The sequence below is a fragment of the Odocoileus virginianus genome, chromosome 10 (assembly GCF_023699985.2).
Source record: "Odocoileus virginianus isolate 20LAN1187 ecotype Illinois chromosome 10, Ovbor_1.2, whole genome shotgun sequence".
In the NCBI taxonomy this organism is placed as follows: domain Eukaryota; kingdom Metazoa; phylum Chordata; class Mammalia; order Artiodactyla; family Cervidae; genus Odocoileus; species Odocoileus virginianus.
This window is the reverse complement of record NC_069683.1, coordinates 652,355-908,178: the sequence shown is the minus strand read 5'-3', so window position 1 is coordinate 908,178 and position 255,824 is coordinate 652,355. Positions and strand designations below refer to the sequence as shown.

General features: G+C 42.3%; 4 protein-coding genes and 3 long non-coding RNA genes across 15 annotated transcripts; 1 reads left to right on the top strand and 6 right to left on the bottom strand.

The window, feature by feature from the left end:
• Window positions 1–12,391: 12,391 nt before the first annotated feature.
• LOC139037047 (uncharacterized) lies at window positions 12,392–15,240 on the bottom strand. The gene is made up of 2 exons (XR_011489832.1): window positions 15,055–15,240; window positions 12,392–14,822 (listed from the first exon to the last, which is right to left on the bottom strand). It is a non-coding gene; the product is annotated as an uncharacterized lncRNA (long non-coding RNA).
• A 40,346-nt stretch (window positions 15,241–55,586) lies between these two features.
• LOC110152202 (uncharacterized) lies at window positions 55,587–106,174 on the bottom strand. Of its 4 annotated transcripts, none has more exons than XR_011489829.1 (8): window positions 105,925–106,174; window positions 104,849–104,902; window positions 103,714–103,848; window positions 99,204–99,347; window positions 92,055–92,111; window positions 81,733–81,849; window positions 58,809–58,926; window positions 55,587–55,755 (listed from the first exon to the last, which is right to left on the bottom strand). It is a non-coding gene; the product is annotated as an uncharacterized lncRNA (long non-coding RNA). The 4 variants fall into 4 exon arrangements; XR_011489830.1 differs by lacking the exon at window positions 99,204–99,347 and adding an exon at window positions 94,238–94,383; XR_011489828.1 differs by lacking the exon at window positions 103,714–103,848 and having other exon boundaries at window positions 105,925–106,173.
• Window positions 106,175–120,066: 13,892 nt separating this feature from the next.
• MS4A13 (membrane spanning 4-domains A13) lies at window positions 120,067–149,281 on the bottom strand. Its single transcript, XM_020915755.2, has 7 exons — window positions 149,002–149,281; window positions 145,613–145,734; window positions 144,318–144,458; window positions 140,974–141,030; window positions 139,910–140,029; window positions 124,748–124,843; window positions 120,067–120,659 (listed from the first exon to the last, which is right to left on the bottom strand). Exons 2-7 carry the CDS (start codon window positions 145,667–145,669, stop codon window positions 120,600–120,602), a joined length of 531 nt encoding a protein of 176 aa, XP_020771414.2. The 5' UTR covers window positions 145,670–145,734; window positions 149,002–149,281; the 3' UTR covers window positions 120,067–120,599.
• An 86-nt stretch (window positions 149,282–149,367) lies between these two features.
• Window positions 149,368–228,187, top strand: LOC110134389 (uncharacterized). 2 transcript variants are annotated; one of them, XR_011489827.1, is made up of 6 exons: window positions 149,368–149,606; window positions 167,418–167,503; window positions 182,265–182,404; window positions 185,493–185,626; window positions 210,420–210,619; window positions 226,679–228,187. It is a non-coding gene; the product is annotated as an uncharacterized lncRNA (long non-coding RNA). The 2 variants fall into 2 exon arrangements; XR_011489826.1 differs by having other exon boundaries at window positions 182,265–185,626.
• Window positions 176,477–191,948, bottom strand: MS4A1 (membrane spanning 4-domains A1). The gene is made up of 7 exons (XM_070472888.1): window positions 191,748–191,948; window positions 183,408–183,572; window positions 182,842–182,961; window positions 181,601–181,657; window positions 179,837–180,073; window positions 178,769–178,870; window positions 176,477–177,668 (listed from the first exon to the last, which is right to left on the bottom strand). Exons 2-7 carry the CDS (start codon window positions 183,555–183,557, stop codon window positions 177,432–177,434), a joined length of 903 nt encoding a protein of 300 aa, XP_070328989.1. The 5' UTR covers window positions 183,558–183,572; window positions 191,748–191,948; the 3' UTR covers window positions 176,477–177,431.
• Window positions 195,884–220,803, bottom strand: LOC110134387 (membrane-spanning 4-domains subfamily A member 5). 4 transcript variants are annotated; one of them, XM_020888877.2, is made up of 7 exons: window positions 220,515–220,803; window positions 220,138–220,296; window positions 213,006–213,134; window positions 210,093–210,149; window positions 209,083–209,235; window positions 205,097–205,182; window positions 195,884–196,032 (listed from the first exon to the last, which is right to left on the bottom strand). In XM_020888877.2, the coding sequence occupies exons 1-7, from the start codon at window positions 220,665–220,667 to the stop codon at window positions 196,014–196,016; spliced, it is 756 nt and encodes a 251-aa protein (XP_020744536.2). In that variant the 5' UTR covers window positions 220,668–220,803; the 3' UTR covers window positions 195,884–196,013. The 4 variants fall into 4 exon arrangements, with proteins under 4 accessions (XP_020744536.2, XP_020744535.1, XP_020744537.1 ...); XM_020888876.2 differs by lacking the exon at window positions 205,097–205,182 and having other exon boundaries at window positions 220,515–220,802; XM_020888878.2 differs by lacking the exon at window positions 205,097–205,182 and having other exon boundaries at window positions 209,115–209,235; window positions 220,515–220,802.
• A 2,224-nt stretch (window positions 228,188–230,411) lies between the features above and the next one.
• MS4A14 (membrane spanning 4-domains A14) lies at window positions 230,412–251,553 on the bottom strand. 2 transcript variants are annotated; one of them, XR_002313047.2, is made up of 7 exons: window positions 251,215–251,553; window positions 248,672–248,800; window positions 245,877–245,927; window positions 242,689–242,838; window positions 239,728–239,826; window positions 230,615–232,843; window positions 230,412–230,507 (listed from the first exon to the last, which is right to left on the bottom strand). XR_002313047.2 is itself a non-coding variant. In XM_020888872.2 (6 exons), the coding sequence occupies exons 1-6, from the start codon at window positions 251,350–251,352 to the stop codon at window positions 230,855–230,857; spliced, it is 2,556 nt and encodes an 851-aa protein (XP_020744531.2). In that variant the 5' UTR covers window positions 251,353–251,553; the 3' UTR covers window positions 230,412–230,854. The 2 variants fall into 2 exon arrangements, 1 of the variants encoding a protein (XP_020744531.2); XM_020888872.2 differs by having other exon boundaries at window positions 230,412–232,843.
• Between the last annotated feature and the right edge of the window lie 4,271 nt (window positions 251,554–255,824).

The following is a 255,824-nucleotide window of genomic DNA, read 5'->3' as shown; positions in this document are numbered from 1 at the left end:
CCACTGCCCAACCCCCCTCCTGACACCGTTGGGGGCAGCCTCACAGCCCCGCAGAGCAGCCTCCCGCACTGTCTCATGACAGAGAGGGAACGGGGTCACTGTCTTTTAAGTAGATGTAAATGCGGTTGACAGATTCGATTTCAGAACTGCTTTTGGCCCTGGACCATGTCGTGAACCGCATGAGAAAGTGGAAGGCATTTTGAGGCCAGAGAGCAGGCTGCTGTATTTTCTGAGTCAGAGCCACAGAGCACGGTCCCAGGGAAGCCAGGCTGAGGGGCCGCACGGAGGACCCTTCCCCCCGCCAGGCCCCTTGGCGCTATCCGGGCAGACCCACGTAGTGTGTGAATGGCAGCAGCAGGGCTGGTCCGCCCTTGCCTGTGTCAGGCATCAGGTGGACCGGGGTGGGCAAGCTGGCCTGGGCACTCGGGAGCCCACCACTCCGAGTAGGCCTTAGAAGGTAGCTGGTGACTGCAGGGCCTAGTGGGCGGGTGGGACAGAGCCTGACACCACCCACTCCGTGCGGCAAGCTCTCAGACCGGAATGGCTGCGAGGCCTGCGGACCAGATGCCCCCAGAGCACACATCTCTCTCCTGCAACCCGCTGGGTTTTGGGGGGCCATCAATTTCCCTGCTGGTGATGCCGAGGTCTCCAGGCTTCCTCACCTCATCTGTCCTGACATCGTTAACTGTCCAGCTTTCCTGGGTTCTCGTAGCTGAAGCCGAGTAGTGGAGCCGAGTGAGGCCCAACAGGCCCCAGTGGTGCCCGGGGCACACTGCTCATGCAGGACAGGCTCTGTTCCCTGCTCTGATTGTGGCTGATGAAGTAGCCCTATCTGTAGGCACAGCGGACACCCCCTGTGATGAGGGTCAGGATGGCCAGGACCGCCGACGGTGCCGCCAGTGTTGAAGTCATCTGGAGAAGGGGAGGGGTGAGAAGATGCTGTCCCCCACCCTCCCCAGGCCTGGAGTGGCTCTGCCCAGCGGCTGTGGCGCCCACCCACTGCAGGACCCGCCCGCGGCACCGTCGCCGCCGGAGCCATGGAGCGCTGCCTGCGCTGACAAGCCTCCGGGCACATCCGGCAGCTTCCTTACTGGGAAACGGTTCCCCCACAGACAGAGAGAGCTAGGAGCCAGAGTCCCAAGGAAGAAAACCCCGGAATCACCAGGGCTTCCCTTTGCCGCAGATTATTTAGTTCAAGTGGATTAAAAGGGCAAATGGGAGGAGAGGACGTGGGCTTCCAGCCCCAGCCGCCCCTCAAGAGACCCCCAGCCGCGCTCATGCCGCAGGGTGGGCGCCAGGCTGCCCCCGGGCAGACGGAAGTGCCGGGAGCCATGCAGGGGTGTGGCGCCCCTCGCTGACCAGCCTGGGAGCAGCTGCCGGCCTCCGTCCTGGGGTGCAGGGATCTTAACTGTGAGCCACTGCTCCTTCCTTAAAGGTGCACGTGAATTCTGATTTCATAACTTCAGTTCCCAAGCTCCGTCTCTCGGGTCAGGAGCTCCGGGGCACAGCCCAGGAATTGTCCTCCTGCCCTAGAGCAGCTCCCGGATCTGACAGTAGCCGGGGAGTCCCGTGGGGGCCGACGCCACAGGGGGGGTGGGCCCTACACCCGCCCCCATCCTGCCTCAGCCTCCATTGGGTCCTGACACCCAGAGGAGGAAGCACCCCAACAGCGTAAGTTCCTGGGGTGAGCCCTAGTTTCCACCTACTGCAGGATGGTCAGACTGGGTAAACTCCTGGAGACCGTGCACAACCTTACGTTTCCGTGACTCCGCCGGTCACCAAAGAAATGGAGCTCGTGAGTCTTGGTTAAAAGTTTCAGGATGAGGAGGGAACCCGCGGTCCGTCCTTCAGAGGATTCCCCCCGCCAGACCCGGGGGACTCCAGTGGGCAGCCCACGCCGAGGGCGCTGCGCTCCAGGGCACCGGGAAGCGGACCCGCGCGCGCGTGTCCTGTCCTCGCAGCAGGCCCAGCCGGTGGTGTCGGGGGCTGGGCGGCAGTTTCGGCCCAAGTCCTCCTCACGGACGACGCTGAACCCCGGCTCGGGGCAGACGGGGACCCGGCGACAGGGCTCCGGTGCCGTCCCACCTCCCCCAGGGGCTGTCCCAGAGCGCGTGTGGTTCAGTCCTGCCCACGACCCCACCCCCAAGGGCACCAGCAGCGCCTCAGCATCCCTGCGCCCAGACGGGGCGGCCAGGCCGCCGCCCCTCGAGACTCTCCCGTCCACTGAGGGAGGGGCCCCGAGATGAGGTCTGAGGCTCCTGTCTCGCGAAGGTTGCAGTCTGCCCATGGGCGCTCCACCCGCAGCACGGATGCCCACACCCGCCCTCTTCCCGGGGCTTTCACCAGAGGGCCTGCCTCAGTTTCCCACAAGGGTGAAAAGGCTGGGACGAAACATATTAAAAAAACTAAGATCATGGCTAACAGGCTCATCACTTCATGGCAAATAGAAGAGGAAAAAGTGGAAGCCCCAACTTTATTTTCTTGGGCCCCAAAATCACATGGATGGTGACTGCAAACAATGTAATTAAAAGATGCTTGCTCCATGGAAGGTAAGCTATGACAAACCTCGGCAGCTTATTAAAAAGCAGAGATGTTATTTTGCCAACAAAGGTCTGTATAGTCAAAGCTATGGTTTCTTCCAGTAGTCAGACATGAAAGTTGGACCATAAAGAAGGCTGAGTGCCAAAGAATTGATTCTCTCAAATTGTGGTGTTGGAGAAGCCTCTCGAGAGTCCCTTGGACTGCATGGAGATGAAACCAGTTCATCCTAAAGGAAGTCAACATTGAATATTCACTATATTTTGAAGAGTTGACTCACTGGGAAAGACCCTGATGCTGGGGAAAATTGAAGGAAAAAGGAGAAGGGGGCGGCAGAGGAAAAGACAGATAGCATCACCAACACAGTGGACATGAATCTGAGCAAACTCCGGGAGGTCGTGTAGGACAGAGGAACCTGGCATGCTGTAGTCCATGGGCTCGCAAAGAGTCGGACACAGTGACTGAACAACAGGCTTTCATGAAAAATGAAAACATTTTGTGCTTCAAAGGACACATGCAAGTGAGGAGACAATCCATTGATTGGAAGAAAAGCATACGTCTCTGACAAAGGTCTAGGATACACAATGTATAAAAACTTGCAATTCAGTGAATTGACAAATAAAATGGACAAAGAATTTGAATAGACATTTCTCTGAAGAGATACACCATTAGCCAATAAGTACATGAAAAGATGCTCAACATCATCAGTTGTCAGGGAGATGCAAATCAAAAACCACAGTTAGAATCCACTCCACATCCCTGAGGAAGGCTGGAATGAAAATGATGGATAATCACAAGTGTTAGGATGTGGGGAAACACACGGCCAAGGAAAAGTAAAATTGCACAGCCACTATGGAAATCAGTTTGGTGGTTTCTTAAAAAGCTATACCTGTGATATCATCAGTTCAGTTCAGTCCCTCAGTCGTGTCCAACTCCTTGCGACCCCATGAACCGCAGCATGCCAGGCCTCCCTGTCCATCACCAACTCCCGGAGTCCATCCAAACCCATGTCCATTGAGTTGGTGATGCCATCCAACCATCTCATCCTCTGTCATCCACTTCTCCTCCCCCCTTCAATCTTTCCCAGCATCAGGGTCTTTTCCAGTGAGTCAGCTCCTCACATCAGGGGGCCAAAGTATTGGCGTTTCAGCTTCAACATCAGTCCTACCAATGAACACCCAGGACTGATCTCCTTTAGGATGGACTGGTTGGATCTCCTTGCAGTCCAAGGGACTCTCAAGAGTCTTCTCCAACATCACAGTTAAAAAACATCAATTCTTCGGTGCTCAGCTTTCTTTATAGTCCAACTCTCACATCCATACATGACCACTGGAAAAACCATAGCCTTGACTAGATGGATCTTTGTTGGCAAAGTACTGTCTCTGCTTTTTAATATGCTGTCTAGGAGGAGAAAAGGGGAGACTCCGTTACAGCATCCGTCACAGTTGTTCCTCTAACTTCACACCAATCCTGGCTTGCCTACCAAACTGTACACTCTTCGGGACAATACAGTAATTCAGCAGTTTTTGATTTATTGCCTTGTCTCAGCCAGATACTGGTCTGAGCATGAGGAGTAACACATGAATAAAAGGAAAGTCGATGCCCTCGTGGAGCTTACGTTCCAGTACAGAGAAGAAAGTGTCATACAGGCACATCTGTGTTCAAACCTAGTGTGAATGGTATTTAGCAGGGACTCTAAAACCTGTTCCCCAGATAAACCAATGTGCATTTATTGTATTCTAGATTTAATCTCCTTGAGTTTCACAGTCATTTAGTTGAATTCAGTTTGCTCACAGAGCTGTCATGTGGCTACTCTCTTTCTCATCTTGCCCAGGAATATATCATTTAATCTTGGACTTAAAAGGAATCTTAAGATATGTGTGGTGGTTAGTTTCTGCTCAAACCCTCAGAACTAGATGGAAGATTGTCTGGAGGCAGGTGTGCTAAGTTCCAAGTGTATTGTGTTCATTCAGTGTGACCTTCACCCCACCCCCTGCGATGGCCATGCCTATAGACGTGTAGAACCGCAAAACCAGGGGACAAGAGACGGTCCCTGCAGTTACGCTGCAGTCCAGGCTCAGGCCTCCTCCGTCACCAGCGTCAGCCCTCAGCCCGGCAGCTGCTGACCTGTCCCCGCCGCCGTCATGGCATCTGGAGAGTGCTCCACAAGTGGCAGTGGAAATGCAGCCGGTGGCCTTAGAGGCTGACTTCTGCATTCAGATAAAGCGCCACCCACCGTATGTGGAACAGCAGTTTGTTCTCTGTGCGACTGAGCTGCGCTTCACGCTGGGGACACACCACAGTTTGTTTAATCGCTCACCCATGGAAAGCTGTCTGGGTTATTTTCATTTGGAGCTATGATGAATAAAGCTGTTGTGACATTTGTGTGCAGACTTCTGTATGGACATCAGTTTCCTTTGCTCTGGGACAAATGCCCAGGAACACAAACCCTCGTCATATGTTGTGGCATGGGGAGAAACTAACAAACTGTTTTCCAGAGTTGTGCTGGACCAAAAATTCATTGTCGGTAGGTTTTCTTTCTAAATTTTTCTTTTTAGACTTAGCGGGCTACAGTGGACCACTCTGTATTAACTTTGCAGTTTCCTCTGAATCTCATTATTTCAACATTAAGTTGGAGAACACTTCTCTATTTCTAAAATGATGATCCTAACATCAGTGTAACATTTGGAATCTACTGGGTATGCAAGAAAGTGAAGTAACAGCTTTAAAATCATTGATATTTGCAATGTACCAGCATTGCAGGCAGCGTCTTCCTGTCTGAGCTGCCAGGGCAGCCCATACACAAGAAATCGTATACTTAGTACTAAGCTTACAGAGCGATCTCTCCATACGGCCTGAACTCTCCCAGTGAATGTGCCAGCTAGAGTGCCGACTGGCATAACGGCGTTTGTGATCAGAGCACATGAGGGGAAGGCTTGTCGTGGTGGCATTCAGGCGCTCAGTCGTGTCTGACTCTGCGACCCCATGGACCGCAGCACGCCAGGCCTCTCTGTCCATCCCCGACTCCCGGAGTCCACCCAAACTCATGTCCATCGAGTCAGTGATGCCATCCACCATCTCATCCTCTGTCGTCCCCTTCTCCTCCCGCTTTCAATCTTTCCCAGCATCAGGGTCTTTTCCAATGAGTCAGTTCTTTGCATCAGGAGCCATGCTGCAGTCCATGGGGTCTCAAAGAGTCGACACGACTTAGCAATGGAACAAGAAGAAGAAGATAACCTGAGCCCGCCCACTTGTGAAGGACTGTAAGGAACTGAAACTAAGGCATCCCCCTGCCTAAGGCCTGCCATTCTAGGAGATAGTTGCAAGAATTAACTGGTCTTTTAACTTTGTTTCCTCGCCTTTCCCAATCTGATCTGTTGAAGAACCTGGCATCCAGGCTCCGACAAGACGCTTATTTGGAAACGCTTGTATGCCATCTTCTCAATCAGCTGGCTTTCCGAGTAAAGTCATATTCCTTGCCCCAACACCTCATCTCTCCAATTTATTGACCTGTCTAGGAGCAAGCAGAGTGAGCTGGGACTTGGTAACAGTATCAGTTTTTCCATTCTACCTTTAACTGTGTCATACAGTATTTGTCTTTCTTTTCTGACTTACTTCACTTAATGTCAGTTCAGTTTGTTCTGCCCAATGTCCGAATCCCTGAGCGGGAAGAGAGAAGGCTTCCAAGACAATGCGACTCGCAAAAAAGGGAAGTTTATTACTGACTCGAGCCAGGGCTCCTGCCGCACCCAATGCAGCGGTCCGGGGTCAGAGAGCCCCAAGCCCAAGCTGTTACACAAATTTATAGGGTGGGCACACGCCGTTGGTAGTTGGTTTAAGTGGATTGGTTACATGTTTGCAAAGCAATTTTATTGGTACAAACTTTCGCGGGCTTTTTTCAAACTTGGGCGTTCACAGGCTTTTCAGCTTTCCCTTTGTTTCTTACTGGACACATATTGAGTGGCTGGCTCCAGGCAGCCTGATGGGGGTAGGGAATCTTACCATTTCAGGGGAAACCGAAACTTAGGTCCGGGCCGCCTGTCATAGTGTTAGCCCTGGCAGCCTCACATTCCCGCCTGTTTTTGTTTCTATGGAAGGCCCAATCATGGGTCTTCTATAACATTGGGTGGACGGACAGGCAGTGTGTTTTCCCTAACAACTCCCCCTTGAGAGACTTCATACTCAAGATGCTTTTTGGGAATTGGGGCAGAGGTCTCTTTCTTCTGTAACTTCTTCCTGCTGTGCCTGGGCATAGGCCTGCCTAGCAGAGCAGAAGTCTCTCTATACCTGACCTAAGTTGGGGTGTTTTATATCTGAAACCAGCTTTTACTCTTATAATAACAGCAACTTAGTTTGAAACTGTTGGCGCCTCTCAGAGGTAAAATAGACAGGGCCAAACAGAAGACCTAACAGGATGGTCATCACTGGTCCCCAGAAACAGGAGGCACCGCTGGGATGATTGGCTGGTGGTCAAGCAACAGAGCTGTGTTCTAGGAATCTTGTGTTTAGTCTGAAGTTACCATCCTCCACCTGGGTGGGGGCTCCAGTTCTGTAGAAGAACTCAAAAGACATTGCTATGCATATTTCTTTGAGTAGGAACCAGGACCCGTCTCAAGGCTGTACCACCATTTCATTGTTTCCCCTCTGTTTCTGTATTTCCTCCCTTCTCTGATTGGCAATTGTTTGAATCCACCCTTTGGAACTCAGGGAAGGTCAAGGAGGCTGAATAAAGCCTATATCCTACAGTACAGCAGATCTGTAATCCAGAGTCGCCACCCCAGAGTCCTGCTCAGTTTTAATTTAGGGAACAGGGCAGCTATGACTGTGATAACTTCCTGTCAAAATGGGGCAGAGGACCGCCTCAGCTTGGAGAAGAGACACTGAATTGGAACTATTCCTGAGTTCCAAGTCTTAGATCTGAGCCTTGCATGATTAAAACCTCAGTCCCTTGGCCTGCCATTTTGTTGTAACATACCCAGTTAGTAGTAGCTGGAGAAGGGATAACTGGAGTTTTAATAGACAAAGTAAATCTCTTTCTTTTAGAAGAATAGGCCTGAAACTCGGTTTGGACCTGGCACTTCAGGAGACTTGTAGCCAGGTGGCCAGTTGCCTAGTTTTATAAAAAGTAAGGTAGAAGTTACTAGCTTCCAGCAGACACTGTTTTGAAAATGGTGGCACCTAAGCCTGACACGACTCAGAAAACTCAAGTGTTTAGCAATACGAGGTCTAATCTGAAATCACACCCATAGTAACACCTGGTTATTTCCCAGGATGTCTGAACATAGCTGAGTACTCTATTTTGACTTTTAATTGTAAAATTTTTTTAATAGCCAAAGAAGATGGCACCATTAATGATGTCAGTGTTTTTCTAGGTATGAGAAGATGCAAGAATTGGGACTCATAAAATCTCCTGAAAAGATCTAACTATCTGAAGGCCTGTTTTGCCAGTTTTTCCCAGAGCACGGAACGCCTCATTTTTGATCTTCACCCTGAACTCTCTTCGGGGCTGTTGAAAGTCAGCAGTTGCAGTGGCCATGATATAATCACTGTAGATGTAGATGGCAAATGTCAATCTTCAGTTGGCAGAGCCCCTTTTTGCTCACAAACTTGACCACGACTTTGAGGGGGGCATTTCAGGACCATTTTATCCCATGGTGCTGAGAAGGTCCATTCTCAGGTTTGGCAAAGATTTTGTTGACCAGCCACTCAGTGTGCTGTTACTGGACTAGGCCATAAAATAGTATCTCAGAGGCCTCAGTCACACATTTGGCACTGTAAGAAATAGCAATTTTGTAAAACAGGTGAAATACAAAGAACATAGCCAGCAGTATTAGTAAAGTCACAAGTAAGACCTAAGAGCTTCCATTAGATGTAGCCCAGTATATCCCAGGTCATCTGACTTAGTCTACTCTGTACGAATCTTTATCTTTCAGGGAAATTATACATTGGCACCACCATCTATAAGGCACACAGCCCAGTTTTCTAGTGTTACTAGACTGAATATCTTTAGTATGATTTATTGTTTTTAACACAGAGACTTTAAACCTAAATTACCATAGCCTAGTGTTATCTATATAAATCTATCTCATAATTGTGGGAGATTTCTTTTTCTTTTGCTAAAACTTTTTTTGTTGCTCTGATTGAGCTTGAGGAATAGAAAAAGGCTCAAATTTATGGCCAGAGTCAGAGTAGGCATTATTAATTGGCCCAGTGAGGGGATCCCGTCTGGTAGTATCATAGTGACCTGAATATGACTATAATTTTTTTTTAAAGTAAATTTCCTCAGGGCCAACCAGTTAGAGTCTTGTAGTAGAGAAATTTACCAAGGTAACCCAGAACTAGATACAGGTAATTGGCCACAAACCCAACAATTGGATTGATTTCTAAAACTGGCATAGAATCAGGCCTATGATAGAAAAGCATTTGATTTATATGCAAAGGTCTAAGAAGTCAAGAGAACACTATAAACGATCATACGAATCAGGTCCAGCATCTTGGACAAGCTGTCTGCCTCTGATGTCGTTGTCTTCTCATCCTGGTGTACTGTAGTTTTTCTTGTTTGAGCATCATTTAAGGTGAGATCAGGTCAGCTGTCTTCTCTATAGACCAATCCAGTGTAGGGGCCTTTGGAAGTGGGAATTAATCTAAGAGTTAATTTCCCTTCAGTTTCGTTGTGCATGAGCTAGTTAAGAGTACCTGATACAAAGCCTTTCCATCCAGGTTGGAGACAGTCTCTTAAATTATGTCTTTTTCCAGTCCTGGTTGCAGGTCATGAGGCATCTGATCTTCATCCAAAGATAGATTACTGAGGTAAGCTTCAGAAACAAACTTTCACATTAATATCACATAACAGAATTGATCACAGACTTTTTATTTTGCTGAAACACTTATAGGATCTCAGACTGAACTTTTAATGTAAAACAGGGCTGGGAAACTCACACCAAAGGCTTATCACAGACTCTGCCTAACAAATCTAGGTGGACTCTTTTCTTTTAAGGTCTCAAAAATTCCTTGAGATTTTTGTACCTGTTAGTGAGATAACCTTTTTAGCTCATTTGATAAACTTACTGGAAACTTAAGAGTTTTAAATTTCTGGAGGAGTCAGATAGAGAGAAAATATAATTGTTTTGTTTATAATGTGTAATTTTACCGAATTATTTTTATAATTAGTTTAAGAGGAAGGTTTTCTCTACTCCTGGAAAACACACGATTTAAACCTGTAATTTCTCAGATAGAAACCATAAAAGTTATAAGCATATTCGCTGGTTCATTCAGTCCTTTGTTAACTTTTGTGAAGTCATCAGGTTTTTCATCAGAATACCAAGACATATCAAAATATTAAGAACTCTATATAATTTCTAGGATATATGTATTAGTAATTTTTCATACATTATAACATGAGCGGATTTATTACTCATTTGATAATCTTTTTCATGTAATTTAACCAACCAAATAAACAGTTTAATATCTCTCTTTGGGATGTTTCAGGGGCCCTCTGAAACACCCCAAAGTTAGCTAGATGTCAAAGGAACTTCAAAAGAATTCAATTCAGGAAGTTTTATCGAAAAGATCAATTAAAAGCTTTAGAACATTTGGTCAGATTCAGTCAATGTTGATGGGTGTATCATTTAGCTTGTTGATATGTCACAATGGGCGCAAAGACCAAGGCTCAAGGTCGAGTGAAGGTCAGCTCCGCCATCTTGGACCTAGTTGGCTCTAACCAGTTTTCTTATGACCATGTCATTCTTAACAAAATCCATTTATTTAACTAATTATAATCCAATTTTAGAAAATCCTGACCATGCATAACTCTTTTTAGTATTTTTTTACACTTTTTTTTTAACTGAGAGCACACTTCTTGCTTTTCTTTAGCAACCAAGAGCTAACTTTTATATTAGCATTTTATAGATTGGTGAGCATAAATACCAGTGATAATTTTTAAAACCCTTGTTTTCTTAAAACATTTTAGGATGGCATCAAACATGTTTAGTAGTAAATGTTTCAAAATCTTATTTCATTTGGAAATGACCTAATTATTTAATAGATTTCCAATACTTAGTTTAGCACAACCCTTAGAAATTCAAGTTACACCAGTCTGGAGAGACTATTTTTATTTTTTTTTTTTTCACCACTTTCCCCAGCAATTCTGGCCTTTGGGGATTATACCGGATTTAGTTAATTTTTTTTTTCTTTCCATTTATTTTTATTAGTTGGAGGCTAATTACTTTACATCATTACAGTAGTTTTTGTCATACATTGAAATGAATTAGCCATGGATTTACATGTATTCCCCATCCCGGTCCCCCCTCCCACCTCCCTCTCCACCCGCTCCCTCTGGGTCTTCCCAGTGCACCAGGCCCGAGCACTTGTCTCATGCACCCAACCTGGGCTGGTGATCTGTTTCACCCTAGATAATATACATGTTTCAATGCTGTTCTCTTGAAACATCCCACCCTCGCCTTCTCCCAGAGTCCACAAGTCTGTTCTATACATCTGAGTCTGGAGAGACTATTTTAAACAGATATTCTTAAAGAATAATTATTCTTAATAGAGTTTATATACAAACTCATACCTCATTTACATTTTTTAGAAGTTTTTTTACTCGAGGTAATTTCCTTGTCGACAAACCTGTAACAGGCATAATATTTAACTTATATTAAACCTAGGTACAAGGAAAATATTTCACTTGATGTTAATTACTCTAAGACATGTCTATATTAGATAGGTCAACAAACAAACGTTAATATCAGGTATTTAATACTGAATATTTCCCAGTTCACCCAAACCTGTAATTTATTGTTTAATTTAGAATTATTTGATTTGTAAGCGCTTACCCTTTCTTAAGCCAATTAAATAGAGCTCATTTACAAATTAATCTAAAAATATTTTCCAGAGATAAAGACATACCAAAACATATTTAGACAGACACAGTGCAAGATCTATCTTCATTTTCTAAGTTTGGTCATGAATTAGATATTACAATATAAAATTTAAATAAATAACATTTTTAAAGGCTTCTTTTTTTCCTTTTCTTCTCAGTCTCAGGAGTTAAAGATGGTCTAGATGACTGTTCTTGAGAGCCCTGGTCTCAAGGCACAGGGAAAGAAAATCAAGTTTTAACAAAACGGCGGCAGGTCTAAATGGTGGCCAGACAAAGCAAAATAGCCGTCACAAATCACAACACAGAACAGAGTTAAAACACACATATAAACCTGGCAGTCCTCATCAGACACTGCCTTAAATACAAGAATACAGTCTCTCAGAAAACCTTCTATAGAGACACAAAACTTCAGATGTCTTCAAAGATTTCAAAAGGAGGAAAGGAAGCCAGGTTGAAAGAAGGAGGAGGAGAACCAGAGACAATGCCTGCATACACAAACACGGAGAGCCAAAGACAAACACATGGACAGACAAACGTCGGCCGATAACATAGCGCTGGGTTTTCAGGCCCCCTGAATTCTCTTGCCTCCTGGTAGCAGGTTCACCTTACTGAATGGCATCCACTGTTCACCAGACTTGGGGTCGGGAGAGGAACTTTCCTTCCCGCTGAGTCGGTTGCCTTCCAGCGCATCTGCTGGCCTCAGCCTTATGCTGCCTGGAACGTTTAATCCATTCCCCCCTTTACAGAAAGCTTTCTCTCTGCTCCAGATACCTTCCTGCTTCCCAGCAGGGCCTCAGATTTACACTGGACTTTCCTGTCCTGCCTGAGCACCGGTGTTATTATTTATCCTTCCCCTCTGTCCTGGAAGTGTTCTCTTCTCCCGGTCAAGGGATCCCGGACGAGCCCCCAAATGTTCTGCCCAATGTCCGAATCCCCGAGGGGGAAGAGAGAAGGCCTCCAAGACAACGCGACTCACAAAAAAGGGAAGTTTATTACTGACTCGAGCCAGGGCTCCTGCCGCACCCAACGCAGTGGTGCGGGGTCAGAGAGCCCGAGCCCAAGCTGTTACACAAATTTATAGGGTGAGCACACACCATTGGTAGTTGGTTTAAGTGGACTGGTTACATGTTTGCAAAGCAATTTTATTGGTACAAACTTTCGCAGGCTTTTTTCAAACTTGGGCGTTCGAGGACTTTTCAGCTTTCCCTTTGTTTCTTACTGGACACATATTGATTGTCTGGCTCCAGGCAGCCTGATGAGGGTAGGGAATCTTACCATTTCAGGAGAAACCGAAACTTAGGTCTGGGCCGCCTGTCATAGTGTTAGCCCTGGCAGCGTCACAAGTTCAGTTGCTCAGTCATGTCCAACTCTTTGTGACCCCCATGGACTGCAGCACACCCGGCCTCCCTGTCCATCACCAACTCCCAGAGCCTACTCAAATTCATGTCCATGGAGTCGATGATGCCATCCAATCTGTCATCCCCTTCTCCTCCTGCCTTCAATCTTTCCCAGCATCGGGGTCTTTTCCAATGAGTCAGCTCTTCACATCAGGTGGCCAGAGTATTGGAGTTTCAGCTTCAGCATCAGTCCTTCCAGTGAACATCCAGGGCTGATCTCCTTCAGGATGGACTGGTTGGATCTCCTTGCAGTCCAAGGGACTCTCAAGAGTCTTCTCCAACACCATAGTTCAAAAGCATCAATTCTTCAGTGCTCAGGTTTCTTTTCTTTTCTTTTTTTTTTTTTAGTTCTACCACTTAATTGCTACCAACCCATCTCCCTCCACCCTTGTGCACACATGCTCAGTCATGTAATCCCATGGACTTCAGCCCGCCAGACTCTGTCCATGGACTTTTCCAGGCAAGAATACTGGAGTGGGTTGCCATTTCCTTCTCCAAGTGCTCAGGTTTCTTAATAGTCTAACTCTCACATCCATACATGACCACTAGGAAAACCATAGCCTTGACTAGATGGACCTTTGTTGACAAAGTCATGTCTCTGCTTTTTAATATGCTGTCTAGGTTGGTCATAACTTTCCTTCCAAGGAGTAATTGTCTTTTAATTTCATGGATGCAATCACCATCTGCAGCGATTTTGGAGCCAAAAAAAAAAAATCTGTAATTTTATCTATGTTCCTGAAATTCCCATTATTTGATTCATTTCAAGCCTGAGTCATATTCAACTGTGTACATGTTTCAGTTTTCCTCTATCCATTTAGCTGTCTGTGGATGGTGAGCACCTCGTAAGATGTTTTATGGCCATGTGCATGCCTTCTTTGGAGAAATGTCCATTAGATCTTTGGCCCATTGTTCTTATTGGGTTGTTTGTTTTTTTGATATTGAGCTGCAGGAACTGCTTGCATGTTTTGGAGATGAATTCCTTATAGGTATTTTCATTTGCAAATATATTTTTTCCCATTTGAGCATAGTCTTTTTCTGTCATTCATGGATTCCTTGGCTGTGCAAATGCTTTTAATGTTAATTAGGTTACATTTGTTTACTTTTGTATTACTTTTCATTCTTGTAAGAGGTGGGTCCAAAAAGAGCTTGCTGTGATTTATGAAAAAGCATGTGTATGGTATATTTTCCTCGAGAGTTTTATACTGCCCTAACTTCTGTTCAGATGTTTAAACTCTTGGGTTGGTTTTCTGTGTGGTGTCAGGGAGCATCATCATTTCACTCCCCTTTTCGTTGTTTCAGGAAGCTCCACACTGGCCCCCACAGTGGCTGGTCCCGTTTCCGCCGCCACGTCAGTGGAGGAGGGTTCCCTTTTCTCCTTCCCCTCTCCAGCATTGACTCTTTGCAGAGATTTTGACGGGCATCTATCCCCTCACACCATGATACCTCTTGGTAGTTCTGATTTGCATTTCTCAAGTACTCAGCGATGTTGACATCAGTTTATGGGATGTATTTTTCAAAGGGTGTGAGTTAAACTTGCCTTTTGAAATTGGCTTCTTGAACGTCTGCTCTGTTTTGAATTCTATTTCCATGAGCCCCCTAGGGCATTTCTTCAGAGCAGATGCTTTTTACTGACAGCCCCCCAGGCTTTTTGAATATAGTGTTTATCAGCACAGCTTGCTAAGTTGTTACAGAAAATGGGAACAAGTCGGCAGCATTTCTTCAAGACCCATTTTTTCTTTTTTTTTGTAACTTCATTTTCATTTTATATTGGAGCAGAGTTGATTTCCAGTGTTGTGTTTAAGTGTCCAGGAACCTCATTCAGTTATACATGGACATAATTCTATTCTTGTTCTGGGTTTTTTGTCGCCGTATAGGTTATTGCAGCTTCTTCAGTAGAGTTCTCTGCACTGAATGTGCTTGAGAGGGGATGGGGAAAAGGGAGCCCTCCTCCACTGACGCTGACGATGGAATTGGAACGGCCACCGTAGAGGTCAGTGTGCAGGTTCCTGAAACAATGAAAAGGAGAACGAAATTAGGATACTCCCTAACAACTCGGTAGGACGGTTTTGATTACCTATAAGATATATATTCACAAAATACGCTATTCTAAAAAGTTAATTTATCCCTACTTTTTTTTTAATAATCATTAGTTGGTTTTCGAAGTTAGTTCTTCTGTTTCTTTTGTACAATGGTTGGTTGTTAGGAACTTACAGACTCCACCAGTAAGTGATAGCTTACGATTTTTGTCTTTCTCTGACTTCATTCCGTGTGATCAGGACAGTCTTCTCGGGATCTGAGCCGGAAGTGGGATTGGGGATCACAGGGTCCCTGTCTGTTTAGTTCCTTAAAGAAGCTCCGAGCTGTTTCCATGGAGGCTGCGTGCATTTCCGGATTTACACGTCCACCCAGAGCGTAGGAGGAGGCCGTCCGCCCCGCCCTCCGCCCTCCGCCCTCCGCCCTCCGCCCTCCGCCCTCCGCCCTCCGCCCTCCGCCCTCCGCCCCCCTCTCCGCCGCGTCTATTCCCTGTCGCTCTTTCTGCTGACGGCTGCCCTGACCGGTGTGAGGTGCCTCGCCAGTGGGGTTCCGAGCCTCCCTGACTGAGCCGTTCGGGAAGTGTAGTCTTCCCAGTGCTCTCCGACCTTGTCCCGCTGCTGCGGCCAAGTCGCGTCAGTCGTGTCAGGCGTGAGTGCGACCCACGGACGGCAGCCCAGCATCTCCTCCATCCCTGGGATTCTCCAGGCAAGAGCACTGGGGCGGTGCCGTTGCCTGCTCCGGATCTTGTACTGTGTGAGCACAATTTACGTCTTGAAACTGGCTGCTGGAATGTTGGCCCTGCTCTGAATTCTCACTTGACTTACCCCAGGGAGTTACTTGAAGGCAGGTGTCCTTTAAAGCTCTCAGGGCCTTGTAAGTATTAGGAGCCCATCAGCGCTGGTTTACACTCGTGGGAAAGGGCCGCGAGGCAGCAGCGTTGCTTCCTGCCCGACTCCGGTTCCTTAGGCAGCGACCACAGCCTGGGCTGTCGACTACAGAGGAATGTGCCAGAAGAGATACCCGAGCCTTGTGTCTCCTGACTTCTTCCCGGTTACCCCATATCCCGGGACACACCCCAGCGCCCACAGTGCTACCCTGTGGAGGGTGCGGACATCTGTAGGTGGGGGGGCCCCAAGGAGTGGGGCTGGAGCCGGGGACCCCACCCCAGGAGACGCGGAGCCCAGGGGACCTTCAGAGCTCTTCCAGCGCAGAGGCGCCACCATCTTTCGTGTGCCGGAGGCTCGATTTCAGCGTTGGCGGGCCTGGGCAGAGTTCAGCGGGCACTGCAGGCCCACGGGGGCTCCGTGGTTGGCACACGTCCTCCAGCTCCCGCAGCCCCAGACACTCCAGCCCTGGAACCGAAGCCTTCTCAGGCTCCAGGGATGTGACACTAACCGAGGTCACCAAGGCCTGAGGGACACAGAGTCAGCATTGCTTCTTTCTTTGTTTTTCCATTTTAATGTCAACTCAGTACATAGGTGATTTAGAATATTATGTCGGGGGTATTTCTGTTACATGTACAGCAGCTTGATTCACTTATACATAAATGTCTATATGTTTTCTTGGCTTCTTTTCCCCTGTAGCTTATTACAGACTGTTGCGTAGGGCTCCTTGTGCTGTGTGGGGGTCCCTGTGGATTATTGTATACATAGTAATGTGTATGTGTTTACCTGAACTGTTGCTTGCCCTTCTCTGCCCACTGAAGCCAGATAAAATATACGGAGACAGAGTTTGGAGGATGTGGAAAGGTGGCTTTAATTCTCAGCTGGTTGAGAGGGGAACACAATACACTCAGGCCTCAAGAACTCTGCCCTCCTCCGTGAGGAGTCTTCTGTCATCGTTCAGTCACTCAGTCGTGTCCAACTCTTTCCAAGCCCATGGACCACAGCACACCAGACCTCCCTGTCCATCACCAACTCCCAGAGCTTACTCAGACTTATGTCCATTGAGTCGGTTAGGCCATCCAGCCATCTCATCCTCTGTCGTCCCCTTCTCCTCCTGCTCCCAAGCCCTCCCAGCATCAGGGTCTTTTCCTGTCAGTTGGTGCTTCACATGAGGTGGCCAGAGTATTGGAGTTTCAGCCTCAGCATCAGTCCTTCCAATGAATATTCAGGACTGATTTCCTTTAGGATGGACTGGTTGGATCTCCTTGCAGTCCAAGAGACTCTCAAGAGGCTTCTCCAATACCATAGTTCAAAAGCATCAATTCTTCGGTGCTCAGCTTTCTTTATAGTCCAACTCTCATATCCATACATGACCACTGAATAAACCATAGCCTTGACTAGACAGACCTTTGTTGGCAAAGTAATGTCTCTGCTTTTCAATATGCTGTCTAGGTTGGTCATAACTTTCCTTCCAAGGAGTAAGCATCTTTTAATTTCATGTCTGCAATCACCATCTGCAGTGATTTTGGAGCCGGGAAAAATAAAGTCAGCCACTGTTTCCACTCTTTCCCCATCTATTTGCCATGAAGTGATGGGACCAAATGCCATGATCTTAGTTTTCTGAATGTTGAGGTTTAAGCCAACTTTTTCACTCTCCTCTTTCACTTTCATCAAGAGGCTCTTTAGTTCTTCTTCACTTTCTGCCATAAAGGTGGTATCATCTGCATGTCTGAGGTTATTGACATTTCTCCCAGCAATCTTGATTCCAGCTTGTGCTTCCTCCAGCCCAGCGTTTCTCATGATGTACTCTGCATATAAGATAAACAAGCAGGGTGACAATATACAGCCTTGACGTGCCCCTTTCCCAATTTGAAACCCATCTGTTGTTCCAAGTCCGGTTCTGTTACTTCTTAACCTGCATGCAGATTTCTCAGGAGGCAGGTCAGGTGGTCTGATATTACCATCTCTTTCAGGATTTTCCGCAGTTTCCTGTGATCCACCAAGTCACAGGCTTTAGTGTAGTCAATGAGGCAGAAGTAGATGTTTTTCTGGAACTCTCTTGCTTTTCTGATGATCCAGTTGATGTTGACAATTTGCTCTCTGGTTCCTCTGCCTTTTCTAAATATAGATTGAACATCTGGCCGTTCTCAGTATATATACTACTGGAGCCTAGGAGCTGGGGTTTTACTCCAGGATAAACTGGACAGCAATTAATGATTGTACTGGGTCTGAATGTTTTATGACCCTCCAGACCAGGGAGGCACTCTTCTAAGTGCCTGGAAACTGGAACAAACACAGCTTTAGGCTGTGGAGCCAAAAACGTTTATGTGAGAAAATTAAAATGAAACTAGAAAAAAAGAACCAAGGCTCTGACTTCTACCCTGACTGCCTAACAATTTCTCCCTCACCAGGACAGCGTAGGGGTAAGCAAGACCCTCAGAGTGCTTTGTCTGCCTCGGGGGAGATGGCCCTCATGCTCCGGGAGCGAGGAGAAGGAAGATGGAGCAGGAAACCTGGTGCAAAGGGCCGGGAGACCTGCAGCCTCTACTGGATGGAGGTGCAGAGTCCACTCGGCCCAGCTTTCGCTCCTGGCTGCAGACTATGAGACTGTCTCAGATCTTGTCTTTCTCGAGACACGTGCTGTGTTAATCACCTCCTCCTAAGTGTCAGGGCCGACACTGACAGGCCCAGATCTCCTGTGTTTACCCAGGCCCTTCCGTCCTGGGCTCGGCTCAGGAACAGTCAGCAGGCAGCGCTCTTGCCTTCCCCGATCCCAGTCATACTCCCTTCCGGGTCTGGCCTTGGGGTTTGTAACAAGGAGGTTATTCTTAAGAAAAACATGAAAGGTAATCATTAACACAGTTTCTTTTTTTTTAAACCAACATATGATTTATTATATTGTAGAATTCATATCACAGTGTATTTTCTCACCAATATTAATTTTTTTTTCATTTATCTTTATTAGTTGGAGGCTAATTACTTTACAATATTGTAGTGGTTTTTGTCATACATTGACATGAATCAGCCATGGATTTACATGTGTTCCCCATCCCGATCCCCCCCCCCACCTCCCTCTCTACCTGATCCCTCTGGGTCTTCCCAGTGCACCAGGCCCAAGCACTTGTCTCATGCATCCAACCTGGGCTGGTGATCTGTTTCACCACAGATAATACACATGTTTTGATGCTGTTCTCTCGAAACACCCCACCCTCGCCTTCTCCCACAGAGTCCAAAAGTCTGTTCTGTACGTCTGTGTCTCTTTTTCTGTTTTGTATATAGGGTTATCGTTACCATCTTTCTAAATTCCATATATATGTGTTAGTATACTGTTATTCCTCAGGGAACATACGGAAAGTCACTTAGCTTGCCTTGAGGGAGAAAGCATGTTTCAATCAGAGAAACACAGTTTCTTAATATATGCTGTTTTTCCAGGTGCTATTTCTGTGGGATTTCTCAAGGCTGTGAAAGTACATTATCAGGAATTCCCACTGCAGGCTATGCTGTTGTTAACAGAGGACTTGATGTTAACCCAGAGGGCATTGTCTCTGGCAGTTTTAACTTGATAAAGGATTGAAACATGCTTTCTCCCTCAAGGCAAGCTAAGCGACTTTCCGCACGTTCCCTGAGGAGTACTCAGAAACACATATTTAGAATCAGCATGTTTAGTACTATCGTTGACCCCAAGAAGACTACTCAAGAGTATGGGGATCTTATAGTTTATGCTTATTTTACTGTTAACATGAAATGACGATTTCGAGTCAGGATTTAAAATTTTATCCCATCAACATTATGCTTCCTCCCTGTCTCCATCTTGTTATTATTATGCCTACTTTGAACTTGTTCCTCTCCCTAGGGCCTTTTTCCCCTTTCATTCTTTCTTTTTCCCATGTGGAAATCAAGCATATTTTATACACTGCCCCATAGCCAGGCAAGCCTCAGCACAGTGATCCCTCTGAGTTGGAAGAACTTTGCTTCTTCACAACTTATTTCTGGAAAACAGAATAAGGGACTGCCAGCTCTAAGTTTTCATTCTGGCCTGGTGCTTGCAGTAACCACTGTGTGTTAGCCATCAAAGCATTAATCTTGTTGCCGTTTTCTTTCCCGGCTGAAGAGAGTCTGTTTTAAGAGTCTGTGGCTAAACTGGTGCTCTTTTGCCAGTCCATCTGGCCATGAGTGTGTGTGACACTTGGGATCATTAGTGGATCTGTGAATCCTGAGCATTGAATAAAACACACACTCTGGACTGTTTCCCTCTCCAGAGCAACCCACAAGGGAAAATGAATCACTGTTCCCCACATTGATTTTCATAACGTAGAACAAGAGAAATACTACTTACAAGGCTCTCTTCTTGTTGGGAGATCAATGTGTCTCTAAGCGTTGAATCATCTATATCATGGTTTAAGCACAAATTCTCCACAGCTCAGATTTGCAACATCTAAAACACAATTTTGTTAGTTGATTCTTTGCCTTAAGGGACATGAGGTTTTGCCTCCTGGTTTGGGGAAGGTGTACGGCAAGACTGATCTGACAGCTAACAATGTGTATCAGGCTAAGAACACTGGGAGGAGTTAATAAGCTAGATGCCTAGCAACCATAAAATTCACATCAGTATTAAATATGAACATGCTCAATATTATCCTGAGGGACTGACTTCAAGGTGGAAGTTTTTGTTCTTATGTTTATTTTTCTCCAAATTTGTTATGTTTTTCTGTAATGCTATGCAAAGTCTTCATTTCCCTTTTCCCAATATTGAGGTTCAAAAAGCTAGCTCTCAATCATAGACTAATGTGGATTTAGTTTCCTATATGAGCATTTATATTAGTTTTCTTCAGGCATACCTATGTGTGTATAAAATCCTCATCTTACCACTCAACAGCACCCCTTTAACTGTGCTTTCACACGTGTTCCTTGTTCAAGTCACTTGCAGAGCAAGCTGGGTTTCTGAAGTCTCATTTGGTGGGTGAAGGATCCACTGAGGGAGTCTCAGTAGATTTTCCCCTGTATTCTGATCTGTTGGACCTCAGATCTGGGAATGGGGAAGCTCTGATGTCCCCGACTAGCCCCAAGGGTCACAGGAATCTTCCACAGTTGGGCCCCCCCTTTCTGGTCTTGCTGGGGTTTGCTCCTGGAAGATGTCTGTCCCCGTTCTCCTTCCTCCTCTGGGATCTGGCGGTGTCTTCTAAGTGTGTCACTTTCAAATAGGTTTGCTTCTTTTTGCTCTGGGATCTCTGCTGGGGAAAGAAGGTCCAGGCTGTGGGTTACTGGGTTTTCGTGGATGAAAAAACTCTTTTAACTCAAGATGACCAGATCCAAACTGAGGAAACATTACATTCAACATTCCCCACAGAGAATACAAACCGAGTCATCCATTTTAATGTTTATTTACATGATAGGGAAAAAGAAACAATGGGACAAACTTTATTAAAATGGGTTTTTAGAAAGCCGCTTGTAATTTTGATAATGTTATTCATTTGCCATTAAACTTTTTCACTCTGGCCCGAGGCCCTGATGGTTCTGTTCTTTAATATGTAATAAAGGGAACTTCTTGTATCAAGGACCTGATAAGCAAAGTGTTAGTGGATTGATCATTAGTATTAATACATTTTTTAAAATGGTCTTATTCTAAGTTATTAAATTTTCCTACTAAGTAACTTCTCAAGTTCTTCCCAGTTAAATACCTTGTATGGTGATTCAAAGACACAGCATGCAGGGACCCACAGGAAGGACTCAATCATGTCAAGTAAATCTTCTCGGCCTGTTCTTGACTGAGAGTGGCAATTCTCACTTGGACTCTGAGAGGCTCTAAGCCTCTTCCTGAGTCATCTCATCTCTGAACAGATAGGGTCATGTCTGAAAAACTGATTAGAGAGGACTGTCTCTGTAGGACTACAGGATTTTGGTGGTCATTCTGGAAGGGATGTGGATGGGAATTGCCTCACCATTGAAGGTTTCTCCCCTCAGGAATCAATACATTTTGCTTTTGATGTTTTCCTTTTCTTTTAGGTTAGAAACAAGTGACCATGCTTTATAAACACTAAACCTCTACACCAGACACATATGGATGTTTATTTTTTCTGGTCAAACAAATCAAATTTAAACTATTAAGAACTTAATGCTATGCTTCATGGTTACTATGCAATAAAAGAATTTAGAATAAATGGAAAATAATTGATTACTTCATTGTAGTCAGCACAAAATTGTACTTTGTCCAGTGGCATTTGTTGTGGTTTAAACATAAACGATACACAAAACATACTTTTACATTCAGAATTTTCCTGATGACTCTCCCTTGTTCTTCACACTCCTTGGTCTATTGGTTCTCTCCTTCCCATAAACCAGCTTTCCACAAGAGGGTCAAGACTTAGGGACCCAGGGACTGAAATTAGCTTGCAAACTGGCACGGTGCACTGAATACAGACAACAGTATTATATCCTAATCATCAAACTTACGAAGAGACTAGACCTTAATTATGCCAGTCACAAAGAGAAATGATAATATGATGAGAGGTGCTAACAGTACCATAATGGCGATCATATGACAATACACAAATGTTTCAAATCCACACGTTGTGCAGCCTGATCTGTACAAGGCTGGATGGTAAAACATTTTCACTTAAAAGAAAATGGAGCGCCTCCCATCACCCGAGTGATTGCAGGGGTGAGGCAGTGAACAGTCAGAGGATCCTTGTGTTACCCTCTTATCTCTCACTTCCGGCTTCCTCTTCTCCACGGCCGCGATTCTGGCCTCAGCCCGCGTCACTCACAGCCTGAGGACCTGGGACCCCGCCCAGCGGCCGCTGCCGGGTTCATGCCTCTCACCCCTTCTCTCCAATACTGCATTTCAGCCTCACCAAGCTCCCCACCCTGGTTAGATTTTTCTTCTCCTTATGAAGGTTTTCAAAGTTAAATTATTTCCGTTCTGAATTAACCTGATACATTGGGTAAATGTATGTAAGGAACTGAAATGATCGGATGTTAACATTTGTTTTCTTGGGTAGGGACTCAGCTACTTCCTTCTTTTCCTTCCTGTTCTATATCTTTATTGATACGGCCCCAGATATATTTTATCTCAGCATGTGGACTGAATTTCATTCCAAAAAATACAGAGCTTGGAGATCTTGGTTTCTTGGTCAGTTCAGTTCAGTTCAGTTGCTCAGTCGTGTCCAAATCTTTGTGACCCCATGGACTGCAGCACGCCAGGCCTCCCTGTCCATCCTGGAGTTTACTCAAACTTGTGTCCATTGAGGCGGTGATGCCATTCAACCATCTCATCCTCTGTCATCCACTTCTCCTCCTTCCCTCAATCTTTCCCAGCATCAGGGTCTTTTCCAATGAGTCAGTTCTTCGCATCAGGTGGCCAAAGTATTGGAGTTTCAGCTTCAGCATCAGTTCTTCCAGTGAATACCCAGGACTGATCTCCTTTAGGATGGACTGGTTGGATCTCCTTGCAGTCCAAGGGATTCTCAAGAGTCTTCTCCAACACCACAGTTCAAAAGCATCAATTCTGCACTCAGCCTTCTCTATAGTCTAACTCTCACCTCCATATATGACCACTGGAAAAACCATAGCTTTGACTAGATGGACTTTTGTTGGCAAAGTAATGTCTCTGCTTTTCAATATGCTGTCTAGGTTGTCATAGCTTTTCTTGCAAGGAGCAAGCATCTTTAAATTTCAAGGCTGCAGACACCATCTGCAGTGATTTTGGAGCCCATCAAAATAAAGTCTGTCACTGTTTCCATTTTTTGCCTATCTATTTGCCATGAAGTGATGGGACCAGATGCCATGATCTTAGTTTCTGAATGTTGAGCTTTAAGACAACTTCTTCACTCTCCTCTTTCATTTTCATCAAGAGGCTCTTTAGTTCTTCTTCGCTTTCGGCCATAAGGGTGGTGTCATCTGCATATCTGAGGTTATTGATATTTCTCCTGGCAATCTTGATTCCAGTTTGTGCTTCATCCAGCCCAGCATTTCAGATGATGTACTCTGCATATAAGATAAATAAGCAGGGTGACAACATGCAGCCTTGACGGACTCCTTTCCCGATTTGGAACCAGTGTGTTGTTAGATGTCCAGGTCTCTTGGTAGCTGATGCCTTTAAAATGTTACCTAAATCTTTAGCCTCACTATTGATAGGTGTCGAGCCATATGCTAACTATCCTTCTGAGAGACTTTCCTTTATTTGGGGTTATTTTAAAATGCATCATGCAAATCCCGACTGTCCCGGTAGAGCAGGGTTTTGTGAATGTTGACCAGCCAGGGCTTGCAGCTTCCCTAGCTGCCAGTCCACAGCACCGACCTGCGGTTGGCTTGCTCTACCCTCGCATAATTTGTTCATTATTTCCATTCCTTCTATCGAAGGCTGACACACTTTCAGTGGGTTGTGAATGAGTCTGAACACCAAGGCTGCTGTTGGCCGATCCCCAGGAGATACTGGGGCAGACAGGTGAATAATCTGGTATCACTGTTTTCCCAGGACCTGCCGTGTTTGATAAAGGGACCTGTCACTACCTACTTCTCCCCTCGTATCTTCCTTCTGCTCCAAGGCGCCCACTTCTCAGGGATCTAAATTTTACTTGATAATTAGAGGCCACACACCCAGCAGATCACTCTCCTTAGGATTATACTTCAAATAAAACAGACTCCAGGCAGAAAAGGATGCATCTCCTACTCTACTTTCTCATGAAGATACACATACATCCCAATCCTAAAATCTTATCTGAAGAGAAGTGTTTATCTTCATTGCTCTATAGACATATGGAATCCAGAAAGCTGCAGCTCATATTCACTATTCAGAGACAACATGAAATCGAACAATTCCTGCTGAAACCTTAATCCCCTTGATGGCTTCATAACAGAAGCCAGTACTTCCTAATTCACCAGATAAATGAAATATTTACGTATTACATATCTGTGACGATAAAATGCTTCCTTCCCCCATTTGACCACTTTCCTTGCCATGATCAATTCCATGATGGAGAATATCCACAAATACACAGAAAGAATCATTGCAGTTTTCTAAATACAAAAAATAATTCTGTATTCCTCACAGATGTTTACATTCCTAAAATTTTTCACATCATTAATGTAATACAAAATTGTAAAATGTTTACAAAATAGAAAACTTTACCTGTAATATTCCACCATCTTAACAAAATTATGATGGTTTTGACCTGTTTACATGACAATAATTGTAACAACAGGTTTTTTTGAGTACTTACTATATGGCTAGACATTTATGCCATGCATTTTATATGTGTTGTTGAGTTCACTCAACAACCTTTTGTGATTGGAAGTATTAGTCTCATCTTAGAGAAAAATGTGACTTGAAGGGGTTACAATGGCAAAGTCAGTAGTCCTGAAGGGTGGAGGGACTCAGAGCTTGCTTCCAGGTCCCCTCCTCTCCTCACCCCACCCTTGCTATGGGGTGTCTCCCACCCTAGTTCTGATGGCTCTCAGAATCCCAGGTTCAAGATTTCTATATCTCATTTCTGTGTTTCCATAACATTGGTGTAGTTGTAAATGGTATATTATGCCATTTGTTCCATTTAATAGCATGCCCTAAACATTATTTTAATTTATATAAAACCTTTATGATTTAGATACTTAGTATCTCTATAATGTTTATAATATTTAATAATATATTCCAATATCAATCAGTAAAGTTCAATGTTAAACTGTAATTACTTTTGTACCAACTTAATATATAGAAATATAATTTATTCAAGTATGCTACACAGTTTTGGCTCATAGAACTGTTTCATCTTTTGAATGATTAAAATGGATTTCAAGAAAACTGGTTCATGGTAAATACCACCAGATTATTTCCCATGTGCATTTCTCCACCCTACCCTGTTAGTAACAACATTCAAGAAAACTACTGAGGTCTCTTTTCATTCTTTGCAGACTGGAACTGGATTATATTGCATGTATTTATCACAATTGGCGGTCCTTATGAATATGACAGGATTGGGATGAGCAGAAATCAATTTTCTGACAGGTAATAAAGATCTGATAAGCAGTGGCATGAAGTGGTCTATGTATGGTCTCTCTTAGGTTTGAAATGAAATTCTAATAGCTGGAGGATATGTAGGCATGCTTTACATGGAGCAGAGGATAGGTGATCTCCTAAACGCTACGGACGTTGTTTAACTGTCACAAGGTAGGAGTGGTATGCACTGATAACCGGCCATGTTAATGACCACCACTGAGAATGCTTGATGTCAACTGGCTGTAAAGCATGGTCACTGTGGGTCGCCGCCCTCGCTTCGCTCTCTGGCCTGACAGTCCGCACGCCCCCTGCGCCCGCTTTGGTTTTTAGCATTTTTGTTGCTGAACGAGCACTCTTGAGTTATTTTTGATTAATTTTACCACAGATTTTCCCAGTGAGATGACTAGGAAGTTATGATCCTTGAATCTATTTTTTAAAATAGTGTTTCCTTAAGTCTGACTTGAGTGATGTGATTCTCCCCTCCAAATTTCAGTTAAAATGTTTGTGCGCGTGATTTATCATGTAAAATATTTGAAACTTCATTTATATGCTGGAATGTGGGCTTAAAAAAAGTCTCAGCTATAACTATAAATATTTCAGTTAATCAAGGCTCGCCATTCATCTATATGAAAGCATTGCTCTTCAAATTCCATTAAAAAACATAGAACTTACTATCATCTTTTCTAATTTTTACAACTTTCAGGCCATTACAAGTATCTTCATGTTTGAGTTATTCCAGAATAACATATATCTGAGAATGGCCTAACAACCAATTCTTACCAATGATTCAAGATTTATTTATGAAATACTTGGAGTATGTAATCTCATTAATTTTCTAGCTCTCCAGGCTTTATCTTTTGATCAAACTAGACCACTAAGAAGCAGCATTATTGGTTCACAATTTCTTGGCACATTATGCAGAAGTTTTAAAAAAGTTAACACTCAGGTAGGAAGACCAGGGGTCCCCAAGCAGCAGGAGGAATAAACTACAAGTGGCAGACGTTCATTTTCTTTACACTAGATTAAAGGAGGCTCCTCTAACCTTGTGTTGCCATGATAACACTTGAATGGAACTTAACTATGAGAAGCTAATGGCTCACTAAACTAATGCAATTTTCTTATGGAAATGTTTTTCCTAAACTATGTTAATGAAACTATGTATCTGCTTTTCCTCAAAATCAGTTCTGCCTAAAACTAACATCTTCTCAAACCTTGAGCTGATAATGGCTCAGCAAACCAGTATTCTTACTCAGGGAAATGTTTTTCTTAAACTACGTTAATGAAACTTTGTATTGGCTTGAAAATCTGCCTTTCTTCAAGATTCAAGTCAATTATTTTATGACCGGAGAAGACTCCCCTTGCGCCATTCTATCTCAAAATGCACGTTGTGGGAGGGGGCTGTGGTGCAACTCTCTGTCTTGAGGCATTTCTTTTATCTGATTAGCAGCTTGCTAACAGATATATAATGCTTTGTGGCCAGTGGACTGTAGCCCATTGGCTCCTGTGTCCATGGATTTCCCAAGCAAGAATACTGGAGTGGGTTGCCATTTCCTTTTCCCAGGGGTCTTCCCAACCCCGGGGTCATTACCTGCTTCTCCTGCTTGGCAGGAGGAGTCTTTACTGCTAAGCCACCTGGGAAGCCCATTTTCCTGGACAGAGAGGGTGGGCTGGGTGTAATGACTGAGTTTCATTTTCACTTTGCCTACCAGGGAGCTCATAGCAATGGTGACTCAAATTTGAAAATTCATAGGATCCTAAAGCCTACATATTTACATTATTATTTTCCTAATGATTTCATAAGGAGCATACTTCAAACTGCATATGTTGGAATAATTTAATATGTAGGATTGAACCACCCTGAATTAATATTTTTTGTAGATAAGAAATGGTCTAGTATCAGCAATTTTCTTTCAAACTAATATATAAAACGATACTATATATTTGTGACAATGGAAGCTAATAAACATTTCCTTAATACTTGCTCATTTTAAATTAACTTCAATTGTGTTATAATTAATTTATAGATATTTAACCTCTTTCAAACTTATGTGGAATAAGATACAATATTAAAAAATAATTAATTTATAATTTATTACATCTTATATTATGTATACATGTATCTTTAGTCAACATTTATAATGAAAACAGATTTAGTATAAAAATATGTAGCTGAGTGCCAATGGAGAAAAAAGAACTGTTTTTATCAAAAAGTTGCTGCGTTTCTTTGTCTGGAAAGATTCAGATCTTTTCTGCCTCTTTCTTGAACACTTACGGGCTTCCCTGGTCACTCTGTTGGTAGAGAATCCGTCTGCATGCAGGAGACTGTGGTTCAATTCCCAGGCTGGGAAGATCTGCGGAGAAGAGATAGGCAACCCTCTCCAGTATTCTTGGGCTTCCCTTGTGGCTCAGCTGGTAAAGAATCCGCCTGCAATGCCAGAGATCTGGGTTCAATCCCTGAATTAGGAAGACCCCTGGAGAAGGGAAAAGCTGCCCACTGCAGTATTCTGGCCTGGAGAATTCCGTGGACTGTGCAGTCCATGCGGTCGCAGAGTCAGACACGACTGAGCGACTTTCACTTAGAAGAACAGGCACTGAGAGCCTGAACCAAGATGCTCCTTTTGGTAAACAGAGCTGGTTTTTGACAGAGCTGCTTGCTGGGGATCATGTGGGCAAATTTTCACAGGATAGCTGCCGAGAGGAAAAAACTGAGAGCCTGTAATTTCCAAATTGGTGTACCATCAAGAAGAGGCTGTGGTGACAAGTTCCTAGTGTTGGGACTTGCTGTGTCTGGTACGCGAGCCCGGAACCACAAGTTCATGGAGCTGCAGGCCTCTGGCATTTGGGAATGAACCTGTCAGGCACAAATGATGACGCTAGCAACTGCGAGCAGAGGGTATGTCCTGTTCCAGGAACGGTCACGAAGGACGGCTTCCGGGAATTGAAATGAGCAAACTTACTGTACAGGCTCTTCCACAGTCTAGCTGACCCTACAGTGTTTCAGTTCTTCCTGTATCTCATTAATATCAATAGCTTTCGTCATGAGAAGCCATCACTCTTCGAAACACTCCTGTCATTACATTTTCTTCATAGAAAGTTCTGTCACATTGTATAACAAAAGGAGCTTTTAGAAGTGTGGCAGGCAGACCTGTGAATATCCTGTGATTCCTTAGGCCTTTGTTTTATACCTTTTTGTGTCTGTGCGTATGTAAGTGATACTTTCTAAGACCTGAAGCTAGCTGCTCATTGAAGTAATGTAAGTGTTCTTATTTATTTATTCCTAATACGGACAAAAGCAGAACCTTCACACATGTGTTATAATGAACGTCACACCGATAGAGCATAGGCAGGGCTCTGAGAAAGGGACATGAGCGCTTGGTAGGTCTCGTGGAGGATGTGCGGGGCTTTGCCTCTGCTCCGTAAGGCGTGCAGTGTGCATGGCGTCATAAACGCACATGCAGCCCGGATACGGCAGATGGGGGAGGGAACGGCACCCCTCCAGTGCTCTCGCCTGGCGGGCCCCACGCACAGGGGAGCCTGGAGGGCCCCACGCACAGGGGAGCCTGGAGAGCCCCACGCACAGGGGAGCCTGGAGGGCCCCACGCACAGGGGAGCCTGGAGGGCCCCAGCACAGGGGAGCCTGGAGGGCCCCACGCACAGGGGAGCCTGGAGGGCCCCAGCACAGGGGAGCCTGGAGAGCCCCAGCACAGGGGAGCCTGGAGGGCCCCACGCACAGGGGAGCCTGGAGGGCCCCACGCACAGGGGAGCCTGGAGGGCCCCACGCACAGGGGAGCCTGGAGGGCCCCACGCACAGGGGAGCCTGGAGGGCCCCAGCACAGGGGAGCCTGGAGAGCCCCAGCACAGGGGAGCCTGGAGGGCCCCACGCACAGGGGAGCCTGGAGAGCCCCACGCACAGGGGAGCCTGGAGGGCCCCACGCACAGGGGAGCCTGGAGGGCCCCACGCACAGGGGAGCCTGGAGGGCCCCACGCACAGGGGAGCCTGGAGAGCCCCAGCACAGGGGAGCCTGGAGGGCCCCACGCACAGGGGATCCTGGCGGGCCCCACGCACAGGGGAGCCTGGAGAGCCCCACGCACAGGGGAGCCTGGAGAGCCCCAGCACAGGGGAGCCTGGAGAGCCCCACGCACAGGGGAGCCTGGCGGGCCCCACGCACAGGGGAGCCTGGCGGGCCACAGTCCCGGAGGCGCAAAGAGTGGGACACGACTGAGTGACAAAGCGACAAGATGACAAAAATGCCAATAGTGTTTATGACAGTAGAAATCCTGGACTGTGAATATGTGTCCTGACTAATTTGTCTTGAAAATTCGCTAGAAAAGAATTCAATTTCTTTGTCTTAATTCTACCAGGTCTTTGAAATCCTGAAGCATTACTGTACTAACATGCACACTTTCATAACTTTAAGAAATTGGGAACTTTCTGTAAATGTAACCAATTACGAAAAAGCTTGTTTTTCTTCCATTTCAACTTCTAGATCCTGTATATTTAGTTTAAAACCAAATGGTTAGTGACATGTTAAGATAAGGTGAATTGGCGGCATATTCAGGGAACTTAGAACTTAACTATTTATTGCATCCAGAGAATTTCTGATTACCAACTCTCAGGGGTATTGCATATGCTAATGTGAATATTATCTGATGGATTTTTGATTAAGAACATTCATTCATTCAATTAACACATTGAAAGTGAAAGTGAAGTTGCTCAGTCGTGTCCGACTTTTTGCGACCCGTAGACTGTAGCCTACCAGGCTCCTCAGTCCATGGGATTCTCCAGGCAAGAGTATTGGAGCACATTAATTTCCAGGCATGGTAACAAGCATTATGGAGACAGAGATAACCAGCAGTCAATCAATGTGCTTGCCGACCTCAGGGCCTTGTCTGTTTTGAAGAGGTGTCTTTTTGAAGGTTTTTGTGTCTTCACCCTATCCTTCATCTGAATCTCAATGATCTAGATATTAGTTTATTATACATTATATCTATTATATTACTTATTCAATGTAATGCCCTTTATTTGAGGCCTTTATGTAAGGGTATTTTCTCTAAAGGGGATTTTATGTAATACTCTTTATTTGAAGCCTATCCTTCATTTGAATCTCGATAATCTAGATTTGGGTATTTTATTATGTATATTATATGTGCAGAATGGGAAAGACTAGAAATCTTTTTAAGGAAACTGGAGATACCAAGGGATGATTTCCTGCAAAGATGGGCACAATAAAGGGCAAAACCAGCAAGGTCCTAGCAGAAGCAGAGGAGATTAAAAAGAGGTGGCAAGAATACACAGAACTGTAAAAAAAGGTCTTAATGGCCAAAATAATGATGATAGTGTGGTCACTCACCTAGAGGCAGACATGCTGCAGTGTGAAGTCAAGTGGGCCTTAAGAAGCTTTCCTATGAACAGAGCTAGTGGAGGTGACGGAATTCCAGCTTAGCTACTTCAAATCCGAAAAGACGATGCTGTTAAAGTGGTATCACTCAATACACCAGCAAATCTGGAAAACTCAGCAGTGGCCACAGGACTGGAAAAGGTCAGCTTTCATTCCAGTCCCAAAGAAGGGCAATGCCAAAGAATGCTCAAACTACCATACAATGGCACTCATTTCATATGCTAGCCAGCTAATGCTCAAAAGTCTTCAACAGTACATGAACCGAGAACTTTGAGATGTAAAAGCTAGGTTTAGGCAGAAGAATCAACATTTGGTGGATCACAGAGAGCGCAGTGTAGTTCAGTGCAGCTAGTCGCTCAGTCGTGTCCAACTCTTTGCAACTCCAGGGACTGCAGCACCCCAGACCGCCCTGTCTACCACCAACTCCCGGAGTTTACTCAAACTCATGTCCATTGAGTTGGTGAGGCCATCCAACCATCTCATCCTCTGTCATCCACTTCTCCTCCCGCCTTCAATCTTTCCCAGCATCAGGGGCTTTTCAAATGAGTCAGTTCTTCTCATCAGGTGGCCAAAGTATTGAAGCTTCAGCTTCAGCATCAGTCCTTCCAAAGAATATTCAGGACTGACCTCCTTTAGGATAGACTGGTTGGATCTCCTTGTAGTTCAAGAGACTCTCAAAAAGTCTTCTCCAACACCAAAGTTCAAAAGCATCAATTCTTTGGCTCAGCTTTCTTTATAGTCCAACTCTCACATCCCTACATGACCACTGAAAAAACCATAGCTTTGACTAGACGGACCTTTGTTGGCAAAGTAATGTCTCTGCTTTTTAATATGCTGTCTAGGTTGGTCATAACTTTTCTTCCTAGGAGCAAGTGTCTTTTAATTTCATGGCTGCATTCACCATCTGCAGTGATTTTGGAGCCAAAGAGAATAAAGTCTCTCACTGTTTCCATTGTTTCCCTATCTATTTGCCATGAAGTGATGGGACCAGAGGCCATGATCTTAGTTTTCTGAATGTTGAGGTTTAAGCCAACTTTTTCACTCTCCTCTTTCACTTTCATCAAGAGGCTTTTTAGCTCTTCTTTGCTTTCTACCATAAGGGTGATGTTATCTGCATATCTGAGGTTATTGATATTTCTCCTGGCAGTCTTGATTCCAGCTTGTGCTTCCTCCAGCCAAGTGTTTCTCATGATGTACTCTGCATAGAAGTTAAATAAGCAGGGTGACAATATACAGCCTTGACGTACTCCTTTCCTTAGTTGGAACCAGTCTGTTGTTCCATGTCCAGTTCTAACTGTTGCTTCCTGACCTGCATACAGATTTCTCAGGAGGCAGGTCAGGTGGTCTGGTATTCCCATCTTTTTAAGAATTTTCCACAGTTTCTTGTGGTCCACACAATCAAAGGCTATGGCATATAAGTCAATAAAGGAGAAGTAGATGTTTTTCTGAAACGCTCTTGTTTTCTCGATGATCCAATGGATGTTGGCAACTTGATATCTGGTTCCTCTGCCTTTTCTAAATCCAGCTTGTACATCTGGAAGTTCAGGGTTCACATACTGTTGAAGACTGGCTTGGAGAATTTTGAGCATTACTTTGCTAGCATGTGAGATGAGTGCAGTTTTGTAGTACTTTGAGCATTCTTTGGCATTGCCTTTCTTAGGGATTGGAATGAACACTGACGTTTCCCAGTCCTGTGGCCACTGCTGAGTTTTCCAAATTTGCTGGCATATTGAGTACAGCACTTTCACAGCATCATCTTTCAGGATTTGAAATAGCTCAACTGAAATTCCATCACCTCCACTAGCTTTGTTAGTAGTGATGCTTCTTAAGGCCCACTTGACTTCGAATTCCAGGACATCTGGCTCTAGGCTGGTGATCACACTATCGTGATTGTCTGGATCATGAAATTCTTTTTTGTACAGTTCTTCTGTGTATTCTTGCCACCTCTTCTTAATCTCTTCTGCTTCTGTTAGGTCCCTACCATTTCTGTCCTTTATTGTGCCCATCTTTGCATGAAATGTTCCCTTAGTATCTAATTTTCTTGAAGAGATCTCTAGTCTTTCCCATTCTATAGTTTTCCTCTATTTCTTTGCATTGATTGCTGAGGAAGGCTTTCTTATCTCTCCTTGCTATTCTTTGGAACTCTGCATTCAAATGTGTATATCTTTCCTTTTCTCCTTTGCCTTTCACTTCTCTTCTTATTCACAGCTATTTGTAAGGCCTCCTCAGACAACCATTTTGCCTTTTTGCATTTCTTTTTCTTGGGGATGGTCTTGATCCCTGCCTCCTGTACAATGTCATGAACCTCCATACAAGCGAATTCCAAAAAAACCATCTACTTCTGCCTCATTAACTACGCTAAAGCCTTTGACCATGTGGAACACAACAAATTGTGGAATATTCTTGAAGAGATGGAAATACCAGACCACCTTACCTGCCCTTGAGGAACCTGTATGTGTGACAAAAAGCAATAGTTAGAACCGGACATGGAACAACAGACTGGTTCCAAATTGGGAAAGGAGTATGTCAAAGCTGTATATTGTCACCTTGCTTATTTAACTTATATGCAGAATACATCACAGGAAATGTTGGGCTGGATGACTCACAATCTGGAATCAAGATTGCCGGGAGAAATATCAATAACCTCAGATATGCAGATGATATCACTTTACCACTTTTTAGGCAGAAAATGAAGAGGAACTAAAGAGCCTCTTGATGAGGGTGAAAGAGGAGAGTGAAAAGGCTGGCTTAAAACTCAACATTCAAACAACTAAGATCATGGCATCCAGTTCCATCACTTCATGGCAAATTGATGGGAAAAAAGTGGAAACAGTGTCAAATTTCATTTTCTTGGGCTCCAAAATCACTGTGGACAGTGAATGCAGCCATGAAGTTAAAAACATTTGCTCCTTGCAAGAAAAGCAAGGACAAACCTAGACAGTGTGCTAAAAAACAGACATCACTTTGCTAACAAAGGTCCATGTAGTCAAGGCTATGGTTTTTCCTGTGGTCATGTATGGATGTGAGAGTTGAACCATAAAGAAGGCTGAGTGCTGAAGAACTGACGCTTTTAAAATGTGGTGTTGGAGAAGACTCTTGAGGATCCCTTGGACTGCAAGGAGATCCAAACAGTCAATCCTAAAGGAAAACAGTCCTGAATATTCATTGGAATGACTGATGCTGAAGCTGAAACTCCAATATTCTGGCTTCCTGAGGAGAAGAACTGACTTATTGGAAAAGAGCCTGATGCTGGGAAAGATTAACGGCAGGAGGAGAAGGGGACGACAGAGGATGAGATGGTTGGATGGCATCACCGACTCAATGGACATGAGTTTGAGCAAGCTCCGGGGGTTGGTGATGGACAGGGAGGCCTGGCGCGCTGCAGGCCATTGAGTTGCACAGAGCCGGGTGTGACTTTAGCAACAGGGCAGCAACAGCGTACGTACAGGACAAATACATCACACGTTTATTACATGCTGTGTCCGTTACTCTATGTGATGCCCTCTACTGAGGCCTCGCAGTCTCGGCCGCCGTAGGCTCCAGGATCTGCTCGGGCATTTGGAGCCACTGTCTGCGGCCATGCCAAATATGCATGAACAGCCTCTACTGCTTCCACATTAGGGCAGCACCAAAACTCTCTCAGCTCATTTTCAAATTTAAAGTTGCTAATTATAAAAGAAAAAAATATAGATGACATGTACTTACTTCTTGCCAAAAGATCATGTCTCTTTTAAGTAAAAAGAGTATAATTTCAAGTCCAATTAGAATTAGACCAACCACTGCAAGGAGAAAACTGCTCATGTTCATCCTTATGGCGTACTTCAACTGGAACAGACACAAAATGGCAACTAGTCATATGTAAAAGACACAAGCTGGGATGAAGTTATCAGTTTCCCTTCCTGGCATACATGTTAAAGTGGATGATTTGTTATAATATCTGACATTTCCAGAATCATAGTTACTCTATGGGTTCCCCAACCTCTAAGTTTATCCAAATCCCAATAGGTCTCTCTGGTTTTTGTTTTGGATGTTGCATATATGCATTTCATTTACTCCTTTAATAAAAATTTCTTAAATGCTGAAGCATAATGGTGATTGATACTTTAGTATCTGCCCAGACAATGCAGAGACCTTAGACTACCTCACTCTATCTCTATTTCAGCCTTCATACTATTGTTGAGTATTTTGGTTTGTTCATCTATTTTGAAAATTGCAAAGTTTATTTCTATTATCTCATGGAGTCAATATTCATTTATATTTACCTACATATCTACCAATTCCTTTGATTTTTCATTGTTGAAGACATGCCATTCTGAAAACATTAAAGCCATAAACATAAAAAGAAATGTTAGGAATCCTGTAACAATTTCCAATGGCAATGAGGCAAATTTTGGCCTTAAAATTATACAATGGGTACACCATTCTTTTTATACAAGTATAATTAAATATACGTGTAATACAATGCGTATCAATCACTCTCCTTTGGCTTCTCTCACTCAGCACTGTCAGATCCATTCTCACTCTCACTCTTCACCTTAGTTTTCTCCTTTTCATTGCTCCACAGCAGAGTTGTATTTATATGCCACAATTTAGTATATCATAAACAGTGTTTCCCTCAGGGAAGGAAGGAGGATAAATTCAGTTCAGTTGATCAGTTGTGTCCAACTCTTTAGGACGCCATGGACTGCAGCATGCCAGGCTTTCCTGTCCATCACCAACTCCCGGAGTTTACTCAAACTCATCTCCATTGGGTCAGTGATGCCATCCAACCATCTCATCCTCTGTCGTCCCCTTCTCCTCCTGCCTTCAATCTTTCCTAGCATCAGGGTCTTTTCCAATGAGCCAGCTCTTCTAATCAGGTGACCAAAGTATTAGAGCTTCAGCTTCAGCATCAGTCCTTCCCATGAACATCCAGGACTGGTCTCCTTTAGGATGGACTGGTTGGATCTCCTCGCAGTCCAAGGGACTCTCAAGAGTCTTCTCCAACACCACAGTTCAAAAGCATTAATTCTTCAGTGTGCAGCTTTTTTATAGTCCAACTCTCACATCCCTACATGACTACTGGAAAAACCATAGCCTTGACTAGATGGATCTTTGTTGGCACAGTAATGTCTCTGCTTTTAAATATGCTGTCTAGGTTGGTCATAACTTTCCTTCCAAGGAGCAAGTATCTTTTAATTTCAGGGCTGCATTCACCATCTGCACTGATTTTGGAGTCCCCCCAAAATAAAGTCTGTCACTGTTTCCGCTGTTTCCCCATCTATTTGACATGAAGTGATGGAAATGAATGCCATAATCTTAGCTTTCTGAATGTTGAGTTTTAAGCCAGCTTTTTCACTCTCCTCTTTCACTTTCATCAAGAGGCTCTTTAGTTCTTCTTTGCTTTCGGCCATGAGGGTGGTGTCATCTTCATATCTGAGGTTATTGATATTTCTCCAGCAATCTTGATTCCAGCTTGTGCTTCATCCATTCTGGCATTTCGCATGATGCATTCTGCATATACGTTGAATAAGCAGGGTGACAACATACAGCCTTGATGTGCTCCTTCCCCAGTCTGTCTTTGCTTTGGCTCAGCCTCTTCACTCTTTCTGGAGCTGTTTCTCCACTGATCTCCAGGAGCATATTTGGCACTTACCAACCTGGGGAATTCGTCTTTCAGTGTCCTATCTTTTTGCCTTTTCATACTGTTCATGGGGTTCTCAAGGCAAAAATACTGAAATGGTTGCCATCCCCTTCTCCAGTGGACCACATTTTGTCAGAACTCTCCACCATGACCCTTCTGTCTTGGGTGGCCCTACATGGCATGGCTAGAATTTCATTGAATTAGACAAGGCTATGATCCAAGTGATCAGTTTGATTATATCTGAAGACTGGCAGGGCTTAATTGTGGCGGCTTCACAGGACTGGGGAAAATAAAAACTTCACTGTAAAGGGCACACAGAATCTCACATGCACCAGGATCCACGGCAAAAGCAGGAATTTTCTAGGAGCCTAGGCCAGACCTGTCTCTGGTCTTGCAGAGTCTCTTGGAGAGGCAGGGGTTGGCTGCAACTCATTCCGATGACATAGATACTGGTGTCACACATACTGGGGAACATTCAACTGCGCAAATGCTGCTGGTGGTGGCTGCTATATTGGCTCATTAGTGCCAAGAACAGCCTGTAGGCTCCAGTGCTGAGATGCCTAAGGCCAAACAACAAACTGGGTCAGGACACAGTCATACCCATTAATAGAGCCTTGCCTAAAGACTAAAAAGCCCACAGTTCAGTTCAGTTCAGCGGCTCAGTTGTGTCCAACTGTTGATATTTCTTCCAGTAATCCTGATTCCAGCTTGTGCTTCATCCAGTCTGGCATTTCTCATGATGTACTCTGCATATAAGCTAAATATGTACAGTGACAATATACAGACTTGACGTACTCCTTTCCCGATTTGGAACCAGTCTGTTGTTCCATGTCCAGTTCTAACTGTTGCTTCCTGACTGGCATATAGATTTCTCAGGAGGAAGGTCAAGTGGTCTGGTACTCCCATCTCTTTAAGGATTTTCCATAGTTTGTTGTGATCCACACAGTCAAAGGCTTTAGTGCAATGAAGCAGAAAATGATGTTTTTCTAGAATTCCCTTGCTTTCTCTATGATCCAATGAATGTGGGCAATTTGATCTTTGATTCCTCTGACTTTTTTGAAACCAGCTTGAGTATCTGGAAGTTCTGGGTTCACAGACTGCTGAAGCCTAGCTTGAAGGATTTTGTGCATAATCTTGCTAGCATATGAAATGAACTCAACTGTATGGTAGTTTGAACATTCTTTGACATTTCCCTTATTTGGGATTGGAATGAAAACTGACTTTCTCCAGTCGTGGGACCACTGCTAAGTTTTCCAAACTTGCTGACAAATTGAGTGCAGCACTTAACAGTAACAAGTTTTAGGATTTGAAATAGCTCAGCTAAAATTCCATCACTTCCACTAGCTTTGTTCATAGTGATGCTTCCTAAGGCCCACTTGACTTCACATTCCAGGATGTCTGCCTCTAGGTGAGTGATCACACCATCATGATTATCTGGGTCGTGAAGATCTTTTTTGTACAATTCTTCTGTGTATTCTTGCCACCTCTTCTTAATTTCTTCTGCTTCTGTTCAGTCCATACCATTTCTGTCCTTTATCATGCCCATCCTTGCATGAAATGTTGATATCTCCAGTTTTCTTGAAGAGATCTCTAATCTTCCCCATTCTATTTTTTTCTTCTATTTCTTTGCATTGTTCACGTACAAAGGCCTTCTTAGCTCTCTGCGAATCTCTGGAATCTGCATTCAGTTGGGGATATCTTTACCTTTCTCCCTTGCCTTTCACTCTTCTTTCCTCAGCTATTGTAAAGCCTCTTCAAACAATGGCTTTGCCTTGTATTTCTTTTTCTTTGGGATGGTTTTCAACATTGTCTCTTGTGAAGTGTTGCAAACCTTGGTCCATAGTTCTTCAGGCACTCTGTCTATCAGATCTAACTCCTTAAACCTATTTGTCACCACCACTATATATTCTTAGTAATAGTGGCAGTCACTCCGTCATGTCTGACTCTTTGCCACCCCCTGGACCTTAGTCCACCAGGCTCTCTGTCCATGGGATTCTCCAGGAAAGAATACTGGAGTGGGTTGCCATTTCCTTCTCCAGGGATATTCCCGACCCTGGGATTGAACCAGGGTCTCCTGCATTGCAGGCAGATTCTTTACTGTCTGAGCTACTAGGTCATACCTAAATGGCCTAGAGTTTTCCCCTACTTTCTTCAGCTTAAGCCTGAATTTGGCAATAAGGAGTTCAGGACCTGAGCCACAGTCAGCTCCAAGCCTTGTTTTTGCTGACCGTATAGAGCTTCTCCATCTTTGGCAGCAAAGAACATATCAATCTAGTTTTACTATTGACCATCTGGTGATGTCCATGTGTAGAGTCATCTCCTGTTTTGTTGAAAGAGGGTGTTTGCTATGACCACTGTGTTCTCTTGGCAAAACTTTGTTAGCCTTTTCCCTCCTTCATTTTGTACTCCAAGGCCAAACTTGCCTGTTTTTCCAGTTGTATCTTGACTTCCTACTTTTGCATTTCAGTCACCTACAATGAAAAGGACAACCTTTTTTTGGTGAAAGCCTTAGAATGTCTTGTACGTCTTCATAGAACCAGTCAACTTCAGCTTCTTCAGCATTAGTAGTTGGGCATAGACTTGGATTACTGTGATACTGAATGGTTTGCCTTGGAAAGGAACTGAGATAATTCTGTCGTTTCTGAGGCTGCACCCAAGTAGTGCATTTCAGACTCTTTTGTTGACTGTGAGGGCTACTCCATTTCTTTGAAGGGAATCTTGCTCACAGTGGTAGATACAATGGTCATCTGAATTAAATTTGCACTTTCTGGTCCATTTTAGTTCACTGATTCCTAAGATGTAGATGCTCACTCTTGCCATCTGCTTGACGCCATCCAATTTACTTTGATTCATGGACCTAACATTCCAGGTTCCCATGCAATACTGTTTACACCATTGGGCTTGACTTTCACCACCGCACATATCCACAACTGAGTGGATTTCTGCTTTGTCCCAACTGCTTCATTCCTTCTGAAGCTATTAGTGATTGCCCTCTGCCCTTCCTCAATAGCGTATTTAACACCTCCTGATATGGGCGATTCATGTTCTGGTGTCCTATCTTTTTGCCTTTTCATACTGTTCATGGGGTCCTCACAGCAAGAACACTGGAGGGGTTCGTCATCCCCTCCTCCGGCGGAACACGTTTTGTTAGCACTCTCCACTATGATCTGTCTGTCTTGGATGGCCCCACACGGCGTGGCTCATGGCTTCATTGAGTACACAAGCCCCTTTGCCATGACAAGGCTGTGATCCATGAAGAGGAAATCAACTATATCTCAGTTTAAAAAACAAGTAAAATGGGTATATAATATTACCCATTCTGATAGCATTTTGTGTGTGTGTGTGTGAGATAATGTGTAAAAACTTGTACTGAGGCATCTAGCACATAGAAACTATTCAGTAAATCTTAACTTGATTTGCTATTATTATGCTATTCACATATATGTTTCCTCCCACTGCTTCAATATACCCGTGTACACATGTTTTCTGCCATACCTGACATATCAACTTGAAAGGATGACATACCTTATTTAAAATTTCACATCTAATTTTCTGGTTTGTTTCATGCATTCTACAATATTTTAATATTTTGTGAAATTAGCAAAGAATTCTGTTGGATTACATCTATTAAAAATAATTGTAAATATTATAAAACAATATTTTGTATTTTAGTATTTTGGATACATATCTACTGTTTAAGATTCAATGGTATCTCCTTTTTATGATACTCTTGCTTTTAACAGATTAAATTTAAAAAAAATTCCCTCAATTATTTTGACTCACCAAATTTGGGGAACGCTTCTTCTCTGTTTCTATTGCTAAACTCCTGATATGATAAACTGAGGATGAAAAGAGGCACACATAAGTATTTTTTCATCATCATCCAAGGAATTCTTCTCAAAACTTCAATACCAACCCTTTTTTAGAAAAATTAATAAGTTTAATGAAAAGTCCATAAAATGTAACATCATATCAACTTCATTAATTGCTAAATTTAGAATCCATACAATTTTATCACATTTGAAAATAGTTTATAAGTTAGGTTTTTATTTTCACTTAGTGAGGCTGTCCTCATTTCAAACACCAGCTACAAGCTCAGGAAAGTCCAGACAACCTGTACTTCTAACTAAGTGGCTACAAATATCTTGTTCAGTTGCTAAGTCACGTCCAACTCTGTGATCCCATGGACTGTAGTCCGCCAGGCTCCTCTGTTCATGGGATTCTTCTGGCAAGAATACTGGAGTGGGTTGCTGTTTCCTTCTCAGGGGATCTTCCCAGACCAGGGATCTGGTCTCCTGCATTGGCAAGCTCTTTACCACTGAGCCTCCAGGGGAGCCCTCAACACATACGTAAGTTCCCACCATCCATCTCGGATTTGATGACTTTATTCATAGAACTCAGGAAAGCAGTATACTTATGATGACAGTTTTATCACAGAGGACACAAACCTGGACGAGCCACATAAGAAGAGCATCAGACGGCCTCCGGAACGGCCTTACGCATCACACTTCTGTGTCCTCATGTGCACAGCTTCGTGGCACACCAGTGCGCATCACCAGCCAGGAAACTCACCTGTTCAGAGCTTCATTATGGGCTTTCACTATATATACAAAGCTTGTCTTTCTGGCATGGCCAGCACCCCAAAACTCAGGTATCATATGAGAGGCCCGCCATGAATAACAAAGATATTCTGATCACTTGGGGAATTCCAAGGAATTTAGAGGCTATCTCCAGAAACCAGGGAGTCAAGTTCTTTATTATACATGAGAAAGCTACATATGTCTTACCCACTGAAATAAGTTAGGTCTTTCTTCCTTGTATCACAATTATTTTTCTGGGTTCCCCCAAAGAGTAATCCAACTTTTAATACTTTTTGAAGTTCTCTCTCTTGAGCAATTTGAACTAATTTATTTTCTTTTTTGAAGTTTCTTCAAAGGGTAACAGAAGTTTGAGAGGAATTTGCATGAAATACCAAAATTCCTATTGTAGTTCTATAACAGCCCCTGGAAAAACTAGTTAGTATTAATAACAAATCCCAAGGTTTTCTTTTACAGAGATGGAGAAAACCATTACTGGATTTATGTTACACTGGTGTTTTGGATGGAATATTTTTAACATGACTCTGTGGCATGGAAGGTAAATAAAATTGTATTAGTTTTATTTAATAACTTCTTATTGAATCTACCAGCTTTATCACTAGAAAATACAGAGTTATAATTCAGTGAGTCTTTTCAGTGAATATTCAGTATGCTATTGAAAACAATTTATGAACAGAAAATAGTATTTAAAAACATCTAATCTGCAGTTTAGTTTTTGAAAAGTAAGAATCACACATTGATTTGCAAAGGACCCTATCCAGAATATTTTATTATTTTCTGAAATTAGTTAAAGACACTTGTTTTTTGGTGCATCAAAATAGATAGCCACCAGGAATCTGGTGTGTGGCTGAGGAAACTCAAACAGGGGCTCTGTATCAACCAAGAGGGGTGGCATGGGGAGGCTCAGAAGGGAGGGACATATGTGCACCTACGGCTGATTCATGTTGAGGTTTGACAGAAAACAGCAAAACTCTGTAAAGCAGTCATCCTTCAGTAAAGAACTGATGCTTTTTCCATTGGTAAAAACTGCAGGTATGACATTAAAAAAAAGAAAAGACCGTCCACAGTGCAGTAGCCTTCCACAGATACATGGGGCCTCTACACATTAGGGTTTTCATGTCACATTAAAGTATGAAGAAAATAGAAAGGTATGATATGATAGAGGATACCATGTGGGTGAATTTTAAGAGGTTTTTCAAAAAGGTCTCGCAGAGAAGGTGATGTTTAAGCTGAGATCTGCATGATAAGCATTAAGACTTAATAAGTGAGCCCTCTGGGAGAGGAACTTGCTACTTCAAAGGATCGAATTAGACCAGCTGAAAGCAGCACTGGATGCAAAGTGTCCAGAATTAGTCAACAGAAGATGCTTGATCTCTCTCTCACCAGGATACTGCAACAGCAGGTTTCTCTGATGACCAGGCAGAAACTGTTACAGCTTGGCTACGGAGCTGTTTCATTGGCCGTATTTTCCAGGCACTGCACCTTTGAATGCCCATATATTTCCGTCTTTACAAAATTCTCTTCATGGGAAAAAATTCAGTTCTCTGGAAGATTGCAAAAGGCACCTGGAACAATTCTTTTCTCAAAAAGATAAAAAGGTTTTGGGAAGATGGAATCATAAAGTTGCTTAAAAAATGGCAGAAGGTAGTGGAAGAAGATGATGAAGACACTGCTCAACCAAGTTCTTGGTGAAAGTGAAAAATGTGTCTCTTATTTTTACTTAAAAACATGAAGGAACTTTTTGGCCAGCCCAGTACTTACTCTCATATAGAGCTGACCTTTCTACCGGTCCTCTCTCAGCTCATCCTCTCCCATAGACCTGGCCTCCTCTCCAGCGGTCTTCTCTCAGCTCATCCTCTCCCGTAGACCTGGCCTCCTGTCTGCCGGCCTCAGCTGGCCTCCAGTCCTCTCTCAGCTCACCCTCTCCCGTAGACCTGGCCTCCTCTCCAGCGGTCTTCTCTCAGCTCACCCTCTCCCGTAGACCTGGCCTCCTCTCCAGCGGTCTTCTCTCAGCTCACCCTCTCCCGTAGACCTGGCCTCCTCTCCAGCGGTCTTCTCTCAGCTCACCCTCTCCCGTAGACCCGGCCTCCTCTCCAGCAGTCTTCTCTCAGCTCACCCTCTCCCGTAGACCTGGCCTCCTCTCCAGCGGTCTTCTCTCAGCTCATCCTCTCCCGTAGACCTGGCCTCCTGTCTGCCGGCCTCAGCTGGCCTCCAGTCCTCTCTCAGCTCACCCTCTCCCGTAGACCTGGCCTCCTCTCCAGCGGTCTTCTCTCAGCTCACCCTCTCCCATAGACCCGGCCTCCTCTCCAGCGGTCTTCTCTCAGCTCATCCTCTCCTGTAGACCTGGCCTCCTCTCCAGCGGTCTTCTCTCAGCTCATCCTCTCCCGTAGACCCGGCCTCCTGTCTGCCGGCCTCAGCTGGCCTCCTGTCCTCTCTCAGCTCATCCTCTCATACAGAGCCGGACTCCTCTCTACCAGTCCTCTCTTAGCTCGGTCGGCCCTGACCACATGGCCTCCCCGGTGGCCAGTGAGCCCTACAGGGCGGCTCCCAGTCCAGGCCCTGCTCCCCTTGCACGCTTTGCCCCCGGATATCCCCGGGGCTCACCAGGTCCACTCCTCCAGGTCTTTGCTCAAATGTCTCTTCTCAGTGAAGCTTGAATACGCGGTAAAAAACTGCAACCCACACTCAGCTCATAACTCCTTACCTTCCCCTACAATTTATCCACTCCCCCCAATCCTTTTGACCTAAGGTAAGGATCTAGGTGTGTATAATAACTGAGGCGCTTAGAACAGAGCCTGGCCCACATTAGGTATTTGGTAGATATTTGCCAAGCCAATGAACGGACAATATTTTTGTGAGATAGGGAGATATTATTGAGAAATCCGGGGGAAGGTCAAGAAGATGGAATATTTTACTCTGCTGTAAGACAATCTGCTAGTAATGCAGGAGGTGTGGGTTCGATCCCTGGGTTGAGAAGATCCCCTGGAGAAGGAAATGGCAAACCACTCCAGGATTTTGTCCTGGGAAGACAGAGGAGTCCAGCAGGCTACAGTCCAAGGGGTCGCAAAGAGCTGGACATCACTTAGTGAGCAAGCAACAAGAAGAAGACAACATGAATGCCTCGGTAACCCCTGCTGAGTCCTTCCAGATTTCTCTCATGCCCTGCTTTCTGTCTTTGCTCTTCTGACGAACTACTTTTAAAAGTCCCTTCTGTTGCCTGAGCAGTTAAGCTCTGGCCGTTAGCTTGCCTATTTCATCTGCAAACATGAGCCCTGTAGGGAAGCCCAGCAGTCACCAGCCATTTCCTTCTTGACTAACATGCTCTTTAAGAAACTTACCATTCCTTGGGCCCAACATTCACTTAATTAAATAGAATATTTGAATGCAAGAATTTTATATATAAATGTATCACTTAAAAATGACTTCAACAGATACATGAATGAATTGACAGCAGGGACTGTATGTTTCCACTGATGGTACTTCTCTCGTATTGCCTGGCCACGGAAGAAGTCACTAAATATCTTCAAGAAATGAATGAATGCTCACCAGTGAGATTATTTACCTACAAACAAGAATGTCCAAAATGGATATCTTGATAGCAAGGCCATAGGCTTATAGTCTCTTGAAAGTGATGCAAATTGTCTGGTATAATAAAATAGCCAGATACGTCCCAGAGCACCGTGGATCAGGCCAGTCATTACTTGGAAAGCCTACAAGAAAGGAATATCACAATCAATTATTCAGACATAAAATTCCAAGAAAGTTACAATTTGGGTGCTAGGAAGGGCTTAGGGGAGTACAGTTGCCATGTTTCTGAATCACAGGGGTCTCCACTACTATTCTTATTTGGCCTTAGAGATTATCAAAAGCTGGGGAGAATCCAAGGGGACGGAGGAAGGTGGCAGGCACGACAGCACTTGGAGCCTCTGTCTGCAGCGCAGACGGGGGTCAATCACGAGAGCTCTTAGCGACATGTGCGAGTGCGGCTGTGTTCAGGCAGATGAAGGTGTCAAGCGACTTGTTCACAGTCCAGCTCAGAAGGATGCTGGCCCTGGGCCCTCGGGCTCTGAGAGAAGAGTCGAGGCTCTGTAGGCCCTTCTGCCTCCTCTTCTTCTTGCCTGTTGGATGTTGCATGCACCATTCTCGGTCGCAGTTTTTTTCCTCTGATACATTTCTACCATCTCCACGCCTTTTAGCCAGTTAATGGGACAATGCTTTCCTTCTGGTAGCAGTTCAGACTTTCGGCAACATGAGGTGGGGGAACCCAGTCAAAACCAGACCTGCTGAATCTTGAGATTCCAGCCCCAGTGATCTTAGACACTTTCCTGAGGTGTGATGTACCATCTTACAGCCCTGGTTTCTGATCTGACTCAAGGCCCCAGTAATTAGGGGGTGTGATGAAGAAAGACACAGCATGCTAGGTTCTGTTGGGACAAAGGGATAGAAAGACTGGCCTAGAAATTCATCTTCCACGAAATAAATGAACAAGGAGTATGTCAAGAACACAGAGCTGTGAGGCGATCAGTGTCCACAAAGCCAGCTTATCTCTTGACTATAACCCCTGACCTCATCATCTCTAGGACCCACAGTCTCAGATTTACTTTAAACTCTTTATAAACATACATAGATAGACAGACAAGAGAAAATCATAGAGGTATGATCACTGCAACTCATTCCATCAATTCTCTTGCATCGGGTAGCTGAGACAGAGGAGTCACTGTCTCTTTTTTAAAATAGTTGGAACTTGCAACATCACCATCATTTATCCACTCAAGTAGCATTTAGTCCTTACCCCCAACATTCTGGTTTCTTTTTTCAACACAAGGTGGCGTGGTGGCATCTTATCCAAAAGGTAACATAGGCATTAGAGAGAATGAATGAAATCTATTTCTAAAAGAAAATGTAAAAAAAAACCAACATAATGATTTTCTTGTATAATCCACTTTAAAGTCCCTGAGAAATTTATTCTTGCTTTCTCTAATTTTTCACAATTAAATAACTCCCTGAAATAATAACTAAAAATCAACTTATTAATATGCTTTCTTGGAAAAAGCTAAAAAGTTTTAATTGTCCTGTTAGATTTTATCCACTTTTCACCAAACTTAAAGATTCTTTAAGAGTCCTTAGGATTCTTAGATGCAGACAACATAATTTAATCTGACTGGCTTAAGCAAGATAGGGTATTAGGTACTAGTGAGCTCAAAGCACCAGCCTAGACTGAGGAGACTAACACCCTCGTTAAGTCCCTCTGCAGGACTCTCTGCAGACGTCAAACCTTCCCTGCTCCCTGGGGCACATCTGTGCAAGCAGGACTGATGCCCAGTGCAGAGCAGGTTTTGTTTTTCTCTTCCAAATTCAATTCCAGAGCATGAGCATGTGATTGGAAGAACCTCAACCAAATGCCCTCACTCTGACTACAGGGGAGGCAGCAGAATTTATATATTTACTTTTTTTGATTTAGCTTTCGGAAAGACAGTTTTCACAACTTCAGTTCAGTTCAGTTCAACTGCTCAGTCAGTGTCCAGCTCTCTGCGACCCCAGGAATTGCAGCACGCCAGGCCTCCCTGTCCAGCACCAACTCCTGGAGTTTACCCAAACTCATGCCCATTGAGTCGGTGATGCCATCCAGCCATCTCATCCTCTGTCGTCCCCTTCTCCTCCTGCCCCCAATCCCTCCCAGCATCAGGGTTTTTTCCAATGAGTCAACTCTTCGCATCAGGTGGCCAAAGTATTGGAGTTTCAGCTTCAGCATCAGTCCTTCCAATGAACACCCAGGACTGATCTCCTTTAGGATGGACCAGTGGGATCTCCTTGCAGTTCAAGGGACTCTCAAGAGTCTTCTCCAACACCACACTTCAAAAGCATCAATTCTTCTGCACTCAGCTTTCTTCACAGTCCAACTCTCATATCCATACATGACCACTGGAAAAAACCATAGCCTTGTCCAGATGGACCTTTGTTGGCAAAGTAATGTCTCTGCTTTTTAATATGCTATCTAGGTTGGTCATAACTTTCCTTCCAAGGAGTAAGCATCTTTTAATTTCATGGCTGCAATCACCATCTGCAGTGATTTTGGAGCCCAAAAAAATAAAGTCAGCCACTGTTTCCACCGTTTCCCCATCTATTTCCTATGAAGTGATGGGACCAAATGCCATGATCTTAGTTTTCTGAATGTTGAGCTTTAAGCCAATTTTTTCACTCTCCTCTTCCACTTTCATCAAGAGGCTTTTTAGTTCTTCTTTGCTTTCTGCCATATGGGTGGTGTTATCTGCATATTTGAGGTTATTGATATTTCTCCCGGCAGACTTGATTCCAGTTTGTGCTTCCTCCAGCCCAGCATTTCTCATGATGTACTCTGCATATAAGTTAAATAAGCAGGGTGACAATATACAGCCTTGACATACTCCTTTTCCTATTTGGAACCAGTCTGTTGTTCCATGTCCAGTTCTAACTGTTAGCAAGCAATAAAAAAGAAAAGATGTTCAAAAGAGGTGGCAGCCATGAATGACTGATCTCTGATGGATGCTTTTGGGGGTATATGGTCCACTCACCGCAGGTTCATGCTCCACATCTGGAGGAACTATTCCCTGATCACATCTGATTGGAGGGGGCGGCGGAATCTGCCTCCAGTTGGATCCATAAGTGCTTCTTTCCAAGGAATTGTATACTTAGAACAAAGATAGTTTGTTTTAAACATACAATTTAATCTGGGATTGTCTCTTGATAAGAATATATAAACTCTTAATGAGCACTGGCATGTTCTACTATATGGGCTGAAAGGATATCCAGAAGAATCAGAAATGAGGAAAAAGAGCAAGAAAACTGACGACTTTCAACTTCCTAATTCCAATCCTTTCCTGAAACTTAGAGGCCTTTTTGCTCTTGGGTGCTGGATGACATATACATATTCTTAAAACACAGTTTCTTTTGTTTCGCTTAATCTAACATGAGTATTTTCTGTCACTTGCAATCAAAGTAATTTTTTTTAATCTGTGCTTTGTCTTTCCTATAACTATCATCCTATGACTTTGAGAATTCATGTTTTGGTTATCCAAAATCTGATGGATCTTCATTCTCTCCCCAGTTTAGATTTTTTTTCCTCAATCTTTTGTCAGTAGCCAACTCTCATATCTAAGTTCTTGATTTCAAAATTGTAAAGATTTACATTTATTTCTCTTCCAGTTTACATCACCCATCAATTTTCAAGGATAAATTATCAAATAGATGTACCAAAGACATATGAAATAGAGAAAATGGAATATATTCTTGTCAGACAAGTGACACACGTTTGAGTTCACATCTTGCCTGTATCAATCACCAGTGCGTGCTCGGGGGCCCAGCCGTGTCCAGCTCTTTGTGGTCCAGGGACTGTCGCCTGCCAGGCTCCTCTGTCCGTAACATTCTCCAGGTAAGAGTGTTGGAGTGGGCTGCCATTTGAGTAGCAGTGGGATCCCTTACTCAAGGGGATCGTCTCCGTGCAGGGATTGAACCCGCACCCCTGTTCTGTCAGGCGAACTCTTTACCACTAAGCCACCCAGGAAGCCCTTGTGTCAATTACTAACTGACCAAGTCCTACTCAGATATTTCCGATCCCACAGAGTTGGTATGAGAGGCCAATAACAGGAACTGGCACATACTTGAAAATCAAAATGGATTCACAGTTGACTGTTCTTTCCTATTTCCCTTCAACCTTTCTCCTGTTACTTGAGTGTGAGCGCCCACTCGCCTGTTACAGTTTTGGATACTTTTTTCTTTTTTTCTTTTTGTTTTTTTGTTTTTTGTTGGATACTTTTTTCGATATGTATTCTCTATCTTGTTAGAAACAAGTTCATTGATTATTTCATGTAATTATTTTAAATTATTCCCTTGCATTTAGTATCTTCCATCATGACTTTACTCCCAGGTCACCACAGCAGCAATCCTAGTGCGCTTCCATGTTAATTCAGCTCATACAAAGTTGTCTGCAGACCATACACCCAATACGACAGTGGCCGCTGCCCCGTTATGACTCCATGAGGCCGGGAGGCTGACAGTGGCCGCTGCCCCGTTATGACTCCATGAGGCTGGGAGGCTGAGGCCCTCCGCCTACGTCTGCCTTTCGGCTCCAACACGGCGCTTCATTGAGACAGTGCAGCTTCACGACCCCCAACTGTCTGATGGTCCAAACTGGGCACATCCCCCAATTATAACCCACTGAAGAACAGGGAAATACAAAACAATAACCCAGTGACCACAGGGGAGAAACCTAAAGCCTTAAATCCAGTCTCCGGCCTATGACCACAATGACATTTCTAAACTGGGGATCAAATGTGGAAATCACTCACTTAAATTCAGTGGCACCTGGCTCCCTCAGGTCCGGGGGCTCTTTCTCCTGTGTGGCTCAGTAGAGCAGGGTACGATTTGACCTCCACTCTCTTCTCCCTACATGGCACCCTGTCCGTTCCTGACCGTGGACATTTTCACTACCAAGTATTATTACACCCACATTTTTAAGCATCTTCTTACATACATCTTTGCTGCTGCGAAGCTTCACACAGTGTTGTAGTGTCTGGCTCTAGCAACGTATTTGTAAATTGTTGGAATTTGAAAACTGCTTGGTAAATCAACCTGACAAATAAAATAAAATTCTGTCTGTGAATCCATTACCACAAGTAGATAGATTTGTTTACACCGGTCATGTAACCTATGTTTGGGAAGGTCACCCTTACAGTGTAGTTTCTCTGGCATTTATTGAATTAAGTTTGGGCATCCCAGGAGATTACCACAAAGACAAATACAGCCATTCTCTGGTGCAAGTGGATTCAAGAAAAAAAGAACAGGCTGACTGGGACATGCGGCATGTACTAAGAGCCTGGGGCAGAGAAAACAAACTTTGGTTTTTATATCTAGTGTCAAACTGAACGTCTATGGGCAGGTCAGCTGATTTGCAATAAGTAATTCCCAGAAGAACCACTTTTCAATTCTCTGTGGCACATTTACATAGCTAGTGGGAAGCTGCTATATAACATAGGAAGCCCAGCCTGGTGCTGTGACCACCTACAGGGGTGGGTGCGGGTGGAGGGGCGCTCAGTACATGTATATATGTGTGTATACATATATACACACACAGCTGATTCCTGTTTTCAGCAGAAACAAACACAGCATTGTAAAGCAACTATCCTCCAAATAAAAAAAACAAAAAAGATCCTCCCAAACAATGCTTATGAATTCAGCTAAGAAAGAGAGCACACAGTCAGAGAAAACTCTTAACTTGCTGTGTTTGGAAATCAACCATTCCTATCATCAAGAATATGAGTTTCTGTTCATGTATTTTTGATTGCAAAATCGAACACCTATCTCCTGAAACCACAAAAAACATGGGAGTGTGGTCGAAAGGTGGAAAGCAGGAGTCACTATTGCCACTCCTTGCCCCACGACCCTGGCATCCCCAAGTCACTAGACTCTGTATTCTGTAAATTAGCCAACTTGCTTGTATCTTTGAGGATGCTGTGCGTGTAAAATGGTTGAGTTACTGAAAACACGCTTTGAAGAGGGGATATTGAGAGGAATAAACAAAAAGTAGCAAAACGAATCCTTGGGTTCTTCCCAGCTGTAGGTGGTTTGGGAAGCACTCTGGCCGTGGGGTTACTGGGAACATCCTGGCATTCCCCCGCCCCCTCCCCGGCCCGTGTAAGTTTATTCCCAGCACCAGCCACCCGCCGACTAAGGTGCCGGAAACTCGGGCGCAGGCCCACAGCGGCGCGACGCTGCAGGCTGTGCCCGGCGGGCCTCGCAGCCGGGTACCCGGGGGGCGCAGCTTCCCCAGCCCCCCCGGCCCGGCTGCGGCCGGCTGCGGACTCCAGCGGGCCCCGGGCTCCGGCCGAGGCTGGGGTGCGGCGGGCACGCGCGGAGGGCACGGGCCGCGCGCTCACGGCGTCGCTACCTGCAGGGTCCCCGCGCCCCCGCAGCTGGGCGTCGGCTGCGCGGCGCTGTGGCGCCCGGAATGCCTGTTCCTAGATGGCGCGTTTGACGTGACTCAAATCAGGTCGACTGTCGGCATTCTGTCCCCCGTTTATTCTTTCGTGGAGCGGAGATGATGCTGAAACCGCACAGGCCCATGCGATAGAGCTTGGAAGATCGAAGTTTTCACAGACTCCACCCTATTCTGCAGTCAGGTACGCGCGCGCGCCCACACATATGTAAATGAGGGCAGTCAGGAGAGTCGTTCCTCCCGGGGACACTTCGTCAGAGAAGGGCCCCGCGGAGGTGAGGCGAGAATCCTGCCGGCCTGCGGAGGAGAAGACGCCGGCACCGGGCCGGCAGCCGGCGGCGTCCGCGGGCGCGAGGGGCAGGGCGCGCCTGAGGCGGGGGTGAGGGGCGGAAGCCAGGTCGCACTGGGCCTTCCCAGGACTTCGGCTTCACCTGGGCATGGGATGAGGTGCATTTGAAAGTTTTATGCTTAGCATTTTATCGCGGACCGTTTCACACATGCAGGAAAAATACTGTGGGTCCCATGGCGTCATCCCTCAGCCTCGACGGCACTTGGCGGCCTTGTTTGATCAACCGTCCCCCCTCTCGTTCGTATTTTCCTGGACTGGGCGACTCATCGTTTCACTTTTAAATAGTTCAGCATGTGTTCTGAAACACACTGTAAAGAGTTTTTGTTTCTTTTAAGCAATATCATTATTAAACTTAATAAAACAGTAGTTTCTTAAAGACTGCCTCCTTCCTGGTAGCCTTTAAAACCACCGCCTCAAAAAAAAAAAAAATAAAAAAAATAAAACCACCGCCTCAGAAGAATGGTCGCTGTGAAAAACCAGCAGCCTAGCCTGTTACCGGAGGGGGAAAACAGAGTTAACTCCCCCCAAAGCCTTTCTGCCAGAGAACTGTCACTCCTTGACCAGTAATGCCAGCTCCTTGGAAAAGCCCTAATCACAGGGATTATCTTAATATGATTTGACTCAGAGCTCATTTAATGACAAAGCCCTAATCCAAGGTATCTGTGGAATCCAGCAGGAGGCTTTTAAGAATACTAGCTGCCAGGTTACTGAGGAAGCAATATCAGTAGCAATATTAACAAAATTGATGCTGGACAAAAAGTCTACTGTGAAAATTTAGGGGATAATGTGTTAACAAGTGCTTTGTAGAGTTCTGACGTATCCCTTGAAATCAGTCAGTCTCACACACGTTCAGGGTTGTGTGTGTGTCAAGGAAAGACTTGGGAAAACCCTAATTTCTGCTGACCTTGAGGTTCTGTGTGAGCAGAAAGTACAGGCTAAGGCAGAGTTTTAAACTCAAGATCTTGAAGGAATGAACCAGCACGCTTACACATCCCTTCAGCAATGGGTGGAAAACTTGTAGGTTCAAGCCACTTAAGTATGTCTCATTCCAGCCATTAGCTGACCGCTACGTTAATCAGGCAGGAACTTCAGTGTTGTCACATGAGGAAGGATACAGACTTTACAATTAGCCCAGGCAAGCGCTAAACAAACAGCGACAAGAAATATTAGAAATCTAGTGAAAACTCTCAGGATCTGACTTCCAAAGTTGCCTAATTACATTATTCAGAATGTTCAGTTTTAAACAACAGCAACAAAAAAGTTATGAGACATACAAAAAATTAGGAAAATATAGCCCATACATAGGAAAAAAGGCACTAACAAAAAGTATCCCTGAGGAAGTTCAGATAACAAACCTAACAAAGACTTTAAATTAGCTATTAGGAATATATTCAAAGAGCCAAAAAAAACCACAAAAACCCCCAAAAAACTATGTCTGAAGAACAAAAGGAAATGTACAAGAAGTACAGAATGTCAGTAAGGAGACTAAAATGATAAAAATAGAACCAAATAGAAACTCTGGAGTTGAAAAGTACAATAACTGCAATGAAAAATTCACAAGAGGGGGCTCGATAGCAGATTTGACCTGCTGGAAGAAAGAATTAGAAATCTTGAAGCTAGGCTAATTGAGATGATATAGGTTGATGAAGAGAAATAAAAAGAATGAAGAAAAATGAACAGCATCTCAGTGTTCTTAGGGTTCCACCCAGAATACCAATACAAGCACAGTGGGAAACTGAGAAGGGAAAGAGAGAGAAGGGCGTACAGAAGAGCTGAAAAGATGATAGCCAAAATTTCCCAATTTTGATGAAAACATTAAGCCAAGAATCTCAACAAATTCCAAGTAGAGTAACTCAAGGAGATTAATATCTAGACACATCAGATTAAAAATAATGAGTCATCTACACCAAAGAAAGAATCTTGAAAATAGCAAGAGAAAAGCAAGTTATGTGCAAGAGATCCAAAATGAGATTAAATAGCTGCTCTCATCATAAACCGTGGAGGTCAGAAGATACTGGAATGATATCTTCATGGTGCTGAAAGAAAGGGAATATAAAAATGAGATTAAATAACTGCTCTCATCACAAACCGTGGGGATCAGAAGATAATGGAATAATATCTTCAAAGTGCTGAAAGAAAGGGAATATAAAAATGAATTTTATATCCAGCAAAAGTAAAAGTAGCCCTTAGAAACTGGAGAAATTAGACATTCCTATGCATATAAAAACAGAGAATTTATTGCTAGCAGATCTGCCTTAGAATAAATATTAGAGAGAGTACTTCGTGCAGAAAAAAAATTCTAGACATGAAATTAACTCCATTTGAGGAAATAAAAATCATTTATAAAGGTTATTAAATAAATATAAAAGTCAGTATAAATATATTTTTGTTCATAACTTCTCTTACATGATTTTAAAGATAATTTTATAAAGCAATAATTAAGAGGAGGGAGAATATTCCTAGAATAATGAAAATAAAGATAAAAATAAACAAAACTTGACTATACTTAGAAGCTTTTGCACAGCAAAGGAAACCATAAACAAAATGAAAACCCACAGAATGGGAAAGAATATTTGCAAATAAAGAAACCAACAAGGGATTAACCTCCAAAATATACAAACAGCTCATGCAATTCATATATTTACATATACATTTTAAGATGTATATATATCATTTATATAGGCAGTCAATTATATAGGCAATCAAAAATAGGCAGAAGATCTAAATAGGGACTTCTCCAAAGAAGACATACAGGTGGTCAAAAATCATACAATATATGTATATGTATAACCGAATCACTTTGCTGTACATCTGAAACTAACACAACACTGAAAATCAACTAAATTCCAATGTAAAATTTTAAAAAACGTTTAAATGGAGGAGGACTATCACAACTCATTCTATTGATTTTTGACAAGGTTACTTAGGCAATTCAATGGGGAAAAGGATAGGCTTTTCAAAAAATGGTTCTGGGTTAACTGAATATTTATATGCAAAAGAATGAATTTAGATTCCTACCTCACAACATATGAAAAGTTAACACAGAATTGGTTAAGGACATAAATGGAAGAGCTGAAATTCCAAAATGCCAAAAAAATGTTAATATTGATGACCTTGAACTGATCAACAGCTTATTAGATATGATACCAAACTCAGAAGTGACAAAAGAAAAAAATAAATTGGACTTCATCAAATTAAAAACTTTTGTGTAGCAAAGGAAACCATCAGGAAAGTGAAAAGACAACTCATATATCAGAAGAAAATATTTGCAAATCATACAGAGAGTAACGGAAGCTCCCCTGGTGGCTCAGACAGTAAAGAACCTGCCTGCAATGTAGAAGAGCGGGGTTTAATCCCTGGGCTGGGAAGATCCCCTGGAGAAGGGAGTGGCACCCACTCTGGTATCCTTGCCTGGAGAATTCTACGGACAGAGACGCCTGGAGGACACAGCCGAGAGGCTCACACACTCATACCCAATAAGGGACTTGTATTGAGAGTATGTAAATAATTCTTAAATGGAACAATGAAAGCCCCCCAAGTCTAATGGAAAACTTGGTAAAGGCACATTAAAAGGTGCTCAACATCACTGATCATCAGGGAAATAAAACCTGATGATAATCAAAACCATAATTAGCTATCACTTCACACCTGTTAGAATGGCTGTTACCAAAAATGACAAAAAATGTTTTGTGCATTGTTGGTGGGAATATAGGTTGGCGCAGCAACTATGAAAAGCAGTATGGAGGGTCCATGTGATCCAGCAATTCTGCTTCTGAATGTATAGCCAAAGAGTACCAAATAATTATGTGAGAAACAGCCAAGACTTAGGTTGTCTAAGTGTCCAATGACAGATGAATGGATTAAAAAATGTGCTACCCCAGCACCTCTCCACACAGAAAAAATAGCCATACTTATCAATTTAAGCTTTTATTAATGGGGGAAAGGAAATACTGAGGTGAATTTAATTAAAATGTATTTCCCCACAAGCCTCTTGAATAAAATGAAGTTCTTCATTCGCCACTAAACTTGCCTCCTTGACTGAGGTCATGGTGGTTCTTTAATGTGTAGATAAAGGATCCTCTTCTGCCGTGTACCTGAGGCAAGTTAGGTGTTAGTAAATTGATAGTTAATATACTCTAAAATAAAGAACTACAGAATTGGGGGTAGAAATTTGGAAACAGTGCTAACTGGAATATTCTCAACATTGAGATTTTAAAAGAATGCCATATTTTTTGGTTTCCTTCCTTCCTTCCCTTTTGCATCTCTAGGTTGAAAGCCAAAGACCACGCAGTGCAGAGAGACAGATTCCAAAACACAGATTGATCATATAAGAACATATATTTTCCTTTTAAAAATTATGAATGTTCTTAAATTTAAAAAAATTTTCCATTATTTTTCAAGTTCTTTTCCCATTTAGGTTATTAAGGAATATTGAGCAAGTTTTCCTGGGCCATGCAGTAGTCCCTGTTGCTGATTTCTTAACACAGCAGTGTGTGCATGTCAACCCCAAACTCGTGCTCCATCCCTCCCACTCACACTTCCCTCCTGCGAACCGTAAATTCATTCTCCAAGTCTGTGAGTCTGTTTCTGTTTGTAGATAAGTTCATTTGTATCCATTTTTTAGATCCCATGTGTAAGTGATATATTTTTCTTTGTCTGACTTGCTTCATGTAGTATGATAATCTCTAGGTCCATCCACATTACTACAAATGGCATTGTTTCATTTTTTATGGCTGGATAATATTTCACTGTGTATGTGTACCACATTTTCTTTATCCATTTCTCTGTTGATGGACATCTAGTTTGCTTCCATGTCTTGGCTATTGTAAACAGTGCTGCAATGAATCTTGGGTTGCATGTACAGTTTCAAACCAAGGTTTTCTGTGGCTGTATGCCCAAGAGTGGCAGTGCTGCATCATATGGTGGCTCTATTTTTAGTTTTTTAAGGAACCTCCACATTATTCTCCACAGTGGCTATACCAGTTACATTCCCACCAATAGCATAGTAGGGTTCTCATTTCTCCACACTCTCTCCAGCACTTACTGTTTGTAGATTTTTTGATGGTGGCCATTCTGACTGGTGTGAGGTGGTATCTCATTGTAGTTTTGATTTGCATTTCTCTAAAAATTAGAAATTTTGAACATCTTTTTCATGTGCTTCTTGGCTATCTGTATTTCTTCTTTGGAAAAGTGTCTATTTACGTCTTCTTCCCATTTTTTGATTATGTTGTTTGTTTTTATGGTATTGAGCCATGTGAGCTCTTTGTAAATTTTGGAGGCTAATCCTTTGTCACTCACATCATTTGCAAATATTAAGAACATATATTTTTCTACTCAGACTAAATTACATTATTATTTAGTACAGTGTGGTTATATATCAGTTTATCTATTTGAGTAGAAAACTATACTTCTCATATGTTCATGTTTTTTTTTTCCTCTTTTCACGAGAGCCTGATCATATAGCACAACATTTATTTCTGAAATAATTCAGCCCAATCTAATTTCTTGACCCCCATTTCCCACTACTCACCCCCACAGAGATTTTATTTTAGCCTCACTAATGTACTTACCATTCCATAATGATGCTCTGTTTATCTTAATCTGCAGATTGCCTTGCTTAAATAATCTTTATTTTGAATCAGTCTGATAAAATTAATTAGAAGTAGAGAAGGAATCATCAGAATTCCCTTGGATTTTACAGTTTCTCTTGATACAAGAGCTGCATCTCCATTTGTACTGCAAAAGGCATTTCCTTTTAAGCATATATGAGTTGAGTGTTACTCCAGAGAAATTCGGGTTTTTAAAGCCTAATACCTCTTGAGCACTGGTTGCCTTTCAGTAAATTTTCTGTAAAATTTTCCTTCCTGTTGCTAGTTTTTGAGATCCTCAAAAGGATGTCATGTGTGGAAGTTTCCCCATATTCTGATTTCTATAATTTCTACCATTACACTTATCATATAGTGACACTTCTGCTTGGAAAAAAAAAATCAATAGTGTTGGGTATAACTTTTAGCTTGGAGATTTACCTCTGTTATTCACACTGCTTCATAGCTTAGACCTAAGGTTTCCTTGACTTTCTTTCTTTTCTTCACATTATTTGGGCATTTTGTTCTCATTTCCATTATCCTTTCAGAACAGTGGCTGACTTGATCTCAGATATTTGTGCTTCAGTGTTTAGTTAGCATTGTCTATTCTCAACAGATGCTTGAAGTAGAGGAAAGTATTAACTAGGTATCAGTATTTTCATCCAAGTATCCATGACATCCTAGAACCAGAAATATTTGAGACTAGGATCTGCTTTCCTCTTTTTTTTCCTCAACTCTCCTTTTACTTCTTTCACTTCAAGTTTCCAGGTCCGAGTCATTCCATTCTTTCTTGTTATTTCCTGAATCTCTCTATGTGTCTGTTCTAGGACACATGGACAAATCACTGTCTCTTTAATGCTAACTTTGTACTTCTGAGTTGTTCTTATGATTCCATTGATCCTTAAGCCTGGACCTGTGCTTTGGCCACTGGGGCGGAAAGGACAGATGTATCTTCTATGAAAGTTCTCTGATTCCGTGATGCCACAGTCAGCTGGAGATGAAGTTTGCCTTTAGACATAAAGTTGTAGGTATGGAAGAAGAACATAGCTTTATTTAAAAGTTTTATTATCTTTTCCAACTTCCCAGTTATCACCCCCAAATCTTGGTTTCTGAACCACTGAAAATACTAAACGTCCTGAGCTTTAAGATTCAACTTCTCTAAAGTTTTGAGAAGTAAAGTTACGAGCTTCAGCATTTGAATATCCCTGTGCCTGATAACAATCTTCATAAAATTGTTGTTGTTGTTTTTCAGGGGACTATCTACTGAATTAAACAGACCTGAGCCAGAAAATCATGTATCTTTTATCTTATTCTCTTATGAGATGTGAATATAAAAATATCCTGTAATATAAAACACCTTTGCTACAGAAGGTCATTTACATTTGCATAGAAACCCATGTAGTCAACAACAGTTAGAGCAGAGTGTACTCAGTCACCTACAGTTTCTTCTTAGAGATGATACCATTTACACTTGGTTCTGATCAAAACCTTAGTTCTTCAAACAATATTCATAGCAGAAGACAACATTTTCTGATTCACCAGGGGAGAAATGAGATACCTACCACATCTTTATCATCTGCTACGTTTTGCTTTGTACAACCAATGGATCAATGTCGATGCCACACACAACTCCAAAGTGGTGAATAGGAACAAATAGTTTGAAAGGATTTTACCAGCTCTCTGTTTTCAAAAAGAAAATGTCATTCTTATATATCTTTATATGTTAACACTAAAAAAAATAAAAGTATAATAAAATTTCAGGAAGATGAAAAAGAGAATAGAAAAACTACTCATTATATTCTCCCACCTCAACCACTATGGTTTTACATATATATATATATATATATATATATATATATATAAAATTACATATAATTATATATGGTTACACATACACATGGTTACATATATATATCATACTATGGTTACTAGTTAATTAACTAGTTCCACAGCATATATTAGCTTCCATTTTTCTGAATTTTTCTTATTTCTACATAATGAAAATGATTTTACAGTAATTGGGATATACGGTATCCCACATATACCATATCCATATCAATACATGGTTACATATATACATGTCTAGTCAAGGCTATGGTTTTTCCAGTAGTCATGTATGAATGTGAGAGTTGGACTATAAAGACGAGTGCCGAAGAATTGATGCTTTTGAACTGTGGTGTTGGAGAAGATTCTTGAGAGTCCCTTGGACTGCAAGGAGATGCAATCAGTCCATCCCAAAGGAAATCAGTCCTGGGTGTTCATTGGAAGGACTGATGTTGAAGCTGAAACTCCAATACTTTGGCCACCTGATGCAAAGAGCTAACTCACTAGAAAAGACTCTGATGCTGGGAGGGATTGAAGGTGGCAGGAGAAGGGGATGACAGAGGATGAGATGGTTGGATGGCATCACTGACTTAGTGGACATGAGTTTGGGTAGGCTCTAGGAGTTGGTGATGGACAGGGAGGCCTGGGGGTGCTACAGTTCATGGGGTTGCAGAGTCAGACATGACTAAGTGACTGAAGTGAACACATATACATATATATTAAATGTAATTGATAATTATCGAGGATGATTTTTTTTCATTTATTTTTATTAGTTGGAGGCTAATTACTTTACAATATTGTAGTGGTTTTTGTCATACATTGACATGAATCAGCCATGGATTTACATGTATTCCCCATCCCGATCCCCTCTCCCACCTCCCTCTCTACCCGATCCCTCTGGGTCTTCCCAGTGCACCAGCCCCGAGCACTTGTCTCATGCATCCAACCTGGGCTGGTGATCTGTTTCACCCTTGATAATATACATGTTTTGATGCTGTTATTTCAAAACATCCCACCCTTGCCTTCTCCCACAGAGTCCAAAAGTCTGTTCTGTACATCTGTGTCTCTTTTTCTGTTTTGCATATAGGGTTATCATTACCATCTTTCTAAATTCCATATATATGTGTTAGTATACTTTAATGGTCTTTATCTTTCAGGCTTACTTCACTCTGTATAATGGGCTCCAGTTTCATCCATCTCATTAGAACTGATTCAAATGAATTCTTTTTAATGGCTGAGTAATATTCCATGGTGTATATGTACCACAGCTTCCTCATCCATTCGTCTGCTGATGGGCATCTAGGTTGCTTCCATGTCCTGGCTATTATAAACAGTGCTGCGATGAACATTGGGGTGCACGTGTCTCTTTCAGATGTGGTTTCCTTGGTGTGTATGCCCAGAGTGGGATTGCTGGGTCATATGGCAGTTCTATTTCCAGGCTTTTAAGAAATCTCCACACTGTTCTCCATAGCGGCTGTACTAGTTTGCATTCCCACCAACAGTGTAAGAGGGTTCCCTTTTCTCCACACCCTCTCCAGCATTTATTGCTTGTAGACTTTTGGATAGCAGCCATCCCGACTGGCGTGTAATGGTACCTCATTGTGGTTTTGATTTGCATTTCTCTGATGATGAGTGATGTTGAGCATCTTTTCTGTGTTTGTTAGCCATCTGTATGTCATCTTTGGAGAAATGTCTGTTTAGTTCTTTGGCCCATTTTTTGATTGGGTCATTTATTTTTCTGGAATTGAGCTTCAGGAGTTGCTTGTATATTTTTGAGATTAATCCTCTGTTGCTTCGTTTGCTATTATTTTCTCTCAATCTGAGGGCCGTCTTTTCACCTTGCTTAAAGTTTCCTTTGTTGTGCAAAAGCTTTTAAGTTCCATTAGGTCCCATTTGTTTATTTTTGCTTTTATTTCCAATATTCTGGGAGGTGGGTCACAGAGGATCCTGCTGTGATTTATGTCGGAGAGTGTTTTGCCTATGTTCTCCTCTAGGAGTTTTATAGTTTCTGGTCTTACATTTAGATCTTTAATCCATTTTGAGTTTATTTTTGTGTATGGTGTTAGAAAGTGTTCTAGTTTCATTCTTTTACAGATGGTTGACCAGTTTTCCCAGCACCACTTGTTAAAGAGGTTGTCTTTTTTCCATTGTATATCCTTGCCTCCTTTGTCGAAGATAAGGTGTCCATTGGTTCGTGGATTTATCTCTGGGCTTTCTATTCTGTTCCATTGATCTATATTTCTGTCTTTGTGCAAATACCATACTGTCTTGATGACTGTGGCTTTGTAGTATAGTCTGAAGTCAGGCAGGTTGATTCCTCCAGTTCCATTCTTCTTTCTCAAGATTACTTTGGCTATTCGAGGTTTTTTGTATTTCCATACAAATTGTAAAATTATTTGTTCTAGTTCTGTGAAAAATACCTTTGGTAGCTTGATAGGGATTGCATTGAATCTATAGATTGTTTTGGGTAGTATAGCCATTTTGACAATATTGATTCTTCCAATCCATGAACACGGTATGTTTCTCCATCTGTTTGTGTCCTCTTTGATTTCTTTCATCAGTGATTTATAGTTTTCTATGTATAGGTCTTTTGTTTCTTTAGGTAGATATACTCCTAAGTATTTTATTCTTTTTGTTGCAATGGTGAATGATACTGTTTCCTTAATTTCTCTTTCTGTTTTCTCATTGTTAGTGTATAAGAATGCAAGGGATTTCTGTGTGTTAATTTTATATCCTGCAACTTTACTGTATTCATTGATTAGCTCTAGTAATTTTCTGGTAGAGTCTTTAGGGTTTTCTGTGTAGAGGATCATGTCATCTGCAAACAGAGAGAGTTTCACTTCTTCTTTTCCTATCTGGATTCCTTTTACTTCTTTTTCTGCTCTGATTGCTGTGGCCAACACTTCCAAAACTATGTTGAATAGTAGTGGTGAGAGTGGGCACCCTTGTCTTGTTCCTGATTTTAGGGGAAATGCTTTCAATTTTTCACCATTGAGGGTAATGCTTGCTGTAGGTTTGTCATATATAGCTTTTATTATGTTGAGGTATGTTCCTTCTATTCCTGCTTTCTGGAGAGTTTTAATCATAAATGGATGTTGAATTTTGTCAAAGGCTTTTTCTGCATCTATTGAGATAATCATATGGTTTTTATCTTTCAATTTGTTAATGTGGTGTATTACATTGATTTGTGGATATTAAAGAATCCTTGCATTCCTGGGATAAAGCCCACTTGGTCATGGTGTATGATCTTTTTAATATGTTTTTGGATTCTGTTTGCTAGAATTTTGTTAAGGATTTTTGCATCTATGTTCATCAGTGATATTAGCCTGTAGTTTTCTTTTTTGTGGCATCTTTGTCTGGTTTTGGAATTAGGGTGATGGTGGCCTCAGAGAATGAGTTTGGAAGTTTACCTTCTGCAATTTTCTGGAAGAGTTTGAGTAAGATAGGTGTTAGCTCTTCTCTAAATTTTTGGTAGAATTCAGCTGTGAAGCCATCTGGTCCTGGGCTTTTGTTTGCTGGAAGATTTCTGATTACAGTTTCGACTTTCTTACTTGTGATGGGTTTGTTAAGATCTTCTGTTTCTTTCTGGTTCAGTTTTGGAAAGTTATACTTTTCTAAGAATTTGTCCATTTCTTCCAGGTTGTCCATTTTATTGGCATAGAGCTGCTGGTAGTAGTCTCATGTGATCCTTTGTATTTCAGTGTTGTCTGTTGTGATCTCTCCATTTTCGTGTCTAATTTTGTTAATTTGGTTCTTCTCCCTTTGTTTCTTAATGAGTCTTGCTAGTGGTTTGCCAATTTTGTTTATTTTTTCAAAAAACCAGCTTTTAGCTTTGTTGATTTTTGCTATGGTCTCTTTAGTTTCTTTTGCATTTATTTCTGCCCTAATTTTTAAGATTTCTTTCCTTCTACTAACCCTGGGGTTCTTCACTTCTTCCTTCTCTAGTTGCTTTAGGTGTAGAGTTAGGTTATTTATTTGAATTTTTTCTTGTTTCTTGAGGTAGGCCTGTAATGCTATGAACCTTCCCCTTAGCACTGCTTTTACAGTGTCCCATAGGTTTTGGGTTGTTGTGTTTTCATTTTCATTCATTTCTATGCATATTTTGATTTCTTTTTTGATTTCTTCTATGATTTGTTGGTTATTCAGAAGCGTGTTGTTTAGCTTCCATATGTTTGAATTTTTAATAATTTTTTTTTCCTGTAATTGAGATCTAATCTTACTGCACTGTGGTCAGAAAAGATGACTGGAATAATTTCAATTTTTTTGAATTTACCAAGACTAGATTTATGGCCCAGGATGTGATCTATCCTGGAGAAGGTTCCATGTGCACTTGAGAAAAAGGTGAAGTTGATTGTTTTGGGGTGAAATGTCCTATAGATATCAATTAGGTCTAGCTGGTCCATTGTGTCCTTTAAAGTTTGTGTTTCCTTGTTCATTTTCTGTTTAGTTGATCTATCCATAGTTATGAGTGGGGTATTAAAGTCTCCTACTATTATTGTGTTACTGTTAATTTCCTCTTTCATAGTCATTAGAGTTTCCTTACATATTGCGGTTCTCCTATGTTGGGTGCATATATATTTATAATAGTTATATCTTCTTCTTGGATTGATCCCTTCATCATTATGTAGTGTCCATCTTTGTCTCTTTTCACAGCCTTTATTTGAAAGTCTATTTTATCTGATATGAGTATTGCTACTCCTGCTTTCTTTTGGTCTCCATTTGCGTGAAATATTTTTTTCGAGCCCTTCACTTTTAATCTGTATGTGTCCCTTGTTTTGAGGTGGGTCTCTTGTAGACAGCACATATAGGGGTCTTGTTTTTGTATCCATTCAGTCAGTCTTTGTCTTTTGGTTGGGGCATTCAACCCATTTACATTTAAGGTAATTATTGATAGGTATGGTTCCATTGCCATTTACTTTGTTGTTTTGGGTTCACGTTTATACAACCTTTCTGTGTTTCCTGTCTAGAGAAGATCCTTTACAATTTGTTGAAGAGCTGGTTTGGTGGTGCTCAATTCTCTCAGCTTTTGCTTGTCTGTAAAGCTTTTGAGTTCTCCTTCATATCTGAATGAGATCCTTGCTGGGCACAGTAATCTAGGTTGTAGGTTATTCTCTTTCATTACTCTAAGTATGTCCTGCCATTCCCTTCTGGCCTGAACGGTTTCTATTGATAGATCAGCTGTTATCCTTATGGGAATCCCTTTGTGTGTTATTTGTTGTTTCTCCCTTGCTGCTTTTAATATTTGTTCTTTGTGTTTGATCTTTGTTAATTTGATTACTATGTGTCTTGGGGTGTTTCGCCTTGGGTTTATCCTGTTTGGGACTCTCTGGGTTTCTTGGACTTGGGTGGCTATTTCTTTCCCCATTTTAGGGAAGTTATCAGCTATTATCTCCTCGAGTAACTTCTCATGACCTTTCTTTTTGTCTTCTTCTTCTGGGACTCCTATGATTCGAATGTTGGGACGTTTCACATTGTCCCAGAGGTCCCTGAGGTTGTCCTCATTTCTTTTGATTCTTTTTTCTTTTTTCCTCTCTGCTTCATTTATTTCCACCATTTTATCTTCTAGCTCACTTCTGTCTCCATTATTCTACTCTTGGTTCCCTCCAGAGTGTTTTTGATCTCATTTATTACATTATTCATTTTTAATTGACTTTTTTATTTCTTCTAGGTCCTTATTAAAAATTTCTTGCATCTTCTCAATCTTTGTCTCCAAGCTATTTATCTGTAACTCCATTTTGTTTTCAAGATTTTGGATCACTTTTATTATCCTTATTCTAAATTCTTTTTCAGGTAGATTCCCTATCTCCTCCTCTTTTGTTTGACTTGGTGGGCATTTTTCATGTTCCTTTACCTGCTGGGTATTTCTCTGCCTTTTCATCTTGTTTAGATTGCTGTGTCTGGAGTGGGCTTTCTGTATTCTGGAGGTCTGTGGTTCCTTTTTATTGTGGAGGTTTCACCCAGTAGGCAAGGTTGGATGATTAGCTTGTCAAGGTTTCCTGGTTAGGGAAGCTTGTGTCAGTGTTCTGGTGCGTGGAACTGGATTTATTCTCTCTGGAGTGCAATGGAGTGTCCAGTAATGAGTTTTGAGATGGGTCTATGTGTCAGGTGTGACTTTGGGCATCCTGTATGTTGATGCTCAGGGCTATGTTCCTGCATTGCTGGAGAATTTGCGTGGTATGTCTTGCTCTGAAACTTACTGGCTCTTGGGTGGTGGTTGGTTTCAGTGTAGGTATGGAGGCTTTTGGATGATCTCTGATTACTTGATGTTCCCTGTAGTCAGGAGTTTTCTGGTGTTCTCAGGTTTTGGGCTTAAGTCTCCTGCCTCTGGATTTCAGTTTTATTCTTCCAGTAGTCTCAAGGCTTCTCCAAGTATACAGCACTGATAATAAAACTTCTAGGTTAATGGTGAAAAGATTCTCCATGGTTACAGACACCCAGAGACGTTCACAGAGTTACATGAAGAAGAGGAGAGGGAGGAGGGAGATAGAGATGAGCAGGAGGAAAAAGGGGGGGCTCAAGAGGAGAGAGACAGATCTACGCAGTTGTCTGTTCCCAGAGTGTTCTTCGTAGCCCAGACACCGACAAAGATTCACAGAATTGGATTGGGAAGAGAAGGTGGAGGGAGGAAATAGAGGTGCTCTGAGGTAGAAAACAGAGAGTCATAAGTGGGAGAGTAATCACCACACTCCTGAATAAAAATGGGAACTGAATATTGGATTCTTAAGTGTCCAAAATTTATATCACATACTGAAAAACAAAGATTAAGAATCTAGAGTAGAGGTTAGACTCTTAAAAATACAATATTAAGCTTTTTTTTTTCCCTTAAGAATCAGTCACGGGGGGAGGAGCCAAGATGGCGGAGGAACAGGACGGGGAGACCACTTTCTCTCCTACAAATTCATCGAAAGAACATTTGTACGCTGAGCAAATTTCACGAAACAACTTCTGATCGCTAGCAGAGGACATCAGGCGCCCAGAAAAGCAGCCCATTGTCTTCAAAGGGAGGTAGGAGAAAATATAAACGATAATAAGGGAGTCAAAAGAGCTACGGACGGTGACCCGTCCCGGGAAGGGAGTCTTAATAGAGGAAGTTTCCAATCACCAGGAAACCCTCGCACTGGCGGGACTGGGGGAAGTTTTCGGCAATCTAACTGGGAGGAAAAATTAAATAAGGCCCACAGATTACGTGCCTAAAAGCAACTCCCAGCAGAAAAGTACCCCAGACGCCCGCACCCGCCAGCAAACAAGCGGGGCGGAACGGAGAGGAGCGGGCGGCATTGCTTAGGGTGAGGACCGGCCCGAAGACCCTGAGAGCAATCGGAGGGAGCTTTTTTTAAACGGTGGGACGAAACTAACCGGTCGGAACACACTGCCTGCAGTTCGCAAAACAAAGGGACTGAGAAAGTCCAGGAAAGAGCCGGCCCGTCCCCGCTGGAGGTAGGAGGCAGGGGGGAGGGGAAAAGGGCAAACTCAGCCCCTGAGAAGCCACCCCCTCCCACCCTGCAAACAGGCCTCCGGGTTCTAGCTAAAGACTTCCTGAGACCCGACTGGCGGCGCGCGCTGGGGCCGCGGAGGGGAAAAGCGCGCCGTACCCGGGGAGAGAGGGCGCCCAAACCTCTGGCTGCCTGGGCCGCTCGCCGCGGAGGGAAAAGGCGCGCTGCACCCTGGCTGCCCGAACCGCTCAGGCCGGGAAAGGCACAAAACGCAGGCGCAACCGAATCCGCGCTTCTGTGGAGTACCCGAAATCTGCAAACGCACTCAACGCAGGGCCCGCTCCATATATAGCAGCCGGGAGCCTGAGCAGTGTAGACGGAGAAAGCACAGACACCCGTGAGCGGGGCAAACCCAGGGTGGCCGGTGAGTGCTAGCCACACAGGGCGGTATCTGTCTGCAGCGCCCCGCCCTCCCCGTAGCAGGGCTAAACTGAACTAGCGAACCTAAATAAGAGATCACCTCTGCCCGCCTGTGTCAGGGCGGAAATTAGACACCGAAGAGAAGCCAAAATAAACAAAGGGAACCGCTTCAGAAAGGACCAGTGCAACAGATTAAAATCCCTGAAGGTAACACCGACTACACCGGAAGGGGCCTATAGATATCTAGAAGTGTAAGCTGGAAAGAGGAGCTATCTGAAATTGAACTGAACCTACACTGACCGCAACAACTCCAGAGGAATTCCTAGATATATATGTATTTTTTTTTTAATTTATTAAAAAAAAAAAAAGAAAAAATTTTTTTTCTTTTTTTTTTTTTTTGTTTTTTTTTGTTTTATTTTTTCTCTTCTATTTTCTTTTAAAATTCCCTATTACTCCCCCATTACTCCTCAACTTTCATTTTCATATATTTATACGATTTTTTTAATTAGGAAAGAAAAAAAAATTTTTTTTTATTCCTTTTTTTTTTATTTTTTCTTTTATTTTCTTCTAAAACACCCTATTACTCCCCCATTACTCCTCATCTTTCATTTTCATATATTTTTACGTTTTTTTAATTAGAAAAAAAATTTTTCTTTTTTTACTTTTTATTTTTTCTCTTTTATTTTCTTTTAAAATTCCCTATTACTCCCCCATTACTCCTGATCTTTCATTTTCATATATTTTTACATTTTTTTTTAATTAGGAAAAAAAAATTTTCTTTCCTTTTTTTTTTTTTAAATTTTTTATTTTTTCTCTTTTATTTTCTTTTAAAATTCCCCATTACTCCCCCATTACTCCTCATCTTTCATTTTCATATATTTTTACTTTTTTTTAATTAGGGAAAAATTTTTTTTTTCTTGTTTTTCTCTTCTATTTCCTTTTAAAGTCCTCTAACACTCCTCTATTATTCCTTAATTTTCATTTTCATTTCACTATAACCTTGCCAAAAAAAAAAAAGAGAGAGAGAAAAACCCTATTTTTTAAACCAAACTTCATACACATTTCTAATTTTTTTGTTTGTTTTTGTTTTTAAATATTGTATTTCAATGAGTCTAACCTCTACACTAGATTTTTAATCTTTGTTTTTCAGTATGTGATATAAATTTTGGACATTTAAGAATCCAATATTCAGTTCCCATTTCTATTCAGGAGTGTGGTGATTACTCTCCCACTTTTAACTCTCTGTTTTCTACCTCAGAACACCTCTATTTCCTCCTTTCCCCTTCTCTTCCCAATCCAATTCTGTGATCTTTGTGGGTGTCTGGGCAACAGAGAACACTTTGGGAACAGATAACTACGTAGATCTGTCTCTCGCCTCTTGAGTCCCCTTTTTCTCCTCTTGCTCACCTCTATCTCCTTCCTCCCTCTCCTATTCTTCATGTAACTCTGTGAATCTCTCTGGTTGTCTCTCACAGTGGAGAATCTTTTCACCATTAACCTAGAAGTTTTATTATCAGTGCTGTATAGTTGGGAGAAGTCCTGAGACTATTGGAAGAATAAAACTGAAACCCAGAGGCAGGAGACTTAAGCCCAAAACCTGAGAAAACCAGATAACTCCTGACTACATGGAACATTAAGGAATAAGAGACCATCCAAAAGCCTCCATACCTACACTAAAACCAACCACAACCCAAGAGCCAATAAGCTCCAGAACAAGACATACCACGCAAATTCTTTAGCAACGCAGGAACATAGACCTGAGTGTCAACACACAGGCTGTCTAAAGTCACACCTAACACAAAGACCCATCGCAAAACTCATTACTGGAGAATCCACTGGACTCCAGAGAGAAGAAATCCAATTCCACACACCAGAACGCTGACACAAGCTTCCCTAACCAGGAAACCCTGACAAACCAATCATCCAACCCCACCCACTGGGTGAAACCTCCACAATAAAAAGGAACTACAGACCACAAGAATATAGAAAGCCCACTCAAGACACAGCAATCTAAACAAGATGAAAAGGCAGAGAAATACCCAACAGGTAAAGGAACATGGAAAAAGCCCACCAAGTCAAACAAAAGAGGAGGAAATAGGGAATCTACCTGAAAAAGAATTTAGAATAATGATAATAAAAATGATCCAAAATCTTGAAAACAAAATGGAGCTACAAATAAATAGCCTGGAGACAAAGATTGAGAAGATGCAAGAAAGGTTTAACAAGGACCTAGAAGAAATAAAAAAAAGTCAATTAAAAATTAATAATGAAATAAATGAGATCAAAAACACTCTGGAGGGAACCATGAGTAGAATAACAGAGACAGAAGATAGGATAAGTGAGTTAGAAGATAAAATGGTGGAAATAAATGAAGCAGAGAGGAAAAAAGAAAAAAGAATCAAAAGAAATGAGCACAACCTCAGGGACCTCTGGGACAATGTGAAACGCCCCAACATTCGAATCATAGGAGTCCCAGAAGAAGAAGACAAAAAGAAAGGCCATGAGAAGATACTCGAGGAGATAATAGCTGATAACTTCCCTAAAATGGGGAAGGAAGTAGCCAACCAAGTCCAAGAAACCCAGAGAGTCCCAAACAGGATAAACCCAAGGCGAAACACCCCAAGACACATAGTAATCAAATTAACAAAGATCAAACACAAAGAACAAATATTAAAAGCAGCAAGGGAGAAACAACAAATAACACACAAAGGGATTCCCATAAGGATAACAGCTGATCTATCAATAGAAACCGTTCAGGCCAGAAGGGAATGGCAGGACATACTTAAAGTAATAAAAGAGAATAATCTACAACCTAGATTACTCTACCCAGCAAGGATCTCATTCAGATATGAAGGAGAACTCAAAAGCTTTACAGACAAGCAAAAGCTGAGAGAATTGAGCACCACCAAACCAGCTCTTCAACAAATTGTAAAGGATCTTCTCTAGACAGGAAACACAGAAAGGTGGTGTAAACGTGAACCCCAAACAACAAAATAAATGGCAACGGGACCATACCTATCAATAATTACCTTAAATGTAAATGGGTTGAACGCCCCAACCAAAAGACAAAGGCTGGCTGAATGGATACAAAAGCAAGACCCCTATATATGCTGTCTACAAGAGACCCACCTCAAAGCAAGGGACACATACAGATTAAAAGTGAAGGGCTGGAAAAAAATATTCCACGCAAACGGAGACCAAAAGAAAGCAGGAGTCGCAATACTCATATCAGATAAAATAGACTTTCAAATTAAGTCTGTGAAAAGAGACAAAGATGGACACTACATAATGATCAAAGGATCAATCCAAGAAGAAGATATAACAATTATAAATATATATGCACCCAACATAGGAGAACCGCAATATGTAAGGCAAACGCTAACGAGTATGAAAGAGGAAATTAATAGTATCACAATAATAGTAGGAGACTTTAATACCCCACTCACAACTATGGATAGATCAACTAAACAGAAAATGAACAAGGAAACACAAACTTTAAAGGACACAATGGACCAGCTAGACCTTATTGACATCTATAGGACGTTTCACCCCAAAACAATCAACTTCACCTTTTTCTCAAGTGCACACGGAACCTTCTCCAGAATAGATCACATCATAGGCCATAAATCTAGTCTTGGTAAATTCAAAAAAATTGAAATTATTCCAGTCATCTTTTCTGACCACAGTGCAGTAAGACTGGATGTCAATTACAGGAAAAAAATTATTAAAAATTCAAACATATGGAGGCTAAACAACACGCTTCTGAATAACCAACAAATCATAGAAGAAATCAAAAAAGAAATCAAAACATGCATAGAAATGAATGAAAATGAAAACACAACAACCCAAAACCTATGGGACACTGTAAAAGCAGTGCTAAGGGGAAGATTCATAGCATTACAGGCCTACCTCAAGAAACAAGAAAAAATTCAAATAAATAACCTAACTCTACACCTAAAGCAACTAGAGAAGGAAGAAATGAAGAACCCCAGGGTTAGTAGAAGGAAAGAAATCTTAAAAATTAGGGCAGAAATAAATGCAAAAGAAACTAAAGAGACCATAGCAAAAATCAACAAAGCTAAAAGCTGGTTTTTTGAAAAAATAAACAAAATTGGCAAACCATTAGCAAGACTCATTAAGAAACAAAGGGAGAAGAACCAAATTAACAAAATTAGAAACGAAAATGGAGAGATCACAACAGACAACACTGAAATACAAAGGATCATAAGAGACTACTACCAGCAGCTCTATGCCAATAAAATGGACAACTTGGAAGAAATGGACAAGTTCTTAGAGAAGTATAACTTTCCAAAACTGAACCAGGAAGAAATAGAAGATCTTAACAAACCCATCACAAGCAAGGAAATCGAAACTGTAATCAGAAATCTTCCAGCAAACAAAAGCCCAGGACCAGATGGCTTCACAGCTGAATTCTACCAAAAATTTAGGGAAGAGCTAACACCTATCTTACTCAAACTCTTCCAGAAAATTGCAGAAGAAGGTAAACTTCCAAACTCATTCTATGAGGCCACCATCACCCTAATTCCAAAACCAGACAAAGATGCCACAAAAAAAGAGAACTACAGGCCAATATCACTGATGAACATAGACACAAAAATCCTTAACAAAATTCTAGCAAACAGAATCCAACAACATATTAAAAAAATCATACACCATGACCAAGTGGGCTTTATCCCAGGAATGCAAGGATTCTTTAATATCCGCAAATCAATCAATGTAATACACCACATTAACAAATTGACAGATAAAAACCATATGATTATCTCAATAGATGCAGAAAGCCTTTGACAAAATTCAACATCCATTTATGATTAAAACTCTCCAGAAAGCAGGAATAGAAGGAACATACCTCAACATAATAAAAGCTATATATGACAAACCCACAGCAAGCATCACCCTCAATGGTGAAAAATTGAAAGCATTTCCCCTGAAATCAGGAACAAGACAAGGGTGCCCACTCTCACCACTACTATTCAACATAATTTTGGAAGTGTTGGCCACAGCAATCAGGGCAGAAAAAGAAGTAAAAGGAATCCAGATAGGAAAAGACGAAGTGAAACTCTCTCTGTTTGCAGATGACATGATCCTCTACATAGAAAACCCTAAAGACTCTACCAGAAAATTACTAGAGCTAATCAATGAATACAGTAAAGTTGCAGGATATAAAATTAACACACAGAAATCTCTTGCATTCCTATACACTAACAAGGAGAAAACAGAAAGAGAAATTAAGGAAACGATACCATTCACCATTGCAACAAAAAGAATAAAATACTTAGGAGTATATCTACCTAAAGAAACAAAAGACCTATACATAGAAAACTATAAAACACTGATGAAAGAAATCAAAGAGGACACAAACAGATGGAGAAATATACCGTGTTCATGGATTGGAAGAATCAATATTGTCAAAATGGCTATACTACCCAAAGCAATCTATAGATTCAATGCAATCCCTATCAAACTACCAACGGTATTTTTCACAGAACTAGAACAAATAATTTCACAATTTGTATGGAAATACAAGAAACCTCGAATAGCCAAAGTAATCTTGAGAAAGAAGAATGGAACTGGAGGAATCAATCTGCCTGTCTTCAGACTCTACTACAAAGCCACAGTCATCAAGACAGTATGGTACTGGCACAAAGACAGAAATATAGATCAATGGAACAGAATAGAAAGCCCAGAGATAAATCCACGAACCTATGGTCACCTTATCTTCGACAAAGGAGGCAAGGATATACAATGGAAAAAAGACAACCTCTTTAACAAGTGGTGCTGGGAAAACTGGTCAACCACCTGTAAAAGAATGAAACTAGAACACTTTCTAACACCATACACAAAAATAAACTCAAAATGGATTAAAGATCTAAATGTAAGACCAGAAACTATAAAACTCCTAGAGGAGAACATAGGCAAAACACTCTCCGACATAAATCACAGCAGGATCCTCTATGACCCACATCCCAGAATTTTAGAAACAAAAGCAAAAATAAACAAATGGGACCTAATGAAACTTAAAAGCTTTTGTACAACAAAGGAAACTATAAGTAAGGTGAAAAGACAGCCCTCAGATTGGGAGAAAATAATAGCAAATGAAGCAACAGACAAAGGATTAATTTCAAAAATATACAAGCAACTCCTCCAGCTCAACTCCAGAAAAATAAATGACCCAATCAAAAAATGGGCCAAAGAACTAAACAGACATTTCTCCACGGAAGACATACGGATGGCAAAAAAACACATGAAAAGATGCTCAACATCACTCATTATCAGAGAAATGCAAATCAAAACCACAATGAGGTACCATTATACGCCAGTCAGGATGGCTGCTATCCAAAAGTCTACAAGCAATAAATGCTGGAGAGGGTGTGGAGAAAAGGGAACCCTCTTACACTGTTGGTGGGAATGCAAACTAGTACAGCCGCTATGGAAAACAGTGTGGAGATTTCTTAAAAAACTGGAAATAGAACTGCCATATGACCCAGCAATCCCACTTCTGGGCATACACACCAAGGAAACCAGATCTGAAAGAGACACGTGCACCCCAATGTTCATCGCAGCACTGTTTATAATTGCCAGGACATGGAAGCAACCTAGATGCCCATCAGCAGATGAATGGATGAGGAAGCTGTGGTACATATACACCATGGAATACTACTCAGCCGTTAAAAAGAATTCATTTGAATCAGTTCTAATGAGATGGGTGAAACTGGAGCCCATTATACAGAGCGAAGTAAGCCAGAAAGATAAAGACCATTACAGTATACTAACACATATATATGGAATTTAGAAAGATGGTAACGATAACCATATATGCAAAAAAAGAAAAAGAGACTCAGATGTATAGAACAGACTTGTGGACTCTATGGGAGAACGCGGGGGTGGGATGTTTCAAGAGAACAGCATCGAAACATGTATATCTAGGGTGAAACAGATCACCAGCCCAGGTTGGATGCATGAGACAAGTGCTCAGGCCTGGTGCACTGGGAAGACCCAGAGGGATGGGGTGGAGAGGGAGGTGGGAGGGGGGACCGGGATGGGGAATACGTGTAAATCCATGGCTAATTCAATGTATGACAAAAACCACTGCAATGCTGTAAAGTAATTAGCCTCCAACTAATAAAAATAAATGGAAAAATAAAAAATTTAGAAAAAATACAATATTAAAAACAAAAACAAAAAATTTTAGAGATATATATGAAGTTCAGTTTAAAAATAGGGCTTCTCCTTTTTATTTTGCAAGGTTATAGTGAAATGAAAATGAAAATTAAGGAGTATTAGAGGAGTAATAGAGAACTTTAAAAGAAAATAAGAGAAAAAAAAAGAACAAAAAAAAAAGACAGAAAAAAAATTTTTTTCCTAATTAAAAAAATCATAAAAATATATGAAAATGAAAGTTAAGGAGTAATGGGGGAGTAATAGGGAATTTAAAAAGAAAATAAAAGAGAATAAATAAAAAAGAAAAGAAAAAAATTTAATTAAAAAAAAAAAGTAAAAATATATCTAGGAATTTCTCTGGAGCTGTTGCAGTCAGTGTGGGTTCGGTTCAGTTTCAGATAGCTCCTCTTTCCAGCTTAGTCTTCTCGATATCTATAGGCCCTTCCAGTGTAGTCATGTTACCTACAGGGATTTTAATCTGTTGCACGGTCCCTTCTGAAGCGGTTCCCTTTGTTTGGCTTCTGTTTGCCGGTCGCTTCAGTGTCTAATTTCCACCCTGACACAGGCGGGCGGAGGTGGTCTCTTGTTCAGGTTTGCTAGTTCAGTCCTGCTGCGGGGAGGGAGGGGCGGTGCAGGCAGATATCACTGTGTGTGGGGAGCACTCACAGTGTTCCGTCCACACTGGGCTTGCCCTCGCTCACGGGTGTCTGTGCTTTCGCCGTCTACACTGCTCAGGCTCCCGGCTGCTCTATATGGAGCGTGCCCTCCATTGCGTGTGTTTCCAGTTTTCGGGTATTCCACAAAAGCGCGGACTCGGTTGTGACTGCGTTTTGTGCCTTCCCCGGCCCGAGCAGCTCAGGCAGCCAGGAGCTTGACAGGCGCACTCTCCCCGGGTGCGGTGCGCCTTCTCCCCTCTGTGGCCCCAGCCTCAGTTTCCGCGCGCACCAGGCGGGTGCGTGCGCCTTGTGTTTAGCCGTGACCCTCCCAGCGGATGTCGACCATCCAGAATCTCAGGACTTCTTTGGTTAGAAACTTGGAGCCTGTTTGCAGTGTGGTAGGGATGCCGTCTCTGGGGCCGAGTTTGCCCCTTTCCCTGCCCCCTGCCTCCTGCCTCCGGAGGGGATGGGCCGGTCCAGAGCCGGCTAGCTCCTCTGGACTTGCTCAGACCCTTTGTTCTGCAAACGGCTGGCAGTGTGTTCGGGCTGGTTAATTTTTTCTCTCTCTTTTGCTATCCCACAGTTTAAGTTGCTGTCTCACAAAAGCTCCCTCCGATTGCCCTCAGGGCGCTCAGGCCCGGTCCTTACCCTAAGCAATGCCGCCCGCTCCTCTCTGTTCTGCCCCCACTTGCTGGTGGCGGATGCGGGCGTCTGGGGGTACTTTTCTGCTGGGAGTTGCTACTAGGCACGTAATCTGTGGGTTTTATTTTTCCTCCCAGTTAAGTTGCCCTCTGAGATTCGAAAACTTCCCCCAGACCCGCCAGTGCGAGGGTTTCCTGGTGTTTGGAAACTTCCTCTATTTAGACTCCCTTCCTGGGACTGATCTCCGCCCCTAACTCTTTTGTCTCTCTTTTTATCTTTTATATTTTGTCCTACCTCCTTTCGAAGACAATGGGCTGCTTTTCTGGGCGCCTGATGTCCTCAGCTAGCGATCATTAGTTGTTTTGTGAAGTTTGCTCAGCGTTCAATTGTTCTTTCGATGAATTTGTGGGGGAGAAAGTGGTCTCCCCGTCCTGTCCCTCCGCCGTCTTGGCTCCTCCTCCGAGGATGATTTTAAGGTAACAGATTTCACCAGATGAATAAGAAGAATCATTGTGTTTGCTCTGTTGTTGGGTTTTTCACTGAGGCTAATGGACTTCTGAAGAAGATGGAATTGAGACATTTGAGGTTCAGTGTTACAGAATTTTTTTTAATGGAGAGATGTTTGAAATCAGGCCTGTTGTTAGAAAAGGGTCATAAGGAGGAAGTCGCAGTGAAGAAAGAGGTGACTTAGGCTCAACACAAGGACTTATGTGTTGGGGGTAGGTGGAATAGACCCATATCCTTGTGAGATATTTGGGTTGGAAACAAGAATATAGAATCTGTAATTCTGAAAACCAAAACCTGAAGGACCCTTGTGACAAGGCCACCATGGGTTATGGGGATCAGTTTTCAATATTGGCACCATTTAATAGTATCTGAAACCATGACTTCAGATGAAGATAAATTGAGTGGTCAAACAGAAGATGACAAGAGTGAACACTGATGTTTTAGGAATCAGTGAACTAAAATGAATCAGAATGGGTAAATTTAACTCAGATGATCATTTTATCTACTTACTGTGGGCCAGAATCCCTTAGAAGAAATGGAGTAGCCCTCATAGTCAACAAGAGAGTCCAAACTGCAGTACTCTGGTGCAATCTCAAACATGACAGAATAATCTCTGTTTGTTTCCAAGGCAAACCATTCAATATCCTGGTAATCCAAACCAATACCCCGACCAGTGAAGCTGAAGAAGTTGAAGTTGAACGGTTCTATGAAGACATACAAGATCTTCTCGAACTATAACCAAGAAAAGATGTCATTTTCATTATAGGGGGCTGGAATGCAAAACTAGGAAGTCAAGAGATCCCTGGAGTAACAGGGAAGTTTGCCCTTGGAGAACAAAATGAAGCAGGGGAAAGGCTAAGAGAGTCTTGCCAAGACAACACACTGGTCACAGCAAACACCATCACCCAACAACACAAGAGAAGACTCTACTCATGGACATCACCAGATGGTCAATACTGAAATCAGATTGATTATATTCTTTGCAGTTGGAGATGGAGAAGCTCTATACAGTCAGAAAAAAGCAAGACCAGGAGCTGAGTGTGGCTCAGATCATGAACTCCTTATTGTAAAATTCAGACTTAAATTGAAGAAGGTAGGGAAAACCACTAAATCATTCAGGTATGACCTAAATCAAATCCCTTACAATTATACAGTGGAAGTGACAAATAGATTCAAGGGATTAGATCTGATAGAGTGCCTGAAGAACTGTGGACAGAGGTTTGTGACATTGTACAAGAGACAGAGATCAAGACTATCCCCAAGAAAAAGAAATACAGTATAAAAGGCAAAATGGCTGTCTGAGGAGGCCTTACAAATAGCTATGAAAAGAAGAGAAGTGAAAGGCAAAGGAGAAACGGGAAGATATACCCACTTGAATGCAGAGTTCCAAAGAATAGCAAGGAGAGATAAGAAAGCCTTCCTCAGTGATCAATGCAAAAAAATAGAGGAAAACAATTGAATGGGAAAGACTAGAGATCTCTTCAAGAAAATTAGAGATACCAAGGAACATTTCATGCAAAAATGGACACAATAAAGGACAGAAATGGTATGGACCTAACAGAAGCAGAAGAGATTAAGAAGAGGTGGCAAGAATACACAGAAGAACTATACAAAAAAGATTTCATGTCACAGATAACCACAATGGTGTGATCACTCACCTAGAGCCAGACGTCCTGGAATGTGAAGTCAAGTGGACCTTAGGAAGCATCACTACGAACAAAGCTAATGGAGGTGATGGAATTCTAGCTGAACTATTTCAAATCCTAAAAGATGATGCTGTGAAAGTGCTGCACTCAATATGCCAACAATTTTGGAAAACTCAGTAGTGGTCACAGGATTGGAAAAGGTCAGTTTTCATCCCAATCCCAAAGAAAGGCAATGCCAAAGACTGTTCAAACTACCACACAATTGCACTCATCTCACACACTAGTAATGCTCAAAATTCTCCAAGCTAGGTTTCTACAGTACATGAACTGAGAACTTCCAGATGTTCAAGCTGGATTTAGAAAAGGCAGAGGAATCAGAGGTCAAATTGCGAACATCTGTTGGATCATAGAAAAAGCAAGATAATTCCAGAAGAACATCTACTTCTTCTTCATTGACTGCTAAAGCCTTTGACTGTGTGGATGACAACAAACTGTGGAAAATCCTTGAAGAGATGGGAATACCAGACCACCTTACTTGCCTCCTGAGAAATCTGTAGACAGGTCAAGATGCAACAGTTAGAACCAGACATGGAACAGACTGGTTCCAAATCTGGAAAGGGCAATATTCAAGGCTGAATATTGTCACCCTCCTTATTTAACTTATATGCAGAGCACATCATGTGAAATGCTGGGCTGGATTGAGCATGAGCTGGAATCAAGATTGCTGGGAGAAATATTAATAACCTCAGATATGCAGATGACACCACCCTTATAGCAGAAAGTGAAGAGCAACTAAAGGGCATCTTGATGAAAGTGAAATAGGAGAGTGAAAAAGCTGGCTTAAAACTCAACATTCAAAAAACTAATATTCATGGCTTCTGGTCCCATCACTTCATGGCAAATAGATGGGGAAACAATGGGAACAGTGACAGATTTCATTTTCTTGGGCTCTAAAATCACTGCAGTTGGTGACTACAGCTGTGAAATTTAAAGATACTTGCTCCAAGAAGAAAAGCTATGACAAACTAGACAGCATATTGAAAAGCAGAGACATTACTTTATTGACAAAGGTCCATATAGTCAAAGGTATAGTTTTTCCAGTAGTCATGTATGGATGTGAGAGTTGGACTATAAAGAGAGCTGAGTGCTGAAGAACTGTGGTGTTGGAGAAGACTCTTACGAGTTCCTTGGACAGCAAGGTGATCCAACCAGTCAATCCTAAAAGGAATCAGTCCTGAATGGTCATTGGAAGCACTGATGTTGAAGCTGAAGCTGTAATATTTTGGCTACTTGATGTGAAGAACTGACTCATTGGAAAAGTCCCTGATGGTGGGAAAGATTGAAGGCAGGAGGAGAAGGGGATGACAGAGGATGAAATGGCTGGATGGCATCACTGACTCGATGGACATGTTTTGAGCAAGCTCTGGGAGTTGGTGATGGACAGGGAAACCTGGCGTGCTGCAGTCCATGGGGTTGCAAAGAGTCGGACACGACTGAGTGACTGAACTGAACTGAAGCCATGACAGTGGAAACTACAGGTATGCTGGAGGACTCCTAAGATGTTCCAGGATTGTATCAACTAGAGGTATAGAGTCAATATTGAACTTAAGGCTCCCAAGTTCTTGAGTAACTTGAGAGTATAAACAGGGATTGGGCCTCAACGAAATCTCAGATTTATTGCTAATATGAACAATGGAGGTTCAAGAGATGAATTGGAAAAATGAAACAGTTTGATTGTGATTGTACTCCAATCCAGTAAAACAAACATTCTTATTATGCAAAAATAGTCTGAAGCAATATCTAGAGGTTTACATTTATTTACAATTTCACTTTAAGTTTTCCTTCAGGGTAAGCATCATAAAATATTAACATCCTGTACACCAATAAGACAGTTCTTTGATGTGCCATTTAATTGATTTCTCTTAAGGTTCAATTTCATGTAGTGAAATAATTTGGAATTTAGGCCATCCTGATTAGTTCTTCAGGATGGCCATCCTGACATGTGCCATTTAATTGATTTCTCTTAAGGTTCAATTTCATGTAGTGAAGTAATTTGGAATTTAGGCCATCCGGATTAGTTCATCAGGATGGCCATGCTGACAAGTTCAGCAAAGGACCAGCCCTGTGGCCCTTAGCCAGTAGTTTAACATTTCTTAAAGTTGTTTCTTAAAGTGAATCAGACATAAGTCATTCCCTGAGGAAGTCTGCTATGCCAATTACTGTAGCCATTTTCATTATGTAGAAATAAGAAAAATTCAGCAAAATGCAAACTAACATAAGCTTTGGAACTAGTTAATTACTCAAGAGTTTGGGATTTTGAAGTAAGGAGAGCGTGCTGAAAAAAACAGGCAATATCCAATGGGCTCTATTCAGAAAAGTTGGTTTCCAGGTCTTGGTTAAAGGCCCAGCTGTTTCGACCTCTGTCATGCCCTGGGTAGATGGGATAGAGCAGAAGAGGGAATCTACAGAGAAGGCTTCAGTTCCTACACAACTTGCTTAGGACTGAGTTCCATCTTCTTTGCCCTCTTAGCTTCTCCTCTGAATAGCAACAAACCTATACAGATAAGAGCATGTATGTCTGCCCAACGTCCCACATGCTTTGAAACAGATATACATGGATACTGAACTGCAAACACAAACACACTTACACAGACTCACACAGGCCTGCTGACCCACAGACACAAAGCAGGCAATGCAAACATGTCCACAGTCATGTGCATACAGGACCGCGTACACCTGTATTCCAGACTACTTGCATCTACAGAATTCAGTTTTATTCTGTCTATAGACTATATTGACAAAATATATACAGCCCTGATACTGAACGTAAATTCTTGGATATTGCAAGTACATAGGATGTTATTTCCTTCACTGAAGATCAAATCTTGCTATAATTTCCTTGATCTTCTGAGGCCTGAGAAAGTTGGCCTCAGAGATGCAGGTAGCTGAGAGGAACTGAACTACTTATCATAAAACTATCTTGGTTACAAGGCGGGGCTGGAATTCAATATAATGCTAAGTCACTCGAGATATATCTGTTAATGTTTATGACACACTCCATGTGGTTACTTCTCGAGATATATCTGTTAATGTTTATGACACACTCCATGTGGTTACTTCTCGAGATATATCTGTTAATGTTTATGGCACATTCCATGTGGTTACTTGAGGTTTCGGGTGATCTGAGGTTTAGGAGTGTGAGTGTCCCTGGTGGCTCAGTGGTAGATTATCCACTGGCCAGTTCAGAAGATGCAGGTCCAGTCCCTGCATTGGGAAGATCCCCTGGAGAAGAAAATGCCAACCCACTCAAGTATTCTTGAAATCCCATGGGCAGAGGAGCCTGGCAAGGCTACAGTTCACAGGGCACAAAAGAGTCAGATACAACTTAGTGACTAGCAACAGCAGGTTTAGGAATACAGGCTACAGGTTGAGCTGTGTTTATAGTAGGTGCATATGCAGAAGATTTTGGTAGATGAGCGATTTACCAAAGTAAGCACTATGCAAGATACGGAGGTGACTTTCATCATTACTCTTCTGCATATGCACCTACTACAAACAGCTCAAACTATAGCCTGTATTCCTAAACCAATACAGTATACTAACGCATGTATATGGAATTTAGAAAGATGGTAACGATAACCCTGTATGCGCGACAGCAAAAGAGACACAGATGCATAGAACAGTCTTTTAGACTGTGGGAGAGGGCGAGCGTGGGATGATTTGGGAGAATGGCACTGAAACGTGTTTATTATCATACTTGAAACGAATTGCCAGTCCAGGTTCGATGCATGAGACAGGGTGCTCGGGGCTGGCGCACTGGGATGACCCAGAGGGAGGGGATGGGGAGGGAGGTGAGAAGGTGGTTCAGGATGGGGACACGTGTGCACCCATGGAGGAGTCAAGTCAGTGTATGGCAAAACCAATACAATGTTGTAAAGTAATTAGCCTCCAACTGAAATAAATAGATTTATATTTTAAAAAAAGGGTGGGATGGGGAAGGAGGTGGGAGGGATGTGGGAGGGGATATAGGTAAACCTATGGCTGATTTCATGTTGATGTTTGGTAGAAAGCAACACAATACTGTAAAGCAATCATCCTTCAATCAAAAATAAATTTTTAAAAATAAAAAGTAGTTGTAAATTTGTGATGAAATTTTCATAGAAACCTGGTACTTACGTGTGGCCAAGCAGCAGTTTTAGCTAAAGCAAAGATTAAAAATTCAAGACATAGTAAAAGCAGACCGATCACTGCACTGCAGGCACTCAAGATGTTCAGTACTATAGAATAGGTCATCTGAAATAGATCAAGGAATCACTAGGTCATTGGAAGTTAAGTATGTTCAAGTAGAAGATTTATATAAATTCTGATCTTTCCAGAATGGTAAGGTCATTAAAAGGACAGTCAAAACTTCAGATTTTTCAGAATATCAATAAGACTGAACTTTTTTTTTCCCATTTATTTTTATTAGTTGGAGGCTAATTACTTTACAATATTGTAGTGGTTTTTGCCATACATTGACATGAATCAGCCATGGATTTACATGTATTCCCCATCCCGATCCCCGCTCCCACCTCCCTCCCACTGGGTCTTCCCAGTGCACCAGCCCCGAGCACTTGTCTCATGCATCCAACCTGGGCTGGTGATCTGTTTCACCCTTGATAATATACATGTTTCGATGCTGTTCTCTCAAAACATCCTACCCTCACCTTCTCCCACAGAGTCCAAAAGTCTGTTCTGTACATCTGTGTCTCTTTTTCTGTTTTGCATATAGGGTTAATGCTACCATCTTTCTAAATACCATATATATGTGTTAGTGTACTGTATTGGTCTTTATCAGCAGACGAATAGATAAGGAAGCTGTGGTACATATACACAATGGAATATTACTCAGCCATTAAAAAGACTGAACTTTTGATGTGAAAGTGAAAGTCACTCAGTCCTGTCTGACTTTTTGCAGCCCCATGGACTAGAGCCGGCCAGGATCCTCTGTCCATGGATTTCTCCAGGCAAGAAAACTGGAGAGGGTAGCTTTTCCTTCTCCAGGCCATCTTCCCAACCCAGGGATCAAATCCAGGCCTCCCGCATGGCAGGCGGATTCTTTACTGCCTGAGCCACCAGGGAAGGCCATGGAAACTGGAGCGGGCAGCCTCTCCCTTCTCCAGGGATCTGCCCAAGCCAGGAATCGAGATGGGGCTCCCGCATCGCAGCAGATTTTGTAGTATTTACATATTTATTCCTTCAAAGACCAGTAACTATTGAATGTCTTATCTGTACCATGCAAACTGTGCTCTTTGTGAATAAAGAGGTAGAAAAGATATGGTCTCTGAACTCAAGGAGCTTTCAGACTAATGAGGAAGACAAACAAGTGCATGTTAAATGTGAATAGAATATTAGAAAGAGGTTAACTATAAGCAAATCCAGAGTGCCTCCCAGGGTCAGATTAACAGAGAGTTAATATTCCAGGAGTTTGCCACAGTTCATTTTATAGGGCAAAAAAAGGGAGCTGAGGGAAATTGTTAGACATATGCTATCTAGATAAGAGATTTAGGGTTTTATCTTGAAAAATAGTGGGAAATTACATTGCTGGGCTGGCCTACTCGGGTTTCAGGCCATATTCTTCTCAGACTATTTACTCAAGACAGTATCTATGTAAAATGTTGCTGCATAATTACATTTTGTTCATATATGACGTCAGAGAGGTGCTAAGATGTGATATGTCTATAGGAGACATTATCTTATTCCTATTTTATTGTTCTAATTTGCATCAGTAGGATTTATTTTTATGTTACATAAATTAGATAATGAGCAGGAAAAACTAATAGATTATGAAACTTATTTCACCAGATAGATCATATGTTTATCTACGTTGCTGTACATGGTTATACAGTGATCTCAGTTTATTCTTTTGGGAAAAAAATCTGCTTTTAAAAAGACAATCACATTGAAATAATGTATTCATTATTTCACTTTTATAATCTAGATATTAAAACTCACTGCTTAGTAAATTATAGTATAGAAATATAATTCAATCTTGATTTTTAAAACTGGACTATATTTGCTTTAAGGTGTTGTGTAGTTTCTGCTGTACAACAACCGGACTCAGTTACGCGTGTACACACATCCCCTCCCTCTGGGGCCTCTGTCCCCCTCCCATCCCACCCCTCTGAGTCATCGCGGAGCTCTGAGCTGAGTTCCCTGGCCTATACGGCAGGTTCCCAAGAGATTCTACGTGTGGTCGTGTATATGCGTCAGTGCTACTCTCTTAATCCATCCCACCCTCCTTCCTCCACTGTTTGGACGTCTGTCCTCTAATATGGGTACTATTCCTGTCCTGCAAGTAGGTTCATCAGTACCATTTTTTTTTTAGATTCCATGTATATGCATTAATATACAATATTTGTGTTTCTCTGACTTACTTCACTCTGGCTGACAGACTCTAGGTTCATCCATATCACTACAAATGACCAATTTTGCTCTTTTTATGACTGAATAATATCCCACTGTATATATGTTCCACATCTTCTTTATCCAGTCATCTGTCAGTGGACATTTAGGTTGCTTCCATGTCTTGGCCATTGTAAATAATGCTGCAATGGACATCGAAGTACATGTGGTCTTCTTGAATTATGGTTTTCTCAAGGTATATGCCCAGTGGTGGGATTGCTGGGTCATATGACAGTTTTATTTTTAGTCTTTTTTAAAAGAACCTCCATACTGTTTTCCATAGTGGTTGTATCAATTTACCTTCCTAAGAGGAATTTACAAGAGGGTTCCCTTTTCTTCATATCTTCTCCAGCATTTATTGCCTGTAGACTTTTGATGACGGCCATTCTGACTGGTGGGAGATGATATCTCATTGTAGTTTTGATTTCCATTTCTCTCATAATGAGCAATGTTGGTCATCTTTTCATGTGTTTGTTGGCTACCTGTATGTCTTCTTTGAAGAAACATCTGTTTAGGTCTTCCACCCATTTTTATTTTTTTTTTTTTTGACTAGGATGTTTGTTATTTTTTGCTATTGAACTGCATGAACTGCTTGTATATTTTGAAGATTAATCCTTTGTTTGCAAATATTTTCTCCCATTCTGAGCATTGTCTTTTAAGTAATGTTTATGGTTTTCTTGCCTGTGTAAAGGCTGTTAAGTTTAATTAGGCCCCCTTTATTTTTGTTTTTATTTTCATTACTCCAGGAGGTGGGTCAAAAAGGATCTTGCTGGGATTTATGTCAAAGAGTGTTCTGCCTATACTTTTCTCTAAGAGTTTTAGAGTGTCTTGTCTTACATTTAGGTCTTCAATCCATTTTGAGTTATTTTTGCATATGGTGTTAGGTAGTGTTCTAATTTCATTTTTTACATGTAGCTGTGCAGTTTTCCCAGCACTTTTTATTGAAGAGGCTGTCTTTTCTCCATCGTATATTCTTGACTTGTCATAGAGTAGGTGGCTGTGTGTGAGGGTTTGTTGCTGGGCTTTCTGTCCTGTTACATTGATCTGTATTTCTGTTTTTGTGCCAGTGCCATACTGTCTTGATTACCGTAGCTTTGTAGTATAGCCTGAAGTCAGGGAGCCTAAATCTTCCAGTTCTTTTTATCTTTATCAAGACTGCTTTGACTGCTTGGGGTCTTTTTTGTTTCCACACAAGCTAAACTTTTTTGTTCTAATTCTATGAAAAGTGCCATTGGTTATTTTTTTTAGAATTTATTTTGTAATTGAAGGATAATTGCTGTACAGAATTTTGTTGTTTTCTGTCAAACCTCAACATGAATCAGCCATAGGTATACATACATTCCCTCCCTTTTAAACCTCCCTCCCATCTCCCTCCCCATTCCACCCCTCTAGGTTGATACAGAGCCCCTGTTTGAGTTTCTTGAACCACATAAAATAGACTTATGGACATGGGGAGAGGGGAGGAGAGGGTGAGATGTATGGAGAGAGTGACATGGAAACTTACATTACCATATGTAAAATAGGTAGCCAATGGTAATTTGCTGTATGGCCATTGGTTATTTGATAGGCACTGCACTTAATTTGTAGATTGCTTTGGGTAGTATAGTCATTTTCATAATATTGATTTTTCCAATCCAAATCATATTTGGTTTCTTTCATCACTATCTTATAGTTTTCTGAGTATGAGTTTTTTGCCTTCTTAGGTAGGTCTATTCATAGTCATTTTATTCTTCCTGTTGCAGTGGTAAATGGGATTGTCTTCCTAATTTCTCTTTCTGATATTTTGTTTACAGTGTATAGGAATGCAAGAGGTTTCTGTGTATTAATTTTATATCCCACAGAATTACTAAATTTTAACTTTACTAAATTCATTGATTAGCTCTAGTAGTTTTCTGGTGGCCTCCTTAGGATTTTCTATGTATAGTATCATGTCATCTGCAGAGAGTGACAGTTTTACTTCTTTTCCAACTGGATTACTTTTATTTCTTTTTCTCCTCTGACTGCCATAGCTAGGACTTCCAAAACTATGTTGAATAAAACAGTGGCAAGAGTGGACAGGCACCCTTGTCTTATTTCTGATCTTACAGGAAATGCTTTCAGCTTTTCACCATAGAGAATGATGCTTGCCATGGGTTTGTCATATTTGGTCTTTATTATGTTGAGGTAGGTTCCCTCTTTGCCCACTTGTCTGGAGAGTTTTTTTGTTTTTTATCATAAATGAGTATTGAATTGTGTCAAAAGCTTTTTCTGCATCTATTAAGATGATCATACGGTTTTTATTTTTCAACTTAATATGGTGTATCACATTGATTGATATATGTATCTTGAAAATCCTTGCACTCCTTAGGATGAATCCCACTTGATGGTGTATTATCCTTTCAATGTGCTGTTGGATTCAGTTTGCTAGTGTTTTGTTGAGTGTTTTTGCATTTGTGTTCATCAATGATATTACCCTGTAATTTTCTTTTTTGTGTGATATCTTTGGTTTTGGTAGCAGGCTGATGGTGGCTTTGTAGAATGAATTTGGGAGTGTTCTTCCCTCTGTAATCTTTTTGAAGAGTTTGAGAAGGATAGGTGTAAGCTCTTCTGTAAGTATTTGATAGAATTTGCCTGTGAACCCGTGTGGTCCTGGACTTTTGTTTGTTGGAAGATTTTTAATCAGTTTCAATTCCATTACTTCTGATTGGTCTGCTCATATTTTCTTTTTCTTCCTGATTCAGTCTTTATAAGGTTGTACTTTTCTAAGAATTTGTCCATTTCTCCCAGGTTGTCCATTTTGTGGGCATACAGTTGCTTGTAGCAGTCTCTTATGATCCTTTGTACTTCTGTGGTGTCAGTTGTTAAGCTTCTCCTTTTTCTTTTCTAATTTTAGTGATTTGGGCCGTCTCCACTTTTTTCTTGCATCTGGCTAAATGTTTATCAGTGTTGTTTATCTTTTCAAAGAACCAGCTTTTCATTTCATTGATCTTTTCCATTGTTCTCTTAGTCTCTATTTCATTTATTTTTGCTCTGATGTTTATGATTTCCATTTGCGCTGAAATGCAATGCAATATCTTTTTCCATTCCCTCATTTTCATTCTGTATGTGTCCCTAGGTCTGAAGTGGATCTCTTGTAGACATCACATAAATGGGTCTTATTCTTGTATCCACTGAGCCAATCTTTCTTTTGTTTGGAACATTTAATCCATTTCAGGAAATTACCAGTATGTATGTTCCTATTAGAATTTTCTTAATTGTTTTGGTTTGTTCTTGTAGGTCTTTTCCTCCTCTTGTGTTTCCCACCTAGAGAAGTTCCTTTAGCTTTTGTTGGAAAGCTGGATTGGTGGTGCTGAATTCTCTTAGCTTTTGCTTATCTGTAAAGCTTTTGATTTCTCCATTGAATATTAATGAGATCCTTGCTGGGTAGAGTAATCTTGGTTGTAAGATTTTCCCCTTTCATCACTAAATATATCATGTCATCCCCTCTGGTCTGCAGAGTTTCTGTTGAAAAATCAGCTGATAACCTACAGGGAATCCCTTGTATGGTATTTGTTGCTTTTCCTTGGCTGCTTTTAATATTTTTCTTTGTATTTAATTTTTGTTTGTTTGATTAATATTTGCCTCGATATGTTTCTCCTTGGGTTTATTCTATATGGGACTCTCTGCACTTCCAGGACTCTTCTGCACTTCCTGGGTTGACTATTTCCTTTCCCATGTTAGGGAAGCTTTTGATTATAACCACTTCTAGTGCTTTCTCAGACCACTTCTCTTTCTCTTCTCCTTCTGAGACCCCTATAATTCTAATGTTGGTGCAGTTAATGTTGTCCCAGAGGTCTCTGAGACTGTCCTCATTTCTTTTCATTTTATCCTGCTCCACCATTATGTCTTGCAGCTCACTTATCCATTATTTTTACCTAAGTTATTCTACTATTGATTCCCTCTAGTGTATTTTTCATTTCAGTTATTGTGCTGTACATCACTGTTTGTTTGTTCTTTAGTTCTTCCAGGTCCTTGTTAAACATTTCTTGTATCATCTCAATCTGTGCCTCCATTGTATTTCTGAGATCTTGGATCATCTTTACTAATATTACTCTGAATTCTTTTTCAGGTAGATTGCCTATTTCCTCTTCATTTATTTGCTCTTGTGGGTTTTTACCTTGCAACTCCATCTGCAACATATTTCTCTGTCCTCTCATTTTTATCTGAATTACTGTCTGTGGTCACAGTTCCCCTTGCTTCTGTTGTCTGTTCCCTCTTGGGTAAGATTGGTCCAGGAGCTTGTGTAGTCTTCTGAGTGGGAAGGACTGGTGTCTGCAGTCTGGTGGGTGGTGCTGAGTCTTTTCCCTCTGATAGGCAGGGCCACAACAGCTGTGTGTTTTGAGGTGTCTGTGAGCTTCGTACGGCTTTAGGCAGCCTGTCTGCTGACAGGCAGGGCTATGTTCCTGTCTTACTGTTTGGTATGAGGTGTCCAGCACTGGAGCCTGAAGACAGTTGGGTGGAGCCAGGTCTTGGCATCATGATGGATACTCACTCAAGACAGCTTTGGGTACAGTGGCCACAACTGAGGTGTATGTGTGAAGCGCCTGTGGTGCCAGAGACCAGCAAAAAGTTGCAACAAACTCTTATCTTGTCTAATATTATTGATCCACAATATTCTTTGCATGTGTAAATTGTCTCCAGGAAGATGACCTCTCTCAATTTCACATTCATACGTTGGAGACTTCAGAAAACAAAGAGGAGGCAGGGAGGGTCAGAGGTTCCAAAAGTCAGTCCTCCGAAGTGGTCCCAGATTCATCTTTCAGTGACAGCATCTAGAAGGAAGGCAGTGGAAAGGCCTGGGGATCTTTATGAAAGGTCAGAAGCTCTCACCTAAAGGCAAGCAACTCAGAAGTGCCATCATCCTGCAAGTGCTCAGGAATCTTCAAGGTCTCCTTTCTATGATGCAGACTCATGTTAACCGCCCCCCCCCCCCAAATTATGGTGAGCATCCCCCTGAATGTCAGTGAAAAGATTGAAAAAGGAAGAGATGAAAGGAGAAGAAGTGGTGGTAGGAAGCTACTGTCTCCTTTATTTTGGAAGGATAGTTTGCCTGGATAAAGATTTTTTGACATTTCCCCCACTCCCCCAAACATTGAAAATGTCATCCTACTACCTCAACTTTCTATGATTTCTGATAAAGCCAGCTATAATGCTGCTTTTGAGATTTTTCTCTTTATTCTTGAGTTTCATCAGTTCAATTTTGGTAAGTCTATATGTGGATTTTTTCAAGCTTATTCCACTTGGAGTCTATTGATCATCTTTAACATTTAGTTTTTTTTCATCAAGTTGGAAAATTTTTTGCCAGTATTTCTTCAAATATGCTTTCTGTCCCTTTTACTTTCTCTTCTCTTTGGGAGAATCTCTATTATACACATATGTTCGTATGCTTGATAGTGAGCTTCCCAGGTGTCTCAGTGGTAAAGAATTCACTTGCCAATGCAAGAGATGAGGGTTTGATTCCTGGGTTGGGAAGATCCCCTGGAGTAGGAAATGGCAACCCACCTCAATATTCTTGCTAGGAGAATTCTATGGACAGAGGAGCTGGTGGATACAGTCCATGAAGTCACAAAGAGCTGGACATGACAGAGCAACTGAGCACACACGTGGTTGATGGCATCTGATGGTTTTCTGAGTTCGTGTCCATTTTTCTTCATTTTCCATCTTTATGCCCCTCTTATTAAATAATCTCTACTGACCTATCTTCAAGTTTTCTGGTTCTTTTTTCTGCCAGCTCTAGTCTGTTCTTTATTTCCTCTAGTGAATTCTTCATTTATTTAGTGCTTGCCCTTTTCAATTAGAGTATCTGTTTTTTAAAACAGTTTCTCATTACCGATATCTATTGGTGAGACATCACTTTTACCCTTTCTTTTGCTTCTTTAACATCGTTTTCTTTAGCTCTTTGAACGTGTCTTTAACAGCTGATCTGACGTCACTGACTGTAAGGCCCGAAGTCTGTGGCTCATTAGGGACACTGTCTGCTGGGTGCTTTTTCCCCTTGAATATGTGAAATATATTTCAGAGTCTTCGCATGCTTTCTATTTTAAATAGACATTTAACATCATATACTGTAACAAATTTGGCATTAGATTCTTCCTTTCTCATCCAGAATTCATTATTTTTGCTGTATTTTTGGTTGTTGCTTTCTTGTTCTTGCTTATTTGTTTAGTGACTTTCCTAAATTCATTTCCTAAAGTTTTGACTTGGGGTCTCTGAATTCTCTATTTTTTGAAGAAGTTCCTTTTAAAAATCCTTACATGTATATGTATAATTGATTCACTTTACTGCATACCTGAAATTAACACAACATTGTAAATCAACTATACTGCAGAACAAAACAAAACAGACTGACTTCCTAGGGATTACTCCTGGGTCAGTATAATTTAGTGCCTTTACCAAGGGGAACCTGTGTGAAAATACACCCTTTAAAATTTCAATAAGTTTAGAACACAGTCTTAGATTCCACTTTTTGCTTGCCCAGGGTTTCAGAGCCAGCCAGAATAGGTATTTCTCCTTTCCCAAGTTTTTCCTCTTAGACATGCATAGTCTTCCACATGTATACAGTATTTTTGATTGCTAAGAATATGCTGTGGCTTCTCAAAGCTCCCTGTGGTTTTCTAGTTATCAAATATTTTCTTTGAAATTTCTGACCAAGCTTTGGTTCATTGCAACTGAACTCACAGCTTTATGCAACTGCACTGTAGTCAGTACACTGATATTATTTCAATACTTTCCTGGTGATAGGACTTTGTTTTCACTTTGTATTTACACAAATAGCCACAATAGCCTGAGGACAGAGATTTTTCAGAATGTTGTAACTTAAGAAAATATCAACTGTGCCCAGAGAACGATGATTTTAAGAGAGCATCAGAGGATGTCCGTCCTCTCAGCTGGCTGCAGGACTAGGCTTTTCCCGGCTACTGTGCAATGAGCTGGGGATTGAGGTGGAAGTGGGAGTATCTCCAGGTTAAAACACCTCAGATCTCTGTTTCTTCACACTCAACAGTGTCACCTGGATAGACAATTTTCAGTTGTTACTTTGAGTTTGGTTAATGTCCACCCCAGGTGGCGCTGGTGGTAAAGAACCCGCCTGCCAATGCAGGAGATATGAGACGCGGGTTTGATCCCTGGATTGGGAAGAGCCCCTGGAGGAGGGCACGGCACCCACTCCAGGATTCTTGCAGGAGAGTCCCACGGACGGAGGAGCGAGGTAGGCTCAGTCCATGGGGTCCCAGAGAGCTGGACACGACTGAAGTGACTTTGCAGGCACATGCATGCACTTTCAAACTATGAATTTTAGGGTCTTTTTTTTTCTTTTTTTTGTTGACATTTTCCTTGTTTTGGGGGAGACTCAGGGACCTTAACTTGGAGGCATGTGGTTCCAGGTGGGAGGGTGAAAGCTGAGCCGTGGTTCAGACCACAGCCTGTGACTGGGTGGGTGGAGGTGGGGGGTGGGCAGAATGGAAGAATGACATCGTAGAGTTGCTTGTGCTGCCATCCCAGAAGTCAGCCTGCCAGCACTAATATTTATAGTTACTCCAATTTCTTATCTTTCCGTCTTCCTACCCGTCAACATAAAACTAGACACTAAATAAAATCAACATATTCCAGACTATTTACAATATCTCAAACATATTTTCCATCATACAATCAAACGTTCCTAGAAATATGAAAAAGAAGAAAGGAACAGGTAATAACAGACACTGGGTCATTTCAAGAAGTCAAAATTCAAGTGTGATAAGCAACATTTTAGTTTACATTAAATGATTTATCATAATAGAAATTTAATTCCATGATTAACTTCATACATCTTGAATTATTTTTATGGCTAATGAAATGTAACAAAGATTTCAGTAATTGGAGTATATCCTTTTCATTCTGATAAAGATTCAGTAGAAAATTAAAGTTCTTATACCTTAATCTATCCTCCAAAAATTTGGGTGGGTTTCCAGCGATTCAGAGACAACACTACTTCCTTATGGACTCTCATCTTGTCAAGTAAAATCGTCTTTAGAGTTGCTACAAACATTCTGACTTACCAAAGACCTTGAACGCTTCCTCTCAAACAATACTGTAAAGATTCCTGACAGCAAAAACTGGAAACAAAAATCACATTTATTAATACCTTGTCATTGCATCTCCATGTAATCAACTTAAAAAGAGAACTCTGGAATGCCATAACATGAACAGCATCATATTCACTCTTTTGTGGGACCATTGAGAAAATCATGGACCCCTTGAGCTGACTTCATGTGTTAAAAGACTGTCAAATTTTACTTGGATTTTTTTTCAATCACAGTTTATTGAGCCCATGAGGTGAATTACAAGAAAATGCATCTAGTTGATGAACTTACTACTAAAAATGCTATACCTTAGTGATATCACATGCAAGTACTTTAAATATAATGCTGAAATATTTTATTAATAGAAAACATCACATTTAGAAAGTATTTGATTCATTATATATACTTAAATGTAAGAATTACATAATGTCTTCAATGAGTAGCTTGTTCTGTGACCTCCCATCAATCCTAAAACTTGTTAGAAAGATGGCAGTTATGGTGCATCAGAAATTTATTTTTTCCACTGGTGCAACTTTAATGTATGCATGGAAACTTTAAACAGCATTGAAAGAATAACTGTTCAGTTAGTAGTGAAGGAAAAGGAATATTCTGTCTCCCGAAAATGGCACCACTAACAAGCCAGTGCATGCACGTGCACTCAGTTACTCAGTCGGGTCTGACCACGGACTCTAGTCTGCCTGGCTCCTCTGTCCACGGAATTCTCCAGCAAGAATACTGGAGGGGGTTGCCAGCTCCCGCTCCATGGGATCTTCCTGCCCCAGGCATCAAATACACATCTCCTGTGTCTTCCGCACTGGCAGCTGGATTCCTCACCAGTGAGTCACCTGGGAAGCCCAACATGTCAGCACTGAAGAGCATTTTGGGGTCAGAAGGACATGAGTTTGAATTCTCTGAACTGTGCTTTCTATGACACTCAAGAGAAATTATGTGGCTTGTCATTAAGTTTTTCCTTTTTCATTGGTTAAGTGAGAATAATATTTTCTAACTTGTGTTACTAAGTGGTTATTGTAACAGTTATATATGAAGTAATTTGCTGAATTATTTGTAGTCAACTTGGTCCTACAGTTTTCACCTATGACTCAGAACTACATTTTCTAGAATTAATTTCTGTTATTTTCAGTTACAATAGTGTAAGAGAAAATCTCAAGCAATATTTGGAAGGTAGAAGGGAAGCAGAAACTGTAACTCTCAGAAGATCATGGTGATCAGACATGGCAGCCATGGCCTCTTTTTTCTCCCTCTCCTCTGTATATTTTCATGTTATCTTCCAGAGAAAGCAATTTCTAGATCGATTCCTGATCTTCCCTTTGCAACCCCATTCTGGTGGCCTAGAATCCAGAGCTTAAAGATTTAACTACATACACTCTGCCTGCAATGCAAGAGACCCTGGCTGGATTCCTGGGTGGGGAAGATCCGCGGGAGAAGGGAGAGGCTGCCCACTCCAGTATTCTTAGGCTTCCCTGGTGGTTCAGATGGTAGAGAATTCGCCTGCAATGCGGGAGATCTGGGTTCAATCCCTGGGCTGGGAAGATCCTGTGGAGAAGGGAATGGCTACCCACTCCAATATTCTGGCCTGCTGAATTCCATGGACTATACAGTCCATGGGGTTGCAAAGAGTCGGACACGACTGAGCGCCTTTCACTTTCAACTTGTCCATTCGTGCTGGTGCCTTGTGAAAGTGAGTGTTAGTTGCTCAGTTGTGTCTGACTCTGTGATCCCGTGGACTGTAGCCCACCAGGCTCCTCTGTGCATGGAATTCTCCAGGCAAGAATACTGGAATGGGTTGCCATTTCCTTCTCCAGGGGATCTTCTTGACCAGGGATCAAGCCCAGGTCTTCCGCACTGCAGGCAGAGTCTTCACTGTCTGAGCCACCAGCGGAGCCTTAGGCAGGAGCAATCAGTGATCTTCTGTGATCCTCTAACCTCTGTTTGCACATCTTGTCTGCAGGAACTCCCACACTTACAAAGGCTTCAATTCTTATTCCAGTTTCTAGATTCCCATAAATATTATGGTAGCCCGTTTTTCTTTACAGAACCCTGCACTGAAATAAGTACCTTATAATGAGCCCCCACATTTGGACAAACGGTAGATAGTCTTAATTTTTATTTCTTTCTGCTACGTTTCTATGTCCACATACCTTCCTCAGGATTCCTTCTAGTACTTTGAAATGGGTGCTACCTTTGTCTTCCAGTGACTCATCTTAGCCATCCTACACACAGCAAGAGAACACTCTCTTCTCAGCATCCTGGGCTTCCTCCATTTGAGGTGCTCATTCCAAAGTGTCTCCCAGAAAATCAAAACATGCAACAAAGTCATCAAAAAAGAAAGCAACCACTAGAGCAGTGTTTTCTTTTTTAATCTCCGGCAAAATCAAACTCACAAAGGAAATTATTGTAGCTATTTATCACATGTTGCCGAGGCTTCTTCTGAAGGACTGAAGCATGTATGCTCATTCTCTCTTGTAACTCTATTTCTGATCAATGAGAAATTAAGGCATCAAAAGGGTATATAAGCAATAGTGAATGCCAACTGATTTACAGGTAGATAATCAACTGCTCCAAAGGTGTTGATTCCCAGGTTAGTGGGGCTCTGAAGGAGGGCTTATGGCATGCAGACCAGTTAATGGGATACGGTATGGCAACAGGGAAACCTTGATTATATGGGACTCAAATTGATTTATGGCATTTCTGTTTCCTCTGTTAGTATATTTGTCACGTAAGGACTAGTGATATGTGGGAGAATAGTTGGGGGACACCTTAAGTAGATGGGCCTAAGAAGGTCTCTTGAAAGAGAGACATCAAAGCTGAGATAAGAGTAACCTGAAGTCTTGAAGACTAGAGGAGTTTTCCAGGGAGAGGAAATAAAAACACAGAGGAGAAATCTTTACTGGTTTAAGGAATAGAACAAAGACCAGTATGCCTGGAACATAAAGAGGATTATCACTCCTATAAGATTTCTCTAAGATCAACTGTTATCTTGCAGAAAGTATGCTGTTTATTTTCTTTCTAACACTAACATTTAGAGATTTTAAAATAATTGCTTTCTTGTTAACCTTTGTCTCCTTAACTGAGAGAGTGAGATCTATGAAAGTGTTGTTGTTGTTGGTTTTTTGCTAAGTTGTGACCAACTCTTTGTGACCCCATGAAATACAGCACACCAGGCTCCCCTGTCCTTCACTGTCTCCCAGAGATTGCTCAAACTCATGTCCATTGAGTCGGTGATGCCATCCAACCATCTCATCCTCTGTCATCCCCTTCTCTTCCCGCCTTCAATCTTTCCCAGCATCAGGGTCTTTTCCAATGAGTCATCTCTTCACATCAGGTGGCCAAAGTATTGGAGTTTCAGCTTCAGCATCAGTCCTTCCAGGGAATATTCAGGGTTGATTTCCTCTAGGATGGACTGGTTGGATCTCCTTGCAGTCCAAGGAACTCTCAAAAGAGTCTTCTCCAGCACCACAGTTCGAAAGCATCAATTCTTTGGTGCTCTGCCTTCTTTACGGTCCAACTCTCACATCCATAAATGACCACTGGAAAAACCATAGCTTTGAGTTATGGACCTTTGTCCATAACATATATGGACTTTTGTCAGCAAAGTGATATCTCTGCTTTTTAGTATGTTGTCTAGGTTTGTCAGAGCTGTCTTTTCAAGGGGCAAGCATCTTTTAATTTCATGGCTTCAGTCATCATCCACAGTGATTTTGGAGCCCAGGAAAATAAAATCTGCCACTGTTTCCACTTTTCCCCCATCTATTTGCCATGAAGAGATGGGACTAGATGCCATGATCTTAGTATTTTGAATGTTGAGTTTCAAGCCAGCTTTTTCACTCTCCTCTTTCATCATTCTCAAGAGGCTTTTTAGTTCCTTTTCACTTTCTGCCATTAAGGTGGTATCCTTGATAGCTAAGTTGGTAAAGAGTCTGCCTGCGATGCAGGAGACCCCTGTTTAATTCCTGGGTGGGGAAGATCCGCTGGAGAAGGGACAGGCTACCCACTCCAGTATTCTTGGGCTTCCCTTGTGGCTCAGCTGGTAAAGAATCCTCCTGCAATGCGAGAGATCTGGGTTCAATCCCTGAGTTGGGAAGATCTCCTGGAGAAGGGAAAGGCTATCCACTCCAGTATTTTGGCCTGGAGAATTCCGTGGGCTGTATACAGTCCATGTGGTCTCAAAGAGTCGGACACTACTGAGCAACTGTCATTTTCACTTTTCATCTATGAAAGTAGAGGTACTTTTTGTCTTACTTCAACTTAGGTGTGTATCTTATTCATTGTTTTATTCAAGTCCCTAGAATAGTTCTTACAGATAGTGGCTGTCCAGTATGTTTCTTTACTGAATGAGTGAAAATGTAACTTAAACAGTGTAATTCATTTTAAAAATGAAGTCAGACAAACAAGTGAAAAGCACTTTCAATAGATTCCATGTCTTCTGATTCACTCTTCAGAGTTCATCTTCAGCTAGTTCCCAGATTGTAGAGACCATGGAACATAGCCTCCTGTGAAATACCAATCACGATCCCTTCAGGTTTATTTGGTGTCTGTGTAAATTACAAACTGACTCCAAAATTTATATGGTAAGGTGATACAAGGATAGCCAAGTTAATCTGGAAGAAGAACATGACCACCTGTACTGATATTAAAATTTATTTAAAGACACTGTAGTGAAGACACTGTGATATCATCACAATTATAGAAAAATAGGTTCAGAAATGGATTCAACCCTATGTGGACATTTGATTTATAGAAGCAAAAGAATCTTCTTCCCAATAAATGACACTTTTGAAAATTCATATTCTATAAAAATAAAATTTGATCCCTAAGGTATATCATAAAAATAAATTCAAGGTACACTGGAAATCCAAATGTAAAAAGGTAAAACAGTTTAGATTCTAGTACATAATATAAAAATAGCTTCCAACTCTAAAAGCAGAAAAAATTTATTAAATTAGGTATAAAAAGTACTACCTAAAGAGGGAAAATTATCATAGTGGGTAGCACTGAAATTAATAAATTATTAAATTGAAAGACATCCGTAAGCCACAGAGTGGAAATGACAATTAGAATGCATAAACTGATACAGAGTTTGTGCACAGAATATATAAAGAATTACAGCAAATAAGTACAAGACAGAGAGAAAACCCAATTAAAAAATGTGAAGAAACTTGTATAGGTGCTTTTAAAAGAGGATGTCAAAATAGACAATAAACAAAAAACTTCTCTACCTCGTTAGTTAGCAAGGCAAGCTAAGACTCCAAGTTCAGAAGCACTAACCAGAATGGGCAACATGAGGAAACCTGGCAATTCCAAGCACCTCGGAGGGCATGCACGCTTGTGAGCTCCGGAGCTCAGTCGCATCCACTCAGTGTGACCCCATGGGCTGCAGCCTGCCAGGTGCCTTTGTCCACGGAGAGTTCCAGGCAAGGACACTGGAGTGGGTTGCCACTTCCTCCTCCAGGGGATCTTCCTGACCCAGGGACCAAACCCACATCTCCGGCGTCTCCTACATTGCAGGTGGATTCTTTAGCATGGAGTCATGGAGGGAAGCCCTGAGACTCTATGAGGAAGCCCGCAGAGGATACAGAATGACAGCAATTTACTGCCTCCTAAAAAGGACGCAAATCGGTAAAACTACCTGGGAGAAGTTTAGCATTAAATACTAAAGCTGAGTATGTGTGCAAACCTAAGATGTTGCAACTTTGCTTTTGTATATATACCTAAAAGTGATAGCTGCACATGTGCAGCTAGAGGCATGTACAAGAAAGTTACTAATAGCCCACACTGGAAGTTCTGTAATACTTCAAACTGGAAGCGACCTAAATGCCCATTCATTAGCTTATATAAACTAGAGTAGATGAATACAATGAAATATTAATCAGCAATAATAATGAATGAACTACAGCTATATCAATAACAAGGATGGATCTCACAATCCTAAGTTGAGCAAAGCAGCCAAATACAAAATAATACATACTGTCTGATTCTACTTTCATAAAGTTTAAAAGCACGTAAGAGTAATGTACAATATTAGAAGTCAGGCTAATGGTTAAGATAAGGAGGGAGAGGTTATTGATCGGAAGGGACATGAGAGGAATTTCTAAGGTGCTGGAATTTTTTTGTCTGACCTGGGTGTGAAAGTGAAAAGTGAAGTGAGTAAAATTATGGAAGTAAAAAGAAAGAAAGAAGCTGGGTAGGGTGAGACAAAATGGAATTGCTGGTACCAAAGGGAAATGGGTTATTGTTTCAAACTGAATGGCTCAGGTAGGCCTCACTGAAAAAGTTATTGTTGATAATCGATTATTATAGTGGGTTGGCTAGAAAGTTCACTTGGGTTTTCCATAGACCTGATGAACGTTTTGTCTCACCCTACCCAACATTTTCTTTCCTTCCTTCTATAGCTCCATTATCTTCTAACATTCGACTCCTGGGTAGAATAAAGCTGTGAAAGGGCTGGGATCTTTGCTTTGTTTACTGATGTATTTCATACACCTAGAACAGATACCTGATACATAGTATTAGGATGTATTGATTGAGTGACCAAATTTCAAATGTATTACTATTATCACTCAGCATTTTGTGGGGATAATAGCATATCACTCACCATACCATCAGACATAATAAAATTTACTTTAGAAACTTCCGTTCAACTCTACCAAATGCTTCTTGGACAGCAAAACGAAAGATTTCATTTTTATTTCCCTGTACAAATTCTATATATTCCACTATTTCCATGGCAATAATGTTCTCACGTCTTGTTTGCCCCACTGGAAAAAATAAATGCCCCGTGAGCAGTGGAACAATCGCTACCATTTCCTGTTTTCCCAAAATGTCCCTCATGCATCTTACCACTATGTCCCCCTATCGAAGAGCATGTGAAAGGCGGATCTTTAACAAAACAGACTCTTATTGCAGAAGAATTTCACTGGTATGATCTAAGTCTTTTTTTCTATATTGGTATATGCCTTTCAACTAGATATAAGAATAAATTCCTTGAAAACAGTGATTGTGCATTTTTAGTGTAGCATACTGTCTCTGGTATGCGACATAGCTCAGAAACAATCATCAAATGAATAAATTAACAAAGAACAATAAAGGAGTAGATTATTTACTCACAAAACCAGCTGCCCAAAACGGGAATCCTGACAGTACTGCAACAGGAATATATACTCTTTGAAATGCTATAATTTGTGAGACAAACAAATACATCCAGAGCAGTCCCAGGGAGTGAACAAACAGACCAGTCATTATTTGCACGGCCTGAGAGAAAAGAACAGCATTAATTACTTACTTCTATTCCAGTCCAAGCTTTGAAAGGGACACACATCAAGAGAACGCCGAGGTAGAGAGGGAATGTGGCAACCTAACATAATTTTAGGGTTTTCAACGTGTCATTCAGATGAGGAGGGTTTGTTAATATTTCAGAGCAGTGTGCAGTTACAGTGGCTATATACATGTCCGATAAAACTGTACTAGAAGCCTGTTTATCTGCTGCATTCGAGAGACGCAGGGCACGAACCTCGGAGCCCTGAACACGCTGATCTCAATATGCCTCCATCCCCGCACGTGGTCAGCGACGGTCGGTTTTGCAGGCCACTAGCCCTGCCTTTCGCTCACGGTCCCAAACTGGACTTGGGACTTTGACTCCTGTTTTGCCCACCCGTCATGCCACGTGTGACAGTGGTTTATATCAGAGTCCTGGGTCCTGTATAAATAAGGGCTAAAGAAAGAGAGTGAGCCCTTGAGTCACCTGGTTTTCTATAGCTCTTCCGGGGGCCTACCACCTGGTGTGGGGATTGTGGATGATTTCTGTCCACTGAAGTCAGGCTAAGTACGGCAGCCTCAGAGCCACAGGAGAAGGACAATTCTAAGCTTGCTGTGCAGAGCCCCCTAACACCTCACTGTAGGGCCTTGCAGCTGGTTTTCAAACAGATGTTTCTCAGCCATGCCTGCTTCTGCCATGGTTGAATAAGGCACCCCCTCCCTGCTCCTGGGCATCCACCAAACATAGGAATTCAGCTTTAAAAAAAAAACTAAAAAAACTAAAGGAGTTATACTGGCATTCAAAACAGAAAATCTCTTGCCTTACTATATCTCATACTTTTAAAATAATTTAATTTCTTTTTTGGGGGGGGGGGCACACCTGTGTGGCACAAAGGATCTTAGTTCTCCAACCAGGGATCGAATCTGCGTGGAGATACAGAGAGGCTCAAATGCTAGATAGCCAGCAAAGTCTGTGCAACTCATACTTCCAGAATGTCTGGGTAAACTGATATCCTTTTCCTCAAAAAAACATATCCTCTTAAGCAGGATAACTTCAGCTTGAAGTCTGCAGTAGGCTTCTGTTCTGGTTATGTGATGATGAGCAGAGCTAAAAAGCGGCTAGTTGGTGCGATACTCCCCTCTCCTGGAGAGTACTCAGGCGCAACTCGAAACTATGCATTTAGCAGCACTTCCGGCAGGCTGCAGTGGAAGCAAGAGGGAAGGGGACACTGCATTCGACAGGACTTTGCCCGCTGCTGCAGCGGCACAGAGTTTTAGCTCCTTGCTAAAGCTGGAATACACTGACGTTTTCTTAAGTCTGAGTTTAGAAGATCGAAGGATAAAAAAAAAAAAACCAACTTTCATATCCAAATAATTATAGATTGCAAAAATATTACAGAGAGGCCCTGTGCCCTGAACCGGGGCGCTCCCAGCGGCCGCGTAACCGTATTACAGCACCAGGATGCGGAGATGGAGCTTGGTATTGTGTGTGCTTGTAGTTCTGTGCCATTCGTTCTGTCTCCCACCACCATACTCAAGAAAGAGAACTTCTAAATTACTACAAAGGTATCCTTCATCCCACACCTCTATAATCACTCTCCTTCCAACTTCCTTAATGTCTGGAAGTCACTAGTGTGTTTTCCATCTCTACACTTGTGTCATTCTGAGAATGTTATATAAATTGAATAATTCAGCATGTAACTTTTAAGACTGACTTTTTTCATTTAGCTCAATGCCCTTGAAATCCATCTTAGTCGGTGTGGGTCTCAATGCATTTTCTTTCATCCATGATATGGATGACTATAGTTTATTCAGTTATTCACCTATTGAGGTGATTTCCACTTTGATAATTTCGACATTGAGGGCTATTACAAATAAAACTATGGGCTTCTTCTTGTGTACTGTCTTTGGTTATAGCATCAGAGTAATATTGGCCTATTCAAGTAATTCAAGAAATGTTCCCTCCTCTCCTGTTTTCTGAAAAAGATTATGAAGAACTGGTGTTAAGCATTCTTAAAGTATTTGGCAGAATTCTTTGGTGAAATATAGACACCTGGCAATCTCTTTTTTAGGAGTTTTTAAATTACAAATTCAAGAGCATTTTATATCTCTCCATTTCTCAGTATCATTTTCAATTTCTTTTATCAGCATTTTATAGTTTTCAGAGTATAGGTCTTTTACCTTCTTGGTTAAGTTTATTCCTAGATATTCTTTTTGATGTAATTTTCCTCCTTTCTTTTTTTGATAGTTCATTATTAACACAAAAAAAAGAATTAGATTTCTGTATATTAATCTCATATCCTGCAATTTTACTGAAACCATTTAGTATTTTTAATAGTTTTTGGGAGCAGATTTAGTGTTTTCTCTATACAGCATCATGTCATCTGCAAATAGTGACAGATTTACTTCTTCCTTTCCAACTTGAGTGCATTTTCTTTCTTTTTCTTGACTGATTTCTGTGGCTAATACCATGTTAAATAGAAGTGGTAAAAATGGACATCTTCGTCTTATTCCTGATTTTAGAGGATAAGCTTTTAGCTCTTCACCATCACGTATGATGTTAGCTGTGGGTTTGTAAAAAATGGCTCTTACTATGTTCAGTTATGTTCCCTTTATACCCATTTTGATAATTCTTTTTTTAATCATGAATGGGTGTTAAATGTTGTTAAATGCTTCTTCTATGTATATTGAATTGATCATGTGATTTTTATCCTTTTTAAAATTGTGGTGTATCATATTGGTTGATTTGCAGATATTGAACCATCCTTGCCTCCCTGGAGTACATCCTACTTCATCCCTGGGTGTGATCCTCCCACAACTGTGCGCTCTCCTTGGCAGCAGCGGCCTTTGCCCCAGCCCGGAGCAGTGCAATAGGGGTCAGAGTGAGGTGCTTGGCTTAGATCAGTATGTACACTGGGGTAGTTCTGGGATGCCAGTCAGGGTTCCAGGCAGCTTCTGTCTGCTTGGTCTGTTTGTTTTGTGATTAGGTAAGCGCGTGAACACCTTTACGAGCAGAGGTTTTTCATAGCTACTGCCAGTCCCGAGCTAGTTTTCAAACATGTTAAGGAAACCTGCCCTCCCTGTGTTGGGCTCCTGGTTTGGAGTGCCCCATATGTGGTTTCAGTTGTTCATTTCTCAGAGAGGATCTCTGAGCCTGTGTGATCCCCTCTCTCTGTGTTGGCCTCCTAGAGATATGGATCCTGACCTGACCTCTTCTCCTCCCTTCAAACCTGACTTTGTGTGGTTCTTCCTATAGCCTTGGCTCTATAAGAGTTTTTCTGCCAGTTTCAGTTTGCTTTCAGTGAGAAGTGCTCCACACATAGATGTATTTTTGATGTGGTTGTTGGGGGCCAAGAGCTGCATGTGCTTCTGCTCTGCCATCTGGCTCTCCTCTCACACGGAATAATTTTTATTGTTATACTTAAAAGTTTACTGATTCTTTTCTCTATCCTGTCCATACCCTCATTGAACTCATCCAGTGAATTTTTTCCAGTTATTGCATTTTTCAGTTATAAAATTTCCATTTGGTTTTCTCTATTTCTTTTCTTTGAATTTTTATCTATAAACTTGTTTTCAGTATGCTCATAATTGCTTGTTGTTACATTTTTCTAACAGCCACTTAAAAATTCTTATCAGATAATTCTAATAACAGTGTAATTCTGGTGTGGGCATCTATTCATTGTCTTTTCTCATGCAGGTTGAGATTTTCCTGGTTATTTTTTGGATGAGTAATTTTCAGTTGTACCGTGGACACCACTTTGCAAATAAAGGTCCATACAATCAAAGTTATAGTTTTTATAGTAGTCATGTACAGATGGGAGTTGGACCATAAAGAAGACTGAGCACTGAAGAATTGATGCTTTTGAACTGTGGTGTTGGAGAAGACTCTTGAGAGTCCCTTGGACTGCAAGGAGATCAAACCATTCAATCTTAAAGGAAATCACCCCTGAATATTCATTGGAAGGACTGATGCTGAAGTTGAAGGTCCAATATTTTGGCCACCTGATGTGAAGACATGACTCACTAGAAAAGACCCTGATGCTGGGAAAGACTGAAGGCAAAAGGAGAAGGGAGCAGCAGAGGATGAGATGATTAGATGGCATCACTGACTCAATGGACATAATCTGAGCAAACTCCGGGAGATAGAGGAGGACAGTCGAGCCTGGCGTGCTGCAGTCCATGGGGTTGCAAACAGTCAGACCCAGCTTAGCAACTGAACAACAACGTGGCTGAGAAAATAGGCTTTCCTTGTTTTTTTTTTTTTGTCTGTGCTTAATGGTGTTTTTGGGTTACAGGCTTCTTGAGCACTCAGTTCTGGAGATGTGAAGAAAAACAAACAAATAAAATGCCCCAGGAAACTCACCACCATGTCATTCTTTGGATTTCAAGGTCCCTAGCTCTTCTGCCTTCTGAAAATCTTTGTCTTCTTTGTCCAAAGTTTTAGCTGTAACTAGTGGCAGGAATAGACAAAAGTCTATCTACTTCACCTTGTCCAAAACTGGAAAGTAGAATTAAATGAGATCTAAACTCTTAGATAATGGTAGATCTCATCAGAAGGATAGTAACGTGACCAGTAACATACATATTCTCAGAAACACTTTATTCCTTCTCAGTAACCATATCGGATTAGCAGAAAAGGGGGTTAGGAATCTAGATCTTAACATCAGAAAATTGGGAATGAGGAGTGGAAACTTGGGTTCATTGTCTGCTTTATGCAAGGCTGTAGTACAATTCTTGTTGAGGTCAGGTAAATCTTAAATAAGGGAAGACAATAATAGAATTGAGGAGTCAGAAACACTGGACCAAGCTTTAATCCTGTTGGTTTAATTCCTAATCTGGTTCCATCATTTAAAAATGTGGGTGGCTAATGAAAAAGGATGTAACCTGCTAGATTTGATGAGTTGATTGGGATAACAGCGCCATGTCTGTAGGATGATTTCAAGAACATAGTGCCATTATGATCACTGTCCACAATGCTGTACGGTCGGCAGATTTTCCTGAATATTATTCCCACAATCTGACCATTTCATTTGGGACCACTGTCATCATCAGCTCAGCTCAAAATAATTTATAGATGCCAAAAAGGGATTTTTATACCTAGTTCCAGACTCAGAGTATATTTCTTGGGAGTATGACTAGGTTGCAGTGGTTTGGCGTTATTTAAATATAGTTGATAGATTCATAATTTTTGCTCTATTTAACTTTAATATAGTTGATACTTTCAGGTGGCATGTGGAGAATGCAGATATTATTACATAATCATTTCAGGACACTTTCATTACCTCTCTTTCATTTGGGGAGTTCATAATGGAGGTGGTTAAAGTCCTCTCCTTTTTATATTTAGATACCTATTTTATATTTAGATTCATACTGATGTTTGACAGAAAACAACAAAATTCTATAAAGCAATTATCCTTCAATTAAAAAATAAATAAATTTTAAAAAAGAAATTGCAACATTTTAGTCATTTATTTGCTTAAGTAGCCTTTAGTTCTTACCCCCAACATTCTTGCTTCCTGTCTTATCCACACACGATCTTGTGGCATTTTTCACTAAGGATACAAGAGAGAAATGAGAAGATAAATGCTTCTTTTTTATAGGAAAATACGGAGACAAATAAATACTAATTATGTCCTTGAGTAAGATGCTTAAAATTGAGGGAAATTTAATCCTACAGCTGCTCATTTTTCACTGTTTCATAATTCCCTGAGAGATGTTTTTCATCAAACCACCAATATCACTATCTTGAAAAATCCAATCATTAGTTCTCAAATACTTTTGTTCATTTAACAACCTTAAATAGGACTCTCTCTGTGTGTGTTAGCTGCTTAGCTGTGTCCAACTCTTTGCAACCCCATGGACTATAACCCACCAGGCTCCTCTGTCCATGGAATTCTCCAGGCAAGAATACTGGAGTGAGCTGCCATTCCCTTCTACAGGGGATCTTCCGGAGCCAGGGACTGAACCCTCATCTCCTGCACTGCTGGCAGACTCTTTACAGTGTGAGCCACCACGGAAGCCCAAGCAGGACTGTAAAAACCAGTTTATGGTGGTTGCTCCAGTCCATCAGCCCCTCTAAGTATTACCCATATCCCCACATTTACAGGGTCAAAAAAGTTGGATTTTTTGTCTTGCTGAGTTTCTCATGGCACCTGGTTAACTTCTTGCCTTTAGATTATGTAATCATATCTGTTCATACAATACAATAAATGTACACAGGTACCTTCATTTTGCTATTGCTAGTAAGAGATGGTTTTTTTCTTGCAATCAAATTGTCTTTTTTTTTTTTTAATCACCTTGTCCTCTAATTTTTCTCACCTGGCAATCTACTCTCACAATCTAATCTCCCGAATCTCCAATGTCTGGCACCTTTTCTCCCCCGTCAACCTCTTTATTTTATAGCCATATCAGAAATATAAGACTTTGTCTTTAAATTCACTAATAAACTTTTCCTTCCATTTAAACGAACTCTTAAGGTTTGAGTTCTCTTAGCTGGCCTCCTGAAGCCTGAAACCGAAAGAGGCAGAAAAGTATAGTAGAAAGAGCCAAATTTGAGTTCAAATCTTGTCCTTACCCATATCCTTTATTCTCTCACAGGGTGACTCCTCAGCAGCAAACCCCCTCTAGAATTGCGCAGGTGGGCAAATAAGACTAACCGGTACAAAACGGAAACTCAAGAAGACCTTGTGTCGGGAATGCCCGGCCTCGGCATGGTCTACACCAACCGTGGGTCCCTGCTCGCTGAATCACGCGGCGAGCCAGCGGGGCGCGATCTCGCCGGCGGTGCCCTTCGTTCCGGACCCAGAAGCCCGGCGGCAGCAGTGGCCGAGCCGGTCCTGCCTTCTCGGCTGGGCCCCGCATCCCCCTCGCGCGGCTCCAACGCAGCAGTTGTGGCCCAGAGGGCGGCTTCCGGCGGCAGCGCGTGGGGCCCCCCGGGACGCGTGCACGGGCGGCCTCGCCGGGATGTGCAGGTTCCGGGGACACGGATAAGGATGACATGGAGCGGCAGAGGAGAAGGGAATGGCAGCCCGCTCCAGACCTCCTGCCTGGAGAATCCCATGGACGGAGGAGCCTGGCGGGCCGTGGTCCATGGGGTCGCAGAGAGTTGGACACGACTGAAGTGACTGAGCACGCACGTAGGCGGTTAACAGAGACAAACCCTTTGCTGCCTGTGTTGGCATCACACTCTGCGTTTGTGAGCATCACAGTCTGGGCCACGCCTGATTATTCCCTGGCTGCTTCAGCAGAGACATCTCCGTCAAACACGCGGTCTCCCCTCCCTCTTCTGCTAGGTTTGTATTAGCAACGGTCTTTCTGCTTTTAATTTTCACAAGTTGTACCGGGAAGAGAACTGCTCAGCAAAGCTGAGTTCTGGTTTTATTAGAGGCATGGGTGCTTCAGCAAAATATTTATCTTTCTTTTTCCTTCGGTTGTTTTTCTGTACAATGAGATAATATATTTTCTGTGTACCTCCAGTGTTCACACTAAGTTACTCTGAGAACTGAAATCGGGTTATACAAGTTTAAAATATGCTGTAAACAGGTCCCAACAACTAATATATTAGAATTCTAGCTTGACAGCCATCTCCATGATGACATTATACTGGGTACCATCAGTTCAGTTCAGTCGCTCAGTCATGTCCAACTCTTTGTGACCCCATGGACTGCAGGCCTCCCTGTCCATCACCAGTTCCTGGAGCATGCTCAAACCCATGTCCATTGAGTCGGTGATGCCATCCAACCATCTCATCCTCTGTCATCCCCTTCTCCTCCTGCCCTCAATCCCTCCCAGCATCAGGATCTTTTCCAATAAGTCAGCTCTTCACATCAGGTGGCCAAAGTATTGGAGTTTCAGCTTCAACATCAGTCCTTCCAGTGAACACCCAGGACTGATCTCCTGTAGGATGAACCGGTTGGATCTCCTTGCAGTCCAAGGGACTCTCAAGAGTCTTCTACAACACCACAGTTCAAAAGCATCAATTCTTCGGTGCTCAGCTTTCTTTATAGTCAAATTCTCAATCCATACATGCTTTTTACTATACTGTCTAGGTTGGTCATAACTTTCCTTCCAAGGAGTAAGCATCTTTTAATTTCATGGCTGCAATCACCATCTGCACTGATTTTGGAGCCCAGAAAAATAAAGTCAGCCACTGTTTCTAGTGTTTCCCCATTTATTTGCCATGAAGTGATGGGACTGGATGCCATGACCTTAGTTTTCTGAATGTTGAGCTTCAAGCCAACTTTTTCACTCTCCTCTTTCACTTTCATCAAGTGGCTGTTTATTTAGTTCTTCTTCACTTTCTGCCATAAGGGTGTTGTCATCTGCATATCTGCAAAGTAGAGGCCAAACCCTAACTGGAATGGATTCAAGAGAGAATGGGTGAGAGGAGATAGTTTGGGAATAGTCAAAATGGAAAGTTTTTTTGAGTTTCGTTTTTAAACAAAGGAAAGAAATGTTTTCAAAGAACGGAAAGTGGTCAGGAGGTTTTTGTTTTAAACAGGAGAAACAATAACATCCTTTATATATTTGTGAGAGTGATCCAGAAGAAAGGGAAGACCTGAAGTCATCAAATGAAGTGAGGATGGAGTGGGAAGTCTTTTTGACTGTGTCTCCTGGAATCTGCATTTTATTGGGCACAGAAATCTGTATATCTCTAACCTCTTCACAGGAAACATTCTGTATCTCCTTTTCCTGAAAACCTTCCTTTCTTTTGAGGGCAAGAGTTTTCTAAGCATTTGCTCACTTTCTGGAACCAAGAGTCCTTAGGTATGGTGAATGATGAATACATTTTCTGTGAATTCTACTGAAACTGCGAGACCCACACTGCCCTTCAGTAGCCACATGTGGAAATTAAGCCTTTGAAATGTAGTTCGTCTGAGCTGACATGTTAAAATGCACACAAAATTTTTAAAGACTGGATATGATAAAAAAGAATGTAAAATATCTAAATATTTTTGAAATGTATGGTTAATGAAATATATTATTAAACTTAATTTCACCTGTTTCTGTTCACTTTCTTAGTGTGGCTACTAGAAAATTTTAAATTACACATGTAGCTCAAGTTATTTTTTGTTGGATAGAGGCAGTCTAGATCTTTTCACTCTCCTATAAGCCTCTTCCTTCTTTCAGTTCATCTCTTCTTGATGTCTTCTGTCTGCATTTACATGAAATCTTAACAAGGCCCAAAAGGCACCATGTGAGCTGGCCCTGCCTGTCTTTCCAACTTTGTCCTTAATCACCTTCCTTTTTAATCAATGAGTTATAGACATGCTATCCTCTCAGACCAGCCAATCTCTTTCCTTTCTCAGGATTTTATTCTATTGCCTCTGCTTGGAGTACTTGTCTTCTGACTTGGAAAATGGCTTGAAAAACCACCTTCTTAGATAAGCACTTATTTTCTATCTAAAATAGTGCCAGCTATCCACACCATCTCTCTTCCCATTATCCTAGTCATTTCCTAAAAAGCATTTTCTAACGCCATGCTTCCTAAAATTCTCCTACAAAGTCATTAAAACAAACAAACAAACATATGTATCATTTATCTTCTCCTTGACTCCATTAGAGCCGGGATCTTTTCTGTCTTGTTTACAACCAGGATCTAAAACAAGGGTGGATATCTAAATAGATGATACATGAGCACAAGCAATAAAAATTGATTATATGTATGATAACATAGGAATACTTAAATGTTTTAGTCAAATTCGGTACATGTCTGTTTGGGTAGTATGTTATTGGAAATCATAGAAACTAAAAATAAGTGATTAAAGCTGCTTGAAGTAATTATGGCTGAAACAGCTGCTTTCTCACCACTGTCTGTCTGTTCCTTTAGTTTCAGCACTTGACTCTCCAAGTTCTATGCGCACTCTTTGTGGACTCCTTTCCATGGCCTTATATTTTGGCCTTAAATGAAATTCTTCCCTAGGATCCCTTCCATTTTTATTCTTGTCAAAAATCATAATTAGAAAAGACCCTTTGTCTCTGATTTTAAGGCCATTCGATGAGGTCTGGATTCTCTAATAAGAGACCATCTGGTCATTACTTTGTAACATTTCATACCTGGTTTCTTATGGACCTTTGATTGCTGAATCTGGGCTTTCTTGATTGGAAATGCCATTTGCATATATGGGGTGCACCATAACCCTGTAAATAACTTCCAAAGCTAAATTACCATTTTAGAATTCTCTACTGAATTCCTAGTCTCATATTTCCAACTTCCTAATAACTGCTTCTACATAGATTTTCCAAAAGCACCTCGGATAAAAAAACAATCCCATCTAAATGCATCATCTGCCTATGATAAACCTTTTCTTTCCCCTCTATTCCAGCTAACTCCCAAGCCCCAGCACTGGTATCACTTGCAAATATAACCAATCTCCAAATTCTTCTCATTTTTTCTTTCATATACATCACGAACTTTTTGCTCTTTGTCTTCATCTCCCATATTCTAGCTGTAACACGCATCATCTCTCCTCTAGAAAATTGCAGCAATTGTCTAACCTAGGTATCCCATTTTTAGTACAACGGCCACCTCAGTTACATTCTTCACATTCCCACTTCAAGAACTAACCAAAAGTCTGTGTTTCCACAGTACTCCATCATGGACTGACTGGAATTCCAGTGCCTTAGGATGTCATTCAAATCATATTTTATTTTCCCCTTGTTTACTGTACAGCCTCACGTCCTACCTTCTCTCCATAGACACTGTGGTTCATTTATCAAACTACTTTCCATTCTACAGATATGCCGTACCTTCTTCCCTCGGTCAGAGCAGGTCAAGTAGCCATTGAATATGAACTCATTTTAATTAAATCTCTATTTTTGAATGAATCTGACTAAGTCTAGTAAGTAGGGAAATACCATTATCAGACATTAGAACTCGTATATGTGTGTGTGTGTGTGTGTAGCATTATTTTCCTTTTCCACTCAATTTCAGGGGCTGGCTCATAATATTTAATGACTGAAAACATTTTGTTTTCTTAAAATGTATGGGCTTAATGTCAGTTCAGATAGTTTGAGTTCTTAAAATTTTGGTTGATTAATAAAACTGAGGCACTAGGGTCAAATTATCTGTGTGTTTTCTTTTCCCTTATTGGTTTCTTCTATAGAATTGTCTCTTTGGAAAGTTTTTTCATATTCAAGATACTATAATCTTTATTGATGACTATCCCTGTTATCTGACACATTTGTTTTGAGTAAAACTGAAAAGTCTTAGGCCTAACTTGGTGAGTGTGATATCCTATTTTTCTAGACTAAAACTCGTTTTATTTCTTCACAAAATGTGAACTCTGTTTTTACATCCTATCTTCTATCAATCACTTGTGCTTTGAAGTGAAAGTGAAAGTTGCTCAGTCATGTCTGACTCTTTGTGACCCCATGGACTATATATAGTCCATGGAATTCTCCAGGCGAGAATACTGGAATGGGTAGCTTTTGCCTTCTCCAGGGGATCTTCCCAACCCAGGGATCAAACCCAGGTCTCCCGCATGGCAGGCAGATTCTTTACCAGCTGAGCCACAAGGGAAGCCCAAGAATACTGGAATGGATAGCCTAGTATTCTTTATTTATGCTTTTATATGAATGAATTTCAGAATTGGGAGTACTATTAGTCTATACCGGTGAGAACCTAGGATTAGAAGAATGATTATCTGGGGGAACTGTGGTTTGACTCAGACATACATGGACCACCTAAAAGTAGGCCTCTTTTATCATCTGGTTTCTAATGCCCTCCTGCTGCTGAAAGTCCAACCCTCAGCCCTTCCTGCAGTTCTGATGTTCCCAGGTAGCAGAATTTTTCTCATAATAAATTCCTAACCCCATACTCCTTTGGGGAAAAGATATGCTCTCTCTGTTGGACCTTGGTATTGCCTTTGGATTCTTTGTTAAGTGTGAGTCTGTGGCATGAGCCTTACAAACAGTTGACATGGAAATTAATTGTTGGGTAGTGGCAGGGACGGGCGAGCCTGGTGGGCTGCCCTCTATGGGGTCGCGGGGTCGGACACGACTGAAGCAATCAGCAGCAGCAGCAGCGTTACTCGCTCAGTCGTGTCCGACTCTTTGCGACCCCATGGACTGTATCCTGCCAGGCTCCTCTGTCCATGGGATTCTCCAGGCAAGAACACTGGAGTGGGTTGGCATTCCCTTCTCCAAAGGATCTTTCTGACGCCGGGATCGAACCCGGGTCTCCTGCACTGCAGGCAGATTCTTTACCGTCTGAGCTATCTGGCCCTGAGATTTTGTTTGTTGGGAGATTTTCGACTATTGATTCAACATCCTTGCCTGTTACTGGTCTGCTCAGATTTTCTGTTACTTCATGGTTCGGTCTTAGTAAGTTGTAGGTTTCTGGGACTTTATCTATTTCTTCTAAGCTATCTAATTTGCTGGCATGTGATTGTTCATAGTATTCTCTTATAGTCTTTTATAATTGGCATCAGCTGTAATGTCTCTTTTTATAATTTTATTAATTTGAAGCATCTATTTTTTCTTAGTTTAGCTATGACTAAGAAAAATTGTCAGTTTTTTCCAAAAATCTCTTAGTCTTATTCATCTTTTTTACTGTCTTTCTAGCCTCTTATTTACTTCTGCTCTAATCTTTACTATATTCTTTTTATTAACTTTGGGTTTAGTTTGTTCTTTTTCTGTCCCTGAGTTGTAAGATCAGATGTGTACCTGAGATCTCTTTACTGCAGGCATTCACTTCTATAAACCCCCTCTTACAACGGCTTTCACTGCAGCCATTTTAACATGTTGCATTCACACTTCTATTTCTCTCAAAATATTTATTTCCCTTTTGATTTCTTGACACTTTGCTCAGAAGCATTTTTTCATTTTGTGTAAAATTTCCAGCTTACCTCAATTTCTTTGTAGTTTTATACCATTGTGATTAGAAAAGATATTTGGTATGTTTCAATCTTCTTAAGTTTGTGAAGACTAGTTTTTTTGACCCAGTATACGATCTATCCTGGAAAATGTTCTATGCTCCCTTGAGATGAATATGTATTCTGCTGCTGTTGGATATGATCTTCTGTATATATGTCAGGTTCAATTGTTCTAAAGTATAGTTCAAGTGCATTATTTCCTTACTGACTTTCTGTCTGGATAATCTATCCACTATTGCTATTAATTTCATTGCTGTCTATTTTTGCCTTGAGATCTGTTAATAATGTTCAATATATTCAGGAACTTCAAAGTCACATTTCAGAGGAGCATGCAAATGGGGATGTGAAGAATTTGTCATCGTTGTGCAATGTACCACTTAACTAGTTCTATCTTCTTTCTCTTGGCCTGTATGCAAACTTAGCTTTCCCCTAACCTAAGAGCATAAATCATATAAATTAGCATATGCTCTAGTGTCTACATTTTCATGTCCTGTTAAGTATTTTTAACTTCCTGCAATTTGTCCCAAGATGTAAGTACTGAGACTTTATTATTTGCCCTTTCCATTACTGACTTATTTGACTAACTTGAATCCCTATCTTGGGACTCCTTTGGTTTCATGATACTATAATTCCTTAATTTTTTTTTTTTTCCCATATGACCACTTCCCAGATTCTGCTGCATCTTCTTTCTGGTCATGATCTTAAAGTTAGTTTTTTTCAGAGTTCTTCCCTTAGTACTCTTTAACTATTCACTCAATACTTCATCCTATTTGGTTTCATCCATCCTCATACTTTTAAAACCAATTAAAATTGTTAGTCACTCAGTCATGTCCAACTCTTTGTGACCCCATGGACTGTAGCCCGCTGGGCTCCTCTGTCCATAGAATTCTCAGGCAACAATACTGGAGTGGGTTGCCACTTCCTTCTTCAGGGGATCTTCCCAACCGAAGGATCAAACTTGGGTCTCCTGCATTGCAGGCAGATTCTTTACTGTCTGAGTCGTCAGGGAAGCCCTTAAAAATAATTGGGCTGAAATAAATATACCAGAGGCTATCCATATCAAGTATACAGTTAGATGAATTAAGCAAATTGAAAATCCATGTATCCTTCACCCAGTTTACTAAAGAATCACTCACTGGCTCTGTGGTATCACAGCCCATACCTTTCCTGGTTTTAACTTCGACAAGGCTTGCAGAGTGCAGAGAGGCCCCACGTCGTCTTCACCCAGTGTCCCCAGTGGTTGCGTCTTGTGTAGTCCAGTACAATATTCAAACCAGGTATTTCATGTTGGTGCTGTGTGTGTGTTGTCCTGTGCCGTTTTGTCACGTATGGACAGATTTCCTCTGCCAGCTGAAACGGCGTCAGGTGAAGACAAGTGAAGACCTTAGGACACTCCTTACTAACAGACACACAAAGTGAACCCAGATAAAGCACAAACGCTCAGAGACGCGACCTAAAGCTGTGGTGACTCGATGCCGAGACGCTGGGCTCTGGAGAGGGAGCTTGGCAGCACCTCCCTTGCTGCTTGAAGTGCTCGCTGCAAAATAAACACTGGTGCTGCTTTTGCTTTCTGCCCTTTTTTTTCTTTCATAAAATTGAAGACACTCTTCAGATTTCTTTCAATTAGGTGAAAACAGGTTCTAATGTAGGTCTTTCATAAAGGTGAACGTAAAGTGAACTTTTAAAAAGTGGGGGATGCCTGCAGAGTCATGTGACATCTGCAGCGATCAAGACCCAGAGCTGCTCCGTTACCACGGAGATGGCCCTCAGGCTGCTCCTTCGCAGCCGCGCCCAGCTCACCACCCGTAAACCGGTAATCTGTTTCCCGCCATCTTCGTGTTTGCCATTCAAGGATATTTACACAGCGGACCCTTTAGCAACGTCAGGGATTGGTTCCAGGACCCACCAGGGACACCAAAATCCACAGATGTTCAAATCCCACAGTTGACTCTCTTTGTGGCTCTGCATCCATGAATTCAACGAACCACAGTTCATGCAGTACTGTAGTATTTATTGAAAAAAAAAAATCTGTGTGTAAGTGGACCTATGCAGTTCAAAATTGTATTATCCAAGGGTCAACTGTATGTGCTGTGCTGTGCTTAGTCAGGTCTGATTCTTTGTGACCCCATAAACTGTAGCCTGCCAGGCTCCTCTGTCCATGGGGATTTTCCAGGCAAGAATGCTGGAGTGGTTGCCATGCCCTCCTCCAGGGGATCATCCCAACCCAGGGATCAAACCCAGGTCTTCTGCATTGCAAGCCAATTCTTTACCGTCTGAGCCCCCAGGGAAGTCCAAAAACAAACAAAGAAAGAAAGATGTGGAATGACACGGTATGTGACCTTTCTGAGATTGGCTTTCACTCCGAGTGATGCTCTTGGGATCCATTCAAGTTACTATATTTGCTAATGGCATTTTGTTAAGAATTTTTTTTGCACTCTAATGAAGGATATGGTCTGTAATTTTCTTCTTTTGGTATTGCTTTTTTACCATTTTACCATCATGGTAACAGCGTTTTGCCTGTTCTATTTTCAGGAAGAGATTATGTAGAATTGGTATTACTTTTTCTTAAAATAGTCCATAGAATTCTCCAGTGGAACCACGTAGGCTTGAAAAATTATTTGCAGGTAGTTTTAAAATATAAATCAGATTTGAAAAATATCTATAAGAATATTGAAAAGTTCTATTTCATTTTAGCAAATTGTGGCAGCTTGCACTTGTCAAGGAATTGATCCATTCAAGTAAACTGTCAAATTTATGCATAGAGTTGTTTGTAGTGTTCCCTTACCATCCTTTCCGCTCACCACAGGTGGAAAATGCTTTATATTTCCCTTGAACTGATATTCTACACATGGTGGAAACTACCTCAGAGTATGAGTAAAGGATCCCAGCTGAGAGATCAGTACCAGGACTACTACAGCGTCAAAATATATCACCATGTGATGGAGAAACATGTCATCTGTTTGATTTTACAGAAAAAATGGGGGATTTTCAAGTCTGTAAAGGAGGACGGCTGCAATACCATTCATCTCTGTGTCAAGGAATGCAGGGCTTTCATGAATCCAAACACTAGAACCCACAGTCTACAGAGCTGGAGTTCACGGTGACAGGGTCCAGGGGCTGCCAGATGGCGACGGAGCAGTCATAGGCCACTGCGATCAGGAAATTTTTGTCCAAATCTGCAGTGTAGGCAAACATGTATTTGGCTGAGTTTGCTTTCTTTGGGACCCCTTACCATCCTTTTCATGTCTGTGGGCTTTTTAGTGATATCTCTCATTTCATACCTTCTGTTAGTAATGTGTTTCTTCCCTTTCTTAGTCTTCCTAACGTGTAGTCAGTTTCATCATCAATCTTTTCCAGAATTAGGTTTTTTTTTCCGGTTCTGATTTTTCTACTTTCCTGTTTTCAGTTTTATTGATTTAATTTTTCTGTTTCCTTCTGCTTTCTTTTGGTTCCTTTTTTTTAAAGTTTCTTGAGTTCAAATGTTAGATTGATTTAAGGCGTTTCCTATTTTCTAATGTAGATATTAAATGCTATAAATTTCACTGTTTTAGCTGTATCACAATAAATTTGGTATGTTGCATTTTCATTCCCATGTTGTTTACATGCATGCTAAGTCACTTCAGTCGTGTCTGACTCTTTGTGACCCCATGGACTGTAGCCTGCTATGCTCCTCTGTCCACAGGATTCTCCAGGCAAGAATCCTGAAGTGCGTTGCTGTGAAACATTTTTAAAAATTCCCTTGAGACATCCTCTTTAACCTGGGAACTATTTAGAATTATGTTGTTTCATTTCCATCTTTTCTTCTGAAAAGTTACCACAATCTTGACTTCCAATAGGTATTTTGTTGGTTTTTAATCATTAAACAAATTGAATCATAAAGTATGTAATACTTCACGCTTGATACTTTTGCTCAGCACTAAATTTACTTCGTGAGATTATTCTACCACTGATGAACATTTGGATTTGGAATTTTAGATTATTTTTCCAGTTGGGGTTTGGAATGCAGATTCTAGGACTATTCTATGAATATTCTTATCTTTTGTTAAGAGCATATATACTAACTTTTACACTTTGAATCTAGGAATGAAGTTTCCATATTGGATATTCTCAAATTGGTATCCAAAGTGGTTTAAGCAATTTATATAAGTCTATCAGCAGGGTATGTAAATTACAGATTCTACACATGATTCCAAAGACTTGGTATTATCACTGCTAAATTTTTTTGCCATTCAGGTGTGTGAGTAGTGCTATGTTTTACTAAAATCTTCAACATTTTAATGGTTTTTGTCTGCTTATTCCATCAATTATTGAGAAAAGTTGCTAAAATTTTTCCAGTATAATCATGGATGATTACTTATTTTAGTTCAACTTGCTTTATGTATTTTAATATTACTTACATACAAATATAGAATTATATCTTCCTAATAGATGGACACTTTTGACTGAATTTCCTTTACATCTTTGTTTTTCTCACTTTAATGTTTTCTCTAAAATGACTTAGTTTACCTTTTTCTTTTCTTGCCTTCTTTTGAATTTTTCACGTATTTTTATTTCATTTTATTTAGTTATTATAGTCTTTTATTATTCTTTCAGTGTTTGCCTTAGAGGTTATAGCAGGCAACCTCAATTTATTAGGGGCTGTTGTAAATTGTCTGCTTTACAGACAAGGCAAGACCTTAGATACTTTAACGACTTTATCACCTGCCTTGTGCTATTTCACTCTCTTTAAAGGTAGTTTAGTATGCCTAGTGATGACCATTTATATGGTCACTATATTTACTCACACATTTATCCTTTTACATTTGTACATCTTTTCCTTTTCTGCTTCTTCAGGTTTCCATCTGAGATCATTACCCATTTGTCTAAAGAACACTTACTGAAATTTTAGTTCAACGTTGAAGGCTTTTGGCTTTTATTGGTTTTGGTTAACAAGTCAGCCATCATTCTTTTTATCATTGTTCTTTGAAGGTAAAATGTCTTTTTACCTTGTCTACTTTTATGACTTTTCTCTTTGTGGCTGGTTTTATGCAGTTTTAGTATATTGTACTTAGATGTGGGTTTCTTTATATTTACTTAGCTTAGGATTGTAGCTCTTCTTGAATCTATAGATAGTCATTTTTAAAAATAAATGGGAAAATTCAAAAATATAATTTCTTTAAATATTACTTGTTTTCTCTTATCTGGACTCTCCTTCTGAACTTCCAAATACACGGTATTGGACTTTTCACCAGTATCACGTCTCTTACCTTGTCCATTATTGCATTTTCCAACATTTATCAATGCTTCAGTTTTATTTTTCCTTTTGCTTTTTCTTCCAGCTTACTAATTTCTTGTCAGTTATGTCTACTTGCTGTTACATTCATATATTTATATATTAGCTTCAGTTGTAGTGCTTTTTCTCATTTCCATTTGGTTTTTTTTTGTTTGTTTACAATTTTCATTTCTCTGCTGAAATCCTGTCATTTAAAGTTTTATAGTTCTGTTATTTGGTCTATTGTGGGTCTGTATATTTTTTATTGGAGTTCAATTAATTCTTATTTTATATTGATTGAATTCCAGACATTGGGTATGAAAAATTGTAGTGATAACTTGATGCTTTGGATAATGCTATCTTCCTCTTGAAATGATTTATATTTGCTTTGGTAAAATGTTAGATTTGGGGAAGCTTATTTTCATACAATCTGCAATTGAACTGAGCATCAGTCTATGAGAGGGATGGCTCATTTTTGTTCACCTTTACTGCTAGGATATAGTTCTTTTTTTTTTTTTCAAATTTAACTTTTTTTCTAAATTGGAGAATTGCTTTACAATGTTGGGGTGATCTCTGCCGTACATCAGTGAGAATCAGTCTAATTATATAGATCTCCCTTCCCTCCTGAGTCTCCCCCCTCTCCCACCAGCCCACCCCTCTAATCACAGAGTGCCAGGCTGGGCCCCCGTCTGACACAGCAGCTTCTGCTAGTTCTGTTTCACATATGATAGTGCGTATATGTCAACGCGACTTTCTCAATTTGTCCTACCCACTCCTTCCTCCACTGTGTCCATCAGACAGTTCTCTACACCTGAGTCTCCATTTCCTCTCTGTAAATAGGTTTATCAGTACTATTCTTCCAGATTCCATATATATGAGCTAATATACAATGGAATGTTACTCAGCCATAAATAGGATATAGCTTTTATAAGGATCATAATAGGAAGTCCTGGGTGTCTATGAGCTTCTGGTGGGCATGAATTCCAATTATTACCTTCATGATTCTTTAAGAATATGAGAAGCTCTTAAGTTTCTTAACACTTATCTGTTGTTTGCAATTCAGAAAATGCATCTGCAGGAAAAGCTATGCTAAAAGTCTGTATCATCTCTTGGTTTCAGTTCTGGAATCTTGGTTCCTTAAATCCCAGCTCCCTTAGGTCCTAAATTTCCAGTACCTTCAAACAGATGATGTTTTAAAATTTTGACTTGCTTCTATTTATTCTTTGTAGGAGGCTTGGAGTTCAAGAACTTAGTTTTTAACTGCTGGAAATGGAAACCCTCCTATTTCCATATTTGAAACTGTCATCAAAATCATTCTCCTTCTATATAGCTAAACTTTTCCCCAGCCTCCAATTGTGTATTTTCAACTGCCCAAGAGATATCACCACTTTAATATCTCATATCAATCTCAAATTCAACTATCCAAAATGGAACTTACCACTTTATGCAATCCTGCTGTGTCTTCTGCATTTTGTACGCAAAAACTGAGGGTCATTTTAGATTATTTTTCCCCTTAATACCTTATTTTTAATCAGTCAACAAAACTAAAACTTGTCCTTTTTTCTCTGCTTGTTTGAGTCATTGCATTAATTATCCATTACTCTCACCCACAGTCTACTTGTTCTTATCAAAATTTTCCTTTTTAATGCATTTCCCTCTATTTATTACTTTTTTCTCAGGTATAACTTCAAGCTTATTGTTTCCTCCTTAAAAGCCCTTCAGTCATTTTGCACCATCTGCAAGACGTATTTCAACACTTTAGTCATAGGTCTTTAATGATTTGACTCTATCATCTGGTCTCTTCCTACTTTTCCAACTTTTACTCTTGACCTATTTCTCCCTGTCATTATGTTTTAATGATACATATTTATTTTAGCTATTAGAATATGCTGTGATCTTTTTCACACATCTTCTTTTTTTGCATGAGCTAATCTTTTCATTTCAAATGTCTATCACCTTTCAATCTGCTTGGTAAACTATGATTAATCCCCTGCTCAGAGGTCACATTCTTCAACTTTATTCCTTCCTATTTCCCAATAAAAGAATCATTATCTTTTTTCTTCTGTTTTTCTCATAATTATGTTAATAAAGTGTCACACTACAGTATTGATTTGTTAACTGTTTTGTTTCCTTCCTTAAAATAAAAACTCTTTGTGATGAGGTGCCTCATTAATTTTTGATACTACAAAGTTTAATGTATTTGTTAGTACATTATAATCACTCAATTAATGTGTGTAAGATAAGCACTAAAATTCTTAGAACAACAAAATCTTCATTTGTATTATTAGATAACAATTGATGAAACTTCTTGAGAGACAAGGTAAAAAACAAACAAATAAAAAACAGTAGCACATTTAAAAGAGAGCTACATATACTCACTGGCATGATTAATATTGCTGAGCAAAGCTTTCTGAAGTTCTTTTCCATATTTGAAGGAAGGATGACTCTGAAGTCACAACAGATCCTTGGGAAATTTTCCTTAGTATGGAAGAGCAGCCTGTTGCTTTGAAAAGCAATTGAACAGGTGATCCAAGCAATGAAAAGAAATAAGAAGCAAGGGGGAACAAAAGGGAAAAAAGACAGCAGAGACTTTTAGGGCAGAAAGGAATTTTAATGAGCAGAGGAGCCATCAATGAAGGAACTCAATTGGATGCCTTTTGATTTGTACTTTGTTCAGGTAGCTAGCTCAGGTAGAAGAATTCAGACTGAAATGTACCCTTTACTCATAGAATCAGAATCTTAAGTTATTTAAAATTTTCCTGAGAGTTATACAATATCGTGCTCCAAGTCTGTGTAGCTTGTACTCTAGAGACAATCGCAAATCTTTTTAATGGTTTCTTACAAAAGCTCCGTTAGGAAGAGTTGACAGCTATTCAGTGTACCTAGAAAATAATTTTTTCCTTGTAATAATATTATATTTAATTGGTGGAAAAGCTTTCCAATTGGAGCCTACAAAAATCTGTGCAAAGAATTTTCTTGAATACTGAAAAGGAAAATTCAGCTTGTTTCATATTTTCTTTTGCACAAAACCTGTGGACTTTGCAGCAGCTTTGTCACACAGATGTATCATTAGGACCCACTTCAAGTAAGGGCACCAGGAGAACTCTCGCATTTCTAAGGTTTCTATAAAGCGTCCTCAACTTGCTCTGTGACAGCCGTATCAGCATCTTCATTTTTGCGACACTGAAAAAAAATTAACATCTTAAAAATCACATTATGATTCCTAAAATCGTACATGTAGTAAATACCTAGTTTTTTAAAAAAATACAAGCAATAGTGATGTCTATAGAACAAAATGTTAAAGTGCCATTTGTCCTCTTTTGGTTTCATCTCTATCTCAACCCACTCTAATTGCTACTGAATCACGCATAACTTTTGGTATACCCCCAGACTTTTAAAATAAAATATTCATGGTCTTCTACAACATCAACAAATGCCAGCACTCCAAATGGGAATGTCGTGACGTTCCCGATTATTACCCATTCCTTTCCTCTGAAAGTAATGCCCTTTTCACTTACAGGCAATCCATCCTTTCTTTTCTTTTTAATTTTAGCAATAGCTTCCAGCCCTCCCTCTAAACATAATTTAGCTTTAGTTTTGCCTGATTTCAAATATTCTGTGAGTAGAATAAAAAAGTATGCATTCTTTTGAATCTACTTTTTAATAGTCAAGATTATTATATAGGATTGGTCTATGTTGTTAAGTGTAGTTATTCCTCATTTTAATCACCATGTAGAATTTCATTCTCAATATATTCACCACTCGCTGAATGCATTTCCATCAGGACCATTATGAATAATACTGATACATACATTTATTTGTTTCCCTAGAAGTCTATCTTGCTACGTGTGTGCGCACATTTCTGTTGGGCACATAATAAGTTACTGATAGGGCACGCACAGCTTAACCTTCAGTAGATAATGCCCCGAAGACGCACAAAGTTGTTGCAGTAATTTATACTCCAACTAGGAGTGAGAAATTTCATTTATACACAGTCATTGCTGCTGCTGCTGCTGCTGCGTCGCTCAGTCGTGTCCGACTCTGTGCGACCCCACAGACGGCAGCCCACCAGGCTCCCCTATCCCTGGGATTCTCCAGGCAAGAGCACTGGAGTGGGGTGCCATTGCCTTCTCCCATACACAGTCATTACCATCACTTAAAACTGTACTCTGAAATTTAGTCATTCTGTTAGGTACTTAATATCTCACTGTAGTTTTATTTTAATGTTATTATTGAAATGGTTGGATTTATGTCTGACTGCTTGCTGTGTGTTTTCTACATGTCTCATGTCTTTTATATTCCTCCTTTACTTGTTTTTCTTAATACTTTCTATGTATTATTTTAATTTGTTAATTTTACTTTACTATAATTTTGGGAATTTTCTTAGTCATTGGTCAGGGGTTACAGTATGCATTTTACCTTATCACAATTTCTTTCAGATGAATGCTAATTTAATTCCAGTAAAATACAGAAACTTTGTTCTAATGTGGCTATATTCCTTCCCCTTCCTTTGTGCTATTATTGCCGCATGTATTACATCTACATATGTGACATGGAGAAGGAAATGACAACCCACTTCAATATTCTTGCCTGGAAAATTCCATGGATAGACAAGCCTGGAGGGCTACAGTCCATGGGGTCGCAAAGTGGCAGACATGAGCACATGTTGTGTAACCAATGATATAGTGTTATAATTCTTGCTTTTATAATCTTATCTCTTTTAAAATTTCATATAAGAAAGGAAAAAAATATATCTATAGACCAATAGGTGGCACAATACAGCACATGAACCAAATCTGATCCATTACCTGTTTTATAAAGTTTGATTGAAACAAAGCCACATCTATTCATTTAAACACTGTCCATGGTTGCTTTCATGTTATTAAGTAAAACTGAGTAGCTGGGACGAATGGAATTAATGTTGATCATAAACATGAACTTAAAATAAGGAGATTATCTTGGATTAATTGGGTGAGCTCAATGTGATTTATGCAATTGTCTTCTAAGTTAGTTAAGAAAGAACAAATGACATATTTAGACTATTTTTTAAATAGTTATCTGCATAATTACCTTTACTGATGCTATTTCTTCATGTGTATTTGAGTTCCACCTGGTATTATTTCCTTTCAGTCTAAAGAGCTTCCTTTGATGCTTCTTGTAAAGAAGTTCTGCTAGCCACGCATTCACAGTCATTGTTCATCTGTATGTCTTTATTTCACAGTCATTTTTTGACGGATAGTTTTAAAGGATATAGAATTCATGCTTGGCTGTATTTTTCTTCCAGCACTGTAATATGCTTTCCTACTACTTTAAGGCCTCCATTGTTTTTGATGAGTTAGTGGTTAATCTTATTATGGATTACACTTACATTGCCCATGAAGTCATTTTTTCTTGCTGCTTTCGAGAGTTTCTTCAATTAGTTTATTTCTGAAGCATCTAGGAGTGCATCTGTTTGTGTTTATTCTGAGATCACTGAGCCTCTTAGATGAATGCATGATGCATGCTAAGTTGCTTCAGTTGTGTTTGACTCTGTAATCCTATGAACTATATCCCGCCAGGCTTCTCTGTCCATGGGGTTCTCCAGGCAAGAATATTGGAGTGGATTGCCATTTCCTTCTCCAGGGGATCTTCCCAACCCAGGGACTGAACCTGTGTCTTAGATGGACAGAATAATATTTTTCCTCAACTGTGGGAAATTCTGGGCCATTATTTTTCAATTTTTTTCCTCATTCCCTCCTTTCTGGTATTCTCATTATGCATATGTGAGTGCAGTGGATGGGGTCCCCCACAAATCTCTGAGGCTGTTTATTTCTTTTTTTTTTCAGTTCTTCAGACTGGATGATCTATACTGTTCTATCATGTTTGCAGATTTGGTCTTCTGTTGACTCAGATTTGCCCTTGGGATTTTCATTTCAGAAAGAATGTCAGTCCTGAAAATTCACTGGAGGACTGATGCTGAAGCTGAAACTTCAATAATTCGGCCACCTGATGAAAAGAACTGACTCATTTGAAAAGATCCTGATGCTGGGAAAGATTGAAGGTGGGAGGAGAAGGGGACAACAGAGGACGAGATGGTTGGATGGCATCACTGAGTCAATGGACATGAATTTGAGTAAACTCTGGGAGTTGGTGATGGATAGGGAGGCCTGGCGTGCTGCAGTCCATGGGGCTGCAAAGAGTCGGACATGACTGAGCAACTGAACTGAATTGTACATCTTCTGGTCTGGCTTGTTGTCAATTTCTTGCCCCAATAGTATTGTAATCTTAGTTAGGCCAAGTGTTAGATTGGCTTTTCCAGATTGTTTGCAACTGAGATCACCATTGTTTTAATAGTACCCTGGCTCAGAGGTTAAAGCATCTGCCTGCAATGCGGGAGACCTGGGTTTGATCCCTGGGTCAGGAAGATCCCCTGGAGAAGGAAATGGCAACCCACTCCAGTACTCTTGCCTGGAGAATCCCATGGACAGAGGAGCCTGGTGGGCTACAGTCCATGGGGTTGCAAAGAGCTGGACACGACTGAGCGACTTCGCTCACTCACTGGCCATGGAAGCGTCTTCGCTCTACTCCAAACAACACCAGTCCTCTGCAGTGGTGAGACTGCTGGCCCCCACAGTCTGACTCACCCAGGTCAGCTTCTGCAAAATGGAACCTGGTCTTGAGGGGGCAAGTTGGAAGGAGCTGGAGAAGCCCCAAGTTAAACGGTCACAGACATCCACTGCCCTTACCCAAGGTTTAGTAAGTTTTTTTAATTCTCAATTTGTTGCGTTGTTGTTTAGTCACTAAGTCATGTCTGACTCTTTGTGACCCCATGGACTGTAGCATGCCAGACTTCCCTGTCCTTCACCAGCATTGCTCAAACTCAGGGCCACTGAGCTAGTGATGCCCTCCAACCAACTCCTCCTCTGTTACCCCCTTCTCTTCCTGCCCTCGATCTTTCCTGGCACCAGGGTCTTTTCCAATGAGTCACCTCTTTGCATCAGGTGGCCAGAGTATTGGTGTACTGGAGCTTCAGATTCAGCATCAGTCCTTCCAATGAGTATTCAGAACTGATCTCCTTTAGGATTGACTGGATTGATCTTGTTTTATTTTTGCTTTAATATTGTTTCATGTATTATTTTTCTAATTTTATAAACAGAAAAAATAGAAAGTGAAATAAATATTTTATTTTTATTAGTACCAAACATTATATCAGAACACTTTATCTCCTCATAAAGTGTACTTACTAGAAATTACATCTCTAGTTTTGCCAGCGAGTTAAATAAAACACTTACCAAACCAACACAGCCGAAGATTGTGTATGTGAATGCAATACACAATTCCAATGTGTAGAAGCTCAGTAAAACACGTGAAATTTCTCTCCCAAGTTTCTGAAATCAGAAAATAGAGAGACATTTTGCATTATTATCTTTTTTAAAACTTAGAGAAAATTTCGATTGAAGTCTAGTTAACTCACAATGTTGTGGTAGTCTCAGGGGTACAGCAGTGATTCAACTACACACATAAATGCACACATACACGTACGTGTGCTCAGCAGTGTCTGACTGCAGCTCCATGGACTGCAGCCCGCCAGGCTCCTCTGTCCATGGACTTTTCCAGGCAAGTGTACTGGAGCCGGCTGCAATTTCCTGCCCCAGGGGATCTTCCTGCCCCAAGGATGGAGCCTCTGTTTTACATCTGCTGCACTGGCGGGTGGATTCCTGACCACCAGCACCACCTGGGAAGCGGTGGACATGTGTATATATTCTTTTCCCTTATAGGTTACTACAAACACTGAGCACAGTCACCCATGCTACACAGTAGGTCCCTGTCGGTTACCTACTTTATATACAGCAGTGCACATGTGTCAGTCGCAAACTCCGAGTTTACCCTGCACTCCTCCTTTTGGTACTCTAGGTTTGGTTTTGATGTCTGTGAGTCTATTTCTATTTTTTAAATAAGTTCATTTGCATCTTTGCGATAATCATACAATTTTTACTCTTCAATTTTTAAATGTACTGTCTCACACTGATTTGCAGATATTCAAAAATCCTTGCATGCCTGGGACAAATTTCACTTGATCATGGTGTATGATCTGCTTAATGTATTGTTGGATTTGGTTTGCTAGTAGTTTGTTGAGGATTTTTGCATCTATTTTCATCAGTAATACTGGCCTGTAATTTTCTTTTCTGTGGTATCTTTGGTTTTGGTATCAGGGTGATGATGGCCTCATAGAAGGAGTGTGAAAATGTTCCTTCCCCTGCAATTTTTGTAATAATTTCAGAGGACTAGGTGTTAACTCTTCTCTAAATATTTGAATTCACCTGTGAAGTCATCTGGTCTTGGACTTGTTTAATCGAAGTTTTTAAATCACAGAATCAATTTCAGTTCTTTTAACTGGTCTGTTCATATCTTCTATTTTTCTTTCAGTCTTGGGAGATTATGCCTTTCTACGAATTTGTCCATTTCTTCTTGGTTGTCCATTTTATTGGCATATAGTTACCTGTAGTCATCTCTTTTGGGCCTCTGTATGCCTGTGGTATCAGTTGTAACTTCTCTTTTTTTTCTAATTTTATTGATTTGGGCCCTCTCCCTTTTTTTCTTGTTGTGTCTGGCTAAAGTTTTATCAAGTATTTTGCTTTTATTTTCAAAGAACTAGTTTTGCATTTCATGGATCTTTTCTATTGCCTTCTTAGTCTCTACTTCATTTATTTCTGCTCTGATGTTTATGATTTCCTCCCTTCTACCACCTTTGGTTTTTATTTGTTCTTCTTTCTTTAGTTGCTTTAGGCATAAGGTTAGTTGTTTGAGATTTTTCTCATTTCCTGAGGCAATCTTGTATCACTATGAGCTTCCCTGTTTAACTACTTTTGCTTTGTCCCATAGGTTTTATGGATTATCATGATTTTATTTTCATTTATCTCTTAAGTATTTTTATTTCTTCAGTGATCTATTGGTTGTTCAACAGAATATTGTTCAGTTGCCACGTTTGTGTTTGTTTTTTTCTTGTTGTTCAGTCTTTAAGTCATGTCCGACTCTTTGTGACCCCAAGGACTGCAGCATGCCATGCTCCCCTGTCCTTCACTATCTCCCAGAGTGTGCTCAAATTTATGTCCACTGAGTTCTGTGATGCTATCTAACCATCTCATCCTCTGACACCCCCTTCTCCTTGTGTCTTCAATCTTTCCCAGCTACAAGGTCCCTTCCCAAAGAGTTGGCTCTTTGCAGCAGGTGGCCAAATATTGGATCTTCACCTTTAGCATCAGTCCTTCCAGTGAATATTCAGGGGTGATTTCTTTTAGGATTGACTGGTTGGATTGCCGTGCAGTCCAACGGACTCTCAAGTTCTTTATAGTCCAACTCTCACATCTGTACCTGACTACTGGAAAACCCAGAGCTTTAACTATACAGATCTTTGTCAGCAAAGTAATGTCTCTGCTTTTTAATATACTGCCTAGGTTTGTCATAGCTTTCCTTCCCAATAGCAAGCACCTTTTAATTTCATGGCTTCAGTCACCATCTGCAATGATTTTGGAGACCAAGAAAATCAAGTCTGTCACTGCTTCCACTTTTCCCCCTTCTATTTGCCATGAAGTGATGGGACTGGATGCCATGATCTTAGTTTTTTGAATGTTGAGTTCTGAGCCAGCTTTTTCACTCTCCTCTTTCACCCTCATCAGGAAGCTCTTTAGTTTCTCTCCACTTTCTGCCATTAGAGTGGTAACATCTGCATATCTGAGGCTGTTGATGTTTCTGTCAGCAATCCTGATCCCAGCTTGGGATTCATTCAGCCTGACATCTCACATGATGTGCTCTGCGTGTAAGTTAGATAAGTCAGGCAGCAACACACAGCGTTGTCACACTCCCTGCCAAACTAACCAGTCCACTGTCCCATGTCTGCTTCTGTTTCTTCTCGTAGCTTATTTCTAACCTCATAGCTGGAATAGATGCTTGACTGACATGATTTCAGTTTTCTTAAATTTACCAAGGCTTGCTTTGTAGCCCAGCATATGATCTCTCTGGAAGAATATTCCATGTGCACTTGAAAAGAATGTGTAGTCTCCTGCCTTTGGATGGAATACTGTATAGATACCAGTTAAGTCCATCTGGCCTAATGTGTTATTTTAAAGCCTGTGTTTCCTTATTGGTTTTCTGTCTAGATGATCTGTCCACTGATGAAAGTAGGGTGTTAAGTCCCCCATTATTATTGGGTTACAGTCAATTTCTCCTTTTATGTCTGTTCATATTTGCCTTACATACTGAGGTGCTCTATGTCGGGTGCATATATATTTATAATTACATCTTCTTGGATTGATCCCTTGATCATTTTGTAGTGCCCTTCTTTGTCTCTTAGAATAGTCTTTATTTTAAAGTCTATTTGACTGATATAAATAAGGCTACTCCAGCTTTCTTTTGATATCCATTTGTATGGAATCCCCTTTTTCATCCTCTCACTTTCAGTCTGTATGTGTCTCTAGGTCAGTGGGTCTCTTATAGAGAGCTTATATATGGATCTTGTTTTTTATCCATTCAACCAGTCTATTGCTTTTGGTTGGGTCATTTAATCTGTTTACATTATAGATGGTTGAAGTTGCTGATCTCTTTATTCCCAATGCATGTTAAATATCCTTCATTTGTATTAATACTTTCTTCCTCTTACAGTTACTGGTTTTGATATATTTGTGTGTGGATTGTTTCCTACCTTAACTGTTTGACTTTACCATGAACTTTCCCATTTTGTAATTTCCTTGTTTCCAGTTGTGGCCTTTTCCTTTCTGCCTGGACAGATTCTTTGAGCATTTGCTGTAAAACTGGCTTGGCAGTGTTGAATACTTTTAGTTTCAGTTTTCTGTAAAGTTTTTGATATCTCCATCCTAAAATCTTAACATGAGGCTTGCTGGGTAGAGTGTTCCTGGTTGTAGGCTTTCCCCTTTCATCACTTTAAATAAATCATGTCCTGCTCAGTTGATAGTTTTATGGGGATTCTCTTGCGTATAATTTGTTGCTTTTAATATCTTCTTTTTATCTTTACTTTTTGTCAATTTGATTACTATGTGTCTTGGCATGTTCCTCCTTGGGACTCTGCCCTTCCTGGTCTTGGGTGACAGTTCTCTTTCCCAGTTTATGGAAGTTTTCAGCTATTATATCTTCAAGTATTTTCTCAGGCTCTTTCTTTCTTCGATGGGACCCCTACAATGCAAATGTTGGTGCATTTGATGTTGTCTCAGAGGTATGTTAACCTGTCCTTGTTTTTTTTCATTTTCTTCTTTTCTATGGCACTGATTTCTACTACTCTGTCTTCCAGTTCACTGATCCATTCTTTTGCCTCATTTATTTTGCTTTTGATTTCTTCTAATATATTTTTTCATTTCAGTTATTGTATTCTTCAACCATTTTTGGTTGTTCTTTATATTTTCTAACTCTTTGTTAAAAACTTTTCCCTCTGTGCATCCTTTCTTTTCCTGAGCTCTTGGATCATTTTTACAATCATTATTTTGAACTCTTTTTTGGGTAGACTGCCCATCTCTACCTCACTTAGTTGTTCTCCTGAGGTTTTGTTTTTCATCTGGATCATGTTCCTTTGCTGTCTCATCTTGTTTAAACTTATTTTTATGAGTGTGGTAGGTTACATTCCTCAATCTGGGAGATCCTCTGTAGGGGATAGTTTCTGTATCCCAGAAGGACATTCCTCTCTCATCATCCAAGGGCAAGGGACCAGCTGGTCCCAAGACAGTTTCTGATCTGTTTGTGGACTCATGTCTATAGGCTGTGGGATCAGTTTCCTTGCTTCTGTTGTCTGCCTTTTGGTGGGTTAAGCTTGTTTATAGGCTCATCCAGCCTTCCTGGAAGGATGAGTGGGTGTCTACCCACTGGTTGTGGAGCTAAGTTTTGGCCCTCTGTGTAGGGCTGTGTCAAAGGGCTATGGGCTCAAAATGTCTTTAGGAAGCCTGGGGTTGTATGTCAGTCTACTTAGCTATTTGGCCAGAGGTGTGCCAGCACTAGAGCCTACAGGCTGTTCAGTGGGGCCAGGTCTTGGTGCTAAAGACCCAAGCCAAATGTCTGCCTCAAGGAGAGTTCATACAGATGAGTAGTCCGAGATGTCTGCCACCCACTTTGATGACCTCAGAGGGAACAGCTACTCCATGCTTCCCTAGGAGACCTGCCAAGACCAGCAGGTAGGTCTGACCCAGGTTTCTATGAAGTCCTTGCTTTTGTCCTGGGTCCTGGTGCTTGCAAGGCCTTGCATGTTCCCCCCAAGAGTGGAATCTGTTCTCCCCAGTCCTGTGAAGCTCCTGTAAGCAGCCCTGCTGGGCTTGAAAGCCAAATACTCTAATACTCTGGGGGTTCCTCCTCCTGATGTGACCCCTAGGCTGGTTAGCCTGATGTGAGGCTTAGAGCTCTGACTCCCGTGGAAAACTTGTGATATATTCTCCAGTCTGTGGGCCACTCACCGTGGAGGTGTGAGATCTGATTATATCATGAGTATGCCCCTCCTACTGTCTAGCCGAGGTTTCTTCTGCATGTCTTTGGAGGCAGAGTATCTTTTTTTAGTAGGCACTAGTCTTTTTTTATCCATAGTTGTTCAGCAGTGATTTTGTGATTTTGGTATGCTTTTGAGAGGAGGTGAGCTCAAGTTCCTTCTCTGCCATCTTGTTTCCTTCAAGTTTAAAGTTTTAAGATACCTAAAAGATCTTGAAAACTAGGTTTAAAAGTGTAGGGATGGCAGAGATCTGCAGTGAGATCCAGTCTTGAGCCAAGTCATAGCACCAGAAAAGTGCTCAGTCCTTATGTGGTTCTCTTAGTTAAGAATCTGGGCAACCTGAAGAAACAGAGAGGAAGCACGGGAAGATTGGTGCTTTTCTCAAGTCACAGAAAAGCCTAGTGGATGCAGTGACTTTACTTGCATTATCTTTAGTGAGTGCAGATATGTTCATAGAAGGAGCTCCTAATATGACAGTCAAGGAAAAGAACGGAAACAGAAGAATAAATCAGCTTCTTTCACTATCTGATTTCCCTAGGCATTCCTATTCCTGTGCCTTCTGCTTCACTTTCCTAGCTTTCATTCCCTCAATTAGTCATCTACAGCTTTAATTCTTGATCTTCATCACTCAGCAGTCTTGTCTCAATTCTTGCAACTCTTCATTCTCATTCTTTCACTACAGTCTCTGGTACAGCTCATTAGCCAAACTCATCAGTCAACAAGATTTGGCTCATGCCTCCAATGATAAGAAGACTACCAAGAAATTTTATTGAACATCAAGCAGTTTTCATTATTAAAACAGCTATTATTACAGACACTTAAATTTACATGTGTAAAAAAATCTCACATAGAAATTGCTAGAGTATCAGACAGAAGAATCAGTTCAGTTCAGTTCAGCTGCTCAGTCGTGTCTGACTCTTTGTGACCCCGTGGACTGCAGCACGCCAGGCCTCCCTGTCCATCACTAACTCCCAGACCTTGCTCAAACTCATGTCCATCGAGTCAGTGATGTCATACAACCATCTTATCCTCTGTCATTCCCTTCTCTTCCTGCCTTCAGTCTTTCTCATAGATAGAAGAAGGAGTAAATTCAAAAAGAGAACATTTCACTTAGAAGTATAAGGTGATTGTGATTTCTGAGATAAATACAGCAGATCCCTTTTGTTGCTACTGGAAAGACACTTTAAACTACATATGAGGATGAATGATTTGGTACTAAGCCTGAAAATAAATGCAGTGCTTGTGCTGGCTGTGAAAAGACAAGAATAAAATACTGATCTAGATAAAATAACATCACAATTCTCTCTCCTTCAATTCCTTCACCTTCCCCCTTCTCTTTTTCTGGGTTTATTTAATACCTTTTATATGCAAGAAATTATTGGGTGATAGCCATTAGATGGTAAGAATGAAATGACAAAATTCCTGATTTTTCAGTTTATATTCCTGTAGAAAATACATGAGGATAATATAAGGTTATATATGAAAAGGTTAAAGATGTCAAAATGGATGAAAAATTTGATCAGTAATCACAGGGGATAGCAGACTCATCTTAAAGCCATTCACATCTAGGAAAGCTTCATAAAGAGGTAGGACATTTGAAATAAGGACTAAGAAAAATGAAGGAGGAAAGCAATAGTCCAGGCAGCTTTAATTTACTTGTTTTTCTGTAACCTATTTTGTTTAAGATATATTTAATAACATAAATTGAGACAAAAATAATTAAGAAATGGAGACATTAAAAAATAAACCCAAACTATATATCATATGATCTACAGTTTGATAATGTGAGCAAAAAACTAAATGCAAGAATGAACTTAACATTTTTTGAGAAAATTATAAAACAAGTTAAACAGAAGTAAAGTGTTCATTCATGATGATATTAACAGGAAAATAAAGAAAAGGCTGTAGTGGGTTTGAAATAGCAAAGTAAAGAATTCTCATTTAATTTTATTGACAGAAACATAGTTATAGCATTTTAGTTGGAAAGTACTTGCAATCTTTTAGCTGGCAAGACTGTAAAAAGTAATTTTGCCCTCACTCTTTAATTTCAGACAAAGTCTTCTCCTACAAGTGGAAAGTTGTGTATCTGAGAAAAATAATAGGAAGCATGATTGAGTTCTCAATGTATTATTTAAGCCTCAAAATTCAGCTTAAGTCAGTAAGTGCCCCTTTTCTGGAAGTCAATTTGGGTTGTATTTCTTGTCTCAACCAAGTGATCCTTAATTCATAAAAATTTAAGTAAATGATACATGGTAGTTGGTAACTGAGAAGACAGTGTAAAGCTAAGGGTGAGGTTTAGTTTAAGGCTTTGAGACTAGGATATCGAAATAAGGGAGTCTTGCAATACAGTATTTTTGAGGAGGCAAATATTTTCTATTTTATGTATGCTGAGTTTGAGATGATGGCAACAGAAGCAAATCCAAGTAGAAAAGTCATTAGAATGTTAGAATAACAGGCTTGGCATCTGGGGGAGACAGAGCGGTTAACTAACAGATATGTGATAGCATTTTCTCCACTTAAACATACATCAAGGAACAGGGAAGTTGAACTTGTTCAAGGGGTTACACACAGTGAATATGAAAGGTAGTGTCTGAATAAAGGCAGTTTATTGGTTTTGGATTTATTGTACGAGAAGTATTTTTCAGAGGCATGAACTTTTGAGGACAGCTGAACCTACATGAGAACACTGATGACTTGTTGAGTTTGTGAATTTAGTCAAGCCACTGGTTTATGTTAGAAAAGCTGGCATTTAGAAAATCTTGTGAAATACTGGCTGCCTTAAAAAATGTTCAGTTCAGTTCAGTCGCTCAGTTGTGTCCAACTCTTTGCAACCCCATGAACCACAGCACGCCAGGCCTCCCTGTCCATCACCAACTCCTGGAGTCCACCCAAACCCATGTCCATTGAGTCGGTGATGCCATCCAGCCATCTCATCCTCTGTCATCCCCTTCTCCTCCTGCCCTCAATCTTTCCCAGCATCAGGATCTTTTCAAATGAGTCAGCTCTTTGCATCAGGTGGCCAAAGTACTGGAATTTCAACTTCAACATCAGTCCTTCCAATGAACACTCAGGGCTGATCTCCTTTAGGATGGACCGGTTGGATCTCCTTGCAGTCCAAGGGACTCTCAAGAGTCTTCTCCAACACCACAGTTCAAAAGCATCCATTCTTCAGTGCTCAGCTTTCTTTATAGTCCAACTCTCACATCTATACATGATCACTGGAAAAACCATAGCCTTGACTTGATGGACCTTTGTTGACAAAATAATGTTTCTGCTTTTTAATATGCTGTCTAGGTTGGTCATGACTTTCCTTCCAAGGAGTAAGTGTCTTTTAATTTCATGGCTGCAATCACCATCTGCAGTGATTTTGGAGCCTAAAAAAGTAAAGTCAGCCACTGTTTCCCCATCTATTTGCCATGAAGTGATGGGACCGGATGCCATGATCTTAGTTTTCTGAATGTTGAGCTTCAAGCCAACTTTTTCACTCTCCTCTTTCACTGTCATCAAGAGGCTCTTTAGTTCCTCTTCAATTTCTGCCATAGGGGTGGTGTTATCTGCATATCTGAGGTTATTGATATTTCTCCTGACAATCTTGATTCCGGCAATCTTAAATGCAGCTTGAACTTCATCCAGCCCAGCATTTCTCATAATGTACTCTGCATATGTTAAATAAGCAGGGTGACAATATACAGCCTTGACATACTCCTTTTCCTATTTGGAACCAGTCTGTTGTTCCATGTCCAGTTCTAACTGTTGCTTCCTGACCTGCACACAGGTTTCTCAAGAGGCAGGTCAGGTGCTCTGGTATTTCCATCTCCTTCAGAATTTTCCAGTTTATTGTGATCCACACAGTCGAAAGGCTTTGGCGTAGTCAATAAAGCAGAAATAGATGTTTTTCTGGAACTCTCTTGCTTTTTCGATGATACATCAGATGTTCGCAATTTGATCTCTGGTTCCTCTGCCTTTTCTTTTTTTTTTAAGTACCAAGGATCTTTATTCTTAGGTCTGATATTCAATTTGTGGCTGCAGATAATACGTCACTATTTAGAGAACAAAAGTTCCCATTATCTTCATTCAAGTCTTCAGCCACAAAGTTACACCTTATTCTCACACAAGATAAGGGTTGGTAGGGGATTAAGGAGGTACACTGAGGAGAAAAGCAAAAGGGAACACATACTTTTACAAGCATATCGTCCCAGTTACTGTGAAGTTACGTTTCAGGTTAATTTACAAAAGTAGTGACAGAACCATGATTTCAGTGAAAATCAACACATTATACCTTTTAAAAAACCAATTTGGAAATACTAAGTCAGACAAGCATGCAAAATTCAGAGTATAAAAAAATGCAAGGGCTGGCGGCCCAAACAGGTATTTCCCTCAGAAAGAGGGATTTGAAAATGCTGCACAAAACCAAAGGAATTAGAAGCTGAATTAGCAGACCCATTTCCTCAGTTTATATATGAGGCAAGTGGGCAGACATTAACTGGTAAAGCTTACTCAGCCAGATTAAGAATGTATAGACATCTAATTACTGGTGCTATCTGCAACTACATGTATCTAAAATACAAGGAGATAAATATCCAGAACACATCAAAACCACTGATTTAAAGAAAACATTTCAAGGGTGGGGGTGAAGTTGTTATTATAGCATAGCAGCACATTACACATATTTAAGAGATTAAATGGAAAGAAATAATCTCTTATTTTAATGCTCAGTTTTGATCAACACAAGTTTCTAGCCAACTTTCTGATGTAGAGCAAAACAAGTATACTCCTGTTTTCTTCTACACTTTTTTGGGCCTATCTTTCAAAACTGAGCACTGGGTATTTTTAATGTAAGTAATGGGATGTGATATGTACATTCTATTTACACATTTTAGGAATAAACAAAATGCATATTTCAGTAATTCATAGTGTATTTATAAAATGAAAAGCTATCAAAATACACTTTTCACTGGGAAAAATAAATAAAACAGACAAATGGATCTACACAAAGTAAAAATTAACTTTGGTAGACTTCACTGTGGAGGACAGTCCATAACAAGCTCATCTGCCCTTACTCGCCCAGAGCCGATCACCTTCCGAGTTAAGATTTTAAAAACATGTTTTAATTGACATCGTTATGTTGATATTTGTTTCTCACTCCACATCATCTTCAGCCAAGCTCTGAGCACTCACAATTCTCTAAGTGCCGGGAGCTTGGTCAGAAGCATCGGGACGCCGGAGCTGGAAGAGCTTGCTGCGACACGCGCAGTAGCTCTGAGCACTCACAATTCTCTGACTAAGTGCCGGGAGCTTGGTCAGAAGCATCAGGACGCCGGAGCTGGAAGAGCTTGTTGCGACACGCGCAGTAGCTCTGAGCACTCACAATTCTCTGACTAAGTGCTGGGAGCTTGGTCAGAAGCATGGGGACGCCGGAGCTGGAAGAGCTTGTTGCGACACGCGCAGTAGCTCTGAGCACTCACAATTCTCTGACTAAGTGCTGGGAGCTTGGTCAGAAGCATGGGGACGCCGGAGCTGGAAGAGCTTGTTGCGACACGCGCAGTAGCTCTGAGCACTCACAATTCTCTGACTAAGTGCTGGGAGCTTGGTCAGAAGCATGGGGACGCCGGAGCTGGAAGAGCTTGTTGCGACACGCGCAGTAGCTCTGAGCACTCACAATTCTCTGACTAAGTGCCGGGAGCTTGGTCAGAAGCATCAGGACGCCGGTGCTGGAAGAGCTTGTTGCGACACGCGCAGTAGCTCTGAGCACTCACAATTCTCTGACTAAGTGCCGGGAGCTTGGTCAGAAGCATCGGGACGCCGGAGCTGGAAGAGCTTGTTGCGACACGCGCAGTAGCTCTGAGCACTCACAATTCTCTGACTAAGTGCCGGGAGCTTGGTCAGAAGCATCGGGACGCCGGTGCTGGAAGAGCTTGTGCGACACGCGCAGTAACTGCTGTGGCTGTCCACACCCAGCAATTGCATTTGTCAGATGGTCCACACCCTTCTCATACTCACCTTGAGCTAGTAATTCTTCACCAAGCTGTATTTCTTCTAGAAAGAATTTCTAGAAGATGCTTCAGCATCTTTAAGGTCAGGTAACTTGGAAAGCCCAGCTCTCTCCTTGGCAAGCTTTTGTTTCTTTCTTTGTTCTTGCAGCCTGTTCTTGAAGTTGGGGTCACTCCGCCTCTTGCGGTCGAAATAAATGCAGTAACCGATGAAAAGGGCCCCACACACAGCGGCGGCGATGGCGCTGTTCTGGCCCACCATTGTCTCTCCACTGCAGAGCCGGGTCGGCTGCGGCGGGGCCCGCAAATAAGCCCCTCTGCCTTTTCTAAAACCAGCTTGAACATCTGGAAGTTCACGGTTCACATATTGCTGAAGCCTGGCTTGGAGAATTTTAAGCATTACTTTACTAGCGTGTGAGATGAGTGCAACTGTGCGGTAGTTTGAGCATTCTCTGGGATTGGAATGAAAACTGACCTTTTCCAGTCCTCTGGCCACTGCTGAGTTTTCCAAATTTGCTGGCATATTGAGTGCAGCACTTTTACAGCATCATCTTTCAGGATCTGAAATAGCTCAACTGGAATTCCATCACCTCCACTAGCTTTGTTCATAGTGATGCTTCTCAAGGCCCACTTGACTTCACAGTCCAGGATGTCTGGCTCTAGGTGAGTGTGAGTGATCACACCATCATGATTATCTGGGTTGTGAAGATCTTTTCTGTACAGTTCTTCTCTGTATTCTTGCCATCTCTTCTTAATCTCTTCTGCTTCTGTTAGGTCCTTACCATTTCTGTCCTTTATTGAGCCCATCTATGCATGAAATGTTCCCTTGGTATCTCTAATTTTCTTGAAGAGATTTCTAGTCCTTCCCATTCTATTGTTTTCCTCTATTTCTTTGCATTGATTGCTGAGGAAGGCTTTCTTATCTCTCCTTGCTATTCTTTGGAACTCTGCATTCAAATGGGAATATCTTTCCTTTTCTCCTTTGCTTTTCACTTCTCTTCTTTTCACAGCTATTTGTAAGGCCTCCTCAGGCAGCCATTTTACTTTCTTGCATTTCTTTTTCTTGGGAATGGTCTTGATTCCTGTCTCTTGTACAATGTCACGAACCTCCATCTATAGTTCATCAGGCACTCTGTCTATCAGATCTAGTCCCTTAAATCTATTTCTCACTTCCACTGTATAATCATAAGAGATTTGATTTAGGTCATACCTGAATGGTCTAGTGGTTTTCCCCACTTTGTTCAATTTACGTGTGAATTTGGAAATGAGGAGTTCATGATCTGGGCCACAGTCAGCTCCCGGTCTTGTTTATGCTGAGTGTATAGAGCTTCTCCATCTTTGGCTGCAGAGAATATAGTCAATCTGATTTTGGTGTTTGACCATCTGGTGATGTCCATGTGTAGAGTCTTCTCTTGTGTTGTTGGAAGAGGCTGTTTCCTGTGACCAGTGCGTTCTCTTGGCAAAAGTCTGTTAGCCTTTGCCCTGCTTCATTCTGTACTCCAAGGCCAAATTTCCCTGTTACTCCAGGTGTTTGTTGACTTCATACTTTTGCATTCCAGTCCCCTATAATGAAAAGGACATCTTTTTGGGGTGTTAACTCTAAAAGGTCTTGTAGGTCTTCATAGAACCATTCAACTTCAGCTTCTTCAGAGTTACTGGTTGGACCATAGACTTGGATTACCATGATACTGAATGGTTTGCCTTGGAAACAAACGGAAATCACTCTGTCGTTTTTGAGATTGTATCCAAGTACGGCATTTTGGACTCTTTTGTTGACTACGATGGCCTCTCCATTTCTTCTAAGGGATTCCTGCCCACAGTAGTAGATATAATGGTCATCTGAGTTAAGTTCACCCGTTCCAGGCCATCTTAGTTTGCTGATTCCCAGAATGTCAATGTTCACTCTTGCCATCTCCTGTTTGAGCACTTCCAATTTGCCTTGATTCATGGACCTAACATTCCAGGTTCCTATGCAATATTGCTCTTCACAGCATCGGAACTTGCTTCTATCACCAGCCCCATTCACAACTGGGTGTTGTGGAGCGGCAGCTGCGACGGCACAGGACTGGCCGAGAGGAGCTACCCCACGGCCTAGGCCAGGAGCAGTGGCTGCGCTTTGCTGGAGCAGCCGTGAAGCGACACCCCACGTCCAAGGTAGGAGAAACCCAAGTAAGACAGTATGCGCTGAGAGAGGGCATCAGAGGGCAGACAGACTGAAACCAGTCACAGACAACGAGCCAATCTGATCACAGGACCACAGCCTTGTCTAACTCAGTGAAACTAAGCCATGCCCTGTGGGGCCACCCAAGACGGACGGGTCACGGTGGAGGGGTCTGACAGAATGTGCTCCACTGAAGAAGGGAATGGCAAACCACTTCAGTATTCTTGCCTTGAGAACCCCATGAACAGTATGAAAAGGTAAAAAATATAGAAAATGTAGGTATATAATTCTATAATGCCTCTAGGAAAAGATACTGTATATAAGTTCATTTTGTGTAATTAATCACAGCAAATAAAATTGAAATTTTTATGTCTGGGAGACTGTGAAACTGATCATTAGTATTGAATTTATGTCAGATAAATTCAGTATACAACAGTTTGTAATACTGTTTGCAAAGGGTAGCGAGTGAGTGAGTGAAAGTCACTTAATAGTGTCTGACTCTTTGCAACCCAATGGAGTATACAGTCCATGGAATTCTCCAGGCCAGAATACTGGAGTGGGTAGCCGTTCACTTCTCTAGGGGATCTTCCCAACCCAGGGATCGAACCCAGGTCTCCAGTATTGAAGGTGGATTCTCTAAGTCTTGGCAATTATGCCATATCTTAAACTAAGATTATAAGCTTATGAGTAAGATGGGTAAGTTGAAATAACTTGAAACAATTCTATACTTAAAGTCTATCCTTCCCCCTTCTCTGCCCCTGAAGTTAGAATGAAAGATTGCTAGATTTGGATTTCCAGGGCCAATGGAAATTTTCTTATAGTTTACAGGGGAAATCTAATGCAGCTTATTTAAATCAATACATCATTCATGACTGACAATCTATTCGGAGGTACTACTGTGTCTCCTCTCACTATCTTGTTGTCTTCTAGACTTTTGTATTCCACATTTGGATTCTACAATCTGATTCCTCCAGTCTTCCTTTATCATATACTGCAGGTATGGAGAGAGGGTACACAGGGGAAGTTTATCCCTCACCCGTAATGACCCTTCTACTCAGATTATCTTAAATTAAAATTTCCAAATTGTTATTTGTTTTATTCCATTGTTAAGTAACAAAGAGGAGCTCCACTCCAATCTGTTCTCATTTTAAATGGAATATTTCTGTAATTATTACTAAAGTCTTTTGCAGCACTAATATTCTGTGATTCTGAATCTAAAGTCAACACAACTGAAATAAATCTATTATAGTATCAGTAAAGATATTCACATTTATTGGAGAATGTTACTATCTTAGAAATATGGTTACTTCTCTAGTACAAAGTATGTGATTAGACAGTTAATTAAATGGAAGCAATGCAGATTCATGCACATTTGATATTTGAGGGCCTAGAGTAAAATTCATGTGAGATACAAAAAACAGGCTATAAATGAAAATATCTACATTAATCTAGAAATGAGTAGCTTTATACAATTCCAACCATATACATCAATATCAGAATTCTTTTGCTGATTTTGGGATAGGTTTTAAGCCTTGGATTATACTTTTCTTTAAGAGAATCATCCTAACGTGTGTGTGTGTATCACTTAAGTTTTAAAATTTTTACTTAGTTTTCATTGGACATATCAGGAATTCAAACATCCTATTAGTATTTACAAAAAATTATGTTGAGTAATTTTTTAATTAAAACTTTCAGTCAAAGCTTACTACTAAATCAAAGAATTTCATGGGGATGAATGAAAGCTTTATTTTACCTCCTAAGGTTTTAAAACCTCTGAAAAGAATAATTTTGAAATTAAGATGTTCCCACAGAACTGGTCACTCACCGCTTGTCCATAATTCCTGTATGACACAGACTCAAACGAAGACAACTCAACCACTGTTAGAATCGTTGAAATAATTGCAACAATTATGCATAAGATGTTCATAAGCATAGCATAGGTAAGCTAAAAAGAATAATACTCAGAATAAGTGATTTTGTTAAATAGTTTGTATTACTGAAAAAAGAAATCTAGTTAAAACTTTGATCTAGATTCTGAAGCTTTACAAGTGTTGTTATACGTGCCATTAGAGTGAAACCCTTCTCTGGTTTATATGAAACCTAATTAATTTGGAGTAAATATCAAAATATCTTCATACCAATAAGCATAAATCTTCCATTTGGGCTCAAAAATATTATCTTTTACAATCTTCTGAGTCATTTGGAAGAAAGCCTTATAATAAATGATTTGAACAAAAGGAGTTCCACATCAAAGAGAAAAAAGATGAAAAGTGACTGCTTGTAGAAACAGGCTGAATAGGATTCAATGAATTTTAATCCAGAGTTTTAATTCTCTAGGGAAATCCATCAACATCTTTGGATATTAGTTTTTTATCTCTACAACCACAAGAGTAGACTAGTTCATCTCTAAGGTATCTTTTGGCTCTGAGATTCTAAGATTATTTTCCTTCCCAATATCTTTCTACCTATAATATAGATGGATCTTTATTCTGAACAGATTTTCTATTTTGTTACAAGGTACAGTTGTGTTCCCAAATTAGAGTTAGGAAAATGAAGTTTTACAACAGTATTATGTCTATTTATAAACTCACTGAGTTCTAATAAATTTTTCTTCTAACAGTAAAATTCATACAAGGTTAAAAAAAGGTATAACACCAAACCAAAAAAACAAAAGACCTCTATACTTAAATTTAGAAACCTTTATATGACTCTAATATAGCATACCTGTCTACATTAAATTATATGCTCCTAGATTTTCATTTAACTCCTTCATTTATTTTACAGATAGGGTAGATTCCTTTATTGTTTAGAGGCCCACTATGTCTTCATTAAAACCTACTTAGCTTTGTGACAAGGGATTTCTAGTGTACACTAAACATTTTAACTTACCTGGCGTTGAGATGGATGCCTTGTTACTCTTATTATGGTGATTCCTGAAATGATAAACTGAATATAAAAACATATATTTATAAATACTCATTGATAATGCTCAACTTAAAATATATTTTAAACAATTCCCTCTTCTAAGTCAATTATTTTTAGAATAGTCAGAGTAGAATAATACAAAGAAGTTTCAGTAGAAGGGGTTAGGACAAGTTTACATCTATAGTAATGAAGATAACAGTAGGATCACTAATAATAGAAACATATAGGGGACAGTGTGCATACTTCAGACAGTGGGATGTAGAATATGCCAAAGATGACTTAAGCAGTCCTGAATCAGGGACCAAGTTTGCTTGTATCTGCACATGCTTTCTAAACTCATTCAATTTTTACTTCTAATGCTATACTTCTGACTGAGATGCTATTACTGAGTATGATTACTATGTATATATCCGGATGTGAAAAAGTAGTCCATGAATCTATATTCCAACTTCTGTTTGTACAAAATATATCTCTTAACTGAGATTGTAGCCATTATTAAGGTAACAGATGTTATTCCTATTTTTGCCTTTACTTTATAAAAAGAAGTTCTATTATTTCATACCAGGCTACTCTGTCTATTTCCCAGAAGTGTGGGCGGCACAATCCCTTTGAAATATTCTTTCTGTCTTATCTGTTTTAATGACTGACAAAGATCTAAGTTAAAGGCTAATTTGTAGAAAAACAGTATTCATACTATACCCCATAGTATAGGGGTATACCTTCCCATAGGAAGGCCACACTTGAGGTTTACTAACTACTGGAGGATCACTTAAGTGTACATACACAGCACTTCATTCTGTAGCAAAATTGAGATTTCCAAGAAGACAAAGTGCAGGTAACAACTAGTTCAGAATACAAAGTGAAAACACCTTGTGAATTTTAAACTAGTGCTAACTAGATTACCAAACTATGTGCTTTACAAAAGGCCTTTCAATGTTTATAGCCTAAATGAGAAGTTTTGAATTAAACTGTACTTAATTGAAATTTTAGATAACTTAATATAGGTGATAACTGCTATTTTTATAACATGATGATTAGAAACACTGAAGGACAGCAATCATTTATCTGGATTTTACCCGCAAATTTTTCTGCTGTTGTTTTCCAAGGCAACGCTTTGACATCTGTAAGCCAACATACAAAGGCAGAGGCTCTCCTAAAGGCATCTTGCTCCTTCACAGACCTAGCAAATGGTGGCGTCTGATCTCCTACTGCCCTCCGATCATTGGTTCTAAGCATGGGTAAGTGGTTCCCTTGTTCCTTCCAACCATGCTCTCTCCTCCAGCTTTGAATCAGATGTCATCAGATGCTATCACCCACTGTCTCTTCTGGTTGAAGTCTGATCCCTCACCTTGGTCACTCTTTTCTTTCTGCGTGCTTAGTCACTCAGTCATGTCCAACTCTTTGCGACCCCATGGACTGCAGCCTGCTAGGCTCCTTTGTCCATAGTGATTCTCCAGGAGAATCCAAGATTACTGGAGTGAGTTGCCATGCCCTCCTCCAGGGGATCTTCCCAACCCAGTGATCCAACCCGCATCTCTTACATTGGCAGATGGATTCTTTACCACTAGCGCCACCTGGGAATAGTAACACCTTTCAAATCTCCATGTTAATTATCCCACTTCGTCCATCAACTCATGCCCTGCAGTTTTACAATTCTAATAATCCACTTTCCACTGACCCCATGTGGATGTATAATCTGAGCCCCTTACTTCTTTGTTATATTCTCTCCTTTACCAGTTTAAATTCTATGACAAACTATTAAAAACGCTCACTTTTTTACATTCTCAACTCCTCTGCACCTTTCTTGATTACAGTTATATGGACAGGCCAAAATCTTGATTAAACATAGTTCTCCTTCTTCTTACATGCCTGCACCCATGTGGCTGAACATGACCTGAGACAGATGTGCATAACTATCTTGATGCATCACACTGTGTAATCATGTTCCAAAAGCTTGAGTCTTTAATGCCGCATGAAAGTCACACTGCTTTTCCACAATCCATGCACACTCTCATTTTTCCTAGGTGACCATTTCCTCATTCTCTTCTCCCACCTCAACCAACCAATCCATTCTCCATTCACGCTCTCAGAGCATGATCCTGCTTTCTAAATTACTGAAAGAGTTGAGGCCATCAGAAGGAAAGTTCCACAAGCTCCCAATACCCAATGGCCTGAAAATTGTCCTTTTTCTCTATTTCTCTACCTTCCTTCCTGTTACCTGCCTTGACACTATTTGCATTAAAGGTGGATAATCCTTTGTTGGGGGCTGTCCTTTGCAGTGTAGGATGTTCAGCAGCATCCTTGACTTGCCCACTGGATGTATACCCCTTAGCCGTGAAAACTAAAAATGTTACCACCAAATGTCCTCTGAGGGGAAACATCACCTCTAGCTGAGAACCACTGCTAGAGGAGAACTATCCATGCTCCTGTTTGTGTATTAAAAGGCACTCATTTCTTGCGTATAAGTCCATGATTCTAATAATCTTCCCCATCACTTATCATCAACTTTCTTCTGGTTCAGTCCCCTCAACAAAAGACATGGAACAACTTACTGAAACAAATAAGCTAACCCTCTCCTGACTCAAGTTTCCCTCAACAACCTCATTGCTCTACACCACATTACACCAAAACCCTTAAACAAACTGTCTGTATTTGCTGTCTCTAATTCCTCTCCTTTCATTATTTTTTACATCAATTCCAGTTAGGCTTTTGCCCCACTTTCCACTGAAACTATCTGTCAAGCTTACCATTGGCCTTCATATTGCTAAATCCAATGGTCAATTCTCAGCCCTTCTCTGATTTGACAACATAACAGAATTAATATAATTGGTCTTTCCCTATTCTTTGTTTACTTGACTTCCAGGATGTCACACTCTCTAGACTTTCCTATTACTTTATGGCTATAAGAAACCACAGAAGAGTGCAGGTGACGAAAAATTTTAAAAACGTGTGAATATAGACTCATTGTGTGAGGACCCTGAGGCAGAGACCCTAACATGGAAACTAACCACACTAATGGAGCTTATGCTCACAATTCTGTAATTGTATAGACATGTTAACATATCTAAGGACAATCCAGCCTATGGTGGTCATTGTGTATTCAGTCCTATATCTGTCTCTTAAACAGCACTGGCAAGTTAAAGATGCTCAATAAATATTTATTTTAAAAAAGGGATCTGACTTTGAGTTATCAATATGGGATTTAGTTACTTAACTCTCCTGAAAACTTTAGAAACTCTTCCTATGTTCTACTAGTGGCATGAGTATTATTTACTGAATGATTAAATTAAAAAATGCATTCTACTCACAACAATTCCCCATAAAGAACATCCTGTTTTGTAAGTTATAGGTTCATATGTCCCAAAGACTCCTTTAATTTGTCCCATATACAAAATCAATAGGAGATACCACATGAAAACACAAAAGATGCCAATCATAATCTGGATAGCCTATGGGAAGAGAATGCTATTAGTATTGAAACCATGTAATTTATAACAATTCCAATAAGTGTTAACTATAAAAAAAATATAGTAATGTCTTTACAAAAGATGGTAGTAAAATAGAAATGCACATAACCATGAAATTCCTGGATTGGTTAGTCTAAAAAGAGGGCCCTAACCAGGAAGTACTGAGGTTTACCCAACAGGAATGAACCATACTTGGAGCATCAGACTGTTCAATAGGAATTCTGGTGAATTCTCCTGTAAGAAAGTTGACAATCTGACTCTCCTGCTGGCTATCCTCTCTATCAAGTAATGTCAGGAGAATACTGAGGGTACTTCATTCAAGGCACACTTGATATGGATCTTTTTCACAAGCATGCTGAGATGAGGTAGAGTCAACACAGAGATACAAAGAAATCCCAAAGTAGACTTACTTGCCCAAGGTCTTTCTGTTGGATAGGGGATAGGTTAGGGTCAGGGAGAATTATTACTCAACTTCAGTTTGTAAAACGGCAATTATAATCCCAGTAAATATGTACCAGTAGATTTCTGAATTTATATGTAAACAATATTTCAAATACTAAATCACATTTTTAATCACTCTTTAAAAATTTCAGAGGATACATTATTTTCACTTTCATATAAACTTTCCCTTCCATATAAACTTTAATAGGAAGCTATTTAATGTTTTAAGTTTGGTAGTTTCAGTTCTTTGCAAAACACGTGATCTATGAAACACATAATGCAACTGATTAATATTAAAGGAAGCTAATATTCCTAATATTAATAGGAAGCTATTTAATGTTTTAAGTTTAGTAGTTTGTTCTTTATTTCTTTGTAAAGCAAGTGATCTATGAAGCACATAAATACAACTGATTAATATTAAAGATGTGTTTTAGAGAAAAATTTTTGCATAGAAAACCCACTTTGAGGGGTAACAATCTTATGCATTTAGATTCAGACTTCAAGGTTTCCTCTGCATCAGATTTGGGAGAACAAGATCATTTTCAAAGGTTCTTTAGATTTGACTGGGAGAAAATCCTCTACTAGATTTCAAAATCCTTGAGATTTTGGTCTTCTGCATTGCAGGCAGATTCTTTACCATTACTAAATAGAAATAGTGCATGATCTTGAATTTAGTTAAAGTAAGTCTTACTTACCGCTAAAACAAGAGAATCTGCTTCAGAGACTTTTGTACAACATGCACATACAGCCATACTACCAGCATTTCCTCTAGATGATTATGTCTCTAATCTCTGGTGATATCTCTATTAGCAAACTTCTACAAAACAGTACAAAACAGAAATACAAGCTTTGCTCAAAGAAAATACTTAAGGTCACTTCTTTTCTTACTGTTTTGCAATTACTTTCCCAAACTCTGAACAATCCTTTTCTTCTCTCCTTGCTTTTTTAGAAGGAATTTGCATTTACCTGTTTTGAGTTAGGTCTCCAGAACTGAAAAGTCTCCCTTTGACTAAAATATTTTGATATATACAATATTACACATATTTTCTCTGAGTAGTGAACAGTGTCTCTGGATTATGAAGTATAAAGAAAACCTAGGGAATAGGACTGGAGAAGGCAATGGCAACCCACTCCAGTACTCATGCCTGGAGACTTCCATGGACAGAGGAGCCTGGTAGGCTGCAGTTCATGGGGTCACTGAGAGCTGGACACAACTTAGCGACTTCACTTTCACTTCTTACTTTCATGCATTGGAGAAGGACATGGCAACCCACTCCAGTGTTTTTGCCTGGAGAATCCCAGGGACGGGGGAGCCTGGTGGGCTGCCGTCTATGGGGTTGCACAGAGTCAGACACGACTCAAGTGGCTTAGCAGCAGCCGTAGCAGGGAATAGGACTAGTACTAGAGGACCTTAGTAAAGCTTTTACTAGTTCATTTACAATTCATAATCAATTCAGTGTAACTCATAATGCCATGTTTGCATTTTTAAAGCCAAATTCTTGGACTTAAATTCATCATGGACTTGTGACTTTTCTTCCCCTGACATATATTTGCTACCTAGTTCTTATTTCTATAAGATGGATTTTTCTTCCATCAGACAACTTATTAAAGTTGCTTCCACAATCCTAAACGCTGTTATTCCTGCAGCTTCCCGTTGTGCTTAAATCACTTTCTTACTTATATGAACATTAAAAACCTGGCTAACTGCATCTCCTTCTGAGATTTCACCCACTTGAGGATCTGGAATAACACTGCTTAATATCTTCTAACATGGCATACTTAGGCCAAAAACATGAGTTATGTCACTCAGCCACTCAGGTGGTCACCTAACAGATGATCTCAAAACTCTCCTTGGACCTTCCAGAAGTGAGAGAAGAGTTTGACTAAATGATCTGTCATTCCCTGCACCCTTAAAATCTCATGAATTGATTATTTTAATGAAACTCTGGGTTCTAAATTTGATTTCCTGAATGTCTCTTAATTCTATAAAGTACAGAAACAGACAAAGTTAGGTAGGAATACAAGAACTGTGAGAGCAAACAGAGAAAACAGTGTTTTAATAACTGAACTGTAGCTACTAAGCTTTCTATATTAAAACATCACTCTCGAGAAATGTTAGAGAAAGAGCATAGGCCTGCGAGCGATGCAGATCGACCGCTCTACCATGCCTCAAGACAGACAATTAGAGAATGCATGTATAGAGTGATGAAGAAAAGTCACATCTAGGCTGCTATTACTTGCCCCATTTTAGGTGAAATAAAGATGATAAAAATAGTAAGTCTTTTTGTATGTATAGAAAAAAGTCTTTTCACAGTTTATAGTGGAAGCACCATGAGTGACTTGGGAAGTAGAATATTTAGCATCATTATAACTGCCATCAGGCCCCCACCAAAACCACTCCAAATGAAGTATTTACTAAAATACCAAGAAAAAAAATTATGTGTTAAAAATCCTCAGCTTAACTGACCCAAGGAAGAGAGTAAGAAATGCTGCAATGTATTCCTACAATACATGATGATTAGAAATTCAAGAAGAAATTCTACATGTGGTTACTCTACAACCCAGTTAAAAACTAAAAGTAGAATATAAAAAGAAAATTAACGATTTATTTATTTTTATCTTCTGGTGATCCATCACTAAGCCAAAAAGCAGCTATAGGAAAGCCCCTAGCCATTATTCTCAACCCCATCCTCACCCCTTAAATTAGTGCTACTAATTTCTATTAGTGCTACAGAAATTCTGGAACAATTACAGAAAGCTCATGTGGAGAAACCATTTCTCCATCTTCAGTGCCTTTAGCAGGGCTGCAACTCCTAACGGTCTTCAGGATAAAGTTCAAATTCTTTGGCAGGGCTCATAAAGCCCTTCATGAATTGCTCTCTGCCCACCTTCTCAGCCTCATCCTGGCCACTCCCTTAGTTTGAGCCCTAAGAGTGGCAGCAGCAATATTCTCCGGGAAGCCTCCTCTGCTTCATGAGTCTGTTAAGATATTCCTCTCCTTGATTCCCTAACATTCTGTGCATACTTCCTATCGCCGCGTAGTCTTAACTTGTGATTTTCAGGACTGGTTCCCAAGGTCAGTGTGAGCTCCCCCAAGTCCAGGAATTCATTTCTGTCTGCCAAGGCCAGTCCTGCACTGTGACCAAGAGACTCAGACTTTATTATCACCTCCTTCCAGGTAGAATGACCATCATCAAAAAATCTACAGATAATAAATGTTGGAGAGAATGTGCAGAAACCCAGCTCCAGAGGGAGCCCTGTTACACTGTTGGTGGGAATGTAAATCGGTGCAGCCACTATGGAGAACAGTCTCAACTTCCCTTAAAAAACTAAGAACAGAGATATCATATGACCCAGCAACCCCATTCCTTGGCCTATATCTGGAGAAAAACTAATTCATAAAGATGTTCATAGCAGCACTATTTACAGTAGCCAAGACATGGAAACATCTAAATGTTCATCAACAAAGAAATGGATAAGAAGATGTTATACACACACACATATATACACATATATGTATATATATATGCAATGGAATATTACTCAGCCTTAAAAAATAATACTAAAATGCATCTTTAGCAACATGGAAGCCCTAGGGATTATCGGTCTAAGTTAAGCAAGTCAGATATTGAAAGACATATGTATCACTTCTTGGGGGAATCTTAAAAAAAAACAGTACAAATCAACTTACTTACAAAACAAAGTCACAGACATGGGGGCGGGGGTTAGAAGGGGAAAAGGGAGCAAGAAGGTTAAGTGAGGAGGGCAGGATTAACAGACAGACGCCACTGTACACCAAATAGATAAACGAGGATTCACTTCACATACAGCAAAGGGAACAAAGCGCAGTATCTGTTCACGTGAAACCCAACACAATCTTATAAACCAACTACAGTTAAAAGGAAAATAAGGAGACCGGCTGTGCGGGTGGGGGGGGGAGGGCGAGTCCCAGCCTCCGCGGACAGTGGGAACAAGAACAGAACAAGATCAGGGCGTGGGCGTCAGGAGGCACTGGATTCTGTCTCTGTGCCTCCCGGGGGCTTTTAACACTTAACAACGCTCGAAAGCAAGGAGACATCATTACCCCTCATTTTACTTGCTCACGGTCCTTTCGCCCTCCCTGGCCCAGGCCCTGGCTAAGGCGGGGGTCCCGGCGCCGGCAGGTCACCCTGCTCCGGAGCAGTTGTCCAGACTGGGTCCTCCCGCCAGTGCCCAGGCCCGGCTCTGGGGGCGGGTCTCTGCCAGCCGCGCCCTCACGGCCAGGTCCCCAGACCCCGCCGAGCCGTCATCCTGGAAAGATCAAGGGGCCCGGGACCTAGCCAGCCCTCAGGCTCCTCAGGCAGCGCATAGCTCCAACGGCAGCCTCGCGCTCCCGCGCTTCCGGACCTTCCTGCGCCTGCGCGAGAGCGGGGCCGGGAGAGGGGGCGGCGCATGCGCAGGCTCCCTGGCGCGTGGCCGGCCACGTGTCTTGTAAACTGCCTCTCGTTACATCTAGTGAGGGCGTCTTCTCCAGTGAGGGCGTCTTCTCCAGTGAGGGCTTCTCCACACCTCCGTTTGTGATCGTCTCCCTTCTGGGGTGTTTCTCATATGTACATCCGCTGCAAAACAACCAGACTCTCTGAGGAAAAGCCCGTCTTTCACCTGCTGTCTTCTCAAAGAATAATTTTGGCCACAAACATATTGCGAAAGGTGAGTAGCTGAGTCAGTGACTCATGAAACGTAAGTAGCCAAAGAAGGAAATTAAATTGAGAGAACATTTAGCGAGACACAAGGATGACTTTTTGATCGACCAGCTAAGGTGAGTTTAGCTTTTAGGTTTTTCCTGGCATCAGCTCTCTATTGCGTGTGGGCAGTAGTTAAAACAGTGCTTATGAAGAGACACGTAAAGAAGTTGGAGAAGGAAATGGTGACCCACTCCAGTATTCTTGTCTGGAGAATCACATGGACAGAGGAGCCTGGCGGACTGCAGTCCATGGGGTTGCAAGAGTCGGACACGACTGAGCAATTAACCCCCACCACGTAGAGAAGGAAGGGGTAGCAGCTCGAAAATAGAGAAGTTCTGGAAAGGTGGATGAGGAAGTGGAAAGAAAAAGAGCAGTCATCTTGAATTAACTGACAAGTACAAATAACCCTGTTATGCAACCATTAGGACTTACTGAGGCATTAAAATACCTGGAGGGCAGCTGGCCTGCAACTCCTGAATGTTATGAACTGTGATATAATCGAGGAAAGTTTATCTTGGCATTTTGGAACTTAAAATTCAGGTTTGGGAGTGTAAATATTTAGTGAAAGATACAGCCAGTGAGTAAAACATTCAGAAAGAGAAACTGACTTTTCTTTTACACAGAAATTGTTTAAGTGCCACTAGCACTCTTTGCCAAATCTCGAAAGGTATGTCTTAAAGCTGCTAAGATCGTTTATGATTATTGTATAGCCTGAAAATCGATTATAAACTCAATAACTTTGCCTTTAGCCCCATGACTAGCTTTCTTACTTAGTGGCTCTAAAGTCTCCTCATTTAAAAGAAGAACATATTGCAGGCTTTCCTAAAACCTTTGCATTTTGTATTGGTCAGTATGTCATTGAGGGTATTTTCAGTTCAGTTCACTCAGTCCTGTCTGACTCTTTGCAACCCTATGAACTGCAGCACGCCAGGCCTCCCTGTCCATCATCAACTCCCAGAGTTTACCCAAACCCATGTCCATTGAGTCAGTGATGCCATCCAACCATCTCATCCTCTGTCATCCCCTTCTCCTCCTGCTTTCAATGTTTCCCAGCATCAGGATCTTTTCCATGAGTCAGCTCTTTGCATCAGGTGGCCAAAGTATTGGAGTTTCAACTTCAACATCAGTCCTTCAAATGAACACCCCGGACTGATCTCCTTTAGGTGGACTGGTTGGATCTCCTTGCAGTCCAAGGGACTCTCAAGAGTCTTCTCCAACACCACAGTTCAAAAGCATCCATTCTTCAGTGCTCAGCTTTCTTTATAGTCCAACTCTCATATCCATACATGATTACTGGAAAAACCATAGCCTCGACTAGATGGACCTTTGTTGGCAAAGTACCGTCTCTGCTTTTTAATATGCTGTCTAGGTAGGTCATAACTTTCCTTCCAGGGAGTAAGCATCTTTTAATTTCATGGCTGCAATCACCATCTGCAGTGATTTTGGAGCCCAGAAAAATAAAGTCAGCCACTGTTTCCCCATCTATTTGCCATGAAGTGATGGGAGTGGAGGCCATGATCTTAGTTTTCTGAATGTTGAGCCTTAAGCCAACTTTTTCACTCTCCTCTTTCACTGTCATCAAGAGGCTCTTTAGTTCTTCTTCACTTTCTGCCATAAGGCAGATGTCATCTGCATATCTGAGCTTATTGATATATCTCCCGGCAGTCTTGATTCTGGCTTGTGCTTCATCCAGCCCAGCATTTCTCATGATGTGCTCTGCATATAAGTTAAATAAACAGGGTGATGATATATAGCCTTGACATACTCCTTTGCTGATTTTGAAGCAGTCCGTTGTCTGCTTCTAACTGTTGCTTCTTGACCTGCATACAGATTTCTCAGGAGGCAAGTAAGGTAGTCTGCTATTCCCCTGTCTTTGAGGATTTCCTTCAGTTTGTTTTGATCCACACAGTCAAAGGTTTTGGCGTAGTCAGTAAAGCAGATGTAGATGTTTTTCTGGAACTCTCTTGCTTTTTCTGTGATCCAACAGATGGTGGCAATTTGATCTCTGGTTCCTCAGCTTTTTCTAAATCCAGCTTGAACATCTGGAAGTTTACAATTCACGTACTGTTGAAGCCTAGCTTGGATAATTTTGAGCATTTTTTTTGCTGGCGTGTGAGATGAGTGCAATTGTGCAGTAGTTTGAACATTCTTTGTCAATGTCTTTCTTTGGGATGGAATGAAAATTGACCTTTTCCAGTCCTTTGGCAGCTGCCAAGTTTTCCAAATTTGCTGGCATATTGAGTGCAGTTGGCTTAAAGCTCAACATTCAGAAAACAAAGTTCAGGACATCCATCCCATCACTTCATGGCAAATAGATGGAGAAATAGTGAAAACAGTGGCTGACTTTATTTTTTGGGGCCTCCAAAATCACTGTAGATGGTGACTGAAGCCATGAAATTAACAGACGCTTACTCCGTGGAAGAAAAGTTATGACCTACCTAGACAGCATTTTAAAAAGCAGAGACAGTACTTTGCCAACAAAGGTCCATCTAGTCAAGGCTATGGTTTTTCCAGTAATCATGTATGGATGTGAGAGTTGGACTATAAAGAAAGCTGAGTGTCGAAGAATTGATGCTTTTGAACTGTGGTGTTGGAGAAGACTCTTGAGAGTCCCTTGGACTGCAAGGAGATCCAACCACTCCATCCTAAAGGAAATCAGTCCTGAATATTCATTGGAAGGACTGATGTTGAAGCTGAACCTCCAATACTTTGGCCACCTGATTAGAAGAACTGATAAGAATTTGGCCAACTGATTTGAAAAGCCCTTGATGCTGGGAAAGATTGAAGGCAGGAGGAGAAGGGGACGATAGAGGATGAGATGGTTGAGTGGCATCCCCAACTCAATAGGCATGAGTTTGAGTAAACTCTGAGCGTTGGTGATGGATAGGGAGGCCTGGCATGCTGCAGTTCATGGGATCACAAAGCGTCAGTTCATGGGATCACAAAGCGTCATACACAACTGAGTGACTGAAGTGACTACCTGACTGACTTTCACAGCATCATCTTTTAGGATTTAAAATAGCTCAACTGGAATTCCATCACCTCCACTAGGTTTGTTCGTGGTGATGCTTTCTAAGGACAAGTTGACCTCACACTCCACAGTGTCTGGCTCTACATGAGTCATCCTGCCATTATGGTTATCTGGGTCATAAAGATCTTTTTGGTATAGATCTTCTGTGTATTCTTGCCACATCTTAATATCTTCTGCTTCTGTTAGGTCCATACCGTTTCAGTCTTTCATTCTACCCTCTTTGCATGAAATGTTCCCTTGGTAGCTCTAATTTTCTTGAAGAGATTTCTAGTCTTTCCCATTCTATTGTTTTCCTCTATTTCTTTGCATTGATTGCTTAGGAAGACTTTCTTATTGCTCCTTGCTGTTCTTTGGAACACTACATTCAGTTGGATATGGCTTTCCTTTTCTCCTTTCCCTTTTGCTTCTCTCTCTTTTTTGGATCTTTGTAAGGCCTCCTCAGACAACCATTTTGCCTTTTTGCATTTCTTTTTCTCAGGGATGGTTTTGATCACATCCTCCTGTACAATTTTACCAACTTCCATCCATAATTCTTCAGGCACTCTATCAGCTCTAATTCCGTGAATCTGTTTGTCACTTCCACTGTATAATCATAAATGATTTTATTTAACTCATACCTGAATGGTATATTGGTTTTCCCTACTTCTTCAATTTAAGACTGAATTTTACAAGATAAAGTTCATGATCTGAGCCACAGTCAGCTCCTGGCCTTGTTTTTGCTGACTGTATAGAGCTTCTCCATCTTTGACTGCAAAGAATGTAATCAATCTGATTTCGGTAGTCATGTATGGTGACTAGATGTCCGTGTGTAGAGTCTTCTCTTTTGTTGTTGGAAGAGGCTATTTGCTATGACCAGTGCGTTCTCTTGGAAAAAGTCTGTTAGCCTTTGCCTTGCTTCATTCTGTACTCCAAGGCCAAACTTTCATGTTACTCCAGGGATCTCTTGACTTCCTACTTTTGTATTGCAGTCCCCTATGATGAAAAGGACATCTTTTTTGTGTGTCAATTCTAAAAGGCCTTATAAGTCTTCATAGAACCATTCAACTTCAGCTTCTTCTGCATTAATGGTTGGAGCATAGACTTGGATTATGTGGTATTAAATGATTTACCTTGGAAATGAACAGAGATCATTCTGTTGTTTTTGAGATTGCACCTGAGTACTGCATTTTCGACTCCTTTGTTGACCATGATGGCTACTCCATTTCTTCTAAGGGATTCTTGCCCACAGGTGTAGTTATAATGGTCATCTGAATTAAATTCGCCCATTCTGGTCCATTTTAGTTCACTGATTTCTAAAATGTTGATGTTCACTCTTGCCATCTCCTGTTTGACCATTTCTAATTTACCTTGATTCATGGACCTAACATTCCAGGTTCCTATGCAATATTGTTCTTTACAGCATCAGACTTGACTTCCTCCACCAGTCATATCCACAGCTGGGTGTTTACAAGTATTTTCCTTTCAACATTTTTTGGATGGAATTCTCTGAGTAGGTTCTGTGTCTTAAGGGTACTTACTGCCTTGGGTTGCTGTCATTATACAAATGTCTTTTATGTACTGCTTTCTTTATCACATCCCTTTGTTTTCTAGAAGGAAAATAAGATGCTGATGCATGAACTGCTGAGTTATATTTTGTGAATATTTATTCTCAAATCAAAGACTAACATGCCTTTTTAAAAAGAGATACTTTCTTTTTTATCAAAAACATAATACACTTGCTTCTTGCAATGAATATTCAGCAAGATTTGAAGTATTCTCATGTCATTTACATCAGTCATATTAATTTCTCAGTCAACTCTGGCTCCATTTCTCAAACCAGTAGATGGTGGTCGCATTTAATTTTTCTTGCCAGATCACTATTGTGATTATACATATTTCACTGGCGTTATTGTCACTGAATTATCATTTTAGAAGTACATTAATCTAGGACTTCCCTCATGGTCCAGTGGTTAAGAATCTGCCTTGCAATGGAGGGGATGTGGGTTTGATCTCTTGTCAGGGAACCAAGATCCTACACACCACGGGCTAACAGCCCCCCGCTGTCACTGCCGAGTCCGAGCACTGCAACTGAGACTTGGTGCAGCCAAGGTAATTATGTGATCAGCTAATTAAAAAGAGAAGTACGTCGATCTGTGGCTACTTGATTCCTCAAAAACTGAAACAATCAGAAGAGTGGTATGGCCCCTGTAAGAGAATGCCGTGCCGATTTTTAGAATCTGCTGCCTTTCTGGGGTAGCATCTTAGCAGTGCAGGCCACCTGAGGTAGCTTTCTGGGGACCCTAAAGTGGCCAGCTGTTTCCTGTTTTCTCTTGTTCGGTTGCTGTATAAAGATACCTTGTAGCAGATAAATTTCTGGTCCATTTATTAAAATAAGCACATCCCAATCTTCTAGGATTTGCATATAAGTAACTGAGTAAACTTCCTCGGTGGCTTAGGTGATAATCGTATGCTTCCGTAATATTTTTCACATATAAATTCAGTTGACAGCTGAGTGAATTTATATTGGGAAAATATTATGGAAACATATCATTTGTTCTTTTAGGCAATGAATTTTTACTGTGTGTGTAAACCTACTAATACTCTGTTGTACAGCCATCAGATCTGTTATTACTATTCAAATACAATGAAAAATACTTCTCTAGTTAGCTTTCCTGATAAGGAAATCATTCTTTCAGAAAGTTTCAAATCTGGGGAAATTGGCCTAACTGTGGAGCCATATTCCTAAGAAACAAATCAAGAGTCCAGATTTCAGGTAGCATTCCAAGAGGTGTGGTCCATGAGCTTGCTTCCTGCAGGTGTGAGGCCCCTTGCCTGGGTCAGCACTGAGTCGTGTGTCAGGATCACTGGCCCAGGACACAGCCCTGTGTTTCACAGGCTGTCGGTGAAGAAAGACCATTAAAAATCTTACCAATCCGTTGTGGGCCAATGCTTTTGTAAAATATGAAAAAAATGACGTACTGGGAAATTAAAATTAAAAATACAACAATTCAAGTCCAATTCTTTTGTTAGAGTCAGTAGGCATGAAATTTGGTTTGTTCTTCCTTTGTAATTTTTTTGTTTAGCTACAGTTTTGAAAGGACACAAAGTTGTGTGTAATATAATTATATTAATTTCCTGTTAGTTAGCATTTTAAAATTTGTGATTGTTTTCTATTTTCCCAAGTTATATTTGTTTAGATTATATTTATAATAACATAAAGTTACAAACAAAGAAGTTTCCATGTTAAAAGTCTATACTCACGCTTGGAATGAACATTGTGTATGCTACTCTATAAAGTTTCACATTTTAATGACCTTTTTTCCCCCTTTTGCTTAATTTGTTTCATTTAAATTGGATTAATGGTAGTGCTGTGTGCACATTTGTGTTCTTGGGGAAACAGGAACAGTTCACTCCTTGTTTCAGATATTCTCAGCAGAATTTTATCATTGAGAAGTAAGTTACAAATAATGCTTGAACGTGATAAAGAAGTGAAAGTGTTAGTTGCTCAACCTTGTCCAGCTCTTTGTGACCCATGGACCCTAGCCCACCAGGTTCCTCTGCCCATGGAATTTTCTGGGCATGAATACTAGAGTGGGTAGCCATTCCCTTCTCCATGGGATCTTCCTGACCTAGGGATTGAACCCAGATCTCCTACATTGCAGGCATATTCTTTACCATCTGAGCCACCAGGGAAACCTTACATTTTAATGCCTACATTTTCTCAGTTTTTCATATTTTTAGGGGAGGAGGGGTTGCCGCTAATGAACCAGCCTTCATATATCACACATTGTAATGTTGGCCCTGCAAGGCACAATCCAGGTGACCACACCACATGCAGCTACATACACAGGTTTGAAAATAACTAGAAAGGTCTGTACCCTATCCAGTGAGGTGAGAATCACTAAATGCTTTACCATTTTTGTTTTGTTTTCCTGTATTTATCTTCTCACTGATTTTTGTCTGTTTTTTTAAAGAGGGTTCTAGCACTGGTCTGTGTTCTGTGGTTAGAGGGGCACCAGCCTGTTCAGGCATGAGGCTCCATGTTTGCCAGACAGACTCCATCTTGTAACCAGAGGTGCAGGGAGCCAGATCCAGTTTCCTGGGAGGGGATGTGGTGAGGGATTGGTCTCTTGGGGCTGAGGTCTCAGTAAAGAAACCAAGGCCTAGTGATATAAACTGGCTAAGAATAAGGAGAGGAGGAGGCAAGAGATGCCCAGGGCTCCTAGAAAGTATGTGGAATGAAGGCAGACTCTAAACCTCAGTCTCTAGTGGTCAAAGGATGGTAGTATATTGGATACTAGAGAAGGGAATGGCAACCCTCCGTCTCCAGTATTCTTGCCTGGAGAATCCCATGGACGGAGGAGCCTGGCGGGCTACAGTCCCTGGGGTCACAAAAAGCCAGACAGCCCTGAACGACTTCACACACACACACACACACACGCACACGCACGCACACATGAATTAGTTTAGAAAGAACGTCACATGCTGTTTATCAGACACTATTTGGTCTTACATTCACCTCCGTTGTTTATTCTCATGAAAACCCTGTAATGAATTTAACTGCCGCTTTGAACGTGGGGAAAGTGCGTCGTAGCGTGGTAAGCAGTCTGACTGAGGTCCTAGTTAGGGGCTGTGTGTCAGGGCTCCGGGGTCTGTGTCTGCAGGAGCCAGGCTCTGTCTCGAAGCGGGGCTCCTGCAGGGGGCTGGGGCTCAGTGGGTCTGCAGACAGAGGCAGGGGGCCCTCCAGAAGGAACGGCGGCGCCCGGCTGCCCTGGCGGCGCCCTCCCGAGACGGGGATGCTGCGCGGCAGCTGCGCCCGCGCCGTGCCCTCCAGTGTCCTGTGTGGCCCAGAGACGCAGCCCTGACCGGAGGCTGACAGGTCTCACCACCAGATGTCCTTCACGGTTAATCAGGGCCTTATTTTTTTTTTTAATCCCCTTTAAAGTTCTTGCCTGTCTTGAGCAAGGACCCTTTCAATTCTTTCTCCGAGGTACCAAGAAGTTGCCTTGGAGTGGTGGAGAGGCCGGAGAAACGTGTGCCTTCTCTCTTCCCGGCCCTGTGCGACTCTGGAAAGTGACCGAGAGCTGGCGGTCTCACAGAGCTGCTCCTACACGCTGTCTGCGGGTCAGCTGACTTGAACCTAGAGAAAGTGTTTGTCGAATATGTAATGTCTAGGCAGAGGAAGGTGAAGCTGAGAGACAGGATAAAGTTAGCGGCAAAAGAGAGACAACAAGAAGGGTGTACTGTTGTGGAAGCTGAGGAGAAAGTGCTTTAAAAAGAAACACGAGTCCACAAGTCTGTTCTATGGTTGGGAGGGGGGACCGGGATGGGGAATACATGTAAATCCATGGCTAATTCATTTCAATGTATGACAAAAACCACTGCAATGATGTAAAGTAATTCGCCTCCAACTAATAAAAATAAATGAAAAAAAAAAAAAGAAAGAAACACGATATGGTAAGGATGTTACTTCTACCCAAATTGACAGAAAGGTTTAATAAAATTCCTACCAAAATCCCAATGAGGTTTTTGTTAAACAGGCACAGACTTACTCTAAAATTTCTGTGGAATGGCACAGGATAAAGAACAGCTGAAACAATCCTAGAAAAGAATAAAGTAGAAGGATGCTCTCTATGCAGTGTTAAGGTTCACTGTGTAGCTACAGGAAATCAGTCCTGAATATTCATTGAAAGGACTGATGCTTAAACTCCAATAACTTGGCCACCTAATGTGAAGAACTGACTCGTGAGAAAAGCCCCTGATGCTGGGAAAGATTGAAGGCAGGAAGAGAAGGGGACAACAGAGGATGAGATGGTTAGGTGGCGTCACCGACTCGATGGACATGGGTTTGAGCAAGCCCCGGGAGTTGGTGATGGACAGGGAGGCCTGGTGTGCTGCAGTCCATGGGGTCGCAAAGAGTTGGACACGACTGAGCGCCTGAGCTGAACTGATGTAGCTACAGGACTTCCCTGGTGGCTCAGGTGGTAAGGAATCTGCCTGCGAAGCAGGAGACCCAGTTTGATCCCTGGATTGGGAAGATCCCCTTGGAGAAGGGAATGGCTGCCTACTCCAGTATTCTTTCCTGGAGAATTCCATGAACAGAGGAGCCGGGCAGGCTACAGTACATGGGGTCGCAAAGAGCTGGACATGACAGAGTGACTTCACTTTTCTCATGTAGGTACAATGATTGAGACAATGTGGTATTGGAGAGGGATAGATAGATCAATTGGAATAGAACAGAGAACCCAGATGTTGCTGCTGCTGCTGCTGAGTCACTTCAGTCGTGTCCGAATCTGTGCAACCCCATAGACAGCAGCCCACCAGGCTCTGCCGTCCCTGGGATTTTCCAGGCAAGAACACTGGAGTGGGTTGCCATTGCCTTCTCCAGTGCATGAAAGTGAAAAGTGAAAGTGAAGGCGCTCAGTCGGGTCCTACTCTTAGCGACCCCACGGACTGCAGCCTACCAGGCCTCCCTGTCCATCACCAACTCCCGGGGCTCCAAGCAAGACTACTGGAGTGGGTTGCCATTTGCCTTCTCCAAACCCAGATGCGGAAGCACACAAATATACCTAAGTTTTCATGAAGGTGCAAGAGCAACTCAGCAGAGGAAAGGTAGCCCTTTAAACAAGGTGCTGGAGCAAGTGGCACCATGAAAGTGAAAGTGAAAGTGAAGGTCTTAGTCACTCAGTCGTATCCGACTCTGCAACCCACGGACTGAACCCTGCCAGGCTCCTCTGTCCATGAGGTTTCCCAGGCAAGAACACTGCAGTGGGTTGCCATTTCCTCCTCCACGGGATCTTCCCGACCAAAGGATTGAACCCAGGTCTCCCACATCGCAGGCAGATTCTTTACCGTCTGAACCACGAGGGAAGTCAAGTGGCACCATAAATAAAAACTAAAGGACTTAAACCCAAGTCTCACACCTTACATAGAAATTTAACTGAAAATTAGTCACAGACTGTAATGTAAAACTGTAAATGTGTACAACATATTACTATAAAAATAAATTTACTCTAAATTTATGTTTCAAAACACAGGCACAGACCTTAAAAATCTAGGGTTAGTGGAGAATTCTCAGATTAGATACCAAAAGCACAATTTATAAAAGGAGGGAAAAAAAACAGGTTTGTTTACTGAAGATGTTGAATTAAGACTAACTGGTTTTGTGACCCTAGTCAGCACAAGGAAAGTACAAAAGAACAGAGCACATTTTAAAATCCACTGAATGCTCACGGAGGCCCACCTTGGTGTTGAGTGCTGCCCTAGGCGGTGACTCGTGACTGTGACAGGTGCTCATGCAGCCCGAGGTTCTGTGTCCTTTAGTTGCTCCTCTTCCTGCTGTTGTGTGTGAAAGCCTCAACTGAGCAGGCAAGCCAAGCCTTCCAAGATAAGGTCTTGTCATCAGTCTTCCAAGTTCTTGAATGGGCAGAAGACCTGGCATTAGTTCAGAACATAAGGGTAAAGGCTATAGACATTGTCAAATACTTACATCCTATACATGCAAGGGTAGAGGATGTTCCTAGTATGTTAATACACTCAATGTCACCAGTGGGTTCCAGTTCTAACATGACCACGCTATGTGATAAGCCACTCATTTTCAAGACAAATTCTGACTTTTATTATCTTCATTAGCCAAGGGTCTGATACTAATTGCCTCTGGAGCATGGTTTATAATTAGAAGACCAGTTAACCATCACCATTCCTAATTAAATGGTCACTACATTGGTTTGAACTTAATGCAACTAAAAAGTAACCGGAATTATGCTATGTTGAAGTATTTGAACTATAGATATTGTAACCCTGGGCCTTATTCAGAGACATGCAGATAGAATGGGTCTTAAATGTGGTCCATAATTCTGCATTTTTAGCAATCATATCCAGTTTAAGAAAGGCCTCACCATATTTTGAGAATCGCTAGATTATTCTAGTAGAAGCAGAGAAGGCTGGAAAAAAATCATAGTGGTAAGTAGACAAACTATATACTTACTCAATGGAATACTACACAGCAATAGAAAGTAACAAATGATTGACACATACAGTGATGGATCGCACGGGTATTAGGTTGAGCGAGAAAAGCCAACCTCAGAAGGCCACACACTGTACAATTCTGTCTGTTGGTTATTCTCTCTTTCCTTTCTTGTCCTTCCTCCTTCCCTCCCTCTTCCGCTGCTTTCTTCCATCCTTCCTCCCTCCACACAGGGTCTTAGTGTGGCACGCAGGGTCTTTATTTCGCTGATGAGGGGCCCCCTGCACTAGGGTCACAGAGTCTTAAACTGGACCATCAGGGAAGTCCCTCGGCTATTCTTAAAAGTGACGAAATACATGACGGTGATTGCCAGAGGTCAGATATGGGGCTGCAGCTATGAAGGGGTAATCCGAGGGGGTTTCATTGCGGTTGTAGAAGGGTTCTGTGTTATCAGGGGAGTATTTTGGGGGATGGCAGAATTGTGGTTTTGGTGACTGTATTATGATTATGTAAGATATAGACATCAGGGAAAGCAGAAGAAGGGTACCCAGGAGATTTTGTACCATGTTAGCAACTTCTATGTGAATGTAAAATCATTTCAAAATTAAAAACAACAAAAAAGCAAACAACCACAGAACAAACCTCGGCAGATGTGAGGCTGTAAACGCAAGGATCAAAGGTGGTGTTTGAAGAAGAGAAGGGGAGGCAAAGCCCACGGAGGTTACAGCGCGATGGGATTTACACGCTGGCTCAGATTCTGCTCTGCCTCTTGCTGCACAAGACCCTGGGTGGATTAGTCGGTCAACTTGTGTTTGAAATAGGGAAATAGCAGCAGCTAGGCAAAAGAAAGGGTTACTGTGAGGGCCACATGTAGATATGTATGTGAAACACGTAGTATGGTGTTTGATGTGTGGGAAAGACTCGAAAACCTTTCCTCACTTGCTTAGCTGTGGGGAAAGAATCGTCACAGCGCGGGCTCTGAGTGGTGGGCGAAGGGACAGGGCAGATCCCAGCGGGCGCCGGAACCATGCGGGGAGGCCGGGGGGCGGGGCTCTGTCCCTGGGGAGGCTGTGGGACCCGCGCAGGACTCAGCGGGCCTTCCTGGTTGGCCTGGGGACCGGACTCCGGAAGATGCAGGGAAGACGCTTCCTGAAAGGGGTGATTGGAACAGAGTTCGGAGCCAAAAGAATAACAGTGAAGTGCGCGGTGCTGACCTCTGGGCTACTTGAAGGAGAGCAGTGTAGGATATAAAGAAACACTTTCGTTCTGACTCCTGTGCCTCGCGCAGTCACTGTCGCCAATGGAAACTGTGTCAGAGGTCATTCCATGGAGCTCGTAAAGAATAAAGTCTGACTTAGTTACTTAAACACTGTATTTTCATCCTTCAATTTTTACTGGAATATAGGTGATTTACAGTGTTGTGTGTCCAGTGAATACGTTATACATATGTTCACTCTTTTTAAGATTCTTTTCCCATATAGGTCATTACGGAGTATTGAGTGGAGTTCCCTGTGCTATACAGTAGGTCCTTATTTTGTTGTTATTCGGTGGTTAAGTCATGACTGACTCTTTTGTGACCCCCGCAAGGCTCCTCTGTCCATGGGATTTCCCAGGCAAGAATTCTGCAGTGAGTTGCGTTTCCTTCTCCAAGCGATCTTCCTGACCCAGGGATGGAACCTGCTTCTCCTGAATTGGCAGGCAGATTACCACTGAGCTACCTGGGAAGCCCCAGGTCCTTATTAGTTACCTGTTTTATATGTAGTAGTGTGTATATGGCGATTCCAATCTCCCAATTTATCCCTCTTTCTCCCCTTTCCCTCACTGGGAACCATAATTTTTTTTCAATCTGTGGACTCTATTCTGTTTTCTAAATAAGTTAATCTGTACCATTTTTTTTTCAGAGTCCACACAGAAGCAATATCATATTTTTTCTCTTTCTCTCTGACTTACTCCATTCATTATGACAGCCTCTAGATCCATCCACATTGCTGCAGATGTCATTGTTTCATCCAGTTTCATGGCTGAGTAATGTTCTGTTGTGTATATGTACCACATCTTCTTTATCCATTCCCCTGCCAGTGGACTTTTATGTTGCTTCCACATCCAGGCTACTGTAAACAGTGTTAGTTAGAGCACTGGGTTGCATGTATCTTTATGAACAGTAGTTTTGTCCATATATATGCCCAGGAATGGAATTGTTGGGTCATATAGTGGCTGCATTTTTAGTTTCAGAAACATCTAGACTGCTTTCCATAATGGTTTTACCAATTAAAATAAGTATTAATTTAGCAGGAAATGGGGATGTTGAGATGAGTAAAAAAAATGGTTTTTAACCTTCAAAAAGCTCATATCCTGATCAAAGAATCAGTGAATAAAAGTCAAAGAAATACAAGTTATGATAGTCCATGAGAGAAGAACTTAAAATGCCGAATGGGGAAAGGCCTCACAGAAGACGCTGCCCTCGAAGCTCCCTTTGAGCAGGATCCCTGTGCGCTGACGGGGCCTGCGGGCTCGGGGCTGAGCAGCAGGCTGCAGTTTAAGAGTGGCAGCCTGGATTCCTGTTCAAATGCCAATGGCATTTTTCACAGAGCTAGAACAAATAAATTCTAAGATTTGTGTCAAAGGACAAAAATACCCTGAATCTTGGGGAAGGAGACCAAAGCAGGAGGTATCATGCACCCTGACTTCAAACTGCTAAAAAGCTACAGTAATCAAAACGGTATGGTATGGTCTGTAACCAGACACACAGATCAGTTGGGCAGAGTAGAGAACCCCGAAGGAAACCCACGCTTACAGTCAGTCTACAGTGAAGGAGGTAACACTGAACAGTGGGGGAGAAGACGGGCTCTTCAATAAATAGCATTAGGAAGACTGTACAACTGCAAGTAAAAGGATCGGATTACTTTTTCACATCGTATATCAAACTAAACTCAAAATAGACTAAGGACTTAAATGTAAGACTTGGAACTCGTAGAAGAAAACAGGCACCCTTAACCTGTGACACCCTGAGATTTCAGAGATGTTATAATGTAAAAAACTAGTGGATCATAGAATTGATAGAAGATGGTGTATCTTCAGATGGAAGAAAGAGATGTTCCTTTTTAGTCTTAAAAGAGACCATAGGAGAAAGGATGAGGGATTTGTGGTTAGGCTGAAGTTCAGTCTCACCCCCTCTCACTTTGTAATTCTGGGGGGTGACAATTCTTTACACTCCATTTTTTTTAAATCTTTAAAATGGAATCACACGCACCTCAGCTGGCTTGAGGTGAAAACAATTTGTTGTTGTTGTTCAGTTGCCAAGTCCTGTCTGACTCTCCATGACACCATGGACTGCAGCATGCCAGGCTTCCCTGTCCCTCTGTTGATGGACATTTAGATTGCTTCCCTGTACCTCACAAACAATTTACCATCATTAGAAACATCCCCAAACAATAAATGTTGGCAAGGTTGTGGAGAAAAGGGTGCCCTCTTGCACTCTAGGTGGGAATGCAGCTTCCCACAGCCACTGTGGGGAAGAGTACGTGTGTGTGTTGTCAGTTACGCCCAACTCTTTGCAACCCCATGAACTGTGTTCCTCTGGCCATGGAATTCTCCAGGCAAAAATACTTGTGTGGGTGGCCATTTCCTTCTCTCAGGGATCTTCCCAACTCTGGGATCTTCCTAACTCAGGGATTGAACCCGGGTCTTGTATTGTAGACAGATCCTTTACCATCTGAGCCACCAGGGAAGCTGATGGAGAACAGTATAGATCCCTGAGAAAACTAAAAATAGAAGTACCAGATGACCCAGCAATCTCACTGTTGGGCATATACCCAGAGAAGGACATCATTCAAAACAGCACCTGCACCTTAGTGCCATTCACAACAGCCAGGGTATGGAAGCCATCCAAGTGTCCATCCCCAGGGGCTGGGTAGAGACACGGTACCCATATACAATGGAATACTGCCCAGCCATAAAAGCAACGAAACGGAATCATTTGTAGAGATGTGAATGGACTAGAGACTGTAATACAGAACAAAGCCAGAAGAAACAATTATCATATGTTAATGCATATGTATGAAATCTAGAAAAATGATCTTATTTGCAGAACAGAAATAGACACACAGACTTAGAGAACAAACGCGTGGACTCCACAGGGGGAAACGGGTAGGATGAGTTGGGAAAGTGAGATTGATACATATATACTGTTGATTGTCTGTATAAAGCACATAACTAATGAGAACCTTGCAAACACTTTGGTTCCTTTTTAAAGAAACTTATTGGGTGTAATGCTTTTACCCCAATGCCTGACAGATGGTATATATTTAACATAAATTAGTTTCTCTTCCTCTTCCTTAAACCAATCTATTTCTTGTATTAATTTCAATCACTTTCCTGTTGTTTCAGTCCTCTGATGGGTAGGCATGGTTCCACATGGAGATGCCTTGTACTGAGAAGTCTTAGAACAGAGCATTGCTTTCTTACCATTTCTGTGTCCCTGGCCTCTGTCCTCGTTCCCACCCTGCTGGTGGAAATGTGGCCTTCTGTGATTTATTATCCAGACACATGCAGGATGGGAGTCATTTGCCTCTGGACACCTCATCTAGTCCGTGATTTTGCCTGCTTTTGCCCTGCCACGTGGCCTGGGGGATCTTCCTCCACCGGGGACTGAACCTTGCCCCTTGCAGTGGAAGCATCAAGTCTTAACCACTGGACTGCCATGGAAGTCCCCCGTTTGCTTCTATCTTAATCTCAGATTGCCTGTGAAATCTTCTGTGGACCCCTAATTTTATGCACGATTGAATATCCGTCTATGATCACCAAAAAAGCAACTCTCATTTCCCCTATTATGGAAGGCAGCTTGGCTCAGCAGGGTTACTGCCCGTGTCTGGCGTCCTCCTGCATGAGGCCGTCGACTGTTGCTGGTGTCGCCTCTTCATCCTCTGGGCTTCCTCCAGCAATACTCGCCATGTTCTCTGTAGCCCATCGCATCTTCTCTGACTTCATCCCCCTTCACTGTGTCTTCACCAGCTCTACTCTATGTGTCTTTATGAGATTATCTCTTCAGAGGGATTCACTTTTTCATTTCTTCAGAAGTTACAGCATCCGCCTCTTTAAAGGTGCGCCCTCCGGAAAACGCCGGACCAAAGAAAAGCAGAGAAGGAAAACGAGAAGGAAGGAAGGAGGAGGAAGGAAGGCAACTTTGCTCCAAACTGTTGGGTTTCATGGTTTGGTGTGTCCTGCATTCTCCTATGTTCTGAATACTTGATACTGTTAAGTTAGTAAAAGTGTCAACAGAGGTGAATCACACTTTAGTGGGCAGAAAATGTGAACAGAAAACAGAAAGAAATTCAGTTAGTATATGAGAATGCTGTTCTGTTCACTCGCAACAAGAAGTTATCAAGATGGTACAATGTTCTGTTTAATGAATTGAGGAGGGTGTGAAAGAGAGAGTGGTAATTTATTAAAATTAGTCTAAATTTAGTGAACGGGGCACACCTGTCTTTTAAGGGGACTGCATATCTTAACTAAAAACTATTAATATATAGAAAAAATCACCACACATGAAAACAAATTATTGAAATCCCTTTGATTCAACATTTCACTGACCTCTAATGTAAACTTAATAAAGGGATGAAAGACAAATAAAACTGAATGCTCCTATTTTAATTGATAAATGCAAAGACAAGCAGACAGGTAGGTGGACACACATGGGCTTCCTGGGGGGCTCACTGGTTAAGAACCTACCTGCCAGTGCAGGAGACCCAGGCTCGATCCCCGGTGGGGAAGGTCCCCTGGAGGAGGCAGTGGCAACCGATTCCAGTGTCCTTGCCTGGAGAATCCCATGGACAGAGGAGCCTGGCAGGTCGCAGAGAGCCGGATGCGACTGAGCGACTGATCACACTCACAGGTAGACATGCACAGTTAGAGTCAACTCAGTAGAGAGTTCGCAAACAAGGTCAGTGGATGGTCTGGGCTTTCTCATGATGGACTCTTTGCAGCCATGAAAATGAGAACATGGAAAGCTGAAGCTACGTACACAAAACCCATTATAAAGGTTATGCAGGGAAAAGAGTATGTCTGTTGATCAGTGTGATCGCAAGTGGCCATAAACAGAACTGGTTTTTAGCCATCACCCTTTAACACGTGTTGTTTGGGGCCCCACTCCGTGTCATACTCTTTCAGATGCTGCAGTTCTAGTGGCAAGCACAATAGGCAAGCCCTAGGCCTCAGGAGCTTGTCTTCTAGGCAGGAGAAGCAAACACTCAAGTAAACGATGGAAGCATCCAGTTGTGATAAGTGAGTGCCAGGCGGAGAATAAAGATGAGCTTTGAGGGAATGTCAGGAGAATAAAGTGCGGTTGGGTGGTTTTATGTTGTTTATTTTTTCCCTGTCATGTCTGCAAAATTCTGAAGTGTTTTTTCCATATAAAGTTTATTTCAGAAGCTATTGGGTTGGCCCAGAAGTTCACTTGGGTTTTTCTGTAACAACTTAGGGAAAAGCCTGAACGAATTTTTGGGCCAACCCAATATTTAAAGTTATAACTCGTTACCTAATTTTTAAAAAAATCTTATTTGAATTCCATAGAAAGAATTTAGAATAGTGGTCCTCAGATTACTGCACACTAGAATCACATGAAAGTTTAACAAAATTCAAGTTTTCTTAATAAAATGTATGTGGTCTGACTTCTCTGAATCAGTTCTAATAAAGTTTTCTACCATCTCAAGACTTGGATTGTCCTGTCTTAAGCATACATTCACTGCAGCTGTTTCCTGCAAAATGCAAAAGTGTAACTTTAACAAGTTTCGTTTCCTATACAGATAAAAGCACAGAGCGTTGTTGATAGATCTCTGGGCAGCTCTTCCCCTGCAGAAGCTGATGAAAACTGGTGCCCAATAATTATGCTGTGAGTACTTCTTGACATTTTAGGGGGCCGGTGACTTCTCCCTTCCTTGATCCCCTCGGTCCCTGTAGTAATTCTGCGTCTGTCTGAGGCTGCAGCCCACAAATTGGTGTCTACTATATTGGCTGTTGTGGTTGTTCCTGTCAAAGCTGAGGAAATACTGTTTTGAAAAACAAAAATATTGTAAAAGCTACACCCAATCGTCAGTAAGTTATGAGAATGTCAGTAAGTTGGAACTGAAGCACCTGACACCTACTTCTTCAGTGAAAAGAAATGTGACAGCTGATGAATGCATCTGAAAGATGTCAGCTCCACAGAGGGAGGAATTTTTATCTGTGTTGTTCACTACTTATATCCTCATCACTTAGAGACAGTCCCAAGTGCAGTAAATATTCGAATTTGTTAAAAGTGTGTACGTGCTAAGTCCCTTCAGCCGTGTCCAGCTGTTTGTGGCCCCATGGACTGTAGCTTGCTAGGCTTCTCCGTCCATGGGATTCCCCAGGCAAGAACACTGGAGTGAGTGGCCATGCCCTCCTTCAGAGGATCTTCCCAACCCGGGGATCGCCCCGAACCTGTCTATGTCTGCAGGTTTACATCACCCACTCTTTTGAATGGGTTTCCCTGGTGGCTCTGGTTTAAAAAAAAAAAGTGCCTGCCAGTGCAGGACATGCAGGAGACTCGGGTAGGATCCCTACGTCAGGAAGATCCCCCGGAGGAGGAAATGGCAACCCTCTTCAGTATTCTTGCCTGGAAAATCTCATGGACAGAGAAGCCTGATGGGCTAAAGTCCGTAGGTTCTCTAAAGAGCCGGACACAACCTAGCGACTAAAGAGCAAGCATCCTGAGTAATTCCTTGCCCTGCTTCTCAGTCAAACCATCAGTCATCTCTCTCCTTCCTTCTGTAACCAGACATTCCCAAAGCAGAGTTTTATTCTCATAGTTTGAGTGTTTTCATGTCACATTCATTTTTTTTTTTCAGTGAATTGCTGTCTTTCCTCTCTCCTTAATACTTTTCTAAAATTGTTTTCCCTGATACTGCCAGTAACAACCTGATGGCTAAATCCAATGGGCTGTATTCAATCCCCATTCTTCAGGATTTCTCAACAGCATTGCTCTGCTTCCTCCTGGCCCTGTGAGATGCTTGTCCTTCCTGAGCTTCCAAAACTTGAGCCCCTCTCTTAATTTCTTTGATGTCCTCAAGTTCATCTTCATTAATTTCACTTTCTCAGACACCTTACAAGGTGTCCCCTTCCCTTGGAACTCTCATCTGTTCCCGTGAGATCAGCTTTAGGTGAACCTGTCACGTGATGCCGTGTGTGTTCCACCCTGTTCTCTTGTCTGACTTGCCACCTTGCATTTCCAGCAATTTTCAACGCATGTCGTAATGAATCTTCAGTCTATAGTGTTGCTTACAGAACTGGTTCAGTTTGAGCTCCTCAACCGACTCCCGAGCCTCTGCTTTCTCAGCTTCCCGTGTCTCTCGCTCAGCATCATCACCATCTAAAGCCCTTCCCGCTCCCCATCATTCAGACTCAGAGCTGAGCGGGGTCTGCGATTTCTTCCTCTTTCTCACTCTTTATATCTAATAAATTCCTTCACTTTATTACATCTCTTCTACCCTCAAATATCTCTAAAATATAATACCCCTTATTTCTAATTTTTAATTCAGTCTAGTTCCTTGTTTACTTCACTTGTCTCACTTACTTTCTAAACCATTAATTGTAGTTTCTTTCTTCCCTACTGAGTTCACCTCCAGTGATTCTCTCATGCTTACGGATTAAGGTCCAGATGCCATGTAAGACCCCTGCATAGCATGGTTTCAGCCTCTGTCTGTTACCTAAAGTCTGATCACACCCTGGTTTACTGTGGTCCATCTGGATTATTGTTACTGGCTCTGAACACAAGTGTGGTTTCAGCCTCTTTCTACTACCTTAAGTCTGATCACACCGCGGTTTACTGTGAACCATCTGGGTTATCGTTACTGGTTCTGAACACAACTAGAATGTTTCTGTTTCATCCTGCATAGGTATTTTCTCTCCTACCTGGAATGATTTTTCATTTTTTATTATATAATTTCTACTTCCTCTCTAGGACCCAACTCAAATCTCTCCTACTTCATGAGGTTTCCTTGTAATATGTTAGCCTTCATTGGCTCATTCCAGTAATATTATGGAGCATTTATTTTCTGCTAGGTACTAGAGCATTTTACTGTTGTTTAGCCCTTCCTAGCTGTCTTAGATGGAGAAGGCAATGGCACCCACTCCAGTGCTCTTGCCTGGAGAGTCCCATGGACGGAGGAGCCTGGTGGGCTGCAGTCCGTGGGGTCGCTAAGAGTCGGACACGACTGAGTGACTTCCCTTTCACTTTTCACTTTCATGCGCTGGAGAAGGCAATGGCACCCCACTCCAGTGTTCTTGCCTGGAGAACCCCAGGGGCGGCGGAGCCATCTATGGGGTCGCACAGAGTCAGACACGACTGAAGTGACTTAGCAGCAGCAGCAGTCTTAGATCACTTACTATCTCTTTTTATTGGAATATAATTCACACACCTTTTATAGATTTTTAACAATATATTCACAAAATTTTACACCATTGTATAAGGACTTCCCTGTAGCTCAAACAGTAAAGAATTTACCAGCCAATGCCAGGGACGAGAGTTCAGTCCCTGGGTTAGGAAGATCCCCTGGAGGAGGAGACGGCAACCCACTACAGTATTCTGGCCTGAGACAAATCCCGTGGACAGAGGAGGCTGGTGGGCTGCACAGTTCGTGGAGGCACAGCGAGTCAGACGTGACTGACTGAGCACACACGGGGAAACCTGACTGATCAATTGACATTCGTTCCCTTTCTCTCGTCCCCTACCCCAAGCCTCGATCTCCTTTTTGTTTTTATGTATTTGCCTATTATGGGCATTTTATATAAATGGAATCATATAGTGTATGGTTTCTTGTATCTAATTTCTTGTACTTAACACGAAATTTTTAAGGCCCATCTGTGTTATAACATGTAGCAGTACCTCATTCCTTTCATGGCTGAATACTGTTCCATTTTATGCATATGCCACTTTTTCTCTGTTTATCAGTTGATAGACATTCGGATTGTTTTTCACTTTTGCTCATTGTGAATTATGCTCCTGTGCACATTTGTATCAGAGTCTCTGAGTCGTCCTGTGTTTCCATTTCTCTTCAGTTCAGTCGCTCAGTCATGTCCGACTTTGTGACCTCATGGACTGCAACATGCCAGGCTTCCCTGTTCATCACCAACTCCCGGAGCTTACTCAAACTCATGTCCATCGAGTCGGTGATGCCATCCAACCATCTCATCCTCTGTCGTCCCCTTCTCCTCCTGCCTTCAATCTTTCCCAGCATCAGGGTCTTCCGATGAGTCAGCTCTTCGCATCAGGTGGTCAATTATTGAAGCTTCAGCTTCAGCGTCAGTCCTTCCAATGAATATTCAGGACTGATCTCCTTTAGGATGGACTGGTTGGATCTCCTTGCAGTCCAAGGGACTCTCAAGTGTCTTCTCCAACACCACAGTTCAAAAGCATCAATTCTTTGGTGCTCAGTTTTCTTTATGGTCCAACGCTCACATCCATATGTGACTGCTGAAAAACTGTAGCTTTGACTATATGGACCTTTGTCAGCAAAGGAGTCTCTCTGCTTTTTAATATGCTGTCTATGTTTGTTATAGCTTTTCTTCCAAGGAGCAAGAGTCTTTTGGCTGTAGTCACCATCTGCAATGATTTTAGAGCCCAAGAAAATAAAGTCTGTCACTGTTGCCACTGTTTCCCCATCTATTTGCCATGAAGTGATGGGACCAGATGCCATGATCTTAGTTGGGCCTTATAGTAACTCATATGTTTAGCTTTTTGAGGAACTGTCGAACAGTTTTTCAAAGCAGCTACACCCTTTTACATTACCACTAGCAGTGTATGAGGGTCTAATTGCTCCAGATCCTCACTAAACTCATTACTTTCTTTTTGATTATAGCCATCTGCATGGGTGTGAAGTCATATCTCGTTGTAGTTTTTTGTTTTGTAAAGATGTTTTGCTATGGGCCATTTTTAAAGTCTTTATTGAGTTTGTTACAATACTGTTTGTTTTATGTTTTGGTTTTTTGGCAGCATGTCATGTGGGATCCCAGCTCTCCTGACCAGGGATAGAACCCACACGCCCTGCTTAGGAAGGTGGGGTGTTAACCACTGCACCACCAAGGAAGTGCCTTCATTGTGGTTTTGATTTGCATTTCCCTAGTGACTGGTGAAGAGCATCTTTTCATATGCTTATTGACCATTTGCATATTTTCTTTGGACAAATATATAGTCACATCCTTTGCCCAATTTTTAATTGGGCTATTTGTCTTTTTTATTGTTGAATTGTAAGCTATCTTTTCACATTCTGGATACTAGACCCTTATCAGATATATAATTTGCAAATATTTTATCCCCTTCTGTGGGTTGTTTTCATTTTTTGTACAGCGTCCTTTGAAGCACAAAAGTTTTTAGTTTTGATCATCTGTTCTTTTAATTTGTTTATGCTTTTACTGTCTAAGAAACCATTGCCTAATCCAAGGTTATGAATTTTATATCTGATTTCTTCTAAGAGATCTATAGTTTTAGCTCTTACATTTAGGCCTCCAATCCATTTTGAGTTAATTTTTGTAAGTGACATGAGCTAAGTGTCCAGTTTTATTCCTTTTTGTACGTGACTGCCCAGTTTATCCACCAATTGGTTGAAGGATTCTTCTCCCACTGAATTTTCTTGTTATCTGTACTGATTATCTTTTAATGCATATGGTTTTTATCATCTCCAGTTAGGCACTAAAGGGCAGGGGTTTTTCTTATTTTTGAGGGCAGGGAGCTTTGGGGGCGGGGATTTTTCTTATTTTTGAAGGCAGGGAGCTTTTCTTATTTTTGAGGGCAGAGGACTTTTCTTATCTTGAAGTAAACCACTCTGTTCTTAACAGGATGTCATACCCATAGTAAGTGCCTTGTGAGTATATTACTAATCTCTGTCTAACCAGATAGTAAGCTCTACAAGGAGGAGACTCTGCTTATTTTTGCTTGCTGATAGGCTGGCATCAGTAAGTACTTTTGGATAATTAAATCAATGATTCCCCAATGATTAGTTCACGCCTTACTTTAGGATTTTTGTTCTCCCTTGCAGCAGAATGCATACTAGGTAAGAATAACTTTCTTACAGTAAGTCATAGGGGAAGAGGTGAGCGGGGGCAAACATGCCTCCATGGGAAACTCCTAGCTTAGCTGCGACTTTGCCACCCAATGATTCTACCGTGTTCAGTTTATATTGCTTGGTTCTCTTTCGCTGAGAACATATAAGCTCTCAGGTTTACAGACTTACGAAGATTTCTGCTTGGTGTTTTCGGTTGTGTACCAAGAGTTTAAAAAACAAATCCAATCCAAGCTACCGTTTCTGGATATTGGATTTTTCTCTTCTCAAAGTGCGATCAAGACGGACTCCCCGGCTTTTAATAAGTGCCAGTGCTTCCTGCTGGTGGAGTTTGACGAGGCCTGACCTGTGAAACCATGTTTGAACAATGAGAACAGGAAATATGCTTTTTTCTTGCTCATGGTTTCTGCAGCTATAAAAGTGATTTGCAAAAAAACAAGGAAATACCCTAAGTACCCAATTACAGAGGAATGGTTAATTATCCTATATTGATTCAGTGAAGTACTAAGTTGCAACTAAAAATAATACTTAAGAAAATTATATACTAATAAAAAATTATGTAACAGTAAAGAAATACCTACTTTTGCTTCATTGACTATACTAAAGCCTTTGACTGTGTGGATCACAACAAACTGTGGACAATTCTTAAAGAGATGGGAATACCAAACCACCTTACCTGCCTCCTGAGAAACCAGTATGCAGGTGAACAAGCAACGGTTAGAACTGGAATGGAGCAATAGACTGGTTCCAAATCGGGAAAGGAGTACGTCAAGGCTGTGTATTGGCACCCTGCTTATTTAATTTATATGCAGAGTATATCATAATAAATGCCAGACTGGATGAATCCCAAGCTGGAATCAAGATTGCCAGGAGAAATATTGATAACCTTAGATATGCAGATGACACCACCTTAATGGCAGAAAAAGAAGAAGTAAAGAGCCTCTTGGTGAAAGTGAAAGAGGAGAGTGAAAAAGCTGGCTTAAAATTCAACATTCAAAAATCGAAGACATGGCATCTGGTCCCATCACTTCATGTCAAATAGATGGGGAAACAATGGAAACAATGACAGATTTTATTTTCTTGGGCTCTAAAATCACTGCAGACAGTGACTACAGCCATGAAATTAAGATGCTTGCTCCTTGGAAGAAAGGCTATGACAAACCTAGACAGTGCATTAAAAAGTAAAGACATCACTTTGCCAGCAAAGGTCCGTATAGTCAAAGCTATGTTTTTTTCCAGTAGTCATATATGGATGTAAGAGCTGGACCATAAAGAAAGCTGAGCACCGAAGAATTGATGCTTTTGAACTATGGTGTTGGAGAAGACTCTTGAGAGTCCCTTGAACAGCAAGGAGATCAAACCAGTCAATCCTAAAGGAAGTCAATCCTGAATATTCATTGGAAGGACTGAAGCTTCATTGAAGCACCAATACTTCGGCTACTTGATGCAAAGAGCTAACTCATTGGAAAAGACCCTGATGCTGGGAAAGATTGAGGACAGGAGGAGAAGGGGACGACAGAAGATGAGATGGTTGGATGGCATCACCGACTCAATGGACATGCATTTGAGTAAACTCTGGGAGATGGTGAAGGACAGGGAACCGCAGTGTGCTGCAGTCCACGGGGTCGAAAAGAGTCAGACACAACTGACTGACTAAACAACAACAAAAGAAACATATTTATGATATAAATTTAAGTATAAAAATATTATTATGCAGTGATTGCATCTGGGTAAAATCACGTATTGTCTTTAACTAGGGTGATCAACCATTCATCCTGGTTTGCCTCAGACAGTCTGGGTTTTAGCACTAAACTTCCTGTATCCCAAGAAATCTCTCAGTCCTGAGCAGAGTGGGGTGGTCAGTCACCCTGCTGTGGACAAATTGCCAAAGAAATAACTGGAGAGAAAGTCACAGCAAGGATTTTCATTTTCTAAGAGTAGACATCAGTGGTGTCTTGTGATAAGGAGTTAATGTAGGCTCAGTAAAAACTAGTTGAAAATATAAAAATGAATTGATTTAGTTACTAAGTCAAGTCCAACTCTTGAGACCCCATCAACCATATCCTGCCAGGCTCTTCTGTCCATGGGATTCTCCAGGCAAGAATACTGGAGTGGGTTACCATTTCCTTCTCCAGGGCATTTTCCCAACCCAGGAATTGAACCTGGGTGTCCTGCATTGCAGGTAGATTGTTTACCGACTGAGCTATGATGGAAGCCCTATTTTAAAAAATGAATAAAAGAAACTAAAATACTTAAGGAAGCCATGTGTTTGGAGAAGGATCCTCATATATATTTCAGAAGTTGAGAAAATGAGATAGAAATAAGATCTTGTGTCCTTTTTTTAATTTTTAATTTTTTGGCCATGCAGCATGGCATGTAGGATCTTAGTTTCCCAACGAAGGATTAAACCCATGCCTCCTGCATTGGAAGTGCAGTGTCTTAACCACTGGACAGTCAGGGAAGTCCCAAGATCTTATCTTTTTTGAAGGTTTTCTCACCAGTTTTTGCCTTGAGTTGGTCATAGCTGCACCCACTTCCCTTTCCCCTAGTCCAAGGCAGGGACTGGTCCTAGTCCACCACTATATAGTCCAGTCACATTCTGGAGTGAACACAGGAAGGAATGTGTTATTAATGACCTACTCCAGGAGAACTTTCCTTGGGAATATGTGTGTGTGTGTGTTAGAATATATTGACATGAATAGTCAATGTCTTGACATCTCACGGTTCAAACCCAGACTAGGGTTACGTGAATCTGAACTTGAGAGTGGTGGAGGCTCCTGTGACCAGAATGTTACGAGAGTAAAAAATCTCAGGGAAATACCATGTTGGAATCACCTGCTGCAGCTGAGCACACGCAGAGAGTTTTATTCATTTAAAGCCATTTTCGAGAACTTTACATAGAGAAATGCCCCACCTACATTTTTTTCTCTAATCATCAGAAATATCTTTAATTCGTGGTCCCTAACAAAGTGGAGTGGAGAAGGCAATGGCACCCCACTCCAGTACTCTTGCCTGGAGAATCCCATGGACGGAGGAGCCTGGTGGGCTGCAGTCCATGAGGTCGCTAAGAGTCAGACACGACTGAACGACTTCACTTTCACTTTTCACTTGCATGCGCTGGAGAAGGAAATGGCAACCCACTCCAGTGTTCTTACCTGGAGAATCCCAGGGATGGGGGAGCCTGGTGGGCTGCTGTCTGTGGGGTCGCACAGAGTCGGAGACGACTGAAGTGACTTAGCAGCAGCAGCAACAAAGTGGAAATGTCACTGAGAGTGGAAATTGCATCGTCTGTATAGCTGTCAGGGTCTGGCAGCATTTACCATGCATCAAATGCTCAAACGCAGATGATAGATTTTAGTGACATGTTCCTAGGTTAACGCTCTCTCTGTGTAAGGTAGTAACCTCTCCGAATATAATCTAGAGGTAGGGTAAACAGTCCCTGAGATTTGGCATTATAAGTAATTATGTTATTTTCAAGCATGATCTTCTTTCTCAGAATTTCTCTAGCACTTAGTATCTGCATTTTATAATCTGGCAGCTAATTGTGTGTTAATGAGTTTAGATCGTGAATGTTTAAGTTTTTTGTCCCCAAGGGGTAAAACATGATTTCTGACTCTTTTGTGTCTTTCTCAACACCTCTGTCATGCTGGTCAGAGAGCAGGTGCTTGATAAACCTGTTGACTTGGCTCTTACATAGACACTGGATAGGCAATTTCATTGTTTCAAGCATGATAGCATTTGAATAAGATGATCTGGGTACCAAATAAGACTCTCAAAATTACTTGCTGTTACTATTGAAAAGTTACATTGATTTATTTACTTACTGTGTGAGCATTGTAAAACAGAGATAGGAATTTTTTTCCTTGATCATGGAAGATCAATTACACTTATTTGATAAAATATTTTGTGAACTGGAAAACACTGTACAAATACAAGCATTGATTGTCCTTTGCGATTTGGGTGTTCATTATGGCATTTTTTTCTATCATTCTTTCTTCTCTTGCCTAAAGGCGAAAAGTATGTAGATAGAGCAGCCAAGAGCCTGGAGGAGGAGTTAAGAAAAGTTAAGACGGAAGGAGACAGATCCAGGTATAAGCGGTGCTGTTTGTACAGAGACAGGGCTGAGGACTGGCCCCTTAGAGCTCCTCCAGTGAGACACAGAGGCACAGTGTCAGCCCATAGAAAGACAGATGGAATAGGTTCTTTACTGTACTTCATTATCATTATCTTTTACTTTCCTGAAAACAGTGGTGCAAAAGAGATTTCACACATATATAAATATATAGGTGTGGAAGGAATCAAAGATAGCTTAAGGATGGCATGGAGCGGTCACTTACACTTTTCATCTGATACACAGTCTGCCTGTTGCAGAGAGAAGCAACGGAAGACAAACTCTGCGGCGGCTGCTGCTGTGACTACTCGGCTGCCACGGCCACACCTTATCCGAGGGTCAGGCCGGCGGCAAACCACACTCTGCAGCCCTCACTCAGACTTCGCTCTTTTCAATGTGAGAAGGCTGTGCTAAGCGAGAAACACGATGCTGCAGTCTGCTGCAGTGGCCTGTGTGCATACTCTGAGTGAGGATGGGGAGAAGGGAGCTGTCTGTGGCCCCTCCACGCAAAGACCAGAGAAAGACGTGGCGGCCACGTGCAGAGTGCCTTCAGAAATGCGGGTAAATAAGTCTCTGGGAAGCTGTGAACACTAATGCTAAAAGAAAAGACGACAACAAAGAAAAGAGACCGTTTAAGGGACACTATCGTTTTCTATTGGCGCGTCTCCCTGATCCTGGGGGGGCTCCGGGAAGTTCATTTCTGCTTCTTCTTCCTCTTCTTCTTGGACGGGAATAATCTCAATGTCTTCTTCATTCTTTGGTAGGGAAGATATTTCAATCTGCTCAGCCACTTCAGTCTGCTCAAACACTTCTTCTTTTATTTCGATCGCCTGTTCCTTTTTTTCTTCAGCTGACAGGAGAACGATGTTCTGGAACACAAAATTTAGCAAACTTTTCTTGACTTTGATCATTGGCACATTTCTCAACAATCTGCACAAATATCAATATCTCCTGGTTTTTATGCTGTTTTCTAGATGCTTCTGCATGCCAGGATTGGTTTCCCAGATAATTCAGATCGTCACCAAACCACTAATCAAGGCTTATCCTCAAGGCCAACAAACACTTGCCACCTTACCTGGAATGATCTCTCAGTGTTTGGGAAAGAACACTGCAATAATAGAGGAATTTATATTTCAGTTTTGACTGGCCTTTATTGGAGATAACCTCAGGAAAGTATTGACTTGCTGTCTCTAATCCTATTTTCCTCACTTGCAAAATGAAGGCATTAACAATGATTTCTAAATTCTATTGCAAAGCTGACATCCTGTGGTTCTAAAGCAGTTGATAGTTGATCTATCCCTGGGATATTCATATCTCAACTGTAGGGCCTCTTTGAACCTATTGTTTTGGATGAGAGATTAGATAGAAAGAAGAGGGGAGAAGGGAGTACTGAGAAATTGGGTTTGGAAGAACTAGTGGCTTTAATCAGCCTTAAGCCATCCTGCTTTTATACACTAAGTATGGAAACCTGAAATCAAGAGGCATGACTGAAGTCCAGCAGAGTCCAAGGCTAGGAAGAGGATGCACGTAGCATAGAACTCTTGTACTTCCTTTAACTGCCATGCCCCCGCCCCCTCCCCGCCGTGGGAATCCTAGTAGACGTTCAGAGCACAACTGTTGAGTAAATGAAGTAAGTAGTATTTAGATTATGTCGCAGTGAAGCAGGATACTTTCTGGCTATAGGCAGGGAGAGAACAGATTGGCCCCTCTAGGTCTGTACCATCAAATGGAAACACACAAATAGTAATACACCTTCTCCTTCCCTGTGGACACAGGTTGCAACCAGCCCCAGTCAGCCGTTTCTCAAAACAAATACACTGACTATTACTGGTATTTTCTGCTTCCCAGAAATATGCCAGAATCATTTTTCATGATGCTCCCAGACTTAGCAGATTATGCTCTCCATAAATGATATTTTGCACGTGAGACTTTCCTAAGGGAGGTTGTGAATAGCACAGCTTATACTTACAGCTTTGGGTCTGGAGCATATTTTTTTCCACTCATTCTCAACAGTGCCAGCTGTCACAAGTTTCTGGAGGAAGGCAAAGATCATCATCACTGCGAAATTGCTCTGAAAAACAGAAAAATTAGGGTGAAAATGTGCTACTGAAGCCACGAGAATATGGTTAATGCACAGTAAATGACCGATGACTAAAATGACTGATGACTAAAAGTAAATGATGAAAAGGTCGATTCTTTAGGGAAATAGTGACTAACTGTGAGAAATGCTGGTATCTGCATAACCCTAACCAACCCTTAGTAAACTCCTGGCACTTAACACAGAGTGTATGTTGTTGACCCAAAGTAAGGCAGTGATAATTAGCTGAAGAGTCAATTCCATGTAGGCAAGAACAGTTTAATGTGAGTTCCACATGAAACTGTATCCAGCTTTAGGTGGTATAGTATCGCATCAAGGAAATCTCTCCGCACCTGGGAGATGTATTTCTTTTCCCTTCAAGTGAAGTGAAGTTTTAGTTGCTAAAGGCCTGATCTCATGGACTGTAACCCGCCGGGCTCCTGCGTCCATGGGGTTTTCCAGGCAAGAGTACTGGAGTGGGCTGCCATTCCCTTCTCCAGGGGATCTTCCCGACCCAGGGATCGAACCCACCTCTCCTGCATTGGCAGGTGGATTCTAACTACTGAGCCACCTGGGAAGCCCTTGAGGCAAATGATATTCATTACAACTTAGGTTCTTCAGTGTTCATCTTAATAATAAAAATGATAAATATTAGTTCCATTAATAATACCTATAAATGTTAAAGCAAAGGCTTAAATAGCACATCTGTGCTGTGTCTGGTAAGACACTGTTCAAAGTGCTTTTCTGTGTTAACTCATCCCTCAAAACAGTTCTATAAATACTGTTACCGTCTCCCATTTTACAGAGGAAGAACATGAGACACAGTGTGGTGTGGTCAGAATTCTGGCTCCAAACCGTATAGGCAATAAGTGCAGACACAGACAGTCTGGATCCAGAGCTGATGATCATAAGGAAAATGCCATGCTTCCTTCCTGAAAATAAATACAGTTTTATACTTACCAAGAACACAAACCGTATCCTGGCACAATATTCCATGGACTGAGAGTTATTCTCATCAGGGTTAGCTCGTTCACAGTTGTTTATGTTAATATATGGCATCTGAGTCTTAATAAGGTTCAGATTCTCCATTTTAAAAAAATGGGAAATTGTCATATTAAATATGTCCATGATCAAAAAAATTATTCCAGAAATAGCAGCAAAGAGGCTCAAAGAGTTCATTATTACTCTTCCTGTGAGCTGAAATAAGAGACACAGATATTTATTAATTGAGTCTAATTTCCAATTGGACAATATAAGCTAGGACAGAGTTCCAGATCTTATTTTCCTGACTCATAAAGGTACTACATCTAAATCCTGCTGAGTCCTGTTTCTCTCGGCTGTTTTAGTCTCCTTGTCACTGCAAAATAAACACCGTCCTGTCTGCACCTTGTCGCTTTCTCGGTCCTCCCCACCTCGTTTCTGCCACCCATTCAGTCAGTTCCTCAAGAAAATGTTCTAGAAGTGATCCTTGTACTTCCTTTAGCTGCCAGTGCCCCCGCCCCGCCCCGGAATCCTAGTAGACGTTCAGCGCACAGCTGTTGAGTAAATGAAGTAAGTAGTATTCAGAGTATGTCGCAGTGAAGCAGGAAGCTTTGGGCTATAGGCAGGGAGAGAAGGTTGGCCCCTCTAGGTCTGTATCTTCAAGTGGAAACACACGAATAGTAATACACCTTCTCCTTCCCTGTGGACACAGGTTGCAGTCAGCCCCAGTCAACCATCTCTCAAAACAAATACACTTCAGGCTACGTCTCTGGGAAGCACCAGGTTAGAGGCTGTCAGTGTGACACGCCGCCTTGCAGGGATGATGAAAGGTCAAAAACAGGAAGATTCATGCAACAAGCACCATAATGATGTGGTGTTACTGATGATTATCTCACAACACACAGATTTCATCCCTGGTTGTATGACCTACAGATGGCAAGTCAGTACAACTGGCTATATCTTAAATACAGTTTCATCTTCACGAACATTTGCTTTTTTCCCTGAAAAGTGAGTTTGTCAGACCACCTCTAGAGGGGAGCCATCTCAGTCTCAATCTCTCATGGACTTTGGAAGTGACTTAAATTAGTAGGACCTTAGTAAGTATAGAAAAGTTGAAGAAGGAAGTCTGCTGGTAAACTCTTGACCTGTAGAGTATCAGGGGGTCTGCCTGAATGTCAGTGTGTCCTGAGGGGTATATGAACAAGACCGCTCTAGCTCCTTATAGACTCTGAAGCACCTTCATATATTTTATCCTGCATATATGTCACTCCGTTTTATCCTCAGGATAATTTCATATGGTAGCAAGGACTGTTATCTCCATCTTACAGGTGAAAACTTAGAGGTACACGGGGGAAGCTGGCTTGCCCAAGGTTCAAGGCTAACTAAGGCTCAAGGTTAACTAAGACTTGAGTCAGTCACAGCCTTGATTAGACCATTTTCTTCAATGCTGATCTGAGAGGAGTGGCGTGACTTTCAAAGAGATCTGTCTCTTGCAGCATCTCTCATTCCTGAGACTGTAAGCCTGCTCTTCACCGATCTGCCTCTGATTCTGTTTCCATGGACATCCCATTTTCATGTTTTTTATGAACTGATCACAGTAGCATCACAGAGAGTCTTTCACTTTTGGGGGTTGAGGGGTCACAGTGCTACTGTAACTACAAGGGTCTTCCAGGGTCCTTGTTTCCAGCTGAGAAAGTAGACACTGCTCTGATGTGTGGGAAAGGAGGACATTCGATTACTTGCCATGCTCTGTGTGGAGTTTTTCTCTGCTGCTGCCAGCAGTGATCCAGAAATGATGTACTGTAAAGAGAGGTGGTGGGTGGGGAGGGGTGGGGGTGTGAGGGGGGTGGGGAGGGATGGGAGAAGCAGTGGGGAGGGGGGCAGAGAGAAAGGTCATCTTTTAACATGGAGAAGCAATTGTGAAAAAGCTGTCCACCCTTTCAACCACTTTCCCTGCACTGTCCAGCCCTTTTTAATGGATTCATTCATTTTTCAGCACGTATTTCTCCACTATTCAGGCTCAACCACATTAAATCCATGCTTTTCGTTCAACCAGCTGGGGATCTGTGACTAGGCATTTAGTAAAACCACAGGCAGAACTCACATTTCCATGTCAACTAGTACTCACACTGTGAATTTAAAAGTTTTAGCTTTCCTTTTTTTTTTTTTTTTTTTGTAAATTTGGGGAATTGTTCTTTGGAGTTCAGGGTGTTTTAAATGACTGATGGCAGTGGTGAGTGAACTGACATAGAAGCAGCACTTGGCCTGCATGTAGCAGGCGCTTCATTAAAATGTGGGCTGCTACAGGAAGTGATCATTATTTCTCGTCTTCCGCTTCTACTCCTCAAGCTGTAAAATGGAGGAAACTCGGACTCTAATCGATCTCTCCTTGCCCTGAAAATTTCAGTCCTGAACCAGTCTTCAGAGCTCATCTATGAAAGGGTACCGGGGATAAAGACGTCACTGCCTCACAGCTCATCCGCACGGGGTTGCAGACCTGGAAAGCTGCACGTGGAGCAACCATGAGGATTACCGCTCCGCTGACAGGTGAGGGGTTTTTCGGCATGGGACTGTTCCACCACATGAGACAGGGGCGAAAGAGAATCGTCGGGGGGAAGGGCCGGGGGGAGGAGCTGCGATGCCCCCGCCCCCCTCGCTTCCGAAACACCAACCCGAACAGCCTAGGACCCACCCAGCTCCACCCCAGCCGTGGAGTTTGGAGAGGTGGGGCTGCGAGCGGTCTTCCCTCGCTGCGGACCTCCCCGTAGGGCCGCGTTCTCTGAACTCCCGTGAAGCATCCACTGACTCAACCACGAGACTCGGGCTCAACTCCGCCTCTTTTTCCTCTAATCCCTGCAACCAGACAGCCTGTCCCCAGCGCTCTGCTTTCCTCAACACGTATGTGATCTGGTATATTCCTGTGGAGCTTCTTTGAGCATTTCTGTCTGCATCACTCCCCAAAAAGGCTACCAGGTTTTACTCACCATGATACCTCCCCAGAGAGGGTACCACAAGGTTACACAGATGGGCATGTAGACGTCCTTGTGGATCAGCATGAGGCTTCCCAGGGCAATGTGGAACAGCCCGTTCATAATCTGGACAGCCTGCGGGGAGGAGAGGGGCGCTGATGGTGGAACTGAAATTGTCATCCAGTCAGGAAGCAGGAGCGGGGCCTGGAAGCCCTGGCTCCTGAGCGGACGGGCTGTGTGACATGTCCAGAGCAAGCGTTGAAGGGCCCAAGACCTTTGTCATCTTCAGATTCATTTTCCCCACCACCCCAGCATTTCCACAGCAGGTGTATTGGGATACTCGTGATGAATTGGGATGGAGGCCCCTAACTGTGCAAATCTCAGGATCATGGCAGGGCAGCATAAGATTACCACAGAAATCTCTGTGCATCCCTGGTTTGAACCCCTGTGTCAGACGTAAAGAACACCTCCTGTTGGATCAAATACCTTCAAGTCAGGTTGAATCCTGTGCCTGGCCCGTAGTAGCTGCTTCTGGAGGCCAGACAGTCCCTAGGATGTGGAATGCGGGGTGACTGACTTACCCCCAGAGCCTTCGCTTCCCTCATGAAGAAGCTCTGTGTGGGGCCCACCACTGCAAGCACCCTCCTGGGAATCACTTTCTGAGCAGCATGCATGGCAGTGGGACCTTCCGCTGGGAAAGCTCCAACCATTGAATTCCTGGGTGTCGTCATTTTGCTCTCAGACTCCTGGAGATAAATAATAAAATGGGAGGAAGCAGGATTGTCAGCCAACTTCGTCTTGTCGTGAATCTGAATGGTTTCCTCTGTGGTCTCTGCACAGGTGTCCCTGAGAGCAGTCAGGGCCTCTTCCTACTGGCTCTGGATCCAAGGCCAGGCCTCCTTCCACATTCTGAGACAGGGTCTGGGGGAGCATCTCGGACAAGGTATGAGAAGTGGAGTATTGCCTGCCTGATCAGTAATCGAGGATGTCAGAGTCATCAGTGACTCTGGCCCTGCAGTGTGTTTCTGAGCCCTAAGGGCACCCATTAAAAGACACTTGCTCCTTGGAAGAAAAGTTATGACCAACCTAGACAGCATACTAAAAAGCAGAGACATTACTTTGCCAACAAAGGTCCGTCTAGTCAAGGCTATGGTTTTTCCAATAGTCATGTATGGATGTGAGAGTTGAACTATAAAGAAAGCTGAGCACCGAAGAATTGATGCTTTTGAACTGTGGTGTTGGAGAAGACTCTTGAGAGTCCCTTGGACTGTAAGGAGATCCAACCAGTCCATGCTAAAGGAAACCCGTCCTGAATATTCATTGGAAGGACTAATGCTGAAGCTGAAACTCCAATAGTTTGACCACCTGATGTGAAAAGCTAACTCACTGGAAAGACCCTGATGCTGGGAAAGACTGAGGGCAGGAGGAGAAAGGGATGACAGAGGATGAGATGGTTGGATGGCATCACCAATTCGACGGGCATGAGTTTGAGCAAGCTGCAGGAAATGGTGAAGGACAGGGAGGCCTGGTGTGCTGCAGTCCATGGGATCAGACACGACTCAGTGACTGAACAACAACATGAAAGGACTGATTTCCATGAGGCCAGACTCTTACATCTTCCCATACATAGAAAGCACTAAATTCCCTAACTTGGAATGTCTGCTTTCCTTTAGTTAACAGGAGCATCTTGGTGTTCAGGCCCCCTGCCCTTTGTTTCACACCTGAATGACCTGGCGCCTTCCCTCAGCTCCGCAGAGCCGCTCTTCCAGGACTCCTTGAGACGCTGCCTCTTGGCCTTAAGTCCTAAAACTTTCTGCCAAATAAAAGGAGATTCTCAACTTTTAGGTTGTGACTGTTCTTTGAACGTACAGGTGTCTGGCTCAGGGGTCCCTGCCAGTATTCTCGACAACCACAGCAGGGACATGGTTTTTCGTTGTGGAGAAGGTTATGCTCATTAATTCGTGAGTTCTGTGTGCCTGTCAGCCTTGGATGCTTTTCTCGTGCTTTAATATTAGCGGATTTCTCACGGGCTTGCCCTTGCCCCTTTGCTTACCTGCTTTTGTTCGTGGTGGCGGGCCAGAGTCGCCGTGGTGGGGGACGGGGAAGACTGGCCTGCAGTCAGGAGGGGCCGGCACAGCCTCCCCCGCTCCGAGGACAGGAGCAGCCTTGAGCACATCACCCCAGGGAGGCTCTCGAAGGCTCTGTGTAAGATGGTGGCCTCCTGAGCCACACATCAGACTGCCTAGGTTCAGATCAGGATTTCCCTGTTTGCTGTGAAACTTTGGGCAAGTTCTTCAAATTCTCTGGGCCTCAAGTTCTTCAGCCATAAAACAGGGACAGTGATGATTCCTGTCTCATGCGGTTGCTGTAAGACTTAAATGGCCCAATGGCGTGGGTGCCTCAGCCGGGGCAGCTCAGACCTTGGCATCTCGAAGAAGCCTTCCCCGAGCCCTCAGCCCACAGTGCGGCCTCCTGATGAGTCTCCCACAGCACCTGCCTTTCTTTGCTTTGTGGTCACTCATTGTGAGTAATTACTGCATTTGCTTGCTTGTTTATCGTTTGTCTCTCCTTTCTAGAACACAAACCCCTTGCGTTTCTTCTTTACTATTCAGCATGCCTGGGACTTCCCCGGAGGTCTAGTGGCTAAGACTCCGCTCCCACTGCAGGGGGCCCGGGTCCCGTCTGTGATGAGCCACATGCCGCGACTAAGAGTTTGCAGGATGCCACCGGAGACCCCGCATGCTACAGTGAAGATGGAGGGGCCCCGTGCCACCCTCGAGACCTGGGGACAGTCAGACAAGTGAGTGAGTACTTTTAAAAGTGATGAAAGCGTGCCTGGATTTAGAAGTTTCTTCGTGACGGTAATTGAAGAAGTAAATGCAGGTAAAGCACCCATGTCTGAAGCATTCGCTTCTTTTGTTCTTGTTCCTATTTGTAACATGATTTCCTTTAGGAGCATTCGCTTCTATTTTTTTCCATCTGAAAAATGAGACCAATACACCTTTCACAGGCAGGATGTGATAAATAAGTTAACGTAAGTGAAAATGCCCCATACACAGGGAGAAAGTAAATGTGGTTTGATCTCTGGATTCTGAACAGAAATGTCCCTTCCAGTTCTGACATTTTAAGACCATTCTGCCTTCTTCATCGTGTGATCCCCTTCGGTATTCATTTCTGTGTGTCAGTTACTGGCATGAATTCCACAGAGCCTTTCCTGGGCCCTGGAAATCTTCCTTTAGGGACACACAATTCGTGTTGTCCTCATTGACTGAGTCACGTAAGCGGCCTTGGAGGCCAAGGCCGTGCATCCTGCTTGCTTACCTCCGGGCACCTTCGGGCCTGCTGAGGACAGGTGTCGGGAGCCTCCCAGGCCCTGTCTGTGCCCACTTCCCAGTGACAGCGGCATTCTGGGTCTGGCACCTCGTCGGAGCCTCAGGGAAGACGGGGTGAAGCATTGCCTCTCGTGTGTGGAAGTGGTAGCAAGGACACACAGAAGTTAGTAACTTGTTCCAAGTCACACGGCCATCAGAGATTTAAAATGAGGGCCCGGCAGAAAGAGAGGCATAATTACAGAGAGCAAACATACGAATCACCACGGTGGGGAAGCGCAGAGGGACGAGTTGGGAGATTGGGGCTGACGTCTGTACACGCCGTGCGTGAAGTAGCTGATTGTGACAACCTGCTGCGTAGCTCAGGGAGCCTGGCTCAGCGCTCTCTGATGTAAACGGGAAGGAAATCCAATACGAGGGGGATGTATGTGCATCTAACAGCTGATTGACTTGGATGGACAGCACAGACTAACACAACACTTTAAAGCAACTACACTCCAATAAAAATGTTAGAAAATGAGGGCTAAGACCTAGCCAACACAGTATCTATGATACCAGGCTGCTTTGTCTCCCATGGGGAACAGGAATTTAGCCTTTCCTTTATGAATCTTTTCCTTCTATTCATATAAACGTATGATTTGGGTGATTATAAATCAGTTGAAAGTGGAACATCTGTCTGAGCCACGGCTGAAGGAAAGAGGAGAGTCTGTGGGTGCTTCAGAACTGGTGTTTGCCCCAGCTCTGGATTGCCAGATGCCAGGTGGTCTCAGGGACCTGCTTTCACCACAAACCGCCCCACAGGACCGCCAACAAAAGGCCATATATTAACACAGACTACCAAGGGAGTTTACAAAGTCATTTCTGGTCAGCAGGCGGGGTGATTAGCGCCAGTCAGAACCTCAGAAACCATTCTGTTCACTTGACAAATGAGGAAACTGTGGCCCAGGGATGGGGCATGCCTTGTTGGAGGCCCTGCACTGGGGATTTCCCTGCTGGTCCAGCGGTTACGACTCTGCACTTCCACTGCGGGGGGTGCAGGTTCGACCCTTTGGGGAACTAAGATCCCCCAGGCTGTGTGTGGTGCAGCCAAAAAACATGTTGGCGTACTCCCATAATTATATTTCTAGGGCTTTATTCCCATGAGTAATACAAGATGGACATATTTGTAAAAGAAAAACAGACCTTGCAGTTAGTGACAGAGCCAAACCCAGGGCTCCGAGGTTGGGGCCTTTTCTCTGGGCTGCAGGCTGGACCACACACAGGTGCTCACTGCGCACCCGCTCCGTCCAGGGGTAGTGTGCCTGGCTCCAGCTCCTCCACACCTGTCCTACTACGTGGGCATTCTGTCTTTCTGCAGGCATGGAAATGGGGGTTCTGAGGACTGAGTTAATCTCCCCACGGTAAAGCATGGACGGGCCTTCCCTGGTGGCTCAGCGGTAAAGAACCTGCCTGCCAACGCAGGAAGTGTGAGTTCGATCCCGCGGCGGGACGGTCCCCTGGAGAAGGAAATGGCAACCCACTCCAGGGCTCTTGCTTGGGAAATCTCATGGACAGAGGAGCCTGGCGGGTCCATGGGGTCACAAAAGAATCAGACACGACTTAGCAACTGAACAGCAATAACAAGTATGGAATGAGCCGGGTTACCTTGCTTCTCTCCAGAGCCAAGGTCATCAATTAATGGACAGAAGGAGATGACTGGACTACGTTGTCTTAATTTCTCCTTATTTCTCAGCTGCTTAAGGTTATGCCTTTATCATTGGTGACATAAACCTTTTATGTAAACAAGTCCTGCTAGGGCTGTGTCAGCAATGACCAATGGCAGTAATGACCTTTGGAGGTGAATGTTTTATTTCTCTTAAAATGATGCCTCACTACAGCAAGTGTATTTCTACAAAATCTTCAACGCAAGTATTACTGTAAAATGGTAATTTATAATCACAGACATACTTGTTTCTCTATGCTATTTCATTTTTTCATGGAAATATCTATATATACACCACAGAAGCCATATATACACACACACACACACACACACACACACACACACATATATATATATATCACCTATAAATATATATATATATATAGGCTTCTCTGGTGTATATATATGTATGTATAAAATATATATATATATTTATAGCAGGTTATTTGGACTGAGTAATGAAAGATTTTATTCATTTTTTTCTATGGGGATATATGAAACTAGACCACACTCTCATCAGAATATTGTAGATTCCTGCAGACTTAGCCTATATGTTTTTTTTCTTTCATTGCTCACAGTGACTTTTTGTCCCCACCGGCGTGTTTTCCCACACACAGTTAGGCTCCGAGACTAGTGGGTACACTTGGTAGCAGTTACTGATCACACTGGTCAAAATGCGGTCATAAGAGGATTTTATTTTCTCTGAACTATACTGAAAGCAGGACTCCGTTGATCAGACCCTGCCCTGTTTTATTACAGCAACTTCTGCAAATCTTTTTGGGTTTGTGAACGGCACCCACACTGTTTTCGTGTCCATCTACTGAAGACGATCTCACAGCCTTTATGGGTTTTGGTTTGAATCATGACTTTTGGGTCCAGTAATCCCATCACTTACTCAGAAGCTCAAAGGCGCGCGGCCCTTGCCACCTCAACTTCCCCCTCTGCCACGGGAAACAGTTTTGCATTTTACCCTCGCGGCCGCCGGCGTGCCTATCTCTGAGGAAGCGTGGTCTCACTGCCCTTCCCTCTGCCGGTGCCCCCAGCCCGCCTCCTTTCACTGAGGTGTTAGCGCTTCAGAGACCTGCTCTCGCATCTCTGGCCCTTGTTCTGTGTGTGGAGCATAAGGCGGGAAGAGCTCTGCCGTTTCAGTGCCCGGCTCTGTTGCTTGCTACCTTGGTGATCTGATCTCTCCAGCCAAAGTCTTACTTTGAGAACATGGGATAATTTCAACTTAAGATGCCCAAAGAATTGAAAAAAAAAAACAACACAGGTTCCGGTGACAGTTAAGCCTTAAATCTTTTCAAATGGAAGGGTAACTGCGTCGCCACCCCGCCCCCTTGAACCTCCGTCCCGCGGTCCGCGGCAGCGTCGCGCTAGCTGTCCGCCCTGCTTCACACACGGCCGCGTGTGCGCGTCGGTGCTGCCACCTGTGCCCTCTCCGCCTCTCCTCCCCCGCGGCGTCCACAACGCTTAGAACGGAAGGAGGAGCCTCTGCTGCGATCAGCAGGTGCTGCGGTGCCCCTCAACCCCAAGGCCCCCTCCTCTACCCGGGCCTGCCCCAGCCACTTCCCAGCCCCCCGTCCTGCCCACCCCCGCATCTCAAGCGCTTCCTGTCTCCCTCCACTTCCTCGCCACCCACTTACTCCTCGACACTCGGCGGCTAGTTCCTGCGGAGCCACTCAGCTGAAACTGCTCTTTTCAAGGCCTGTGCTGCAGGGATTTCCCTGGAGGCCCAGTGGTTTACGACCCTGCGCTTCCACTGCAGGGGCCACGGGTTCCACCCCTGGTCTGGGAACTACGGTCCTGCGTGTCACTGTGATCCTGCATGTCACTGTGGTCCTGCATGCCAGGAGCTGGGGGCGAGACAGCTCCAAGAGATAAAGACTGTGCCGTCGAGCCAGGCACCAGCCCTCAGACAGCTGCACGTCCGCATCCCTGCCACCCCAGCTTGGAAAGCTGCAGCCACATTCCTCTCCAGTTCTTTCACCTCCACATAGAACCAGTGGCCAAGTCCTGCTGTTTCTACCTCTGTAAGGGATCTTAGTTTGCAGGTGGACTTTTATTTTCTTTTTTTTTATACTGCCAGTGTCACCCCATGAGTGAGATTCTCATTTCCTCTCCTGGTCTAGCACAAAAACCTTACTTTTCTGACTTCATCTCTCTCTTTCCTAATCCATCCTCTGCGAGGCTAGTAGATCAGGCTCTCTAAATCCCTGCTGAAGTTATACTTCTTCCTGAACTCAAACTCATCTCTGATCCGTCATCGCTTGCTGGAGAAACCATCCACGTGGCTGCTCACAGACTCTACATGACTTTTTCTTTTTACAGTTTCAGACTTTGCTTTATTCTAAGAATTTAGGCTTAAGAAGCATAGCCCATCTCTTGGTTTTCAGAAACACTGGTGGTCTCAACATGGTTTCTCAAGTGCACGTCCCTCCACTGCCCACAAAGCCACTGGTCTGGACACATCTCCTGCCTCCCAGGCGGCACTAGTGGTAAAAAAAATCCGCCTGCTGATTCAGGAGACACAAGAGACCTGGGTTCAGTCTCTGGGAAGGGAAGAGCCCCTGGAGGAGGGCGTGGCAACCCACTCCAGTGTCCTTGCCTGGAGAATCCCGTGGACACAGGAGCCTGGCGGGCTTCAGCTCAGGGGGCCCCGAAAGAGCCAGGCACGACTGAGCACACACATGGAAGGCTCTTCCCGGCCAGGAGTTCTTTACACCCCCAGCTCTTTGCGTTCCTTGTCAACAAAAGTCATCTTTCCCATGTCATACTGTTAGTCCCTCTAATGGAGTGTAAATTCCTTCTGGGAATGCCTGTACTAGGATTACATAAGAACCTCTTTCCTACACACTAGCTGGAGCAGTGTTATTCACTACAGTCGTGACCCACTCTTTGTGACCCCATGGACTGTAGCCCGCCAGACTCCTCCATCCATGGATTCTCCAGGCAAGAATACTAGAGTGGGTTGTCATTTCCTTCTCCAGGGGATCTTCCCAACCCAGGGATTGAACCCAGGTCTCCTGCATTGCAGGCCAACTCTTTTACCATCTGAGCTACAGGGAAGATCTTTTCTGCACACTATGAGCTAATAAATAGAAAACTGATTTTCTTCCCTGGGCAGCTTTGCACATACTCAGGTGTCAGACCAAAAGGCGACCATCTCCCCTCACCTGTTGACCAGTGAGCTGAGACTGTTTTATGGGGAGCGTTGCTGGTTTCAGGAAAGAACCGTGGCAGGGTTAAGTCATCTCTATCGGCCTTCACGAGATCCTCCTCACACCCCCCGCCCCCCCCCCCCAGCAGCTGGACTCGAGGCAGGGTTTTGCGCTGTCCACCAAGCCCATTCAGAGACTTTTAGCCCGAGAGGCTTACCAACACCTCAGGCTATGCACATTTAGTGCGCATCTCCGGAGACAAAAGCATTTAAAGTGCGAGGCGTGTTATTTTCATGATAGCCGTGGCTGGTTTTCTTACTTGGTACAGGGCCGTTCTAAGAGCGTCGGGATTTTAGCTCGTTTATTCTTCATAGTGCAGGGGGTATTACTACTGCCCCCACTTTATAGATAAGGAAACCGAGCAATATCGAGGTTTAGTAAGTTGTCGATGGTGGAGCTCGGGTTGGAGCTCAGCGGGTAGTAACCATGCTTTAATCGACATATTGCAATCTGCTGCTTTTGTAGAATGACCCAGAGTTGATTGGCCCAGGCCATTCTTGAGAGAGAGAGCAGTTAAGACAGAGGTGGACCGCGGGTCTTGGATCACCCCTCCCCAGATAATGACAGTACCGGAAAACCCGAGCAGGGAAGCCCCAGCGTCAAAGCTGAGCCTCCTGTCTCGCGGACCATCACTGCCTCAGAGTCACTTACACAGGGCAAGGGATCCCTTACCTGAGTCTCCGAGGTCTCAAGGCTCAAGGGCTGATGTGTGGGTTCTGGCCGCCGAGTTCACCTCGCCAGCTCGTTTCCCCAGGACACGGGGCCCAGAGTGAGAAGGGCCGGGCCTGGGATCGCGGATAGATACCAGGTGACAGGAAGTCAGGGGCTTCTGCTACCTTGGGCTCTGCCCCGACGGCTTGAGTTTAATACACGGTTATGAGAGCCGGAGGATATACAAAAAAGTTCCTGCCGTACCAGGAGGTTTCACTTCTTGAAAAAGACCCCAGGGGACGGCCAGGCGTACTTCACGCCGCCTTAATTAGAAGAACTGTGCACCCCCGCCCTGTGAGCAGGTGTGGGTGGTAGGTCCCCAAGGGCAAGAGGGGCTCTAGAAGTCCTCCCAAGAAGGGCTGTTGGGACTCCTACCTTTTCCCGGCTGCTTTTCGGAGGGGGCAGGTGGGAAGGAGGCGTCCGCGCAGAGCGATCCGAGGATCGCTCAGCCCTTGCAGGGGAAGTGGTGTGTGTGCCCTCCTCACCCTCGTTTGCCCACACGTAGAGTTCTGGTGGGACCTCGTGTGTCTCACGTTGAATTTAGTAGAAATGGCCTAAGAATATTGAACGTGCCCCCAGAAGCTCGAGGGGAGAGTTCCACGTTTGCGGGTGTCATTGAAACAGCGCTCTTACCTACATGCTCGCCCTTCCCCTCCGTCTAGCCCCCCGCGTGCCGTCTCTCTGCAGCAGGGGCTGGGGGCATGCGACTGCCGACCCAGAGCCAGATCAGCTGAGGGGGTGGAGGGACGTGATGGCCAGGAGAGGAGATGGAAGATGGGTCAAATCAAATCAAATCGGAATCGAACACGAAGCCGAGAGCTTTGTCCGAAGATACCGTGCCCCTTGCCCTACAGCATACAGCCTTTTTGTTCAGAGTTTGGATTTTCCCTGACTTTTACATTTTCCTATCTATTGATTTATCTCATTAGAGACCCAGGGCTGTAGCTGGGCCGTCGTTGGCTGGGTCTAAAGGCCGAAACACGGCAGCTCTGCCGCTGAACCTGGGGTCAGTTCATACCCTCTCTCTTGCTCTCTCTCTCTCTCCTCTATTTCTCCCTCTCTTTTCTTTAAGGTGATCTGGAATCAGATGATTAAAGCCAAGTAAAAGTCATTCTGGAGAGGCTGATTGGGGGCACATAGAGAAAGTGCCATCTCCCCACCGTTGGGGCAGCTCCTGAGTGGGACAGGCTGGCGTTTGAGCGGAGAACTGGCTGCCATCAAGCCCGCACATCTAGGGGCCACGCGGCCGCCTCTCTGACACTGCAGAGTGAAGAGGGTGGACACATGGGACCCCCGTCCGTCTAAGGTTCCGGCTGCGGCCGACGAGCATCTGCTGACGTGCTCAGCAGCCGGCAACACCCCGGGGTCTGAGTCGTGGCGGACTGTGAGGCCTGAGGCTTTCCCTGCTGGCTCCGCGATAAAGAATCTGCCCGCAGTGCGGGAGATGCAGGGGACAGGATTCGCTCTCTGGGTCAGCGAGATCCATCCCCCAGAGAAGGAAATGGCAACCCGCTCCAATACTCTTGCCTGGGAAATCCCACGGACAGAGGAGCCTGGTGGGCTGCAATCCACGCTGTTGCAAAGACTGAGACACAACTAAGTGACTGACACTTGTGCTTTTTTCACTCTTGCTTTGGCAGATGGATTCTTTACTACTGAGCCACCAGGAAAGCCCCTTCCTTCTGTTTTGAGGGACTACTTTATATTAAAAAAATAACATGAGTTGCATATCTGCTTATATGCCAAGCACTGTCCATGTAACACCTATAGTATTGATTCCGTTTTATAATTGTGGTAACTGAAGTTCAGAGGAAACGGGGGAAACTGATTCACAGTCACAGAGTAAGTGATAGTGATGTTTGGGAAGCAAGATAACTGCAATTATAAATTTCAAAGAAAACCCACCATTTTCTGAGTGACTTTTACATTCCAAGCAGTCATAGAATCAATTCACATTTCATTTAAGGTTCAGAGTAAACATGTTAGGTAGGTAGTATCATTACGTCTTAGTGTAGGAGTTTAAAGCTCACAAAGGTTAAATAATTTGTTCAAGTCACTTTGCTTTAAAGGTCAAAACCAACGCCTGACTTAAAAGCCCTTATTATTATATGACAAGCCTCTCCTCCTCAAATACAGTCTAAACCCTACTCAGCAGAACCCTACCCATAGGCTACCACCTACTTTTCATCGGAACCCTGCTCCCCCGCCCTCTGCCCTCAACTATGCCTTTCTCTTTCCAGCTTAGAGCAGAAATGAAAACCTGCTCATTTGTTCTTGAGGCATGCTGTTTTCCCCATGCCTAAAGAAGCAGAGGATAACAGGATTTAATGTTAGGGATTTTGATTCAAATGCTGAACTAAATCATGCTCCCTTTTGTGTCTGAGAGAAGTTAGCCACTCTGAGCTTCAGTCTGAGATGCGGGCCAGTTGCACCTCTTTCAAGGTGAGCTTCAGTCTGAGATGCGGGCCAGTTACACCTCTTTCAAGGTGTCAGCGACAAGCAAGAGATGGTGGAGGTGAGAGCCCTAACCCTTCCCAGGCAGCTGTCATCAAAGGGCAGTCTGGGAACCTCCGGGAGCTTCGTGAGACTGTCGTAGTTCTATGACCACAGAACAATTTTCATCATAATATTAAGGCTTTATTTCCCCTCTGCATGGGCTTACAACAGCATTCTCCACAGGCTGCCAGACATGAGACACTATCAGGGAGAATGCAAAAGCAGCTAAGAGACTCTGTCTTCCATTAAGAGCGAAGGAGTTGTCTCCACGTTTTGCTCTGCATTGCAGTTACCTGGTAACCTTCAAAAAATACCGATGTCCGACTCTTACCACAGTCTGATTTAATTGGTCCGTGGTGGTATGCGGTGCATTGGGATTTTTGAAAGTCCCCCTTGAATGTGTAGTCAAATTTAATGGGGATTTGTTTTTCAATGGATATACAGTTACATAAGATGAGTAAGTTTTAGAGATCTGTTGTCCAGCAGAGAATTTATAGTTAATAATATGGTATTGTGCACTTGAAAATAGGCTAAGAGGATAGACCTCAGACTAAGCATTTTCACTAAAAACTAAAACTAAAATCCACAAAAGGACAGAAGGAACACTTTGGAGTGATGGGCAGGCTTAGCGGCTTGGTGATGGTACAGGGCGTATGCACACATTAGATGTGTGCAGTTTTTTGGTGAATAAACTATAACTCAATAAAGCTAAAAATAAAAGAATCTCATGTAACCTAAGAAAAAAGGTTTACAAAACTGTATATCAAGGTTACTCTCCACACTAATTCTTATTTTTTAAAATAGTTATTTTAGTAAAAATATTACCTGTATTAATCTGTAATGATCAGTCAAATATTTTTTCAGAGTGTCAAGGGGTTCTGAGACCAAGGATCTAAAAGATGTCAGTGTATTGGCCTGGAGAGTAAGATTTTGGGCTCTGGAGCTGGATTATCTGTTGATACGTGACTTTGCCATTTCAAACTTTGTGACCTTGGGAACTTGACTTACCCTCTGTATGTTTCAGCGTCATGGGGTCTGCAAAATGAGTATAATAATAAAGCCTGCCTTTTAGAGTTTGTGTGTGTGTGAGATTAAATAGGCAACACAGCTGAAACCCTCGGCGTGGCGCCTGGAACATTGTGGTGGCTCCTGCCATTGACCTGCCAGTGGCCACAAGCGGCTGACATGGATCAGTGTGGACCGTGGGACCAGCAATGCTGGCAGCCAGCTCACCTTCCCACACAGCAGCGGAGCAGGAGCCGCTAGGTGGGGGCTCTTGGAGAAGTCAGCGGGAGGCACCTCGGACCCAGTTCCCCCTGGCTCTGGTTCATTTCTCAACCAGCCCTGCCTTTCCATCCTTTTGTTCAGTGAACGGACCACCGACAAAGGACCACCGCGATGGTGTGATTTGGGGAGAGGAGGAGACGGTCTTGCAAAGAGGCAGGATGTGTTTTAGCAGCCAAAAGGGTCCCAGAACCCCTCCCCTGCCCTCCTCCCAGAAGCAACTCCTTTGAGTCACTCCCCTTTGCTTCCAGGAATTACCGGCCTTAAGAGTCTGTGTTCCTGCTGGCTTTTTCTCACAAGCATAATTTGCCTCTCAGTCACATTTTATATCACGCCTTTATTCTCACAGTTCTTTTTCGTCCCATTCCTCACAGTCACCACACTTGGTGGGTCCCCTCATAATGGAGAAAGACAGGGAAATGAGAAATTCAATGATGCTGAAGGCCATCAACATAACCAAAATTCCCTATAACAGAAGAAAAACATATGAAGGGTTACGGTATTAGCACCGTGATACTCATGTAATAGTAATTTCTGACGCTGATGGGGGCAGCAGTGGTGAGGCCAGAAAGGAGATTTCCATGTCTGAAGTGTGTCTAACATTTAGGAAGCACACTGCTGGAGGCTTATGAGGAAATGTGGGTGTTTTAACATGGCAGGCACAGCAGAGCCCCGTATAGAACGGCATTATTGTTTTTCTAGAGGAAGTTATGCAAGAGGTAGTTATGCATCTACTTTCTAAATTATATGCTAAATTATATGACTCCACTTCATAAACATGCAATACAGAGAAATATTTTAAAAGTGGCCTGTTGAAAGAGAAAGAAAGAAAGGTTTAAGAAATGAAAAAGGAGCAAAAATAGAAAAGGAAAGAAAAAGAGGGGAAAAAAACCTACAGGCTAAGAAAAAGAGGAACATGCAGAAAAAGACACTTTTTAATGTAACACTAACAGTAATTTCTTGTGTTCACTTTGTTACCACTGAAGACCTTTAAAATATTTTGTATTCTGGCCACTAAGGGTGCCTGGAGGGACACCCACCTGTTAGTAGCCCAGGGACTGGTCACAACTTGTGTTTTGTTAGATTAGTATGGTTGACACTCTGTCCTACAACTGTCTGTGTCTGCATGCTTTGACTAGAGGTTGAAAAATTGTTCTCAAGTCATATACAGCAAGCCACTCTGGTATTCTCGCCTGGAAAATCCCATGGACAGTGGAGCCTGGTGGGCCGCAGTCCATGGGGTCGCCAAGAGTCTGACGTAACTGAGCACAGTAGCTCTTGGTGTAGTTATAATTCTCTTATGCTTTAGTGACTGGAAATAGTTTATTTCTTCTTTCTCCTCTTCTGCTCTTTTCTGCTTTTTTGTTTGCTTGGTTTTTGTCTTTTTCTTTGTGTTTACCATTCTGAAAAATGCTGCCATAAACATCCTTGTGCACATATCCTTATGTATAGGGGACTCTGTTGTGGGGACTGCTTTCTGGGTTAAGGCGTGTGCCCCTTTCATATAAGTGAATGTCTCCTTGCTTCCCAGAATCTTAGGAACATTTCATATTTCTGCTGCCTAAGTACACAAACGCATCCATTTCACCATTTCCTTGCGAGTGATAACTTTTGTAACTCTGGTTTTTGCCAATCGAGTGTATATAAATCCCAGTCCCTTGTTAGTTTACTTGGCATTTCCCTGCTGTGAATTTGAGCATCCCTCTGGGTGTCTTCGGCTGCTACATTTGCATGTTTGTTCCTTCCTCATAAACTTTTGTCTATTTTTTCCATTGTGTTCTTGACTTTTTTGTCACTTTTGTTTTCTTTTTGTGTATAAAAACCTTAGAACATCACTGTTATCTGCTTTAAAAATATCCTTCCAGTTCTTTTACCATTGCAGTTTTAACGTAAATGTGTTTTCTTTGCCCTTTTTTGATTTCTAGATCAGAATCATAACTTCATCACGCAGTAAGTTCTCTAGTGTCCTTTGCTAGTCAATTCCCCTACCCCCTCCAGAGGAAACCACTCCTGATTTCTAACACAGTTGGTTAAACTTGTCTGTTAATTTTGTGTCTGAATTTGTGCAGTATAGTGGATTGCATTTCAGCCATGTTGCTGCATGCATCAGTATTCCAGTGTTTGAATAGTCACAGTTTGTTGAGCCTCTCTGTGGCCAATAGACATCTGAATTGCTTTAAGTTTTTAATTGCTACGAATAGATTTCCCAAGAACATTGTTGGGTATATTGCTGATATATAAATAGGTCTATGCTTAATTTTGTTAAAGGCTACCAAGTGGTTTTCCAAGGTGGTTGAATTCTAGTTTCTTCATATTCTGGCCAGCACTCGATTTCGCCAGTTCTCTTAAGTCATCCTGGTGTATGTGCAGTGGTATCTTGTGACTTTAACTTGCGTTTTTTAGTAATTAATAATGTTGGACAGATATATGCTCACTAGCTATTGGTGCCTTTCTTTGTGAAGTGCTTGTGCAAGTCTTACTCTTTTTTTTTTTTTTTTGGTCTTTTTATTGTTGATTTTTGGGAATGCTTATATATTCTGGATGTGGATCCTCTATCAGATACATGTATTGAAGAGATTATCTCCCATTCTGTGCCTGGCATTTTCACTTACTTTTTAAAAAAATTGAGATATGTGACATGTAACATTGTATAACTTGAAAGTGTACAGCATGTTGATATAATACATTTATATATTACAGTATAATTACCACCATAGCGTTCATCAGTCAACACTTCCATCATGTCATGTAATTATCTTTTCTTTTTTATGATGAGATCATTTACAATCTAATCTCCTAATGACACCGAAGTATGTGATACAGTAGTGTCAACAGTAACACTATGCCACGTGTTAGGTCTTCAAAACTTATTCGTCTTGTAAATGGAAGTTTAAACCCTTTGACTAAGATCTCCTCAAATCACCCACTGCCCAGCCCTTGGTAACCACCATTCTACTTTGTTCCTATAAATTTGGATTTTTAAGATTCTATATATAAGTGCTATCATACAATATTTATCTTTCAATATCTGACTTATGTCACTTAGCATAATTTCTTCAAGGTCTGTCCATTTTGTTGCAAATGGTACAATTTCTTTTCTATAACTGAATAATGTTCCTGTGTATGTATGTGTGTGTGTGTGCATGTGTATCTCCTATTTTCTTTATCCATTCATCCATCAGTGGACAGTTAGTTTGTTCCCGTGTCTTGGCAATTGTGAATCTTACTGCAGTGAACATGGGGGGGTACACATATTTAAGTTAGTGTTGCAGCTTGCTTTGGATAAATACCAGAGTAGATTTGCTAGATCATATTACAGTTCTATTTCTAATTTTTTTACCAGCCTCCATACTGTTTTCCATAGTGATGGCACTAATTTACTTTTCTACTAACAGTACACAAGGGTTCCCTTTTCTTTACATTCTAGCCAACATTTGTTATTTCTTGCCTTTTTAATAATAACCATTCTGACAAGTATGAGATGATATTTCATTGTGGTTTTGATTCGCATTTTCCTGATGATTCATGATGTTGAGCATCTTTTCTTGTATCTATTGGTCTTTTGTATCCTTCATAAAAATTTTGATTCAGACCCTCTGCCCATTTTTTAATTGGATTTATTTTGCTGTTGATTTGTATGGCTTTTAAATTTTATTTTGGATATTAGACTCAGATATATTATTTGCAAATACTTTCTCCTGTTCTGTAGGTTGACTTTTATCTTCTTGATGGTTTCCTTTGCCATGCAGAAGCTTTTTAGGCTGATGTTAGTAGTTCCACCTGTTTACTTTTGCTTTTGTCACCTTTGCTTTCGGTGTCAAATTTAAAAAATCATTGCAAGACCAATGTCAAGGAGCTTACCTCTTATGTTTTCCTCTAGGAGTTTTATGGTTTTAGGTCTCACATTCAAGTCTTTAATCTATTTGAGTTTATTTTTGTGTATGGTGTAAAAGATAGTGGCCTGGTTTTATTCTTTTGCATGTGACTACCCTGGTTTTTCCCAACACCATTTATTGGAGAGATTGTCCTTTCCTCATTTTATATTCTTGACTCCTTTGTCATAAATTGATTGATGTATGGGCTTATTTCTGGGCTCTCTATTCTGTTCCACTGATCCATCTTTCTGTTTTTAGGCCAATACTGTACTGTTTTGATAAATGTAGCTTTGTAATATGTTTTGAAATCAGGACGTGTGATATCTTCTGCTCTTTATTTCTCAAGATTACTTTAGCTATTTGTGGTATATTGTGGTTCGTACAAATTTTTTTTTTTCCTCTATATTTGTGAAAAATGCCATTGGAGTTTTGGTAGGGATTGCATTGGCTTTTGATTGCTTTGGGTAGTATGGACATTTTAACAATGTTAATTCCTTTAATCCATGAGCAGAGGGTATCTTTTCATTTCTTTGTGTCTTCTTTATTTTCTTTATTAAATATCATATTTTTCATTATGCCAATCTTTCACTTCCTTGGTTAAATTTATTCCTGTATATTTTATCTTTTTCAGTGTAATTTCAGATAGGATTGTTTCATTAATTTTTCTTTCTGATAGTTTGTTATTAGTGCTAGAATGCACTTGACTTTTGTTTATTGATAAATACTCCTCCAAAAATTATTAAAACTAATAAACAAATTCCGTGAAGATGCAAGATACAAAATCAGTAAACAGGCACAAGCTTACTCTATAATTTCTGTGGACTGGCACAGGACATAGGACAGCTGAAACAATCCTAGAAAAGAATAAAGTAGAAGGAATCCCTCTCTGTGGCATTAAGGTGCACTGTGTAGCTACAGGGCTTCCCTGGTGGCTCAGGACATAAAGAATCCACCTGCAACGCAGGAGACCTGGTTTGATCCCTGGGTGGGGAAGATCCCTTTGGAGAAGAGAGAGGCTGCCCACTCCAGTATTCTTGCCCGGAGAATTCCACAGACAGAGAAGCCTGGCAGGCTACAGTCCGTGGAGCTCTAGAGTCGGACAGTCGAACTGAGCGACTAACACTTTCACTTTTCACTTTCAAGCATTAAAACATACCAAAGTCTAAAGTTCTTCAAACCTTTACCCTCTTCTCTGGTGAAGCTAAAGTGTTAGTCGCTCAGTCGTGTCTGACTGTTTGCGACCCCATGAACTGTAGCCCACCAGACTCCTCTGTCCATGGAATTCTCCAGGCAAGAGTACTGGAGTGGGTAGCCATCCCCTTTTCCAGGGGATCTTCCCCACCAGGGACTGAACCCAGGTCTCCTGCACTGGAGGCAGAGTCTTTACTTCCTGAGCCACCAGGGAAACCTGTAGAACTAAAGCCGGCAGCAGACACAAACGGCAGAAGTACGGTTTGCTCCCATTTCTGCTTGTATGTTAATGTTGTCTGGTATTTTAAACTAATTCCAGTGTATATTATTATTATTATTACTGCATTAAACAAGCAGTATTCACCTGTGTGTGTCCACATGCTTATTCTATCCTTTGTTCTTTGTTTTTGTTGCATCTTACTGTGTTATCATTTTTCCTCTATTTGGAATTGATCTTTTGTTATTCTTTTAATGGGGGGTGTACAGGAGGCAAACTCAACATTTGTATCTCTAAAAATTCTTTATTTCACCTTCATGTAAGATGTTTTGATGGATAATGATAGATTATAGGTTGGCAGTTATTTTATTCAGCATATTGAAGATATTGTTCTGTTGTCTTCTTTTATTGATGCTTTTGGAAAGTTAGCTGTCCATTCAGTTGCTTCTACTTTTTCCTTTTTGTAATTTTCAGAATCTTTATTTATTTATTTTAGTTTTAGTTATGATTGCTGAGAATTGAGAACTGAAAAGAAAACTTGATTTGGAAAAATAACTTAGCAAATAGTTAAAGTGCACCACAGTCTGGTGTGAAAGACTACTGTCTAAATTCAAGATTTTAACCTAAGGCTTTTCAGAGCCTTATTATTTTACTCAAGATAAACCCATGGAGAACTGTTTTAATGGTAATTTTATGTTAGTTCATGTTTTCCCAAAATAAGATTGTCATCTGTCCCTGCAACTCTTCTGCTTTGCAAGTCTGCTTCCTGTCCTGTCCCTAAAACCGCCTCACGGCTGACTCCAGCTGATGAAACCCTGTTGACACCCTTTTCTGTTTTCGCCTGTTGAGTCTGAGACTCTGTGCTCTCCTCTGCTTAACAAATGCAGCAAATTAAGCTTTTAATTGTCATGGATCTTGCTGGTACTCTTTGAAGGTGCCAGGCCAGACCCCTCCCCATTACGGTCCTGTGACCCATCTGGCTGCTAGTCCCTGGGCTCCCGTGGGCTTCATGTCCAGGCTTTGACCGTCCTTGCTGGCGCGGTAAGTGTAGCTCTTTTTGTCGATCAGGGTCTATGTGTCTGTCCAGGACGCTGGTCTCCCAGGGTCCTTTTTCATTCTCTCTCCAGATTCGTTCTTGTTTTCTTTTTTCTCGGTGAAGGTCCGCCCAAGCTTTGCCACGAGCCATCCTGTCCGCCCATCTGCCTTCTATCTGTGTTTCTCTGCGTGTGTAAGAATAGGTCACAGGGCAGGACTCATCTCAGGCTTTGTCATTCTTATCCAGCCACAGAGACTAATGAGTAGAAGATCTCTGAGCAATATCCCTTCTAGAAACAACTATCTTGGATTCCTCCTTAAAATATTAGAAGATTTTTTTTTTAGTTTTATTTATGTATAAGAAATTTGCTGTGGGAGAGGTTCTTTTTGACAAATTCCACCTGTCAGAGGCGGCTGATTCCTTATGTCAGCAGGGAGGGGTGGATTTTCCAAGGCTGTCACTATTCCTCAACCTTCTTACCTCCCGGTTAATCATTGACTGAGTCTTTAGAAATTAACTGTGTTATATTTCAATCAATATTTCAATGGATTTGACTCCCATTCTGAGAACATGGATGATATAATACATTTGTCAGTTTTTCCCTCTGATATAGACTACTTTCCCTTGACAGCTATTTATCATTCTTTGCCACCTTAGGCAGGAGCTTGGTTATTTCAGAAACTTCATCAGAGTAAGAATACACTTGAGCCTTGCTCGGTAAGACCTTACTGACACCACCACCACCACCCCGCACACCGTTCCTGACCTCAGGCTCTACCCGTCTAGCATTCCTCCGGAAGTAAATGGTCCGAAAGACAGGATGGCTCGCAGACGCGGGTACGAGTGCCTCAGAATTACCGGGCAAACTGCTTCCGCTCAAGACGATGGAAACAAAACTACCCCCCGCCCCGCCCGGCTCAGAGCGACAGACACCGTTGGTGGTGATGTGCTCATCTTCTTGGTCCTTTCCTCCCCTCTGGGCTAGTTCAGAGTTCTGGATTATTGGTAGACAGTCCTACACACATGGACCACCAAGATAATCTCCTTTGAAAATTATTATTGGCACATTTCTTCATTCACTAATGCCAACAATGAGAGACAAACTCCTAAAAAGACACAAACTACTGAAATTAACCCAAGAAGAGCTAGAACATCTGAATATATCTATAACAAGTAATTACATAACTTCTACAAAGAAAAGCCCAAGGCCAGGAGACTTTGTTGGTGAATTCTTCCAAATGTTTACTGACAATACCATTGCTTCACACATTCTCCCCCAAAATATAAGAGCACAGAATATTTCCCAGCTCATTCTGTAAGGCCAGTTTTAACCAGACACAGAATCAAAGGCATCACCAAAAAAGGACAACTATAGACCAATATCTCTTATAAATACAGATGCAAAAATTTTTTAACGAGATACTAGGAAACTGAATCCAACAACATTTAAAAAAGATTATGCACAATTACCAAGTGGAATTTGCCTCAAGAATCTAAGGTTTATTTAGGATAAAAAAATCAATGCAATATACCATATCAATAGAATAAAGGATAAAAAGCACATGATCATCTCAATAGGTAAATTGAGAAAAAGCATGTAACTAACTTATCACCCATTATAAAAATATTCAACACAGTAGAAAGAGGAAAGAATGTCCTCAACCAGAAAAAAGTTCTCAGTCAATGTTCTACTTAAGGGTGAAAGACTAGATGTTTTCTCCCAAAGTACAGGAGAAAAATAGGATGTCTGTCTGCCCTCGCAGCCTCAGTTCAGCATTGTGCTGGATGTCCTAGCCAGGGCGGCTGAACAGAAAAAGAAAGAAAGCATCCATATTAGAAGAGAAGGAAAACTATCTGGATTTGCATACGATGACACACCCTTCTGGCAGAAAGTGAAGAAGAACTAAAGAGCCTCTTGATGAAAGTGAAAGAGGAGAGTAAAAAGTTGGCTTAAAGCACAACATTCAGAAAACTAAGATCATGGCATCTGGTCCCATCACTTCACGGCAAATAGATGGGGAAACGGTGGCTGACTTTACTTTTCTGGGCTCCAAAATCACTGCAGATGGTGATTGCAGCCATGAAATTAAAAGACGCTTACTCCTTGGAAGGAAAGTCATGACCAACCTAGACAGCATATGAAAAAGCAGAGACACTACTTTGCCAACAAAGGTCCATCTAGTCAAGGCTATGGTTTTTCCAGTGGTCATGTATGGATGTGAGAGTTGGACTATAAAAAAAGCTGAGTGCCAAAGAATTGATGTTTTTGAACTGTGGTATTGGAGAAGACTCTCGAGAGTCTCTTGGACTGCAAGGAGATCCAACCAGTACTTCCTAAAGGAAACCAGTCCTGAATATTCATTGGAAGGACTGATGCTGAAGCTGAAACTCCAATACTTTGGCCACCTGATGCAAAGAGCTGACTCATTGGAAAAGACCCTGATGCTGGAAAAGATTGAGGGCAGGAGGAGAAGGGGATGACAGAGGATGAGATGGTTGAATGGCATCACCAACTCAATGGACATGGGTCTGGGTGGACTCCGGGAGTTGGTGATGGACAAGGAGGCCTGGGGTGCTGAGGTTCATGGGGTCGCAAAGAATCGGACACGACTGAGTGACTGAACTGAACTGAACTGATGTTCTTGTATATAAAATATCCCAAGGAATCCTCTAAGAACTATTATAAATAATAAGTTAGAGTGAGAGTAGATAGTCTACTAATATAAAGATCAACTGTATTTCCACACGGTACCAATGAATATTACAAAGATAGAATTTAGAAAGCAATTCCATTTGTGCATGTATGTGTGCTAAATCACTTCAGTCATGTCCAGCTCTTTGTGATCCATGGGCTATGACCTGCCAGGCTCCTCTGCCCATGGAATTCTCCAGGCAAGAATATGAGGGTGGGTTGCCATGCCCTCCTCCAGGGGACCTTCCTGACCCAGAGGTTGAACTCATGTCTCTTAAGTCTCCTGCATTGGCAGGTAGGTTCTTTTCCACTTGTGCCACCTGGGAAACCCTAATTTTGTAATAGCATAAAAAAAGAATAAGATAGGAATAAATTTAACAAAAGAAGTGCAGGCTTGTATACTGAAAACTGTAAGACATTGACAAAGAAATTAAAGAACTAATCAAATGAAGAGGTTCATGGATCAGAAAACTTTGTATATTAAGATGTCAGTACTGGTCTACAGATTCAATGTAGTACCTATAAAAATTCCAATTGGCTTTTCTTTTCCCCAAAATTGACTGGATGAGCCTAAATTCGTGTGGAAATGCAGAGGCCCACAGCATCTAGAACAATTCAGAAAAAGAAAAACAAGCTTGAGAATTTGCACTTCCCCTTTTTAGAACTCATTACAAAACTGCCATAATCAAGACGCAGTGCTTTTCTGTTGGTGAGAATGTAAATTGTTGCATCCACTACGGAAAACAGTATGAACATTCCTTAAGAAACTAAAACCAGAGTTACCATGTGATCCAGGGATCCCAGTCCTGGGCGTATTAACCAATAAAAGTGAAGTTCAAGAAGGCACCCTGGTGTTCACTGTAGCACTGTTTCCAATAGGCAAGACACAGAAGCTCTTTAAATGTCCATAAACAGATGAATGGATAAAGATGTTTTATACATGTATATAAGGGCGTGCACGCTCAGTTATGCCTGGCTCTTCGGGATCCCATGGACTGTAACACTCCGCGCTTCTCTGTTCATGGGACTTTTCAGGCAGGAATACTGGAGTGGGTTGCTGTTTCCTCCTTCAGAGATCAAACCCATATCTCCTGCACTGGCAGGCGCCTGCCAATGCAGGAAATGCAGGAAACGTGGGTTTGACTCCTGGGTCAGGAAGATCCCTGGAGAAGGAAATAACGACCCACTTCAGTATTCTTGCCTGGGAAATCACATGGACAGAGGAGCCTGGCAGACTACAGCCCATGGGATCACAGAAGAGCTAAATATGACTTGGTGATGAAGCAACAATTATATATATATATTCAAAATCCTAAAAGATGATGCTCTTAAAGTGTTGCATTCAATATGCCAGCAAATTTGGAAAACTCAGCAGTTGTCAGAGGACTGGAAAAGGTCAGTTTTCATTCCAATCCCAAAGAAGGTTCAAACTGCCACACAACTGCGCTCATTTCACATACTAGCAAGGTAGAGTTCAAAATCCTTCATGTTCGGCTTCAACAGTGTGTGAACCGAGAACTTCCATGTGTACATTAGAAAGGGCAGAGAACCAGAGGTCAAAGTGCCAGCATCTGTTGAATCATAGAAAAAGCAAGGGAATTACAGCAAGACATCTACTTCTGCTTCTCTGACGAGTGTGGGGAGAGAGCCAATTAGCCAGGAGGACTCTCTCACCCCACGTTCCGTAAGTAATAGTGATGTAGCAGCTGAGATCACTGGCAGCCCGGCCCACGCGAGCTGTGACGGACCCGCTTGGCCGCGAGCTACCTGGTGCTCTAGGGATGCGCGGGCTCCGCCTGCAGAGCAGCGGCGTGGCTGTGTCACGGCTGCATCCGTCGGTCAGCCAGCCACGAGAGGAGGGCTGCAGCGGCAGCCAGGAGAGAACAAATGTGTCTGCAGGTCCCACGGCCCCTGGCGTCTTCTTCCAGCCTCTTAGCTCATGCTTTGCCTACCCTGGGTTCAGCCAACAGTGCGGACAGCATGAACAGCAAGGCTGTTGGTGTCACGAACAGGATCAGCAGTACAACTATACTAAAGCCTTTGACTGTGTGGCACAGCAAACTAGAAAATTCTTAAAGAGATGGGACTGTCAGATCACCTTACCTGCCTCCTGAGAAACCTGTATGCAGGTCAAAAAACAACAGTTAGAACCGGACATAGAACAATGGACTGGTTCAAAATCGGGAAAGGAGTTCATCAAGGCTGTATATTGTCACCCTGCTTATTTAATGTACTTGCATGAGAAATGCTGGGCTGGATGAATCCTAAGCTGAAATCAAGATTGCCAGGAGAAATATCAACAACCTCAGACATGCAGGTGATATCATCTTAATGGCAGAAAGCAAAGAGGAACTAACGAACCTCTTGATGAAGGTGAAAAAAGAAAGTGAAAAAGCTGGCTTAAAACTCAACATTCATAAAATGAAGATCATGGCATCTGGCCCCAGCACTTCATGGCAAATAAGTGGGCAAAAAATGGAAAGAGTGGCAGATTTTATTTTCTTGGGCTCCAAAATCACTGTGGACAGTGACTGTAGCCATGACATTAGAAGATGCTTGCTTCTTGGAAGAAGAGCTATGAGAAACCTAGACAGCGTATTAAAAAGCAGAGACATCACTTTGCAGATAAGGTCCATAAAGTCAAAGCTCTGGTTTTCCTAGTAGTCATGTACAAATGTGAGAGTTAGACCATAAGGAAGGCTGAGCGTCGAAGAATTGATGCTTTTGAGCTGTGATGTTGGAGAAGACTCTTGAGAGTCCCTTGGACTGCAAGGAGATCCAACCAGTCCATCCTAAAGAAAATCAACCATGAATATTCATTGGAAGGACTGATGCTGAGGCTGAAACTCCAATACTTTGGCCGCCTGATGCGAAGAGCCGACTGCTTGGAAAAACAACATGCCTTGACTAAACAGTGCTGCTATGAATGTTGTGGTACATGTATCTTTCTGAACCATAGTTCTTTACAGATAAATGCCTAGAGTGGGATTGCTGCATCACATGGAAACTCTACTCTTAGTTCTTGAGGAACCTCCACACTGTTTCCATAGTTGTTGGTGTTTAGTCACTAAGTTGTGTCTCTTATGCCACTCCATGGGTTGTAGCCTCTCAGACTCCTCCGTCCACGGGATTCCTCAGGCAAGAACACTGGAGTGGGTTGCCATTTCCTTCTCCAGGGGACCTTCCTGACGCAGGGATCAAACCTGCGTCTCTTGTGTCTCTTGCTTTGGAGGCGGATTCTTTACCTTTGAGCCACCAGGTTTTCCATAGTGGCTACACCAGTTTACATTCCTGCCAACAGTGCCGGAGCCACCCAGTTTATTTTCACCAAAGGTTCACGTCCTGGTTGGGGTGGAGGGTGGGAGGAGGTTGTCAGGGGGTCGGGTGTAGGGCCACAGTCTCTCAAGGAGCTTTCTTTCTTCCTTCACTCGGTTCAGTAAATTCTCTCTGCTGTTATGGGCCAGAGGGTTTTGTATGTCTTTTTGCCCTTACCTGAAGAGTACAGTAATCTATCAAGGACCCAGATCCTTAATCTCAATGTGGAGATCTTTCCTAAGTCTTCCTCCTGGGAGTGGACTCTGGGCCATGGCCTCTTTCTCCTGCCCTACGCTTAGGCTGGGAACCAGATTCCATCTAGACAACATTGGCAGATGGCCTTGAGGAGAAGCAGCCGTGTTGGTCTTTGGCATCTCGCTGATAGGTTTTTAGATTTTGGGCTTTTGTGTAAAAATTGATCTAGGAGCTCCAGTTGACTCTTCAGCTCTTCCGTGTTTTTGAAGTGGTTTTTTTTTTTTTTTTTAACGTAGCATTTTTCTTTGTTTTCAGAGGAGGCTTGATTCAAATAGCTCAATTAACAATGACCAGAACCAGCCTCTCTATTTTCTTCTTTTGCCTTGATTTCTGTGGCCCTCGTACATACAGACACGCCGTGTTTCTTAGAATGTGCCACATGAAATATTCTACTTTTATTAGGATCTCCCTTTTCCAGCTTTCTCAGCAATTTTGTGGTCTCACTACTTTTTTCTCCATGTAGATTCATATTTTTTTTTCCATTTCTTTACACTAACTTCAGTGGTATTTTGGAAAGAGCAGAAATAAATGCCTGTTTTCTATCTACCATGTTTTAGCAAAAATCCAGTCTAAGTGTTAAAACCAATACCATAAAAATATTCCATATGTGACTATATGTACATCTAGGACTGAACTATTCCCATATTGCTATATGTGCACTTTTAATATATCACTTTATCTTTTGGATTATATTTACTGGGCATGTTTCATCTCCTTATCTGTGAACTCCTAAAGGTGGGGGTTATAATGTGTTCATTTCTCCATTTTACAGTGCCTGACGTAACGGTCTATCAGATACTGTGATTTCGGTAAGATGTTTGTGAACAAAAAAAATAGCCGTGTCTGCAGTGTTTTTTAGCTGATGCTAATCGGGTGCTCATAAACCTCCCTGAGTAAATCCACTTCTCCTCGCCCTAAAAGTGCAGCAGACTTACGATGAAGAGGGTGGTAACCGCCTGGCACTCACTAGCTTCTCCAGCATAGCCGCAGAAGAAGTCTTGATCTATGAGATAGCCAGTGACGAGGAGACTGATGCCCGCGGCCGCTGCCACGGCGCTCAGCAGGTTCATTACTCGGCTCAGCGCCACCTGGAAGAGAGTGAGAGGGGGCGCGGCAGGGACAGAGCCGTGGGCGGCCCAGCAGGGTGTGAGCACGGCCTCGAGATGCCCCAGGGCGGCCCGCGACCTCAGGCGCCTTCACTCGACCTCTGCGGGCTTCAGGTCCTCGTCCACAGAAAGGAGGGGGTCCAGTGAACTGGCCATAGTCCTTCCACCCCCCCAAAGCCGTACCTAAGTTGTCCCCCATTTAATTGCGGGAAGCAGCACATTGACAAAGGGGGGTTAACAGTTGGGGGGTAGCCACGGTACCTCGCCTTTTGATGCTCTGGTAAAAGTCATGGCTTATTGACATTCTCATTTTATGATTGTTTAATGAAAACCTTGTATTTCTTTGCAATTTTTATTTCCTTCTAAAACTACAAGCCCACAGGAGACATCCTTTGCTGAAAATAATTTATTGGCCTATGAATTAATATCTCATATCCTTGCTTCTTTGGGAAAAGTAAAAATACTCTACTTTATAACTTACTTGTAAATTAAAAGTTTGCATTCATTAACACTGTATTATTTATTTTGATATTCTGCTTACAAACTTGAATTACAGAAAATGGATGATGAAGTTATCGGAACACTGAAACCCCATATGACTGAGTAACATGGGCAGGTCATTTATTAAGCCTCAATGTCTAAGAATTTAACTAGATGCCCTAGAGATGGCATTAGTGTTTTATGATTCTGTGAAAAAAGAAGCAAACATCACTGCTTGGTGTCAGTACTTGGCACTTTGTGGAATTGTAGTGGCTTAATCATTTTCCAGATTCGTTTTCAAGGCTGGAATGATTTATTTCAAAGTTAAAATTCTTTAGGAAAGGGGATAAATAACTCACCAGAGTTTCTGTGGTTTTTCTTTCCAGTGCAACTAGAAAGGCTCCAGAATTAACAAACTGTTAAAAATAATACATATCTTAGTGACGGACACATTAAAGAATTCTCGTGGCTAACAGACCGCTATCCATTTCTTTTGCATCCCTCCTTCCTGGTTCACAGTGAGAGTGAGAAGGCAGTGAGAAGGGCCAGCACCACCTATGGTCGTCCCCAGTGTATAGTGGGTGAAATCCGGGACTAGAAATTTTGCTTTGGTCCTACCTATTTGAACATGATAAATTTTTTAACCTTACTGGGCTTTTGTTTTCTCATCTGTCTCCCTTTCATAGCTATTGTGGACTCAGCTCTGATACCACGAGAGACTGGTGTCAAATCGGTTTACAGCCAATGAGATTGGATTCCACCATTCTTACAAGAAACCTCCTTCATAACTGTTTGCAGTCCAGTGTGTTCTCTTAGATGAGAACATAGATGGAGTTACAGCTACTACGCTGGAAATTCTGGGAAAATCCTGGTAATTTCCTTGGAGGTGAGTCATGTTATATATTGTTATTGTCTGGTGGAAACTTCCAATCTGATTACAACATATCCATTTTAAGATCCAATCTGATTACAACATATCCATTTTAAAATCCAATCTGATTACAACATTTCCGTTTTAAAATTTCTAGTCACGTGGGCTGGAGCTTCTTCAGCTCTGTCCCTCCACTCTCTGGGCTGGACTCGGCTCTCAGAGGAGAAGACGTCCTCCTGTGCCTTAAGCCTTTGCTCGTGATTCCCCCTTGGTATGCAGCAAGGTAGCGCTGCCCATTAACACCCGACCACCCCCCACTCCTTCCTTCCCACCAGGTTAACCATCCTTCACAGTCAGTCAAGCTGCAGATGTCTCTGGAGAACCTGGCCTCTGCTCTGCAGAGTCAGCTTCTGTGTCCTTTATTATCACGCATCACACCAGACGATAATTGTCCGACACTCTACTCAGCTGCCTGCCAAGGCGGGAGACGCAGGAGACCCAGGTTCGATCCCTGGGCGGGGACGATCCCCTGGAGAAGGAAATGGCAGCCCCACTCCAGTGTTCTTGCCTGGAGACTCCCATGGACAGAGGAGCCTGGCGGGCTACAGTCCTTGGGATCGCAGAGAGTGGGACACGACCGAGTGACTGACACTCACTACTCAGCTGAGACCTTGAGACCAGGGACTGCCTTTTTCAGAATCCCCACACGCTGCCGGCTTTCTGATACTAGAATAGGTGCTAAAATAATGCTTATTGAATGTGATTAAATGCTTCTGTGCAGCTCAAAGGTACATCTGAGAAGTCCTAGCTGCTTCTCCACTTCTCTGAAGAGTAAATTGATCTTTCATCTCTGCTTATTTAAGCACTTTCTGTGCCTCTGTGATGTCATTTATCAACTACTTTGAAACGACCAGTTTGCATGTTTTCTTTCTTGCTAGATGTGAGAGCCCTTTGAAGGGACGCATGCATTATTCTTTTTCTTTGCCCCGCTCCCCCACCCAGTTTTATTGAGATATAATTGAATTATAGCACTGTATAAGTTTAGGGTATACAACTTAATGATTTGACTTATATGTATCATGAAAAGATTACCCCAATAAGTTTAGTTAACATCCACTTATAATCTCGTATAAGTATCAAATAAAGGAAAAGAGAAAGCAAAAAAGAAAATATTTCCTTGTGATGAGAACTCTTAGGATCTACCCTCTTAAAATTTTCCCCGTGAATCATATGGCAGTGTTAACTATGGCCATAATGTTGTGCATTGCCTTTCTAGCATTTATAAATCTCATACTGGAAGCGTGTGCCTTTAGAGCAGATTCGTTCAGCTCCCTGCTCTCCTCTGCCCATCCCTTGATCTCTTTCCTGGAGTCCACATATAAGTAGGATCATCTGGTGCCTGTCTTTCTGTCTGACATTTCAATTGGCATAATGCCCTCAGAGTTCATTCGTGTTGTCACAAGTGGCAAAATATCCTCATTTTCTTAGGAACAAGACTGAGTGATGTTTCATTGTGTGTGGTATGCCACAGCTTCTTCATTTGCCCATTGATGGACATTTAGGTTGTACCCATGACTTGCCTGTTGTAATCATGGCTGCTATGAACATAGAAGTGCAGATGTGCTTTTGACCAAGTGCTTTTATTTCCTTTGGGTATATTCCTAGAGGTGGAATTTCAGGGCCATAAATCTATTTTTAATAATTTTTTGTGAAACCTCTATGCTGTTCTCCATAGTGAAAGTGAAGTTGCTTAGTCATGCCCAACTTTTTGTGACCCTGTGGACTGTAGCCTGCCAGGCTCCTCTGTCCATGGGATTTCCCGGCAAGAATACTGGAGTGGGTTGCATTTCCTTCTCCAGGGCATCTTCCCTACCCAGGGATCAAAGCTGGGTCTCCCGATGCTTTACCGTCTGGGCCACCAGGGAACCAGTGCTGTTTTCCAGAGTGAGGGCCCTTATATCAGTAATCTCTGGGTCCTAACTGCCTTCCTCTGTGTATCTGACACGCGCTGCGCTCAGTCGTGTCCGACGCTGCGACCTCAGGGTCTGTAGCCCACCAGGCTCCTCTGTCCATGGGATTTCCCGGCAAGAATACTGGAGTGGGTTGCATTTCCTTCTCCAGGGGTCTTCCATATCTGACGTACAATAGTAATTCATTTTGAATGGATGAATGGACAAATAATGTCAACACCCAAGCAAATATTCCCAAAGGAACCTCAAGACCCAAAGATGGAATATAAGTAACTGATGAATTAATGGGGAAATCATTTCAACAGAGTTGAATTTTATTTTAATTTTTCAAACCATATCATACAACTCAGTGTAGCTCATTTCATTACTAAGAATTCCTTAATATCCCTGTTGGCATGACTTCAGATTGAATTTGACTGACTTATACTCACCAAAATGGAGCTCCAGAATGGATATCCTGAAATAAATATAAAGGGAAACCTTGGGTATGGATCTTCCAAGGTGAAAAGGAGAACAATTCCAAAAGAAAAGTTCATCACTCCTAACAGGATCTGGACAGCCTGCAAACAGAGAACATCCTGGTGAGAAGAAATCAGAGCAGTGGGTTTCCTGTTTGAAAATTTAGAAGATCACCTTCTGCTTAGAAGGACTTGGCAATCATCCCCATTTATAAATAAGGGAAGTATAGTAGAGCTTCTTTATGATGACAGTAGAAGCTTCTACAGATATTTTCTTGATCCCTCTGTCTAATGATTGATGAGAGAGAGGTAAAATGATCTAATTCACTGCTCCTGAAAATGTAGTCCATGGATTGGTAACATTAGGATCACCTGGGAATTAGAAATACAGACTCTCAGGTCATATCCTGTACTTACTAAAAAGACTCTCCAGATGAGACTGAGAAGTCTATGTCTTAAATTCTCCAAGCATCAGGGAAATGCAAATAAAGACCACAAATAGATATCACTTCACACCTATTAGGATGGAGGTTATAAAAAAGACAAGGGAACAAATGCTAGAGAGGATGTTGAGAAAAGGGAACACTTGTACACTATTGGTGGGAATGGAGACAGTATGGAGATTTCTCAAAAAGTGAAAAATAGTGCTGCTGTGTGATCCGGAAATTCCATTTCTGGGTATACATCCAGAGGAAATGCAGCACTATCTCGAAGAGTTATCTATACTCTCAAGTTAACTGCAACATTATTCACAGTAGGCAAGACAGAGAAACAGCCTAAAGGTTCATTGGCAGATGGGTGGATAAAGACACACACACACACACACATGCACAGGAATATTATTCAATCACAAAAGGAAATCCTGCTGTTTACAACAACGTGGATGGATCTTGTGGGCATTATGCTGTGAAGTAAGTCAAAAGAAAAGGCAAATACCATATTATGTCCTTTATAAGCTGAATCTAAAAGCTTCAAACTCAGGACTTCCCTGGTGGCTCCATGGTAAAGAATCCACCTGCCAATGAAGGAGACGCAGGTTCGATCCCAGGTCCGGGAAGATCCCACATGCCGAGGACGAACTAAGCCCGTGCGCTACAACTATTGATTCTGTGCTCTAGAGCTGGGAAGCCACAGCTTCTGAACCCTGCTCGCCACGACTGCAGAGCGGCCCCTGCTCGCCACGACTGCGGGGCGGCCCCTGCTCGCCACAGCTCGAGAAAAGCCCGCACAGCAGTGACGACCCAGCGCAGCCAGAAATAAATGAAACTATTATAAAAAAAGAAACATCAAACTCACAGGAACGGAGAGTAGGACGGTGATTGCTAGGGACTGGGGGGCAGGGGAAGTGGGGAGATGTTTGTCAAAGGGAACAAATGTTTGGTTTTAAGTTCTGGGGATCGAGGGTCCAGCATAGTGACGGTGGTTAGCAAGACAGCATTGTGGACTTAAAAGTTGCTAGGAGAGCCAAGCTTTGATGTTCTCAGCACAACTCCCGCAATAAAAACAGCAATTGCATGAGGTGAAGCAGTGATAACTAACCTTACTGTATAAACATTTTGCAATATATATGTGTATCAGATCATCACATCATACACCTTAAATTTACACAATGTTATATGTCAATTATGTCTCAGTAAACCTGGGGGAGAAACCTCAAAGTCTTTGTCATATACGTGGTAGAGTTTGAAAAACACTAAATTCTAGATCACTATAGCACAGGGATCTTAGCTGCTCTGTGATGACCTCCGTGAGTGGAAAAGGAGGAAGACTCAAGAGGGACGGGATAAATGTGCACATACGGCTGATTCATGATGTTATGCTGCACGGCAGAAATTAGCACATCATTGTAAAGCAGTTGCGCATGTGTGCTTAGTCTCTCAGTTGTGTCTGACTATTTGTGACCCTATGGACTGTAGCCCACTAGGTTCCTCTGTCCACGGGATTTTCCAGGCAAGAATACTGGAGTAAAATGCCATTTCCTGCTCTAGGAGATCAAACCCGCACCCCATGTCTCCTGCATTGGCAGGCAGATTCTTTACCACTGAGTCACCTGGGAAGCTAATTATACTCCAATAAAAAAATAATAAATCACCATACCAGCCTGGCCTCAAGTAGTGGAGAGTCAGAAAACCCTTCTGCTGATGACCAGTCCTCTGAGCCTGTGGAGGTACCATCATCTCCCGGGGCCCAGAGCACCCCCTATCTTTTCTACATTTTTCTGTTTTTTTTCCTCTGCACCACGTTTGTGATGCCCTACAACATCAAGTAGTGTTTTGGTTGATGAGAATGATGCAATGGTTACAAGGTATACAGTATATGAGTCTGCGTCTTCTGTCTTCATTTTCCCAGTCCACCTTCTCAAACACTAAGCTCCTTACTTCCATAGCAACTACTGTTTGAAAAGGTACCTTGTAAATGGTGCCATCCTCACCTCCAGACTCACATGTTTGGCTCTCGTCAAACACCACCACTGGAGTGTCCCACTACCACCTTGCGTTGCATATGCCAGAACCAAGTTCCCTTTTCTCCCTTTAAAGCTCGTCTTCTTTCTGCCCTCTCTTTCTTTGCTTTTAGCATCATCTTTTTCTGAGGCTTAGTCTTAAGGCCATCTTCTGCTCTTTGAATGTCCTTTGACCCCCTGCAATCAGAAAGTAACCAAGCTTTCCTCTTCCCTCTGTCCTCGAAGGCTTTTGCTCTTTCCTTTTCTTCTGTCATCACCAGTGTTGGGGCACCTGTTCCACGCACCCTGAGTTCCTCCCGTGTGTGTGCCTATGTGCGCATGTCCTCGGCCTTTCTCCATCTGCGGTTGGGAAGTTTATCCCCTTCTGTCTTCCTTCCTTGCCGTGAGGTCTTCCAGCAGACACACACCCTCTTCTGCGTAAGGCCTACATGTTCCCGGGCAGTTACTGCTCCTGCCGTGGGAAAGCTTGATACTTGGGGAGCAAGTTCAGCTCACTGGCTGCTACCATTCGTCTAAACTATTAAAGTTGTTTGCTCACTAGTCTTTCTGCACCATCATCCATTTTCCTTGTTTAACAGTGTAAAAGAGAAGCCCAATCCCATTACTTTTTTTCAGTATTATTTGAAACATAGTGGTCATCAAATTCATTCAGAGAAGTGTTGAAAATGGTCTCCGGCCCCCACCCCCTCAATGGGTCGGGAAGATCCCCTGGAGAAGGAAATGGCACCCCACTCCAGTGCTCTTGCCTGGAGAATCCCGTGGATGGAGGAGCCTGGTGGGCTACAGTCCACAGGGTCGCAAAGAGTCGGACACGACTGAGCAACTTCACTCACTCACTCAGTTCTAGAACAAGGTCTGGAGACTTGGTATGTATTTTATAAAGCTCCTTAGGTTATTTTATTGATTTTACAGACTGAAAAATATTAATACTTATCTATGTTATAAAATCTGAGTAAGGATGGTTTATAGGGTTCCTGGAAATTAGGTCTCCAAATTACTTTCCTGGTTACTTCTCCTTACCACCTAGTATTTTTTTTTATATATTTTTTTAACACCATGGTAAAGTGTACATATAAAATTTACCATACTTACCATTTTATTTAGAATAGTAAGCTTTATTTTTAAAACTAGTTTTAGAATCACAGAAAAATTGAGTGGAAAATGCAGAGAGTTTCCATATATCACCCTATCCCTTTCCTTCACCTCCTACCCAAATACCAACATCTCCCACCAGATGGTGCTTTTGTTAAAACTGATGAACCAGCATGGACACATGATTGTCAACCAGAGATCATAGTTGACACTGGGCTTCACTCTTTGTGTTGTGTTCCAGGGCTTTGGGGAAATGTATAACGTCACGTCTCCACCCTTATGCTATTGTACAAAACAGCTTTTCCTGCCCTAAAAATCCTCCGTCTCCGCCTCTTCGTCCTCCCCTCCCTTCCTCGTTTCCCGGCACCACTGACGGATTCGTCGCTGGAGCTTCGCTTTTCCAGAGCGCCGTACAGCTGGCACCACGTGATAGTAGGTGGCCTCTGCAAGCCGGCCTCCTGGGCTCAGCAGCGTGTGTTCTGGGTCCTCCCTGCCCCCGTGGCCCGAGGCTCGTTGCTGCGTGCTGCTGAGCAAAGTTCCACTGTGCGGATGCACCACGCTTCACTTATCCATCCTGCTTGTCTCTGTTTGTCCTTCTCTATCCTCTCAATCCTTTAAGCCGAGCTTTTTTCTCCCAGCTCTCCTTTGCCATTCACAATAGCTGTGCCACCATGAACTTTTGTCCATTGTGCTTTCTTCATCTAGAATATTCTACCTCCCTCCTCTCTGCTTTCTAAAATTGCATCACTTCTGTGTTCAGATTTGCCATGATGTTGTCTCATCCCCTTAGCTGGAAGTGACTGTTTCCCCTCTGGGTTCTCCTGCCTCACACCAACACCATTTATGACTTTTAGTAAATGCTACATTGGAATGTAGTTATTAACATTTTCATTCTATTAGTTTTAAATTATTTATTTTCTCTCCTCAGTGAAACAACTGAGATTGTGTTTCTTTTTATAGGCCCTATAATGTTAACCATAGTTTCTTGCGTGTAGTTTAATAACATATATTTCAAAAATAATTTTCATTCTTCAGCAGAACTTTGGGTGTCATTATATCTGAATAGATGCTAAGGCAGTTTAGACTGATGGCCCCATTCCTCATGTCAGTGGACCATATTTATGTACTAATCTCTTTATTTTTCCTGAAAAAAATATTGATTTATTTCTACTTTCTATTCTTAGAGGTCTGGGTATTGAAAGGATATTTTCTAAGATTTGGGCAATATTATAGCTTCAGACAGCTTCCCTAGTGGTTGAGACAGTAAAGAATCTGCCTGCAGTGCAGGAGACCTGGGTTAAATCCCTGGATAGGGAAGATCTCCTGAAGAAGGGAATGGCCACTCTAGTATTCTTTCCCAGGGAATTCCATGGACAGAGGAGCCTGGTGGGCTATAGTCTACGGAGTCACAAAGAGTTGGACACTACTGAGCTACTAACACTTTCACTTTCATAGCCTCAAACATACCTGAATCCCCACATTGTCTGAAAAGAAGATTGCTAAATAATTGATAATTAATGTTGATGAAGTGGATAGATGAAGACTTACAGTATTAAGGAGATTTTCTGCAAAAAGTTTCCACATACACAAATACCATATCATTGTTGTCAAACTGAATTTTGATTTTTCATTGGGAAAATATAAAACTGTAGAGCTGAACAACCTGGGGTATAGAATTCAGTCTGTTGACTTCTATTCAATTTTCTCCTTCCTTTCTTTTTTCTGAACTTGACTGGAAAAAAATCATACAGGTAGTCAGTTTGGGGATTTTTACTATGTGACTTTTAAGAGTCCAGGGATCTTGGCTTATTCATTTAATGTTTTACTTTCCATAAAATCTTACACATGATTGATATAGAAGTGATACATATCTCCTGAATTTAATGAACATAAACTTTGGAACTGGCTCCTACCTTGAAACATGGTGTCACCAACCATAAAGAAAACAAAAAGACAATGTAAACAATGGGAGAAAATATTTGCAAATGATGCAGCTAACAAAGGCTTAATTTTCAAAACATACAAATACCTCACACAACTCAACAACAAAAAAACAAACAGCCCAATCAAAAAATGTATAGAATATGAATAGGTATTTCTCCAAAGAAGACATACAGATGGTCAACAGGCACGTGAAAAGATGCTCAACATTACTAATTATTAAGAAATGAAAAGCTACAAGGAGGTACCACCTCACACTGGTCCCAATGACCATCATTAAAAATATATGCAAAAATAAATGCTGGAGAGGCTGTGGATAAAAGGAAACCATCCTACACTGTTGATGGGAGTGGAAAACTGGAGGTTCCTTAAAAAACTAAAAATGGTATTGTCATATGACCCAGAAATCCCATTCCTGAGCATATATCCATGCAAAATTATAATTAAAAAAGATACATGCACCGCAGTCTTCATGAAAAGTGAACGTCGCTCAGTCGTGCCCGACTGTGCAACCCAGTGGACTATCCACTCCACGGGAGTCTCCAGGCCAGAGGACCACAGTGGGCAGCCTTTCCCTCCTCCAGGGGATCTTCCCAACCCAGGGATTGAGCCCAGGTCTCCCACACTGCCGGCGGATTCTTTACCAGCTGAGCCACAGGGAAGCCCAAGAATACTGGAATGAGTAGCCCCTCCCTTTTCTAGTGGATCTTCCCAACCCGGGAATCGAACGGTAGTCTCCTGCATCGCATGCAGATTCTTTACTAGCTGAGATATGAGGGAAGCCCTTGCAATGTTCATAGCAGCACTGTTTTCAGTAGGCAAGACATAGAAGCAACCTAAATGTTTTATCAAGAGATAAATAGAGAAGATATAGGTCTTCCCTTGTAGCTCAGTTGGTAAAGAATGTGCCTGCTATGCAGGAGACCTGGGTTCAATCCCTGGGTCAGTAAGATCCCTTGGAGAAGGAAATGGTAACCCACTCCATTATTTTTGCCTGGAGAAGCCCATGGACAGAGGAGCCTGGTGGGCTACAGTCCTTGGGATGTCAAGAGTCAAACATGACTGAGTGACTAAACCACCACCACCATGGTTTATATACACAGTGGAATATTACTTAGCTATAAATGGAATGAAATAATCTCATTTGCAGCAACATTGATGGGTCTAGAGCTTATCACTAAGAGAAGTAAGTCAGAAAGAGAAAGACAAATACCATATGATATCATTTAGATGTGGAATCTAAAATATGACATAAACGAACTTATCGATGAAACAGAAACAGACTCAGAGACCCAGGGAACAGACTTGTGGTTTCCAGAGGGGAGGGGAGGTGGCGGACAGGGTTGGATTGGGAGTTCAGGGTTCGCAGGTGCGAGCTGTTATATCTAGTGTGAATAGACAACAAGGTCCTACTCTATAGCATAGGAAACCATATTTAGTACCCTGTGATAAATCATAATAGAAAAGAATGTATATATAGCTGAATCACTTTGCTGCACAGCAGAAATTAACACAACTTTGTAAATAAACTACACTTCAATAAAGTAAATTTAATCAACATCATTCTACTATATATATATATATATATTTTTTCCCCCCTTCTCTTCTTACCCACTGTCTTAGTTCAGGCTTCTTTAACAAAGTACCATAGACTGAGTGGCTTACAAACAGCAGAAATTTGTTTCTCATAGTTCTGAAGACCCAAAGTCTGAGGTCAGATTTCCGGCATGGTTGGGTTCTGAAGGAGGTTCTCTGCCAGGTCGCGGAGTGCTGTTGTTGAAAGAAAGCTAGCTAGCTTTCTGGCCTCTCCTCGCAAGGGCTCTAATCCCCCATTCACGCAGGCCCCACCATCGTGAACGAATGACCTCCTGAAAACCCCATGTCCAAATACCGTCGCATTACGATTTCAAATACAAATTTGGGGGCCAGCAAACATTAAGCCTCTAACATACCCTCTGTAGAATTTACACGGGGGAAATCTTACTCACCCCTAAGATTTTCATTCTTGCAGCAAGTAATTTTGGAAAGGGCATGCTAGAGTCATAGGTCGTGCCTGTAACATGCCCGGACTGAAATTCGGGCGTAGTGATGTCTGGAGGAAATACTAGAAACACTGGGCTGTGTGCAGCTCTTGAATCCATGATGGTTAGCTTGAGATTTTGAAGTGAAACAAAAAAAAATGATTTAGTTGATGCTTCAGCCTAGATCATGTTCTTCTGTACCAAGGCTGTCTGAAGCACTGCTATTGTTGTGGTTTGTCTTGGAATTATAGAACTGCTGAGTCATAGTCATGGAATCTCAGGACTGGTCAAGATCTCAAGAAGGTTAGTGAATAAAAGGCCCAGATCTGGGGTTCAGAGGATCTGACCAGTAGACCTGAATCAGTCAGGAACTCACTGTGATCTTGGGCAAGCCATAGCCCCCTCTTGGTTTCAGCCTCCTTATCTGTGCACTGATTAGGTTGGACTAAATGGTCTATAAAGACATTTCAATTCCCAAATAAATGAATTTTATGGACATTTATTCTAGTTCTCTATCTTCAGACAGGTAGAAAACAAAACCTCTCAGGCCACAGAATTAATTAGCTACATCTTGAAGCAGACGTCCTGTCTATTTAGCCTGTCACTTTTGTTTTTTGCCAGCTGACTTTATTAGCTTCGGTTCAGTTCAGTTCAGTTGCTTAGTTGTGTCTGACTCTTTGGGACCCCATAGACTGCAATACACTAGGCTTCCTTGTCTATCACCAACTCCCAGAGCTTGCTCAAACTCATGTCCATCAAGTCGGTGATGCCATCCAACCATCTCTTCCTGTTGTCCCCTTCTCCTCCTGCCTTCAATCTTTCCCCCATCAGGGTCTTTTCCAATGAGTCAGCTTTTCGCATCAGGTGGCCAAAGTATTGGAGTTTCAGCTTCATCATCAGTCCTTCCAGTGAATATTCGGGGTTGATTTCCTGTAGGATTGACTGCTTTGATCTCTTTGCAGTCCAAGGGACTCTCAAGAGTCTTCTCCAACACCACAGTTCAAAAGCATCAATTCTTTGGCACTCAGCTCTCTTTATGGTCCAACTCTCACATCTGTACATGACTACTGGAAAAACCATAGTGTTGACTAGACAGACCTTTATTAGCTTAGCTGTGAACAAATCACTTCAAGACTCAGTGGCTTCAAACAGCCACCATTTGATATTGCTCACAGGTCTTTGGGTTCTGTTGGATGATTCTACTGGTCCGGTCCAGCTCAGCTCTTCTCTATCAGGCTTTCTCATGCATCTGCGGTTAGCTAGTGGAGGGACCATAGCTAGATGATTTAGCATGACTTCCGTCACATATCCGGGTGGCTCTTGTTACCACAAGAACCCGCCTGCCAATTCAGGAAACTAAAGAGATGCTGGTGCAATTCCCAGGTTGGGAAGGGCCCCTGGAGGAGGGTATGTCAATCCACCCCAGGATTCTTGCCTGGAGGATCCCTTGAACAGAGAAGCCTGGCAGACTACAGTCCATGGGGTCACAAAGAGTCAGACACAAGTGACTTAGCACACAGGCACGCAGTCACATGTCTGGCAGTTGGTGGCCCCTTGCATCTCAAATGTCTTGCGAAAGTCTCCTGAATCATGTGTGCTCATGTCCCATCGATCACTGGCATCAAAAGGCATGGACGACCCAGATTCAAGGGGTGAAAACGATGGATGGCAGTATCTTCAGAGGAGGAGCTGCTCTCTTAGTGCATGGATGAAGAGGACGGAAGAACTGTGTTTTGTATGCCTTCTGTGTTGGCATCCTCTGTTTAAATCACGTCTGCCTACTTTGAAATTGCTGATGTGGCAGTATCTAGCCATTTGCCAGTTAGAACACCTTAAAAGTTCCTTTCTCTGAATTTACCTTCTTTCATTCAATTTTCCATGGACATAGAATCCTAAAGGTGATCATTCTCTATGAAAATCCTTTGATGCTGAGTTAGTGTTCTCGAAGATAAGCAAACTGTATTCCAGATACTTTATAATGTACCATTTCATCCTTATCACTCAAGTTTTAGCTTTCCTCTGGACCTTTTCCAGTTTCTCTTTCTCCCCCACCCACTTCTCTAAGCATGATGATTGGAACATTGCAGTAATAGCTATCTGACAAATGTGGGAGCTGAGTTTTATTATGCTTTAATTCATGCAAGTTAATTATGGAGATATATTGAGTGGAAAACTCAATCCTTAGAGCATAGAAATTTAGAATTAATTCCAGGCCCTTTTATTTACTAGTTATGGAGTCTTGGCCAAGTGATATATTAACTTACATATCCATATTAACTCACATGTTCATTAAAATATTTCATTCCTTGTTAAAAATGGGAATACTAATTGTTGCCTTGATAACTCAGTTAGTAAAGAATCTGCCTGCAATGCAGGGTTCAATTCCCGGGTTGGGAAGATCCCCTGGAGAAGGGAAAGGTTCCCCACTCCAGTATTCTGGCCTGGAGAATTCCATGGACTGTATAGTCCGTGGGGTTGCAAAGAATCAGACACAACTGAGCGACTTTCACTTTCAGGATAATTGAGAATGAACTATAAAGCATCTGGCATGTAATGGGTGTTATATAAATTGTAATAAAAACAACAGCAGTAAGTGTTATTTCTGTTGTTATTACCACTTTAATCATGGTGGCCAGATGGTGGGTTTTATGTTATGTTTGCTTTATTTCTGAAGTTAAGTTTGGTTTATTCATCAACTAAATGTCCTATGTGTTTTTATGAGGACATTGGAAATGTCACATGGAATTAGTCTGGAAGTTTTTTGGGTTTTTTTTTCCAGTTCTAGTTTAGAACAGTTACTTTTCTGAATGTTTAAAGTTCGATTGTCTTCTTACTTCCAGTATTGCTACTGTAAAGTGCTTTAAAGTGACTCCTCTGTTGGTTTCAATATCTGGGTCGCGTGTAGATTGGTTTGGAGATTGGCTTCTGTGAGGCAGGGCCAGGTTAGGCAGGAGTCGGGCAGAGAGCAAGAGAGCGACCATCTTATACGCTCTGACCGTCCAGGAGGTAATGCAGGCAGAGCTATCGGCGAGTTTGCAGAGAGTTCCAGACTCGAGGCCATCCCACTTGGTAGTAGCTTGTATAGCCTCTTCTTCACCAGGCAATTTCTTGCCCTTGAGATGGCCTGCTCTTTCTGCCCCTGCACCTAGTCTTAGCACTTGCCTCTAAGAATTGCTGTTACTGGCTGTTCAAAAAGGAAGTAGAGAACAAATATTGATAGATCTCTTGAAAATAGAAATGAAAGTCAAAAAGAAAACCTCAGTAGACAGTTTTGATAAGAAGTAGAGAAAATTAACCATAATGCAGAAAAGAAGAGCAAGAAAACAGAAAATAGAAGAAAGAATATAATAAGAAGTCTAATTCAGGAGTTTCAATAGCAGTTACAGAAAGAGAAAAACCAGGGGTATAAAATAATTTAAAAACTTACATTTGAATACCCAGAAATATTGATGAAAATAGACCCATATGACTAAATTTCAGAACAGTTGCTACAAATGAAACACCCTTGAAGATTCCAAGAGGAAAAAAAAGTCAAGTCACATATAAAAGACTAGAAATATTAGTATTGGGATTTTTCAGTAACAATACTGGAAATGAGAAGACAATCAGCCTTTAAAAATTCAGAAGAGTAATTGTTCTAAACTAGAATTCTATACGCAACCAAACCATGCAACTGTTGAGAGGATATAAATTATAACATTTTCAGACAGGCACAATCTCCAAACTTTATCACCCATGTGCTATTTCTGAAAAGGCAGCTGGCATGTTCATTAGTTGTTAGTTATTAAGGAAAATGTAAATTAAACCTACAGTGAGATATAACTACAAATTTAGCTTAATGGTTAAAATAGAAAATTGAGTAATGCCAAACGCTTGTGACGATGCAGAGAAATAGGATCTCTCATACACTGCTGGTGGGAATGTAAAAATGCTGATGGGAATGTAAAAATGTAAAGCCACTCTGGAAAAGAGTTTGGAAGGGTCTTACAAAACTTTACATGTACTTACCATGTAACCCAGAAATTGTACTCTTGTACATTTACCCCAGAGAAATTAAACTGTTTTCACACAGAAATCAGCACATGAATGTTTCTAGCAGCTTTATGCTTAAGAGAAAACTCTATTATAAACAACCCAAATGTCCTTCAGTAGATGAATGGTTAAACAAAATCTGGTACAACCATACAACCATACTTAGAATCCTACTCTGCAATTAAAGAGAATGAACTATGATCAAAGCTAGAGGAGGTGAAGAAATTCAAGCTGAGCTATTTCAAATCCTGAAAGATGATGCTGTGAAAGTGCTGCACTCAATATGTCAGCAAATTTGGAAAACTCAGCAGTGGCCACAGGACTGGAAAAGCTCAGTTTTCATTTCAATCCCAAGGAAGGATGATGCCAAAGAATGTTCAAACTCCCACACAGTTGTACTCATTTTACATGCTATCAAGGTAATGCTCAAAATCCTGCAAGCGAGGCTTCAACAGTACACAAATTGAGGATTTCCAGATGCACAAGCTGGATTTAGAAGGGACAAAGGACAGAGATCAAATTGCCAACATATACTGGATCATAGAAAAAGCAAGAGAATTCCAGAAAAACATCTACCTCATCTTCATTGACTACACCAAAGCCTTTGACTGTGTGGATCACAACAAACTGTGGAAAATTCTTCAAGAGATGGGAATACCAGACCACCTTACCTGCCTCCTGAGAACACTGTATCCAGGTCAAGAAGCAACAGTTAGAACAACAGATTGCCTGAAAATTGGAAAAGTAGGACTTCAAGGCTGTGTATTGTCACCCTGCTTATTTAACCTATATGCAGAGTACATCAGGAGAAATGCCAGGCTGGAGGAAGCACAAGCTGGAATCAAGATTGCCAGGAGAAATACAATAACCTCAGATATGCAGATGACATCATCCTAATGGCAGAAAGCGAAGAGAAACTAGAGCCTCTTGATGAAGGTGAAAGAAAAGAGTGAAAAGACTGGCTTAAAATTCAGCGTTCAGAAAACTAAGATCATGGCATCTCGTCCCATAACTTCATGGCAAATAGAGAAATAATGGAAACAGTGAGAGACTATTTTCTTGGGCTCTAAAATCAGTGCAGATGGTGACTGCAGCCATGAAATGAAAAGACTCTTGCTCCTTGGAAGAAAAGTTATAACAAACATAGACAGCATATTAAAAAGCAGAGACATTACTTTGCCAACAAAGGTCCATCTAGTAAAAGTTAGGATTTTTCCAGTGGTCATATATGGATGTGAGAGTTGGACTGTAAACAAAGCTGAGCCCCGAAGAATTGATGCTTTTGAACTGTGGTGTTGGAGAAGGCTCTTGAAAGTCCCTTGGACTGCAAGGAGATCCAACCAGTCCATCCTAAAGGAAATCAGTTCTGAATATTCATTGGAAGGACTGGTGCTGAAGCTGAAACTCCAATACTTTGGCCACTTGATGGGAAGAACTGACTCGTTGGAAAAGCCCCTGATGCTGGGAAAGATTGAAGGCGGGAGGAGAAGGGGATGACAGAGGATGAGACGGTTGGATGGCATCCATCTACATGATGGAAGTGAGTTTGAGCAAGCTCTGGGAGTTGGTGATGGACAGGGAGGCCTGGTGTGCTGCAGTCCATGGGGTCGCAGAGCGCTGGACACGACTGAGCGACTGAACTGAACTGAAATACAACTAAACACTCTCACACACACAAATGAATGCAGGATAAAAGATGACAAAAACTGAACAGTTCAAGTAACTGTAGTGTACCAGTGTCAGTTTCCTGGGTTTGATCTTGTGTCTCATCTACCTAAGATGTAACCAGTTGGATGATACAAGTGAAGGGTATGCCACACTCTTATCTTTGCAGCTTCAAAGAATTTTGAATGAGTCTATAATTACTTTAAAATGTAAAAAGAAGAAAAACTTTACAGGGATTGAATTGTAAAAAATGCATGCTGAAGTATAAAATGTAAAGTATGTGTGTGTCTTCATTTTTGTTTCTGTGTTACAAAGTCATCCAGAAAAAACGTCCGTCATAACAGGAAAATCGATAAATACGTTATATATGGAGAAGGGGGGGAAAGTTACTGGAATATGTGATTTTGTTTCTTGTTTTTGCTTTCTTGACAAAGGAGGACAGCAAAAGAGAGAAATGAATGAGATATGAAGTGAAAGAGGGTCATGAAAAAAATGCCAACATGATGACAAAGCAACCCTGGGATGACAGCTGGGTACCAGTGATGGAGAGTGGGCAGCCTGAGCATCCGCAGTGGAAACTTCTTCAAAATGATGAAACTGGTACCATCTGTAATGTGAATCATTGTGTTAAGAGAACTTAGAAAAACTAGTGGAAAGTTTTGGGTTGAAAAGCGAGAAGAAAAAGAAAAACCGTAATTCCAGGGGGAAACAATCACTGTTCAAATTTAAAAAATAGTAAAGAGTTCAGCTCTGATGGCATATATTGTCATAAAGATATAAACAACAAATTCTCTGACCAAAACTGCGAGCTTTTTAGCGAGCACTGGGGATGGGAGATGTTCGTGTATGTGTTGGTTGGGGTTTGGAAAAAAGTTAAATCTTGATCTTTCATTGTGAGAAGACCAGTGTTTTTCCACTTTTTCAAATCAAGCTATTCATAGAACATGATATTTGTCTGGTTCAGGCTGAATTCAAAATATTTTGAGTTCCAAATGGGCCTACTTGTGACTCAAGATAATTTTGTATGGCTAGCTGATTTTTTAAACCATGTAAATAAATAACAGTTATTGAAACCATAAAAAAAGAGGCTACTTCTACTGTGACAAGGCAAGTTAATGTATTAGAGGGGAAAATCTTACATCAAAATATGTTGAATCATTTTCCTTTTCCCCTTATCACCCATCAAGGGTGTGATAGAAAGAATTATGGCCCCCAAGAAAATCCTGTGGCCTAATTTCCAGGACTATGAATACAATGAAATATCACACCCATGAATATGTTACCTTAAGTGACAGAGGAACTTCACACAGTTACTGAGCTTACTTTACCATAGGGAGATTGGCCTGGATTATGTGAATGGGTTCAGTGTAATCACAGTTAATCATCTTAACAGCAAAAGCAGAAATTTGAGAAGGACTTGACAGACCACTGCTGGCTTGAAGGTGGAAGGAGCCACGTGAGAAGAAATGCAAGTGTCTTAGGAGCGGAGAGTGGCCCCTGGCACACAGACAGCAAGGAGACAGACTCGTGCCTGCAGCTGCGAGTCGCTGGCTTCTTCCACTGACAGATGAGCTCGGAGGAAAATCCCAGGCCTCAGAGCCACAGAGCTGGCCGGGAACCCCGAGCAAGTAACCTGTGCTGGTCTTCAACCGCTAGGTCGTGTCCGCCTCTTCACCACCCTGTGGACCGCAGCATGCCGGGCTCCTCTGTCCTTCTCTGTCTCCCGGAACTTGTTCAGATTCGCGCTGATAGAGTCGACGGTGCTGTCTAATCTGATCTGCTGCTGCTGCCTTCTCCTCCCACCTTCAGTCTTTCCCGTCATCAGAGTCTTTTCCAGTGAATCGGCTCTTTGCACCAGGTGGCCCAAGTATTGGAGCTAGTAACATAACCTGACTTCTGACCTATGGAGACTAAGAGAGAATAAATTTGGATTGTTTCAAACAGCTGTGTCTGTGGTAATCTGTTACACAAGCATCTCTGTCCTTGGGGACTCTCCAGGTAGGAACGCTGCAGTGGGTTGCCGTGGCCTCCTCCAGTGAGTCTTCCCGGCCCAGGGATGGAACCCAGGTCTCCCGCATTGCAGGCAGATTCTTCACCATCTGAGCCACCAGGGGAGCCCAGGAATACTGGGGTGGGCAGCCTCTCCCTTCTCCAGGGGAAGGGTAATACAAGAGGATAGTAGTTAGAGTTTTTTCCATTTTGAGCAAGATTTGAAATATGTTGTTTTTTGTTATTGTTGTTGCCTTAGCAACTCTTATTCAAAATAACTTCTGTGACAAATAATTCTGTCTTTCCTCAGCCTAGTACCATAAAAGGTTTCCCTCCTAGGTCACAGTCCTACTGAATGTTTAGCAATGGGTTTAATCTGTGCAGCTATTTATGGACAATGCTAAGTTCTCTACAGATCTTGGCATCTTCTGGGCCCTAGATTCTCTCCATCTGACCAGGACAAGAGAGAAAGAAGAGATGGTGAGAATAATGCAGGCCATTTGGGGGTCAGGCCTGGAAGTGGGGAGCATCACCTCGTCAGCCTTCCACTGGTGATAGTTACTTTCCCACCTCCCAGCTGTGGGATGTTCAGTCCAGCAAATTAAAGTGCACTTCTGGATAACCAGCTCATTTTTCCCAAGGTTTCTTGGCAACTGTAGGTATAAGGTAGTAGCATCAGAAAATCGGGTCTTCCCAATATTACCCCCCCCCAAAAAAAAACACCCAATAGTGATTCTAGGAGAAACATATTATGTTTAAAATAAGGTGGTAAGAAAACCCTTGGATTGCCTTTAAGTAAATCATAAATGCTCTGGTTCCCTTCCTCCTTTCGCGCCTTGCCTTTATGAACAGCTGCTTCACAAGTGATTCCCCTGCACTGGCTCCTAGACACATCGGTTCTGTCAACGCTACACCCGGATTCACTGATGGGATGGCCTCAGTTTCTCAGAGAGGGGAAGCAAGGGGAACACTTGACCACTCCAGCAGCTGGCAGAGGGGAAGCACGCCTTTTCCCGAGTGGTGTTTTCATCTTGCTTTTACCCTAAGATTCTTCAGCAGCAGCCCAGCCTGGCCAGACCCCAGTGGGTCGGCGGGGAGAGGAAGAGCTGGCGTTTCTCTGGGTGGCCAGTGGCAACTCTGCACCCTCCACCTGCCCGAGGGCTGGGTTGAATTAGAAAAATGCCTGTTTTTTTTTTTTTTTTTTTGTATAAATGTCGAAACTCTGTTTTCTTCCTAAGATACAGTTTTTACAGCTGTTTGAAGTTCGTATATTTTTCTCTACTGCAGACCTTACACAAAATTGAAGAAGAATGTTAATGTTCAATTTTTACTATCCTGTATTTAAAAGGTGGTTTTTTTTTTTTTTTGTGGATCTATTTGTTAATGGACCCAAAAAATGAGTATTCCCAGCCAAAAACAAGCACACGGCCAGTCTTTCCAGCTGTGTCACTGCCCGACTGCATGTAATTTCACTCGCCTCTAGGTGAAGGCCCCAAGCTCATGCTTATGTTTTTAAACATAATTTACTGAATCCCTACTAGAAAGATCCTTTGTGCAGAATCCTGTAGAAGACATAGATATAGCACGATCTTGGGGTAGTCATAAGAATACAAGAGAACTATGAGAGTATCCGTGACTTCAAAAAAGAAGGAAGTTGAAGAGATATTCCTGAAATACTATTTTAAACTTCTTGAAATAGAAAAAGGAAAAAAAATGCAGAAGTCAACAAGAGTGGTAAATTTTAGCGGGAAAAAGGCTGGTGAATAACCCCAAATGTATCAAACACAGTTCAAGGAGAAAGCAGATTGCAAATGTAATCAAGCTTGGAGGAGGGAGGGTAACCGATGGCTTGTGATCACACCGTTTCCTTTGCCCACTGAGGGTGAAGCTGTATGTCATGAGTTTATGAAACTAGAAGCGGTGAGCGGAGGCATATGAAGGGCAGTAGTTTCACTCGATTCATGAGTCTGTCATAATTTCTACTGTGACTTCTGCATCTCTTCCCTTCCCGGCCTCCTACTTCCCTGTCTCTAGGTAAGTTTTATTCTCTCTCTCTTCACCACGTTCTGTACTCACTGCCACATCTGATCTCATTAATTGAACAAAGTCCATATCCTCAACATATATTTAGATTTGGAGGGGGGAGTAAGTTGGGTGATTGGAAACAGCCAAACAGAATCATGGTGGAATTGATTTTTATTCCTTGCCAACTCTTTCAGTCCTTGAGCCCTTAGAGAGCCATGTAGACTTCTTCCTGGTTGACTTACTGAGCTTCTATAATACACAAAGGAGAAGGCAAAACATGTTAGCACCATGGAAGAGTAAGTCCATTAAAAATTAAGCTGTAAAAGGAATTAGTGATCATAAACTGAGACACTAACCTTGATAACAGAGTTTAAATGTGAATTATTTCTTCACCCCCAGAAAGTTCTGATATAGTATTAACATTTGTTGTCATTTTATTATAATTAAGGACATATCCTTTGAGTGTTTTCCATGCCCTTTGTTTTCTGGTGAGTAAATAAGGTAGTAACCACACCTGAGAACATAGGTTGAAGATTGTTTTTCCCTAATTTGGTTCCAAAACTAGGAGTGGTGCAGTGTGTGGGAGAGTCTGCACATTAGCCCGAGTCTTCAGATTGCTGTCCTTCTTTTGAGTCACAGGAGGCAGAAGCTAAAGGCGGGTCTCCTTTGCCTACAGCTGAGCAACTTGATGTGTCTTGTTTCACATCTTGTCCTGAATTTTTATCAGACATATAGGCATGATATGTGTCTTGTACTGAGCTTTGGTAGGAAGAACAGTTAGAATCTGGTTTTACGTCTTCTGATTGCAAGTCAGTTGGGCTTTGACTTATTCTGCAACTCATATCCTCTGATTTGATGTCCCTTGTTTGCACAGCATCTGTTTCCATATCTTGTTTTTGACTTCCTGTGGATTGAAGTTCCTGTACTGAGCTTTGGTAGGAGAAACAGTTAAAATATGACTTCGCATCTTCTGATGGCACGTCACTTGGAGTCTGGCTTTTTCCACAACTCAGATCCTCTGATTTGATGTCCCTTGTTTGCACAGCATCTGTTTCCAGAACTTCTTTTTGGATTCCTGCGAATTGAAGGTCTTGTTGGTCTTTATCTTGGTGCTGACTGTCTTGTAGAACATCTTGGGATTGTTCATCTGGGTCGGATGGAATAGTGGCATACAGAGCCTGGGTTTCTTGGAATAGAGATCTCTGCTTTCGGGATTCTTTCACTTGTAGATCTTGGGTTTGCCAGGTCTGGAAGTCCCAATTTTGGGAATGCTGCATTTCAAGTTGCCGTTCTCGTTTTTCCCATTCTCTACTTTTCCAGTCTTGAGTTCTCCATTCTTGGGATTGTTGGCCTAAAGATTGCCAGGTTTGGACTTTCCTGTCTGGAGACTGCCAGTCATGGTACTCCTGGATTTGCATATCTTGGTATAGCTGCCTTGGGGGTTTCTCCTCTTGGATTCGCAGGTTCTCAGCTTGCTGATCGGGGAGTTGCAGCATGGTTTGACTAACTTGAATTTCCTTATCTAGATATTGCTTTTTTGGAGACAGCCAGCTTTTGATGTGCTTGTCTAGGGAGCTCCTCCTTGCAGACGGTTGGTCTTGAGTGTCCACGGCAAGGGGCTTCTGTTTTGCGCACGGACAGCCTTTGCTTTGCTGTAGTTGGGAAAGCTGCTTTGATGGTCTCCTGCTCTGAAGTCCCTCCTCAAGTTTCCATCCTTCGGTCATTAACATGACTTCCGATTTAATGTCTTGATATAATAAATGCACAGCTCTCTGTTCTTGAGATTGGACATTCTGTAGTTGAAAATCCAGAGACCGTTGATCTAGGTGTTGCATATCAGAGGACCGCACAGACAGGAACGAGGTGGCTCCAAATGGTGTGGCTTGTAATGGCAGGGCTTGTCTTTGGAAAGGGAGGTCTTGGGCAGGCATGTCTGGGGACGGTAGGTAGCCAGATAGCATGCCCTGGGATTGCTTGTCTTGGGATGTAGCTCCATGGGACTCTGTGACATGAGATGTTGACGCTTCAGATAGCAAGTCTTGTTCTGGCGAAGTTTCAGCTCTCGAAGCTTGGGATGGCAAGTCTTGGGGTGGTAAATCATGGACACTTTTTACAGAATAAGATGGAGAAAGTTGGGGTTTGGAGGCTTGGTCCTGCAACAATGGAGTTTTCTCTTCTGGGGATTGTGTGATAGCAGCTCGTAGGTCTTCATCATTCAGTGGTTCAGAATTCACCATGGTTTCTGAGGGCTTTTTCTCTAGGATGGGAGGCAAATGTTTCACCTCCACTTCTTCCCCATAAAGGCTTAAAGTTTGGGGGATGTATTTCTGTTGTTCATCTGCCATAAACAGAGAAGATGTGTTGAAACTATTGCTGCCTCTCCTGCCTGCATGTTGGAAGGTAAACTGATTTTTTGTGACTCTTAACTTGAAGAATGAATAGCCTCCAAAGAAAACAGGTTTTATGTTTGTCCTTGAGTCATCACTTGTAGATTCTTCTTGTAGCTCAAATTGTATGACAGCATTTTCATCAGGAACAGATAGTTCACTCTCTTGAGTAACATCCGAAGGCAAGAAAAACACAATCTATAAAACCAAAAGGCAAGGGAAACAATAGAACAGAATCATCTTTGACATTATTTTCTTCTTATAGTCCCAAATTATTTTTTCTCTCTGCCTTAAGAGAGTAGATAGGAAGTAAAATCTACACAAGGAATCAGAAAACAAACCCAGGACTGCTTTTACCATCAACTCATTAGTTTTGTTTATTTATATTTACCTTTTTTTAATTTATTTTTTGGCCATGCCACACGGCATATATGGGATCTTAGTTCCCTGACCAGGGATAGAACTCATGCCTCCTGAAGTGAAGCTTAACCACTGGACCGCCAGGAAAGTCCCAACTCACTGGTTTTTTTTATGGACAAGTCTTTAGCCTCTATTGTCTCATCTGTTGAAGAGGAGAGTTTATTGAGATTGTCTGGAATAGTCTTCCCATACTTAGGGTTTGGCTCAGATGGTAAAGAATCTGCCTGTGGTGCAGGAGACCAGGGTTTGATCCATTGGAGAAGGAAACGGCAACCCACTCTAGTGTTCTTGCCTGGAGAATCTCATGGACAGAGGAGCCTGGTGGGCTATAATACATGAGGCCGCAAAGAAGTGGGACTGAGCAACTAACACTTTGACTTTCTAAGGTATTTTAAATTATCTACTCAATATTCATGTATTCAGGTTTATAATGATTTACTTATCACCTACTATAGATGAACTGGATGCTTGAGATCAAACATAGTCAAATGTGGGTTTTTCCCTATAACTGTGCTCAGAATTATAAATAGGTCAAGATATAAATGGATAACAATACAGTTTATCAAATGCTATTAGAACTAGGTACTGTGTGCTTCATGAGAATGTAGAAGATGACCTAATTCTGAGAGAGCCAGCAAAGAATTCACTGAAGAAGAGATATTTGGTCTGTGTCCTGATGGATGAACGGAAATTCCTTGGGTGTAAAGGTAAGATGAAGGAAGAAAGGAACCAAAGTCCAAGGAGAGGGAAGAGTGAATACAAAAACATAAGGTAGGGTGTAGCAAGTGTGATGGCAGGGGGTGAGCAGTGAGATGTTGTTAGATGGTTCGTAGGTCCTGTGACCAAATGCGTCCTTTCAGAACCAGGCACTGAAACCTCATTTCCAGTGTGTGGTGTTCAAGTTAGAATCTGTGGCAGGTGGTTAGATCATGACTGTGAAGCCCTCATAAATGAGATTTGTGCCCTTGTAAAAGGGATGCCAAAGAGCCCTGTGATTTGTCCTTTCTTCCATGAGAAGACTGCCATCTGTGAACCAAGCAGTGGGTCCTCACTAGACCCAGAATCTGCTAGCACCCTGATCTTGGTCTTCCCAGCTCCCAGAACTGTGAGAAATACATTTTTGTCATTTAAGCTCCCCGGTCTTTAGTATGGGGGTTCCCAAGTGGCTCCGTGGTAAAGAATTCACCTGCCCAATCAGGAGCCACACAAGATGCAGGTTTGATCCCTGGGTTGGGAAGAACCCCTGGAGGAGCAAATGGCAGCCTGGTCCAGAATTCTTGCTGGAAAGTTCCATGGACAGAGGAGCCTGGTGGGCTGCAGTCCATAGAATCACAGTCAGACATGGAACGAGCGCGGAGCACACATGTGTGAACACACATCTTCACCACAGCATCCCAGCTGGACTAGGACAAAGTCTGTTACCAAGAAGTGGCATTGCTGCTGTAACCAATACCCAAAGATGCAGAAGCAGATTTGGAACTGGGTAATGAGTAGAAGTGGGAAAAGCCTTGAGGGGCATGCTAGAAAAGGCTTATATTATTGTGAATGAACCATTAGGGGCAATTCCAGTGACAGCCCAGGGAGAAAAAAAGGAGAGCTGGGGAGAAAACTTCAGTCTCAGAGAACACCTTAGTAATCCTGAATGAAGTGTGGGTGGAAATATGGATGATAAAGGTCATTCTGATGAGGTCTCAGACAACACCTTAGTAATCCTGAATGAAGTGTGGGTGGAAATATGGATGATAAAGGTCATTCTGATGAGGTCTCAGACAGAAATGAGGAGAATGTTATTGGAAACCAGGAGGTGGTGATCTTGGTATAAGTGGCTAAGAACTTGGCTGAACTGTATTTACATTCTAGTATTCTGTGGAAGATAGAACTTGCAAGCAATGAAGTTTAACAGTTAGAACTGGACATGGAACAACAGACTGGTTCCAAATAAGAAAAAGAGTACGTCAAAGGCTGTATATAGTCACCTTGCTTATTTAACTTATATGCAGAGTACATCATGAGAAATGCTGGGCTGGAAGAAGCACAAACTGGAATCAAGATTGCCGGGAGAAATATCAATAACCTCAGATATGCGGATGACACCTCCCTTATGGCAGAGAGTGAAGAGGAACTGAAAAGTCTCTTGATGAAAGTGAAAGAGGAGAATGAAAAAGTTGGTTTAAAAAAGCTCAACATTCAGAAAACTAAGATCATGGTATCTGTCCCATCACCTCATGGGAAATAGATGGGGAGACAGTAGAAACAGTGTCAGACTTTATTTTTGGGGCTCCAAAATCACTGCAGATGGTGATTGTAGCCATGAAATTAAAAGATGCTTACTCCTTTGAAGGAAAGTAATGAGCAGCCTAGATCGCATATTAAAAAGCAGAGACAGTACTTTTCCAACAAAGGTCCATCTAGTCAAGGCTATGGTTTTTCCAGTGATCATGTATGGATGTGAGAGTTGAACTGAGAAGAAAGCTGAGTGCCGAAAAATTGATGCTTTTGAACTGTGGTGTTGGAGAAGGCTCTTGAGAGTCCCTTGGACTGCAAGGAGATCCAACCAGTCCATCCTAAAGGAGACCAGTCCTGGGTGTTCATTGGGAGGACTGATGCTGAAGCTGAAACTCCAGTACTTTGGTCACCTGATCCGAAGAGCTGACTCATTTGAAAAGACCCTGATGCTGGGAGGGATTGGGGGCAGGAGGAGAAGGGGACGACAGAGGATGAGATGGCTGGATGGCATCACCGACACAATGGACATGGGTTTGGGTGGACTCCAGGAGTTGGTGATGGACAGGGAGGCCTGGCGTGCTGTGGTTCATGGGGTTGCAAAGAATTGGACACGACTGAGTGACTGCACTGAACTGAACAGAGTCAGAAGAGAGTACAGTTTTATGTGATGAAGCAGCTGGACCTCTAAGTGATTAAATGACCTAACTGTAGTGACCCTGTGGATGGATGACAGGCTGAAATTTGACTGTCCACATTTTCACATTATCATTCCCCACTGTTTTAATTTGTTTCCACAGCTATATGTCATCCTTGTTGGAGGGCGTTTATGTGAAGATAAATGGTACTTTAAGGGAGATGTCTGAATTTTTACTTATTCCCAAAGTTCCATTTCGTTCTAATTATAATTCATTCATTTGTTAAGAGAGCAGTTTGAAGCCATGAGTTATAGCTTATCTCACTTTATTTAAGCGCTGTGATTTTAGTAAGTTTACTCGTCCCTAATGATAACAGAGATTACCAGGTGTCAAGCAAGGCTCCAAAATCATGTCAGCTAGTTGTTATGACATCTGTATGAGGTTATTATCCTTGTTTTATGACTTAAAGAATTAGTTTCAGAGAGCTTTTAAGTGATCCAACCAATGTCAAGAGCTGTTAACTTGTGAACTTGGATTCATACGCTGAAGTAGAATTACAGGTCCCGTGCTTGCCTATTTAACCACTCTAACCTATGCTTCCTTGTAAGAACCACTTCAGTTATACCTTACTTCAGAGTGGTTGCAACTGAAGACTGTAAGAAATAATGCTTTTAGGTACCGTGGTGGGCACAGTGATGGGCACAGTAAATATTAAGAGTTCACTTCCTTTTCCTCTTCTTGAGATCAGGGTGCATATTATATAATATCTTTAAATCTTCTATTGTAGCTTGCATATTGCTGTGCAGTTACAAAGCTCTGTTCATAGAATTAAATTGGACAGTTATTCAGTGTGAGCAATTTGTTTTAAGATTGCTCCTAGAGTGTCCCACAGAGTTTTATAATCTTCTGTACTTGTATCAAGAAAAGAGCAATGCACCAGGTATTTGGGCTCAGATAATATAATAAAAATGTTACATGTGAGTTGAAACTTTACATTTATACTTGTTTATAATAAAAGATTCTCTGCAAACTAGGATAAATTTAGTCCATGAAAACCCTATAGGGTAACATCATATTTAAGGATAAACTGTAACATTTTTTTACCCTAAGATTGTAAACAAGGAAAGCCTGGGTATGCTCAGCATTCAAAAAAAAAAAAAAATGTCCAGGAGGCTCTACACAGTTGAGTAAGTCAAGGAAAATAAGGAACAAATTTGTAAATAAAAGTGTCTTTACTGGAAAAATAGATGTCTATCTAGAAAATTCTAGGAAATCGATAAACAAGCTATTAGAGTTAATAAGTTTTATAAGGTCATAACATACCAATATATAAAAATAACTCCATTTCTCTTTCTAGGAATGGACATCTGGCAAGTAAAATTTTTAAATGCCATGTACAATAGCAAGAAAAAACATCAAATACTTAGGGGTGAATTTAACAAAATATGCAGAAGACTTATACACTGAAAACTACAAACTAGTGCTCAGAGAAATGGAAGGAGATATAAGAAAATGTAAACATAGCATAGACATTGATAAGAAGACTGAATGTTATGAGTAAGCAATTTTCTCCAGATCATTTATAGGTTCAATAGAGCTCCAATCAAAATCCCAGGAAGATTTTTGTAGGAACTGATAGTTTCTAAAACATATATAGGGAAATCTTGAACACTTAGAACAGCCAAAAAGCATTTTGAAAAAGAACAAAGAAGATGTACCCTACTTGATTTTAAGAATTACTCTAGAGAAATCACAGGGAAGGCAGCAGAATGGGAAACTCCTGGAATCTGTCTGTTCATCTACGCAATACTCATACTGGCAGAAACTGAAGTAACTATTTTGAAATTCTGGAGTCTGAACACTTGCGGCTTCCAAAGGACCCTTGCCGCTGAATTGGCAAGTTACGTCAGCCAGTTTCAGCCGTGACCGCTCACCTCTCACTCCCAGCCCCTGGTGGGAAACTGGGCGATGACACCATGCTCCTGTGTGACCCGCTGGAGTCGGGATGGGCGATAAGGGCCTTGTCTCCCAAATGCCCGGTGGATCAGTGCTTCTGATCACCGAGGCGCAAGTGCCGAGGCTGGATGCCGCTGTTTCAGTCCACATTGGCTGAGGCAGCTTTGAGGGAAGTTACCCCTGTCTTCAGCTATTTTTGCTTTGATTTGATGTTCGAAACAATTATGTATATGTGAGAATGTGGAAGCCCAGCATACAGACCCAGGAAAAGACACCTGCCGAGAAAAGTCCTGAGAAGCTCATCAGCTTTCAGCCTCGGGCTACTCCCTGGCACAGAGATGCTCTACAACAATAAAAGCAAACAAGCCCTCTCCCCGAGAAAACCCAGAGCACTCTGATTCCAAGGGTTCATACATTATAAGATGCAGGTGTCCGGTTTCCAGCAAAATAAACCCCAAGGTCTACAAAGAAACAGAAAAATATGGTTTAGTCATGGGTGGTGGTTGTTTAGTTACTAAGTCATGTCTGACTCCTGCAACCCTGGGGACTGTGGCCTGCCGAGCTCCTCTGCCCACGGAATTCTCCAGGCAAGAACACTGGAGTGGGCTGCCAGCTCCTTCTGCAGGGGATCTTCCCAACCCAGGGATCAAACCCGGGTCTCCTGCATTGCAGGTGGACAGATTCCTTACTGACTGAGCCAACAAAATAAATGAGCAGAAACTGTACCTGAGGAAGCCCAGACTTCAGACATACTAGACAAACACTTTAAAACAGCTCTATTGAAGGCCCTAGAAGAGCTGAAGGAAATCATGTGCAAACATAGCAAAATGATATATGAACAAAATGAAGACATAAATAAGATAAAAATTACAAAACAGAACCAAAATATTTTCTAGAGCTGAGAAATTTAATAAAAATGCACACCAGAGGGGTTCAGAAGTTGATCTGAGCAGTCAGGAGAAATAATCAATGAACTTGAAGATAGGACAATCGAAATTATTGGGTCTGAGGGACAGAAAGAAGAAATGGTTAAGAGAAGTGAACAGAGCCTATGGGACCTGTGAGCTATGAGCAAGCAGACCAACACATGTATCGCTGAGATCTCAGAAGAAAAGGGGAAAGAGGCAAAAATAACATTCAGAGAAATAATGGCTGAAAATTTACCAAATCTGGTGAAAAATATTCATCTACAAATCTAAGAAGCTCAATGAACTTCAAACAGGATGAACTCGAAGGGATGCACACCAAGGCGAATTTTAATTAATCTGTTGAAAGAGAGAATCTTCTAAATAGCAAAAGTGCCTCATCACATCTGAGGAACCCTCCATTAGATTATTAATTTATTTCATATGTAAAATAAAGATGCTTTAATAATTTAATTAAGATTAAGTTGTGTTAGGTGATTATAACAATCCTAACATAGTGAACACTCAATAAATGTAAGCTATAGTGATCACTATAAATACTATTGGTATCACTTAAATAGCTTTCTTCCTCTCTCTTGAGGGGGTTGTTTCACAGAGCTTTATGGCCCAGGTATCAGCTCCCCATATTATAATAATATGAATCCCCATTTGGTCTTGTTTTTCATTTACTTCGACAGGGAGGTAAGGAGTCACGTCTGAACAGGGAGACTGTGGATGGCAGATAGAGGCGTAAAAAGCAACATGGTGTGTTTCCCCGTGTGGAGTGAGCCGTCAGTGTTAAGTCTGTCCCTCCTTGATCTTCCTAAACTTAGAAATTGTAATTCAGCACCGGAGACCACAGCTCTGCTCACTTAACAGGCTGGAGGTCACCCTGACATGTCCCAGTAGGAATCCATACTCACAACATCACTGAACGCACCTTGTTTGAATTTGCCCAGCAGTTGCTTCTAAAGGAGGTGATCGTCACAGCGATGCTGAGCTCTGCTATGCTGATGATCAGTAAGACCGACAAAATTCCCTGTAAATAATGGAGATAAATATATGGCATTTGGAATGAAAGCCATTTTAAAGATATAAACCAAGGACCAGTTACACAGTGTGACCAAGCACGGGAAAGCCCATGTTTTAGACGTGTCTGGAGTCATCAGTGATTGAACGGTTTTCATCCTGTGTGTGTCTGATAAGCAGGGATAGTGAACTCCAGTGCCTATAGAGGCACCGGACAGCCATCTCAAATGGGTGAAACAGGAGGGGAGAAAGGAGAGGAGAGGTATATCCCTCAGTATCCATTACTCAGGTCCAGGCAATAGCTGCCATGTGGGAATGTGGGGACCTTGATGCCTCGCGGTCTTCTCATCCCTAAGGCAGTTGTATATGCACACTGTTAGTGTGAAACTTTCCAGTTATTTGTTCACTTCTGTGAACCAAATGGAACATACTTTGGGTTTGGCGTAGCCTATAGATTGCCATTTTGCACACTCTGCTTTAAGGTGATGTTTAGTTACCTTAAAGTAGGGAGAAGTAGCAGGGAATAGCATGATGTCCAAAAAGTTTAGCCTTTGGAAACAAGAAGAGATGACTGCAGTTGGGTCTACTGTTACACTTAACCCTGGACAAGAGTCTGTCTAAATTTTGATTTCCCTGCAACAAAGCCAAAAGTTTGAATATTCTTCTTTTATTTATTTATTTACTTTTTTGAGAAAACCACAATATATGCAGCAGAAAGGCCACCAACTCCAGTATTCTGGCCTGGAGAATTCCATGGACTGTATGGTCCATGGGGTTGCAAAGAGTTGGACATGACTGAGTGATTTCACTGTGAATTTACCAGCTTCAGCTGGTGAACAAGATGGTCTGACCTTGGTCTTTGTGGAACTTCCGTCATTGTAAGGGAGGCAGACAGTGACAAATAATTAGGCAATTATTTGCCTCACTAAATTATGATAAGTGCTATGAAAAAACATGGGAGCTAGGTACTACTACTGATATAATGGGAGACCTGCCCTGGGATGGGCAGAGGTGTGATCAGGAAGCACCCTCTTAAAGACATGAGGTTTGAGATTACAGAATGAGGAGGAGTTCAGCGGGTGGGTGGGAAAAGATAGGTGCTGGGCTGGGGAACATTTGAAGAAAGAAAAAGTTGTCTAGACCCCTTAAAGAATTCTAGGAGGTGGCGGGGAGCATGCAGTGAGGATGAAGGCCTGGAATAATGCTAGAAAGTTAGGCCAGATAGATGTGTTAGAGTCTGACAAACCTTTTAAGATTTGGGTCTAAATTCCGTGTTTAGCAGGAAGCCATGGAGTAATTCTGTCCGGGTGTGCATTTTTAAGTGACGACTCTAGCTACAGTGTGGACAGTGGATAGGTGTTTGGGGCAGGAGTCAGTCCAGGAGATGTGTAGAGCCCACTGTTCCTGGATATTTTTAGTTTGCTTTTGATATTTGGGTCGTGTTCAACAAGGAATTGTGAAGTGATATACATAGGAAGTCTTGGAACAGAGTCTCCTGGATTCTGAATGCAGGAGCTAACTAATGCTCTGATGCACATCTCTGCAGGGCAGGAACAGAGTTCTGTTCATCTGGGGATTTAACCTCGGAAGACAATTTCTTCCTGGTATATACTAACGTAATGTACAGTGGTGGCCTCCTGTCTACTAGGAAAAGGGATAAGGCTAATAATGTAGCATCACGTTCTTGGTCCAATTAGGATTTTGTCTCTTACATTGTTTTCTGACTTTCCTTAGTAACCTTTTATGAGTCTAATTCTGTAATTTGTTTCAGAACATATCAGAGTATACTAGGCTCACTTTAATGGGTAATCATGAGGATTAAACAAGACCTCATATTCAGTAACTGATAGCTGTTTTCCTTCTTTATTGAGGGAGATAATTTCCCATGATCCCACTTCACTTCTATCCACCCAAGTCAAATCTCATTAACATTAAAGGACAAAAGCCTTCAATATTCGATTGATTGGGATTGAATGAAAGCCCAGGTTTTGCTTAGAGAGTAGAAAGAAAGGCCTTTTGGAATTGCTGACATGCATAAAAATAATGTCATTGAATACTTATCAGATTAATACTTAAAATAACCCCTATATTTTCTGGTAAAGATACGGTTCGTCTCTTGTAATGAGTAGAACTCTATATATAATGATTTATGTTCTAAAATTATTAAAAAACACTTTATTAAGTGTCTTAGACACCTTCTCCAACTATATTTAGCATTAACTGAGCAAACTTTTTAGATCATTCTACTCCTTAAGACTGATAACGTAAAATTGAATCCAACCCCCATCAATACCAATAGGAAGAGCTAAAACCTATTGGCCCCTTACACCGTGCCTCGTCACGCTCCAGTGTAAGTAATTGTCACAGCGCACCTTACTGTCTTCATTTTTCAAATGAGGAAAATGGAGGCTCGGGGAAGACAAAATACTAGGCTAAGGTCGCAAGCTTCTAAGTGACAAAGGAAAGAAAGAAAGGAAAGTGAAGTCGCTTAGTCGTGTCCGACTCTTTGCGACCCCATGGACAGTAGCCTGCCCCAGGCTCCTCCGTCCATGGAATTTTCTAGGCAAGAGTACTGGAGTGGGTTGCCATTTCCTTCTCCAGGGGATCCTCCCGACCCAGGGATCGAACCCAGGTCTCCCGCATTGTAGACAGACACTTTCCCGTCTGAGCCCCCAGGGAAGCAGATACAAGTGACAAAACCGGGAGTCAAATCCAGACTCCATGGCCGTTCTGGCACACTAGCTCTTCTCAACAGTGAGCTCAAATGCTGAGGCAACCTCGACCAGAGGAGTCAAAATTCATGGGTCAATGCATCATGAACGTTGTTCACACAAGATGATACAGATTCGTTGCCCAGAATGAGGCCGCTTACATTGTAAAGGACTCTACTTATCACACATATTCCTTCAAGGGAAGGCCCCTGGCAGTATCTGTGTTGGTATCTATAGCTGATGATGGTGAGAAAGATTCCAGCCACCGCGACCACGCAACTGATGAGATTCAGGCTCGTGATACCTCGTCCCTGGAAAATAGTGTAAAAAATAACAACAAAATAAATAAACACTTTGAAGGAATTTCTTCGTGCTTTTATTTTTCCAGATACCCCTCAGGGAGGACTTGCTCCATCACTATCCTGAATTCATCAAAGTCATAAGCCAGACCAAGTTTTAGAATAAGCCGGGGAGCTAAGGAAGCGATCTGGTTAGCAGGGGCGCTCTGTAGTTGTGTGTACATTCAGCTGGGTCCGACTCTTTGCAACCCCGTGGACTGTAGCCCACCAGACTCCTCTGTCCATGGGATTTTTCCAGGCAAGGTTACTGGAATGGGTTGCTATTTCCTACTCCAGGGCATCTTCCCGACCCAGGGATTGAACCTGCATCTCTGTGTCTCCTGCAGTGGCAGGCGGATTCTTCACCACGGTGCCATCTAGGAAGCCCCTGGGGTGCTCTGTGGTTAATGCTAAAGAAAACGTTCTTTTTATCCTAATGTGTCATCTTTCATAATCTATAAGCAAAATTGTGTGTTAGAGAGAATATTGGCCTTATAATTAGAACTGATTTTTCAGTCCTAGCGAACTAGGACCCGATACACATCAACAAATCTCTTGTAATTTCCACTTCTGCTTTTACAAGTGAGAGTGGTGTCACCCAACTTTAGGGCATATCCGCTTGTTTATTTAATAAATATTTCATGTGGGTCAGCTACGTGTCAGGTGCTGCATTAAGCCCATGAGACACAAAAGTAAACACGAAAGATGAGGTCCTGCCTTCCTGTGGCTTACATCACCCCCTAGAGGAGTCAAACCATAAGAACCAAATCAATAATGTATTTACAGATGGCAATGAATCTGGACTGAGATTTAATGGTTTCCTTCCTTTTGCTCTCACTTTTCGAAACTGCAAGCTATTAAAAGTTCAGATAGCCCCACCAATTTCCTATTCCCTTTACTTCCTATTTTTTTTGAAATTTCATTTTGTTTAGTTATATAACTCTTGAGTTCCTTTGAAGGAAGAGAGATGTCATTCATTACCAACCCCAGCATGGATATTCCTCTTTTAAAAGAAAAACAAAGAAAAGTCTCATATCTCATTTCCGTGGATGATTACTATACTTGATTGTGTTACGTCTGTTGGGGTGGGAAGTGCAGTGATACATTTATACATTTACACACCCTATCCTATCCAGGAGGACTTGTGACTCTGTGGTGTAACTTGGAAGTACACCTATGATTTTAATGTTTGCCCCAAACACAGATCTTTTTCTGCCAACAGGAATTTTGGCAGAAAATACCCAGGGGCACATGGATACACCATCTCGTTCAGTCCTCAGTCTTTTGGTCCCTTCAAGGCTCTGTTTTGGCTCCCAGAGGACGTTTCATGGACTAACATCTCTGACTCAACAGCTCCTCAGGTATATTCTGCTTTACAGTTTACGGCGAGGGTGCACAGCCTTGGTCTCCTCTCACCCTCATGACAGTTTTTACGACGCAGGCAAACCCCCGCTAGTCCCCACGTCACAGAGGAGTAGGATTCAGGGACCAGGTGATTGCGAATTCGGAGGAAGAGCTCTGATGGAGCCAGATCCCACGCTGCCCAGGTGAGCGCTGCTGTCCCCGTGACGTAACGGTCTGCCTCTATCTCCGTGAGCCGTGGGTAGGTCTGCCTTATCCTTGGTATGTTCCTCAGCTCCAAAAGGAAGTCAGTGCAGAGAAGAAAGACAGCTGAGGCTCCCTCTGCATCGTCCATGTGTATTTCCACGGGTAGAGGGAGACAGAGGCCTTCGTCCCATGTGTATTTCCAGGGGTAGAGGGAGACGGAGGCCTTCGTCCCCGCTAGAACTCCCCTGTGGTTTGTTGCTGTGTCTGGAGGATATTGGCAGAGGGCCATAAAGAAAGAGTCAAAATGGCTTTGAGAGAATGCCTACTTCTCCAGGGCCTTAAAAAAATCAGACTGGTTAGAAGGGCATGTCGACATTTAACTATCATTTTGTCTTATATGTGGTATTTTATTAAATCTTCAAAGTAATCCTTCAAATTTGACACAGCGATGAGTGGTGGCCTGGATTCAGCCCTGGAATAATCCAGCATCAGTGCCAGACTCTTCCCTGCAGACTTTGGGCAGACCCCAAAGAGAAGACTGTCGTTGTTGGGGTGTGTGTGTGTGTGTGTGTGTACGCACACGCGCTCAGTCACTCAGTTCTGTCTCACTCTTTTGTGACCCCGTGGACTGCCTGCGAGGCTCCTCTGTCCATGGGTTCTGCAGGCAAGAGTACTGGAGCGGGTTGCCATTTCCTCCTCCAGGGGATCTTCCCGACCCACGGCTCTAACCCACATCCCCTGCACTGGCAGGCGATTCTTTACCACCGCGCCACCTGGGGAGCCCGTTGTTGGGGTGCGGGGTAATAACTGGGATCCTGGGATTGATGTTGGTTATAGTAGGGTTTATACACCTTGACACAATAAAGATTTGGATACAGTTTTTTGTTTTCTTTTACTATTGTTCATATTTTAAAATGTTTAGAAACATCCCTGGTCTCTACCCACTAGATAATAACAGTACTCCTCACCCCACCACCCCCCGGTTTGGCAATCAAAAATGTCTTCAGCATGGGGCTTCCCCAGTGGTCCAGTGGCTAAGCCTCCGCGCTTCCCCGCGCTTCCACTGCAGGGGCTGTGGGTTCCATCCCTGGTCAGGAACTAAGATCCTGCATGCTGCGCTTGGCAGCCAGGAAAAAAAAAATAGTGTCTTCAGGCTTTGTCTAATACCTCTGGGGGCAGAGCTGGGGGAGCACAAAATGACTCCCAGTTAAGCACTGTTGAGTTAGAGGAATGTAAAAATGGTCTTTAATAAGCAACTCCTTTGGTTGATTTGACCAAGGCAATGGCATCCAGTGGAAGGCTACAGGGCTCATGCTGACTGCCAAATAGCAGTGGCCTGAACTGCTCATTTGACGGGCAGAGATTTTCCTGGAAGGTCCTTTATTACTCAAGGCTTTCCACCCAAAGATGGTCTAAAAGAAGTAGACAGTTTTAAACCGCACAGAAGTGACAAAGTGACTTACCGTACACTTGTCATTACTGTTGGCTCCTGTGAGGTACCCTGTAATAGTAAACTGTTAGGGAGAAAAGAGAGAAAGGTTAACAGGTGATGGTGTGTTTGACTGCCCTACAGTATGACTTCCTTTGGAGAGTACGCCATAACCGACATGTCTGTGACCCTCCCGGGCCCTTCCGTATCTGGTGTCTCCCATCAGGGAAGGACAGTGGGCGCTGACTTAAGAGGAAATCCTGTGCTGGCCGTGCTCGGCATCAGCAAGGGCTCTTTGCCAGCGTGAGGTGGGTGAGGCAGGTGCTGCTTTAAGGCCCGAAAGGTACCACCCCGCTGGGCTCCAAAAGAAAGACAGTCTTGGGCGCTGGGCCAGGAATAGTGAAGGCAGCTCTGTCTGCTCGGAATTAAGTACAGGGCCTGGAATCTAGTGTTATCTGACCCAGTCATTTATATGCAACAAAGAGCCTAGCTGTTGTTTAGTCGCTCAGTTGTGTCCGACTCTTTGCGACCCCATGGACTGTAGCCTGCCAGGCTCCTCTCTCCATGGCACTCTCCAGGCCAGAATATTGGGTGGGTTGCATTTCCTTCTCCAGGGGCTCTTCCCAACCCAGGGATTGGACACACATCTCTTGGAGAAGAAGGCATCAGAGGATGAGATGGCTGGATGGCATCACCGATGCAATGGATTTGAACTTGGGAAAACTGCAGGAGATAGTGAGGGACAGAGAGGCCCGGCATGCTGCAGTCCACGGGGTCACAAAGAGTCGGACACGACTGGGCGGCTGAACAACAAGTTCCGCATTGCAGGTGGATTCTTAACCACTGAGCTCCCAGGAAGCCCAGAGAGCTTAGTACCACACAGGAAAAACGAGACCCCTGTCCCCCAAGGTGGAGTCCATATTTTTTTTAATGTTCCAATAATGAGAACCTCTGTGATGGGAATTGGTTTTCCACTTTGGGGATGTTGGGCCTTGGAGTCAAGGACCTTGAGAAGACATGTAGGATCAGAATGTTACCTCTGATACCTCCTTCAGCTTCACCTCCCACCTTGGGTCACCATCAGGCTCGTTCTACTTCCAGGTCACTCTCGAAGCTGGCCACCTTCATCTTTGCTGCTGCCCTCTAGAGAGTTCAAGGTACCACCTCTCCATTCCTGGAATCTTGCAGCCTCCCCCCCTCTGATTCTCCCAGATCTGCTCTTAGCATCCTTGGGTTCATTACCCACTCAGGGGGCATATTTTAGAGATAACAAGTCTTCAGATCTTACCAGCCTTGCTCTAGTATTAAAGCTCCACATTCTTTTTACAGCCACAAGGGTTGGAATGACCTGGTTCCAGTCTACATTTTTGGCCTCATTTTATGCCACTGCAACAGACTCATTGGTCTTCTTCCTGCTGCTCTTCCCCACATCAAGGCCTCAGCTCATGTTTCACTGTTGCCGAGAGTGAAGTTTCTTTCTACTTTACGCAGTGAACACCCGTGTGCAAAGCACTTCCCTGACCTCCCAGCACAGGTGAGTTTTCTGTTAAATCTTCACCTGATATCTGGAACTCCTCCGTGTGCATAGCACAAGTGTAATAACATACCTGTGGAGTTATTCTCACTTTTTCATTTATAACCTGCCTATTAGATGCCAAACCCTGTCTATTTCTAAGAGCAGTGCATCACTTCTCTCAAAGAGGGCCTTGTCTACCTGTGCCCTGAGCACCTAGGACCCTTCTGCAGATGTAGTATGGGTACTCAGTAAATATCTTTTCAGTGAAGAGTGGAGCTTTAAAAAGTAATGTGCCAGACCCTCACTGTCATTAGCGCACGCCGATCACACAGTGTCCTACTGGGAATGTCCTCTCGTGATGGGGGGAGTGAGGAGTGGTCTGTTTGGTTTTCTGTATGTGCACTTTGAAGTCATGTTCTGTCTTGTGTTATTGGCATTTGGGAAATGAAACTGGCGGTACTGGTAGGTGTCTCAGAAAAGGTGTGGGATATTTATGCTTACCAAAAGAGAACAGGGTTTTAATAGAGACAGTTGTGTCATTTCTTCATTATTTCATCCATTTGTTCACTGAGCGATTCATTCATTCACACCTGCTATGCAGCAAGCGTGATTCTGAGGTCTGAGAATGTAACAACAATGATAGCAGACAACATTCTTGCCCTCTTGGGACTGCAGGTTTTAATGGCAGAAGCTCTAATGAGTCTACCCTTAAATATGATGGCATAGGATTAGGAACCAAGGCTGTGGGGATTGAACAGATATAGCTCTGTACTAGGAATTATATTTATGATTCTTTTATTAATTGGATGAATGACATTCATAAAACTATCTCTGGGCATAATGAAGCAGTTGAACCATAATAATGTATTAAAATTCTCCTTAAGCTTTGAGAGGCTGTGATTGTGAGTGCTAGCCAGATAGGTTTAAATTTACTACCTACTCCCAAATTCCATTTTCTTATTTACAAAGGGAAAAGTAGGATATATACCCATCTAACCTCCCAGATTGGTAGTAAGGAGCAAATGACTTACTATACACATGAGGGCTGGAAAACTTTCCAACATTGCACACCTAAGAGCCGTTATCACCATGAGGATGGTGGTATTGCAGTGACCCAAATGGAGCTAGCTCCCTTCTTTTGCCATGGAGGGGATTGACTATCAAGGTGATAGGGTGGTCTATCAAGGGTCTATCACCCCTATCAAGGGGTGGTCTCCTTGGGGACCACATGCATGGGATTCATTATCTCAGGACCGGAGTCAATTCAAACCAGTCTTTATGGTAACTCGTCCAAAGCTCCTAACAATACTCACAATAAATGCTCCCCAAAATGGATATCCTGTCAAGAAAACCAGGGGGAATCTTTGGGCGAAGTTGAAGTAATTGAACGCAAATATAGCTCCGATGCCGGCAGCGGTCAGGGCAAGCAGGACCTGGGCAGCCTGTGAAGAGAAGAATGGGCCGGTGAGGCGCGGCCGGGCTCTCTCGAGCCTCCCAGGCGCGCAGGCATCGCCCCTAGAACGTCGCCCCCGCTGCCTGCGGCCTTCGCCTCCTGTTCACCGACCTCTCGGGTTTCCAGGAGGCCCAGCGGCCCTCCTGCCCTCGCTCACCGGTGTCCATGTCCGAAGCCTTCACGCCCGCCCTTCCTGCTGGCAGTCTCTGGGGTTATCAGGCCGTCTCGCATCTCACGGTCTGAGCACGTGTCTGGCTCTCGCCCTGGACCTGCGGCCCCGCCTTCTCGGCACCAGGGACCGGGTTCGTGGAAGACAGCTCTTCGCAGACGGGAGGGCTGGGGAGGACGGCTGGGGGATGCTTCTCCAAAGAGGCGCGAAACCTCGATCCCTCACAGGCGCGGTTCACAGCCGCCCTCGCGCTCTGACCTGACAGGTGATGCCGAGCCGCGGAGGCTGCTGGAAACACCGGGGAAGCCTGGCCCGCCCACCCGGGCCTCACCGCCTGCTCTGCCGGCCGTCCCTCGCGGACCATGGGCTGCTACCGACCCCTGCCCTAGACGGCAAGCTTCTCGGGGACGCCGATTCCAAACTACTCACCCTGACACTCTTTCCCCTTCTGTAGAACCAGCCTCCTGTTCCCATCCTCACCCCAACACACACACACATTTTCCACATTAAGTATAGCCTTTGAGAATTATGGCAACCACTCCAGTACTCTTGCCTGGAAAATCCCATGGACGGAGGAGCCTGGTGGGCTATATTCCATGGGGTCGCAAGCAGTGGGACCGACTGAGCGACTTCACTTTCACTTTCTTTTCTTTCTGTTTTGAGAATTACAGCCTCAGCCCCCGCTCTGAACGTTTATGAAGTTCCCTGAGCTGGAGCAGAGAACTTGGGGTGAGGTTATGTCCCACCTCTTGATGCAAAGGCCTGTCCAGAGCCGAGAGTGACCCCATGGGCCCCTCAGCCCGATAGGGTTAGGGAGAGGGGAGCGAGGTGGTCCTGGGGGCCCGGGGCTTTCCTCAGCGCCGAGCGTCTCCGCTTCCCTTCTGGCGTCTGGGTTCCCCCAGGCCACACCTCTGGGGCCTGGGTCACAACTGTCCCCGGAGTGTTCGGATTCTCGTACTGAGGATGGAGGCTGTGCACACAGCTTTACTCTAGTCTATTTGTGACAGATTGTGTGTGTGTGTGTGTCAACACTGCAGTTCCCTATGAGCTTTGAGGGTGGTTTGCAAAGAGCTCCCAATGCCTGTAACAACACAAAGGCGATGTTTAACTTCACCTCTAAAGGCTTTTAGCTCCAAGAGAGGTGCTCCCACAGCCCAAGGTCGCTTCTTTAATAAGATGTTTAGAAAAGTGGCACGGGTTTCCTCCATCCCCCTTGCTGGGAATCAAAGACGACCACTAGGCCCTCCCGAAACAGGCCAGGGATTAGTGGTTTGACTCGTGACAGTTGAACATTCTGTTTCTCAGTTAAATAAGCCCTCAGAAGCATTTCTGAGACATGAGCAAACCCTGCATGTTTCTAAACAGAACTTTATTTCCCTTGTTGGTCAAAACGCAGGGACGTTTTGTGACAACCTAGAGGAGTGGGAGGGGGTAGGAGGTGGGAGGGGGCTTCAGGAGGGAGGGACATACGTGCACATACGGCTGATTTGTGTTGATGTACGGCAGTGAAAGTGAAAGTCGTGCAGTCGTGTCCGACTCTTTCCAACCCCATAGACTATACACGCCATGGAATTCTCCAGGCCAGAATACTGGAGTGGGGAGCCTTTCCCTTCTCCAGGGGGATCCTCCCAACCCAGGAATCAAACCCAGGTCTTCTGCATTGCAGGATGGATGGCAGAGGTTGGCACAATATTGTAAAGCAATTATCTTTCAGTTAAAAATAAATAAATACTTTGTGAGATGTAGGGAAATGGTCTTGTAGGCTACGTGTTGGCTCCTCTACTGAATATCCAATTATATGTACACGCTCATGACTTAGAAGGCTGCAGGGACTGCCCTGGTAGTTCAGTGGCCAAGAATCTGCCTTGCAATGCAGGGGACGCAGGTCCAGTCCCTGGTCAGGGAATGGAGATCCCACATGCTGAGGAGCAACGAAGCCCACAGGCCACAACTACCGAGCCCATGAGCCGTGACTAAAGAGTCTGTGCGCCACAACAGAGATCTGCCTGCCAAAACTAAGACCCAAGGCAGCCAGATGGCAACGAATAAATGAGCAAATACACAGGATATCTCTTTTTAAAAAGAGTATAAAAAGAAGGATGCATTTTAGATGACAGATGAGGGAAAACTGGGGGGATCAATGTCTTTTCTGAAAAAGCATCTCTGCAAACATACTTGGAGAAATAACTTATGGTCTCCTTTCCAGGAAGACCCATGAGTGGGAGAGGACTTACCCCCAAGACTTTTGGGTCTCCCTTCAGAAATTCCAGCAGAGAACTGTGAGGCTCATAGGGAAGCGCAGTCAATACAGTCTCATTTGCTTGTACACTGATGACGTGGGTTGATCTTTTGACCTCAGATGATGATTCCATGATTCAATGGCAAAACTCTACGAAGAAAAATGGGTGAGTAAACATTGCAGCCAAAATCATGGTCTGCCATCCGTCACACAAGGAGTCCTCGGCAACGAGCCCTTAGCGATTGCTCAGCGCCGGAACCACAGAATCACAGTTATCGAGTCACAGAGTCCTAGAATTCTAGAGCATCTTCTTCTGTCTTCCTGGTGAAGGATCCAGTTATCTGGAAGACTTGCTTTCTTGTCCACTTGTTTGTAAATAGAGGGTCAACACAAAATAAATACGTGGTGTACCAACAAGCCCCAGTGCCTGTGTTCATGAGCTCGAAAGGAACTAAATGATGAAATATCCACAATGTTCCTGGCACTGTGGAAGGTGTTTTGTTTTGACATGTATTCACATTGATTCTTTTAACATTTCTACCATACTGAAAATGAGGGACAGAAAGGTTAAATGGTTCAAGGGCACATACCAAGGGACGGGAAAGGACACAGACTCTGCCTGTCTGTCTCTAAAATCTGCGGCAACCATGCTGCCACCCTCTTTCAGAAGGAGTTTCCCACTTGTAGTTGACTAATTGTTTCACTACTCTTTAGCCATATTTCTTTCTAACGTAAAAACCAGTACATAAAATTATTGGACCAGATGTAGTTGCCACTTTCATAGAGTGTAATTTTAGCTTTCAAAAAGACAGGTAAGATGAAGTCAGAGTCTTCCTGGTTTAAGCTATGCAAATGCAATTAAAACAATATAAAATTCCATATGGAATTTTGCTTTCCATGTTGTGTGTGTGTGTGTGCATGCACGCGTGTGTGAAAGTCTCAGTCGTGTCCAACTCTTTGCAACCCCATGGACTGTAGCCTTTCAGGCTCCTCTGTCCATGGAATTCTCCAGGCCAGAATACTGGAGTGGGTAGCCATTCCCTTCTCCAGGGGATCTTCCCCACCCAGGGATCTAAACCAGGTCTCCTGTATTGCGGCGGATTCTTTACCATCTGAGCCACCAGGGAAGCCCAACATAGGGCTGTTGTGAGAACTAAATGAGATAATCTGCACAGCACATTCTTGTAAGTGTTGGTATTATCACCACTGTAGTGAAGAGCAGGTGGATTGTCGGGGAGAGAGGGCGAATGAATCTAGTGCTATGCTTAGTTGCTCAGCCGTGTCCAGCTCTTTGCGACCCCATGGACTGTAGCCCTCCAAGCTCCTCTGTCCATGGAGATTCTCCCGGCAAGAATACTGAGGTGGGTTGCCATGCCCTCCACCAGGGGATCTTCCCAACCCAGGGATCGAACCCAGGTTTCCCGCACTGCAGTCAGATTCCTTACCATCCAAGACACCAGGGAAGCCTTAAAATGTTTATTCATTTACTTACTTTATTTTTGGCTGTGCTGGGTCTTCACTGCCGCGCCGTCTTTTCTCTGTTGTGATGAATAGGACTTCTCTGTAGTTGCGGTGAATGGGCTTCTCATTGCAGTGCGTCTCTTCTTGTGGAGCACCAGCTCTAGGGTGAACAGGCTCAGTAGTTGAGGCTGTTGGGCTCTAGGGCGAACAGGCTCAGTAGCTGAGGCTGTTGGGCTCTAGGGCGAACAGGCTCAGTAGTTTCGGTGCATGGGCTTAGTTGCTCCACATGGCCTGTGGGATCTTCCTGGATCAGGGATTGAACTCTTGTCTCCTGCATTGGCAGGTGGATTCTTTACCACTGAGTCACCACCGAAGCCCTGTTTTCCACGTTAATCCTTGGTATTCTTATATTTGTCGTGATTTTAACAATTAAACCATAAAGCAAATAGTTTCACAAAATCTCCCATAATGTTCAAATATTATCTTGAGTATTTCCTAGTTTGTGGCAACCAGATATAGCAGGGTTTCTTAACCTTGGCATTGCTGGCATTTGGGGCCTGAAGATTCTTTGCTATAGAAAGTTGTTCTGTGCATGGTAGCATCTCCCAGGGCTGGAGATTAGAGGATGCCTTCAGCTCCTTGCCTTCTCAGTGAGGCTGCTAACTTGCTTCATCAGACCAGCAAGGAGACTCTCACCAGAGTTGGCTAAGATCAGAAGGATCAGAGAATTTGTGATAAGGATCTGAGTACATGTGACTCAACCAGTAATTTAGGATTAAGTTTCTGAGGAAGCTGCATTTTTTAAAAATCATGACTGAGAACTTGGTCTTCTAGTATGTATGATAAATGTCCGCAGTGTCTTCTTGGGCTTGGTTGAAACCTTTCACACCTCTTCTTGCTGTGAGTTTATTAGACCTTCTTGTTAGTGATTCTTGCTAATTGATTTCCCAAACTGAATGTGGTTATGAGGCAAAAAGTAAGGAGTCAAAGAAAGACTCCCAAATTTCTGACTTTAGAAACTGAGTGGATGGTCACTCCAGTTTTGAAAGACAACCAGACTAGGGGTAAGGGGTTGGATGAGTTAGAAATGAAAGGTGAAATGTCCTTACCAATCGTCCCATCAGTTTGCAATATTATCCTAGATAATGCTGAATATAATCCTCTAGACAGTCTGAAGAAACTTTCTATTAACAGTAAAAAGTAAGCAAATAAGTAATAGATCTTGGATAACATATAATTTTATTGCATTGCTTGGCTTATTGGGTAAAAAGAAATCTCAAGGTTTCTCCAGTCCCAGTGTAAAATATTCACACACACACACACACACACACACACACACACACACTTGAAAACAGTCAAGTAGGGAGTAGGAAGTGAGTACTCTACTGTAGTTAACAGACTAGTGAGAATACATGTACAATTAACAAACAAATAAAATCCATAGTAAGTCAGCTGGTGGTAAGTGCTGTGGAGAAAAAGCAAGCAAATGAAGGCAGGAAGAGGGATATAATTTTATATAGATTGGTGGGGGGAAGTTTCATTGAGAGTGAGTGGTTTGAAGAAAGACCTGAAAGAGGTAAGAAAGCAAGCAACGTAAATGATTGTAAGAAAAGCATTCCAAATCAAGGCGCCTGCAAATGTAAAGTTCCTGAAGAAAGAATATGCCACGAGACAGCAAAAGCCCACGTCAGTAGCATAGCGAGCAGGGAGGCGAGTAGTCAGAGAGGTGGGAGAGGAAGTGAGAACCCAGATACTAAGGGCATCTAAGGATGCTGGCTTCTATTTTTAATGAAATGCAGTTGGTTTGAGCAGAGGAATGACATGACCTGATATTACATTTACAAACAACTGCACCATCTGCTATGTGGTGTGGGTGCCCACTTGGTTTATCACTGTGATAATGCCAGTGCAAAATGATGCATGCTCATGAAATGGTGAGAAGCAACCAGACTCTGGATGTTTTGAAGCAGGGCCTAGAAGTTGTTAATGATAGGTTAAATATGGTGAAGTGGAAGAAATTAAAGAGTCAAGGAAGACTCCAGGGTTTTTGGAAGACAGTTTTTTGTGTTTTTTTTTTTTTATGAATCTGACCATGGAGAAGAGGTGAGTGATGGCTCAATAACTAAACTGGCACAAGAGCTCAAAAGTAACTTTTGAAAAAAAGTTTTTTTTTAAACTGTTACCTGCAAACAAGAGCACACAAATCATATCGGCAGAGTACTAGTATCCAGATCAAGAAAAAGAGTATCCGCAGGAATGCATAGGCCCTCTGGGTCCCCTTCCAATTATTAACTGCAAAGGTAACCACTATCCTAACACTCTGAATTAGTCGTGTTTGTATTTAAACTGTATACAGGGAGTCATACACTGTGGATTCATCTGCATGGCATGTAATTGTTTGCTCACTTGTGTCATTGGTAGATCATTGGTAGGTCATTGGTGTATCATTGGTCGGTCATTGGTGTGTCATTGGTGTATCATTGGTAGATCATTGGTGTATCATTGGTAGATCATTGGTCGGTCATTGGTGTATCATTGGTTGGTCATTGGTGTATCATTGGTGTATCATTGGTAGATCATTGGTGTATCATTGGTAGATCATTGGTCGGTCATTGGTGTATCATTGGTCGGTCATTGGTGTATCATTGGTGTATCATTGGTAGATCATTGGTGTATCATTGGTAGATCATTTGTTGGTCATTGGTGTATCATTGGTCGACCATTGGTGTGTCATTGATGTACCATTGTTTGTGTATGTAAGTCACTCGGTTCTGTCCTTTGTGACCCCTGGGACTGCAGCCCGCCAGGCTCCTCTGTCCGTGGGATTCTCCAGGCAAGAACACTGGAGTGGGGTGCCATGCCCTCCTCCAGGGGATCTTCCTGACCCAGGACCTGCACCCAGGTCTCCTGCATTGCAAGCAGAGTCTTTACCATCTGAGCCACAGGGAAGCCCACCCATTGTTTGACTACACCGCAGTTTTTATTTGTCTCTCCTACTCTTTGGCATTTGAATAGTTTCCTCTGGAGGGCTACGGTGTGTATCACTTCTGTGACCGCCTCTCTACATGTCATCTGGAAAGCGTCCTGTGAGTTTCTGTTGCACATTCCCCTCTAGGATAAGGCCTAAGGCCTAGAGCAGGGGAC

Excerpts from the sequence above, each read along its gene's own strand:
- LOC110134387 (XM_020888876.2), bottom strand. The coding sequence starts at position 220,667 with ATGGATTCAAGAGCTGCACACAGCCCAGTGTTTCTAGTATTTCCTCCA. Across the intron at positions 213,135-220,137 it reads AGCCTGAACTAAGACAGTGG|GCTGTCCAGATCCTGTTAGG; the intron begins GTAAGAAGAGAA and ends CTCTGTTTGCAG. Across the intron at positions 210,150-213,005 it reads CATTCTGGAGCTCCATTTTG|TTTGTTAATTCTGGAGCCTT; the intron begins GTGAGTATAAGT and ends TATTTTTAACAG.
- MS4A14 (XM_020888872.2), bottom strand. The coding sequence starts at position 251,352 with ATGGAATCATCATCTGAGGTCAAAAGATCAACCCACGTCATCAGTGTA. Across the intron at positions 245,928-248,671 it reads CATTTTGGGGAGCATTTATT|TTTACTATTACAGGGTACCT; the intron begins GTGAGTATTGTT and ends TCTCCCTAACAG. Across the intron at positions 239,827-242,688 it reads TAAGTAGAGTCCTTTACAAT|GGAATTTTGTCGGTCTTACT; the intron begins GTAAGCGGCCTC and ends CATTATTTACAG.
- MS4A1 (XM_070472888.1), bottom strand. The coding sequence starts at position 183,557 with ATGACGACACCCAGGAATTCAATGGTTGGAGCTTTCCCAGCGGAAGGT. Across the intron at positions 181,658-182,841 it reads CTCTCTGGGGAGGTATCATG|TACATCATTTCTGGATCACT; the intron begins GTGAGTAAAACC and ends CTCTCTTTACAG. Across the intron at positions 180,074-181,600 it reads AAAACTCCACACAGAGCATG|CTCACAGGAAGAGTAATAAT; the intron begins GCAAGTAATCGA and ends CTCTTATTTCAG.
- MS4A13 (XM_020915755.2), bottom strand. The coding sequence starts at position 145,669 with ATGGCTGTATGTGCATGTTGTACAAAAGTCTCTGAAGCAGATTCTCTT. Across the intron at positions 141,031-144,317 it reads GTTCTTTATGGGGAATTGTT|TTTATCATTTCAGGAATCAC; the intron begins GTGAGTAGAATG and ends TTTTATATTCAG. Across the intron at positions 140,030-140,973 it reads GGCATCCATCTCAACGCCAG|CTTACCTATGCTATGCTTAT; the intron begins GTAAGTTAAAAT and ends TATTCTTTTTAG.